Source organism: Tamandua tetradactyla, chromosome 6, assembly GCF_023851605.1.
Source record: "Tamandua tetradactyla isolate mTamTet1 chromosome 6, mTamTet1.pri, whole genome shotgun sequence".
Taxonomy (NCBI): domain Eukaryota; kingdom Metazoa; phylum Chordata; class Mammalia; order Pilosa; family Myrmecophagidae; genus Tamandua; species Tamandua tetradactyla.
The window spans coordinates 173916421-174160213 of NC_135332.1; the positions used below are offsets into that span (position 1 = coordinate 173916421).

Here is a 243793-nt window from a genome sequence, read left to right on the forward strand (position 1 = left end):
GCAAGGCGGGCGGAGGTGGCGGGCGGGAAGGAGGGAGCGAGTGGGGGACACCCACCCGGGGCGGGGGACCGCGTGGGGACTGGCAGGGTCTCCTGGGGCATCTGGGGGAGCTCTGGGTGAGGGGGGGCCGGGGAGCATGGAACAAACGAACAAATCTGTGTGTTCACCACATTCCGGCAGCGGGAAGGATGGAGAGGAGGGAAGGGAAACTGGGGACCCGGTGACCATGAGGTTTCTGAGGTAAGCGTGCGTGCGCCCAAACGAGGGCAAAAGACAGGCAAGATGGAGGGGAGGGACTGGGTCAAGAGACCTGCCTAAAACACAGGGATTTGGCCTGATGGTAAAGAGAGAGCCTGGTAGGAGAGAAGGAAGGAATGGGTGGGATGGGGGGGTAGTTACTGCTGAACCCCGCAGAGGGGAAAGATGGTGTAAGCCTGAGAAGAGCACATGGTTTCGTTCAAACTCGTTTTAATTCTCACCTAAAGCTTAGATGCATCCACCCTCTTAGAAAGCTTTCTCCCAATTTCTCAAATGGGGGAGGGGATCAACAGCTCGCTTTTCTTTCCCGGGAGCTGGGGAGGTGGCAATCTGGGCACAGTCCCAGCGCCTCTTACATGGAGTAACACCGCCACCTGCTGGACACTGGGGACATGACCACAGCTGGGCTGAACCCCCACCCCAGGTCAGAGACGGGGGGGCCTCTCGGCCCGGAGCCCCGGGGCAGCCCGACCCAGGGGGGCCTGCGCCCCAGCCCTGCCCATTAAACACCCGCCACCCGCCACCCGCCTGCCACAAAGCACTAAGCGTCCAACTTCTCATGAGGGAACGTAAAGGGGTCCGAGCCCCCGTGAGAGCCCGGCTGTCCTTTGGGGCCGGCCACGGGTGTGCGACAAGTGCTGGCGTGGACAAAAGAGGCCAAGCCCAGGCTCAGCCCTGCTGACACAGGGCCACGCAGAGGACCAAAGGAGGCCACAGGCCTGGCCAGGGAATCTGGGAGTCCTCACACAGCCACGTTTCCACCCAGTCTTAACAATATTTAATTTTTTTTTTTTTTAACCTCTGACTGCCTGGCTCTTCTGTCAATTTCTTAAGGGGTTCTAGACTCAGAATAATCACAGAGGTGTGAATAATTCTCCTCAACCCTGTGCCTGCCCCGAGAGTACCTGCAGCGTGAAGGCGGCGTTGCGAGGCCCACCCAGCACGGAAGGCGATGGGCCCTCTCAGCCCCACCACCGGGAACACTTTAGCACAAGAGGCTTCTCCTGCCCCCACATATAACACCACGCATGGGACTACCCATCGCCTACACGCACCGCGGGGCCGTGGAGCGTTGCCCCATGCAGGCCGGCGGGCTGGAGCCCCTCACGGGCCAGCCCAGGGTCTCGCTCTTCCCATCCACTGCCCACTGAGAGCCTGGCTGGGAAATGAGGCTGCCATAGTCTCACGTTAAAAATGAGTTCAGACCCCCAAGACCCCGGGATTAGTGTCATGTAAGCTCTGAGACTAATACAGGTCTTGCGGCAAAACGGCAGCCGGATACACGGACGTGTGCCCAACAGCTGCCTCCAGGGACTCAGGCCAGGGCGGGAGTGACCCCAGCTTGCAGCAGCTGACAAAGCCAAAGACAAGGCTGAGAGAGGAGAGGAGAGGGCCGAGGAGCCACCACCACCCGTGGGTTTAAAGGACCAGGTCCCAAGCCAAGGGTCCCCTTCCATGAGTCATGAACATCATGTCATACTCCATTGACCAGAATGCTCACATGATGGAAATTTCTAGAGAAGGGGAAAAGGTTAGTTTCCTACCAAATGGAGAGGCAAGAATGCTAGTTGGTTTAAGCATCTTGGAATGGACACTCACTCTTTCTACGAAGCCTAGTTCTTCCTCCCTAGCTTAATGACTCCACTCAGAAAAATCAAGTCATTGTTCTTTGATGTTTCCTGCTTTCCTCACCTTACCTCGTGCTTACTGGACCAAAATGGATGCGGGCTCTGTCCTCCTGGAGCTCAAGCCCATGCGAGGTGGCCGCATGGTAAAAGCCTGAGTGCTGGGTCCAGCAGCTGTGGTTTTGCGAGTCTCTCTTTCCTCATCTGTAAAATAAAGAAGATCAATCTACCTCGCAGGCCTGCAGTGGACCCAGTTAGAGGGTGTGAGTGAGGGTGCACCTGAAGCTTGCTGTGACTCTCTTAAAATGGGAAATTGTGCCTGCACAAAAGGATTAAGTGGGAAAAGTCTGTCTGCAGGACTCAGCACACTGCCTGGCACGGAGCAGCTGCTCCATAGACACTAGCTGTCATGCACCCTAGCAGCATCGTTAAAACTTCTACGCCAATGAAACAAGCCTTGGTTTGCTTGTTTGCCTGTGATGAGGGTTTTGTGCTAAGCCATCCGCCCGCTCCTCTCCACTCTTGGTCAAATGGCATGAATTTGTGAAATGGCCGCACAATGTTATGCCACTGCCCTGAGTATGGCTGGGAAGCAGATTTTTCCTTTGCCTGTCGGTAACTAGCCTCCCGGGGATGTCAAACCCGTGACCCTGAGTTCATTAGCGACGTGAACTTACTGGCCTGGCTGCCCTTGGTAATAATTCCTGCCAGGGCACAAAGAAAAATCTTATCCTACGAGCCTTGGGTTAATACCAACCTTTGACCCTATTCACTTAAAAGGTAATGAGCGACAGAAGCATTCATTCATTTATCCAGCCAACATTTATCAAGAGACATTCTTGAGTTTCGACGTTCATCTCGATTCTGCCTGCTGCCCACTCCTTTGAGCCGTGCATGCTTCCTAAGATAAGAACAGAGTCAAGTATGGGAGCTACTTGCCCTTGGCCCATTCATCACCTCTTCTCTTCTCTCCACACCCAATCGAGTTAGGAACTCACGCTCAAAGGGCTCCGAGCTGATGGCTGAGAAAGCCCAGGAGCCCGCAGCCCCTTCCTTTATGATGCCATTAGCAGGCCGCAGGGTGACGGCTGGGTGAGGGCACCACGCACGGAGAGCGCCGCGGACAGATGCAGACCACATGTCAGCTGTGGCGAGGATGGGGCACTTCCTCTGTATGCACAGGTCGCCTGATGCGTGTCACTCCAGCGAGTTTTGAGTAAGGGCCCATTTGCTCCTTCACTTAATGATCAGCCATTCATCGAACACTTTGAGTGCCGCATGCAAGCGCCGCACGGCACACTCTGCTGGAAACAGAAGAAACCTACAGTGCTTATCCTGCCTGCGTTTTAATGCATTTGCAAAACAACCAAAAAAAGAGCTCCATGTGTAAGGGAGAAGAAAAAAGAATCTCATCCACTTGTTCATTCATTCCTTCATTCAACAAATACTTGCTAAGTTATGTGCTGGTACCCAGAGATGGGCGACAAAGAATTTCTACCATTGTGGATACCTGGAGACTGCCTGTTTTGGTTTGTTAATGCTACCGGAATACAGCATACCAAAAAAGGGGGGCTTTTACAATGGGGATTTATTAGCTTACAATTTACTGTTCTTAGGCCATAGGATGATACCTGGACTCTGAAGACAGGCTCTATCACATGGGAAGGCGCATGGCTGATGTCTGCTGGTCCTTCTCTCCCGGGTTTTATTTCTTTTGGCTTCTGGCTATTCCATCTCCCAGCTTCTCTGGGTGCTTCTCTGAATTTCGTCTCTTAGCTTCTGTACAGGTTTTGTCCTCTTATAAAGGATTCCAGCCAGAGGATTAAGACACCCCGCCCCCCCAAATGAGGTAGGCCACACCTCAATTGAAATAATCTAGTCAAAATGTCTTACCTCCAGTAGGTGTACACCCACAGGAATGGATTAAACAAATATGGTCTTCTCTGGGGTGCATGGCAGCTTCTCACTGAAGCATTGCCTTAGACCAAGTGATTAAAGAAATCCTCCTGAGGAGGTGTCGGGTAAGCCAAGATCTCCAATATGAGAGAGAGCTGGCCATGCCAACAGTGGGGAAAGGACTTCCACACAGAGGGAACAGCATATGCGAAACACTGTTGCTGGAAGGAGGTGGGCACTTTTCTGAGGAGGCCTTTTGGAAAAAAGGCTGGCGAGGCTGGAGGGTCACCACCCAGGGGGCAAGGGGCGTGGAATGAGATTAGAGACTGAGGACGGGGTCAGATCACACAGCCTCTGCAGGCCACAGCGGGAGTTTGGATATTTATCTATTAAGAAGGCAGAGGGAAACTGTTGAAGGGTTTAAAGGCAGATATAGTCTTAATCATCACAGTTCAACCTCCTGTGTGCTTCTGATGTGTCAGGATTTACTCTGAGGACACTCATATTAAAACAGTAGGCAGAAATCCCTCAAGATTGAGGAAGGAACAAAAATAAGGGGGGATGGTAACAGTGGACTGTGGCAGATTTATTGTTATTGTAGTTATTATCTTATGTTAACTGAGTAATTTGTAGCAGCTATAAAAAAAGAAAGAAGTACTATCAATCGTAATGAATGTTCAGACCAGTGAGAGTTGCAGGTGATGGGAGGTGTATGGGGGTCCTGTAGTTTGTGCACGATTGTTCCGTAAACCCACAACTTCTCTAATAAAGAAAAAACAATACAATAGGTACAGCGAGGACAGAGATGGATCAGGAGGGGCTTGGTGAAAAGCAGGCTTTCGCTTATCTAAGGACGAAACTTTTTTGTTGTTGTTGCTAGGATTGACGAGCTCTTTTTGCATAATTCCAGTATGTTAACAGAACTTGAATGAAACTTCTTACCAAAGCAGCCGCCCAGGGAAGGATCGAGAAGGACGAAAGCCCATCTATCTGAACAGGGCCTCGAGAGCAGTGCCCAGCGGTCCACACACGTAGCCGCCGCGATCTCTTGGCGCTGCAGAGCCTCATGGCGGGCTGGAGCTCGGGCCGTCTCCAGAGGAGGGCGAGGCGGTGAGGACAAGTCTGTCTGGAACGTTCTCAGTGGCTCGGACTCGGTCCCTGACTTGCATGAGGGGTGGGGAGGGGAGGGAATGAGGAGATGCGTGGTTGGGTGGAGCTCAGGTGTCTGTAGGAGAGGCCAACAGAACCCAAAATATTACCTCTGGCAAACACATGTATCCAGGTTGTCTGCCCTAATCTCTAACAAGGAAAAGTCGCTTAGAAATGAAGGGTGGGTGCGAACGAGCGCTGCTAACCAAGGCTTAGAAAAGCTGGAAATTAAAGTCATCGGGGAGGTGGGAGGAGTCTCAAGGCTCACCAGGCGGTAATAATAGCTGGTCCTGATGAAACGCTGACCATGCCCGGCCGGACTCTAAGCTCTTTGCTGTGCCTTCTGGTCTCAGTTCTGTTATTATTCCTGTTTTATAGGCGAGGAGCATGTGGCAGGGGAGGCCTGGCACCCTTCCCATGTCTCTTAGGTAGGGAGAGCCACAGCTCAGCCCCAGACCCTCCAGCAGCCAGCCCCATTCTCAACCACGGTGCCAGAAACACCACTTTCTGTTCACAAGCAGTCTAATAATACGGCATTTACAGCAAAAAGTGATGAGTTCAAAATCAGCAAAAGCAAGGCAGTGGATTCTTGCAAAGCATTGCCACCTAAAGGAGGCGGGGGGCAGGGCAAGCCCACCGTCTTCACAGCTAAGAGAGGCATGGCAGCATGTGGAGGAAGAGGCAGGCAGCCAGGGCCACTCCTTGAGTGGCTTTTTTCAGGTCCCGTCTTCACCGTTTACTAATCATGATGGCTGAGCCAGTTGTCTGACATCTCTAGGCATAGTTAGGCCCTGTCTTAAGTGCCCTTAAGTTCATTGGTTTGTTTCAGCCCCCTAACGACACTGAAGCAGACATCAGCCCTCCCATTCCATGGATGAGAAAACTGAAGCACAAAGAGGCTCAGCAGCTCTTCCGAGGGACCGTGCTTGAGCTGAGAAGTGGCGGGGTTGGGCTTCAATCCAGCATTGCAGCTGCTATGCTTGTGCTCTCAGGAGTCAGGGCGTGCTGCTGGGAATAGCAAGGAGAGTAAGAATAATATTAATAGCACCTACCTCATAGGCTTCGGGGATCTAATGAGTGTAAAGTGCATAGCAAAGTGTCTGGCATGTAATACTTATTCGATACATGGCATATTTTATCATTATGTAGATTTCCCACCTCGGGAGATTCATTCCCATTTTTCCGTAGGTTTTGAGGATTATCCTGATTAGCTGCAGTCAGATGATACAGACTGACCTTCCAGGATGGTCACAGACGTCACCAGGAGCCCTCGGGACGTATCCCGTCCACACGCTGCCCGCAGGGTGGGGCGTGCCCACCAGGGAGAGGGGCTGCTTCAGAATTCTCATCAGCCACCTCAAGACAAAACTCGGCCACTGGAAAGCAAGAGCAGGTGGCATGCTGCGCTACAGGCCTGCCTCTGCGAGCTCTGCCACCAGCCAGTGGCCGGACTCAGGGCTCAGGCTGCACACAGTCCCAGGAAGGTAGACCTGAGAGCAGTCCGAGGCAGGCCGGGAGAGCAGCTATATTATGAAAACAAGGATTGGCACAGAGAACAAGAAAGGGATGTGCAGCCCAGGTCGGGATAATGTTTCATCCCAGCTCACCGAGGGTTTCTTAAAACTCTCCTGCCTTGGGTGGCGCCGGGGTCCTGGGAGCTGGGTGTGGGGATGGGCAGAGATGAGCCCGCGATATCCCAGCTGGCCCTGGGAGATGGTCACGGGGCAGAGCACGAGGCAGGGCCGGGCCTAGGAGGACTGAGTGCCTGTCGGGGTGCCACGGTGGAGATTCTTGCAGCTGGTAAGAGGTCAGGTCAAGTGACCCTTCATGTGTCTTCCAGCTCTGCATCTCCGCGACTGCAGCACCCTCATTCCTTCCTGCCCCAACCCCCGCGCCACTTCTGGGATCACCATGGGTCGTCTATGGGCGAAGCAGAGGCATCTGGGAACTGCTTATATCATAGCACGTTCGTTCCAACGACGGAGATAGCACAATTCTACAATATCTGAGCCTGGCAGAGATGGCTCAGAGGCCAATCTCCCTATAAAGGCAAAGCTGATTCTGAAATCTATGATTCCTCAGTCATGTGGCTGTGTTTGAAGGTGATGTGCTGGGCTGAGGGGAGGCGGGGAGCCCCAACACTGGCGCCGAGTCTCTCGGGGGGCAGGGATGGGGTGGTCCAGCTGCCAGTGGAGCTTTGTGGCCGGGGGCAAAGAGAGACACGCCCTGTCTCGGGAATGCACCCTCCAGCGCGCTGAAGACAGCCACTCTTTGCCGTTATGAAACCCCAGCACTCTGGGTGTGGTGGGGATTTTTTTAAGTATATTCAGCTGCCTCTGAGGAGCCTTGGAGAAATGGAGAGCGCACCGCCCAAGCCATTAAATGCCCAGACAGCTCAGGACAGAGAGAGGACAAGGAGCCAATGAGCTGGAGGCAACGCGTCTCGAAGAAATAAACATGCGGTGAAGGTATTTCCACAGCCAGTAAATACTGTCTTTCAGAGGGTTCAGAAGGAGACCAAACAGCCTCCCCTCGCCATGCCCCGAAAAAAGAGTGACACTGTATCTAAGGCACTAGCAGCCAGACACAGAAGCCAGCTTTCCCAGCCGCCCTTAATTTATAGGCCATAAATGATAGAACCCATGATCTATTGCCCCTGACTCGGGGGGAATTTATTCTGGTTAAGCGCACACACAAGAGACCGCTGATATAACTAATGGACTTGGGTAGAAAAAGGTCCGGCTCTCGCTAAACGCTAAGTAAAGATGTTTGGAACAGTCAGTCATATTCCTAAGAGATGGTTCCAAACACATGGCAGGAAGCAGCACATGCCAGCCAGCCCAGCTGAGATCAGGCTGCCAGGGAGGGAAGCCTGGTGGGCTGCCACAGGGAGAGCCAGCCTGCAGCAACTGGCAAGAGGTCTCCATCTCTAACCACCTTTCCACTCGACATCTTTTCAAACTGTCCCTTCACCATTGACCCCAGCTGGCGCCCCATCAAACTCTGTTCTCAGGAGAAGGTTTGTTCCCCTCCTTCGCACTGAGATACGGAATCGAAATTTCCATGAGGGTGTAGACCCCATCTGAACCAACGTCACCTTGTCCGCTGTCACAGGGCAGAGGCTCAATATGCTGGTTTGAAAGGATGTCTGTCCCCCTAGAAAAGCCATGTTTTAATCTAAATCCATTTCATAAAGGCAGAATAATCCCTATTCGATACTGTATGTTTGGAACTGTAATCAGATCTTCTCCCTGGAGATGTGATTTAATCAAGAGTGGTTGTTAAGCTGGATTAGGTGATGACATGCCTCCACCCATGTGAGTGGGTTTTGAGAAGCTTCTGGAGTCCTATAAAAGAGGAAACATTTTGGAGAATGAGTGTGATTCAGAGAGAGCCAGAAAAGAGAAAGCCCACAAGTCAGCGACCTTTGGAGATAAAGAAGAAAAACACCTCCAGGGGAGCTTCATGAAACAGGAAGCCAGGAGAGAAAGTAAGCAGATGACACCATGTTCGCCATGTGTCCTTCTCAAATGAGCGAGAAACCCTGTGTTCGCCATGTGCCTTCTCAGAAGAGAGAGAGACCCTGAACTGCATTGGCTTCTTGAACCAAGGTATCTTTCCCTGGATACCTTTGATTGGACATTTCTATAGACTTGTTTTAACTAGGACATTTTCTCAGCCTTAGAACTGTAAACTTGCAACTTAGTAAATTCTCCTTTCTAAAAGCCAGTCCATTTCTGGTATATTGCATTCCGGCAGCTAGCAAACTAGAACACTTGACAAATCTTTATGCACTGAATAAAGGACACAGAAGCTGCCCATTTTCATCCATCCATCTATCTATCCATCCATCCAGGGTTTTCTAAAGGTTGAGACTTGGACTGTTCAAGTTCATAGTTCATGCTCATCCCTGGCGGGCAACATAGAATTTAACACAATTTTATTTTCATTATATATATATTTTATTGGTTGACAACTACATATAGCAAGTGATACCAGTTTTCCACTTGTGACAGCAGTGACTTAAAATTTTGTTTCTGATCATTTTCTTCATAGAAAACAAAAGAGTCAATTTAAATCAAAATAGTAAGCTAATAAGAGTACAGGTTAATAAAAAATATGGCAAAAATCCTAAAGGTGGTTCAAGAATAACTTACCCTGGGGAAACTCTGCATTACACAAACATTTATAGATTAGAGACAGTTCTAGGGTTAATAAGGCCCAACACAAAAGGCATCCATAAAGTAAATTGTACTTTTCCAAAATTTTTCTTTGAAGACGTATTGAAATTTTCTGTCTTTATTCTTACTCGTGTCAATTGTAATAAATATAATCTTATTATTTGTTATTTTTAATTAGCCACTATACTTGCGCATTTTGTTTCTCTTGCTCATTATGTGCCATGTAAAGAAGTTTGGATGTGAGTGCTGAGAACTGATAGAAAACAACAACTATAAACATGTAACCACCATGTGAACAGGGAGATGCAGAGCTCTGGTTGGTTGATCTTACCTGTGAGCTAACTGATCAATAAGTCAGTCTCTTAAGTATATTCACAGGACTTGAGGTTTTGAAAAAACAGCTCTTACTAAAAAGTCAAGTTTTTTATCTGTTTCAATGAATTCTGTAGATAAAACCCAAAGATTTTCTTCCTAAAAATGTCTGAAAATGCATGTGTCTTGTGTTATATCATAAACAAAAACTGCACTGGAGTTTACATGTAGCAATAAAGTCTTCTTCATCCTCTTTAAAACATCTGTTAAAACCACAATCCATTAGGTAAATGTGAATACACTTGAAATGAGTGGATAGATAGAAGTTCTCAGCAGAGAAATAGAGTTTCTAAAAAACAACCAAATAGAAACTTTAGGACTAAGAAATACATCTGAAATTTAAAAGTCACTGAATGAGCTTAATAACAGAATAAGAAGACAGAGGAGAAGAGAGTCTGTAATCTTAAAGACAGATCAATAGAAACTAGAGAATTCTAAGAAATATTCAAATAATCCAAAAGAAATCAGGAAAAGGGAAAAGTAAAAATAGAGGGGAAGTTAAGAAAACAAAAATAAAATAAACAAATAATACAATTTTGGACCTAAATTCAACCTTATATTAAACGTAAATGGTCTAAGAAACAAAAGAACAAGAATGGTATGGTCACCTTTAGAAAATGCTTATAAGAAAACAGGTGCCTAGACTGTGAGCTTTTAGAGCAGACACATTAAGTCCAGAGTGGTGATTATTATTTCTGGATATTGAGAGGCAGTTTTATGTATATAACTTGATATTTAGAGATAAGAATGAAGCTGAACAAGTTGGGGTCAAAGTAATTCAGAACATAGGGGTAAGGAAGACAGTGTCTATAGTTTAGAATCACACACACTCTGAGACCAGTGGAAGAAAGGTTTATTTGGTCTGGAACTGAAATTTTCTGTAGTGCATGATGTAATCCAACCCATCTGGATAGGTCATTTGAACAACTGAAACACAGGGAGCACAGAAAAAAAAGAGGTCCTTTAATCCTGCATAGATTATTGTAATGCCTGGACACATCCTACAGTATATTAAGCAGATAATCAAAAAGTATTGGCAAAGTCCCCTGAAGGATGGGAGAAAAATATGGAACTATTAAACCTTACCATCAGGGATTCCCCTGATACTGTGTCAAACTTTAGGAACACCCAAATCAATAGCCCAGGACCTCAATCATGAGGCTTACTCTTGTGAAGCTTATGTAGGTAACATAGAAGCTTAGACTACCTATAGGCATGCCTAAAAGAGTTTCTGGAGGACCTCTTTTGTTGCTCGGATGGGGCCTCAGTCTCCCTAAGCCCAACTCTGCAAGTGAAATCATTGCCCTCCACCCTACATGGGACATGACATCCAGGAGTGAAAATCTCCCTGGTGATGTGGGAGATGACTTCCAGGGATGAATCCAGACCTGGCACCATGAGATCAACAATTACATCCTGACCAAAAGGGGGAAAAGAAGTATAATTAATAAAGTATCAGTGGCAGAGAGAGTTCAAATAGAGTTGAGAGGCTACTCTGGAAGTCACTCTTATGCAAGCTTCAGTTAGACCTTGACTACCTATCATAACCTGCCAACCCCCAACCAGAACCATTCTAGCCAATCCTAAAGAACACCTAGGGAAATACATAAGATTCCACAATAGCTCCATGTACTGGAGTAACTTTCCAGAAACCTACAACCTCCAGATGAGTCCCTGGTCCAGATGAGTCCTGAAACCTAGCCCAGCCTCTCCAGAACATCAGATAGTTCCATCTCCCTACCCCATATTAGTGACAGACCCTTCCAAAATGAAAAATTTAGAATCTCCATAGCCCAAACACCCCTAAAGAGAGAGATGGAAAGATCAAAGGTGATGGTGGAGTTATACAGAAAAGATAGGATTTAACAAATGAATATGAATATTGAAACATTAAACTGAGATCTCTTTTAGTCTCCAGTATGTTAGAGCAGCAAGAAGTAAAAACCTGAAGTTGTAATCCATGACAAATTCTGAAATATGTTCTACAATTGTGGTGCTGCACTTTGAAATTTATACCTTTTTTGTATACATGTTATTCTCCACCAAAAAAGAAGGAAAAAAAGTCAATTGTGATGATAAGAAAATATTTAAGCCCTCTAGCCTCCTATATTCTGAAGCAGCTAGAAAGGAAAAATATGAGAGGATCGTATGGCAGCCCATGACAAACTCTGGGATCTTCTACTTGTTGAAGAGTGCTTTGAAAACTATTGCTTTATATATATGTTATACTAGCCAATAAAAAAAAGTTTAAAAATGTAAATGGTCTAAATATACCGACTTAAAGACAAAGATTAGACTTCTACTCTGACCAAGTTAGGAAACAGGGACTGAACTTACAGCAACAACAACAAAAAAAAAAAAAAACAACAGACAAAATATATTTCAAAACACTAGACTACAGGAAAAGCTAGACATTAAATTCAGAAAGCTAGAAAACAAATAAAGTAAGCTCTGCAATTACTGAGCTTGCTACCTTGATTTAGTTTGCAGGCCATGACACAGGAAGGAGAAACCCAGACAGAGCTTCATGAGCTCCCTGAGTTGAGGAATCAGAGCCAAAAGTCTGGGGAGACAAAGGCAGCTAGAGTTTTTGGAACAAAATGCCAGATAGGAGAAAGTTGAGCAAAGAGAAAATCCCAGAGGTTTACATAAGATCCTCCTTGACTATTGAGCTAATCAGCTCTTGTTGGGACAGGAGAAACTACCCAAAAAGATTATAGGTAATTGGAATCCTTAAAGGAGCAGTAGAGGGTCCAGAAAAAATATTTTTTTTAAGTATGATCCAAAAATTTCCAAATTTCATGAAATATATAAACCCACAGATTCAAGAATCTCCACACCCCAAGTTCAAGCACTAAAAGAAAACTATTAGCCTGGAATTCTATACCCAAGTAAAGTAACTTTCAAAACCTAAGGCAAAATAGAGTCTTTTTCAGACATAAGAAAGCTGAATGAAATATTCACCAGGAGAACTTCCCTACAAGAAATGGGCAAAGAAGACATTCCAGCAGAGGGACTATGGTACCAAATAGAAATATGGATATATACAATTAATGAAGAGTCCCAGAAAATGGTAACTGCATGGATAAGTATATATATTTTTACTTACTATTTAAATCTCTTTAAACAAACTCCTTAAATATGCTTAAATGAAAACATTAACAACATAGTATAGGTTTCATAACATATGTATAAGAAAAATATATGAATAAAATAGTATAAAACTAGATGGCGAGAAATTGAATATACTATTGTAAACTTCTTATACTTTACATTAAGTGATATAGTATCACTTGAACCCTAATGTAACCTCTAAAATAACAAAATAAAGAGTTATAGTAAATGATCCAGTGAAGGAGATACAGTGAAATGATAAAAATACTCAATCCAGAAGAAAGAAATAAACAAGAAATGGAACAATTGGAAAATAGATGCCAAAATCCCAGAGTTAAGATAACCACAATCACATTAAGCATAAATGATCCACACATCAAAATTAAAAGGCAAAGACTATTAAAATGAAGAAAACAACAAGATTCAAATATGTGCTGCCTGCAAAAATGTGAATATTGAATATAAAAGAAAAATAGGTTAAAAATAAAAGGGTGGGGGAAATTAGCATGATCATACATTAATCAAAAGAAAGTTTGAGTGGCTATATCAAATTCAGGCAAAGTAGATTTGGATGCAAAAAGATATCACATGGATAATGAGGTCATTTCATAAGGATAAAAGATCAATCCATCAAGAGAATATAACAATCCTGAATATTTATGTACCTAAAAATAGAGTTTAAAATATATGAAACAAAACCTGAATCAAAAGAAGAAATAGACAAATCTACAATTGTTGTCTGAGATTTCGATACCCATCTCTCAATAATTGATAGAACAAATTGACAGACAATCTGTAAGGACAGAGAAGACATGAAGAAGAGTATCAACAACTTGACCTACTTGACATTGTATAATGCACCACTCCACTCAATAGCATAGAAAACATATTCTTTCCAAGGGCACATGGAAATTTGCCAAGACAAATCATATTCTGGGTCATAAAAAACTCAATACATTTAAAAGGATTCAAGTCATACAAAATATGTCCCCTGACCACAATGGAATTAAATTAGAAATCAATAACATAAAGTCCTCTGGAAAATCCTCAAATATTTGCATGTTAATAACAGATTTCTAAATAACACAGGGGTCAAGGGAAAAAAGCAAAAGAGAAATTAATATTTTGTACTGAATGAAAATGAGAACAAAATACACAAAATTTATGAGAGGCTGCTAATAGTGTATTTAGAAGGAAATTTATAACACTTGTGCCAGTTTGAAGCTATTACATACCCCAGAAAAGCCATGTCCTTTAATCCTCATTCAATGTTGCTGGGTGGGATCTTTTTGATGGTTTCCATAGAGATGTGTCTCCATCCATTCAAGGTGGGGTTGCTTTCCGGAGCTCTTTAGGACAGAATCATCGTGGAAATGGCTTTAGAGCTCAGAATGCTGACAGACCCACCAGACCCAACAGAGCAGGGGGAAAACGCCCCCAGGGAAGCCTTACAAAATAAGGAGAGAAAGCTAGCAGGTGTTGCCGTGTGCCCTCTCAGCTGAGAGAGAAACCATGAACTTCACAGGCCCTTTATTTCATTGGAGTTAAGGTATCTTTCTTTGGATGCTTTAATTTAGACATTTTCATGGCCTTACAAATGTAGACCTGCAACTTAATAAATTTCTCTTTTTAAAATTCATTCCATTTCTGGTATATTGTAATTCTGGCAGCTTCAGCAAACTAAAACAACATTCAACACTTGTATTAAAACAATAAGGGAGGTCTGAAATTCATGATTTCAGCCTCCATCTTAAGAATTAGGTGAAAGAAAGCATCTTAAACCTAATGTAAACAGAAGAAAGGAGATAATAAGCATCAGAGGAAAAAGAAACAAGGAAACAGATAACATGAAGAAACGACAGAGAAAAACAATGAGCCCAAAGCTGATTCTTTAAGATCAATAAAATTAAACCTCTAGGGAGACTGATGAAGGAAAAGAGAGAAAACAGAAATTTCCAAAATAAGGAATGAGAAAGATCTCATTTATAGACACTAAAGAGTCTATAGATAATAGGGAAAATAAGGCAATATGATAAAAAAAAAAACCTTATGGAATAAATTTAACAGCACAGAAAAAGAATCAGCAAAGCTTTTTTTAAAGGATGAGATGGCAAATATCTCAGGCTTTTGCAGCCATACAGTCTCTGTCTCAACTCAATTCTTCCAAGGTAGCACAAAAGCATCATGGACAAGATGTAAACAAATGTTCCAATCAAACTTTATTTATAAAACAGATCAACTCCTAACTTAGACTGCATGTATGAATTCCTTGAAAGATAGAAACTGCCAGAGCTTGGTCAAGAAGATATAGATAAATGGAAGATATATCTATTAAATATATATATTAAAGAAAGTGACTCTGTAGCTAAAAAACCTTCCCACAAATAAAATTCCAGGACCAAATGGTTTCACTTGCATATCCACATATAAGGAACATATAAGGAAGAAATAATACCAATTCTATGTGCTATCTTCCAGAAAGTAGAAAAGTAAAGAATACTTCCAAATTAATTTATTGTGGCCGGTATTGACCTGATACCAAAGCCAGAATTACACATTACAAAAAAAATAAAACTATACACCAATATCAATGAACATAGATGCCAAAAATACTCAGCAAAATATTAGTAAAACAAACCCAACATTATATAAAAGGGGTAATATATCACGACAAGTGAGTTTTATCCCCAAAATGTAAAGCTTTAAAAAAAAATTGTGAGTCACCATATTAACAGAACTAGAAGGAAAATCACAGGTGCAGAAAATACACATGACAAAATTCAACTTTCATTAGTTATAAAAATTTTCAGCAATCTGGCAATAACAGAGAACTTCCTTAACCTGATAAAAGGCATCTACCAAAAAAACCACAGATAATATCACTTTCATTTAATGGTGAATGATTAAATGATTTCCCCTAAGAACAGAAATAAGGCGAGGATGCCCACTCCCAATACTCCTATTCGACATAATGGAAAATTATGCGGCAGTTTCTTAAGAAGTTAAACATGCACTTCCCTTTAGACCCAGTAATCCTGCTCCAAGGTATTTACCCAAGAGAAATGCAAACCTATGTTCACACAAAATCCTGTATGCAAATGTTCATAGAAGCTTTATTCATAATTGCCCAACACTGGAAACAACCCATGTGTCCTACAAGGGTGAACAAACAAGCAGCAGCACATCCGTATAATGGAACATTCAGCAAAAAGGAGTGAACCGGCAAGGGTGAAACGCAATGCACTGTGTTCAGTGAAAGAAGCCAACCCCAAATGTCTATATGCCATGTGAGTCCGTGTATATGACATTGTGGAAAAGGCAAAACGATAGGGACAGAAGACAAATCAGTGGTTTCCAGGAATTCAGGGTGTTGGGGAAAGTCTGACTATGAAGGCGAAGCATAGGTGATGGAACTGGACTGTACCCTAAATTGTGCTGATGGCAACGTGGCACCATCCATTTGTCACAACTCAAAGAACTGTACTACCAGAAAGCACAATTCTCACTGTGTGTAAGCTTAAAAATAAATCAAAAAAACAGAAAAAAGTGTATTCATCACAAAGTCTAGATTATCCAGCAGAAACAATCCCCCAGATTGCTCACGTTCGAGTTGAACTCTGAGCCCGTGGCCTGTTCTCAGGTTCTCTAGCAGCAGAAAGAAATGACAGAAGAGTCACATGGGCCAGTTGCAAGGTCGGGCTAGACGGGCTTGCGTCACTTGGTCCCACATCAGAACACCTTTGCTGGGTCCCAAATGAACCGCAAAGGCGTCTGGAAATCCGGAGGACATGGACATTTGGGGCCACCCACAGGCTCTGCCTCGGCAGGCAACTGTCATTCAGCGTGACGAAGACCATGAGATGAGAGCAAAAATCGGGGTGATTCTGAGAACATGGAGAAGGAGCATTTAAGCCGTTGGAATAAGGATTCAGAGTATCGGCCACATTTCTGGGCCCCGCAAAACCACACGACGCGAGTCAGGATCAGGCCCACTCAGCCCACTACACATGTAGGAGTCAGGCTGGAAAGGCCGTAGAGGTCGACCAGGGGCAAGCGGGAAAACGACCCAGAAGGAGACACCCTGAGAATAGCTGGGCAGCAGGAAAATCCAAGGGGAAAGGCTCCATACGCGGCATTCTAAAGCATCACTGACAGTAAAGAATAAACACAGTGTGACCAGAAAGCACCAGTCCCTGGTCTCGTCAGTCCAGCTCCTAAGTTCCAGCTCTGACACTCACAGTCCGTGAATTTCTGGGAAGTTCACGCAGCCTCTGGGGAGCCCAGCTTTCTCCCCTGTAAAAGAAAGGGACCCCTCATTGAGCATCTTTTGTGTTTGAGCACTTTTAACTATTATTTTGTCGAATCTTCGCAGCCACGCTCTAAAGTGTAGGTATTACAGTTTCTGTTCACAGGCGAGAACTCCGTGTCTTGAGAAGTCACATAACGTGCTCAGGATAGTGGGTTCTAGAAAGCGGGCCACGGGCAGGATGGAAACCCGGGTCAGCCAGACACCAAAGTCTGTGATTTTCCCAACATGTAAACATGGCATGATCACAGAGATCCCACCTGTGGTGACAACAAACAGGACAGTGCTGGGGCTGGGCTTTTCAGGCAAAAAAATACCCACTATTATTACTATCACCAACAGCCAAGATGACACTGTGGATATTTACAAAGTTCCATTCCAGAACACATCACAGAGGCTTCTTTTGTGCCTAAATTCTTGTTGAAAGATGAATAACTTCTTTCCTGAGAACTGAAATAAATACGCATCCACACCCATACATAGAGATGTACGAATACACTTATAATTCCACATAATAAAAGATTAGCGCCAGTCTCTATTTATGCGCACATATGCTTTACTGCACATATGTACAAACACTGTATACATTTGCAGCAGTGCTACCTTAGATGCACACAAACACGTAAGGACAGTAACAGACTTCGAATAGTAACGCCAGCCTAGATTCATGTGCTATTTTACAGTTTCCAAAGCCATTTCATAGACATCGCCTCACTTGATGGTCTCAATTGCCCTACCTGCAGGCAGGCTAGAAATCATCATGGCAAAGCACATCAGTTAAAGTGTGGATTCTAGAGTCAGAATGATTGGCTGTTGACTCCGCCCCCTCTGTTGCAGGAGCGGACACCTGGATATAATGGCAATAAAATGTGGTGAGTGGGAAGCGATGTGGGTGCAGGGAAGGCAGCCTTGGTGTGTGGGTAGGGAAGACGGTCAGAACAGGTGAGGCTGGACGGTCTTTAAGCAGCAAATGACATAAAGAGCAGCGGATCCCCAGGAATCAGGGCCACCAGGACAGGAAATCACTGTCCTCGGCTTCACCTCCTCCTTCTGTGTCCTAAGCCTGGATCCTTTCCTTGATTCTACCCATTTTTCTCACCCACCTTGTTTTAGTTTGCTAAGGCTCAGAATGCAATGTACCAGAAATGGGTTGGCTTTTTATAAATGGTGTTTATTAAGTTATAAGTTTACAGTCCTAAGCCAGTTTAAAAATCTCCAAATTAAGCATCCAGAGAAAGATACCTTGACACAAGAAAGGCTAGCGCTGTCTGGAACACGTCTGTCATCTGGGAAGGCAGGGAGCTGGCACCGTCTAGTTCTCTGGCTTCTGGTTTCAAACAGCTTTCCCAGGGGCTTTTTCTTTCTGCATCTCCAGACGTCTCTGTCTGGGTCAGCTCAGACCTTTTCCAAAATGGTTCCTTCTTAAAGAACTTCAAGAATCAGATTGAATCTCTACCCTTGAATGGGTAGAGAGACATCTCCATGGAAACCACCTAATCAGAAGGTCCCACCCGAGAAGGCTTTCTGGTGAACAGAACAGACTCTTGCTTCTTTTTTCTATTCTGTTCTGAATGTCTGTTTTCCCCACATTCTACAGCCATAAACCTGAAGATGGGAGAACTAGTGCATCTTTAATAAGATAAACAACTAAAATAAAAATAGCAGTTTGTGATGTAGCAGAGATTTAAATGTACTATCCCCTTTTATGCAATTCAAATAATAAATCTGTTTAAGAATGAAAAAAAAAAAGGTCCCACCCATACTTGGGTGAGCCACATCTCCATGGAAACAGTGTAATCAAAAAGATCCCATCCAACAACAGGTGTGCCCCCACAAAATTGGTTAAGAAAAAAACCACGATATTCTGGAGTACATAAGAGCATCAGACCAGCACACACCACAACCCCTAAGCTTTCCTTTAGTGATTTCACGCCTACTTTTTTTTTTTTTAATTATTGCATCCCATTTTGGAAATGGTCTCTCTCCCTCGCATCAGTCCCAAATGTCCAACCATGTGGCCCAAAGCCCACAGGCACTCTACGAAGGGTTCCGCTCTCTCCCCTGGACCTCATTCCAGATCATTTCCTGATTTCCTTATTTCAGTTAAGGACTCTGCCATCAGTCTCAAGCCTCTACATCTTATTGACTCATCCCTCTTCCTTCACTCACCACATTCTTCTTAGTTCTTCTCAAAAATATCTTTAACTTCTATTACTTTAGTACTGACTGGGTAAAAGCTTCAATATTTCTCACCTGTGCGATTAAGAATCCCACTGTATCAGCCAGGGCTCTTTTCTCTGAAAGTAGCAGAAATTCCAACTTAACTACCTTTAATAATAATAACAATTATTATTATTAATAGTATTAATTTGTTGACAATGTAACAGGAAAGCAGGCTTCGTGCAAGACTGGATCCAGAGCTTCACTGATACCCAATAATGCTCTCCATCTCTCTGCTCTAATTCTCTGAGTTAACCTCACTCTCAGTCATGCTTTCCTCATGCGACGGCAAACGAAGCTCTGGGTTTACACCTTACCCACCGACAATCCCTCCAGTAAGAAGCTGCCTCCCCCATGCTTCCAGCAAAAGTTTTACAACAGTAGAACGATATGCTGTATGCATTCTCATTGGCCAGACCTAACCCACAGAACCACTGCCCGAGGTGGGGCTTAGATCAGCCCCACCCAAATCACAAAGACTAAGAATGGGAGGGGAGATTCCCCAAAGTAAAATGGAGGAACTGTTACCCCAAAATGGAAAAAGCCACTAGTCAGCCAAAAAATAAATAAAGCGAAATGACAGCTGCCAAGCACTCCACTTCTAGTCACTCAATTTGCTGTCAAAGATTAAAGACACCTTCGATCATTTCCTTCCACTGCTCACAGGCCTTCGGAGAGCCCCGCGCTGACTGCTTAGGCACTCCAGGGAATGACAATTCTGGAGACCACGTGAGAAACTTCAGAGCCTCCTGAAGGAGAGGGAGAGACTTGGAAAGAGGTGAGGCTTTAATGACAGGATCCACGTGGGTAAGAGTTTTGGCTTAACTTACTGTAGCCCAGCTGGGTACCTGGGGCTGGGGACACTTGGAATCAAGTCTGCTACATAAGATGGGTGGGATTCACAGCCGAGCAACCAGAAATGCAGATTTTGGCAACTCTGGTCTTCCCTGGGTAGTTGTTAAAAATCCCTGTTCACCTCCCACTGGAGTTCTTTCTCCCCTCTTCTCCCCTCCCCGAAGGGCTACACATCTCTTCCCCATTAGGTCATGAGCTCCATTGGAATGGAGTACCAGCAGGACAAGAAATAGGTCAATTTTATTCATGTCTGTGTTTCCACGCCTAGCAGAGCACCTGACAAACGGTGTTGTCAATAAATATTCCTTGGCTGAATGAATGAATGATAGAGGCAAAACGACATTATTTTTACTTCCACAGCACTTAAACCAGAGTCTTGCATACAACCTGTGCTAAGAGATATATATCGGATTTATTTTAAAACATAAAAATGACTGGGCCAGTGCAAATTTTGGGAAATGGGCTGATCTGAGTCAGCTATGAGCCAGTGTCCCGGACATATATGGTTTCTAGTTCTGAAATTGTGGAATGCGCACAAATGTGAGGGGGTTACTCACAGACAAGCTATGTTCCATTTTTCCATATCGTTCCTATCTCAGGGTAAGCACTGCTGAAGCAAGTGCCAAGGACGTTTGTAAAGAAACGCTCCCCACTCTTCAGTGTAAATCATCTCATTCTCCTCCATACAGCAGAAGGAACACCAGCCACACGGGCACATGCCTCCCCCGCCCAGGCAAACCCATGCCCCTTGGGGTCTCCCCACCCTGACGCCCACCTCTGCACTACCAGGGACCCTCAGGGACCAGCATCTAGCAGCTTTTCAGCTACTCAAGAAGCACAGTGAATTTTAATGCTATTGAGCAACTCTGATCAAACACTCCTGGCATCAACTCAGCAAAGCTCCAGTTGCTAGGTAACCACTACAAAAGCAGAAGGATTTCCAAAATATAAAGAGACCCAGAACATACTTGGATCAAGTACAATCGCACTGTTAATTTGAAACTGGTTGGACTGCACCCTTACCTTGGTTAGATGATCTAGTTCTTTTTGACTCTAAAAAAGGTGCTACTCCAGCCCTTCAAATTTTTAACTAAACTGGAAGTGTTGTTTTTTTTTTTCCACCTTCTCCAGAGTTGCAATGAAGAAACAAGGAGATAGGTTTCAATCCTGGGACTCCTGGAAAATAGGTGCTTAACAAAGATTTTAATGAATGAGTAAAAATAAGTCCATGGTGGTTTTCAAATAGGAGAACAAACTCATCTCCCTTTAAGAGATGACGCTTGAGTGTGTGGGCTGGGCTTGGTGAGTCACTTCTAACAAATAGAATACGGACCTTGTACGGACAGGTCATAAAAGCCATCGCAGCTTTCTTCTGCTCTCACTCTCTTGTTTCTCCACCTCTTTAACTGTCTCTGTCTCTCTCTCGCTTGCTCTGCTCCTCTTTCTCTCTTCCTCTCTCTCCGCAGACTCTGGGAGAAACCAGCGGCCGTGTTGTGAGGGCGCTCGAGCAGTCCTATGGAAAGGTCCATGTGGGAAAGACCCGAGGCCTCCTGCCAACAGCCATGGGAGAGAACCATCTTCAAAACGGATTCTCCAGCCTCAACGGAGCCTTCAGCTGGCTTCTGCCATCATTCACTGGCAACCACCCGTAAGACCCAAGCAAGGACCACCCAGTGTGGCCACCCCCAAACTACCGATCCATGCAAACAGGGAATTATAAATGTTCCTTATTTTAAGTCACTAAATTTGGGGTAATCTGTTACACATCAATGGATAATTCAATCTCCTTTAAACTTATTTGAGATACATATAAAATCCTTGCAGGCAGGGACTCTATCTTGTCCCCTCTCGTACCCAGCTCCCACAACCCTACCTGGCGCTGGCATGCACTCAATAAACAATGGGTAACAAGTAATTTAATGACAGGCTTGTCCCTAATCTTTGATGGAAAGACATGCACACATATCACACACCAAAACGGAATTGTAATTCACCAATTTAAAAAGAGTTTTTGACCATCATGAGACAGTGTGCATAATTATCAAAAAAGAAATTATTAGAAAATATCTTTTTAAACGACTATTATAGCTTGCATATCCTCTTCCCACTCCACTGGGGGTAGGGTGAGCGTACCTAGAAAAGACATGAGGTCTTGGCTTAGCCCAGGTAAGAACAATCAACCGAGGGCACAGCCTGGTAAATCCAAGCTTCTTTGGAGAAGGAAAAGTCCTTATAAGGTGATATAGGGGGACTGAGGTCTCCGAACCCCCCGGGGGTCTTCTTTATGTCCTCCTGAAACAATGTCATAAAAGGAACTCGAGCACACGAGGGCTGGTGGGACAAGACAACCTGTAAGTACATTTCCAAGTGGAGCGCCTGTGGCTCGAGCCCTCTGTCCTGCCTCTGCAACCTGGACAGCTGAGAGGCAGGTGGAGATGGCCCCCACCCTGCTGACCCAAAGGGCACCAAAGAGGAAGACGCCAGGCCATGGCCTCCCACATTCCAGCTCACACACTCCCTAGTGCCATTAAGTGTCTGATTAGACTGTCTAATTGGAGGCAGGCTGAACACCTCCCTAGAAATAAGAAACAATGAATAACAACTATCTTGCTTTCTCTGTGACAATTAGGACCAACCTCAGGTACTCAAGGGCTGTGTTCAAGTTAAAAACCTGCTGACGCTTTCTTTTCTTTTCAACTATTCCACTTCCAGAGTTTATAGTGAGCATCGACTACATGCTATGAGTGTAAGGAAAGCAGTACCTAGCCTCTGCATCCCAGTCATCTATCTCCCCATTCCCGGGGCGGGTGGGGGAGTGGGGGGGGAGTGGGGGGGGAGTGGGGGGGTGGGGGGGTGGGGGAGTGGGGGGGGAGTGGGGGGTGGGGGGGGTGGAGGGGAGCCATTTAAATCCTCTCCGTTGCCCAAGAAGACCTAAAACTCGAAAAAGAACAACTGAAATGTCCCAGACCAGAGACTCACATCCTTCTCTTCTTACCAGCCACAGCTTTCTCATCTGCCATCCAGCAGGCCTCAAAACTCAATGTCAATATGTCAATATTGCCATGAGTTCAATTCATTCAACAGAAGCTTGATGAGCACCAACAATGTACCAGGTGCTCTACTAGGCTGTTGATCATAGACATGATTTAAGTTGCTCCATCAAGAACCCAATAAAGGAGAGAAAACAAGCAAAAAAGAGGCTCAGACAATTTGAATTAACTCTCAGAGGTGGCAAAGCTGGTGGCCAGCCTGACCTCCATCCAGCGCAGGTCCTTTCAGCTGTGCCCACTCCCCCAGCCCCAACAGCCAGCTAAATGCTTCAAGACATCCTTCAGGTTTCCGCCAAAAGAGTGAATCCCCAAGACTTCCCCCACACTTTGCTTAAGTTTCCAAGATTTTGAAAGACTCTAATTGCCTGCCTGAATCCATTTAGAAAAACGTCTCCCTGCGTATTCAAAGATGTTCAAAACACGCAAGCTTTTGCTCAGCGTGACACACCCAGATTTATCACAGAACCCACAACGATCCCAACATGAGCACTTACCATTTTGCCAGGCCGTGGCTTTTCTAAATCATTGGAAATAACTCTAAGTCCCCCATAATTCAGATCTCAGCTCCCAGAGATTTTTAAGGGAACTGCTTAAAACAATCGCGGCAGTGTTTAAGAGGGAGATACCTTTCTGAGGAAATAAAAGGGGGCCTGTGTTAATCAGCCCTCTCTGCCCTGGCCCCCATTCTCCCAGCCCATTTCAGGTCAGTGTGGTGGCTACAAGGAAGCTGAAGGGGATGGGAGGAGGAAGCGGGGGTGGCAGGAGGGCCCGGAGAGGGACAGAGCACACTGCCTTTCACTCCTAAGACCGGGAAAACAAATAAAGGAAAACGAGCAAGCTTCTGCTATTTGACGATGCTGCCACCTTCTGGTATAAATTGGAAATTCAGTAGAAAGTATTACCAATTCATTTTGTCATGCTGTAGATAACTGCAAAGATGGTATCTTATAGCCAAGAGGCTTATATATATATATATATATATATATATATATATATATATATATATATATAATATATATATATAATTCAGGATTCCTGAGAGCTCTTAAACTTGAATTCTACATTCAGTTTTCAAACTCCTACTACTTAAAATACATCGTCTAGTACCTGGACAATTAGGGAAACTTCCTCAATGCTCTGTCGACTTCCTTTGCGGGCCCCCTTCCAACCCATTCCCCACCCAGCAGCCTGAGTCTCCAGTGACCTCTAATTGCACTTGAAATAAATCCAAATACATCAACCTTGTCTCATGAAGGGCCCCAAAGTGGGTAGCCTGCCATCCTAATTTGCAGCCACTCGGCCGAGTGGGCACCCGTGCATGTTGCCAGAGCAGGGTTTTAAATGCCTTAAGGTCCGGCACCGCCTAGTTCCTCAGGCTCCTGACGTCTGCAAGCTCCCTGCTGCCCGCAGGTCAGTGATTCTCCCACTGTGGTCCCCGGCCCAGCAGCATCACCCTCACCTGGGACCTGCACGTCCTCCGGCCCCTCCCAGGACTGTGGGCTCTAACGAGTCCCCTGGTGACCTGAGAGCCACTGAAGTGCCCAGAGCTGCCCTGACCTGGCGATGGTCACAGGCTGCGCTCTTTCCACGGCCCACACCTTTCAACAACAAGGAAATCGGAATGCTTGATACCCAGGGGGCAGAAGGAAAATTAAGGGATAGAAAGCAGGTGAAAAACACTGAAATTTCTGCACCTTTCAAAGGTTCCCGAAGAGTCCAAAACAGAAGATTTCAAGTCAAAGGTGTCCTGGAAAAAAAAATGGGGCACGCCTTGCTTGAATTATGGCATGCAGAACCACAAACAACTGTTATATAGACAAGAAGTGATGCGCTTTGTAAAGGGAACCCACAGTGTCCACAGAGAGCCTTGAGTCGGGGTGACCCGTGAGGATGCAACTCTCCTTTCTGTCCTCATATTACTTGGTGGCTTCCACAGCTTTTGACCCTCCATGTTCTTAGGGGGAACAGCCTAACTTAGGGTTAGTCTGATTAACAGCACATGATTTAGATTGTGCCATTGCAGTCAGTAATAACCAACTCCTGTGGCTGCTGAGAACCCGACACGGGCTAGCCTGCACTGAGAAATGCCCAGGAGTGAAATGCACACTGGATTTTGAAGAAATCCAGTGTGCATTTCTTAGAAAGAAAAAAAATGTAAAATATCTCATTAATAGTTTCATATCGACAATGTGTTGAAATAACATATTGAATATATTGGGTAAACCAAAAATATTTTTTAAGCAACTTCATCTTTTTGTGTTTTAAATGTGGTTTTAGCTAATTTGCAAGTACATATGTGGTGTACATCATATTTCTATTGGATAGAACTGATTTAGAGTGAAAGAAAACAGAACAATTTGCCTCCTAGCAATGCTGTGTGACCGTTCAACACTCCCAACCTCTCTGTTCCTGATAAAACAGGGATAATCTTCAAAACATTCCATTCCTCTCCTTCAGGAAGGGGGTGGTCATGATGTTGAAATGTAATTGTGGATGTGAAAATCACTCAAAGTGTAAGCTGTGATTGAGACCTTGGTTTTTCTCGGTAAGGAGTAACGTGGTTATCTCCATTTCCTCTCTCCCTTCCTCCCCCTTCATATGATAGTTCTCAATTGATGGCACCATTCTAGAACTTTCTCTCCTTGCCTCTTTATCCTCCCAGGGAAGGACAAGTTAGGCACATGAAGATAAACTGGGCCTTGGCAATGAGGCTCAGGTGAAGATATTTTGCATATATCCCCACCTCCACTGCCTCACCTGGGTCTTGGGCCTTTAGATGAAACAGGTCTAGAAGCTTCCCTGGCTCCATGGGTTTCTTCCCTGACCCCCACTCTCCCCCTGAGACAATGGGTCGAGTTGTCTCTTTGCATGTATGGGGATTGAGAAAAGGGGTAACCACGGGAAATTGAAAGTCAACATCTCGATATTATTCTTTTATTTTCCTGGAAGAATAACTGTAATGATATATTCCACAGTGTGTTCAGTTGTTGTCTCTGGACAGTAGGATTTGGAGGGTAGGGATGAACTTTTCCTATATGCAATGCTGTATTATTTAAAAGTTTAGCAAGGATTGCTTTAATGTTAAAAAGCACTTTTAATTCAGTTGCGCTTAATAACATAAGTATAAAGTTTTGGTTAAAGATGGCAGATTAAACCAACCAAAAGACCCATAAAGCTGATCAAAGGACTTCTTTAAAGGCACAGGGACAGAACAGAAGAGACAAACCTGACAAGTTGCAACCTGGAAAGCAGATGGATGAGTGCGAAATGGTTTGGCAGAGCCAAGTAGCTGGGCATCAGCAGGTAAAGGGAAAAGGCAAGATGGAAGCCAACTCACCCTGCAGTATCCACAAAAGGCTGTGGTGCCTCTGGAATTGGGGATGAAATGGGGAAGGATAACTAAATTAATATTTGATAAAAGTTTTCTTTAGGAAAACAGACCTTCAGATCCCCTCCCTTGCTGCACCGAGCTGGCACCTGCCTTGGGTCTCTGGCTGCAGATTACCAGGCACAGTTGGAGGCAAAGTTTATCAACTGAAAATCAAAGGAATAAGTGATCATTTACATACTGAGGTCTGAGAAACTTAAAGGGCTGGCCTGCTTCCTCTTGCCCTACTGGGTTCCTAAAATGCTGGCGGCCAAGATTTTACCTTGCAGGCAGGAGGTGGCAGAGTCCCTGGGGACCCAGGGGGAGAGAAAGCCCTACTGAGTCTGACATCTGGTCTCCCCAGGGAAACAGTCCTGGAGCGCACAGTTAGCAGCCATCCTCAGCACTCACCTGGGCCCCACCCCCACTGAGTGTGATGTAAATGTTCCTCTGGGAGGGCACTGGGAGCTTTAAAAGCTCCCCACGTGCTTCTAATAAGCAGCCAAGTTAAGAAAGCCCGCCCCTAGTGTAGCCCACCCACTGGCTCCAAGCCTCCCAGCAGCTTCCTAAGACCCCTCTCACACGTGAACTGACAAGGATCTGCAGACATCTGAGCTGCAGAGACCAAGCCAACAGGGCAACTGGGAGGAATCAGAGACCTTGCAGAGAGAAGAAAGTACGTAGGCTGTGTTTGTAAAAAGCTCACGAACATCCTCAGAGAAATAGAAGGAAAAAATATTGCAATAATACACAGGATGTTGTTTTAAAAAGGAACACCAAAAGAAGAAAAAAAAAAAGAGCTCTTGGAAATTAAATTAATAATTGCAGAAATAAATAACTCAACAGAAGGATCAGAAGAGAAAAAGAAAAATTTTCCAAAAAGTAGAGCAAAAAATTCAAGAGATGAAAAATAGAGAAAAGATAAGAATTTTAGAGGAGCAGTTCAAGAAGCCCAATATCTGAATAAAATAAATTTAAAGAATAAAAACAGAATACACACACACAAGTGCACACACAAGGAAAGGAGATTATCAATGAAATAACTCAAGGAAACATCCCACAATTAGGATATTTAAACCAGGTTTATAGAGCTGGTCGAGCAACTGACATAAGTGGGTGAAGTTGAGTCCATGCCAGACACGTCTTCCTGACATTTCAGAATATCAAGGAGAAAACGACACTCCAGGGGATCAAGTCACTTACAGAAGACCGGGTGTGAGAGTAACTTCACCCAGAACCATGCAGGAGACCCGAGGCAATGGAGCAGTGCCTTCCTGTGTTCCCATGGAAAATTGTTTCCAACCTGAATTCTCGGTCAAGTTTGAGAGTAGAATAAGGACATTTTCAGAAAAAGTCTCAAAAGCTTGAATTCCTATATTCCTTTTTCCAGAAAATCGTAAGAGGCCAGGAAACACCAAAACGAAAGAGAAAATCAAGAATGAGGAAGACACTGGATACCGGGGAAAGGGCATCTAGTCCAAGCGGAGGGGGGTTCCCAGGACGCTCTGGCCAGGGCAGAGTGGCCAGTGAGCTGGGAGCTGGCAGGCGGGGCCAGAGAGAATCCTCCAGAAAGATGAGGCTGATGGAACAAATGCCTTTAGCTGGAGCATGTTAGATGGAGATTTAAGCAGCTGGTGGAGTTTGGATTTAATAGAAAGGCATGGAAAGCAATAAGAACATAAATAAATAGGAAAAGATAAGAAAAGGATAACAAAGAACAAAGCAAAACCCCACAGAAAGCAAAACTAATCACGATCTACTAAATTACCTCTGAATGACGCCACTTATTCATTGTAAAATCAAACAAACGGCAACATGATGCAACTCTATTGTGTGTGTGTGTGTGTGTGTGTGTGTGCCGGTGTGTGCATGTGAGGGGGGAGGGCTGGGAGGGCATAAATCCTTATCCTCCCTGGTTTAAGTCCATGGAAAATGCCTAACACTGAACAATCAGGAGCAGGAGACAAGCTGGCTGTGCGCGGAATGGTGGCCAAAGGAGGCAGCAAAACCCATTACAAGGGTCTCCTCCGGGGAGGGGCACGGCAGGGAAGGAGCCTGAGGTCTGCATCTTCAAAAAAGTTTTTGTTGATCCTTTAAACATTGTGGATGCAAAACTCTGATGAGACAAAGACAAGCAAAGGCGTAAATATCGGGGTGCGCAGAACAGTCCCATTAAGTAGAGTCCATATACATGGTCTCTGTTAACATTCTCTTTCTTTTCCTGCCCCCCTTGCTACCTCCTGTTAGCTGCCCCAGAACCTCTAAAGCCACATGCCCCCCAGTACCCTAACTGCTCTTATCCCCTAGCCATCCGCCTCTCTAGCTGAAGAATGAGGATCCTCTTGATTATATAGATTGACCTGACTTCTCTCTCAGCAAGAAATTTTCTTCTGTGCAGGGGAAGGGGTGGACATTCAGTGGCAAATAGTGGATTCTGGCTGTGGTCTAGTGAACAAGCTAATAAATTTTGTACCATACATTTTTTTTTTAATTTTTTTATTAACGGAAAGAAAAAAAAAAGAAAAATAAAAAAAAGAAATTAACACAACATTTAGAAATCATACCGTTCTACATATGCACTCAGTAATTCTTAACATCATCACATAGATGCATGATCATCGTTTCTTAGTACATTTGCATCGGTTTAGAGGAACTAGCAACACAACAGAAAAAGATATAAAATGTTAATATAGAGAAAAGAAATAAAAGTAGTAATGATAGTAAAAAACAACAACAAAAAAACCCTATAGCTCAGATGCAGCTTCATTCAGTGTTTTAACATGATTACTTTACAATTAGGTATTATTGTGCTGTCCATTTTTGAGTTTTCGTATCTAGTCCTGTTGCACAGTCTGTATCCCTTCTGCTCCAATTACCCATTATCTTACCCTGTTTCTAACTCCTGCTGGACTCTGTTACCAATGACATATTTCAAGTTTATTCTCGAATGTCGGTTCACATCAGTGGGACCATACAGTATTTGTCCTTTAGTTTTTGGCTGGACTCACTCAGCATAATATTCTCTAGGTCCATCCATGTTATTACATGCCTCATAAGTTTATCTTGTCTTAAAGCTGCATAATATTCCATCGTACGTATATACCACAGTTTATTTAGCCATTCTTCTGTTGATGGACATTTTGGCTGTTTCCATCTCTTTGCAATTGTAAATAACGCTGCTATAAACATTGGTGGGCAAATGTCCGTTTGTGTCTTTGCCCTTAAGTCCTTTGAGTAGATACCCAGCAATGGTATTGCTGGGTCGTATGGCAATTCTATATTCAGCTTTTTGAGGAACCGCCAAACTGCCTTCCACAGTGGTTGCACCATTTGACATTCCCACCAACAGTGGATAAGTGTGCCTCTTTCTCCGCATCCTCTCCAGCACTTGTCATTTTCTGTTTTGTTGATAATGGCCATTCTGGTGGGTGTGAGATGATATCTCATTGTGGTTTTGATTTGCATTTCTCTAATGGCCAGGGACATTGAGCATTTCTTCATGTGCCTCTTTGCCATCCGTATTTCCTCTTCTGGTAGGTGTCTGTTCAAGTCTTTTTCCCATTTTGTAATTGGGTTGGCTGTCTTTTTGTTGCTGAGTTGAACAATCTCTTTATATATTCTGGATACTAGACCTTTATCTGATATGTCATTTCCAAATATTATCTCCCATTGTGTAGGCTGTCTTTCTACTTTCTTGTACCATACATTTTTTTTAAAGTAATTTTCACCTGCTATTAAAGGTGATCATAATTTGAACAAACAGTATACTAATTAATTAAATCAAGCTAGTTCTAGAAAGTAAGGGTTCTGTCATCACTACCCAAGATAGAAAAAAATAATAAGACCGAGCAAGCACTCTGAAACCTATAGATTGGGCGTAAATCCTGCCTCTATTAGTAGCTGTGTGACCTTGGTCAAGTTCCTTAACCTCTCTGAACTTCTGTTTCTTCATCTGTAATGGAGGGTAATAATAATTATCTCCATGGGTTTGTGCCTCTTGAAGAGCAGGCTTCCATACAGTGACCCCTCAATAAAAAAGGGTGTCCTCCCTTCTCTAGGGTCCCCTAGAGATGTCACCCAATGGTCCTCGCGGTGGCCCTCGACTGAAATTGCCTTTCAGCAGCTAAGTCAGTGACTCTAGGAGCTGTGGCGGTGGCATGGGTGACCTGGTTTGTGGCTGCAGGGGATTTAGGTGGAACAGCTGTCTCAGCGCATAGGCGCGCCATCTTCCTGTGTGCACCCTTGGGCAGGTCTCCCCGTCTTGGGGTCCCCAAAGCAGCAGGGGCACAACCAGAAGGCCACTGTTGCCTTGGCAGCTTTTCCAGGTGTGGGGCCCCAGAGATGGACTCTCACAGGTAGGGCAAAGGAGGCGGGGGAAGTCAGAAGAAGGCCTGTTCAGGGCAGCCCGGGACTGAAAGCGGGGCAGGGGTCTGCGCCTCCCTCCCCCAGCCACTCGCTGCCCAGCGCTCCCCGGAGAAGTGCTCGCTTGCGGCCCGCGGTGCGGGACACAGGCGGAGGGACACAGCCGCAGGCACCTCGAGCTGCTGGGGCGGGAAGGCAGCGGCGCCCGCAGGGCTCCCCGCCCGGCCCCCCGCGCACGCGGCGCCCGGCCTCTCCCGCGAGGTCTGCGGGCCTGACCTTCAGGCTCCGTCCCGAATCCGGGCGCTACCACCGCCGCCACCGTTCCTGGCGCGCCCGCTGCAGTTGCTTGTCGGGCCCTCCCCTCGGCCTACTCGGTCCTTGTCACATCCATCAATCAGGTCCCGCGGGCGTGTGCTCAGAGCCCCCCACGGACGTCTGGTGGTTCAAAATCCAGAAGCTATACAGGGGGCCTGCAGGGAGCCTGACACCCCCTCTCCCGTCTACAGGGGGCCTGCAGGGAGCCTGACCCCTCCCGTCTACAGGGGGCCTGCAGGGAGCCTGACACACACCCCACTCCCGTCTACAGGGGGCCTGCAGGGAGCCTGACACCCCCTCTCCTGTCTACAGGGGGCCTGCAGGGAGCCTGACCCCTCCCGTCTACAGGGGGCCTGCAGGGAGTCTGACCCCTCCCGTCTACAGGGGGCCTGCAGGGAGCCTGACCCCTCCCGTCTACAGGGGGCCTGCAGGGAGCCTGACACCCCCTCTCCCGTCTACAGGGGACCTGCAGGGAGCCTGACACCCCCTCTCCTGTCTACAGGGGGCCTGCAGGGAGCCTGACCCCTCCCGTCTACAGGGGGCCTGCAGGGAGTCTGACCCCTCCCGTCTACAGGGGGCCTGCATGGAGCCTGACCCCTCCCGTCTCCGGGGCCCTCCCCGAGGCAGATCCTGGGCCTGCGGCTGGCTTCGGGACGTCTGACTACCTCCGCTTCTCCACCCGCACCGCCCTGCCCTGCGCTGGCCTCAAACCCAGCCCTCTTCAGCCGCCCACCGTCCGCGGCCGCCAGCTCGGCTGGGAGCCTTTCCCCCTTTCCCCTGACCTGCCCTGTGCCTCGCCTCCTTCGAGTTCCGCTCCAGAGTCACCTTCTTCAGGCGACCCGCCTCTCCCCAGCCTCCGCAAGCAGGGCCCCCTCCGAGCCCTCCCACCCCTGCCCCTGCCCCAGCCCCGAGCCCCCGCCGCTGTGTCCCCGCCGCTGTGCTCTGCGATCTGTTGCCCTGCTAGGCCAGGCGGCCCCGGGACCACAGCGGTGCAGCGGGGACAGGGCTCCTGCCCCTGAGGGCACTGGGCAAACATGATGCAGTCGATGTGTTCATTCCAACTGTGGGGACGTTAGGAAGGAGATGGCCGGATGCTGCCAAGGGGACACAGGGTATCCGCACAGCTGGATCGGATGAGCAAGGTGAACACTGCTCTGGGCCACCTGGAGGGGCGGCGGGGCGGGGGGGGGGGGGGGGTCGGGAAGGGCGGGGCGGGGGGGAGGGGTCGGGAAGGGCGGACAAGCGCCTCGCCTCTGGACCCTCAGGAGGAAGTTCCTTTGTGCATTCTGCACAGCTCCGCAGAAGGGGGGTGTAGCGCGGCAGCCCCCCAGGATGCCCAGGACCGGAGCACAGCTGGAACTGCCTTCCCACCGGTCCTCCTTCACTCCCCCCAGCCCCCGTCCTGCACCCTCGGAGCATTCCCCAGATTGGCTGCCTGTGCTGCCCAGGTCAGCAAGTCAGCATGGCAGGAGTTGACTGAGGGGAAGCGAGGAGGTAAGTTGTACTTACACAAATGCAAAATGCTGTGTGCACAAGATTTGTCAGCATACTTTGGTTTATAATGACAAAAGACTGGAAACAACCTAAGAACCCATTAATTGGGGACTGGTTAGGTGAATTAGGGTGTGGCCACATAATGGAATACTGTCCAGCATTTAAAAGTAATGAAAATGCTCTTTCTATAATGATATGACAATCTCCAACTCATATTGCATAATAAACAAGTGTGGAGTAGCGTGTGTAATAAGTTGCATTTGGGTAAAAAGGATGAGAAGAATAAATATATACACAGCTGCTCATTTAGTCTCAGGATCTCTCTGTATGTACACTGGACGGCGGTAGGTCACTGGCTGACTCTGGGGGAGCTGGTGAGAAGCAGGGGAGTTAGACTCTCAGTGTTTGGTCCCCTTTATAGCTTCTGAATTTTGAACCACCCAAACATCCCTTACCCACTCAAAATTAAAAAATTAAAATTGAAAATCTACTCCCAAATTCTTTACAGCTGTGACTGTGATTCTGCCATGAAGAAACAGCATAGGAAGGTTTTATCAGGGGCCGGGGAGAGGGGAAGAGGTGGCTCTGCCTCAGGCCCCAAAGCCCTCTCAGGGTTACGACCAACAGATATGGAGGGATTTGATTGCTTTGTGCGCCTTAAAATGTCAAACAAACATAATTTACTCATCATTAAGAACTTAAATTGCAAGATTAATGTACTAGTTACAAAATAGATTCACCCCATGGCTTACAAATGAAAGGAATGGTTCTGGGGACAGACTTCCTTCTGTGAAAATCCGGGCACTTCAGTTGTCCCCATCAGCAGGCCACCGCCGAGGAAGCTGACTCCGCAGGAGGCGCTGCTCTGGTTAATCCTCTCAACCACCGTTTTATTATCTCCTTTTTAAAGAGAGGAAACCGAGGTTCAGTGAGGCTGAGCAGCTTCCAAGATCACAGAGCCAGCAACTGCGGGAGATAAAATTTGATCTCAAGTCTATCTGATCTACACAAGCCACGCTATTTTCTCCCACACAGTCTTTCGGAATTTTTTCCAAAAATAATACTTCAAATATCCTGGTGTTTTGTGTTAATATGATATTCATATCATATACTGGAGAAAATGCACCAATATCTGCTTTTACTTATGTGACTTCTCCCCAGAAGCCCTCGCTTCACACACCAAAACAACTGCGGCTTCCCATCTTTGAAGGCCTCAGCGTCCATCTCTATAGCCCCAGGAAGTCTGCGGTGCCTCCGGACAGGTACCTACCGGTATTTATTGAAATAAAGGTCTGCTTGAATTCACTCCAGTCATGGATCAGTATACTGGAGCACGTTGTTTAGGATAATTGCATCGCTAATTCTAGTTCCAAATATGCAGTTAATCACCTGCCCAATTAGACTACTGGCACTAAACTCAGTAGGTTTTTATTAATCACTCACAGGATCTCTAAAGGGTAATTCTAAATCGTACAGCTTTGCTAAGCCTTGCTTCAACTAAGGAAAGTAGTAGGAAAGTATTGATTACACTAGCAAAACTGGAAAGCAAAAAAAAAAAAAAAGTAGACATTCTTGGAATTGACTACACTGTTTTTTCAGTAGTCAAATGTAACGATGGTCAAAAGAAGACTAACCTGGAGGACCCCTGGTGTGCGTAGTCAAGTGTAACCCTCACAGCCACCCTAGAGATATGACTCTAAAGCCCGTGTTTTAGCTGCTGCACACACTGCTGCATTTTCCCCAGTATTTAGAAGACCTGTTCCATATGACATGGCACCAAACAGTCAGAGCTGGCAGCAGTGGTAAGAGATCATCTGTTCCAATCCTCTCGTTTTACTGATGAGGAAAATGAAGCCCAAAGAAGTGAGGTGGCATGGGGTCCCAGACTCTTAATCCACAGACTTATTAAATCTTCTATGACCACATCTGATTCTAAAGATTTTGAAATATGCTCTGAGATTATTTTATCAGAACTTCTGCAATGGCAGTTCTACTATCTCAAATGGAACCAGAATAGCATTTTACTCTAAAGATCTAGATTTGAGCACAAATGCTAATATCCTGATGACAATTCTAAAACACTTACAGCAATTTAAAAATAATTCAGAATATTTTTCTCATTTTTTAATTGTGAAATATAGCATATATACAAAAAAAAGCAATACACTTCCAAGTACATTTTAACAAGTAGTTATAGAACAGATTTTAAAGTTTGGTATAGGTTACAGTTCCATGATTTTTTGTTTTTCCTTCTAGCTGCTCTGGAGGCCAACACTTCTAGCTATACTAGAGACAAACAGAAATATCAATACAATGATTCAGCACTCATACTCATTTGTTAAATCTAACCTTCTCTGTATAACTCCACCATCACCTTTGATCTTTCTTCCACTCTTTAGAGATATTTGGCTATTCCTATTCTAACTTTTTCATGTTGGAAGGGACTGTTGATAATATGGGATAGGGAGATGGAACTTGGTGTTCTGGAAAGACTGGCCCTTCTGCATTTCAGGACTTACCTGGTCCAGGGACCCATCTGGAGGTTGTAGGTTTTGGAAAGTTACCGTAGTGCATGGAACCTTTGTAGAATTTTATATAATGCCCTAAATATTTTTTAGGCTTCACGGGAATAGTTCAAAGTATCAATTTTTAAGACTCCTAGAAGAAAATATGGCAGACTCAAAGGATGTAAATTTAATATACAAAAGAAAATTACTTTCCATATACCAACAATGAACAATTAGAATTTACAAATAAAAACACAATACCATTATATTAGCCAAAAAATGAAATAATGAGGTAACTCCAACAAACTATGTACAGCATCTGTATATGGAAAACTACAAAACTCTGATGAAAGAAATCAAAGAAAATCTAAATAAATGGAGAAATTATCTGAGTTCATGGATTAGAAGACTCAATATTGTTAAGATGTCAGGGCTTCCCAAATTGATCTGCAGATTCAATGCAATTTCAATCAAGATCCAAGCAAATGAGGGCCCCCAGTCTACCAAGATGGCAGCATATGATGCTTCAGGGTTCCATGCTCCCAGATTAATTTTTTTAACTTTTTTTTTATTATATAATATAACATTTATTCAAAGCAAAGAAAGAAAAAGCAATAATTTTCAAAGCACTCTTCAACAAGTATTATACGACAGATCTGAGAGTTTGTCATGGATTACCGTACCATCATCTCAGATTTTTCCTTTTAGTGCTCCAGAACATTGAAGGCTAGAAGGAATACTTTTTTTTTATCATCACAATAGATTTTTTTAAAAATCTTTTTTTGTGAAAAATAATATATGTACAAAAAAGCAATAAATTTCAAAGCTCAGCACAACGAGTTGTAGAACAAAGTTCAGAGTTTGGTATGGGTTACAATTCCACGATTTTAGGTTTTTACTTCTAGCTGCTCTAAGATGCTGTAGACGAAAAGAAATATCAGTATAATGATTCAGCAATCATACTCGTTTCTTAAGCCCTACCGTCTCTGTATAACTCCACCATCACCTTAGATCTTTCTTCCACTTTTTAGGGGTTATGCCTATTCTAACTTTTTCATGTTGGAAGGACTGGAAGTAATAGAAGATGGAACTAGCTGATGCTCTGGAGAGGCTGGGCCCTCTAGGTGTCAGGACTTATCTGATCCAGGGACCCATCTGGAGGTTGTAGGTTTCTGGAAAGTTACCCTGGTGCATTGAACCTTTGTAGAATCTTATGTATTGCCCTAGGTGTTCTTTAGGATTCACTCGAATGATTTTGGTTGGGTTTGGCAAGTTATGATAGGTCACAATGTCTAACTGGAATTTGCATTTGAACTCTCTCAGCCACTGATACCTTATTTCTTACACTTCTTTCTCCCCTTTTGGTCAGGATGGCATTGTTGATCCCAAGGTGTCAGGGCCAGACTCATCCCTGGGAGTCATCTTCCATGCCCCCAGGGAGACAGACTTTCACCTCTGGATGTCATGTGCTGTGTAGGGGGAGGGCAATGATGTCACTTGCAGAGATGGGCTCAGAGAGAGTGAGGCCACATCTAAGTAACAAAAGAGGTCCTCCAGAAGTAACTCTTAGGCATACCTATAGGTAGGCTAAACTTCTCCACTACATACATAAGCTTCACAAGAGCAAGCGTCAAGATTAAGGGCTTGGCCTATTTATTTGGGTGTCCCTAATGTTTGACACAATATCAGGGGTGTCCCTGGTGGTAAAGCTTAACAGTTTCATATTTTTTCTCCCATCCCTTAAGGAACTTTGCCAATACTTTTTGATCATCTGCTTAACATATCCAGGCATTTCGTTAAGCTATACAGGATCAAAGGCCCTCACTTTGATTCTGGTCTCCCTGTGTTTTGATTGTTTAAATGAGCTACCTAGGCAGGCTGAGTTAGATTATGTGTTACAGAAAATTTAGGTTCTGGACAAAATAAACCTTTCTTCCTTTGGTCTCAAAGAGTAGGTGAGGTTCTAAAATATACACAATGTGTTCAGAATGCTTTTTACTCCAAATCTTTTAAGTGAGGAAACAAAGCTGACTGAAAAGTTCAACTCATCTGCGCTGAGGGCTGTAGAAAGGGGAAGTGGTGACCGGATAATCATGGGGATGGTTGGTGGAAGAGATGAGGTGATGGGTTACTTTTTATTGTGAAGCAAAAAGCATATGGGATCCAAAATGGCGTCTTAGTAAGGTACATGCGTCTTAGTTCCTCCGACTCCAAATCAACTAATAGGTGAACAGAAACAGTACAGAACAGCTCCCGGGGCTACAGCAGGGAATGGACACACAGCGTAACCCAGTCTGGGCTGGTTAGTCTGACTGCGAAACTCGGCTGCGGTGAGTGAGATCCCCGAGCGGCGGGCGATTTCCCGAGCAGCCGCAGCTGCGGCGGTCCGAGCTAATCCCTCCCTCCTTCCCGGGCTGGCTGAGGGACGCGGAGAGACAAGCTTCCCAGCCAAGGCGGCCGGCGCCACACTTTTGCGGGCGGCTTCGAGTCTCGGCTTCGAGTCCGCAGCTACGAGTCTCGGATCAGAGGGCTATCCAAAGTCTGCGCTGGCAAGTCTGACTGCGACTCTTGGCTGCGGCGAGACCCCCGAGCAGCGCGTGATTTGCCGAGCAGCCGCAGCTGCGGCGGTCCGAGCTAATCCCTCCCTCCTTCCCGTGCCGGCTGAGAGTATTGGAGAAGCAAGTTTCCCAAGCCGAGGCAGGCGGCGCCCTTCTTTTGCGGGTGGCTTCGAGTCTCGGCTTTGAGTCCGCGGCTACGAATCTCAGATCAGAGGGCTATCCAAAGTCTGGGCTGGCTAGACTGACTGCGAGACTTGGCTGCGGTGAGACCCCCGAGCAGCGCGTGATTTCCCGATCAGCGGCAGCTGCGGTGGTCCGAGCTACTCCCTCCCTCCTTTCCGGGCCGGCTGAGAGTATTGGAGAAGCAAGTTTCCCAAGCCGAGGCAGGCGGCACCCCTCTTTTGCGGGCGGCTTCGAGTCTCTGCTTCGAGTCCGCGGATATGAGTCTCGGATAGGAGGGCTATCCAAGCCGCGGTAGCCCCCCCCACAGGAGGCTTCCTGGTCCGGTGGGGAATCCCCCAGGCCCGCTGCGGCCCGCAACCAGCCACAGGGTCCCCTCAAGCCGCGGCGGCTGACGCCCCCACCACGCGCAGCCCCTGAACCAACGGAGAGAATTGGATCCGAAATCCCCAGGCCACGGAGATCGGTGACTGGGGGAGACCCATTCCAAACACTTGAGACAAACGTGTGCCACGTGCACCACGTTCTGGGCAAGATAAGAAAAACAGATCCCAGAGATTTCACAGAAAAATCTTACAACCTTGCTGGGTCCAACACCAAGAGAAATCTGAATAAATGCCCAGACGCCAGCAGCAGAAGATAACTGTCCACGCTCAAAAGATTGAGAATATGGCTCAGTCAAAGGAACAAACCAATAGCTCAAATGAGACACAAGAGCTGAGACAACTAATGCTGAATATACGAACAGAAATGGAAAACCTCTTCAAAAATGAAATCGATAAATTGAGGGAGGACATGAAGAGGACATGGGCTGAACATAAAGAAGAAATAGAAAAACTGAAAAAACAAATCGCAGAACTTATGGAAGTGAAGGATAAAGTAGCAAACATAGAAAAAATAATGGATAGCTACAATGATAGATTTAAAGAGACAGAAGATAGAATTAGTGATTTGGAGGGTGGAACATCTGAATTCCAAAAAGAAACAGAAACTATAGGGAAAAGAATGGAGAAATTTGAACAGGGTATCAGGGAACTGAAGGACAATATGAACCGCACAAATATACGTGTTGTGGGTGTCCCAGAAGGAGAAGAGAAGGGAAAAGGAGGAGAAAAACTAATGGAAGAAATTATCACTGAAAATTTCCCAACTCTTATGAAAGACCTAAAATTACAGATCCAAGAAGTGCAGCGCACCCCAAAGAGATTAGACCCAAATAGGCGTTCTCCAAGACACTTACTAGTTAGAATGTCAGAGGTCAAAGAGAAAGAGAAGATCTTGAAAGCAGCAAGAGAAAAACAATCCATTACATACAAGGGAAACCCAATAAGACTATGTGTAGATTTCTCAGCAGAAACCATGGAAGCTAGAAGACAGTGGGATGATATATTTAAAATACTAAAAGAGAAAAACTGCCAACCAAGACTCCTATATCCAGCAAAATTATCCTTCAAAAACGAGGGAGAAATTAAAACATTCTCAGACAAAAAGTCACTGAAAGAATTTGTGACCAAGAGACCAGCTCTGCAAGAAATACTAAAGGGAGCACTAGAGTCAGATACAAAAAGACAGAAGAGAGAGATATGGAAAAGAGTGTAGAAAGAAGGAAAATCAGATATGATATATATAATACAAAAGGCAAAATGTTAGAGGAAAATATTATCCAAACAGTAATAACACTAAATGTCAATGGACTGAATCCCCCAATCAAAAGACATAGATTGGCAGAATGGATTAAAAAACAGGATCCTTCTATATGCTGTCTACAGGAAACACATCTTAGACCCAAAGATAAACATAGGTTGAAAGTGAAAGGTTGGGAAAAGATATTTCATGCAAATAACAACCAGAAAAGAGCAGGAGTGGCTATACTAATATCCAACAAATTAGACTTCAAATGTAAAACAGTTAAAAGAGACAAAGAAGGACACTATATACTAATAAAAGGAACAATTAAACAAGAAGACATAACAATCATAAATATTTACGCACCGAATCAGAATGCCCCAAAATACGTGAGGAATATACTGCAAACACTGAAAAGGGAAATAGACTCATATACCATAATAGTTGGAGACTTCAATTCACCACTCTCATCAATGGACAGAACATCTAGACAGAGGATCAACAAAGAAATAGAGAATCTGAATATTACTATAAATGAACTAGACTTAATAGACATTTATAGGACATTACATCCCACAACAGCAGGATACACCTTTTTCTCAAGTGCTCATGGATCATTCTCAAAGATAGACCATATGCTGGGTCACAAAGCAAGTCTTAACAAATTTAAAAAGATTGAAATCTTACACAACACTTTATCGGACCATAAAGGAATGATGTTGGAAATCAATAATAGGCGGAGTGCCAGAAAATTCACAAATACGTGGAGGCTCAACAACACACTCCTAAACAACGACTGGGTCAAAGAAGAAATTGCTAGAGAAATTAGCAAACACCTCGAGGCGAATGAAAATGAAAACACAACATATCAAAACTTATGGGACGCAGCAAAGGCAGTGCTAAGAGGGAAATTTATTGCTCTAAATGCCTATATCAGAAAAGAAGAAAAGGCAAAAATTCAGGAATTAACTATCCATTTGGAAGAACTGGAGAAAGAACAGCAAACTAACCCCAAAGCAAGCAAAAGGAAAGAAATAACAAAGATTAGAGCACAAATAAATGAAATTGAAAACATGAAAACAATAGAGAAAATCAATAAGGCCAGAAGTTGGTTCTATGAGAAAATCAATAAGATTGATGGGCCCTTAGCAAGATTGACAAAAAGAAGAAGAGAGAGGATGCAAATAAATAAGATCAGAAATGGAAGAGGAGACATAACTACTGACCTCACAGAAATAAAGGAGGTAATAACAGGATACTATGAACAACTTTACGCTAATAAATACAACAATTTAGAGGAAATGGACGGGTTCCTGGAAAGACATGAACAACCAACTTTGACTCAAGAAGACATAGATGACCTCAACAAACCAATCACAAGTAAAGAAATTGAAGCAGTCATTCAAAAGCTTCCTAAAAAGAAAAGTCCAGGACCAGACGGCTTCACATGTGAATTCTATCAAACATTCCAGAAAGAATTAGTACCAACTCTCCTCAAACTCTTCAAAAAAATCGAAGTGGAGGGAAAACTACCTAATTCATTCTATGACGCCAACATTACCCTCATACCAAAACCAGGCAAAGATATTACAAGAAAAGAAAACTACAGGCCGATCTCTCTAATGAATATAGATGCAAAAATCCTCAATAAAATTCTAGCAAATCGTATCCAACAACACATTAAAAGAATTATTCATCATGACCAAGTAGGATTCATCCCAGGTATGCAAGGATGGTTCAACATAAGAAAATCAATTAATGTAATACACCATATCAACAAATCAAAGCAGAAAAATCATATGATCATCTCAATTGATGCAGAGAAGGCATTTGACAAGATTCAACATCCTTTCCTGTTGAAAACACTTCAAAGGATAGGAATACAAGGGAACTTCCTTAAAATGATAGAGGGAATATATGAAAAACCCACAGCTAATATCATCCTTAATGGGGAAAAATTGAAAACTTTCCCCCTAAGATCAGGAACAAGACAAGGATGTCCACTATCACCACTATTATTCAACATTGTGTTGGAGGTTCTAGCCAGAGCAATTAAACAAGAAAAAGAAATACAAGGCATCAAAATTGGAAAGGAAGAAGTAAAACTATCACTGTTTGCAGATGATATGATAATATACGTCGAAAACCCGGAAAAATCCACAACAAAACTACTAGAGCTAATAAATGAGTACAGCAAAGTAGCAGGTTACAAGATCAACATTCAAAAATCTGTAGCATTTCTATACACTAGCAATGAACAAGCGGAGGGGGAAATCAAGAAACGAATCCCATTTACAATTGCAACTAAAAGAATAAAATACCTAGGAATAAATTTAACTAAAGAGACAAAAAACCTATATAAAGAAAACTACAAAAAACTGCTAAAAGAAATCACAGAAGACCTAAACAGATGGAAGGGCATACCGTGTTCATGGATTGGAAGACTAAATATAGTTAAAATGTCAATCCTACCTAAATTGATTTACAGATTCAATGCAATACCAATCAAAATCCCAACAACGTATTTTTCAGAAATAGAAAAACCAATAAGCAAATTTATCTGGAAGGGCAGGGTGCCCCGAATTGCTAAAAACATCTTGAGGAAAAAAAACGAAGCTGGAGGTCTTGCACTGCCTGACTTTAAGGCATATTATGAAGCCACAGTGGTCAAAACAGCATGGTATTGGCATAAAGATAGATATATCGACCAATGGAATCGAATAGAGTGCTCAGGTATAGACCCTCTCATCTATGGACATTTGATCTTTGATAAGGCAGTCAAGCCAACTCACCTGGGACAGAACAGTCTCTTCAATAAATGGTGCCTAGAGAACTGGATATCCATATGCAAAAGAATGAAAGAAGACCCATATCTCACACCCTACACAAAAGTTAACTCAAAATGGATCAAAGATCTAAACATTAGGTCTAAGACCATAGAACAGTTAGAGGAAAATGTCGGGAGATATCTTATGAATCTTACAATTGGAGGCGGTTTTATGGACCTTACACCTAAAGCAAGAGCACTGAAGAAGGAAATAAATAAATGGGAACTCCTCAAAATTAAACACTTTTGTGCATCAAAGAACTTCATCAAGAAAGTAGAAAGACAGCCTACACAATGGGAATCAATATTTGGAAACGACATATCAGATAAAGGTCTAGTATCCAGAATTTATAATGAGATTGTTCAACTCAACAACAAAAAGATAGCCAACCCAATTACAAAATGGGAAAAAGACTTGAATAGACACCTCTCAGAGGAGGAAATACAAATGGCCAAAAGACACATGAAGAGATGCTCAATGTCCCTGGCCATTAGAGAAATGCAAATCAAAACCACAATGAGATATCATCTCACACCCACCAGAATGGCCATTATCAACAAAACAGAAAATGACAAGTGCTGGAGAGGATGCGGAGAAAGAGGCACACTTATCCACTGTTGGTGGGAATGCCAAATGGTGCAACCACTGTGGAAGGCAGTTTGGCGGTTCCTCAAAAAGCTGAATATAGAATTGCCATACGACCCAGCAATACCATTGCTGGGAATCTACTCAAAGGAATTAAGGGCAAAAACTCAGACATTTGCACACCAATGTTTATAGCAGCGTTATTTACAATTGCAAAGAGATGGAAACAGCCAAAATGTCCATCAACAGACGAGTGGCTAAACAAACTGTGGTATATACATACGATGGAATATTATGCAGCTTTAAGGCAGGATAAACTTATGAAGCATGTAATAACATGGATGGACCTAGAGAACATTATGCTGAGTGAGTCTAGCCAAAAACTAAAAGACAAATACTGTATGGTCCCAATGATGTGAATCGACACTCGAGAATAAACTTGGAATATGTCATTGGTAACAGAGTTCAGCAGGAGTTAGAAACAGGGTAAGATAATGGGTAATTGGAGCTGATGGAATACAGACTGTGCAATAGGACTAGATACAAAAACTCAAAAATGGACAGCACAATAATACCTAATTGTAAAGTAATCATGTTAAAATACTGAACGAAGCTGCATCCGAGCGATAGGTTCTTGTTTTGTTTTGTTTTGTTCTTATTATTATTACTTTTATTTTTTTTCTCTATATTAACATTCTATATTTTTTTCTGTTATACTGCTAGTTCTTCTAAACCGATGCAAATGTACTAAGAAACGATGATCATGCATCTATGTGATGATGTTAAGAATTACTGATTGCATATGTAGAATGGTATGATGTCTAAAAAAAAAAAAAAAAATGGTCAGCACAATACTGCCTAACTGTAATGTAATTATGTTGGAACGCTGAATGAAGTTGCATCTGATCTATAGTTTTTTTTTTGTTTTTTTTTTTCTTTCTCTTATATATTTTTGTACTTTTTATTTTTATTTGTGTTTTCTCTGTTATCACTTTATTTCTTTTTCTGTTGTCGTGCTATTTCTTTCTCTAAATCGATGCATATGTACTGAGAAATGATGACCATACACCTATGTGATGATATTAAGAATTACTGATTGCATATGTAGAATGGATTGATTTCTAATGTTGTTAGTTAATTTTTTTAATTAATAAAAAAAAAAAAAAAGAAATGCCATCTGGCTCATGAAGAAAAAAAAAAAAAGCATATGGACATGGGCATAGGATAACAGAATACTGAACTGAACTGTTTGAGAGATAAGATGAGGGAAATGTAAATTGGCTTAGAGTGCTAACATTTACCGACATCTGAGCAGGGCTGTGTGGAGGTTGGAAGAATGAACTATTTCGCTGTGTGCATAGGCAGTCACACCTCCCTCCAGAGCGCAGGGCGGAGCCTGCTAATTCATCAAGTTCTCTTTCTTGATAAAGCCACACCCAGAATCCATTATTACGACAGCCTATTTGCCCTTTTTGGGCTATCTGAATGGCAACTACTAGATCTGCAACCGAGTCCACCTCCCTCCTGGCAGCTGAGCAGACGGCTCCTTCTACCACACTAGGTTCTCAAATAAACCTGCTTTTGTAGCTAGAGGAGGCCCGGCAAACTTTTCTGTAAAGGGACAGATAGTATTTTAGCCTCTGGGGGACACAGGTCTCTGTCACAACTAAAATCTATTCTTGTAACACAAAAGTAGCTCTAAGATATGGACATGGATGAGTGAGGCTGTGGCCAATAAAATGGACATCGAAATCTGAATTGATTATACATTTCAAGTGCCAAGAAATAATATTCTTTTGATTTTTTCAGCCACTTAAAATGTAAAAATCATTCTTGGCTCACAGGCTGAATGAAAATAAGAAGTGGGGTGGATAGTTTCTAACCCCTGTGCTAGAGTTAGATTTTTCCATTTATTCTTCAACATTGTAAGCATTAACTATAACTGCTCAGGCCTCTGCATTATTACATCTATTCAAGTGGTATCATTTTCATTTGTACTCACTCTCTGCATTCAAGCATTCACTTGGCACCTACTCAAATGCAGGCACTGTGTTAAATTCCTTAGACGCTGAGGAAAAATAAATCATGGACCTATTCTCAAGCTGCTCAAAATATATTATCAGAAAACACGCCCACAAATACAGCTAACTATCTAAGCTATCTGAATGAAGAGTTACTTTCATTAGTTTCCTAGGGCTGCCGTAACTAAGTAGCACAAACTAGGTACTGCCCATTTGAGCCAGCAGAACTGCCATTCCAGAAATTCTGGGGGCACAATCAAGGTGTTGGTAGGATTAGTTCCTCCCGGAAGCTCTGAGGGAGCATCTGTCCATCTTCTCTCCTGGCTCTGGTGGCTGCTGGCAATTCTTGGCACTCCTTAGCTTTTATCACTCCAATCTCTGCCTCCACCTTCACATAACCTTCTTCTCTGTGCATCTCTTAATCTGTTCACCTTCTCTTCTCTTACAAACACTTGTCACTGAATTTAGAGCCCACCCTAATCCAGGATGATCTCAAGATCCTTAACTGAATCACATCTATAGAGACCTTTTTTCCAAAGAAGACCATATTTATAGGTTCCAGGTGGATATATCTTTTGTAGGGCCATAATGAGTGCCTATAAGGATATGGCCAATGTTATCTGGAAGGCTTCAGTTGACACAAGCTGATCCTTGAAAGATGAGAATGGAGTTCATCATATGGGCCCCAGGGAAGAAAGGGATAGCAGCTCAGGCCAGAACTAGCCTGGCCAGAATCATGGATGTGAGATGCCACATGAAATATCTATGAATAGGAAGCAGTTAAGCCTGGCTGAGCAGTAAGAGTGAAGGCCAGAGAGGTGTGCAAGGATTTGATTATGAATGGCTGTTAGTGCAATGATCTGGCACTACTGGCCAGAAGTTTTGATAGTAGCCTCTTTGATTTTCTTCCCTAGTTAACCATTTTTATTATACCTCAGATAAGTCTTCTCATTAACAAGAAGCAGATAATCATTTAAGAAGCTTCACCAATCATGAGATATATATTTTGTGATTTAGATTTTATGATCTTAAAATAACAAACATATTAGTTTTCTACCGCTAGTGAGATCATGGCCTTCAGTTTTCGTCTAGCAAGTCCCTCTTACACTCAGTCTCCTCCCAGTAGGAACGGCTGCTCCTCCACCGACACTCGGCAGCACGCTCTGGGTCATGCTGCTGTCTTCTCACTCTTAGAATCGAGTGTCAAGCAAGAATAAGGTTTTCATTCTGTTATTACATACACACAGGAGCAATTCAAGAATAAAATTCAATTTGACAAGATTACTGGTCTTATTGTACTGAGAAGATTTAAAAAGTAACAGAAATTATGTACATAAACAAATATGAAGAAAAATACTATTGAAAGACCCAGATCTCTCATAAAAGAAGGGAAAATTATGTAACGTGTATATGCATTCCCCGAAAATACATGGGGGGCAGGGGGGTGGTGTGTGGATTTTTAGAAGCCTAAAAACAAACATCAGTAAATCAAGCCACACTTAGAAAAATGAAAGCTGATTTTTATTTTATCATCAACAGCCATTCTTTAAACATGAACATGCATACGTAATATTCTACGCACACATCACAGTTTTTAACGTTAGTTATAAAGGTTAAACACACAACATACATCCTTACAAAAAAGGTCAAAATGCAAACTTAAAATTTTAAACAAAAGTCTTACTAATTTCAAAAAAGTTTGTGTTGGGTACCATTTTGTACAACACAATTAATTTAAACGTTTTTCATTTTGGCTGCACATGAAAAAAGCGGCAGTAGAAAATAAAGTCAGTGAGGGTTTTTAAATAGCAGAATAGGCAGTTTTGCCATGCAGGAGAAGCAATATTAAATATTAGTTTTCAAAAAAAATCCACATTTAAAAATATTTAGTTCAAGTCACAGAATTTTTCTCAGTAGAGACCCCAATGCAATGCATAATTTAGCTGCCTTAGATGGCCTGTTTGAAAGGACAATATCCCTTCAGGGTGTAACTTTATGATTTGGCACAGAAATGAAGTCTTAAGAACAAGAAGAACATGATTAAAAAAGAGGGGAGAGGAAAGAAATAAAAAGCAAGAATAAATGAGATAGTAATTGCAATCACTAAAAAACTGTGCATTCTCAGTCATTGCAGAATACTGTCTTCTTTCTACAGCAGGTGCTTATTCCAGAACTGTTATTGCAGCATAGATTTAATTTGCTTGGAGGTAGTCTCATCATTCAAATGTTTTGTTGTGTACCTAAAAGTAAAAAAATGATCAGTTTTAGGGAATTTTTTAAAACCCACTCTATATGGGTATCTATAATTCTGACAAGATCATCAATTGGTCAGACAGATCGTCTCTCACAAAATTATGCCCTTTAATGCCAGCGATAAATCCCAGGCTCTGCACACTTATCTTCCCCACCACTTTTATACGGATTATTCAATAGCTGTTTAAGTTATTTAAAAAATATATTTTCAGAACAGAAAAAGTGCGAAATCAAAACTCAAATTTATCTTCGACTTAGAACTACTTTTGAAAATGTTCTGGTTAAATTCTAAAAGTAAACAATTAGCTGTAAATTCTTACTCAGAGGAAAATTACTGTTCTATGCCAAGGGTCAACAAACTACAGCCTGTGGTCCAAATTTGGTCTGCCACCTAACTTTTTCTTTTTTTTTTTTTTTTTGCATGGGCAGGCACCGGGAATCAAAATGGGTCTCCAGCATGGCAGGTGACAACTCTGCCACTGAGCCACCATCACACCACCCTGCCATCTATTTTTGTACAGCTGCAAGCTAAGAATAATTTTTACATCTTTAATATTTGGAAGAAAAAAAATCAACATTAGAATAATATTTGGGGCAATGTGAAAACTATATGAAATTCTAATTCCACTGTTTATAAATAAAATTTTATTGGAACACAGCCATGCATATTCATTTGCATATTATCAGATGTTACTTTCTTGCAACAATAGCAGAGTTGAGTAGCTGCACTAGAGACCGTATGATCCACAAAGCCTAAAATATTTACCTACTCTCTGGCCCTCTATGGAAAAAATTTGCTGACCCTGCTCTATCCATTATTCAAAACACTCAACTATTATAGCCATTAACTGTCACATTCTTAAAATGTTTCAAGTCTCTAAATGCCTTATGTCCAGGCAGATATATTTTGCTATAAAGAATGCAATTCCAAATTAAGCATTCAAAAAGAATTACTAAGGATAACTGTCTCATGGTGATTCACAATGGAACTCTTTTAAATAGCAGAAATCTAACAAATACATACTTATTAAATACTTATTTGAAGTCTACTACGTGCCAGGTGCTGTTCCAGGAGCTGACCCCCTAGTGGAGGGAGTACGATAACATACGAAGGTGAATGTGGGTAAAGACTAGGGAGTGAGATGAGGCCGGTGAGAGAGGCAAAGACCAGGTCACATAGAATTCTGCAGGCCATATGAGCAGTTTGGAGATTTTTTAAGTGCCAGTGGAGGATGAGAAGAAGGGGAGTGATGTAATTTTAGTTATGTTTTGAGAAGAGCACTCTGTCTGTTGAGCGAGTACCATAAGGGAGCAGAAGGACCAATTAAGATGCAGTTACAGGGTCCCAAATGAGAGATGATAAAGGCTTGGACCAGGGTAGCTGATGGAGATGGGTGTTAAATGCTTCCATGTGGGATACATTTTAGAGATAATTCAGGCAGAGCTTAATGCCAGATTGGTTGATTTGGTTTATAGGAATATCATTTTAAGCAAAGCACACACAGAAGGTCTTTCTGTGTTGAAGAAATTTAAACTCAATTCCTTTTAGGTTAATTTCTAATCAATTTAAAGATTCAAGAAAGTACTTGTATTTAAGTAAATGTTTCAAGAGGCAAAGAGACAAATATGTGGTTATTAGGTACGAGATATACTCTCTGTATACTGAGAAGTCATTTACAGACTGTCCTCACATTACTTAATAGAGACCAGAATGCCTGGCACATAACAGGTGCACCATGAATATTTGTGGAAGGAAGACAAGAAGGTAGGCAGCCAGGCTAGAAAGAAAAATCCATAAAGAAATATTTACATTAAGTGGTAGGTGATACAGCGAAGACTTAACCTTTCTGTTTTATTTCCTAAGTACAGATATCTGTATGTATATAGCTTCAGAAAATCCTGATGCTATACGAAATAAAAGTTTTCCACATCTATCTTATCATTGCTGTCCCCCCCATCCCTTTTTACAACTAGAGAGTGGAAAGAACCAAGTAATGTGCACAGTAAAATTTCCACTGGCAGAATATTTAATACCACAATGTTACTGTGGTATTCAAAAAATTGGGAGTTCTTCCCTCTCTACACAGGACACAAATTCCCTCTCCTGTGGGACGATTATTAGCTTCCAGTAGTGCTCAGATCCTTCCTTTGACAGAGCCAATCCAGAAGCATCTTGAATCACCACACTCTTTTTTCAAGAAAAGACCAATAATATCTAATGTATATAAAAGTATCATAAAGATGTATGGCATTATTTCTCTGTATGACAAAATCAAAGTCCTTTTCCAAGTGCATATCCCTACACGTCAAACAAATGAATTTACAACTGAGGAAAAGGCAACTACTATTTGTCTTTACTCTTACATTTAATAAAGGAGGCAATTATCTAGCAGTGGGCTTGTTCTTTTTCTTGCCCCATATGATGAAAGGCATTTAGTTTGATTTCTCCATGCGTAAAAGGTAGACATGACTTTCTACTTTCTTTTAATCACATGCTTTAAGTTGGAGGTACTATATAAATACTTACTACAGAAAAGCACTTAAAATAACATGTATATACATACATACTCCATATAAATCTTTTGGTCATGAACTGTTGGCTTTGAGGAAAATGATGAAGTGAGCAACTGTGAGTTAACTGGCTATTCACTATAGAAGAAATCATTCAGCAAAGGCAAATTCCATATTTTAGAGGTATAAATAACAACACTTGTACAGCACTTTTGGAGATTTCAAAATGCTTTCTTAACAATCTCTCATTTAATATAAGCAGTGTTTCTCAGAGCATCGGAATTATCTGCATCACCTATGGTGTTGATGTAAAACTTAGGAGTCAGAGCCCCACCCTAGGCCCAATGTCAAGACTCTGGGAATCTGTATTTTTCATACTTATCCAGAGGACTCAAAGCACACTGAAGTTCATTAAAGTGGTAAACTTAAGACTCAATAGCAGAGCATAAAGTATATGGAATTTCAAGAATGAAGTCATGAATCTGAAAACAGATTCCAACATTTACTAACTGCATAATCTTGAGTCTCTCAAATGCTTAAGGTACCACCACAAGCTACCCACACCCACTGCTCACCCACCTACCTTACAGAGCTGTAGTGAGGAGTACATGAAGCCAAATGAAATTGTCTTGTAAATTTAAATGTTGGTTACTACATATACCCAAGTGAAATAATAAGAACCCGGCACAGAATACACTTACCATGAACAGAAAGAGTTTAAGAGTTAGTTGCCTCCCTCAACAGTTTTATTTTCTAATTTCCATTATACATGCGGAAAGTAAACTTCAGGGGCTCCTGCCTCTATGGTTCTTTTTATCCCTTTCCCTCAAACACAGATAATTATGTGGGAGGCTTCAACACCATCTTTCACTTATTGTCACTATCTTCTTTTGCCTTAGTTCTATAGAAAAAGTCAGATATAGAACTATCCTTAAACTTTGAAGAATAAAAGTACACTCTGGGTTTTTAAATTAAATTTAAATGTAAGCCAAATAATATTATAACCTCCCAGACTCCAACTACTTCTTAATTTAAAAAATATTTCCAGTCACTTGCTAGCTTTGGAGAGTCCCAAATCATCAAGTAATGGGCAAATCATCTTTTAAGTCAGAGAAATTATATTATCCATTAAATATCCATGGTCAAGATGTTATAGTGCTGAGATTTTCATTTAAAAATATTCCAACATTTTAAGGAGCTTCAATAATTAAATCAATTATGTCTAGGCTGAGAAAAGACATCAAATGACTTTATTTTCATTATAAGAAATACACAAAAATAACAAATCTATATTTGGAACACAAACAAGTATTTACAGTATATTAAGGGAAAAGAGCTGGGAATAAAACTGTTTGTAGTACAGTAGTATTTTGTAACACTTATAACTATTATAGAGAGCTATGCCTGTCTATATGTGTAAGGAAAACATTCTGGAAGGATATATACCAAAATGTCAATAGTGGTTTATCTCAAAATGATGAGAGATGATTTTTTTTCTTTCTTTAAATTTTCCTGTTTTCTGAATTTTATTTATAATTAGTATGCATTACTTTACTTAAAAAAAATGAACAATAAACAACCCCTGCTTTAAGAAGGACAGAAAGTGAAAGCCAGAATCCACAGCTAAGAAATGAAGTTGCCACTCCCCCTGCCTTATTTCTCTCTTACACGTACACCCACACACAAATAATACTTCCTTATAAAAATATTATAGTCAAAACTAGGAGCAAGATTACCAATAAGCAAATGAAATGTTCATATTTCTAATCTGAAGATTTACAGTCATATTCTTTATCCTCTTCACATTTTGAAGCAATTTCCTTACCAGTTTTTCTAAACATAGACATATGCACAAATTCATAGACATCTACTCACCTGAGAGCATTTAGAAGACCTTCTACACTATTAGGAGGCTGGTCCTTAAGAACTTTGATACAACCTTTCATCTAAGGAGAAAAGAGAACAAAAAGATAAAACATTTGTCTTTTTCAAACAACATTCATTTTCAAAATAGCAATACTTAACAATAAGCTAGGTCAAAAAATGGGAAGTTTTAGGTTGTATATATGTTACTAGAATAAAAATTTAAAAACTAAAACAAAAACCCCATATAACTGTATAACATAACACAAAAGACTGAACCCTAACATAACTTATACAGTTCTTAATTATAGTAACATTGTTTCACTAATTGTAACAAAGGGACCATACTAATGTAAAATGTAAAATTCTGTACTTTCTGCATATTTCTGTAAACCTATAACTGTGCTAATAAAAAATTAGTTTTTTAATCTAGTAGCGGTGGAATGAAAAAAATCACAAGTGCAATTATACTTTATAATCCTTAGAAAAAACAAGCAAAAAACAAACAAACTAAAGCAGAACAAACAAAATAAACCAAGCCCCACAACTATGGAAGTAGTGAGAGATTATATATCAAACATGTTAAAATAATTATTATTAGGAAAAAACTACCAAATATGTTATCACTTTTACATTGTCAACAAAAACTTTCTGAGAACTTCTGTTGTGCACAGTATTTTTTAAAAAGGAAAAAAGATCCCATGCCTGTAAAAAGTTCAAAGTACATCTGCAACAAATGCAGTCTTCAATCAGTCAAGCTGATGGTATCACCCCCACTAGTGAGAAAACAAAGGGCCAGCTAAGGGAAGGCTCCCTGGAAGAGGTGGATTTAAGTGGAGTTTTAAAGAGTCCAGGGGGCATGGCTTGACAAGGAAAGAAAACACTTCTAGACATAGCTCCAAGACAAAAAATTGATCACACAGAAGACAGACAGGACTTTTGCAGGGTTGAAAGGATTTACCAGGGCGCAAAGAGAGGGCCCTGAGGGCCAGGATGATTCACTGGGCACTCAGAGGCCAGGCAACAGGGACTTGTCATGGTTTTTAAAAAAAGGGAACAACTGAGTGAGACTGTATTTAAGAAAGTCTAATACTGGTTATTGTTGGAAAGGACAGCATAGTAGAAATAACCGGCTTTGGAAGCCAGAGAAATGTAAGTTCAAAACTTTGCTCTACCTACCATTCACTATAATTAAATTTCTTAACTTCCCTAAACTTTATTTTCTTTATTAGTAAAGGAGAAATACCACCACCTACCCTTCCTAGACTATTTTCAGAGTTAAATGGAAGAATAAATGCTAAATTCCTGGGGCACAGTAATCAGTAAATGCTAACTCATTTCTCTTCAAATGTGATGAATGTGAGAGGAAAGAATTGCTAGATCCTGAACTGTGACTGGAAAACTGGAAAATATTTCTTACAAAAGGTTAGAAAGCTGATGAACTGATATGAAATGATGAGGAGAGAAATGACAAGAGTAACCAGAAAAATACTGTACTTCTAATATATACTTTTATAGAGACAAGGAAAGTAGAAACCCAGGCCATAGTCACAAATTATTATAATTGGGGGGTGGGGTAAGTCAAGTCTTTAGCCTCTTTTCATTACATCACTCTACGACTTTTTATATAAATTTGGAAATAAATTTTTTGTTTGAAATGGCCTTTGGCCAAAGGCATTAAAGGGCACAATAAAAAATTTCCTGTATCTATCTATTTTTATGGCCAAATATGCAATAGGTCTACTTAGGAGTGTGAGGTTTCTTCTGTACTCCAAAGATAATACATATTTATCCCTCAACTGCCTGCTCCTCCTGTTTATGTGCTACAACAGGACAAGAGACCAAAATCCACCACGAATATAACGTAAAGTATTAACCTGCACTCTGTGAAAGAGTCTATTTTGCCAGCTCTTTAAAAAAAAGTTCATGAATTTCCAAAGGAAATTCTTTGGAATTACAAAAACAATGTAACTTACATCAATTTTTGAAGTTTTGGCAAATGCTCCCACTGGATGTACGTGGTCATAGAGTATTATGACGCCCACCATGACCCGCAAGCAGAATGACACTGTCTCCTCATTTGTGAATCTGCTTCTGTACTCCCTGGAGGGTAGAAACGTATGGGTGGATGAGGCACATCACAAAACTCTGTAATGAGTAGATTCAACTGACAGTTGATGTTGCAAGCCTTACCTACCTACCCATCAATCTCCAAAAGAGATACTAACATTACAGCCCTTTCTCCACAATGAGATCTGAGAGAGATGACAAAAGGGACAGTTTTCACCCACATATTCTCGTCTCTGTTTTTAGTACACTGACTTCTTCTGCTTGGCAGAGATCAATGTTAGAGAAATCAAATGTTCCTAAGTACAAGTTTGGGACGTTATAATTAATATTATAATAATTATTTCTGTTGTTGCTATGTAATATATGTAAATTCATTATTATGTTAGGGAATTCAGGCCTGTGTTGAAAAAAATAAAAACTGAGAACTAATATTAACAGAGAAAGGGAATACGAAGTACAACTGTAGCCTACTAGCAAAAAGGGGAAGTTCTTTACTGAAAGGGATAAAGAACATTTGAGAAGCAAACAGAAGAAGCTGTCAAACTCACCCCCTTCAGCCTGACAAAATCTCCATTCTGATCAATTTACCTTAATCTCACTAGCCTGAGGCACCTGAAAACCAACTGAACCTTATGTCTCACCTGAGCTACAATTATGTTAATTTTATTTATGTATTATGAACATTCACTACCTCGAATACTTAATTTCCACCTTCTAAATATGAAATGCTCAGTACATGTTAAGATATATCAATCATCTCGGGATTACTGCTCAAAGGGAAAAACCGAGGGACTACTCACGGTGTCTCGAGCATGACTCTGCACACACTGGCCATGGTGCTCAAACAATCTGTAGTATTTTCTATTGGTAAATTTTTATTCTGTAAAAGCATATGCAGAACAAAAAAGTTAAAGTGATAAAAAAGTATTACTTAAGTGTAATTTAAAACCTAGCATATCATGAAAAATCAGCCACTTTAAAATCTGGTTACTTAAGCCCAATTTTCTAAAAAATCATGTTACTACCCAGGCACTGTTCTATACTCTGGGGCTCCAGCTATGAGCAAGAGTGACAGCCTCCCCTCTTCCAAGAGGCACTGACCGACATTCTCGCTGGCTGGAGAACGACACCTAGGCAGACAAGGTTCAGATGTTGTAGAGCCTTGTAAGCCATGGGTATTGGGAAGGCATTGAAAATATTTTAAGCAGGGAAGGAAAAGAACAGGATTTAGGTTTTAAGAAGTTCACTTGGCTGCTATAAGGAGAAAGGAAAGTGGGGCAAAAGTGGAGGAAATAAGAACAGTGAGAATAGGAACACAGTAGTCTGGGTCTGAGGGTGGTGGTTAGAACCGGAGAGGGAGCAAGAGAGGGCTATGTCTTCAGACTCAGCACATATTCTGGAGGGAGACCCATCGGATAAGAATGGATACAGGGGGTGAGATGAAAGAAATATAAGATGACAATCCCTAAATCTGTTGCTTTCACAATGGAACTAATAATTCAGATAGAAAACACCAGACAAAAGGAAAAGAAAATTCAGAGCTTGGTTTGGTCACGAAATCAATGAGGTGTCAACTACACATCCACAGGGAGATTGAAATAGGCAAGTGGGTGAGCAAAGGTAGCCCTCAGGGAAGGGCTACGGCTCCACATGAGATTCTATCAGCTTTAAAATGGTAATATTTAAAGTCATGGGACTTGTTGAGATCATCAGATTTAGTCTTACAGGTTCAAAATAAGCAATAAGCTAGATCTTTCAACTGTGATAAAAAAAAGTAAATGATGAAAAATTCAGTAGCAAAATTAGAGCAGTAAAAGCTATTTCATATAAGTTCTACCATTAAAAAGTACTTTAACCCAGAAAAGCATTGTTTGCAGGCAGCTAGAACAATAACAATATAAAAAATAATTTCCTTATAGCAGGCTTACCTCTGATACAAATTTTGTTGTGGCATCACTTAAGGTTTTCAGCATTGGAGTTGCCTCAGCATAAAACAAAGACATTCGATTTGCCAATTCATTATTTACTTCATTTTCTCCTTCTGCCTGTATGTGAAGAGCACTTGGCATCAGTTCATAAATTATTAAATACGAAAACATTTATAAAAGAACACATTATGTGTCATCATAATCTTGTTAACTTAGCCTAATGAGTACTCTTAACAAATTCTATTTTTAGACCTTCAAGTGCAGGTAACACCTAAATGTTCCTTAAACTAAAAGATTAAAAATTATATTAAGCATTTTTAAAAGAATAATCACTTAAAATATTTGAAATGATATCAAGCAACTAAATAAAAATTTGACAGATCTGCCTACTATAATGCAAGAGACTGCTAAATGTTCTGGGGGGTAAAAAGATGATTATAACATTCATTGTATCCTGCTCTTCTGCTTTATGAACACACAAGTACCCACACACAGCCATAACATGCTAGAAAAGGACTGCAAGAAAGATTAAGTGAGACTGGAAAAAATTAAGAAGGATTCATGGAAGAGAGGCTTTCACAGGTGATGATGAGCAGGTATACAAGGAATTTTAACCAGGCAGAAGGAAGAGCACATTTTCAAATCACTCAGTAGAATGCAGTGTAGTAGGGATGTAAATGGTGAAAGATGAGGCTGGAAAGGAAGTTTTGGGTCAGATTGCGGAGTGCCCTGGATCTTAGCTTAAATTCTTATTTTTCTTCTTATATAACGGGGAGTCATTTAGAGTGTTACAGGAAAGAAAAGACAAGTCAATTTTCCAGAGAGAGTTAACTGATGATAGAGGGTACAGTATACCAGAAAGGAAAAAGAATCACACAGCTATAGAATGACTGCCAAAAACAGATTGCGAATGGGGCTCTCACTGATGTAGAATTACTAGGAGATGAGGAAGAGATTTGAAAGATATCTCACTTGACAAATGACTGAATTTACCTCTAATTAAAGAGGGTAAAAAGACTGCATAAAGGTGACTTTAATGTTTTTGGCCTTGAGTAAAGGCATTTGGTAATCTTAGAGGATTAAGTGTTTTGCTTTTATTTTCTTTTACAGGGTAGGTATGACAATGACAGATGGTAAGCTCAGCTTCATGCTAGGCACTGTGCTATGCAAAACCAAACTAATGAAAATAACATGTTTCATGGAAGGGAAATCTTTCCCCCTCACCAGCAATCTTAAGAGCAACCATTTCATAAAATACTTATTCAAAGAAAAAAAGATGCCCCCTCCCCTTTCTTTTAAACTTCTCATGTCACTTATTGTTCCCTTCACAGTTAGAATATTTCTCAATCTGCTATCTATTTGAGGTTAGAGCTGATCTTTGAAATTTCTTGTTATAAATTTTAGTTATCAGAGTGTAGGTTCTCAAAATACCTAGAGAAAAAGATAGTATTTTTTTATATTTAAGGTTTTACTTAATGGTACTTAACTCTGGAAGCAGAAAAAGATATTAAACACTTTGAGAAGAGGAATCAAGAGGTTTACAGTCCTAAAGAACCCAGAAGAGGCTATACTAGTTATGGAACACACATGAAATAATTTTCTCCAACAGCCATATAAAGTTCAGATGTGTAAAAAGCCATGACCTCTCATTCACCTCTTACCAATACTAGTATTTCTCCTACCCCAGGTCAATTTGCCCTTCAGACTTATTGTTCTAAGAATATAGGGACAAAGTACCCATACCCACTTATTCACAAAAATTTTGTACAATTAAAATGAGAACAGAGAAATTTTGTAATTTATTGAAGTACTCCTAGGAATCTGAAGGACTGAGAGGAAAAATAGGTAAACACCATATGGTTTGCTACATTTTGTTCTCTCCTCCACAATAATTAAGTGGTTTCTTATTACTAACTTTATTACTAGCTTTACAATCATCAGAATGAATGAGCAAATTAATGAATGGATGACTAAAAACATAAAACTGAAAAATCAAGAGCTGAGTTATTCTTACCAACCCATAATTCAAAGCATTAACTTACTGGAACATTATTAATCCTCATACGACTCAATGTTCTTCTGTAATAACTGAAGTCATTCTGTATGGCAGGATTTGTCATCTAAAGAAGACATTTATGAGAGAAAAGTATATTAAGTAATAAATGCTAACATAAAACACAGATGAAAAATCTACTAAATAGTTTTAATTAGTTCTGTAACATTCCCAAAGTCATACTACTATTTTAAGAACTACAACTGATATCATCCAAGATGACTTTTTATACTTTAATTAGGTAACGCTGCATAGCACTTACTGAAAATAAGACTATGTGACTATTTCAGTCACAGTTACAATACTTTCCTTCTTCTTTTCAATAATTTCAGACAATATACTAACAAGACTGCTTACAAAAAAGAAAAAAAATGATATTATCAAATAAACAAAATGAAAACAAAAATATATGTGTATGTGTTTTTCAACTATTACAATAAAAATATGTGTATTTGTTCAACAGAGCAATCTTTAAAAGAACCAAAATTTTATATGTAAATCAATTGTGCTTAACGTATTAACAAAAGAGAACCAGCTGTTATCTATGATACAAAAATGTCTGAGTTAGGAATCCAATGTTTCTACTTTCTAGAGGAGATAACTAAGGCCCTTATGGTCACAAAATTGGTTACTGACAGAGCCTCAGCTTCAACTCAGTTCTCCTAATACAAAATCTAGTGCTCATTCCATTATGCTCATTCTTTCTAAACAAAAGAATATTTACATTTATATTCTAGCTTAAAAAAGCAAATAAAATAGTTAAACATTTTTATACAAAAGAATGCTGGAAAAAACTAGGGATCAGAAGAAAAGAAAAAAAACATTAGAAAATACGGTCAATGTTACTGTTTCAGAGAATTTTAAAAATGAAGTTAAATGAAGACTGAATATTGGGTCATTTCCTATTTGCTAAGTTATATATCAAAAGACCCTCCACTATTTCTAAATACAGTTTTCCATTTTTCCTAAGGTCCAGTAGACATTACTTCAACACACTCTGACAGGCTTTGCCTCCTAGTGTTCACTGAAGAATCAAGACTTTCATAAAATCAGGGCAACAGAAAATTCTACCTTGAGTTCATCAAACCGGAGTGTGAAGTGAAGAATTTCTGCAAACTGTTTAGCAAGAGCCTGCTCTCGCTCTAGATGCTGGGTGGGAGAATATGGGGTACTTGTCAAGGCTCCTAGAAGACCCCTTAATGCTGCTTCTAAAGAAAAAAAAAAAAAGGTTAAAATTATTAGTTCTTGGTGTTTTTCTGATATTTGTTTATTAAAAAGCATACAATCCACAAATGTTACGATTTCTATTCCCATAAATTTTCTTTATAAATCAGATTACCTATATATACATTGTATATATAATAGAATCAAAAGAAAGTTCAAAATTTTACCATTCTGTTGAATATACCCAACTGAATACTGTTTCCAAGTGGGAAAAAACTTAAAAAGGAACAAACTTAATTTTATAATTCTGCAAACTCAAATTCGAAATAATGCAGAATGTGAATTTAAATTAAATATCAGGATCAAAGGGTAAATTTTATATTACTTGCATTATTCCCATACAGTAAGGAATTTAGCTTTATGAAATGGTAATTGTTACCTACAACTGAGGAGCTTCTTTGATGGTAACTGTACATATAGTCAAATCTATATGGATATGTGGGCCATATATCCATTTGACTATAAGAATATACAGTCAAATCTGTTCATGGATGAGTAAATTATCAACTCCTATATACTGAGATTATGCTGTTTATTGATAAACACAAACTTTCACTTACTGAAAGAGAACAAAAGATCTGGTTTAATATCATTTAAATATTATATTTACGTGTCTTAGAGCTTGGCATCTCAGGACTGTAATACAAATATTCAATTCATTACATAAGCAAAACAGTCCCTTTGAAATCAGTGCTACTTTTAGATGCCAAGCTATTATATACTGGGTTTAAACGTGGAAATACTGATATTTCTGTAAATTAGTTACAAATTGTAGAATCAAAAAATATTAGATTCCATTCAGAGAAAACAAAAGCTTAACGAGTTAGAAGACAGTCTAACACTGATAATGAAATACCAGATTAATAATAAATATTTACTAATGCAAATTAAAACTATATATAATGCTAAATTGAGCCAATTCCACAGAGGACACAATGCATTCTCCCTTCAATTTTCACCACCAACTACGACATGAGCAACACTTATCCCATTTCAGAGATGACTATACTGAAAACGAACATCAAAGTAAAGGTGATCTACGGACCGGACTCTGCAGTAAAGTTCTCTAAAACAAAATCATGTGGCTATGAGTCTTAGAAGAGGATGATGAGAAGGAAATTAATAGGCTATCAATTTGTACAGTAAGTGTGCTGCATGAAACATCTCAGAGTAATCTGGGCAGAAGATAAAAAAGTATTTGCAGGGATGTATGGGTAGTTCAGTGGTAGAATGCTTGCCTTCCATGTGAGAGACCCAGGTTTGATTCCTGGACCATGTATTCCCCATCCCCAACACCAAGCCCCCCCCCAAAAAAAAATTTGCAAAGACTCCCTGAGAGATGGGAAAATGTGGAAATATTAAACTTCCCCACCTGAGGAATTCCTTACATTCTTGCAAGCACTGGGGTCTAACAATTTAATAGGCCAAGCCCTCAATCTTGGGGCTTCCCATTACAAAATTTACTCCTGCAAAGGAGAACTAAGCCTACTTAAAATTATGCCTAAGAGTTACCCCTAGAGAACCTCTTTTGTAGCACAAATGTGGCCTCTCTCTGTAAGCCAACTCTCAGGTAAACTCACCACCTTTCCTCAATACATGACTCCCTGGGGTGTAAATCTCTCTGGCAACATGGGATATGATTCCTGGGGATGAGCCGGGCCCTGGCATTATGGGATTGAGAAAGTCTTCTTGACCAAAAGGGAGAAGAGAAATGAAACAAAATGAAGTTTCAGTGAATGAGAGATTTCAAATAGAGTTGAGAGATCATTCTGGAGTTATTCTCATGCATTATATAGATAACCCTTTGTAGTTTTTACCAGAAGGAATACCCGAAACTGCTGAACTGTAATCCAGTAGCCTTGATTCTTGAAGATGACTGTTTACACAGCTTTAAGGTGTGACTGGGTGATTGTGAAAACCTTGGGCAACACTCCCTTTATTCAGTGTATGGACAGATGAGTAAGAAAATAAAGATAAAAAATAAATAATAGAGGGAGATAAGGGGTATGGGATGCTTTTGGTATTCTTTTTTTATTCTTAATTTTTTGGAGTAAAGAAAATGTTCAAAAATTGATGGTGGGGATGAATATACAACTATATGATGATATTGTGAACCACTGATTGTACACTTTGAATGATTATATGGTATGTGAATCTATCTCAATAAAACTGTACTTAAAAGAAAATAGGCTACCTTAATGCCAATGAAATAAAGGCACCTAGAAGAAAAATGCAGGAATCAATGCTATGTAAGAAGGTTGTCAGGAAAAATAAAGAGGACAGGCTGGTCCACAAACCTGAACAAGGAAAATGGGGGAACAACTGAATGACTAGGAAGAGGAGGCCCTGGGAAGAGTTCCCTTTTAGAGATAAGAGCCATTTATTCTCACTAACTGCTATCTACCTAGTGTCAAAGACCCCCCCCCCCCCCCCCCCAGTCCATGAATTCTCACAAGAGAATCCAAAGGATAGGGACTGCGAGGGATTTTAAGACAACTGCAATTTTTTTGCCATGTTTTTCAATGAGAGATGGGAGTTTGTGCCCCTTCCCCTTGAATCTGTCTTCCCCATGATGCTAAGTGAACAGAATATGGCAGAAGTGACAGTCTTCTACCAGTTCCTGGCTCTGTCTTTGAGAGGATTGGAAACTTCTACTTCCTCCCGTTGAAACAACTGCTTTGGACACTTCCTCTTAAAATTCAGCTCACACGCCATTAAAAGTCCAAGCCAAACCAAGATGTCACATGTAGACACTCTGGCCAACAGCTCCAGCTGAACTGCTAGCCTGGTAGAATCTCTGAATGACTATGGCCTCAACCAAGTCACACGGAGCAGAAGAACTGCCTGGCTGAGCCAAGTCAATCAAGAAAATAGTGAAATAGTAAACTGGTTGTTATTTTAAGCTACTAAATTTTGGGGGTGGTTTGATGCACATCAGTAAGTACTGGTAGAAACGAAATAAAACTGAAGAGAAATGTTTCAGCCCTAACTTGTCTTGTGAGCTGATTCTAATCTGGGTAGATGTCTAAATCCTGACTTGCTCTTTTGTGACTAGAGCCTATTGCCTTGACCTCTCCCCCCACCCCCCCAACAGAGGTATTAGGAACCAAAAGCTCTAATTCCTAATACTGTGGGGGTGGGGGCTGGGGAAGGAGGGGGGATAATCACAAATAATTTTTAGCATATAAACACAGGAGACCTAGTAAATATTGTCCCTAGAACCAATGATGACTTTGGTGAGAAAACATAAATTCCATTTCAGGATTCAGTACTGGTAAACTTACAACTAAGAGATTTGATTACAATGATTATAGTTGCTTGCTTTAGGATCTTTTTTTTTCTTCAATTTTTTATTTTCAGTGGTAGGTAAAAAACAAAACAAAACGGTATAATGTGTGTGTGTATGTATATACATATATATATATAAAACAAGTTGACATTTTAACCATTTTGTGTGTACAATTCAGTGGCATGAATTATACTCACAGTGTTGTGCAATCATTACCACTACCTATTTCCAAATGTTTAGTTGCCCCAAGCAGAAAACTTTAAGCAGTACCTTCATATCACACACCCCTAAGCTTCTGTTATCGCTAATGTACTTTAAAAATATATATTTTTATTGGACAAATCTTCATAAACATACATTCTATACACACTGTACAATTAATGGCTCACAGTATCATTACATAGTTGTATATTCATGACCATGATCATTTTTTAGATTTGCATCATTCCAGTAAAATAAAAAGAAAAAAACTCACACATACCATACACCTTACACCACCCTCTCACTGACCACTAGTATTTTCATCTACCTAATTTATTTTACCCCTTACCCCCCCATTATTTATTTATTTTTATCCATATTTTTTTATTCCTCTATCTATACCCTGGATAAAAGGAGCATCAGATACAAGGTTTTCACAATCACACGGTCACATTGTAAAAATTATATCTTTATACAACTGTTTTCAAGAATCAGTACTACTGGAACACAGCAGAAGAGTTTCAGGTACTTCCCTCTAGCTACTCCAATACACCATAAACTAAAAAGGGATATGTATAAAATGCGTAAGACTAACCTCCAGGATAACCTCTCAACTCTGTTTGGAATCTCTAAGCCACTGAAACTTTGTCTCATTTCTCTCTTACCCCTTTAGGTCAAGAAGGCTTTCTCAATCCCTTGATGCCAGGTCCTAGCTCATATCGGGACTTCTGTCCCACGTTGCCAGGAGATTTACACCCCAGGAGTCATGTCCCATGTAGGCAGGTGGACAGTGAGTTCACCAGCTGAGTTGGCTTACAGAGGCCACAAATGAGCAATAAAAGAGGTTCTCTGGGGGTGATTCTTAGGTCTAACTTTTAGTTGGCTAAGCTTATCCTTTGCAGGAATAAGTTTCATAGGGGCAAACCTCAAGACAGAAGGCTCAGCCTATTGATTTGGTTGTTCCCACTGCTTACGAGAATATCAGAAATTTTCCAAATGGGGACACTGAATATTTCTTCCTTTCTCTCCAGCCCCACAAGGGCACTTCACAAATACTTCTTTACTCACTACCCAAATTACTCTGGCATATATTGGGGCATCACACTAACCTGGACAAAACAATAAAACCTCATGCTCTATTCAAGATTCCATGTGTTTATGGCATTCAACTAAACTGACCATACAAGTTAAATTATAAATTTTGCACCAAATAAACATCTCTCCCTTTGTTCTCACACAGAAGATGAGGTTTTGAAATATGGACAATATCATCCTTAACCCTGTATTCTGATAAACCTTAGTCCTATTTAGATCAGCTTCCTTCATAGCTCCATTTGAAGTCTAATCCCTTTTTCAACTTTTTCAACATACTTTAGGATCATGTGAATTGATTTTATCAACTTTGTCCAGTGAAAAAGGGCCAACATGCTGGATGGACTCATTCATCATGACCCCTGGAGGTAATCTCTATACTAAGCCTCCGGGGCAGGAGGAAGACTGAGCAGAGATGAAGCAGTTTGTCTGCTATCCACACACAACGTTACCTCAGGTAGTTGGTTCAACAGGTACGGTTCTGGGTCCTCAGGACGAAATAAGCAAGTTTCCCAGGCCAACAAGATTAAACTCTTCTCACCAAACCTTAGTATCTTCCGGACTAGTAAGGTGATACCGATACCTTCCCTCTAAAAGTATGCAAAACTGGCAGGGAGTCAGGGTCCCTCTTCTGCACTACTACCCATTGTACATTGGTAATGCTCAGCCCAGACAACCCTCTCCCTGGGATTCCAAGATTCCGAAGGACATTGTACCTCTCATACCTTGATAGTTGTATGGTGCTCCCTGTACTACGTGTGTTGTTTTTTTCCTCATCTCTGGCTCAACAGTGAGGAAGGAGGAGAATCAATGAGCGAGTTTAGTGGATATAAAGTAGAGGACTCAATGGACTGAATGAAAATCTAGTTTGGATACTAACGCTCAGAGAAGTTAAGTGAGGTGATCGAGACCACACAGCTAAGGAGTGGCATCAGGATTCAACACACGTCTGCTTGTCTACAAAGCCTAAAATGCCTTATTACTCCTTCTCGTAAATATCCAACACATATTTGATATATCAGATATGTGTATACATTAATCATTCACTTGTTCGCTCACTCAAGAAACACTGAGTCTCCATCTATGCAAGCAGCCCTCACCTATCAGCAAGGAAACTGGAAACATTATTAAGTAAAGTACTAGACAAGAGATCAGGGGTAACTGACCAGATTTTAATTGCAATCTGCTCATAATCTTACAGAAGCTCCTAGTACAATTATGAAGGTTCATCAAGGTTCCCAACAACAGCACGGAAACTGATATCTCTTGCTATTACTTCTTTTGGTTTAATTCTCTACTAAAATGGAGCACAGCACACTTAAAGGGACACACACCACCAGCATGATTAATTTCAATGGTTAAACTATAAGAAAACATTTAAGCCCCAACAGTTTTGGCCTATTTTATAAGTATTCTTTTTTCCATGGCAAATGCTAAGGGACCAGGGAGAGCTTGAATGGGACCTGTGCACCATCAAAACCTCAAATGCAGTTAGGAACTAGAAGCACAAGGAAAATCCTCTAGTAGTCAAGAAAGACAAGATTAAAAGACCTAGGCAGACTGATGTTACAAAGGTTTACAAAGCTAGACCATACAGATACTTGATCAAATAGCAAAAAGGTAAAGGAACTGATTTTCATGCTTTGGAAAAGAAATCCTCCCTTTTTTATTAAGAAAATGATAATTTATGCAAATACTTCCATCCAAATATTAGTTGTCTTACCACTGCATATAACAATCTGTACTGCATCTAAAGCAAAAATAGTAATTTGCTTACTATCCTGAAATACGCGTTTTTAAAAATGGAACCTCCAACTGTAAATTTCAGCCTTGAAACAGAAGTTGCAAACACAAATAGCTAACCAACTTATATAAAGGAAAAAGAAGAGCAAGATAGAAGGAAATAGGAAGTGGTAGCGATCTATAGCAAACTAGAGAGCACATGGCTTAAATGAGACAGACTTGAAGCTGCCACAGACTCCAGCTAACTGAAATGCAGGTCCACTGTTGCCTAAGCTACTTATTTTTCTAAAACAACTGGAAACTTATGTAATTACCAATGCTTAAACATGGCAACTAAAAAATTATGTAGACCAAACAAATCACATCTGGGGTCCTTAACTCACAAGCAACCCAGCCCCCAGTTTGACTTCTCCCTTATGGTATGTTTTTCTTAAGTTTTTATGTATTTACTTTAGAGTATGTAACACATTTATATAATTCAAAAACCAAAACTGTATAAAAAGTATATGTTAAGAACTTGAAATATTTCAAATTCCTGGCATGCATCTATACTGCTCTTCTCTGTACCCACAAATTCATTTAAAGTCCTTCAAATTTATATCTTCCTAATTATACAAGGAACTGATATCTAAATCCTACCTCCTCTGCCTCCTACATTTTCAAAGAAGGGAATTCCAATTTTCCTTACTTACAGCATTCAAAGTTTAATTCTGCTTCTGGAATAATTTTTCCATGCATGGAAATAACTCCCTATGATTACTTTGGGTATATGGTTAGCTTCCTACATCTTTTCTTCTATAGCTTTAGATACATAAATGGATCATACTCAGATCGGATTTTAAGAATACAAAAATCTAAATAACCCAAGGGCCTGAAGTTTAGCTCCTCTATATGGGAAAAGCTCTGCTGCAAAGCTTGAAAGAAATTCAACTGAGTGGGTCTCATACCACACTTTAGCATGCCAAAAAAAAAAAAAAAAAAAAGTCAAAACAATTTTCTTGGGGAAAGTATAATTTGTAAAGAGAAATGGTTTGCATAAATTTAAGACCTATCTTTACAGGAATGATAAGAATGCTATGTGGCATTTATAGTCTAACATGTTTACTTTACATATACAACATGTATATTCAATCAAATTCAGCAATGTGAATATAAAATACTCTCACATCTGGTATTGTCTTTTTCACTAGGAAAGTCATAGTCACAAAACTTTTAACTTACCTAACCTCTGAGAAAATTCATAAAATTTCTTTAATTTGCCTACTAGTGGAACAACTGCACCCCATGCCTTCTCTTGCAACTTCTCATCTGCTGGATGCTGGATTGCCTTAAAATCCGAATAATAAAAATAGTTAAGATTTTATAAAATCACAACATAATTTTTCACATTAAAATACAGGTTTTGGGTGATGCAACAGTGGCTCAGTGGCAGAATTCTCATCTGCCATGTCGGAGGTGCCTGCCCATGCAAAAAATAAAATAAACACAGGTTTTACCAAACATATGAAACTCTACTATAAATCTCTAAAATTCAGAGTCATGGACCAAAATGCTGAAAAAGCCTTCTCAACTCCATGGATACATTAAACATATTACAATATACTCTTTGCTATCCTTGCAATAGGTATGAATATATTGGGGAAAAACTAAGGACACAATATATATTTGTCAACTATGTTATGCCTTGGTGCCTTTTAGATTTACAAAAATAACACATTTTATATTGCTACCTCCCATATATCAGAAAAAAACTGTTGTAGTATTTCTTTCTTAAATAATTACTTTGGTAGAATAAAAGGGAACCAAAAAAGTATGGCAAGAAATTAAATAAGAAGCCAACTCCAGGAACAGGCTGAGAACCTTTCAGTAATTCAAATTCCAGGATCCAAATGAGCTCTAAAAAAGCCAACCAAACACTTAAGAATCTAAATCAACCAGAAAAACAAGATTTAGAAATTGGCTAAGCATTGCACAGAAACTTATTCTCTGTAACTAGAATCCCATCCTGGAGTCCAAGTTTTCTCAGGTGTTCTTGAATAGGAATAGTAGATAAAAAACTAGATTCAAATCTGAAAGGGGAGAAAATAAAACATAATCTAGAGATCCTTAACCAAAAACATGAATGTGCCTAGGCAACCTTTTCTGATTACAGAGGGTTATTCCCAAAGAAACAGGCTTTCTTGCTTTTATCTCCCTTCTGCCAACAGATGTTCTTCTTGAACATTTATAAGCGTAATACTTTTCTCAACAAATTACTTTGCTTTCTCTAACATGTTCAAACAAACTAAACACCTCATCTGAAAGCTGAAACTCCTAACCAAGGCTTGCTTTAAACATTATCAGGATCTGTGTGATTAGATTTTCCCAAAGCACTAGTACTGTCATTCCATCCACACACAAAAAACCAGAAAACAAAATAAAATTGGACCCTGACAGATTTAAAGCATGTTCTGAATAAATCAGTTATAAACTAAATAAATGGGCCCTACGCTATCCAAAACAATATGATTTAAAAATTTATTTTTAAGTTTAATGAAAAATACTGATAAGTGATTAAAAGTAAGATCTGGCACTAATAATTAACAGAGAGAGACGCTACCAAACATTTTCAGAACAATATGTGAACTGGTGTGATTAGTAGGGGAAGAAAAATATACCAGTTATTTAATTAGGTCCTGCTTAATCATTTCAATCTTCCACCATCATAAATGTTTGATATTCCAATATACACTTAAATAGAGAACACGAATTTCACAGAAATGGTTATGTGACTTCACTTACTGAATCCTTATGGTTTCACTTAAGCTAATGATATTGCAAAGACAGACATTGACTGTTTAATAAATACTGTGGTAGAAAAGTGATCTGCAAAAAGTAAGTAGCCAGATTTACCCCTCCCCAAGCTGGAGGTACAGTAGTGGAGAGATAAACATCAAATATCCACTGACAAAAAGAAAGGGTGGGCAATGGTGGCTCAGTGGCAGAATTCTCGTCTGCCATGCTAGAGCCCCATGACAAAAAAAAAAAAAAAAGATGGCTTTGTAATAATCATGCAAAGTGCTAATGCAAAAGAGTAAGGAGAAGGAGGACAATATTGGGATTTGAAGGGAAAAGAGGAATTCAACAGGAAAGAAAAAAAGGCAAAGAATTCCAAACAAAGCAAAGGCGAGAAAATGTGCATGGGCAAGACCCCCAAGGAACAAGCAGTTAGCACAGGAGAGGTCAGAAATGACTCACACTACCTTCAATTTCCCTCAGTTAATAATAGCATCATCTGCTAATCTAAAGACCAAGGAATCACTGAGCTTCCTTTCTCCCTTATTCTGAATACCTGTCAGTCATCAATGACAATTTGGGCTGTGGCTCTTTGATTTGAAACATCTCTTCAATTGTCATTTCCTGGTGCATGTACTATTTTCTGCTTTCACCAGACCTCCAAAAGTCTGAGAAATTAAACTGGCATAGACTTTAAACCCAGCCCTTGATAAACCTCAGTACTATCAGTTACAGAAAAGAAGAATGGGAGGATTAAGGTGAAAAGAAAATGAACAAAGAATATGAGGACTATGCCTTTAGGAAATCTGGTAACAAGAAAAAGAGAAATGAGGTCTAGAAAGGCACAGGAGTTTCTTTGGGTAGTACAGGACACCTGACTATACATATGTTGACGGAACAAAGTCAAAGAAAGAGAGAGAAAATTTAAGTAAGAAAAGGGATAATTAAAAGAATAAAGGTCTAGAGTAGGAGAGGGAACACAGATAGGGAAGTTACTCTTGGAAAGACATAGGACACACAACTTCTCCTGAAAACAGAAAAAATGGAAATGGAGATGGATGGAAACTTGGCTAAGTTCAGAGGTCTGGGAGAACAAAGTTGAGGGAGCCCATACCAAACATTTTCTCTGTGGTGTAAAATCAGTGGAGAAAGTTAAGGATGGGGTCCAGATGGCAAGGATGATTTTAACTTCCTCCTAGAAAATTTAGGGGGAGTGGAAAAAAGACTGGCAGAACAAAACCACAGAGAGTTATGCTTCCTCAAAAAAACCCAAGTGATTATAAATAGTCCTAATTCACAGATATTTTAAATTCCAGGTTTGAGAACAACCAAAAATAAACAAATAAACAAATGGAATTTTCTTTGATATAAATAATTTACACACTTAGGAAACACTGTTTTTATTTTATCTTTACATCACTGCAACCATTTCTGAAATAATGCAAGTGATCTTCCTATAATACTTAATACACAATGGAGAATTTTAAAGTATAGAAAACAACAGAGTAAAGGAGGGTGGGACCTAGTAACATTCAGTCTTCTGAAAAATAACACCTTTTACCTCCCGTATTTCATGGCCGGCTCCTCTATACGACTGCAAGTCCTCCAAGATGCCTTCTGCGTCCTTTAACACCACATTCACCTGGTTATAAATGTCCTGCTCAGATTCTGTAGGCTGGGCATCTGAACAGCAGGAAAGCAGAAAAAAATTTACAGTGACATGAATTTTTTTAAGTACACGTAAAATTCTAAACAATTAAAAATACAAATTTCCACAGATTAGTTACATTTTAGTCAATGTGTTAACTTTGCACTTCTTAGAAGAGATCAATCATTTTTCCATAGTTCCACATTTGAATAACTAGCCTGAAATTTGCAAGTATCACAGGGAAACAACGGGATACAAAGCATTTACTATTTAGTTTAAGCTACAAAAATCATAACTTGGTATATTAAGCCCCACTTGGAATTGTAACAAAAAATTTAAACAGTGATAGTCTTAATAATCACTTCTTTCCCACACCATTCATTACTGTCAATAAGTGAAACTCTATTAGTAATAATCTGTTTTAATGTGACAGAAGTGAAAGGCCTATTCATATCTTGCTCAACTATAGTTTAAGATTGAAACTATTTTTTCATAAAAGTAATTTTACTTTTAACCAACTGAATTCTGATACAAAAAATAAAAACCATTTTAAAACAATAGTTTTAGATGCTCCCCTTCTCTGGGCATCACTTTAAATCTGGCTCAATTTATATGATACTATAAATTAAGGAAGGGATGAAATATACATCAAAGTCCAAACCCAGGACAGTGTCAATGAATTTCTCTGATGATGAACACAAGATCAAGATTCTCGTGTTGGAGTTCTAATTATGAAACTGCTCCCGAATTATTGAGCTGCTGAAAATGATATACTTTAAGCCACGATACTTATCATTGAAATTTTGAAATACTAAAGCAAATCTGAGTTCCTCTCAGTTGGAACTGAGTGAGAAAAAATTGAAGACTGTATAAAAAGTATAATCAGAGTATAGGCATTTTTACCACCTGTGGTATTAGCCACAAAACATACGTTAATGAATGGCTGTATATGGACTTCTCTCTGCTAGATTTGAGGCAACAGAAACCCCATAAATATTTTTAATAACTTGGTCATTTGCATCTCTAAGAATCAATCTTTCTTATTTAATATTATTGATTCTTTTTCAGAGAAAAATGGGAATCCACTAAGAAACCGTGTTTTTCATAAATGTTTCCAAGTAGCCCATATTCAACACAATGCATAAGGTATAAAGCGCTTAATATGATAAACATTATGTTCACCACAATGTTTTTGAAAAAAAAAATTATGCTGGCAATATTCTTCCACATTAAAATTTCTTCTTTTTGGGTGAGAGGGGTGTCCAAATTTATAACATGAATTAAAGTTCTTGGTAAATCTAAGACTTAGACTTTTCTCTACTCACTTTACCTCCCCACCAATTCAAAATGATCTATTCATTTCTTTACCTTGAAATTTTAAAAATAAATTAAGTTCATACATGAAACTAGGAATAAAGATGCCTAAAAACTAAAATTTTATTTTGTGCTTGGGATAAAATCATAATTCAATTCCATGTATCAAACCTAACTAGTCAAAAAATATACCATATATTTTAAAAATGTCATTTACAGTACCAAATTTCAAATTCAACATGAACAGTACTACAGTAACAAAAATAACATTCTGTGCAAAGCCAACTTAAGAATTTGTGTTTACAGATTCACTTATTTTTCAAATTTCTTTTCAGAAATCATTTATTATGTTTTCAGAATGAAAACACTGTGACAAAATAATTACACAAGAGGAGCCAATTGAAAAATTAAAGACTGTGTCCACAGCAATAAAGGTATTGTTAGGAGCAAATACTGTTATTATGGCTAAATGATTAATTATTTTGAAAATTAGGTCTGTCATTTAGCAGCAATACTTTTCACATTTAGCTAGACTATATTTTCTAAAGTAATAGACACGCTAAAAAAGTACACCTCATATTTTTATACTTACACCAGATGCAGTAAAGATAAATATGTTTTACATGCAAAATCGGCAATTTTATACTTTTCATATGGAGTTGTGGAACTACAGACATAACATCAATAGCAGACACATATTATAGTTTGAATTCATGAAGTGGGAATTCATGACAAAGGACAAGAGTTTATCATTAACTATTAAAAGGCATTCATGAAGTCTGAAAATACTAAACTATGCCTTCTTTGGTGTGGTGACTAGCTGTTAACATAAAAATGTGACACTGAGACTTACATACAAACAAAAGATTATCAAGTAGCCTTAAAAATACCTTGTAAGTGGTTAATAATTATTAAATTAAAGGTTTAATAAGTACCATGAAATTTAAAAATAAAGGAGAAGATTCATGTTTCCCCTTAGGGTGGGATAAACACCCAGCACCACAATGATTAAACATTTTTAGACTGTCACAGGAAAGTCACATTTATAATTTTGAAAGCTGCTGAAGACTGCTGTAGAAATGAAGACAAACAGAAAATAGCAGACAAGTAAGCACTACTTTGATATGATAGCAAGTCATGCAAAAGGGTGAAATACTAAGCAGGGAAAAAGACTACAAAATAAAACATTCTAAAAATGGTTATTATACAATGCAACCAAGACTTGTCACTTTGATTTTTCAGAGCAATGAATGGCTTTACTAATTGAAGAAAAATGTACTACTTAGCCAGCTAACAAAAGGACATTCACATGATAGCAAATAATGTTTCTACTACTGAGAGTAGTCAATAGTGATTATTCACCAAGCTGAGTTTTAAAGGCTCTTCAAAGGAAATTAAAGCATGTTTCAATGACTATTACTACTAAGGTTAAAATGAAATATTTTAATTTCACACCTGTTTCCTTCAGGGTAGAGGGAAGAGGAAAAGTCACTAAAAATAATTGCTAAAGTTGAAAAAGCTATGTACTAAACGAGGCAAAGGAAAAATTTAAAGTCAACACAAAAATTGTAATTGTGACAAGGAAACTTTCTGCTTTAATTGTGCTTTCATTTATCCAATAAATGTTTACTCTCTATCTCCATAAGTTCATCAAATGTACAGTATGTACCTCTATACAGTATGTGAACTCAATATTTAGATTTTCTATAATAAATATCTGTTGAATGAATATAAAAAATGAATAAAAAGTTACAGAGACATAAATAGCTCTAGTATTAAAGGAGGCTCCTTAAAGGAGGCTATTAGGTATTTTCAACTCTGAGCAAAGGTAACTCTATAAGTTCTAGAAAAATAAGTATATGAAAGATGCCACTAGGATAAAGATATTTTTTTAAGTACAATGCAAAAACAACTGAAGAGATGCAAGAGAAGTGAAAGGGAACAATAAATTAGGCTAAAAGAGCTGGTATCAATATTTTTTAAAGATGGGGAAACAAGTAACATAAAAGACACAAGAACTAGAGGAAAAGTATGACTAAGTGGAAAGACACTGAAACAAAGAATCAGAGATAGGTTCTATTTCCCCCTTACAAATCAACCCTCTATCTATTCTCCTATTTTGGTCTATCTAGAGATAAATAACTAAATAAGTCTAGTTTAATAACAAATATTAGGTTTCTGCCATTTTACAAAGCACTTATACACTGGGAAAGGACACAAAAAATAAAAACTCCCTCTTCTCCCAAGAACCACAACTTAGTAAACAAGTAGATACAAATAAATATTTATGCTAATAAAGGCTTATCATTAGAATGGCTATACATTTACAATATCATAAAATACTAGGAAATTCCAAGATTTAGAAGTGGCTGTAAAGACCTACATTCAGTGCTTTCTATATGTTGTCAATAGTACAACTACTGTTAAATTTTATGGGGCAATTTGGGGCTTTTATCTTAATTGAAACATTCTTAAAAGAAAATCTTAATATATAGAAATGAATTGTTTTAAAGGGAAAATATCTCCCTAGTACCATGAGAGTAAAAAACAATGTTTCAGTGAACACATCATTAAAAAAGTCTTTACAATACTGTTTCTTCTGTCTACATGGCCTTCACTAAATTAACCTGAAATGTTCTAATTCACCCTACAAAACCCAACTCAAATTATCACCAAAATCTTCCATGATTTCCATTCTACTCCTCATTGCTTTGCAAAATTAATCCCTTCCTGCGCTATACCTTGAATGTAATTTATGTAAATGAAATGCTTAGCTTACATTTCTATCTACCCTACTAGATAGGGTACTATCTACCCTACTAGCTCTCTGAAGACAGGGGTTTTATCTTAGTTACCTCTGAATCTCCAGCACCTACTTGTTGGCACATGGGAGGCATGTCATAAAAGTACCTTGAACTCAAGTGAAAACTGGTACTGGAGAGGTGGAGTGAAGAGGGGAGAAAAAAGATGTGAATTAAGAGAATAATTATTTAAAGATATCATCGTCATTTTGTAAACTACAGGATTCCATTAAATCACGTTTAAAATACACTGGAATAGTTCATTTATATAAAACCTGACACAAAAAGCGAGATATTAGCTGGAATTAGCTATCTTAGCTGGAATTATTTCTACAATTGTTCAACCACGAAGAGATGTCTAGATTTAATCAATTAGAATAATGGAAATAGTGAAACTCTAAATTATTCTGATATTACTGTGTATCTAGAAATAAACCTATAGTACAAATACCCTGCTTACTAAACAGAATGTAGCTTTATTCCACATAATCATAAACAACTGGCAAAATCAATTGTGTTGGAAATTTTGAGTCTGGTAGTAACAATATAAGAAGAAACCTTCTAATGGCCAGGGTCACTATAAGTAGCTCAACAATAAGGTAAATTTTTATAAGGTCTTATTTCCAACAAGAAGAATATGCAAACAAATGAAAGATAAAATTGAATAACAGAACTACACTGTTAGAATAAAAAGGAAACATATTTACAAATCTAAATAAGAATAATAATGGACAAACCCTGGCCTGGTACATAGTATAACTTCACTAATATTCTTTTACAGCATATCAGTTAAGTGTTAAAACAAAAATTCAACATTAGCTGCTACAAGCAATAAGTATCATATTCTAATGTATATCTGTTAATACTTTTCTTGTCATTCTACTGATTATTGATTATTCTTGCTGATTATTATTGTTGTTAACAATTTTAACTTTTTCCTGTCAATAAATTAGCTATTTAAAATTTTTAAATAATGAACCAAAGTCCCAGACTGGGACACCACGACCAAATATTATTTTAAATTTACTACATAAAGTTTCTGCTTCTCATTTGACCACAACATAATGCTAGGTTTATAAAAAGATCAAGTGCCAAGTCTTGAACAAGATCTTGACTGTATCAAAGCCAAGATTCTGCAAATGTAAGGAATTTGAGACAAAGGGAAAAAAGGGGACAGAATAACAGAAAGATATACAAGACCAAGTTTGAAACAGATGCAAATTAACTAAAATACAGCTCTAATGTAAGTTGCCTCATCTAAAAGAATAATCTTCAAGTCAGCAATCTGCTCAACGTCCCCAAGCTGATTAAAATTCATGCTAAGCATGCACTTAAAATAGCATTGTTAAATTGTTGAGAAGGGTCAAGAAAACTATTATTTTCTAATACATTTTTTGCCCCTAAAACCCAACAATTTAATATGGTCCTAATACAGACATTACTACTTTTTGACAGCCTGCACATAGTATCCAAATTTAACAATTTTTATAGAAACGTACTAAAGTAGAAAAATATAAGAGAACACAAATTATTCTGGAAAATGGAGATAAGCTACACATTAATGTGCTCATATGAACTGCTCTGGTTTAAAGAATAATTTATAAAATAGAATGAATTATATTGTATAACATCATATAAACTAACAGAAGTTAATGAAAATGCAATGTATCTCGGGGGGGTTATTTTAAAGGATTTGTTTCTTTTGCTTTTTTGTGGGTTTTTTTCTGTTTGTTTTCTTTTGTTTCTTTTGCTTTTAAAACCAGAAAAGGTTTAAGTATTTATAAATCTGGACAAGTGTTGTATCTCAGGTAGGGGGGTCACATAAATTAAAAACCTGTAGGCTATCTCTTCACCCTTTCCTAACAATTTGCTAATGATCAGTTAAAATAGCAACATTCACACTAAAACATCAATTTAATATAATTTTTTTCAATTTGACATACAGACAAGCTAAAGCAATACTGACAGCCAAAAACAGCAAAAGCTTTTTAACATGCACCGGAGTCAATGACACTTACCTGCCACTCTTAGACCATATTACAATAGGTCATGCAACATAAAACAAACAGAAGGCAAATTACTTAAAGGTCTGTGAACCCATTATTTTTCTTTTATTCAGTTTAGAAACAAAATGAATTCCTGAAATAAATACATACAATTTTTTAACTTTTCAAATTAATTATCTGCAAAGATTAAATAATTTAGGTTCACACTTACCTTTTAATATTATGCCCAAATTACTGAGCTCTGAATGGCCTTCATGAACAGATTTGTATTCAAAACACTTCAACATGTACACAAAATCGTTGAAACTTAAGTCAATTTTTCACAATTGTAATAAAATTTCCCCCAACGATATTGGCTCTATTAATAAGTCTGGAGACGGTATTTGCACTTTTCACCAAAATTTTTTCATATAAATGTTTTCCTTGGAGAACATACTTCGAATTATAAAATAATGCCCAACTAAGAGATATAAAATCTCTTACAAAGCCAAAATGAAATTTTATTTTATCATCACAATTTAATCTATAAAATATGACTTCCAGTTCTAGAAGGCACCAGAAATTTTACCCAAACAATTCATAGCTCAGTCATGCAAAGCAGTTAAAAAAGATGGCAAAGTGGAAACATTCATTTAGTGCAAGACAAACGCAGTCTACTGCAGGCAAAGATAAATAGATATAAAATCATCTTCTCACTTTCAAAATCAAGGAAAAAATTTGGCCCCTGCTCAAGGTCTGTGCATGTCAAAACTTTAAGAAGATTCCCCATGTTAAGGTACCTGTCAAGACAAGAATGAGAAAGAGAAAATATCCCTTTATATAAAGAACATCTGAAAATTATTTTTAAAAAATAGTAACGGGGAAAATGTTCATTAGGCCATGAATTTGTCTTCTGGTTACCCAGACTGCGCTCTGGCAGACAGCAAACCTGCTTCTCAACATGCTGATTTGTAGGACCTAGAGGTGAAATGTGGTTTTCCTGTACAAAATGGCACACCTGTTGCTCTAATTCTTCTCAAAATTCTCCCAAGTCAGTTTCATTAATGGCCTTATAATGAAAAATTCTTTAAGTATTCCAATAGTGCTAATATTCTGAAAAATAAATCTCTGATTAAGAATTATTTACATGCCATCTTGTTTAATATTGCACTGAAACAACAATTTATTTCAAAGCCAAATATTAAGAGTTTTGGCTAAAACTCACCTTTGCAATTCATACCAGAACGTAAAACTTACTTCCTATAAACCATTAAATATAGCATATATTCTTAACAAAATTTGGATGAGCAGTAATTTGGAGGTCATTTAAAGGACTGATTCTGGACATGCAGCACAACTCCGATTTTTTAAAAAAAATTACAGGATTATAAATCAACAAACTTCAACATAGTCACTAAAGCATACTGTTAGAATGTTCATCATAAGGCTACTTGCTTCATGGACTAATGAAAGGACAGCACTGGCTACAGACTCAACATGAGTTTAGCAAATGAAAAACTAAAGAATTATACATGATGGTGATGTTTGCCTACGATTAAGAAAAAAAAAATCATGCAACCTTTTTGTGATCCCCATGTTTTAGCAACAGATACTCTGGCTGGCCTTCACTGTGGTGTGAGTATAATTAATCTTGCAACTTTACCATTATGCACCAGCTGTGAAGGGCTAAAGAGACTTACTTTCAAAGTCCAAGAAAAAATGTGCTGCATTGTGGTCTATGTCCCTGGTTAGCACCTTAATGAGATTACCCATGCCAGCAAACCTAAAAATAAAAATGGCAACATCATTTAGTTCCAGTAAAAAATTTTAAGCAAAGGCCTGGGATTTGGCAAAGGCTGGCTTGTTCATAATTACCAACAGGTGCAGGTTTCTATGCTTTTGGCACTGAAAACTTGGAACAACAAAAGCACTTTGGATTCTTAGGTTGTAACTTCTGTCCCTCTTTTCCACAAATCAAAAAAGTTACATAAATCAAGATGGGAGAAAAGATTAGATTTCAGATATAACTTGCAATATTTACATGTGATTAATATCTATGCTAGTATTATGCTTAAAATTTTTGACACATATCTTCTCAATTTAAATTAACATCAAAAATAGATTTCTCAGAATAAATGTTGAGATCATTATTTTTAAATAATAACAGATATTTTCCTTTTTGCAGACTCAAATCCTATTTGGGATTACATGGATGATAATATTCATACCACACTTAACTATTAAAGAATGAAGTAAGTTATCAGTAACAACCTATTTAAAAATTTTTACCACATAAACCAGTATTTCTTACATCTTTTATACTGAGACTGATCAAATTTTGTATTATTTAACTCAGACTGAATATTTAACTATATCTTGTCACTTAAAAGTTAACATAGCAAATATAGGGATTCAACAATTATCACAACTTTTAGTCAATTTGCAGAGACACAAGTACAAATAAGGCACTGGCATAAATCCTGCCCCAAAATGTGTCATAACACAATAAGGATGGGGAGGACGAAGGTGTCAGGAACATCTAGAAAACCAGGTTCAAACCTCAAAGTTGCAGTAGTTAGAGAGGAGGCAAGTGACAGTATCACAGCTCCCACTCCCCCACCCCCCCTCCAATATCTGTCTCAATACTTTCTCTTCAAATACTAAACTGCTTGTAATGTAAACATAACCAAAAGTAACAATATTTTCATCAATGGAAGAAAACACCTTATTATTAATCTTGATTACAAGTATGGAAAAGAGTTAGTAGTTCTAGCTACCAGTGTGCTTTCTGTTCTTCTACTTTAAGCTTCAAGTTTCCCAGAGAGGAAACAATACAACAGTTATCTGCTTTAGAGGCTAAAGTCTGATGGATTGAGACATACATTTATTTTAAAATGTTAAAATATGCCAATTTATTCCCAAATATGGTAAACACTGAATGGTCCCTCACTTTTGAAAAGTAATCCCCCAATGGGAGTAGGGCTCTTAGTTTTGATAGTAAATATTTCTATTTCATTGATATACTGATAGAATAGGTAGAGAGAGAGAATGATACAGCAAATGTGGCAAAATATTACAACTGGTCGATCTGGGTATCCGCTGGGGTGGGGGTATGTTAAAATTCTCTGTTTGGGTTTTGTATTATTTTTGCAACTGTCCTGTGAGTCTGAAATTATTTCAAAATAAAAAGTTTCAGGAAAAAAAGTTACACTGAACTCCAACAGTCTGATTTTTTCCCAGTGTTTTACATAGATGGATTGATTAGTTGGGATTAAAGGTAAGGGGTAAAATATTTACTGTTTCATCTAAGCTATCTTATACATTATAAAAATGTACTAATACAAAGCTTTAAATTTAAGGAAAAGATAAGCATTTCCTATATCATCATATCCAAAATCTTACCTCAAATTAGTTATTCAATTCATCCAATCGATTTTTTAGGAACCATTTAGAAAGAGAACATTTCATAACTTTAATTTTTTTTTTCTTTTACATGGGCAGGCACCATGAATTGCACCTGGGTCTCCAGCATGGCAGGTGAGAACTCTGCCGGCTGTCACCGTGGCCAGCTAGTAACTTCAATTTTAAAAGCTTTCAAATTCATCTGGACCAAATTCTTTAACAACTACAACCAAATATACAAAGAATTATCGAGTGGTATCAATATACTACAGTGTGACCACAGACTAACAACATGTCATGAAAAAGGGCCGTAACTGGTTTTAGCAAGAAAAAGGTAACATACCACTTGGTGTTCAGAGTTCGGTCTCTGGAATCCAACCAGAATTCCAAACTCCAGCTTACCAGCTGTATGACTTTGAGGATGGTATTTAAATCTCTCTGGACCTCATTTTCTTCATTCAGTAAAATGTAGATAATTACAGTAACTCTCTCAAAGGATTACTGTGGGGTTTAGTGGGATCAAGCACAGTGTCCGGCACAGAGAAACCATCCAATAAATATTAGCTGTTGTTACAACCCAAAATCACAAATAACTTTAAAAATAATGACTATATCTTATAACATAAACCAAAGTCTTCATTTATCAATATGAATTTCAATGTTATAAATCAGACTAAATCACACAAATGCCATTTTTAGCCCATTTTCTCAAAACAACAATCTTGCTGATTCTTACAGTCGGAGGGAGAAAAGAAAAGTTAGGTTTCTTCACCTTTTACCTGGATGTACCCACAGTCAGTCAACTCTCAGAAAAATGATGAAAGAAGCCAAGTTTGCCCACTGCATTTTCCTACAGCCCCCTCTACAAACTTCTTCCACTGTCTAGTTCTTCTTTCCAGGCACCCTAGCCTAAAATGATCCTGTACCATTCACTACTGGGCTTGATTTTTGCACTCTCCAAAGTACTCAGGGACTGAAAATGCTCTTACATCTTTATTCCATACACAGACACTTAGCTTGAAAACAGTTCATTTTATTCAGTTCAAGCTTTCTCAATCTCAGTACTACCAACATGTGGGCCCAGATAATTAGTTGTGGGAGGGTATGTCCAACATTGTAAATATCAATATTTAGCAGTATCTTGGCCCTCTAAGCATTAGATGCCAGTAGTGTGTCCTCTCTCTGCCCTTGCCACGTTACGATAAACAAAAATATCTCCAGATATTGCCACATGTCCCTGAGGGACAAACCTGTCCCTAGCTGAGAACCACTGATCTGGTACAACAGCCCAAACATTGGAGAAATTACCTCTAATGTGTAACACACAGGACAAAATACTGTGCATACAACTCACATCAGGATGTGTCTGGACAAGTCTCATGATCATTTTCAAAGATTTGAAACAATTCCTTTATAACACTACTAGCTTTCATATTTTTAAATAAGGATCAATGAAAAAAATCAAAACTAAATACCTGTCTTGCCATTTTTAACTCTTAGTAAAAAAATTTACTGTAAGCTAGGTTAAAAAAAAAAAGGCAGAAACAAAAACCTTTTATCCCCTCAGGGTGACAGGTTTGATTCTGTAGTTAAATGTTGGCTCTACTGCAGGGATACAGATTGTACAACAGGACTGACTGTAAAAATTCAGAAATGAATAGCATAATACTACCTAACTGTAATACAATAATGTTAGTACACTGAATGAAGCTGAATGTGAGAATGATAAGAGGGAGGAGGGCCAGGGGCACAAATGAAAACAGAAGGAAAAATAAACAATAAAGACTGAGATGGTATAGTCTAGGAATGACTCGAGTGTACAACGATAGTGACCAAACGTACAAATTTTAAAATGTTTTTGCATGAGGAAGAACAAAGGAATGTCAATACTACAGGGTGTTGAAAATAGATGGCAATTCATATTTTAAAACTTTAACTTACGTGTGAGACTAAAGCAAAAAATGTTTATTTGGTACAAAATTTATGTTTTGACTAGTGTATTTCCTAATATAACTTATGTGGACAGTTCAACAACACTATAAGTATATGGAACCTTAAGTAGGGCATGAGAGCTTGTAGGTTTGTCCAGAGTGATGTTCTAATAAATCCCAGAGTGATCTGAACAATGAATAAAAAGGTATTTGCAAAGTCCCCTTGAGGGAATGGGGAAAAAGAAAAATTCAACTTCCCCAAGTGGAGAATTCCTGATATTCTCACAAGCAATGGGGATAACCAAAGCAATAGGCCAAGCCCTCAATCTTGGGGTCTGCAAAGGATAGGCTAAGCCTACTTAAAATTAGGCCCAACAGTCATCCCCAGAGAAACTCTTTTGTTGCTCAGATGTGGCCTCTCTCTCAACAGTCATCCCCAGAGAACCTCTTTTGTCACTCAGATGTGGCCTCTCTCTCTCAGCCAACACAACCAGCAAACTCTCTGCCCTGCCCCTCTCTACATGGGACTTGACTCCCAGGGGTGTAAACCTTCCTGGCAATGAGGGACAGAAATCCTAGAATGAGCTGGGACTCAGCATCAAGGGGCTGAGAAAACCTTCTCGACCAAAAGGGGGAAGAGAGAAATGAGACAAAATAAAGTGTCAATGGCTGAGAGATTTCAAACAGAGTCGAGAGGTTATCCTGGAGGTTACTCTTACGCGTTATAAAGGTATCACCTTATCGTGGAGGTTATTCTTTCACATTATATAGATATCACCTTTTTAGTTTCTTGAAGATGATTATATAATGATACAGCTTTCACAGTGTAACTGTGTTAAATAAACACAGTACTAAATAAAATGAGAAGAAATTTATCACAAATTTAATACACAGAAGCCAGATATACTTTAACAGCATGTTAATATTTCTGGAGGAATTTTGTGATTATGAGCATCTATATCACGTTTGCTTCAAAGTTGGTAACTTATCTGTAAAGAACACTCTCTTCCTGGCTGGTAGTCTGTGGAATGTATTTTTAAGCTCACAAAAGGCACTTAATAAATACATTAGATTATTATTCCATAGAACATTTGAAAAGAAGTTTCCTCAATTCAAATAGAAGCCAACAGAAACAAAACTAGAAGTGACACTTACTGTACCATCTGTTCTGTCTTTCTAGGAACTCCCTGAGAGAGTTTCTTCGTTTACTCTTTCAAGCTCCTGGGCCTTTACGATGTCGTCTCCTCTGCCCTGGACGACTGCTAATCCCAAGGATTTTTCCAATGCTCGCTTTGTTTTGTGGTAGGTTTGGTTTATTTCATTTTTGTTTTTTTATGAATGACTTCTTTTAATCCTTCAGACCTCCCCTAAGAGAGATTTTTCCCTGACAACCTTAACTAAAGTAGGTGTACCCAGCACCCCCTGCCCAATTAGCCCCCATTACCCAATTTTTCCTTCAGGGTGCTTACAAGATCTAAATTACTGTTGGTTTAGTGTTTGTTTTCCTCACCTCTAGATTATAAACATAACAAATATCTGTGAGGAGGGAGGTGGAAAGGAAGAGAAACTCATAGATCCACTGACCAGCATCACTCTCAAGCAGGGTTTCTCAACCCTGGCATAGTAACACTGGAACCGGGCAAATCCTGTGGGGACTGACCTTGCACTGTAGGACGTTTAGCCGCATCCCTCCCTGGTCTCTCCACTAGATGCCAGCAGCATCACCCTCTAGTTATAATAATCAAAAATATCTCCAGATATTGCCACATGTCTTCTGAGGAGCAAATCTGTCCTGGCTGAGAGCTGCTGCTCTATATGTATGACCACAATCATGAAGTACAGCCTCGCTTTTGCCCAGCAACCCTCTTACCTAGCCCTATTCTCTCTACCAGGTGACTATTACAGACTTTTTTTTTAATCTCCTCAAACCTCTAATAACCCATCCTTTATGTATGTAGGAATTATCTTCCTACATTTTTTGTGGGGGCGGGAGCATCTATGATCCCATCTACCTCCCTTTCTTCATGGGTAAGCGCACACTCTACCCTCCTCTCGTTAACGATATGCACCTGTTTCTGATGGAAGGTTTTCCTAAGGGGCGCCGTCCAGTTCTCTCACTCAACTTCATCCACCCAATGTCCCCTCTATTACCGCACACTATCTTACCTTTCCTCCTTATAACAAGATTTGGTAAATGAATAGCCACTTGTTTGCACCTTCCATTCTTTCAAATAACTCCAATCTGGATTTTATGCCTCCTACTACAATGAAGCTACCTCAATGAAAGTCACCAAAACCTGCATATGGCTAAATCCAAGGTCAATTCCCAGACTTTAACTTGCTGGACTTCTCAAAAGCTTTTGACTCAGTTTGTCACTTGCTCCTTCCTAAAACTCTTTCTTCATCTGGCATTTAACACAACACATTCTCCTGGGTTGCCTTCCTATTTCATGGCTATTCTTTTTCAGTTATCCTTCCCTTTAGTATACATGTAGTTTTCTCTCTCATCTTCAAACAGCAACTTATTTTGATTCTATTTGCCATACTAGCTCCCATCCTATTCCTTGCCTTATTTTTGCAGCAAAATTGTCTTCTCTTTGCAGCAAAATTCCTTTAAAAGAGTAGTCTACATTCATCATCTCTCATTCCTCTTCTTCCATTCTCTGTTAAACCTCCAATCTGGCTTTTGTCCCAACTCCACACCACAAGCAAATATTGCTAAATCAAATAGTCAATTCTTAGTCCTCTCCTTATTCTACGTGTCTGTGGCCGACTAACACTCCCTCCTATTTAATGCATGTTTCTCATTAGCTTAAAAGACATCAGGTCTCACCTCCCTCCAATGCTACCACCCACGGTCCTAGCCACCATCATTTCTAGCCAGGATTATTTCAAGAGCCTCCTAACTAGTCTCCTCGGTCCCACCTTTTGGTTCTCCTACAATCTCTTATCGTGAAAGCCAAAACAACTTTTAAAAATATATAAACCAAACTACACCTTTCTCTGGTTAAAACAATGCAATAGCTTATGGTTGCACTCAGAATAAAATCCCAACTCCTTACCAGGTCCTACAAAACTGACACGCTCTGTCTCACTCTAGTCTCATCTCCCATCACTCTTCACTGTACTCAAATCCATCTAGTCACAATGGCCTACTTGCAGTTTCTCAACTGCTACAAGATTTCTCTTTCCATGGAGCTCTTCAGTAAGACATATTCAAAGACCAACCTAAGTATATTATCCCTTCTCCTGCCCCCCTCTTTATTCCCTTTCCACACTCGTGGTTATTACCATCTAACATATGATCAGCTCTTCTTTCTTCCACTAGAGAAAGGAAAACTTTAAGAATGCAGGGGTTTGTTCTGTATCCTGCCCTATGTATCTAGAACAATATCTGGAATGTGGTAGGTACTCATAAATATCTGATAAATAAATGCATGGTTAAAAACACATACAGAGGGCAGGCCACGGTGGCTCAGTAGGCAGAGTTCTCGCCTGCCATGCCAGAGACCCAGGTTCAATTCCCAGTGCCTGCACATGCAAAGAAAACACACACACACACACACACACACACACACACACACACACAGAAAACAATAATTTCTCTCTACATTATAGCACTGTTCTAAAGAGGTGGGAAGAAAGACCAAAATAAATGTTGACAATTGAAAACTTTCCTGAGACGGGAAAAAAAAGGCCTAACAATTTAGATCAAAAGAGTTTACTACTGCCGGCCCAGTAAATCAATGAAGACAGTCTTCTCTTTCTTTCTCGCTCTCAGCAAAAAAACATTTATTTTATGTACAACTATAAAACAACTTTTTAAATGTTAAAAATGAGGGAAATAAATTGACAGATGAGGGTGCACAGGTGGTTCAGTGGTAGAATGCTCACCTTGTATGCAGGAGACCCGGGTTCGATTCCCCAACCATGCACCAAAACAAACAAACAAACAAACAAAAATGACAGAAGATAGGAATATCAAAAAAGTCTGTAGTCTGCCAAGATACCTTAAGAACATTATATCCTTTTAGAGCCATAAATGTGGCTCCAAAAGATAAATAACAGAATAACAGAGACTAGCCTATATCATAATTCTGATCTTTGTAAAATTTCACAGCATTCATAATATTAAACAGAACAAGCTCTAAAATGTGGGTTGTATTTTATTTCATTCCCTTTAGATCGTAAGTCCTCCCATACGTCCAATTTGGGAATTCTTCACATCTTATGAGGAAGAATTAAAAGTTTTATGAGAACAAACTCAAAAATCAAGCACAAAATTCATCATCATTTTCAACCTAAAGGATGAAAAGAAGTATGAGAGAATGTTAGAGAAAAAGGAGATGCCCAAAACATACTTTTTCTGTCTAATAAAACATCAAAACAAGAGATTTCACAAGAATGCTTTAACACAATCCTGTACAGCTTTAAATCTAAGGTGGCTAAAAAGGTGTGAATGCAGAAAGCTTGTCAAAATGATCACTAAAAACTGCCAACTGTTTTTAGTGTTGAAGAGAAGAAATTTCTAATATTCATCAAAACTTTGAATCCTAGGCAAAAAGGTCTTCTAGAAAACATTACTATAAAATGTTCTTGAATTAAATTCTGTTGTACATAAAAAGATTAGACAATATTAAATATGCCATTTTTGTATCTTATTCAGACATTCAAACACATGGAAGTAATCAGAAGTGTTTAAATTTGACAATATGATGGATTAATGTGGAATTCAGCTATACCTCTGCTCTACTTGCTGGTCAAGGAGTTTCTGGGTCTCATGTAACATGTTTAATGAATCTGAAGAAATATTAACAAAATGCAAAATCAGTAACGAAAATATGATGCAACTATCATTGCAATAAAACAAATGTGATGAAGGCCAGCAGTAACTGAGGCCTTTAACATTACAAGCTTATAATGTTTTGTTCACACCCTTCAGCTGTGTGTTCATAAGTAATTATAATGCAATGTAACAAAATATAAAATTCTGCATAAGCAAAATATAGTGAATCATTTTCATATTTCGTAATCCAAACACAAAATATAGAATATACAAGAAATTTTGGAACAGCTTTGTCAGATACTATCAGCAGCTATCACTTAAATATTAAAAAGGCTGCTTTAAGACAAAAACAAGAATATTGTACTCTGAATATAATAACAATGCTAAAAGAATAGAACTTATTAACAAGCAATGGTTGCTTTCAGCAAAAGTAATTCACCTGTTGGAACCTGTTGAAGAAATAACCAGACTGATGTGCTCTTAGAAAACAATTACAGTAATATTATATGACACATAATAACAAGATTCTTCTTATCAATCTATTCCATGGAATGGATTTCAAATCTGCTTTTGAAAATATCCAGGCACTGCACAAAGTCAGTATACACTGTACAAAGTCCACTAAGTAGAGTGCTTCTAGGAAAATGCCCCACACCATTTGAATGTAGATGTTGACTAGTGTTGCAAATGAACACGCATGACTAGCAGTACTCTAGCAGCTGATAACAGTGCAAGAACAAAAATTTTTCAATGTCAAATTTTAAAAATGACTATTAAATTAATAACATGTGAAAAGAGTAACAAAAAATAAATAAAAACAAATTTAACAACACATGATAATTAAATTTTGAAAAAATTTCCAATTTAGATATCCCAGAAGATTCTAGGATGATTTGCAGCTTTGAACTTGGCTGAATTTTTACTTTATTGGCCACCACGTATTTGGTGCACTTTAGGTATAGGCACACAATTTCAACAGAGTGCAGATAAAGCAAATGTTCAATAAATACCCACTGAATTAACTTAATAACCTTAAATAGGTGGGATTCATTGGCATTCCTTTTATTTGAAAGTTCAGTTAGGTACATGTTAATTTAAAGGGGAGGTAGAAGCAGAATTCTTCCTAAGCTCCTGATATGACTGCAATTCACAATAGGAATCTAGTACCTGATGGTACTGAAAATACTAGAATAACATCATGTAAGTAGAAAGGCCCCAAAAGATGAGTGCCAGTGTAGTGGAAAAAAATAATCAATTAAAATAAGTCTCCCAATAAAGCATCAGTATAATAATTACATTGACATTATCCTATTAACCTCAACCTTTTTTTTAAAACTTACTTCTTTTCCCCAAAGAAAAGAAGTTGCTAAACAGTACCTTTTGTTCTAGTACAATGATGACTAGGCAACAAATATTTATTAATTAAATGGGATGTACTAAGAAGTTCCTTTCTCTCGTGCCCTTCTTGTTTTCTGGTATCTTTGTGGCAAACAAGTTTAAGCAAAATCTGAGCCACCAAACCTTTAATTTTCTCCCTTTTCCTGATTCCATCGAACTTGATAAATAAGTAGACTTAGCACCCCTTTTGGGACCCTCTATTATAGTGAATTTTTTAACTCTCCCACCTCCATCCTTAATCAATCAGAGCATGAGCTAGCCAAGAACTAGAATTCTGAGAGGAAGCCTGAAAATGTTATTATTGTTGTACTTAAGTCAAACATGGATAAATGAATGCTGAGTAGCCAGGGGTAGACTGCACTGGCTATTTACCTATTATCTCCCAGCCCCAAGCTTATTCTTCTATAATCTGCTTTGTGTTGCCAGAACCAAGAATTTGCAAAGTATGTTTCCCAGAGTTCTTTGTCAGCTGGTTTCCAATTAGGTTCCATCAATGGGAGGCAATAAAAGGAAACTGGGAGCTGGGCATAAAGAAGAGCCCTCTTTCTGTTTGTCAAGTCCTGACAATATTTCCTCCAGCTGCAAAAAATAGCTATGGCTACAGGCTCTAGCTTCTTGCTGAATTCCTAGCAGCAGGAATTTGGTGAAATGAGCCTTCTTTACGGACCTGTGCACCCAAGCTTATGGGGTTCCTCCTTTGAGTGCCTAAATTCTGCCTAATACACCTCTTTACTATTGCTCCCCAGCTCTAGAAGATTGCTTCCTGTAGTTACATTTAATATATGAGTTATCCCAGCATTCTCTTCTTGCTCTTTCGGCTTCCAAAATATATATAAATAATTCATATATTAAACCCCATTTTAAAACACTTAGCATGGTTTCTGCTTTCCTGATTGGAAGTCTGACTGAGGAAAGGAAAGGTTAGAGTAGCTTAATCCTCCAATTTACTGACACATTCTAATTCATCTATTACAAAAGAGCTCTGTATTGAAGTCTTGATTATTTGTTTAGCTATTAACAAAGCGGTTCTTTGACTCTCCTGCCTTTTTGGAAATATAAAGGGAGAAAGGGGATTGTTAATGGCAGGATGCAGGCATTACTGGGTGCCTTGCTATACCATCAACACAACAGCACCGAAAACCTCACTGTGAATCCCTAGCACGTCAAAATCAATATATTTTAATTTTAGTCTAGTAAATTACATGCAGCTAAATAATTTGACTTAAAGAAATGTGAATAAAACAAATATGAATGGAAAACTGGGAGACCTGATTTCTAATGCTAATTCTATAACAAAATATGTAACTTTACACAAGTTAGTTCATGTCTCTAGTTAACCTGAATCTCTTACCTTGCTTCTGGCTGTGATTCTGCATATGTTGTGCTACATCACACCTAATGCTAACATCTAGTGAATTCATTTAGGCTTGTATTTTAAAACTAAAAAATTTTACTTCAGCCATTTTAATAAAAAGACTATCATATTTGGTCCTATGCAATAAATATAATAAATTAGGAGACCAATAATGCTCTCCTTGCATAGGGGAGAAATTAAATATAAGACTGTCATGGCATCTTCTGAGTATGATTCAAAGATCACTGGTGCTCTTCTATGCTTCCAACCACTGAAAATTAAAACCAACAAAGCAAATTACTGCCTGAGTTGCAAATCTAGAGCATGGAAGCAAGTAACACTGAAAATGTGATCAAAAGGCAATGATCTGTAAATGCTTCATGCCACAGACGCTCACATGAGTTAGAGACAGGGGTATGAGAAGGGCCATTACAAGGTCCATTAGTAAGTAAAAATTTAGGAGTTCTATAAAACAGTGTGTAATGAAACTATGAAAAAAATTATTTTATAAGGATTAATATATGAAAGTTTCTCTTGGAAAAATCTTATCAGTAGAAGAAGAATAATCAGAATTCACTCTCATAAGATTTTGTTATTTTGAAATCCATGAATATAAAATAGGAAACTTGATTTCATGGCAACAATTCCAAAAAAAAAAAGCCTGGCCACATGTCAACTGTCACATATAACCACTGAACTTGTTACCATTTCTCATTTTTTTTTTTTTGCAGTAGGATTCTGCTCTTAACTATAGCTTTCTTTTTTTTCCTTTTAGTATTTTTATTGACAAATCTTCACACACATACAGTCTATATATGGTGTACACTCAATGACTCACAATATCATCACACAGCTGTCTATTCATCACCATGATCATTTTTAGGACATCACTCCAGAAAAAGAAATTAAAAGTTCATACATCCCATACCCCTTATCTGTTCTTCTCAGACGTCTAGAATTGAAATTTTTTACCCTTCATCCCCATTTATTATTTATTATTTCTTTCTTTATTATTATTCTTAGTATTTTACTCATCTGTCTATACCCCAGATAAAAGGAGCACCAGACAAAAGATTTTCACAATCACACAGTTATACTATAAAAGTTATATCAGTATACAATCCTCTTCAAGAATCAAGGGTACTGGAACACAACTCAACGCCTTCAGGTACTTGCCTCCAGTCACTCCAATACACCATAAGCTAAAAAGGGATATCTGTATAATGCATAAGAATAACCTCCAGGATAACCTCTCAACTCTTGTTTGAAATCGCTAGCCACCGAAATATTATTTTGTTTCATTTCTCTCTTCCCTCTTTTGGTCAAGAAGGCTTTCTCAATCTTACAATGCCAGGGAGATTTACACCCCCGGAAGTCATGTCCCACATAGGGGGGAGGGTAGTAAGTTCACCTGCGGAGTTGGCTTAGAAAGAGAGGCCACATCTGAGTAACAAGAGGTTCTCTGGGGTGACTGTTACTAAGCAGGCTTAGCCTATCCTTTGCAGGAATAAGTTTCATAGGGTGAACCCCAAGATCAAGGGCTCAGCCTATTGACTTCTTGTCCCCACTGCTTGGGAGAATATCAGGAACTCCCCAAATGGCAAAGTTGAAAATTTCCTCCTTTCTCCCCCCTCAAGGGGACTTAACTACTGCTTTCTTAATCAATCACACAAGAAAATAAATATATACCAAAAGTTGTAATAATGATTAATCGTGGAAATATTACTTTAAGTAATTTTATTCTATTATATATTTTGAAAATATACAAGAGGTAAGAGAAATGGGAACACACTGCTAGAGAGAGTAATGGATACAACCACTTTAGGAAAACAATTTGGTATTACCTTGTAAAGCTCAACAGCTATATTTCCTAAACACCAGGGATTACACTCCTAGGTATGCATGAAACTTATAAATTCTTTATAAATCTCTGGATACAAATGTACAATAACACTGTTTATAAGGAAAAAAGTTACAAATTACCTATATAATATTCATCCAATGAACTATAACATAGCATAAATAAATTAACTCCAGTACTAGCAACACAGACAGACAGTAGAAACATAATGTTAAATAAGAAAATTAAGTCACAGAAAATACCAGTAAATTAAACATTTTTAATATAATACATACATATGTGGTAGAATAATTTTAAATGCAAGGGAATGATAAAAGAGATGCTGGTTATCTTTGAGGGGAGGCAGAGGCATAGGACTGACAATTTCAAAGGTCTGATAACATTCTAGTTCTTAAGCTGGTGGTAGTCTCATGGGAGTCTTTTATTTTTAGGCTTTAGTGTTTACAAATAAGTTATATGCATTCTTTTGTATGTATCAAGCATTACAAAATTTTGAAAATTTAAGTCACTAATGTTCAGAGAGCACATGTGACTCATTCAAAGATTCCCAATACAGAGGTTGAATTGGAATGCAAGTATCTGAACTCTTCACAATATAATGCTACAATGCATAACCAATCTACTTTAAAAACTTTGCCCTTATATAAAACCTCCCTACTCCTAAATCTAGTGTTTACTGTGCCTGGTGGTAGTGGTGGTGGTTCTAAATCAACCAATCTCTATTCTGCCAATCCCTGTAATAGATACTGAATATCAGTAATTAAGGAATATGAAGGGAAGCGAGCAGACATGATAGTGTGTATGCTTTCATACAGAAGCATGCAAAACATTATGAACACGCAGAAAAAGGAACCCCTAACTCAGTCTTGGTAAGGTTAGTAAAGGCTTCCTGGAGGGGATGAATCTTAATTCTTCATTGTTTTCTAGAAAGTTCGTTAAGTTAGGAAATACCTTAAACAAAAGAACAAAAACCCCACAAAATCATATTCACATACTCAGAAGGTCCTTCCAACTCCTGACCACTCCCATCCTATTTTCCTCTCCTCCTAAGATAGTCATGACCTTCAAGGTATGCTTCATTTTCAAACATATTTTAAAATTTTTCCTACAAAGGTACACGTCCATTAATGACATAGTATTATTCAGCTTTTCAATTTGCATAAATGGTAGGCTGTACATATATAGCTTTCATTCATTCACATTAGCTTTCCACACTTCTCCACTGTTCAAAGAAACCAGTTTATTTATTCATCCTCCTACTGATGGACAGTAAGATTGTCTTCAATTTTTCTCTATTAACAAATTATGCTTTACACACCCATATACATTACATATACTTGTGTCCTTGTACAAGTTTTCATAGAACAGATATCTAGAAATGAAAACACAGCTATAATGTTAAAGATTGTGCCAAACTGCTCTCCTATCAATCAATTCACTATAATATTGGCAATGTGCGAATCCCTTCTTTTCACATCCCCCCAAATCTCAGGCTTTAATTTTTAGACTGTGAAATGTCTCACTGTTGTTTTAATTGTTGTTTTTTAATTACAAGTAAAAACGATCATCTTTTTGCATGTTTACGGGCCATCTGGGTTTCTTCCTCTGGGAAATGTCCATTCATATCCTCAGTCACCTGTGCCAATTATTTTCCTACTACCACTCAGTCCCACCTACCTATATATACACTACCTATATATACATTAGTCTGTATTGCAGGGACTAAGAATTAGTAAATGACATTTCCTAGACACTCTAGCCAGCTGGGTTCCTGTTAGGTTATGTCAACAGAAGGCAATGGAGGGTGAAGAGAATGCAGGAGGAAGGGAGAAGCTTCCTGTTTCTGGCCAGGATGCGTCAGCAATTGCCAATGGCGCAGGGGGAATGGCATGATTCCTGTCCCCAATGCTCCAGTTAGAGGCAGAAGCAGGTGAAATCTGTGGCTTCCATCTAGTGGTGGCAGCAGCTTATCTCTGTACATCATCCCGTTCTTTATGTGATTCTTCCCCTCCCACTCCTTTTTGCTCTTCCAGCCTATCTAATTAATATCTTTGTAACAATTCTCTATATTAGAATCCCTCTGTTTGAAATACCCAGAGTGGTTTGTTTTCCAAACTAGACTCCAACTGACATATTTTTCTTCCTATTAGGTTTTAGGAATGCTGGAATTCCTAAATCTTTTGATGCTTTATATATATGGAAAACACATTCTCCTAGTCTGTAATATGTCTTAGCTTTGTTTGTGGTGTCACTTATTACATGAAGTCAAATTTTTAATCTTTATGGTCTCTGCTTATTGTTTAAGTAATAATAATTCTTTAAAACTGCCTTAGCTATTCTTCGTCTTCTATTCACCCATTTGATTGTCAAGTTCTACAAAAAACCCAATGGAATTTTAAAATTTGATTCTGCATTGTTTATAGATCATTCTGAGGCAGAACTGTCACCTTTATAATAGCACCAATTTCTTCATTCAATCTATGAAAATGTGACAGATAACATGAATACATTTTCTGATACTAAACTATTCTTGCATTCCTATCAACCCTGTTTGGTCATTTTTAAAAAACATGCTCTTAGATCTGGCTTGCGAATATTTTACTTTGGATTATTTCATAAGTAAGAATGAGTCATAATTTTTTTCTGTCCTTGCCTGGTTTTGTATCAAAACTATATTATATATAGGCTCTTTCTATTCTACCAATAGCTTAAACAGGATAAAAGGTATCAGTTTCTTGATCGGTTTTATATGAAAACCCTTCTAAACTTCTTAGTCTACATATTTTTCATCTTTGAAACTTTAGCCTGTAGTAGAGATTCTGACACATAGCCAGGGCTCGATAAACTTGTATTAGACAAATAAATGAATGAACACTTCAAGTAAAAAAGCTTATTCATCAAATAAAAGAATACCGAAACTAAGGGCATCATTTAAAAGGAGTAGCTTTAGGGCAAAGGAAACAAAGTGCAACTTTACAAAGCTTATGTATGTAGTAAGCTTACAGAATATGTTTATGTACCAAGAGGTCATGAAAATATAAGGTCAAGAAATATTTTAAAAACTCAATCAAGGGCAAGATTAAAGGTTTATTACTACTAACAAGTTAGCTGACCTACACAAGATGATACTTTCCCACAACATTCATCTCCACTAAACCAATATTTGATGGTGTTTCTCACGTTCTTATGCATTACAGCAATAAGCAGAGGGAAAAACCCTTGAAATCTTGATCCTAGGACCAAAAGTCATCCTTGAATATTAGCACTTTTTTTTCCTGCACTGAGAATAGCTAAGGGCAACAGAGGGCATTCTCATCCACTACAAAGAAAGCCTCTGATCCCTCTTGACAGTCACCAAACTACTGCAAAAAGAGCCAGACTCTTACAGGTCTCACTCCCAGGTAAGGGGGACCCACAGTAGTGAAAAGATGAAAATAGTCATCATTATTTATCATATTTTTCATCTTTGAAACTTTAGCCTCTAGTAGAGATTCTGACACATAGCCAGGGCTCAATAAACATGAGCTAAACAAATGAATGAATGAATATTTCAAGTAAAAAAGCTTATTCATCAAATAAAAGAATACTGAAACTAAGGGCATCAACTTCAGAGGGTAAAGGGGAGAGAGTGAAGGAGGCAAATCTCTAATCTCTAGGAAGTCTGCCAGGATTTGACATACAGCAGTACAGCATTATTCCCAAATATTACACTATGATTGAAATAGATGAGGTTCTTAAAATTCATTCTAATACTTTCTTTCACTCATAGTCTGACTTGAAAGAAAAATGTTTTCTGAAGTATCTCTTAATTTTTGGGGGTGGACTGGGGACTCTTCTTACCAGTTCCTTTTGAGGACTGGAAGACATCAGGCAGAATGGCAATTATATCCATTAATCATTGAATCAGAGAATCTCAGGAAGCGATCATCCATGCTAAAATAAAAGATTCAAGCTTGAGCATCTAACCTTAGTATGCATTTATTCTACAACATCCATGCCCAGAAGTCATCTAGCTTCTGCTTAAATATACTTATCTACATGACCAGGAGATGTCATTTTCTTTTCAAATGAATAATTTTTAGAAACATCTATGCATTTTTAGCTTTTATAGAGACTTCAGCCAATATTTATGAAGCACATCTTTGTTTACCACTATACAGACAGATGACTGTGCTATACAATAAATATGACATGAATCTTGCTGTTAAAAAATCACACAATCTTTGTATTATAATGAAATTTGCCCACTATAATTTCTCCTCATTGGTCCCAGTTCTCACTGGCCTCATGGGACCAGAGTAAACAGATAGTCCCTGTACACTTGACAATCCATTACATATTTGAAATTTTCTTAAAACATATTATAGTGAGGATAAAAGAAAGTTATTCATTAGGCTATACACATACGTTTACATATGTATAAGATTATAAAGAATATTAAAAGTATATATCTCCTGTCTAATAATTACAAGGAATTAGCCTCTAAAAGACAATAAAGTTTAGAAGTGGATAGTTTGGAAATACTTGTCACAAAGACCTTAAAAATCATGGACTAAAGGAACTAAAGGAATCATTTTTTCCACAGTGTGACTCTATCTTAATAATCTTTGTATCCAAATCACCTTGCACAGGCTCCTACATGCTCTAAGTACTAAACCTATATAAACTGATGAAAGAGAGCTTACTGTGTGCCATATTCTGTGCTAAGTACCTCACATACAGTATCATTTTTAAAAGTCCTCAACTATTTTATGAGATATTATGATTGCTGTTTTACGTTTGAGGAACCTAAAGGTCAGAAAGATTAAGTAACTTGTCCAAAGTCAACAATTAGTAAACAGGAGAGCTGAAATCCAACCACAATTTTCTTAACCATTTTATGATAATGCTTCTTATTTATAAACACAGCCAAACACAATTCATTCAAAAAGAGTTAAAACTTTCTTTTTCAAGTGTTCTAGAAATTAATTCAATACTAGCACTCAAATTTCTAAATTAGGGGGATTAATTCTCACAGGAAAAAAATTTTAAGGAATAAAGTATGATGACTAAGAACATAAGACAGATGTTGACTCAGAAATGTCCTTAAATATTTCTCTACAGTTTGTCAAGTCTTTCTGTTTGAGACTGATATATAAAGGAATTTACCACAACAGTGAAATTATAGGAGGGTACAGTAAAAAGTTTCCCCTTGTTTTTGAACTTAAATTAAAATCATTTCTCTTAAATACAATTCCGCCAGACTCATCATAATCAAACAGAATACAAAAACAAAATCTAAGTATATTTTTTCTCCTTAGTAATCATATAACCAAATTTTAGGATGGATAAGGTATTTGGATAGTTTTTCTACATTTACAAGTCAGTACCTCTTGCAATGATAAATAGACTCCAGCAGAGGTCATTCATCACATTTAAATCTTATATAGAGGAATGGTGATAATTTTAATGGAATGTATGTGTTTTCATTACATCATTTAAAAAAATACTATCAGACTTCTGGTGTAAAACAAACAGTTCCTGGATCGATTTAAAAAGCAAATTTTATGATTATTTTAAAATGACATGGCCTTATATCTCTGACTAAATAACATTATAAAAGCTGATTTACAAACAAAAATAAATAAAAAAGTAACATTGTATTCTTAATATTGTAGAGCATACTAATTTTAAATGACTTTTTGAAGTAAGAACAAAGTATAGTACGTGTAGATCATATAAACTTTTGAACTAAGTGCGTCATCTAATCAGTACAGCTTTCAAAGTTTTACAGAGCATGTAAAAGGACAATATTTATATAAACCAAAGTTCAAATTGCTAACCTACTTTGAATACTTTTGCTATAAGTCTAAGGTTGTTGGAAGGGAGATGGGAGAAGAAAAACAAAGGACATAAAGGGGATCAGAAAGCACAGAAAGCCTAAGCCCAGAATAAACGGCTCCTCAAAGGACCTGAAATCTCTTAGCTCTTATTTCCTAATTTATGCAAAGAAGGGAACTGAGAACCAGAGAAACAGGTAGTGACCTGGGCAAAAACAGCAATCAGTAAAAGAGCTGGGCTTACTCTAATAACCCTGGGAGCTTTTGAAAACATCATTAAAATAAAACATCAGGGCCAGATCACACTGCTAGAAAGAATCAAGTACCGTTACAACATCAAAAATCTTATCTATCCCAGCATGCCCCCTTTAAAAGGAATCATAATACTGTTTTCGCCAACAACCAAACTTTAATATACTTACCATTCCTTTTATTTATGCTGGACAAACATCGGAATTTAGTGACACCCCTCTAGACTCTTCCTAGCTTAGGCTGGTATATTATGATTATAAGGTTCATTCTACTGAAATAACCATGAAAACACTTCGCGACTTTTTATGATTTTTTACCTACTTTCATACACCCAGAATTGGACATCAGAGTACTACCTATTTGTATCCTTCCTCTGACAATTAATTATGACAGTGCTCTTGTTAAACTTCTGGCATCTCATACTGAAATTTTATTTTTTATATGTTTATTTCATGTTCCTTCAACTAAAATGTGAGTTACTTGAAGGCAGGCACTCTCCAAGACTTAACGCTTATTTTTTACTACCTTTATCCACAGAATATGCTGTTGTTTCTGTTATTACTGGATCAGAAAACAGAAGATTCTTCAAAGCTGTTTCATGAAATTCTAGCCTATGCCATTAGAACATTTCTTAAGGAATGGGTGGGTGACTCTACTTCCTTAAAATTAGTTATACAGAACTCAATCAACTATGATTATATATTAAGCCACATCTAATGAACTATGATAGAAAAAGAAAGATTCAGCTTGTTTTTTCTCTAACAAGGGTTCTTAATCTGGAGTCCACAAACTCCAAATAGGATTCAGGGGTCTGTGAGTTCAGATGAGAACCTGTTTACTAACCTCTATGTCAAATTTAGCAGTTCCTTTACTCAACCCTGTACGCAACAAACAAAGTATTACAAATACCTATGACTGTGTTATTAATTGAAACCACAGATATTTTCATATTACTTTGCAACTGTTACAGACTCATCACTATGTGAAATTACCGTAATCATTAGCAGACCTGCCATTAAACGTTATTCTCTAATGTGAGCACATACATTACTCTATAACAAATTCGTACTTTCAACATTTGCTAACTGTATTTCAATATAATTGGCTTCCTTTTTAATCCTATGTAATTTATTTCCTTTTTAATCCTATGTAATTTATTTATTTAGAATCTTTTATTCTGAGGTGAGATTCACAGGCTTCTAAGACCATCAAAGAGGCTCACAGCACAAAAGCTGGATGAGAATTCCTGTGCTGCAACATTCAGAGCAGGTGAGTTGATTATATTTCCTAAGGCCTATCATGATAACTGTCATTCAGCTGTACTAAAATGACAGATTAATTGTGAAATCTTTATGACTGGGAAGGTGAGCACAGAAAGATATTCTAAGTTGATCATTTTCACTTTAAGAATAGGAAGCACGCCTAAACAAAAATCGCATTTTCAAATACCTATTAACTTGTTATAATTAAAATAGTTACAGTATTATAAATTTAAGTACTCAAGACCTTATAACAGTAATCATTTTTAAAAAGTATTCTTTAGGGCAGGCCACAGTGGCTCAGCAGGCAATTCTCGCCTGCCATGTTGGAGACCCAGGTTCAATTTCCAGCGCTTGCTCACGCAAAAAAAAAAAAAGTGTTCTTTAATTCTAAGCTTAAAAAAAGGACCAAAGCCAATAAAAGACAGAATTATTTATTGTTATTTATATGCTAGTTCCCCCCCAAAAAACTACTTATACATTTATATTTTAAGATAACGTAGTTTTTAACTACTAGAATTATGGTTAAAGCTTTCTTGAAAAAACTACAATGACTTAAAAAGGAACTCAAAGAAAAACACATACCTCTCCTATTTAAAGAAAGCTGCAAAAAAAGAGTGCTAATTAATTTACCTTATCTCCCCTACTTCCTATCCTAAGCACAAAACCAAAAAATAAAGAGTATTTACTAAAGATATTTTTAGCATTTCAATATTAGCTATACAATAGTTTCCTTAAATTATATTTAGCTGATATAGTTTTCTTTTAATCATAAATTTTCATTTGTATTTGAAAAATAATTTCCCCCCAAAGACATACTTACCTTCAGCCAGTGCTGATGATTCGGTCCTTGACCCCCTATCTGTTTAAAGAAAAAAGGAAGAGAGTCTAAAACACTGTAACACTTTTAAACAAGTTTTTAAAAGCTAACTTTAAAAATAAAGCTTATAAATGCTATCGCATGATTATGTTTATTATATACATGCAATATACATTTTTTAATATTCATATTACATCTTTTTTTCTAATTATGAACAACAAACATACAAACATTCTTGACATACAAACATTCTTGACATGGTTGCAATCAATGGCCTCACAATATCATCACAGAGTTGTGTATTCGTCACCATGATCATTTTTTTTTAACATTTGCATCTCTCTAGCAAAAGAAAGAAAAAAAACACCTCACATATGCCATACTCGTCCCTCTCTCTCACTGACCACTTGTACATCAATCTACTCAATTTATTTTAACCTTCGTTCTCCCTATTATTTGTTTATTTCTTATCCATACGTTTTACTCATCTGTCCATACCATAGATAAAAGGAACATCAGACATAAGGTTTTCAAAATCACACAGTCACACTGAGAAAGCTATATCATTATACAATCTTCTTCAAGAAACATGGCTACTGGAACACAGCTCCAGTTTCAGGTACTTCCCTCTAGCCACTCTAATACACTATAAATTAAAAAGGGCATATTCATATAATGCATAAGAATAACCTCTAGACTCTGAAATCTCTCAGCCAATGAAACTTTGTTTTGTCTCATTTCTCTCTTCCCCCTTTTGGTTGAAAAGGTTTACTCAATCCCTGATGCCAAGTCCCAGCTCATTCTAGGATTTCTGTACCACGTTGCCAGGGAGGTTTACAACCTCTGGGAGTCATGTTTCAGGCAGAGAGAGGGACGGCAGCGAGTTTGCTTGCTGTTTTGGCTCAGAGAGAGAGGCTACATCTGAGCAACAAAAAAGGTTCTCTGGGGGTGACGCTTAGGCCTAATTTTAAGTAGGCTTAGCCTATCCTTTGCTGGGATAAGTTTCATAGGGGCAAACCCCAAAATTGAGGGCTCAGCCTATTGATCTGGTTGTCCCCCACATTACATTTCTTGAGTTCACTCAACTATTTACAGAGGACCCACTAAGAATAAGGCATTATGTTAAGTCCTGTGAGAAACACTAACAGAAGATAAGACCCTAGCTGTCAAGAGATTCAAGACTAACAGGTGTGCAAAAGAAAGTAAACAAATGAGAGAGAAAAAGGGAAGAAAAATGAGTAATTCCTCTTTATTCAAGAAACAAGGGGACTAATATTATTAAAGAGGGCATATTTATAATTCTTATTATAGTTTAAACTCATCCAGTTTCAATGTATTAAAAATCAGTTTTACTATAGATATTAAAATCTTTATTCCAAAACAATAACCCATAATTTGCCAGAGGCACATTTGGCAAAATTCCAGTAAAACAGAAAGTCCTCTCTATAGCTGGTTTTACAATTTCAAAGCCTAGAACAATTTTAGGTAGAATGAAATCTTCAGAATAAATTTATTCTAACTTTGTAACTAAGAGCAACTATAGCCACTGTAAAAAAAACATTTTGTAAATGCATATATGCTGTTTTGACCAACGTAACAAGTCACTTTTATGTAAAAATTTATTTCCTAATTGTTTGTACTATGAACTGGAATGAACAAACACACAGTTTCCATGTATAAAAGTACTTGAGGGGGGCGGGCCACGGTGGTGCAGGAGGTAGAGCTCTTGTCTGCCATGAGGAGACCCAGGTTTGATTCCTGGTGCCTGGCCATGCTAAAAAAAAAACAGCATTTGAGGGGCTGGGACCCAGGCCTCCAGGATGTTAGTGTTCGTGCACCTATACTCTCTTTCAAAGACTGAAGTGTGGTGCATTGTCTCTGACAGACTGAAAATGAAAACCATGGGTCAAGGAACCAAGGGATACAAGTAGGACAGGCAACCTTAGGCTCTACTAGACTAGAAATTCTGATTCTGGGTGGAGGAGAGAGGGGCTTCTGCCAGAGACACAGAAAGGGTTCTGCTGAATTCTGAAGCAACTACTACGTGATCATTCTGGCCCCCTTATGCTAATGGACTAGCACGCTAAGAAAGGAAATGCTGTATTTTGTGTGTATGTGTGGCAGGTAGGGAGGGAAGGGGCTGATACTGATAAACTACAACAACCTATGATTAGTACAATGGGGAAAGAACCTAGCGAATTCAACTAGTGCTGTCATGCCCAGTGATCACTGTAAACGGGCAGCTGCCTATTTACAGGGATAAAGCACATTTTCATTCCAGCTGAGGTAACTCCTCCCTTCAGCTACATGATCTATGGTTCCTGGATCCTTGGAGAAGGTCTGGATCACTCTAGTTGGAAACAGCCTCAACCTGCTAAGATGCCTAGAAAATCTAGAATATGTGGAAGAAGACTGAAATAATAAATATCAGTACCCTCAAGAAAACAGGACATCATACTTCCTTGGTTTTCATCCTATCTCACTGGATGCTCCTTCTTAATCTTCTCTGTTCTGGGTTCACTGCTCCCTTGGTGATCTCATTCCATCTCAGATTTATATTGAGAGCCAATATTTGGTTGTGAACCATTAGCTTGCAACTTTCATTCTAGAAGTTCATATTATCTATAATTTATTATACTATTAATCCTTATATCTTTCACTCTCTGGGTAAGGAGATAAATGGGAGCTGTTTGTGTTCAAAGGCTATTCACTCTGGTTTTCTGCAAAAACTCCTCTTGGATCAACATTACTACAAAAAAGAATGAATAAACACTTTTTTGCTTTCTCTGCCAAAGACAAAACATCCTCCCTAAGGACCACTGCAGTCACCAAGAAATAAACAAAATAAGTGGCCTGGCTGACCACTTTCATAAACCACAGAAGAAAAACTAGTGCCATTTGCATAAAACTATGGGGGTGAAATTCTATGTATCCTAATTCTTAATAAATCAAGAAGATACTTTAAAAACTCATCACTTTTTCAACCTATAGAAATAAAATGTCAGGTCATAAATAATAAATATTAGATAATATTTACGTTAGATAACCCAGGCACCTAAAGTCCACAAACCTAGACCTTTTCCATAGGTATTTAAAAATATTTTTGCCTTCAATAAAACATAAAACATAAGCGTTATGACTTCTGAGCATTCTGTAAACCACATCTGAGCTTTGCAGTATTTCAACTGATAGTACATACGATGAACTGGTAACACAACCTAGACTGCATACTTCTTTCATTTGGATATATGATGAAATCTAATTGAACTGAATTTGCTTAAGCTCCACTTCATACACAAAGCAATCTCAAAAACGATCTTAGGAAACAGAAAAGAGTAGCTGAATTACTGGGTCTGCTGACCATGTTTCCAGATCAAAATATAAAAGTGTCATATTATTTAATTTCAAAAAATCTCAATAAGTTTAAAGAACTTGAAAAATTATTTTATATTCATCTGAAAAAATACTTTTGTAAACACAGAAGAACAGATGAGAAAGACGAGTCCTACTAATTAATGCTTAAAGTGGTATGGAAGTGGTATATACAGTAGGGGAGGAGATCAGAGAAACCAGAATAGGTTTAATTTCATACAAATGTTAAAAAAAAAAACATCGCCAAATATTTATCAAAAAAGTCTACTTTTGATACCATAGTACCAAAATAGGAGAAATTACAATGAAAAAGACTGTGCTCTCTAGAAGCATCTAGTTTTACTGAGGCAATTAAAATGTTCAAGTTAAAAAGAGAATGTCAACAGAAACATCTAAATATAGTGCTGTGGCAACTAAGAGAGATATTATTTCCAGCTAAGGGTAGGACATGGAAACGAGATATTAGAAAACAATTATTAAACTTTGGTAACTGAGATAAACTCTGAAAAATGGACAGGATTTTGACAAGCAGGACCAAAGAGGCTGAAGGGTCTAAGACAATATCCCAGGTGAGGAACTGTATAAATTAAACATCATAAAGCAATGAAGGAAGAAAAGTTTAATAAAAGGTGTTGAAATAAATGTAAAACTGAGATAAATGCTTCTTGGCCTATTCATTCCAGATATGAGAAAATAAAAAATGTCTTTCTTATTTTCAGAAAAATAACATAAAATTTGAAGCACTATAAGAAATTTAAAATGGAAAGACAGAATCAATCACATAAACATTTCTTAAAAGGATACCCAATAGTGATGGACCAAGACGGTGGTGTAGTGAGGAATGGAATTTAGTTCAGCTTCTAGGGCACCTAGTAATGGCTAGAAACTATATGCGGAACAACTGTTTGAGGAACTTAGTGACAGGGCACACATCCTACACCAGTCTGGAACGGTGGAACAGTCGAGATCCCACACAGAGATCTAAGTTTCACAAGCCACAGATATTGGCACTCCTCCCCTATGGGCACAGCAGGCCAGTTCCCTGAGGGAATGAGAAGTCTCATTCCTCTTGCCAAGACCAGCCAGCATGAAGGGTGCAGGGAATAGCCATCTCGCCCGGCACTATCTTGCTCATGTGGCTGGGGCAGTCAGGGAGAGGCAGGGCTGAGGGGAACAGGCAGCTCAAGAGCAACATCAAGTAGAATCACATACCCTCCATGAGCTCTGGGCCTTGGTGTGGTGAGTAGTTACTGACAAACCAAGTGTAAAATGGGACCTTCAAGGCAAACCCAAGACAAGTTAAGGAAATCAACTTGCAAATTAACCTCACAAAGATCAACTAAAGCCTCAAAGACAACAAAAAATCAGAAAGCATGTGAAAATTCAGGCAGATATGGCACAGTCAAATAACCAAATCAAAACACTAGAGGGGACAAGGAATTTGGGATAACTAATAAAGGGCATCAAGAAGACACAGGAGGAGCATAAAGAAGAATTTGAAAGACTAAATAGAAAAACACTGTATCTCACAGAAATGAAAAATACTGTAGACCAAATAAAAAATAGAGTAGAGAAACACAACAGCAGATTTTTTGAAGAGGAAGAAGAAAGAAAAAAGGAGCTAGAACACAGGATGATTGAATTTAAATACACAAAAGAATAAATGGCAAGAAATATGAAAGAGAAAAGAAGAGGATCACAGGGAAATGATGGATAACATGAAGAGCACAAATATATGAAACATTAGTGTCCCAGAAACAGAAAAGAAGAACAAAGCGCTACAAAGTTTAGTTGATGAGATAATAGGGGAAAACTTCCCAAATATTATAATAAAAGACCTAAATATGCAAACCAAAGAAGCCTAACAAACCCCAAATAAGATAAATTCAAGCAGATATAAACAAAGATACCTACTAATCATATTGTCAAATACTGAAGAGAAGCAGAAAGTTCTGAAAGCACCAAGAGAAAAGTTATTCACTACATACAAGGGAAACCACATAAGACTAAGTTCAACAGGCACCATGAAACCATGAAGGCAATGGTATTACATATTTAAACTCTGAATGAAAAAGACTTCCAGCCAAGAATTCTTTATCCAGTCAAGTTGTCTTTCAAAACTGAGGGAGAAATCAAAATCTTCTCAGACAAAGGCTGAGAGAATGTGTCACGAGGACACCAGCAATATAGAAATTCTAAAAGGAGTTCTGCTGGTTGAAAAAGAAAAAAATACACAAGAGAAGAAAGTCTGGAGGAAGGCACAGAATTGAAGAGTATCAGTAAGGGTAACTTAATGGATAAAAAGAGAGAGGGAAAAGAATATATCAATCTGACAAACAAAACCGAAAAGGATAAGACAGCAGATTCAAGAACTGCCTTTACAGTAAAAGCTGAATGTAACAGACTAAACTCACCAATTAAAAGATAACAATTGGCAGAACGGATTTTAAAACATGATCCATCTATATGCTGTTTTCAAGAGACTAATTTTAGACATAAAGATATAAATAGATTGAAAGTGAAACGATGGAAAAAAGATCTGCTATGCAAGCTGTAACCAAAAGAAAGCAAGAGTAGTTATACTAGTATCAGATAAAATAGCCTTTAAATGTAAAACTGTCATAAGAGACAAAGAAGGACCCTACATACTAATAAAAGGAGCAATTTATCAAGAAGACATAACAACCATAAATGTTTATGCTCCCAATTATGGTGCTCCCAAGGCACATTAAGCATACACTGACAAAACTGAAAGGAGCAATAGACATTTCAACAACAACAATTATTATTATTATTATTACTTCAATACACCACTCTTCTACATACAATACAACAACCAGACAGAGGATCACCAAGGTAACAGAGAATTTAAACAATGTGATAAACGAACTGGACCTGACAGACATATATAGATCACTACACCCCAAACACCAGGAAATACATTCTTCTCTAGGGTTCAAGCAATATTTTCCAGAATAGATCATAAGCTGGGACACAAAACAGGTCTTAATAAACTTAATAAGATTGAAATTATTCAAAGCACTCTTTATTTTTGCATGGGCAGGCACAGGAAATCCAGCTGGACCTCCGGCAGGGCAGGCGAGAAATCAGCCTGCTGAGCCACCGAGGCCTGCCCCAAAGCACTTTTGAATGATGCTGGAAATTAATAGCCACCAAAGAACCAGAACTTTCACAAACACCAATCCTGCTCAAACTCCTCCAAAAAACTGAGGAAAAAGGAATACTACATAACTTACTTTATGAAGCTAAGATCACTCTGATACCAAAATTGGATAATGATGCTACAACAAAGAAAACTACAGACGAATCTCCCTAATGAACATAGATGCAAAAATTCTCAACAAAAAAACAGCAAATCGAATCCAATGATACATTCAAAGAATTATACATCACAATCAAGAGGGGTTTATACTAGGAATGCAAGGGCAGGTTCAACATAAGAAAAATCAAACAATGTAATACAGCATATCAATAAATACAAAGGGAAAAACCACATGAATATATCAACTGAAGCTGGAAAAGCATCAGACAAAGTTCAGCATCCTTTTCTGATTAAAAATACTTCAAAAAGTAGAAAAAAGGAAACTTCCTCAGTATCATAAAGGGCATACATGAAAAAAAAAAACCATAGCCAGCACCATATTCAACAGTGAGGAGTTGAAAGCATTCCCTCTAAGATCGGGAATGAGACAAGGATGCCCACTGTCACTGTTATATTTAACATTGCACCAGGAGTCTAATTAGAGTGGTAAGACAGGAGAAAGGAAGAAAAGGCTTTCAAACAGGAAGAAATAAAACTTTCATTATTTGCTGATGACATGATCCTATATTTTGAAAATCTTGAGCAATCTATGACAAAGCTACTTGAACTAGTAAACACATTCAGCAAAGTGGCAAGACACTGATTAATGTACGAAAACCAGTAAAATTTCTATACACCAGTAACGACATAACTAAGGAGATAATTAAGGAAAGAACTCCATTCAAAATAGCAGCTAAAAGAATCAAATACCTAGGAATAAGCTTAACCAGAGAGATGTCAGGGACCTGTACACAGAAAACTACAAAACAATGCTAAAAGAAATCAAAGATCTAAATAAATGGAAACGCATTCTGTGCTCAGGGATAAAGAGGATTAATGTCTTAAGATGTCAATTCTACCTAAATTGATCTGCAAATTCAGTGTAATAACAATCAAAATTCTGACAATCTATTTTGAAGACTTGGAAAAAGTTTGTTATCAAATTTACTTGGAAGGGAAAGAGACCTCAAATAGCTGAAGATATCCTAAAAAAAAGAAGAGCAAAGTGGGAGGACTAATACTTGCTGACTTTAAAACTTATTGTAAAACCACACTGGTGGAGCCGGGGGCCCCGGGTTTCCGCGCTGGCCAGCCGGGCCCCGCGCTCTCGGCTGGGCAACTTCTTCCTGCACAGGGCTGGGGCGCTGCGCTGGGCCGGAGGGAAAAAAAGAAAACATCAAAATATTTATGGACTAGATCTAAATCCAGAGCCCAAATGAACTTAAAGAAGCGAACATGGGATTCTTGGTATTTCAAGATCCAGACACACCCAACCAGTAATCACCGTGACTCCAGTACCCTAGGTTTCTCTGGTTTTGTGACGGAGTAAAACTCTGATGATGGAAAAGCAGAGGACTTGATTACTTGCATAAATATCATCTAACATCGACTGACAATGAACTAGATGGTGGTACAGCCATGGAAAGAAATTCAAGTTTATGGAAGAGCCTAACTGATGAGCACCCTGTCTGCACAAGCTGGAAGCAAGAAGCCGAAGGGGCAATTTATGACCTTGCCAGTATTTTATTTGTAGTAGGTTTCATGGGTGGAAGTGGGTTCTTTGGGCTCCTCTATGTCTTCAGTTTGCTAGGATTAGGCTTTCTCTGCTCTGCTGTGTGGGCTTGGGTAGATGTCTGTGCAGCTGACATATTTTCCTGGAATTGTGTACTGTTTATCATCTGTTTCATGCAGTTTGTTCATATTGCATACCAAGTTCACAGCATAACCTTTGCAAGAGAATTCCAGGTGTTGTACAGTTCCCTTTTCCAGCCTCTGGGAATCACTTTGCCTGTCTTCAGAACAATTGCCTTGAGCTCTGAAGTGGTTACATTGGAAAAGGAGCACTGTTATGCCATGCAGTGGAAAACCTCCATTGATAAACTCTCCCTGCTTGTTTCTGGAAGGATCAGAGTGACAGTTGATGGAGAATTTCTGCATTACATTTTCCCCTTTCAGTTCCTGGACTCTCCCGAATGGGATTCGCTGAGACCCACAGAGGAAGGCGTTTTCCAGGTAACCCTCACAGCAGAAACTGATTGTCAATATGTGTCTTGGAGGAGAAAGAAATTATATTTGCTCTTTGCTCAGCATCGTTACATCTCTCGCCTGTTTTCGGTTTTAATTGGCAGTGACATTGCAGATAAACTCTATGCCTTGAATGATAGAGTATATATAGGAAAAAGATATCACTATGATATTCGGTTACCCAACTTTTATCAAATGTCAAGTCCAGAAATCTCCAGATCACCCCTAACGGAGCCTTACCGGAATTCCAGACGATATTGTGATAAGTGACATTAGAATCTGATGTTTTATAATGATAAAAGAGACTCGCTTCATCATTCCCCAAATGAAATAGCAAAATATAGAAAACTGAGCTCACTAATATTTTTATAGATCAAACTCAGAGGCAAGATGCCATCGCCAGCTGTTTTTACTCATCTCAGCTTCCATATTGTGAATAAATTTTATACATTTTTCTTGTAATTCTTATTCTTATAACTGGGGCGGGGGTGAATAACTGTGCATCAAAAGCAGGAGTATTATATTTTGTATTCTCAAATATTTTATCACATTTATTCAAATCTATTGAGTTAGGCCTTGCTCCTCAAGAAGCAGCCGGCAAGTGCTGAGAAAGGGTTGCTGCTGAGCACATTGGCATTTCCAGAATTCACTTTTTGCTATAACCTCTGATGAAAGATAGAACACTATTGTCTTGGGCAGCAATTATTTATTTTTAAATGTGAAGTTATTTAAAATGGCTAAAAAGTAGAATAAATTCTAGAGATACTGATAAAAAAAAAAACACGCTGGTCAAAAAAGCATAGTACTGGCACAAAGAGAGAAGAACTGATTAATAGAACTGAAATGCATCAAGCATGAAGAGCTAGCCCACCAAATCTATGGTCAATTGATTTTCAACAAGACCCCCAAGTCCAATGAATTGGGACACAATAGCCTTCTCAATAAATGGGATGTGAGAGCTGGATATCAATAGCCAAAAGAATGGAAGAGGACCCTTACCTTATACCTTGTATAAAAATTAATTCAAAATGGATCAAAGACCTAAACATAAGATCCAATACCGTAAAACTCCTAGAAGAAAATATAGGGAAACATCTTCAAGATCTAGTAATAGTAGGTAGCTTCTTAACCTTTACACCCAAAGCACAAGCAACGAAAAGAAAGAAAATTGAACTCCTCAAATCAAAAGCTTCTGCACCTCAGAGGACTTTGTCACAAAGGGGAAGAGGCAGCCAACACAATGGGAGAAAATATTTGGAAACCACATCCGGATAAAGGTCTGATATCCTACATACATAAAGAAATTACACAAGGCAATAACAACAAACAACTCAATTATAAAATGGGCAAAGGATATGAATAGATACTTCCCTGAGGAACAAATATAAATGGCTAAAAAGCACATGAGCAGATGCTCATCTTCACTAGCTATAAAGCAAATGCAAATCAAGACTAAAATAAGATATCACCTCACACCTGTAAGAATGGCTGCTATTAAACAAACAGAAAACTACAAATGTTAGTGAGGATGTGGAGAAATCAGAACATTCATTCACGGTTGGTGGGAATGTATAATGGTACAGTTGCTGTGGAAGACAGTTCGGAGATTCCTCAGAAAATTAAATACTGAGTTGCCCTATGACCCAGCAGTTCTAATACTTGGTAGATACCCAGAAGAGCTGAAAGCAGTGTCATGAGCGGACATTTGCACACTGATATTCACAGGGGCACTATTTACAATTGGAAAAGATGGAAACAATCCAAGTGCCCATCAACAGATGAGTGGATAAACAAAATGTGGCATATACATACAATGGAATATTATGTAGCAGTAAGATGAAATGAGGTCATAGAGCATATGACAACATGGATTAACGCTGAGGACATAATGCTGAGAAAAATAAACCAGACACAGAGGGATAGATTTTGCCATTATGACTCTGGTAACAGTAAATTCAGAGGCTTACTATGTTAGGGGACTTAGAGAGACACAGAAGCTAGAGACAGGTGAATGGTTACCCAACGAGCCTGAACCAAAACGTAAGAGAACAGAAAGAAGTGACGAAAAGTGATGGTATTTCATTAGTAGGGTAATAAGTAACATTGCAATATTGAAGGTGAGCATGATTGAAAGGGGTTGTATAGAGTAATATATCCCACAAATTAACTCTACAATTATAAACAATCTCTTCCATGAACTACTTCAAAGGTTTGGTCTTGTATAGAGTCAATAATAGAGAGGTATAGGGGGGGAAACTAATATGACATACTATGGCCTATAATCAATAGGAAGATATCAACAGTATTACTGCAATCGCAGTGGCTAATAATTGGGGGGGCGGATAAGAACTAGGTTTAGATTTGATATTTGGTGAGACCATGTTTATCGGTTCCTTTTCTCTTTGAACCACTGAAAACTTGTTTAGAATAGAGAGTGCTGATGACTGTACAACTGAGTGACGACACTGTGAGACAGTGCTCTGGACATTATCCATGATGTCCAATAGATGGAGGAGGCCAAAGGGCACAATGACTGAGAAACAGAATGGTGAACTGAGACATATGCATAGGATGGAATACTGTGTGACTACAAAAAGAATGAAGTCATGAGGTACGCAAAGAAGTGAGTGAACCCTGGGGACCTTGTGCTATGCAAAATAAGCCAGAACCAAAGTCAAATATAATATGGTCTCTTTTAGAAAATACTAACAAGAAAACTGGAGTCTAGATTGCAGACTCTTATAGCAGTCACACTTAGTCCAGAGTTGTAAGTGCACTTCTAGATTCTGAGATGCTGTGATTAGGCAGTGTATAAGCAGTTTCCTTGCAATGCTGACTACGTCGTGACACCTAATACTCAGAGACGCAGTTCTGCAGCTCTGAAAGTCAGCATCGCTATGTACAGCAATTGTTAAAGTAACTGAAGGAGAGATCAGGCTTCAATCGAAGACAAAAATGAAGTCAGTCTGGTGGGGACTAGGGTGGGTCAGAATGCAGGGCAAAGGATGATAGTGTATGTATTCTACAGCTTCACCTACTGTATGAGGTCAAAGGCAGAGAGGTTTTTTGTGTCTAGAACCTAATTTAATGTAACACACAACCTATATCAACCTGCTTGGATACCTCATTTTAACAATCTGAACACATGGAACCCAGAACTGAAATAAGGTCATGTAATGCGAGATGGCATAATGTAATACCCAGATACATCCCAGACTATGGTGGGCTGATAATTAAAAAGTGTTGGTAGAGTCTCTTGAGAGACGAGAGAAAAAAAATGGAACTATTGAATTTCCCAATCTGGGAAACTCCTGGTACTCTCTCAAACATTAGGGACTCCAATGGAAATACACCAAGCCCTTGATTTTGAGGAGGACTGCTTACACAAAACTCAATTTTGTAGTGAAGAAGCTAAGACTACTTTTAATTATTCCTAAGAGTTGCTCCCAGGAAACCTCTTTCATTGCTCACATGTGGTCTCTCTCTATGTAAGCCCAACTATGCAAGGAAAATTATTAACACCCCCCCTGCCACCCCCACACACACACGGGAACAGGACAGCCAGGGGAGAAAGTCTCCCTGAAAGCATGGGACATGATTCCCAGAGATGAGGCTGGGATAGACAATGCCTTCCACACCAAAAGGGGGAAAAATGTAACAAAATAAGGTATCAATGACAGAGTTCAAATAGAGCCGAGAAGCTATTCTAGAGGCTACTCGTATGCAAGCTTCAGCTAGATATTGCTAATTGCCCCGATTTGCCAAACCCCAACCAACATCATTCCTGTTAATCCTAAAGAACATCTAGAGCTCTGAGACTCTACAAAAGTTTTATGCATTAAGTTTACTTTCTAACGCTTATAACCTCCAGAGGGTTCCTAGGCCAGATAAGACCTGAAATCCAGAGGGACCAGTCTCTCCAAAAATGTCAACTAGTTCCATCCCCCTACCCTATACTGTCAATACCCCTCTTCAACATGAAAAAGTTAAAATGGGCATATCCCAAAGACTCCTGTAGATTGGGAGGAGGATCAGCAGAGGAGGAGGAGCTGTAATGGAGTAGATAGGATTTAACAGACAAACATGACTGCTGAATCACTATATGGATGCTTCTTTCAGCCTCTGGTGTTTTGGAGCAGCTAGATTGTAAAACCTGAAGTTACAGAATGGTAACCACATCAAACTTTGAAATCTGTTCCGTAACTACCTGTTAAAATGTACTCTGAAAATTAGGGCTTTTTTAAAAATTATTTTTTACTTTTTATGTATGTCATATTTCACAATAAATTTTTTTTAAAAAAAGGATATCCAAAATGTTTTAATAGTCCATATAAATGGATATACATAATATAAAGACGAGAGAGGGAAAGATTATGATGATAATTTATAAGAAGAAAGCAAACTAGTAAACACAAAAAACGTACTTTCTCTAATAAAAAGAAATACAATATGATTAAAGTGGTTGGTCTTCAAAAAGTTAAACACAATAGGCTAAGCCTACTTAAAATTAGGCTTAAGCATCACCCCCAGAGAACCTCTTCTGTTGCTCAGATGTGGCTTCTCTCTCTCTAAGCCAACTCTGTAAGTGAACTCACTGCCCTCTCCCTACAGGAGACATGACTCCTACGGATATAAATCTCCCTTGGCAAGGTGGGACAGAATTCCCGAGATGAGATGGGACCTGGCATCATAGGATTGAGAAAGCCTTTTTGACCAAAATGGGGAAGAGAGAAGAAATGAGACAAAATAAAGTTTCAGTGCCTGAGAGATTTCAAACAGAACTGAGAGGTTATCCTGGAGAGTTATTTTACACATTATACAGATATTCCTTGTTAGTTTATGGCATAGTGCAGTGGCTGGAGGAAAGTACCTGAAAACTACTGAGCTGTGCTCCAGTAGCCTTTATTCTTGAAGATGATATAGCTTTTGCAGCGTGACTGTGAAAACCTTGTGTCTGATGCTCCCTTTATCCACGGTATGGACAGAGGAGTAAAAAACTATGGATAAAAATAAATAAATAATAGGAGGGACAGAGGGTAAAATAAATTGGATAGATGGAAATACTTGGGATCAATTAGAGGGAAGGGTAAGGGGTATGGTGTGTATTAGTTTTTTCTTTTTTCTTTTTATTTCTTTTTCTGGAGTGATGAAAATGTTCTAAAAAAATGATCATGGTGATGAATACACAACTATGTGATGATATTGTGAGCCACTGACTGTATACCATGTACAGCATGTATGTGTGAAGATCTGTCACTAAAGGTATCAAAACAGGAAAAAAAAAAAGCTAAACACAAAATTACGTATAATCCAGCAATTTCACTTCTAGGCATATACTCAGAAGAAGTGAAAGCAAGAACTCAGATACTTATACCAATAACCAGAGCAGTAATATTCACAAGAGCTAAAAGGTGGAAACAACTCAAGCATCCATCAACAATTGAACAGATATATAAAACTTGGTGTATCCAGACAATGGAATATTATTCGGTCAAATAAAGGGATGAAGTTCTGATAACATGCTACAACATGGATGAATCCTAAAATTCTTATGGTGAGTGAAATAAGCCAGACAATGAAACACAAATACTGTATGATTCCACTTAAAAAGAATACCTAGAATAAACAAGTTCAGAGACAGAAAACAGTTTACAGGTTACCCAAGGGCTGGATAGAGGGGGCAATAGGGAGTTATTGTTTATTAATTACAGAGTTTCTGTTTGGGGTAATGAAAAGTTCTTAGTAATGGATGATGTTTGGTAGCACCTCACTGTGAATGTAATTAACACCACTGAAATATACACATGGGTGAAATGGGAAATTCCGTATTATATATGGTCCCACAATAAAATATAAACCATCAAAGTGGTTTAGAGCATTGGTTCTGGGATGACAGAGAATTGAGTTGAGTTTCCACTTATTTAATTTCTGTAAGTTATTTAAGTAACTGTTTCCTTATTTGTAAAATGGAAATTTCCACTTATTTCAGTTATCTGAGCATCAGTTTACTCTATTTGTAAAAGATCAACAATAACCTCAAAGTTATGTGAAAATTAATAGAAATCATGGCAGTTGTAAACTTGTTCACTACTTTTCTTAAGAATATTTAAATTATATAACATGTGCACAAATCTGCTATGATACTGTTATTTGAAGTGTAGCACCCTTGAGATTATACATTTCTAAATGCATAATAAAGCTCAAATGTCTGAATAAAAATCTCAGGTTTCTATGTCATTGTATACCATACTTATTATCACAAAATTGTTTTAACAGAAGGAACTGCAAAGGTAAATAAGAACCCCCTCTTTGCTATATCTAGTACAATATATTCTATATAGATACAAATATCAACATTTATATAGCATATACAATATATCTTAGCATTATGTACTTTTTAATTTCTTAGATAATTAAATAATACCTTAACATTATCAAACAAATTTTAGGATTTTAAAATTGACACTATAAGAAAAATCCATTTCTATTTTAAAATTCATGCTACAGAAGAGCTGAAACATCAACATGTTATCAGCTTACAAAAACTTACCATCTTTACAAGGAAGTAAGTGGCAAGAAATGAATTGGGTAAACTAAAGAATGCAAAACATGACTTTATTTTTGCAGATTCTAAAATTTCTTATACTTTCAATTTTCTATTTTATTAAAACAGCAACACACACTCACTGTAGAAAACTCTGAGGAAGTCAAAAGAAAAAAATCACTACCTGTAAGCAAACCCTCATTAACAATTTATTCCCCACTAGCTTTTCTTCTATACCTATTTGTTCTCAGACTTGAACATTTTCTTTATATTTGTCCCACTTTTCATTATTTCTGTCATAAGCAATATTTTCACATCATTAAAAACTCTTCCAAACTGCCACTTTTAATCATGTACCATTCTATCACATAGGTATATCCGCTTTATCCAAACACTTTTGTACTACTGGACATTCAGAATTGTTCTAAATTTTTGCTATCACAAACAATGCTATCTTCAAGGCTTTCAAAATCACAAAAAGATTTTGTGCAGATGAGAATAAGTTATTCCATCCTCAAAAGAATTTTACAAACTATCATTTTACTATACAACCCAAACAATTCCACAAGGTAGCTCTGCCTGGTTAACACTTCAAGAATCCCAGGAAGACTTCCGGGAAGATGGCTGACTAGAGGAGCTTGAGATTAGCCCTGCTCCACAGAAAAGTTAGAGAAGGGACAGGAGGGCAACTGAGGCGGCAATTCGGGAGTACGGCTGACCTGGAGAGCCCTCTGCACTATATGTGGCAGCCCTGGTTTCAGAGGCCAAGGAACTGAGAGGCAGAAAGCTGGAGCCTGGCACAGGGGTGGGGAGCGGTGGAGCCCGCGGGAGTGCACAGACGGGTACATGGGACTAGGAACAGTCCTACAACTGTGCATGAGCATAGACCTCAGCAGGATCACACCTGCCCACAATCCACAAAGGCATAATGCCAACCTACTGCCACAGCTCTACACATGTGCCTTATACCTGTGCATACCAGGGTTATGCACCCCAGACTGGTGCACCCACAGAGCTACATCCTCCCTGGCCGCTGGACACCCACGTTCACAAGCATTAGCATAACATCCCCAACCTGTGCCCATACCTACCCTGAAACTAATCACTGTACTGAATATCCCACCCCATGCCCTACTCCCTGCTGTACAACCATCGTGCAAACACAAAGCCTTAGACTACTGTAAGAAATCAACTCCCAAAGTAAATCAATCAAGATATTTACATGCAATGAAGACAGAATAAGGTCACTAAGCACATCACGATGAAGACAGATATAGCCCTGCCTAATGACCAAATTAAAACACCAAAGGAGACACAGACATTGGAACAACTAATCAAAGATGTTCATATAATTCTACTTAATAAAATAAGTGGGATGGCAAATGATATAAAGGAGATCAAGAAGACAGTGAAGAGCACAAAGAGGAATATAAAAGAACAAAAAGAAAAACAGGAGAAATCACAGAGATTAAAGACTCTGTTGATCAAATAAAAAACATACTAGAGGCACATAACACTGGATTTAAAGAGAAAGAAAGAATAAGTGATACAGAGGACAAGATAATTGATTTTGAAGACTCAAAACAGCAAATGGAAAAAAAGATGGAAAAAATTCAATGGGAACTCAGGGAAATAATAGACAAGACAAAGCACACAAATTTAAGAATCTTTGGTGTCCCAGAAGGAGAAGAGAGGAGTAAAGGGCTAGGGAGAGTAGTTGAGGGTATAATGGGGGGAAACTTCCCAAGCCTCATAAAGAACATATATATACAAGTCAAAGAAAACCAAAGAACTCCAAACAGAATAAATCCAGATAGGCCTTCCCCAAGGCACATACTAATCAGTCTGTCAAATGCTGAAGAGAAGCAGAAAATCCTGAAAGTGGCAAGAGAAAAACAACCTACTACATGTAAGGGAAATCAAATAAGACTGACTTCAGACTACTCAACTACCACCCTGGAGTCGAGAAGGCAGTGATACGATATATTCAAGATCCTGAAACAGAAAGACTTCCAGCCAAGAATTCTGTACCCAGCCAAATTGTCCTTTAAAATTGAGGGAGAGAGTAAAGCCTTCACAGACAAAGAATTCTGAAAGAATCTGTCAATAAGAGACCAGCTCTACAAGAAATACGAAAAGAAGTTCAGCCAGCTGTAAAGAAAAGACAGGAGAGGAAGGTCTGGAGGAGGTCACAGAATTGAAGAATACCATTAAGGGTAATTTAAAGAATACAAAGAGAAAGAGGGAAAAGAATATATAGATCCAACAAAACAAAATAAAAAATAAGATGGTAGAATCAATAAATGCCTTTTCAGTAATAACTTTGAATGTTAACAGACTGAACTTATCAATTAAAAGATAAAGATTGGCAGAATGGATTAAGAAACAAAATCCAGCTATATGCTGCTTACAAAAGACTCATTTTAGACAGAATACAAATAGATTGAAAGTGAAAGGATGGAAAAAGATCTTCCATGCAAGTTGTAACCGAAAGAAAGCAGGAGTACCTATACTAATTTCAGACAAAAGAGATTTTAAATGTAAAGACATCATAAGAGAAAAAGAAGGACACTATATACTAATTAAAGGGTCAATTCACCAAGAAGATATAACAATCATAAATGTTTATGCTCCCAATGAAGGAGCTCCAAAGGACATGAGACAGACGTTGGCAAAACTGAAGGGAGCAACAGATGTTTCAACAATAAAAGCAGAAGACTTCAATACACTACTCTTCTCTATATATAGAACAACTAGACAGAAGATCAACAAGGAAACAGAGAAGTTAAATAACTTAATAAATGAATTAGATCTAACAGACATACATAAGTCATTGCACCCCAAAGCACAAGGTTATACATTCTTCTCTAGTGCTCATGAAACATTCTCCAGGATAGATCATATACTGGGGCACAAAACAGGTCTTTATAAATATAAGAATATTGAAATTATTCACAGCACTTTCTATGATCACAAAGGGATGAAGCTGGATTTCAATAACAACCAAAGAATGAGAACATTCATAAATATATGGAGATTAAATAACACATTCCTAAACCAGTGAGTCAAAGAAGAAACTGCTAGAGAAATCAGTAGCTATCCGGAGATGAATGAAAATGTGAATACAAGTTACAAGAACTTATGGGATGAGGCAAAGGCTGTGCTGAGAGGGAAATGAATTGCTTTACATGCCTATATTAAAAACCAAGAAAGAGCAAAAATCGAGGACATAACATCAAACCTGGAGGAACTCAAGAAAGAACAGCAAACTAACCCCAAAGCAAATAGGAGAAGGGAAATAACAAAGATTAGAGCAGAGATAAATGAATGGGAGAGCAAAAGAACAGTAGAAAGAATCAATAAAATCAAAAGTTGGTTCTTTGAGAAAATCAGTAAAATTGATGGGCACTAGCAAGACCCACCAAAAAAAAAAAGAGAGAGAGAGAGATAAGATGCAAATAAACAAAATCAGAAATGAGAATGAATGTCTTACCACAGAACCTGAAGAAATAAAAGAAATCATGAAGGATACTATGAACACATATACACCAACAAACTAGACAACTTAGATGAAATGGACAAATTCTGGGAGACACACAAACAAGCTACACTGACTCAGGAAGAAATAGAAGATCTCAACAAACCAATCACAAGTAAGGAGATTCAATCAGTCATCAAAAATCTTCCTACAAAGAAAAACTCAGGACCAGGTGGCTTCACAAGGAAATTTTATCAAACATTCCAGAAAGAAATAACACCATACCTGCTCAAACTTTTCCGAGAAACTGATGGGAAAGGAACTCTACCTAACTCATTTTATGAAGATAATATCATTTAAATATCAAAACCAGGTAAAAACGCTATAAAAAAGGAAAACTACACACCAATCTCCCTAATGAACATGGGCACAAAAATTCTCAATAAAATATTAGCAAATCAAATCCAACAGCACATTAAAAGAATTATACACCATAAGCAAGTGGGGTTTATACCAGGAATGCAAGGATGGTTCAACACAAGAAAATCAATTAATGTAATACAGCACATTAACAAATCAAAAGGGAAAAATCACATGATCATCTCAACTGATGTTGAAAAAGCACTCAACAAAATTGAACATCCTTTTCTGATAAAAACATGCCAAAATATAGGAATCTATGGTAACTACCTCAATACGATAAAGGGAATGTATGAAAAACTGACAGCCAGCATTGCATAGCATCATACTCAATGCAGAGAGACTGAAAGCCTTCTCCCCAGACAAGGATTCCTACTGTTACCACTATTACTCAACATTGTACTAGAAGTTCTAGTTAGAGCAATCAGGCAAGACAAAGAAATAAAAGGCATCCAAATTGGAAAGGAAGAAGTAAAACCCTCATTATTTGCAGATGATATGATACTAGACTTGGAAGATCCTGAGAAGTCTATAATAAAGTTACTTGAGCTAATAAACAAATTCAGTAAGGTGGAGGGATATAAATTAATGTGCAAAAATCAGTAACATTTCTATACACCAGCAACAACCTAGCTGAGGAGACAATTAAGGAAAAAATTCCATTCAAAACAGCAACTAAAAGAATCAAATACTTAGGAATGAACTTAACTAGGGACGCAAAGGACTTGTACACAGAAAACTACATAACACTGCCAAAAGAAATCAAAGGCGATCTAAACAGGTGGAAAGACATTCCCTGCTCACGGATAGAAAGGCTAAACTGTTGGGGACCAGAGGCTAACCTAAGATAGCGATTGAGCCAACATGGCCACCCCGGCTAATGCAATGGCATCTATATAGTACAACAAGGTTCTTCACGGAAATAGGTTCCCGCCGGGACCTTCCCGCCGGCGCGAACTCCCCACCAATTATCTAACCAGCCCTTCCCGCCGGCGCGAACTCCCTCCTATCATAATGCCCCACATACCCTACTCCCTCCCCAAGTCGGTATATATACACCCGGTTTGCTTAATAAAATTTGCAGCTTGATCAGAATCCTGTCTTGCTGTCCTTCTTGCATCTCTCTGTCCCATAGCCATTCTTCCCTCAGCAGGTGGCGGACCCCATTGACTGTCCTGCGAGTCAGGACACTAAACATAGTTAAGATGTCAATTCTCCCCAAATTGATCTACAGATTCAACACAGTACCAATCAAAATTCCAACAACCTACTTTGAAGATCTGGAAAAGCTAACTACCAAATTTATCTGTAAGGGAAAGAGACCCCAATAGCTAAAAGCATCCTAAAAAGAAGAATGAAGTGAGAGGATTAACATTCCCTGACTAAAATCTATTATAAAGCCACAGTGGTCAAAACAACATGGTACTGGCACAAAGACAGAAGCAGTGACCAACGGAATCAAATAGAGAGTGCAGAAATAGACCACCAAATCTATGGTCAACTGATTTTTGACAACGCCCCCTAATCCTCTGAACTGGGACAAAATAGTATTTTCAATAATTGGGCATGATGAGGAAGAACAAAGAATGTCAATACTGCAAGGTGTTGAAAACAGATGGTAATTCATTCTTCAAATCTTTAACCTATGTGTAAGACTAAAGCAAAAAAATGTTTATTTGGTACAAAATTTATAATTTGACTAGTACATTTCCTAATATAACTTATGTGGACAGTTTAACTGAACACCATAAGTACACGGAACCTTGAGTAGGGCATGAGAGTTTGTAAGTTTGTCCAGAGTGATGCCTCAATACATCCCAGAGTGATTTGAACAGTGAATAAAAAAGTATTTGCAAAGTCCCCTTGGGGAATGGCAAGAAAGGTGGAAAATTCAACTTGCCCATGTAGAGAATTCCTGATATTCTCACAAGGAGTGGGGATAACCAAAGCAACAGGCCGAGCCCTCAATCTTGGGGTTTGTTCATATGAAACTTATCCCCGTAAAGGATAGGCTAAGCCTACTTAAAATTACGCCTAAGAGTCACCCCCAGAGACCCTCTTTCATTGCTCAGATGTGGCCTCTCTCTCTCTCTCTCTCTCCCAGCCAACACGACAAACAAACTCTCTGCCTCCCCCTCTCTATGTGGGACATGACTCCCAGGGGTTTAAACCTTCCTGGCAATGTGGGACAGAAATCCTAGAATGAGCTGGGACTCAGCATCAAGGGACTGAGAAAACCATCTCGACCAAAAGGGGGAAGAGAGAAATGAGACAAAATAAAGTATCAATGGCTGACTGATTTCAAGAGTCGAGAGGTTATCCTAGAGGTTATTCTTATGCATTATATAGATATCACCTTTTTAGTTAAGGTATATTGGAGAGGCTGGAGGGAAGTGCCTGAAAATGTAGAGCTGTGTTCCAGTAGCCATGTTTCTTAAAGATGATTGTATAATGATACAGCTCTTGTAATGTGACTGTGTGATTGTGAAAACCTTGTTCTGATGCTCCTTTTATCTATGATATGGGGAGATGAGTAAAACACAGGGATTAAAAATCTTAAAAAAATAATGGAACAAATGCCAAAACAAATTTAGTAGACTGAAATGCTAGTGATCAGTGAAAGGGAGTGATAAGCGGTATACAAAAAAATAGGGAAAACAAATGCTAAAATATATTGGGTAAATGGAAATACTAGCAATCAATGAGAGGGAGGGGTAAGGAGTACGATATATATGACTTTTTTCTTTTTATTTCTTTTACCGAATTGATGCAAATGTTCCAAGAAATGATCGTGGTGATGAATATACAACTATGTGATGATATTGTGAGTTACTGGTTATATACCAAGAATGGAATGATCATATGGTAAGAATGTTTTTTGTATGTTGGTAATTTTTTTTAAATTTAAAATAAACAAAAACTTAAAGTGGATCGAACGCCTAAATAAAAGAACTAGCACCATAAAAGTTCTAGAAGAAAATGTAGAGAAACATCTTCAAGACCTAGTAATAGGAGGAAGCTTCCTCAACTTTACACCCAAAGCACAAGCAACAAAAGAAACAACAGATAAATGGGAACTCCTCAAAATCAAAGGCTTTTGCACCTCAAAAGACTTTTCAAAAAAGTGAAGAGGCAGCCAATTCAATGGGAGAAAGTATTTGGAAATCACATATCAAAGGTTTGATTTCCTGGATATACAAAGAAATCATACAATTCAACAACAAAAGAACAAACAACCCAATTATAAAATGGGCTAAAGATATGAACAGGCATTTTTCTGAAGAACAAATACAGATGGCTCAAACGCACATGAAGAGATGCTCATTTTTACTGGCTATAAGAGAAATGCAAATCAAGACTACAATGAGATATCACCTTACACCTGTAAGAATGGCTGCTATTAAACAAACAGGAAACTATAAATGTTGGAGAGGATATGGAAAAATTGCGACACTTATGCACTGTGGGTGGGAATGTATAATGGAGCAGCCACTACGGAAGACTGTTTGGTGGTTTCTTAGGAAACTAAATATTGAGTTGCCCCATGACCCATCAATAGCACTACTTGGTATATACCAAGAAGAACTAAAAGTAATGACACAGACATTTACACACCGATGTTCACAGCAGCATTACTCACAATTGCCAAGAGATTGAAACAAACCAAATGCCCATCAACAGACGAGGGGATCAACAAAATGTGGTATATACATACGATGGAATATTATGCAGCAGTAAGACAAAATGGATGAACCTTGAGGACATAATGCTGAACAAAATTTGCCAAATACAAAAGGACAGATACTGTATGATTCCACTTTTATGACCAGCATAAAGGTGGCTGAAGGATGCACTGATGGAGAAGTAGACTGGCAAACAATTGTATGTATTTATGAATGAAGGCTGTGCTACTACAAGAAGGAACAATGTTGTGAGGCATGCAACAATGTGAATGAACATGTGGGACATTTGGTGAGACAAAATAAGCCAGAAACAAAAAAACAATAATGGTACGGTCACCTTTAGAAAATGCTTATAAGAAAACAGTGGCCTAAATTGTAAGCTTTTAGAGCAGACACATTAAGTCCAGAGTGGTGATTATTATTTCTGGATTTTGAGAGGCTGTTTTATATATATAACCTGACATTTAGATATAAGAACGAAGTCGAACAGGTTGGGGTTAAAGTAATTCAGAACACAGGGGTAAGGAAGAGAGTGTCTATATTTTAGAACCACACATACTCTTTCTGACCAATGAAAGAAAGGTTTATTCGATCTGGAACTGAAATTTTCTGTAGTGCATAATCTAATCAACTTATCTGGATAGCTCATTTGAACAACCGAAACACAGGAAGCACAGAATGAGAAAGATGTCCTTTAATCCTGTGTAGATTATTGTACTGCCTGGAAACATCCTAGAGTAAATTAAGCAGATAACCAAAAAGTATTGGCAAAGTCCCCTGAGGGAGGGGAGAAAGAATATGGAATTATTAAAACTTACCATCAGGGAATCCCCTGATACTGTGCCAAACTTAAGGGATATCCAAATCAATAGGCTATGTTCTCGATCATGAGGCTTACTCTTGTGAAGCTTATGTAGGTAGCATAGAAGCTTAAACTACCTATATAGGCATGCCTGAGAGTTATTTCTGGAGGGCTTCTGTTGTTGCTTGCCCTCAATCTCTCTAAGCCCAACTCTGCAAGTGAAATCATTGCCCTTCCCACTACGTGGGACATAACATTCAGGTGAAAGTCTCCCTGGAGACATTGGTGAGGACTCCAGGGATGAATCCAGACCTGGTACTGTGGAATCAATAATTCCACCCTGACCAAAAGGGGGGAAAGAAGTGTAATAAGAAAGTATAGTGGCAGAGAGAGCTCAAAGAAAGTCGAGAGGCTCCTCTGGAGGTTGCTCTTATGTAAGCTTCAGTTAGACCTTGCTACCTACCATAACCTGCCAATTCCCAACCAGGACCATTCCAGCCAATCCTAAAGAACACCTAGGGCAATAGGTAAGATTCCACAAGGGTTCTAGGCACTAGAGTAACTTTCCAGGAACCAACAACCTCCAGATGGGTCCCTGGTTCAGATAAGTACTGAAACCTAGACGAGCCTCTTGAGAATAACAGATAGTTCCATCTTTCTACCCCACATTAGTGACTGACCCTTCCAATAGCAAAAATTTAGAATTGCCATAGCCCAAACAACCCCAAAAAGAGGTATGGAAAGATCAAAGGTGATGGAATTATACATAGAAGATAGGACTTAACAAATGAATATGAACGCTGAATCATTAAACAGATATCTCTTTTAGTCTCCAGTATTTTAGAGCAGCTAGAAGTAAAAACCTAAAACTGTGAAATTGTAACCCATGTCAAAGACTGAAATATGTTCTACAGCCAATTGTGGTGCTGTGCTTTGAAATGTATAGCTTTTTTGTATATATGCATTGTTCAAAGAGAGAAAAAAGTGATTGTGACAATAAAAAAGTATTTATCCTATATTCTGGGGAAGCTAGAAGGAAAAATATGAGAGGATCATATGGTAGCCCAGGACAAACTCTGGGATCTATCCTGTAACCGCTTGTTGAAAAGTGCTTTGAAAACTATTGCTTTATTTCTTTCCTTTGTATATATGTTACACCATACAATAAAAAAAGTTTTAAAAAAAGTGCGTGCATGTACACACACACACAGATACGTGCACCTTCTTTCAAATTGCTTTTATTAATTACTAAAGAGGCTGATCACTTTTTCTCTGCATTTGTATAACTAGATCTTTCCCATTTATCTATTAGGGACTTACCATCTGTAGGAGAATCACTATTATGTTTGAATTTTCTGGATCAGATACTCAATATAAATGTGTATGAAGAAGTTAGATATGTGAGGGAGGGGAGTTCTCCAAAAACAAGGGTTCATGGAGCCTATGCACTACCCAAACAACCTTATCTATATGCTCAATTATGGCCCACATCAAGCTGATGACCAAGTGCTGCCCATTATCTCCAGACCCCATGCCTTAATTCTGAATGGTAGATCAATGCCCATTGTAAATGTCTCCAAGTGTACTGGTTTTCCAAGGATCTGAGTTTGAACCCTAAATGAGAACTTGACACAAAATACTATATTCCTTATACAAATTTTTTCAAAGTTCATGTTGTGCAAGTTAAAAAAAGAGAGAGAAGTCCGAAGAACATGTTTCAATTAAAACATATGCTATTGATGGTAAGCAGTCACATATAAACATTTCTCAGTAACTGACATTATTAACACTAAAGGATAAAGTGAGGTGATTAAGAAATAACCTTTACTTTTTAATCCACTGAGAATGGGGCAAGCTGATTTTGGATGCAAATACACCTAGATTGATCTTAGTCATTGAACATCAATCAGAATGGTACATTACAATCAGTAACTAACAACATTAGCCAATTCTTCATACAATTTTGCAGGGCAGCATCCATAAATTGCTAACTTCTGTGCTGTTTTACAAATCCTATTGTATGATGCCATCTCTAACAAGGTAAAGAACTAATTTACAGAGTTTATATCTTGTTCAAGTATACTTAATTTAGCCTTATGGCAGTGGCAGGTACACGTGATAAGTTGGTAGCAAGACAATAGTATCCCATTGGTAAATGTCTAGATCCCATCTGTAGTACCCTAATATATAATGAATATTATACTGAAGAACACCAAAAGGGACTTGAGCTATAATTCCACTACAGTGGGCCAACATATCTGTAGTAACAAAAGGCCCATCTGAAAATGATTCCTCAGATGCCATTTTGTAGATTAGTAAACTCTCTTTCAGCAACTGTACCAGGCAGACTAAGTATATGGACATTTAATTCAGAAGAGAAGAAGATGGCAATTGCTCTTATTCCCGCCTAAGAGCCTTGGAGTAGACTCAGTGGGGTTGATTTTGGAAACTAATTTGGAATCTGTACCATTTAATGCTGCTTTTCTCTGCTGAGTCAACTGAATTTTAAAGGAATGGATACAAAGAGATATTAACAAAGGGAAAATACTTTACAATTCTACATTTAAAAAAAAATATTTTCCCAAGGGTCAATTTTAGACAAGAGCAAATAAAACCTACCTGAACATATACATCCTGTTAAAATAAATATATATGTTCTAAATTAATCCTATGATTGCACTACCACTGAAATGACTATCCTTTCCACCTTCTTTCTTGCCTCATCACCCCAGCCATCACCATCCTCTCCAGTCCTAATCCTACTCTATCCCTATCTCAAAATAGTTGAAAAGAAATGATGCCCAAGTTCAGCTTATCTCAGAAATGCAAGGTTGGTTCAGAAAATCAACAGACTGTTCTGCAACACATTAACAGATTAAAGAAGAAGAAAAATACATATAGTCAGCTCCAGAAATGCAGAAAAAGCATTTCATGAACTCTATAGTCATTTGTGAATTAAGAAGAATACAAAGGAATTTCCTTAACCTGATAAGGAAAACCTAGAATAAACATAATTTTTAATGAAGAAATGATAGAAAATTTTCCTTTAATCACATGAACTGAGAGAAAAAGGATTCCTACTATCAACTTCAAATCAACATGGCTGTAGGTACCTAGCCAGTGCTGAAGTCAAGAGAAAGAGATACAAGGTTAAAAACAATAATTGAGTAGAAATAAAACCTCCATTTTCCCACAAATATGATAGTTTTCATAGCCCAAACCCTCAAAATTTTAGAATTCATGGCAAGGTAACAGAATATATTATCAATATACAAATATCAACTGTATTCCTAATTGCGAATTAAAAGCAGAAGGGATAATATTCTCCCACAAACATTACACAATAACATATATAAACAAATATAACAAAAGTTATGCATGAAAAAAGTCACAAAGCTTTAGAGAAAGCCTTAACTAAATGTAAAGACATCATATTCATAAATACAGAGACTTAATAAAGATATCAATTTTACCCAAATTCATATATATATTAAATGTATATTTATATGTATCCCCAACCAAATCCTGTTAGAAAGAACGCTGTACCTGAAGGAGAACAAACGCTTATCTGATTGTGGAGGAGAAAAGAATTTATTCACGATCTTGCAAGAACAGACACCTAGCAGAACACAAAAGGGTGGCTGGCAAGGCAAGCAAGAGAATGCCGAGGCAGTTACACCTGTGCCTGACCCCCATACCCTTCCCTGTTTCTTTGCTGACTGGATACTCCAGAGGTTTCAGCCTATCCAGGAAATCTAATTAAGTTAAACTTCCCACCAAAGGTTCCCCCTCTGATTATGTTTTACATTTTTAATGGCCCTGGCCTTTAAGGATTTAGCCTTGTGTCAGAGTCACCTCCTTCCCTTTCCCTGCCTGCAACCCTTTGTGAAAGTGGACTTGAAGTTTGATTCCTACAAATCCCAAAGGGATTCTTTTGTGAAAATTAATAAGCTGATTCTAAGATTTACATGAAACAGCAAAAACTTAAACACAGTCAAAAATGTTTCTGAAGTAAAGGGATCAAGTGGGACAAGTTACCCAATCTTATATGAAAACATATAATAAAACTGGAGTAATTAAAAGAATGTTATTGTCATAACAACAAACTGGCAAACAGAACACACTGTCCAAAAACAGATACACATATGTATGAAAAGTAAGTAAATTTCAAGAGACCCTACTGCAGATCCCTGGAGAAAGGAGGAGACTGTCTCAGAAATGAGGCTGGGAAAATTGACTATTCATATAGAAAATATAGAATCCCTTTCCTACACCATACATAAAAATCAATTTCCAAGAGATTCAAAGACTTAATTCTGAAAGGCAAAACCCAAGCTTTTAGAAGGAAATATAGGAACACTTCTTCATGATATGAAGGTAGGGGAGGAGTGCTTAATTCAAATAAGTTACAAACAACCATTAACCCTAAATGAAAACTGATATATGACATTAACATCAAGAACTTCTGTTCATCAAAGCGCTTTAAAGAAATTGAATATATATATAAAAAAAAACACTAATAAGAAAATACTGGCAAGAGACAGGATATACAAATATACAATATACAAAGAACTGCTAAACTCAGTAAGAACTCGACAGAAAAATGGACCACAGTCATACAGGTATTTCATTAAAAAAAGACACACAAACAACAAAAAAATACTTGGAGAAAATGTTCAACTTTGTTATTAATCAGCTAAAACAGTATGAAATATCATTTTATACTCAAGAGATTACACTCTTAGAGAGCAACATGTGGGATTATCACCTGTTACACGTTATAATCACATCAAAAAACAATCCCCATTATCTTGTAAAGTTGAATATTGCATCCACCATAAAACAACATTTGGACTCCCAGGTATATACCTAAAGAAACTCTTGTTGTGAACGGCAGGAGATATGTACAAGAATATCTGAAGCAGCACTATTTGTTACAGAGGGAAAAAAAACACTGGAAACAACTCAAGTGTTCATTGACAGAAGAATATAAAAAAAAGTAGTAGAGAAATTTATGGGGGAAAACACAGCTATTGCAAACTATGGACTATAGTTAACAGTAATATTTTAATATTCTTTCATCAACAGTAATAAATGTACTTCACCAATATCATGTCAACAATGGGGTGGAATAAGGGGTATGGGAGGATTTGTTTTGTTTTGTTTTAATTATTCTTATTTCAGTTCTGGAGTAATGAAAATGTTCTAAATTGATCAAGGGGATGGATGCACCTCCATGTGATGAAACTGTAAGCCAGTGATTGTACACTTTGGTTAGCTTGTGTTGTATGTGAATATATCTCAATAAAATTGAAAAAAAAAAAGCAAAGAGTATAAGTTGCATTGCATCATCTTCCAGTGACAAACCCACATGACATTTTACAAAAATGGATAACCAAAAGAAGAAACTGGTCAATGAAATGCAGCAAAGAAACAAAAAAAGTGGTAAACTCTGGAAGTGAATATTAAAAATAGAGTCATAGAAAAAACAGCTGACTATAGGAGTGTTGACCCTGCCAATGTTAGGGAGACTAGTATGGAGCCAAACAAACTTAGGGAAGGTGAACATAACAATATAAATAAGAAAGGATGGAGATGTCCCACACAAAGTGACGTCAGCAAATGACTTCATATTAAAGGAGTTCTCAAACACATTTCCAGACACTGAAAGGGGAAAGAATAAAATGCTGGAAGCTAATCCAAACTTAGAAAGAAGTACAATTTGGTCAAGGCACAGAATTGATGCTCACTACGTATTTAAAGGCATATGATGGAAAGAAAAGAAGTGCTGCTCAAACTACTCTCAATTAAAGTTTCTTACAAAACAAAAAGAAAGAAAACCTTACCACCAAAAACTTAAACTCCTAATGTTTTAAGAAGTACAGAGTACTAAAACCCATTCCAGTTCTGAAATCTGTTCCCTCTCTCTAGAAAAGCAATCTTTTCTACCTTGCAAGTGCCCTTATCCATGAAGGTTCAAAATAAGTGAATTTCACTTTCAAAGGGTTGGTCGTTCTGGCTCACAGAAGTCTCTCCAATTCTATAATATTTTCACCTAATAGGGTATGTTGTATGTTAATCACATTCCTGAAAGAAGATAAATTCTTCAAAGGCATGAAACTTGTTTATCAATTCTTTAGTACCCTAGTTAATACTCATATTTAAATATGTTACAGAAACAACGTGAGACAACATAGCATAGGGGTGGAAAGGTTTAAGCTAGAGGCCTTGAAATCAGTCAGATCTCAGAATGAATTTCAGTTCTGACATTTGCTAATGTGATTCAGGGTCACAACTAGTAAGTATTAGTTTCCTCATCTAAAAAATGGAGTTAATGATATTCCTTATCTGTTTTAAAGATTAAATAAGAATGCCTACCTAGAATTTAGCAGTAACAATAATAGTAGGAGACTTCAAGACACCACTCTTCTCTATAGATAGAACAATCAGACAGAGGATCAATAAGAAAATGGAGAAGTTAAACAACTAGATAAATGACTTAGACCTAACAGACATATATAGGTCATTAAGCCCCAAAACACCAGGATATACATTCTTCTCTAGTGCTCATGAAACAGTCTCCAGAAGAGATCACCTGCTAGGAAACAAAACAGATTTTTATGACTTTAAAAATACTGAAGTTATTCAAAGCACTTTCTCTGATCATAATGGAAGGAAGCTGGATATCAATAACCACCAAAGAACGAGAACTTTCACAAATATATGGAGATTAAGTAACATATCACACTCTTAAACAACCAGTGGGGTCAAAGAAGAAATTGCTAGAGAAATTAGTAGCTATCTGGAGACAAAGTGAAAACAAGAATGCAACATATCAAAACTTATGGGATGCAGCAAAGGCTGTCCTGGGAAGGAAATTTATTGCCTTAAATGCCTATATTAAAAAAGAAGAAAGGGTAAAAATAGAGGGTTTAGCTGCTCACCTGGAGGGGCTTTAGAAAACTAACCCCCAAGCAAACAGAAGAAGAGACAAAACAAAGATTAAAGCAGAGTTAAATAAATGGGAGAACAAAAGAACAGAAAGAATCAATAAAACCAAAAGTTGGTTCTTTGAGAAAACCAATAAAATTGATGGGCTACTAGCAAGGCTAACAAAGAAAAAATGAGAGGGAACGCAAATAAACAAAATCAGAAATGAGGAACGCATTACCACAGACCCTGAAGAATTAAAAGAAATCATAAGATGATACTATGAACAACTATGTATCAACAAACTGACAACTTAGATGAAACAGACAAATTTCATTTACACATTAATTTTATATCCCACCACCTTGCTGACTCAACAAGCTACAATGACTCAGGAAGAAACAGAAGATCTCAACAAACCATCCACAAGTAAAGAGATTCAATCGGCCATCAAAAATCTTCCTACAAAGAAAAGCCCAGGACCAGATGGCGTCACAGGGGAATTTTATCAGACATTCCAAAATGTAACACCAATCCTGCTCAAACTTTTCCAAAAAACTGAGGAAAGAAGAACATTCCCTAACTCATTTTATGAAGTTGTATCATTTTAAAACCCAAACCTTGTGAAGATGCTATAACAAAGGAAAACTACAGGCCAATCTCCCTAATGAACATCGATGCAAAAATTCTCAACAAAACACTAGCAAATCGAATCCAACAACACATTAAAAGGATTATATACCACTACCAAATGGGGTTTGAATCAGATATGTAAGGACAGTTGCACACAAGAAAATCAATTAATGTTATACAGCACATTAAAAAACGGAAAATTCACATGACCATCTCAATTGATGCTGAAAAAGCATTCAACAAAATTCAACATCCTTTTCTGATAAAAACACTTCAAAAGATAGGAATCAAAGATAACTTCCTCAATATGATAAAGGGCATATATGAAAAAACAGCCAGCCAGCATTGCACTCAATGGAGAGAGATTGAAAGCTTTCATCCAAAGATCAGGAATGAGAAAAGGATGCCCTCCTATCACCACTATTATTCAACATTGTAGTAGAAGTTCTACCTATTGCAATCAGGCAGGAAAATGAAATAAATCACATTCAAATTGGAAAGGAGGAAGCAAAACTTTCATTATTTGCAGATGACATAATACTATACTTGAAAAATCCTGAGAAATCTACACAAAGTTACCCGAGCTAATAAATTCAGCAAGGTGGCAGGATATAAAATTAATGTGCAAAAATCAGAAATGCTTTTAAACACAAGCAATGACTAACTGAGGTGTCAGTTAAGGAAAAAATAATTCAAAATAGCAACTAAAAGAGTCAACTACCTAGGAATGAACTTAATTAGGGATGGCTAAAAGACTTGTACACAGAAAACTACATAACATTGCTAAAAGAAATCAAAGAAGATCTAAACTGGTGGAAAGGCATTCCTTGCTTATGGATAGGAAGATTACATAGAGTTAAGACATCAATTCTACCCAAACTGATCTATAGACTCAACATGGTACCAATCAAAATCCCAACAACATACTTTGAAGACTTAGAAAAGCTAGTTACCAAATTCATCCAGAAAGGAAACAGACCCCGAATAGCTAAAAATATCCTAAAAAAGAAGAAGTGGGAGGATTAACACTTCCTGATTTTAAAACTTACTATAAAACTACAGTGGTCAAAACAGTATGATACTGGCACAAAGATAAAAGTATTGACTAGTGGAATTGAATTAAATGTGCAGAAACAGACCAACAAATATATGGTCAACTGATTTTTGGCAAGGCCCCCAAATCCACTGAACTGGGACAAAATAGTCTTTTCAATAAATGGGCATGGGAGAACTGGATATCAATAGAAAAAAGAATGAAAGAGAACTCTTACACCCTATACAAAAATTAACTCAAAGTGGATCAAACAACTTAAATATAAGAATTAGTACCATAAAGGGTTGAAAAAAAATGCAGGGAAACACCTTCAAGACCTAGTAATAGGAGGTAGCTTCTTAAACTTTATACCCAAAGCATAAGCAACAAAAGAAAAACTAGATAAATGAGAACTCCTCAAAACCAAATCCTTCTGCATCTCAAAAGACTTTGTTAAAAAGGTGAAGAGGGGCGGGCCACGGTGACTCAGCAGGCAAGAATGCTTGCCTGCCATGCCAGAGAACCCGGGTTCGATTTCCGGTGCCTGCCCATGTTTAAAAAAAAAAAAGGTGAAGAGGCAGCCAACTCAATGGGAGAAAATATTTGGAAACCACACATTGGATAAAGGTTTGATATCATGTGTATATATAAAGAAATCATACAACAACAACAAAAAACGAACAACCAAATTATGAAACGGGCTAAAGATATGAACAGGCATTTTTCTGAAGAGCAAATACAAATGACTCAAAAGCACAAGAAAAGATGCTCATTCTCATTAGCGATAAGGGAAATGCAGATCAAAACTACAATGAGAACCACCTCACACCTATAAGAATGGCTGCTATAAAACAAACGGGAAACTATAAATTTTGGAAAGGATGTAGAGAAACTGAGATATTTATGCACTGCTGTACAGTCATTATGAATGACATTTTGATGGTTCCTTAGGAAACTAAATATCAAGTTGCCCTATGACCAGCAATACTTAGTATATACCCAGAAAAGCTGAAAGTAGTGACACAGACATTTGCACACCAATGTTCATAGCAGCAGTATTCACAATCCCCAATAGATGGAAACAATCCAAATGCCCATCAACAAACGAGTGGATGAATAAAATGTGGTATATACATACAATGGAATATTATGCAGCAGTAAGACGAAATGACATCCCGAAGCACATGACAAGATGGATGAGCCTTGGAGGGCATAATGCTGAGTGAAATAAGCCAAAAACAAAAGGATAGATAATGTATGACTCCACTTTTATGACCATGGTAAAGGTAAAATCAGAGGCCTGTAATACAGAATATAGGGGACTTAGAGATACATAGAAGCTAGAGATGGGTGAACAGTTAACTAATGAGGCTGAAGTCAAATGTAAGGTAATAGAAGTAAAGGCAGTTCACTAGTGGGTCTATAAGTAATATTACCATATTGAAGGTGAAATGACAGAGCTGTGTGTCCCACTGATCAACACTACAAATACAAATAAGGTCTTGCAATAACTACTTCAAAGGTATGATTCATGTACAAAGTGTGTTTAAGTTCAAGGTATAGGGGGAAAACTACTATTGCATGCTATGGGCTACGTTTAACAGGAAAATATCTGCAGTACCACAGCAAAACCAGGGGTAAATAATGGGGGGAGGCCCCTTACAACATGAAATAATTAGAATGGACATAGCCCAAATACCCCTAAAGAGTGGGATAGAAAGATCAAAGGTAATGGTGGAGCTATACAGAAAATGTAGGGTTTAATAAACGAGTCATTATATTGATATTTCTTTTAGTCTCTAGTATCTTAGAGCAGCTAAAAGCAAAAACCTGAAATTGTGGTGCTGTAACCCATTCCAAACTCTGAAATCTGTTCTACAACTAGTTGTTGTGCTGTGCTTTGAAATTTATTGTTTTTGTATATATGTTATTTTTCACACACACACAAAAAGTCGACTGTAATGATAAAAAAAATATTTATTCCTTCTAGCCTCCAATACTCTGGAACAGCTAGAAGGAAAAACCTGAGATGATGTTATGGTAGCCCACGACAAACTCTGGGATCTGTCCTGTAGCTACTTGTTGAAGACTGCTTTGAAAACTACTGCTTTTTTCTTTCTTTGCTTTGTATATATGCTATATTATACAAAAAAAAAAGGTTAAAAAAAAGTTAAGGGGAAGTTTACACTTCCTATTTGGTGAGGGTGTGTTTATTGGTTATCTTTCTCTTGGGAACAATGAAATTATATAAAACTGAGAGTACTGATGGACTGTGGATTTTGGGTATTATATGATACCTAATGAATGCAGGTAGCTGAAGGATGCACTGACTGAGAAGATGATTGGCAAACGATGGTGTATACATATGATCGAACATTGTGCTGCTACAAAAAGAAATGAAGTTGTGAGACATGCAACATTGTGAATGAAACTGTGGGACATTGGATAAGGAAAAATAAACCAGAAACAGAAGAGCAATTACTGTATGGTCTCCTTTAGAAAATGCTTATAATAAAATGGGACGAGATTGTAAGCTCTTACAGCATTCATATTTAGCCCCGAGTGGTAATTATTATTTCTGGATTTTGAGAGACTGTTTTATATATGTAACCTGGTATTTAGAGATAAGAACAAAGCTGATCAGGTCGAGATTAAGGTAATGCAGAACACAGGGGTAAGGAAAACATTGTGTATATTTTAGAACCTCACCTACTCTTTGAGACCAAAGGAACATGCACAAAACAGTGCATCTGACTGCTTTTATTCTCAAAAGATGAACATTCACAAGAAAAGAAAGCAAATTAAAACATCTCCAAGCTATGTAAGGACAAAACTAGTATTGTGCTATCTTTATTTCCCACACATAAAACATTTAACTTCAAATGGTTTTTAATAAAAAAAAGCACCCTCAAACTGAATGAGTGTGTCATTGTTTTCTCTTGACTGCCACGCCATGCATACTCTATCATGAGTAATTGTTACCTGGGTATTTGAGAGACTGGAAAAGAGAAAGTAATTAAGATATGATTTTACAACAAATTCTGTTATCAGTAATCCATAATACCCACATTACTTTACCTTAAGTTTCTCTGATCAATCATTCACTAATAGCTTATAAAAATCTGTGTATTTTAAAATTTCCCCCTTTTTCTTTTCATCTGACTTCCATTAAATGTAGGAACACCTATATATTCTGGATTTCAACTTTTAGCATACTACTTCAGAGCCTGTAGGAATTTCTTCTCCTAGAGAGAGATTTCTTATAACAAATGACAAATTCAGTTACTTAACAAGTGGACCTTGGTTCTCTAAATTAGGAGGGCAAACATTTTAAAAGAGGTGCCAAAAACAACAGAAAACAGTAATACTGAAGGTACCAAAACTATGAATAGAGAAAAGTGTTGATGATCTAAGCTGATGGACAAAGAGATCATCACTAAAGTTAACAGATTATCAATATTTATCTAGCAAGTATCTCCTTCCTAATGTATCTTTTTCTTAGATGCTAGTTCTACGTTCAAAAAAAAAAAAAGTTAAACTCTATATAGCCATCCATTGCATACCTCTGCATTCCAGATTAGGAAATGACTGTTAATGTTAACTAAATCAACTTCTGCTCAGGATTTGAGATTTATAATAACGAAATCATTTTCTTATCCTTACTCCACTATATAAAAAAAACTGACACTAACACTGAAATCTTCTATTTGATAACTTTTTGAAGATGACATCACACACACATGAAAAGCTTTTATGAAAGACCCTGTCCTCTTCTACGCTAAACTATTAGCTGTAAATTTTGGGAAAACCAGTCACATGTTCTGAAAGTACTGCCCTAGAGATTCTTTACTGATTAAAAGAGGAAATGTACCTTTACAATAGAGAGATTGGGCAGACACCACCTTAATTAAGAACACTAACTAAATATCATCCAAAATGGAACAAACACATTATATACTTCCTGATATGATACAATGGAAGTACTCAATATTATTCTCTGTAATATTCTTGTCAAATACGCTTAACCTCAATCTATTTACTGGAAATCATAAAACAGATGAATCGAGACTAAGCAACAATCTATAAGAAAACTTGCCTGGACATGAAAGAACAGGTATAGGGATCAAAACAAAAGAATAGGAGTTCAGTTTGGGACATGTTAGGTCTGAGATGCCTACAAACCATCCCATTAGAGATGTCGAGGAAATTATGGAAGTACAAGTTTGTGTTTTAGGGAAGAAGTCAGACCAGAAATGCTACACCTACTCTCTCCCAACACTTTGCATCTTGAGCAAATGCTGCTGAGACGAGGATTATTTGAGAAATTATTCACAGCAGCCGCAATAAGACACCAGTGGCCACAGCGTCCTAACCTGACTGCTAATGCAATATAATCTGGGCTGTATTTTCCTGATGCTCAGCCTTCACTAGTTACTGCTCACATTTTCAATCTGGTTCTCTGATCTTCATACCAATTCTGTGAGCTTCACCCACCATCATTCCAATAAATTCCTTTCCTGTACAAGTTACCCAGCCAGTTTCTGCTACTTGCAACTGTGGACCTTTGAAGGAATTATAATGAATACTCTGGTCTCAAATAGAAATAGAAAGCTAACTATAATGTTTCCAACATAGAACTATTTCTACAAATAAGCAAAACTTAACTATACTACAAATAAAACTGTGAGACATATAATACACAGTGTAAACAATAAAAATATCCAGAAATTAAAGATGGTACAGATCAGTTTTTTGAAACTTTAAAGAGATGCCTAAAAATAGAAAATTTCTAAGTTCCAAAGGATAAAATTTGGACATTAAATACTTACGAAAATACTTAGAAAAATAGTTACACTTACAAAATAAGTATAAGAGAACATCCAGAAAGAAAAGATAACAAAATGCATTTAAGATCATTCTTTTAAAAAGTCAAAGAACTAAAAAAAATTTCTGGACAGAATGATGAAGCATGTTTTGAGAAAATAAGAAACTAGAATGACAGTGGTTCTTATAAAGTGTTCTCTCTGTTAAAAGATACTTTATTTTGTTTTATGTATCTCAAATTGTTCCCAGCAAAAACAGTAATGAAGATTCCCCAGAAGGACTGCCTTTTCTTTAGATCCGCAATTCATATACCTAAAACTAAGACACATAAAACTACTTTTTATTCTTCCAGAAAATTTTTCACACTTCAAATCAAGAGAATTTTGAACTATTAAAAAAAACATTCTACTTATACACATACACAGACCTTGATAGTGCCCCATATTCATAATAAATCCCTTACTCCTCAGTATTTTTAAGGAATACATTTTGAGAATATAAAACACATGTATAAGGAGTAAAAATATATTCACAATAGGAAATATTTTACATTAAGTAGGAAGAGGTACTAAAATTTGTGAATGCCTAGTATGTATAATGTACTATGCTATAAACTATAATTTTTTTCAGAAATCACTGCAAAACAGGTGGTACCGTTTTTAATAAAAAGGAGATGAGGAAAAAACTTCGAAAACTGGATCACTTACCTAGTGTGCCGATTTGAAAGGATTTATATCTCCTAGAAAAGCCATGTTTTAATCCTAATCAATCTCGTGGGAGCAACCGTTTCTCCTAATCCCTATTCAGTACTACAGGCTGGAAACTTGACTGGGTTATCTCTACAGAGATGTGACTCACCCAACTGTGCGTATTAACTTCTGAACAGAGGAAGGTATGACTCTATCCATTCCAGGTGGGTCTTGATTACTTTATTGGAATCCTTAAAAGAGGAAGCATCTTGGAGAAAGCTTGAGAATGATGAGAGCTGAGAACTACAGAGTCCACCAGCCAGAGACCTTTGGAGATGAAGAAGGAAAATGCCCCTGGGGGAGCGTCATGAAGCAAGAGGCGTGGAGAGGAAGCTAGAAGACGCTATGTTCAATATGTGCCTTTCCAGTTGAAAGAGAAACCCTGAACTTCATCAGCCTTTCTTGAGTGAAGGTAACCTCTTGTTGGTGCCTTAATTTGCATATTTTTACAGACTTGCTTTAATTGGGACATTTTCTCAGCCTTAGAAAGATAAACCAGCAACTTCTTAAACTCCCCTTTATAAAAGCCATTCCATTTCTGGTATATTGTATCCTGGCAGCTAGCAAACTAGAACACCTTGTCAGTGCTAATAAGGGGTTAATGTGATACAAGCACAGTTCTACCTGGTCCCCAGAGTCAATGTAATTTTACACAACAAAATGCTTCAATGAGCACATTCTTTTTATAAAAATTCATTTTCATTGATGTTTTAATTAGAAAACTAATTGTAACTATTACTCAGAAGAAGCAGGGCCTGTGAGGTGTAACCATAAAGCAACTTTTTGTCCACCACTGTTAAAGTTATACTGTGGATTTAGCTAATGTCCCTCAACTTCTATTTAAGCAAGCCCATAACTTTGTTCACTTTCAGGTCATAAAAATAATCTTAGTTTAGAAATTGATAGATTTAGTCTGATATATTTGTTGAAATTTTTAATTCAAGGTTACTGATTCTCTCCTTTTCCAGTTCTGCCTGCTGTGGACCAGCGTGATGCAGCCCAAGAAGACTGTGCTTTTACCCTCTGCCTTCCTTCCTCCTAACTTCCTAACTGGTTGGCATAGTTAAGTACCAGACAGCACAGGAATGCTCTTGGCTCAAAAAATATTTAAAGCAGCCCTGGGGCTCTCTCAGTGCGACCCCCATAAAGCAGGAGACTGCGGCTTCTATGGGGATCCAGCCACTGAACATTCTACTCCCACACACCCTGCTCCTACGGACTTCCTCTCACCAGAGGTCTTCCTCTGGTCTATAACATGGACCTCCTGCCCCAAGAAATTCGAGGAGGACAGGCAGCCAGGCACACAGAGCTCTCACACTGCTGTGCTGCCAGAGCACACAGCCCCTCTTTCACCTTTTATATTTTCCAGGCACATGTCAGACATACATCAATCCACCGTGCTCCCCCAAGCACAGGAGTTACATATTTAGCTCCTTGGGGGTCAACAGAAAGCCCCTTTATCTTTGAGGATGGAACTCCCCCCATTCCTCCCACAAAGATAAGGATGGTGAAGAAGGAAGGCTAGGAAACACTCAGCACACCAAAATTCAGTTCAAAAACTCCTTGCTAATCCCTAACGTCTTGACTCTTTTTATACCACCAGATGGAGTAAGTGTTAAAAGTCACAAGATCCATTTCTGGCTCTTTCTTTTACAAGACCTGCAAGGTGTTCTTGCAACTAACTTTGCAATGTGTATCTACTGACTTAGGGCCAAACCCAGAATAGAGTAGTTCCATTTTAACATATTACATAATATATTTGGCATTTACTAAATTTTTGATAAAAATCAGTAATAAAATTAAAATGTATATACCCATCACTTAGTCACTCTTAATACTTTGATGTACTACTTTTCTTTCTGTAAGGGGTACATTTGTCACCTGAAAATTCCTTATTTTGAGTTTTTACTTTTAAAACCCAGTACAGATTTTATAACTATAGAGCTTCTAAGCTGTGACCATGTGACCGTGAAAACCTTGCAACTCACACTCCTTTTATCCAGTGTATGAACAAATGAGTAAGAAAATAAAGACAAAAAATAAATAAATACTAGGAGGTAGGGGATGCTTTGGGTGTGTGTGTGTGTTTTTTTTAACTTTTATTTTTATTCTTATTTTTATTTTTTTGGAATAATGAAAATCTTTAAAAACTGACTGTGACGGAAAAGGAGGATTTGGGGTAATGGCTGAAATAAATTCCCATTTGCATAGGCATGCAGGTGGGTGATCTTCTCAGTGTTAGGGGCCCGGAGTATCTGGGCTAGGAGGTAGGTATAGAGCCAGTCATGCCCCATTTTGTGGCCACTGGTGTGTTAGGGATGCTAGGGCTGTGAAGACAAGCATCCACACTCGTCTAAGACCTTCCTCCTCTCTTCTCTTTCCCTTCTTTTCCTCTTTACCTACATCCTCTCCCAACCCCCCTACCCAACTGACTTGTCCTTGTATGAACGGGAACATGAACGCCTTGAGAACTCTGAACTAAGCAGTGGCTTCTTCCTCGACACCAATGTGGCCCAGCAGAGCATGGAAGCAGACCCAGGGCTGCTGCTAGAGTCGAGCACCACAGATGGCAACATCCTGGGGAGATCCAACAGCGCCCCCCGATCAGTGGGCTTGGTCCACCTGGACCTGAAAGCAGCAATGAGCTGGTGGGAAGCACGACTTTTTCTAACTTCACCCCATCTCTTACCCACTCTTTTGAAGACACTGAGGCCCCTTTGCCTCCAGAGCTTCTGTCATGACTATAATTTCTGTCATTCTCTCAGCTGCCTTATCACCTTCAACCTTCACCTCCACCACACTCAAGAGGGAAATGGTTATTAAACAAATAAGCTTGGGCCTTTTTTTATGCCTAGTTTTTATTTGAACAAAAAGTACACGTACCATAGAAAGGTGATCTCCTAAATTATGCATTTCCAATAGGGATGATATTGTCCCCTCCGGTTCTCGGGGACAAAAAAAAAAAATCTCGCATTGTTATGTATAAAACACAGATATGCATAGGACATATAAACAGATACATAGCATATCTGTGGTACTGAAATTCCATCATGGTAGGGTTAGGTGAACAAATGTTTAAAACGACACCTTTGAGGGTCTATAATGAAAAAATATTTAGGAACACTGTCCTAAATGATGATTACATGTATTTCTTGCACACATCCAAAGGTCTTACATGACTAAAGCTTAATGTTTCTTAAAGTTTCAAAGTAGAGTCTTGGATCTCACATCCCAGTATCAAGGTTTTCTAGATATTATAAAAATGTCTGAAAAATGTTTGCATTCCCCATATATATATATATATATATATATATATATATATATATATTTAATTTTACTCCTCACCTTTTGCTGCATCATACTAATTGATAGTTACAGTTCATAACATCATAGATTTTTTTTAAATTTCATATTTAACTAAATTAAATTATAACTACCCACGCCTAGAGTAAACAAATCAAGTGCTTAATTTGTTTTGATGACAATTTTCTGACAAAATTACAAGCATGAATATGACTGCACATCTGGCTTTGAAGGAAGAGTCATAAATGAGGGTAATCTTTACTGCACCAAATTTCCCAAAGTCCAGTCTTGAGCCTTTGTAGAACCTTGTTATGATACTTGTTAATTGCTTCTCCTCAAATTTTAAATGGTCTTCACACAAAGCCAGGTCATTATTTTCCTATTGGTTGTAATTTGAAAAGTTCTCTACCAGCACATTAATGAACCTATAATTAGATAAAAATACTTTCCCAATTATAACTTAAATCAGAAGGATCTTAGGCTTGATCTAAAAGGGTAGTTTTAGAGGTAGTTTAAAGGTATATAAAATTCCACATCCTCCGGGCATAGTTGAGTGTCCAGCGAAGGGCATCAGACCCGAGATGAGTCAATCAGAGCCGTTTCCTGACATATCTGAATTTGCAACCAGAGAGAATGAGGCTCAGTCTGTTGTCAAGCTGGTATGAACTTGGGAGATGCCAGCCATGTGGTGAAAGATGATTTGAAAGAATGAAGAATGCAAAAAGGTTTTACCAGCTTTCTTTGTCATAAACATCTGGAATGTTCTGTCCTTTATGTTTAGTAAGAAAGACTTTGCTAAGTGGTACTGCTTTGACTGCTACTGGAGTAGCTAGATTTGAATTGTATTTTGACAAAATCTGGAGAATATCTTCTGGAATTGTAGTTACTTCTGGAGGTATGGGTGTTCTGAGAAGATTCTCATAACAAATCTTAGGAGAAGAGGGATCCACAAGATTTTCAGAACACTCCTCTGAATTTAAAACTAATGAAGTACAATTTTTCATTTCCACACCACTTGATGAACTATCTGTTTTCGTTTTCGGTATTTTTTACTTTTTTTTTTTCCCATGGGCAGGCACCAGGAATTGAATCCAGGTCTCCGGCATGGTAGGCGAGAATTCTGCCACTGAGCCACTGTCACACCACCCGAACTATTTGTTTTTGAAAATGGATCATTTGTGGATACCAAAGTTGTTCTGTTCTTCAGAGAAGGAATTTTCAAATTAGGAGTGCAGAACATGGTGCCAAGGGTGAACTTGTATACTCAGTATCGTTTTTTCCCAACTGCTGGATTATGGGGCCAGGAGTGGTGAAGAAATTATCATTGGTTATTTGTGTTCTTCTCTGGCTTCCTCACTTTTATTATGCTTCACATTTTTAAGCCCCACTGAATAATCTTCATTTAAACACACAATATATTCAGAAATACCAAAGTGTTCTAATTTAGAAGTTATACACTTAAAATCATCCATCTTGAGTCACATTTTGGAGTTTTTAGTACTTTAGTTGGTGATTGTTTGGCAGACAGTTAAAATTCTTGGCTCTTCCTAATGGTTATTCACTGCCTGTGGACGGTTTGGTAGAACCTGGAATATCATGTAAACGCTCAAGCCCAAAATCAGAAAGCTGTGGACTATATGGAGGTGTATCAGAAACTGAACTGCTTGAACCGCAGGATCAGACAGATGATCCTTCATTATCAGGCATGTGAAGATTTTCACCTTTAGCCAACTCTGGTTTAGAGTTAATGACTTCTTGCTCTGAATGACTTCTTGCTCATTTCAGAGTCTGGATTTCTGAATTCAGGTCATGTAAAACTCTCATTGGGTAATCTTCAAAGTTGGTTTCTTCTCCACTCAGCGCTAGTTGCAGTTGGGCCATCTTGCTATCCAGGGCAGTGGCCAGAGACCGCAGCTGTGCACAGAAGTTGCAGAATGGATCCATCAATGGATACCTGGCAGAGAAGAAACCAACGCCAGGAGACCAGCTCAGGCCCACAGCCATCACTAGTTTAATCTAGTGACTGGTTCCGCAGAGACTCGAGTTCGTAAGATTTTTAAAAGGGAATTCAGACCTGATCTACAGTCCCTGTTTAACATATGAGGAAACTAAGGTCCATAAATCTCCAGACTGACATAGTGGTAGAGCCAATGATAAGAACTTGTGTTTCCTGTCACCTAAGCTAATATTCAGTTTATTATACTAATCAACATCTCTGTTCACTATGCTAATCAACAGCTAAATCGATTGAACAAATCTAGCTTCCTAATCATTTGAGGTAAGAAAGAATTATATGGTCACAAGGTGAAAAGCAAACTAAGACTGGTAAAAAAAAATAACATATTACTCCTTATTTAAATAGACAGAAAAATAAAGGAGGTGGGGTTGCATGTTGTGCTGAGAACAAGAACATTCTATGAATTCAAGATTTCGTTCTAATCCTGTTATATGAATAGATGAACTGCTATGGGACCCATTCTGCAGAAGAAAGCAGTCAGGGAGAATGCTGACTTTATTGGAAGGCTCTATGAAAACAAAAAACAGGTTGCAAATAGACAACGGAAGATATACACTTGAAGGAAAATGTGAATTCTGTTTAATGTACTGAATACTACTGGGAGGAGGGGTGGGGCAGGCTCCCTTTCCAGTCCCCAAAGTCCTGGACAATCTTAAGTCATCCATACATACCTTGCTTTGTTCTGCAAAGGACTGGAAGTTTTTATTATCGTATGTATTAAGAACTTTGTTCTAGCGTCCAATCCCATCAATTAAGATACTGGTGCATGATGTAAAATTTATACTGAAAGGAGGGGAGGATGATGGCATATTTTTTTTATCTAGCAGGAGTTAAAGACGTAGGAACAGCAAAGTGGACCAAGTCCAGGGACTCTCATCCATCAAAAAGAAGTAAAATAGGAATCATATGTGACATGCCGGAGGTCAGGGACAGGCCCAGATGATCACCTGAGGGCATATTTTATGCTGCTTGTAGCAAGCATACATTGCAGTAGTAGAACTTATGCTCAAGCAAGACAATTTTAGAGTAGCATACACTGAGCCTCAACTGAATTCACTTTCACCTCAGTTCTTTTCAATTGCATATGTATAGTGCTCATATTTCTCATTTTTCCTTATTTGGGCCTCTAATACTTGTCCTATCTCCTAAACTAAACCGAGCAGTAAAGCAGTCTGTTAAGACCTTGATAAATATTTTTGCACCTCTTTTAAGTAATTTTTCAATTTTGTTTGATTCTGTGTATGAAGATTATCTCTTTTGCACCAGTATTTTGGAAAATTTTTTCCTTAAATGTCAACTCTTAAATACAAATATTGTTTTTAAGAAGTTTTTGCACTTGGTATATATCTTGCATTAATAAAAATATCAATGTCAAAAAAATGACTGTGATGAATACACAGATACATGATAATATTGATCATATAGAGCCACTGACTGTACACTTTAGATGATTATATGATTTATGAATATATAATATATATCAATAAAGTTGCATTTAAAAAATCTAGTTCAAAACACCTCATTTATAACATAAGCAAGCAATCCAGTTTTCCAGGTAAGTCAATTTAACAGCTACCTAAGGTGAGCCTTTACAAACATCAAATTTGCACTAAACTCATTGTGAGTGATTGCTTTTCCTCTCTTATTAGTTTCACACTCATTCTTTGTTCTAAAACTAAGACTGACATATAGCTTTGACAATCATAGTATGTTTTATTTTTCTGAGGGGGGGATAACTTATAATGTTGTTTAGGTTTTGTTTTTGTTTTTGTTTTCCTTTTTGGCATGGGCAGGCTCCAGGAACTGAGCCCGGGTCTCCAGCATGGCAGATGAGAATTCTGCCACTGAGCCACCATTGCCCCACCCAATGCTGTTTAGTTTTGTATTATTCATATGTTGGTGAATTTTTAAACTGTGTGCTAACTACAATAAATTATATGGGCTGAGAAAAATAAATTTTGCACAAAACTAACATGAGGAGGGTTTTCTGAAACTTGTCTCATTGTCACTTACCAACCCCAAAACCTTTAATGATTCCCCACTACCAGAAGACTAAACTTCAATCTTTTTAAAAATAAGTATAATTTCTAAGGTCTCCTTCAATTATTATATCTTTAAATGTAATTTAAATATTATATCTTTAAATAAAACCATAACACAAGAAAAATGTGAGTATCTCAGGAGTTCCTGATAATGGAATCTGACCTACATTGGCAGATGAAAAGAGTTTCAGAGTTCAGTCACAGTTTCACAATGGCTAATGATAAGTATCTCAGGATACCTCCTCATCAACGGTCACAAGACTGAATTCACTAAGTGCAAAACAGCAATGGTTATTCCTTTATTATCATGGCAAAACTAATAAACCGTAAGCAGGGATCAGTCCTCATACGCATATAACATGTCATGATTCCCACACACATATTTACTGCCTTGACTCTATCATAAACTGTCAAAAAGTTAAGCTATACTTAAGGGTAGACACATGAAAACGTTTAAAATGGGATTTGGAGATCAATGTTGTTAAAGTTCCCGGGATTTGGGGATTAATTTTGTTAAAGTTACACACATGATGTATTATGTATTGATAGACTACAAATAAAAAATTTTGTTTTACAGTCATCTTTCAGCAAATTAAATGAGAAGTAAACTTCACTTAAATAGGCTACCAAGAAAAAATGACTCCACCTATATGAAAAACCGAGAATAAACAAATTCATAAACACAGAGAGTAGATTAGAGATTATCAGGGGTCGGGGAATGGGAGACAGCTAGTTGTGGCTTAATGGGTACGGTTTTAGAAATCAATGATGCTAGCACAACACTGTTAATGTAATTAATGCTCTGAATTGTACACTTGAAAATGGTTAAAATGGCAAACGCTATATATATATATATATAAAACCACAATTTTTAAAAAAGACATCATTAAGAATATGAAAAAACAAACTACGGACTAGAATAAAAAATTTTCAAATCATATTATCTGATAAAGGACTTAGATCTAGAATATATAAAGAACTCTTACAACTCAATAAAAGATGACAACCCAATTAACAATGGGCAAAAGATCTGAAAAGACATTTCACCCAAGAAGATATGAGAACAATCTAAAAAGACACTCAACTTAAACTGTTATTTCTAAATGCTGAGATTATGAGCTGTTTGCATATAACCTGGTCGTTCCCACAAACTTCAGGTACTATGTAACAACTGAGACTAGCTCTGAAGCTATAGAAGTCAGCAGTACCCCAAACAAGAACTGCTTAAAAAGTTGAAGAAGGGCTCAGACTTCAACCAGAGATATGAATGAAGATGATCTGGATAGGACTAAGGTAGATCAGAATACAGGGTAAAGGATGATAGCGTCCATATATTTCAAAACTTCAACTTCTATATGAGACCAAAGAGAGATGTTTATTTGGTGCAAAATTTATACTTTGGGAAGTGCATTATCTAATTTAACTGGTATGGTCAGTTTAGTTCAACACCATAAGCACATGGAATCTTGAAAAGGGTGAGAGATTTTGTTTGTTTGTCCAGGTTAGTGTGATTCCCTGATATATCCCAGAGTAACTTGGGCAGTGAATAAAGTATTGCAAAGTCCCCTTGGGGGACTGGGGAGAAAGAAGGAATATTCAACCTCCCCATTTGGAGAACTTCTGATCTCTCACAAGCCAACCAATAGGCCAAATCACTTTTCGGGTTCACCCCTATGAAACTTACTCCTGCTAACCCTACTTAAAATTATGCTTCAGAGCCACCCCCAGAGAACCTCTTTCATTGCTCAGGTATGACCTCTCTCTCTAAGCCAACTTGATAGGTGAATTCACTGCCCTCATCCTTACCTGGGACATGACTCCCAAGGGTGCAAAACTCCCTGGCAACATGGGACCTGACTTCCGGGGATGAGCTGGGACCTGGCATCATGGGAATGAGAAAGTCTTCTTGACCAAAAGGGGGAAGAGAGAAATGAGACAAAATAAAGTCTCAGTGGCTGGGAGATTTCAAACAGAGTTGAGAGGTTACCCTGGTGGTTATTCTTCTGCATTATATAAATATCCCTTTTTAGTTTATGGTGTATTGGAGTGGATGGAAGGAAGTACCTGAAACCACTGAGCTGTGTTCCAGTAGCCCTGTTTCTTGAAGACGATTGTATAAAGATGTAACTTTTACAATGTGACTGTGTGACTGTGAAAACCTTGTGTCTAATGCTCCTTTTATCTACCTTGTCAACAGATGAGTAGAACATATGGAATAAAAATAAATAATAGGGGGAAAAATGTTAAAATAAATTTAGTTTGAAATGCTAATGAAAGCAAGGGATAAGGGATATGGTATGTATAATTTTTTTTCTTTCTGTTTTTGTTTTATATCTGTTTCTGTTGTCTTTTTATTTCTTTTTCAGAACTGATGCAAATGTTCTAAGAAATGATGAATATGCAACTAAGTGATGATTTTGTGAATTGCTGATTATATATGTTAATGTTTCAGTTCATTTGTTAAAATTTTTTAATTAATAAGTCAATTTCTTAAAAAAAATTATAATGGGGGAACAAATGTTAAAATCAATTTTAGTTGGAAATGCTAGTGATCAAAGAAAGGGAGGGGTAAGGGGTATGGTACATACATATTTTTTTCTGTTTACTTTTTATTTCTCCTCCTGAATAGATGCCAATGCTCCAAGAAATGATCATGATAATGAATATGTAACTATGTGATGAAACTGTAATTACTCATTACATACATAGAACGGAATGATCCAAATAGGAATGTTTGCATTTGTTTGGTGTCTTTTGGTATTTGAAAAAAGAAAATTAAACAGGAAAAAAAAAAATCTTCCTACAAAGAAAAACTCAGGGCCAGACGACTATACAGGGGAATTTCATCAAATATTCCAAAAAGAACTAACACCAATACTGTTTAAACTTATCTGAGAAATTTAGGAAAAAGGAACACTATCTAACTCATTTTATGGAGCTAATATCATTTTAATATCAAAACCAGGTAAAAATATTATAAAAATGGAAAACTATAGGCCAACCTCCCTAATGAATGCAGATGCAAATATTCTGTATAAAACATTAGCAAATTGGGCGGGCGATGGTGGCTCAGTGGCAGAGTTCTTACCCGCCATGTGGGAGAACTGGGTTTGATTCCCGGTGCCAGGCCATGAAAAAAAAATTAGCAAATCGAATCCAACAGCACATTAAAAGAATTATACACCATGACCAAGTGGGGTTTATACCAGGAATGCAAGGATGGTTCAATGCAAGAAAAGCAATTAATGTAATACAGAACCTTAACAAATCAAAAGGGAAAAAAATCACATGATCATCTCATCTCGACTGATGCTGAAAAAGCATTCAACAAAATTCAGCATCCTTTTCTGATAAAGACACTCCAAAAGATAAGAATCTAAGGTAACTACCGCAATATGAAAAAGTTAATGTATGAAAAATTGACAGCCAGCATCACATAGCATCGTACTCAATGCAGAGAGACTGAAAGCCTTCCCCCAAGATCAGGTACAAGACAAGGAAGGATGCCTACTGACACTACTATTATTCAGCATTGTGCTAGAAGTTCTAGCTAGAGCAATCAGGCAGGACAAAGAAATAAAAGGCATCCAAATTGGAAAGGAAGATGTAAAACTCTCATTATCTGCAGATGATATGATTCTATACTTAGAAGATCCTGAGAAATCTACAGTAAAATCACTTGAGCTAATAAATTCACTAAGGTGGCGGGATATAAAATTAATGTGCAAAAATCAGTAACATTTCTATACACCAGCAATGATCTAGCTGAGGAGTCAGTTAAGGAAAAAAATCCCATTCTAAACAGCAACTAAAAGAAACAAATGAACTTAACTTGGGACATAAAGGACTCATACACAGAAAACTACATAACGTTGCTAAAAGAAATCAGAGATCTAAATAGGTGGAAAGACATTCCCTGCTCATGGATATAAAGGCTAATATAGTTAAGATGTCAATTCTCCCCAAATTGATCTACAGATTCAACACAGTACCAATCAAAATCCCAACAACCTACTTTGAAGGTTTGGAAAAGCTAACTACCAAATCCATCTGGAAGGGAAAAGAGATCCCCAATAGCTAAAAGCATCCTAAAAAAGAAGAACAAAATGGGGGGATTAACAGTCCCTGACTTTAAAACCTATTATAATGCCACAGTGGTCAAAACAGCATGGTACTGGCACAAAGACAAACGCATAGACCAATGGAATTGAATCGAGAGTGCAGAAATAGACCACCAAATCTATGGTAAACTGATTTTTGACAAGGCCCCCTAATCCTCTGAACTGGGACAAAACAGTCTTTTCAATAAGTGGGCAAGGAAGAACTGGGTATCAATAGTCAAGACAATGAAAGAGGACCCCTATCTTACACCCTACACAAAAATTAACTCAAAGTGAATCAAACACCTAAATATAAGAACTAGCACCATGTAATATAAGAAAAGGTAAGGAAACATCTTCAAGACCTAGTAATATGAGGTAGCTTACTAAACTTTACATCCAAAGCACAAGAAACAAAAGAAACAATAGATAAATGGGAACTCCTCAAAATCAAAGGCTTCTGCACCTCAAAAGACTGCCAAAAAAGTGAAGAGGCAGCCAACTCAATGGGAGAAAATTTGGAAATCACATATCAGACAAAGGTTTGATTTCCTGTATATACAAAGAAATCATACAACTCAACAGTAAAAGAACAAACAACCCAATTATAAAATAGGGCTAAAAATATGAATAGGCATTTTTCTGAAGAACAAATACAGATGGCTCAAAAGCCCAGAAGAGATGCTCATTTTCACTGGCTATCAGGGAAATGCAGATCAAATCTACAATAAGATACCACCTTACACCTATAAGAATGGCTGCTATTAAACAAACAGGAAACTATAAATGTTGGAGAGGATGTGGAGAAACTGGGACACTTATGCACTGTTGGTGGGAACGTATAAAGGTGCTGCCACTATGGAAAACTGTTTGGTGGTTCCTTAAGATACTAAATATTGAGTTGCCCTGTGACCCAGCAATAGCATTACTTGGTATATACACAAAAGAGCTGAAAGCAGCTACACAAACAGATATTTGCTTACCGATGTTCATAGCAGCATTACTCACAATTGACAAAAGATAGAAACAAACCAAATGCCCACTGTGCCGGTTTGAAAGGTTGTATATACCCCAGAAAAGCCATGTTTTAATCCTAATCCCATTTTGTAAAGGCAGCCGTTTCTTCTAATCCCTATTCAGCATTGTATGTTTGAAACTATAATTACATCATCTCCCTGGAGATGTGATTTAATCAATAGTGGTTGTTAAACTGGATTAGGTGGAGGCATGTCTCCACCCATTTGGGTGGGTCTTGGATTCGTTTCTGGAGTCCTATAAGAGAGGAAATATTCCGGAGAATGAAGAAGATTCAGAGACAGCAGAGAATGCTGCAGCACCACAAAGCAGAGAGTCCATTAGCCAGTGCTTTGGAGATGAGTAAGGAAAACGCCTCCCGGGGAGCTTCATGAAACAGGAAGCCAGGAGAGAAGCTAGCAAATGACGCTTTGTTCACCATGTGCCCTTTCAGCTCAGGGAGAAACCGCGACTGTGTTCACCATGTGCCTTCTCACTTGAGAGAAAAACCCTGAACTTCATCAGTTTCTTGAACCAAGGTATCTTTCCCTGGATGCCTTTGATTGGATATTTCTATAGACCTGTTTTAGTTGGCACATTTTCTCGGCCTTAGAACTGTCAACAGCAACTTATTAAATTCTTCTTTTTAAAAGCCATTCCGTTTCTGGTATGTTGCATTCTGGCTGCTAGCAAACTAGAACACACATCAACAGACAAGTGGATCAACACAATGTGGTGTGTATATATGTGTGTATATATATATACATGATAGAATATCATGCAGTAGAAGACAAAACGATGTCCCTGAAGCACAAGATGGATGAGCCTTGAGGACATAATGCTGAGCAAAATAAGCCAGACACAAAAGGACAGATACTGTATGATTCCACATTTATGACCAGCATAAAGGTATAATCAGAGGCTTATAATACAGAAGATAGGGGTCTTAGAGATACACAGAAGCTAGAGATGGGTAAACCATTCGCAATGAGGTTGAATTCCAATGTAAGGGAATAGACAGCAGCAAAGGTGATTCTCTAGTGGGTCCAGAAGTAATATTACCATATTGAAGATGAACAAGATTGAAAGGCATTGTATAGACCTACGTGCCACGGATTCATACTAGAAATATGAATGAGTTGTCATAAGAATTACTTCAAAGATATGATTCTTGTATTAACAGTGTTTAAGTCCAGGATACAGGGGGAAAATTGCTATTGTATGCAATGAGCTATGTTCAAAAATAAACCACCAGCACTATCACAGCAACAGAGCAGAGGTAAAAAGTGGGGTGAGGAACAAGAGTTAAAAGGAGGTTTAGATTTCCTATTTGGTGAGGGTATGTTTATTAGTTTTCTGTCTTGTGTCTCTTATTTTAGATAACAACGAAATTATCTAAAATTAAGAATGTTGATGGACTGTGGACTTTGGGTCTTCTACATGATGCCCGATAATGCAGGTGGCTGAAGGAGTGCAGATAGAGAAGTAGATTGGCGGACGATGGTACGTACTTATGAACAAAGGTTGTGCTGCTACAAAAAGGAACAACGTTGTGAGGCATTAACGATGTGAATGAACGTGGGACATTTGGTGAGACAAAATAAGCCAGAAACAAAAAAACAACAACGGTATGGTCACCTTTAGAAAATGCTTATAAGAAAACAGTGGTCTAGATTGCAAGCTTTTAGAACAGACACATTAAGTCCAGAGTGGGGATTATTATTTCTGGATTTTGAGAGACTGTTTTATATACGTAACCTGACATTTAGAGATAAGAACGAAGCCAAACAGGTGGGGTTAAAGTAATCCAGAACATAGAGTAAGGAAGACAGTGTCTATATTTTACAACCACACATACTCTTTGAGACCAATGGAAGAAAGGTATATATGATCTGGAACTAAACTTTTCTGTAGTGCATAATCTAATCCAACCTATCTGTATAGCTCCTTTGAACAACTGAAACACAGGAAGCACAGAATAAGAGATCCTTTAATCCTGTATAATTACAGTAATGCCTAGAAACATCTTAGCGTATATTAAGTAGATAATCAAAAATTATTGGCAAAGTCCCCTGAAGGAGGGGAGAAAGAATATGGAATTATTAAAACTTACCATCAGGGAATCCCCTGATACTGTGTCAAACTTTAGGGAGAGCCAAATCAATAGGCTATACTCTCGACCATGAGGCTTACTCTTGGGAAGCTTACGTAGGTAGTGAGAAGCTTAGACGATCTAAAGGCAAGCCTAAGAGTTACTTCTGGAGGACCTCTGATGTTGCTCAGATGTGGCCTCAGTCTCTCTAAGCCCAGCTCTGCAAGTGAAATCATTGTCCATGTACATGGGACATGACATCCAGGATGAAAGTCTCCCTGGTGATGTGGGAGATGATTCCCAGGGATAAATCCAGACCTGGCACCATGGGTTCAACAATTACATCCTGACCAAAAGGGGGAAAAGCAGTGTAATTAATAAAGTATCAGTGGCAGGTTCCGGGTCAAGATGGTGGCTTAACAACGTGCACATTTTAGTTCGTCCTCCAGTACTAAATAACCAGAAACAGTACAGAACAGCTCCTGGGGCCACATCAGTGACCGGACACACAGCGTACCCCAGTCTAGACCAGCTGGACCGGCTGCAAGCACCCCTCAGAACCGTGGGTTCCCAAAGCTGTGGCGGCCGGCGCCCCTCCCCGACAGGCTGCTTCCCAGAGGGGAAAGGAAAGGACTTTACCAGCAGTAGGGACTAGGCACAATCAAACGCCAATTGTGGAACTAATTAGCAAATTCTGACTATGAAAAATAGGCCCCCAGCTTAGGTGAACCTGATCAAAGCAGAGGTTGCTCATTTTTGCCCTGACGCCAAGGGGGCAAGACTGACAGAAAAAGGGGGGGAAAAGAAGGAAACAGAGGTTTTTGTGGCTGTGTATCTACAAAGGCTTGACTGCCTCTGGATACAGCGGCAGGCCTTTTCAGGCTGCAACTGCCCCAGGCATAGGCAGAAGTGAGCTCTTTTGGGGGCTTATCTGGAGCTTGTGCCTTTCCCAAGGGAGGGGTGAAGCCCCACCCAGGTGGAATCCCTCCACCAAGGAATTCAGACACCAGGGCTTGGTAATTTGAAGCCATTAAAACCAGCCTACAACCTCTCCTCCCCCCAGCAGGGGGAGTCTGCCAAAGTTAAAGGTACCGCATCATCTTAAGCTGGTGGGACCTGCAGTCAGACAAGCACCACATACTGGGCAGGATAAGAAAAACAGAGTCCAGAGACTTCAGAGGAAAGTCTTTCAACTTGCTGGGTCTCACCCTCAGGGAAAACCGACACAGGTGACTTTTTCCTCCTGATAGGAGGCCAGTTTGGTCTGGGAAAATCTGGCTGGGGTCTATAATATCTAAGCAGACCCTCCTAAGTGTGTGTGTGTGGGGGGGGGGGGTGCACCACACAAGCAGGGCAAGAAACAAGAAAACAAGAACTGAAAAATTCTCCTCTGTTAAACAAAACTTAAGCTAAAGGTCCAGATAAAGCTGAATGGAATGTCAAAGAACAGACAGACAACAAATTTATCCAGCAAGAAAATCCTAGATAAAAGAAGTGAAAGCAATCTACAGAATAAACTAATTAAGGTAATTAAATGCCTAGACGCCAGCAAAAAATAACAAATCACACTAAGAAAATTGAAGATATGGCTCAGTCAAAGGAACAAACCAACAATTCAAATGACATACAGGAGCTGAAACAATTAATTCAGAATGTACGAACAGACATGGAAAACCTCATCAAAAACCAAATCAATGAATTGAGGGAGGATAGAAAGAAGGCAAGGAAAGAACAAAAAGAAGAAACTGAAAGTCTGAAAAAACAAATCACAGAACTTATGGGAATGAAAGACACTGTAGAAGAGATGAAAAAACAATGGAAACCTACAATGGTAGATATAGGATTTCTAAACTGGGGGATGGAACATCTGAAATTCGACAAGAAACAGAAACTATAGGGAAAAAAAATGGAAAAATATGAGCAGGGACTCAGGGAATTGAAAGACAATATGAAGCGCACAAATATACGTGCTGTGGGTGTCCCAGAAGGAGAAGAGAAGGGAAAAGGAGGAGAAAAACTAATGGAGGAAATTATCACTGAAAATTTCCCAACTCTTATGAAAGACTTAAAATTACAGATCCAAGAAGTGCAGAGTACCCCAAAGAGAATAGATCCAAATAGACATACTCCAAGACATTTACTAATCAGAATGTCAGAGGTCAAAGAGAAAGAGAGGATCTTGAAAGCAGCAAGAGAAAAGCAATCCATCATATACAAGGGAAGCCCAATAAGACTAAGCTCAGATCTCTCAGCAGACACCATGGAGGCGAGAAGACAGTGGGATAATATATTTAAATTATTAAAAGAGAAAAACTGCCAACCAAGAATTCTATATCCAGCAAAATTGTCCTTCAAAAATGAGGGAGAAATTAAAACATTTTCAGACAAAAAAATCACTGAGAGAATTTGTGACCAAGAGACCAGCTCTGCAAGAAATACTAAAGAGAACACTAGAGACAGATACGAAGACAGAAGAGAGAGGTGTGGAGAAGAGTGTAGAAAGGAAGACTGTGAGTAAAGGTAAAAAGAAGGAAAATTAGATATGACATATAAAATCCAGAAGGGAAAATAGTAGAAGAAAGTACTACCCATGCAGTAGTAACACTGAATGTTAATGGATTAAACTCTCCAATCAAAAGACATAGTCTGGGCGGGCCGCGGTGGCTCAGCGGGCAAGAGTGCTTGCCTGCCGTGCCGGAGGACCCCGGTTCGATTCCCGGCCCCAGCCCATGTAAAAAACAAACAAACAAACAAAATATAATAAAAAAAAAACAAGAAAATGTTTAAAAATGTTTCCCTTTCTTCCTCACTTCCTTCCTTCCATCCTTCCTTCTTTCTCTGTCTTTCCTTCCCTTCCTCTCTCTTTAAAAAAAAAAATTAAAAAAAAAAAAAAAGACATAGTCTGGCAGAATGGATTAAAAAACGGGACCCATCTATATGCTGTCTCTACTCAAAGGACACGAGGCCAAGAACACAAATGAACATTTACACACCAATGTTTATAGCAGCATTATTAACAATTACCAAGAGATGGAAACAGCCAAAATGTCCATCAACAGAGAGTTGGCTAAACAAACTGTGACATTTACATAAGATGGAATATTATGCAGCTGTAAGACAGAATAAAGTTATGAAGTATGTAACAACATGAATGGACCTTAAGGACATTATGCTGAGTGTGATTAGCCAAAAACAAAAGAATAAATACTGTATGGTCTCACTGATATGAACTGACATTAGTGAATAAACTTGGAATATTTCCTTGGTAACAGAGGCCATCAGGAGATAGAAATAGGGTAAGATATTGGGTAATTGGAGCTGAAGGGATACAGATTGTGCAACAGGAATGAATATAAAAACTCAGAAATGGACAGCACAATATTACCTAACTGTAATACAATTATGTAAAAACATTGAATGAAGCTGCGTATGAGAATGATAGAGGGAGGAGGGCTGGGGCATAAATGAAATCACAAAGAAAGACAAACAATAAAGATTGAGATGGTATAATCTAGGAATGCCTACAGTGTATAATGATAGAGACTAAATGTACAAATTTTAAAAATGTTTTTGCATGAGGAAGAACAAAAGAATGTCATTACTGCAGTGTGCTGAAAATAGATGGTACTTAATAGTTTAAAATTTCAACTAATGTGTGAGACTAAAGCAAAAAATGTTTATTTGGTACAAATCTATACTTTGACTAGTGCATCTCCTAATATAACTTATGTAGATAGTTGATTGAACACCTTAAGTACATGGAACTTTGTATAGGACATGAGATTTTGTTGGTTTGTCCAGGTGATGCCATGATGAATTCCAGAGCGATTTGATCAGTGAGTGGAAAAGTATTTGCAAAGTCCCCTTCGGGGAATGGTGAGAATGGGGGAAAACTCAACTTCCCCAAGCTGAATTCTTGATATTCTCACAAGCAGTGTGGACAACCAAAGCTATAGGCTGAGCCCCCAGTCCTGGGGTTTGTTCATATGAAACTTAACCCCACAGGGGATAGGTCAAGTCTACTTAAAATTAAACCTAAGAGTGACCCCCAAGAGAACCTCTTTTGTTGCTCAGATGTGGCCTCTCTCTCCAGCCAACACAGCAAGCAGACTCACCACCCTCCCCCTGTCTACGTGGGACATGACTACTAGGGGTGTGGATCTTCCTGGCAGCATGGGACAGAAATCCCAGAATGAGCTGAGATTCAGCATCAAGGGATTGAGAAAAACTCTAGAATGAGCTGACACCCAGCATCAAGGGATTGAGAAAACCTTCTGGACAAAAAGGGAGACGAGTGAAATGAGACAAAGTGTCAATGGCTGAGAGATTCCAAACAGAGTCAAGAGGTTATCCTGGAGGTTATTCTTATGCATTAAGTAGATATCACCTTGTTATCCAAGATGTAATGGAGAGGCTGGAGGGAACTGCCTAAAAATGTAGAGCTGTGTTCCAGTAGCCATGTTTCTTGATAATGATTGTATAATGATATACCTCTCACAATGTGACTGTGTGATTGTGAAAACCTTGTGTCTGATGCTCCTTTTATCTACCTTGTCAACAGATGAGAGGAACATATGGAATAAAAATAAATAATAGGGGGAACAAATGTTAAAATAGATTTAGTTTGAAATGCTAGTGATCAATGAAAGGGATCAGTAAGGGGTATGGCATGCAAAATTTTTTTTCTTTGTTAAAAAAATAGAAGTATCAGTGGCAGAGAGAGTTCAAATAGAGTTCAGAGGCTACTCTAGAGGTAGCTCTCATGCAAGCTTCAGGTAGACCTTGCTACCTATCATAACCTGCCAACCCCCAACCAGGACCATTCCAGACAATCCTAAAGAACACCTAGGGCAATTTATATGATTCCACAAGGGTTCCAGGCACTAGAATAACTTTCCAGAAACCTACAACCTCCAGATGGGTCCCTGGTCCAGATAAGTCCTGAAACCTAGCCCAACTTCTCCAGAACATCAGATAGTTTCATCTCCCTACCCCATATTAATGACAGATCCTTCCAACGTAAAAAATTTAGAATTGCCATAGCCCAAATACCCTTAAAAAGAGGGGTGGAAAGATCAAAGGTGATGGTGGAATTATACACAGAAGATAGGACTTAACAAATGACCATGAATGCTGAATCATTAAATTAATGTCTCTTTTAGTCTCCAGTATTTTAAAGCAACTAGAAGTAAAAACCTGAATTGTGAAATTGTAACCCATGTCAAAGTTTGAAATATGTTCCACAACTAATTGTGGTGCTGTGCTTTGAAATTTATAGCTTTTTTGTATATATGTTATTTTTTACAAAAAAATAAGGAAAAAAAAGTCAATTGTGATAGCAAAGTATTTAAGCCCTCTAGCCTCCTATATTCTAGAGTAGCTAGAAGGAAAAATATGAGAGGATCGTATGGTAGCCCACAACAAACTCTGGAATCTGTCCTGTAACCACTTGTAGAAGAGTGCTTTGAAAACTACTGCTTTTTTATTTCTTTGCTCTGTATATATATTATACTATACAATAAAAAAAGGTTAAAAAAAAGTAGCTGCCCAAATGGAGGCTTGGTTGTTGCTTACTTTCGTCCAAGCTGGCAGACAGAGGAATGTATGATGACAATGCGGCAACAAGCTCCACGGCTCCAGGGGAAAGACTGGCTATGAGGCAAGGAGTCCCCCAAAATGAAACAGACAGTAATGATGATCTTATTGCCCAATATAGAGGTTGGATAGACTGAAAACTTAGAAATTATTTTGGTTGATAATGTGAGGTAGTGACTGAAAGTGAAAGCAAAGCCTTGATTATTTTTGCAGAGTTACTCTCTCCCTCTGCTTCTACCCACAAACTCATCTTTTTCTTAAGGAGAAAGATGATTATGTACAGGACTGACATCTCCCTTACCCCCAAGAGGGATTGAAGGCCATACATATCTGACTGACATTGCCCAGAGAACTCTAGGAAGGAACTTTTTTTATGGATCTCTTAAATATAGGCATTCACGCCATCATCTAGTCCCATGGGGGAGGGGACACCTGCATTGAGCTAATAGTATTTAGGCAGGGTTCACATGGGTAAAAAGAATTTAAGGTGACCTTGAAGGTGAGCTCTTAGGGCCCATTCAATGTACTGTTGTTGAGCCTCTACTTCTAATGCATAGTAGGGATTGTGTTATATGCTTGTATTTCTCCATCCCTTAAGTGCCAGGGGGGTTTCTTCTGATCAGGAAGAGCCACAGGAAGAAAAGCACTAACACCCCACCACCCTACAAGCCTCTGTGAATCACCATTTTGCTCACTGGAGCCTCTGGCAAAGGCAGAGGTTTACCTTTACCTGCTGAGGTTCCTTGGGGTTCTGGACTTAGTCTTACTGATACAGCTACCACAGCCCTTGTGAAAAGCACCTATTAGCTTGCTACTGGACTCTGTGGAAAGTGAATGTCTGAATCGTGGATGCCTCTCTGAGTCTCCAACCTGATATTCCAATTTTAGGGTGGTTAAACTCCATCTCAAAAACTAACAATCTGGGAAGTCAATGGAAAAAAGCCTACTAGAGAACACATCTGGCTTAGCCCCAGCTCCAAGTTCCCTTTGGGGGAAACTTCATCCCATATACTACCACCAAAAACAAAGTCACTGGTTCAATGGGGCCCGCATTCAGTAAATCAACAAATCTTACAGAATAAACACCACCCTTCCGTTGTCACTACTCAGGGACAAATCACTACCAATTTATTTCTGGACTTTAGAAACAGCATTTAACTTGCATTCCTGTATTCAATATTACTCCACCTCCAATCCAATCTCTAAAAGTTGTCATAAGAACCTTTCAAAAACACAAATTTGAGTATTTCCACATTCCCCTCCCTAAAATCCTATAATGCTTTCTCTAATGCCTTTAATCCAAATTGAACTGAACCTCTTAATATGACTCATGCAGCCAGTCTTAAACAGCTTATCTCTTCCCTACCTCTGTGGCTTATTCTTTCTCACTCCTCTTTTACATTCAACATTACTGTTATACAGAAGCAGCATCAGTTGCTAAAATGTACTTGACCTCTCAACTGTATGTACTTCTACTTACTCCTACCCCCATGCATTCTCCCTTTTGCCTGACTGACTACTATTCTACACTTCAGGTCTTAGTTTAGAAGGCATCACAACATGGACTTCAGCCTGACTCCTCAAAAGAAGATTAGGGGGATAGATAGCGCCTTCTGGACCAAAGGAAATTTATAAAATAAGTGTAATAAAACAAGGCATCAAATAGAGTCAAGACTATTCTGGAAGCTCCTCTTAGGCAAGTTTCAGTTAAATACAGCTAATTTCCATGGACACCTGTTGACTCTTAAGAACACCTAAGGCTCAAAGAGAGACTCTATATAGGTTTCATGCACTAAGCATGCCTTCCTGGAATCTATAATTCCCAGAGGGTTCTTAGATCAGATAAACCCTGAAATCCACAGGGACCAACCTCTCGTAGATTACAGATTAATTACATTCCCCTATCCTTTCGTGTTGATAGCCTCTCAACATGTAAAAGTCAGAATGGGCATTGCCTACAGCTCCCTAAATACTGGGAGAGGGATCAGAGGAGAAGGAGGAGTTATAACAGAGAAAATAGGATTTAACAAATAAGTATGACTGCTGAATCACTATATTAATATTCCTTTAGCCTCCAGTGTTTTCGAGCAGCGAGAAGGAAAAGTCTGAGATGATGGAATGGTAGCCCATAACAAACTCTGGGATCTGTTCTGTAACTACTTGTTGAAGTATGCTTTGAAAATTATTGGTTTATCTTTCTTTGCTTTGTATGTATGTATATACAATAAAAACGATTAAAAACGATTAGGTTCATTAATGGCAATCCATACAGTACATATTGTGCCCGGTGTCAAAGAGATGCACAGATGATCAAAAATAGAAAATTATTTTTAATCATCATTCAACTCAGAAATGCATTATTTTTATATAATTATATCCTATCTCCCCTATTATGTTGCACTGAAATTAATATAAAAATTTCACAACAGCGTTGTGAGGTACTGAGCAGAGACACTATTATCCCCATTCTATAGATAACAATTGCAGAATCTTATCAGGACTTAAATGCAATGTTTTTTTAACAATGAGTGAGAATGACTGTTTTCAAAGATATTGGGTGATTTTTTTTAAGTAGAAGACCAAATGCAAAGATATATTTTCGCAGCTATCTATTTTTAAAAGTTCACGCTCAACATAGAGGTGCTACTGTATGCTACATTGCAAATTTTGTACAGATATTTTCTATACATACATATTTTATATACATACTAAAATTTTGCAATGAGTAGAATCTCTCAATAAGAGTACAAGTCAACAAATTGCACAAGTCTACCACAAGACCTAGCAAATCTCAGATTTCATTTAAACTTAACAGAGATCAACGCATTTAAACTAATATTCGTTGTAATATGGATTGCACTGAATGACTGGAAGAAGTGTTATAGGCACAGTGACAAAAGTATGTATCAGCCTAGGATTTAATTTATACCAGTCATAATAAACCAGCTTGAGGTTACTTGCATGGCAGAAAATATCTGTACAGAATTCGCAGTGTAGCATACAATAGCACCTCTATGTTGAGCGTGAACTTTTAAAAATAGATAGCTGCGAAAATGTATCTTTGCATTTGGTCTTCTACTTACAAAAAAATCACCCAATATCTTTGAAAACAGTCATTCTCACTCATTGTTAAAATTTATGTGTCATAAGAAATATGCACACTTAAAGAATCAAAATTCTAAGAATGATTTCTTTGTTTAAAATGTTTTATGTTACCCGAATGAAAATGTCACTCACTCTGCATTCCAATATACTTCCACGAGTGGGAAAGGGGTGTAGCTACAGTTAGCAAGCAGGAAATTGTAACCTTGTATGTACTCACATGGGAGCACAGAACAAGTGAACATTATCCATTGTGTGTGGCAGCTGAAAAAAAAAGAGTTTTTGAGATTTGCTATTTTAAGTATGCCCTCTATAGTCTAAATATGTAATATCAAATACAGGATCTGAAATTAGTACTCTGAAATAGAGTTTTAGTAAAGGATACAAGTCATACGAAGGCTGAGTTCAAATGCCAGCCTTCCATATCCCACTTAGGAGTATTATAGTACTTGAGCAAGTTACTTAAGCTCTCTGAGCCTTAATTTCCTAATGTGAAAACTACAGCTAATACCTACACCTTGCATGGGTATCATAAAACTAACCAAATGTACATTAAAAATCTATCCTATGGTAGGTGCTCAGTATTACAGCATAATGATTAACAGTATGAACTCTGAAGCCAGACTACCAGAACCAAGCTCTATCACAGTAGCTTTGTCGCTTAAGTTTCCTCATTGTCGCAATGTAAATACTAATCCCTATTCAAATAGAGTTGTTGCAGAGATCAAAATATGTCTTAGGACAATGCCTGGCAAGTAGTAATTTACATAGTTAGTTACTATTAACATAACTATCAGGAGCAACACTGAAATATTAAGTTAGCCATGGTCACATCCTTGAATTAGGCCTTTTATTTCTGCTATGAAAAAGAATTCTTAAAAACATTAACCTAATTTAGTAAACTGACCATAATATGGGACGAGTTCATGCATCCAAGAATTTTTATGCTGACTTTTAGAAACTTTCAATGCACGAGAAATTATAGAATTGTCTATGGCTCATGAATGCTGACAAGATACATATATCAAATGCCCATGCTAAGTAAACAAATCCATTCACTGAACTAAAGCATAATATAAAATGACATCTTTTCTGCTTCTCCCCCAAAGATCTCAAAGCAATTTAAAGAATCCAGTATAGCAACGCGAAAAATGTAAGATGAGAAAACTGCAACTAAAAGAATTAACATCTTTCTCTAAAACTTTTGCCACATAATTACAAAATGCTACTATAGCCTGAAACTCTCTGACCTTACCACTCATTCAATTATTCTAAACACTGGCACTGAGTCCCCACTATGCACCAAGCAGGCACTGTGCTATAACCTGGTGGAGTAAAAGGAGAGATCAAAAATAATCGGAGGCATATCACTAACAACATAAATATTTTCAAGTATTATAACTGTTTCCCCTGAACAGTGAAAGAGAAAATTACAGGCTCTTATGGCTGAGTGCATTAGTACTTAATAAAGAATTCAGTAACTTTAACTCTTATTAACTCAAATTAAAAACTTTATCTGCTGTCCCATGTTTTAATCCAGCCCAGTATTTTCCCCAAGGAGGTAGACTAGGAGTAAAATAAAATAAGTAAATCCCTATATTCCTCCCTCAATTATTATTTTACTAAAGTACATGCCTATTTCAAATATGAGTCAAATAATCTCAAGGGTGGCACTATCTGACATATAATTTCTTGTAAAGTTCAGAAAACAAATTTAAGTTCAGCAAGTTAGATGTCTGTCAGCTATACTCTATCAGGAATATACACTGCATTCACTTAGCTTTATCCAACATCTGAACCCATGTTTCCTAAGGTGATTGGACTCAATGTACTTCTCACACTTCTGTTTGACTCTCTTTTGTCAACCACTTTCTGGGGAGAAAAAAAAACCTAGCCTCTACCCAAACATCATATAATCTAGAGTTCATACTATATATTCCATATTTTACAGGCAAAAGTTTCCTCAGAGGCAGTCACAGAACTGTTAAAGTTATATGAAATTTAAAAAGTGATTATCTAGCAAAACTGCTCTGCCAAAAAAAAAAAAGTATTCTTGACTGTGTGTTAAGAAATCTCACTGTTGTTTAAAACCTAATGGGGAGGTTTTCATTCTAGGGCCTCTTAAATACCTAACGCCCCAAAAGGAAAAACGCTATTAGTGTTATAGCAATAGCATAGCATCGTTATACTGATATGCAGGTAGGCTGCACATCAGGAATAAGAATCTCCCTTGGAATTCATTATTATGGACTATGGAAAGTCACAAGGGGGAAATACCAGTCATTTCGTCGTACCAATGGGGATCAAACAGTTTCTAGTAACTGCAACACTCTACAAACAGGCTATCAAAAAAGTTTCCAATTATCGAGTTGTTCTAAACCCAAAGCTTCTGCGTCTATTATTAAACACAATTACAGATTTAAAAGGATCAGTTTTTTGTCTTGAGGTGAACTATCTAATATGATTTGCGATCATAAATCCCCAAACACCAAAGTGACTGAAATTTCTTTGGCTACATAAAACACTCCTTTGGAATGTCAGTCGCCCAGACTACAACACAATAAGAATACAAAATTGATAAACATTTTTCACATAAAGACTAAAAAGAGAGAAAACTCAACAAACTTACAGGAGGGGGGAGAAAAAGGTAAACAACTTCCAAAAATTTTATCTTTGGAATGGCACTTTGTGATTCTGCAAGTAATCAGGCATTTCATCAGTATTCCACACACAGACAGGCCACTCAATAAATGTAGCCGGATGAGACAAGAAAAAGTCTCACCAACAAACAGTATTAGCAGGTAATGTTGCAAATCAGTCACGGAACCGAGCAAGGAGGACTCCGGAGGAGAAGAAAAAAGTAACAATCTTTCGCCAAATTTTACATTCGGAGAATGTTAATCCATTATAGACATGTTTCCAGAAAAAAACATATTTGGTATGGCCCAGAATACCCGAGTGGTTAAAAAAGAAGTAAGAAAAACCACAGCAATTGCTACTTCCAGAAGAGTTTGACAGTCACAGATCTGGGTAATTATAGCAGAAATTGTGTGTTTTGGGAACACTCTTAAGACCACACCCTAGCGCTGAGAATCTGGACTTTAAACACTGGGAAGTAAGAGGTCAGCGCATCTTCAAGGCAGAAAGCTCCGGCCGCACAGGTGGACGAAGTGAGGCGGGGCCAGAGAGACACCAACTTCGATACCAGTGACCAGGAGGGGTGTGCGTCCAGGAGAGGCGTGCCGGTGTCCGCGGAGAAGGGGGTGTGAATTTGGGGGTAACGAGGGAGGAAGAGCAGCCGCGAGGAGAGAAGGGGGGTGGGTGCTGGGGGTGAGAGGGGAGCCGGGAGGGGAGGAGCCAGGGGGCTAAAGGTCACTAGCGGCAATAGGATTTGGGGGGGTTAAAGGTGGGGGTGGGAGGGAGCGGCGAGCACGCGCACGGACGTGCAAGTTGAGCGAAAGGACGGAAGAAAGGCAGGTCCGAATGAATGGGCGCCCCGGGAGTGAGGGGGGAGGCTGGGGAGGAAGCGGGGCCGGGGGCGCGGCGGTCGGGGGTGCCCGCGGAGGCGCAACCGCAGCGCCGGGTGTTAGCGCCGGGGCCCGGCCCACCGAGCCGGGCAAGGAGGAAGCGTCGCGCCGGCGCGGGCCCCCCCCGCACCCGGCCCCTCCGCCAAAATGGGGTCGGGAGCCGGGAGAGCGAGGGGTGCGAGGGCAGAGCGGGGGAACGTTAAAAATAAGTCACTCACCCTCGGCTCGAGCCTCCGGGCTCTCAGCCCCGCTTCTCAGCCCCGCTCCTCCGCCCTCCTCGAGCTGCGGCGCCGGCTCCTCAGCGGCGCTAGGGGGAGCTCCGGGCCCGGAGCGGGAGCCCCTCCGCACCTGCCCCTGTGGCGGAGCCGCGACAAGCCAGGCGGCGGCGGCGGCAGCGGTAGCGGTAGCGGCGGCTCTGAGAGGGGAGGGCAAGTGACCCGGATGTACAGGGTAACGGCGAGGAGGGGGAGGGGGAAATGCCAGGAAGTGAGGGCGCCGCGGACCTGTCCGGCCGTGCGCATGCGCCGCTCGCCCGCCCCTCAAGGTAAATCCTCAGCCTTCCTTCTCCGGTCTCTCCTCCCCCGCCCCGCCCGAAAGGGGCGGGGAAAGGCTGGAGACAGGTGGTTCCGCGGGCGCTGAGCGGAGAGGAAGGGGGCGCGGCCACCTCCTCCTCGCCCCCGCCCCTCTTAAAGGGGCAGCACCTTCGCGCGGAGACAGCATCTGGGTGGGTCGGGGTCTTCCAACCTCCCCTTTTACCAAGCGGAAAAAGGAAGTTCAGAGGTGGCGGTGACCTGCCTCGGGAAGTGGAACCGAGGACTCGCGGACTACCACTGCTTCTGCTGAACCCTGCAGAGTTGCCACATTCCATCACCTCCCACGCCTGGAATAGCTGAGCTGGTGGCGCGACTTTCCCCTCGGGCCAGGTACTGAGCCTCGCTCTCACTCCCTGACCCGGCAGCTGCGCTTGGCAGGCTCCCCAGAGCCGAGACGTGCACCGTTAGCGCCCGCGTGGGTATGTGGAGACGCCCTGGGAAGGTGTTAAAGGAACCGCCTGAGAACAAAAATCAGGTGCCACTTGAGACTTGTACTCGTACTTTCAGATAACTCAGACCCTTGTTCTGGCGTCTGCTCTGCGCAAAAGTCTGTTGTGCAGAGAACTTGGATGCGGCAGAAGGCGCAACCTCTTTATTTCTCTAATTCCCCCTTTTCATCTTGGAACACAAAAGTTCCCCTCACGCCCACCCCTGCACCTACCAAATAGAACATCCCTTCTCGCTAGCTCATCTCAATCTTATTAAACGCCCAGATTTTTTCATTAGCACTAAAGTGTAAATGATTGCGATGTTACCGCTCCCAGGGGTATTTTCAGTTTGACTGCTGGGCAGATCAGTAAGAGGGAAGTAGATGTTACTTAACATTTTGAGGTCAAGGGCCCTACTGAAAATTCCATAAAAGTATGGACTTTCTCGCCAGGAAGACACACATAAGCACACAAATTTACATACAATTTCAGAAGCTTTAAGAACCCAGGGAGCCTATCAAGAAAACTGATTATGAACCCCTGGTCTAATCAAATAGGCAAGATCCCGGGAACCATCTGGGCTTTACAGCATGTGATCAATCACTCCTTGTCCCCAAATACAAAAGGACAGTCCTTATCTTATTTCATCATTTTGTCTTCCGCTAGAGTTAAGTGGATACCAAGTGGTACTTGCCGTTTTACATAGAAATACATTAAGAGAGTCATGGAGAAGTAGTTCATGTAGCTTTTCAAGGCAGAAACTAAGGGCAAGAATCCTGGCTGCAACTTTTATACCCTAATTATACTTCAGAAGGATTTGAGGGTTCCATAATGTATATATTATAATCTTCATCAACTTCAGTTAAACTGTAGTGAGTTGATATTTTGCAAACATTGATGCAGGAACGCTCATAATTCAAGGTCCGTTCGTCTACACACTAGCATCCACACTTAGACAACCACACAGACCCCACTGTCCTCGATTTGAACCAGAAGAGTTCCTACACGGGCCCAGTCCTTCTTTAATTATGGACTTCGAGTGACCACACACCTCTAACTCAATCTCCTTCTAAAAGCAGAAATCTCTTCCATTAGCCTCTCGAAGTATCCTTACCAAATGACCATCCAGTTTAGCATGAATATCTCCAGTTACGGCAGCTCATTATTGCAACTAAAGGGCTTCTCTAATTGTAAGGAATCACTTATTTTACACTGAGCAGAAATCTGATACCCCACAATTTGCATCCATTGGTCTTAATTTTACCTCTGGGGAGTAACACAGACATGCTGCTGGCTGCGGGAAAGCCTTAGAATCCAGCGATGTAAACAGTCCATTAATGAGTGATAACAGCGAAATGTTCTCTGAGGGGCACGGAATACCGTTCTGAAGCCCTTCTCTCCTTGCGTTAGACCCGTCCCTGGCCTGTGCCAGAACTCATAAGCTTTACAACTTCCCCACCAAGTGAGATGTCCTAAAAGAAGGAAGCTGGCTCAGAAAAAAAGATCCCACAAGAAGTGCTGAATTTATTCTTCTTCCTCCTTCTTCATCATCCTGCAAGAAGGTAATCACATATCAGCTGAGATCAAAGCTCTGAAAGCTCTAGTTGAAAAAAAGAGAAAAAACTAGCAGAAGGAAGCAAAAAAGATGTTTATATAAGAGCACATTATTCTCTCAATGATGACTTAATCACTGTAGCTAGCTGGCATATTTGTCTTTTTCAAGTCCTTATGATGTAACAGGCACTGTATTTGCATTTCCTCTTTTGCTTCTTACAACCATCCTATAAGGTGCTATTATCATGTCCATTTTATAAATGAGGAAACTGAGGTTTAGGATGTGCCAGATCCATTATTCACTCAACCTGTTGACTCCACAGTTGGCCCATATCTCCATTCACCCTATATTGCTCTGTCCCCTGTGATAAATTTCAAAAGATGCAGTTGCTTTCTTTAAATGCTGTTTTCTGTGAGTTTTTTTTTAATTTTAAATCAACTTTAAAACGTTATAAAAAGTAAACTGTTTCACGTAGTCATTGATTCAATCTGTCAAGGCACATTTTTGCCTGTGTCCCAGGCATCATGCTAGGAGTGTGGGGTGGAAGTCTGGAAGTCGTATTAGTCCCTGCCCAGGAGCGGCTCAGAGTTCAGTGAGAGGAAGAGCTGTAACCTCACAATTACAACACAGCTTGATCCGTTTAAGTTGGGAGGGCGGAGGACCCAACTCTCCCTGGGACAGCTGTGAAGGCTTCACAGCACAACGGACCTTTGAGCTTGGTCTAGAAGAGAAGGGGGAGGGCCAAGAAGAAATTGCCCAAGGCCCAGAGGGAGTGGAGTTCAGGACGTGATGGAGTAAGACTCTGGGGGTGAGATTATAAAGGATCTCCCACTCCTTGGTACAGACTTTGGACTTGCTTCCTGATGGCAATGATGAACCGGGGCCTCTAAGTGCCTCGGTGACATGATCAGATGTGTTTTGCTTTAGGGTCGCTCTGGTCACAGGGCAGAGAGAACAGAGGCCAGTAGACAGGTTAGGAGGCCGTGTGTGGGGTCCAGGCAAGGGAGAATGAAAGCCTGGACTAGGACACACTGGAAGTGAGGACGAAGAATTAAGACTTACAGACAGAGAATCCACAGGAGTTTGTGTCTGGTTGACTCTGGTGAAGAGAAAGCAGGGGGTTTGGAGGCAAGGCCCGAGGTTCCTATCTAAGAGAAACATCCAATCCCAACATCTTGACTGGGTTTCCACTCCTATATGATCTTTTTCTGACCTTTATCCATGTAAAGGCGCATTGCTGTAGTTGTTGTCTTCAGATATGTGCTGTTTCCCCACATTTTCTCATATTTCTGTGTGGTCACATTTATCATTTTAATGGCTCCAGAGCATTTCATCATGTTGAAATAGCTTGGCTTACTTCTGTTGCTAAAGATCCACACTCTCCATGCCTGGTTTACCCTAGATTCATCTAGCTCTGGGCATTTTTGCAAGGGAGGAGTTGGGTAAGGAAAGAGAGCCTTTAGGCGAAAGGTGTTGGCAAGTGGCTTCCAGGGTCAGTGAAGCTGCAGCTCTCCTGGGAGAGGACTGGGCAGCTGCACTGCATGCACAAACCACCGCCCTTTGGGAAAATATCCTTCATCTGTGGGGACCCAGATGGCCACGGCTCTCTGGAAACTGGTTCTCATAGCCTAACCCCTCCAATCTACTCATTCATTCATTCATTTATTCACTCATTCAGCAATGTATTCTTTCTGGGCAGAGGGCAATATCGGCAGAGCTGAAACTAGCTCAAAGCTCTGGGTGTAGCCCAAGCAGGGTCTGAATCCTACTTTACAAGTTAGTCAATCTCTCAGAGCCTTGTAAGAATCAACTCAGATATCTGTAAAACGTTTGCGACTGTACTCGGCACAGACTAAGGATGATCACTGCCTTGGTCCCCTCCACGTGTTCTTGACACCACTGTACATTGGGATTCTGAACAAACCCATGGGCCCAGGATGCATGTGCTGGATGGAGTTCGGCCAGCATGCCTGACAGCCACTCAGTGACCTCTCTGACCTTCCATTTCTTATCCCTGAATTTGGGGTGATAACCACCTCCCAAGAATGTTGTGAAGGTCTCGCAAATACTGTGTGGGAAGTGTTTTCTTCATCATTGACTGTGACACATACTGCTGCTGTGGGCATCTTTGTTTTTCCCCATTTTTAAAAAATTATTGCCTGAGCATAAATTCCCTGGATTGCAATTACTCGGTCAAGGATCTGAACAGTTTTGTGGCTCTTGCTTCGTACTGCCCTGCTGCCCTCGAGGAAGGACTCTGTCAGCTGCTACTGCCATGAACTCACCTAGAATACAGTTTGTGTTGCCTCCGTGTCCACTCTTATTCCTTGATCTGACAATAAGGGATTTCCATCACCTGCTTCTCAAAAAATGGGTAAAAACTGAACCTCATGGGGAAAGGCACCTTCCAGACATTTCCACCATGGCCAGGGGTTAGAAGGCCAGGGACTCGGGCTCCCGCGTGGCCTTCAGGGCGAAGCGTCCACTGGGGCAGTTTAACGAAGGTACACAAAGAGGGGAAGGGGCGTGGGGATCCCGAGCAGGGCTAGACCTGGTCCCGCATCCAAAGGTGACATTCGTGCGCAGCTGTTTAAAATGAACCCCAGTACAAAGCCAGCAAGCCAGACCCAATGCCTTCGTCCTCCCCTTCTTCAGCAGCCCATCAAACAGTCTGTGCGGCCAGAAAGTTGCCCTTATCGCCTTATTTCCCGAGTTACAAGGTCAGTCGGGGGCCTCGGGCATTGCTCACTTCTCCCGAGTGGGGCTGCTCTAGGACAGGCCTGCAGCGGCCTGCAGGCGGGAAGCGGCTCCCGGCCCTGCGCTCGCGGGGCCTCCAGGCGCCTTCCCGCCTCTTCCAAGGGGCATCCTGACCCTCGGCCTCCAGGAGAAACCCTGCCCCTCCTCAGCCTGTCCCTGGCTTTTTCCTTCACAGCACTTATCCCCAACTGTAATTATTTTAATGTGTATGACTTAAAATGTTTGTAACTGAAAAACCGGCTCTCACTCAAACACAGTCAGCTCTGAGAAGGTCCAGGGCTGTCCTGGCGCCTGGGCACCTGTGAAGGTCTCACACGGCACTTGATAAAAAGGCCAAATGGCTGGGTGAAAAAGGGAAGGCTTGGGCAGTAAACGAGGTTCCCTATCCCCACATACCTTTATTCACCATGATTCTATGAGTAATATCTGTTGAATGCAGAAAGAGAATGGAAAATACAGATGAGGAAAAAAAATACAAAAAACCCAACTCGTGATCCAACTGCCCACATCATGTGAGGGCCCTTTCAGAGGCTTTTTCTATGCCTGTACCTATAGCAAGACAACACATGTATTTTTATAAAAGTAGTTCATATACTGCTTTGTAACCTGCTATATTTCACCTCACAATATATCCTACTGAACTTTCCTTAATAAAGGTATTTCAGCTACATCGTTAAGGACTATATAATACGACACCGAGTAAGCTCTACCATAAAGTATGGAACAAATCTGGTGTTAAAAGTAAAGGAGAGGTTTTCCCAATGTAAATAAAGGTAAACCATTTTAATACAGCACTTCCCTTTGACAGGCTTCCGGGTTTTTCTCTCTGTTTGCATTGCCTTAGGGCTGTGTTTCTGCAGAATTGTGCCCCCACCACCCATCCAGCACCAGGCGTTATTAGTCCCTGTCAGCTAAAGAAGCAAAAATGCTTGCAGCCAGGAAAGCTGGAGTATGACGCAGCAAGGACGATGCCTCAGAGTTCAATCTGGGAATCTGCTGCTGATACAGGCAACAGAAATAAAGCGCCTGTTTCCTTGCCAAGATTTTAATTGTAAGAAGAAGAGAAAAGCCTGCTTTCTGCAAGCCCTCACGTCCCCCTCCCAAGATCTGCTCCACGGCAGGGTTTTTCCCAAGAGATATAAGCAGGGCCACAGGGTTTACTGATCTTGAGAGCTGTCTGCAACCCAAAGCCTATTGCCCTGTTAAGAGATTAGCTGGCTGCAGAAAAATCCAGGCCAGCATGCTCAGGATGTGCTGTCCTTTTCCACAAACAGCTCTTTCAGCCCATTGTGTGGCTGAGCAGCACAAAGGGCTACACACTCAGCCTTTTCAGCTCTGATGGTGACATCCCACCCCAAGGACAGGCTTCCCCACGCACACCTTGTGAAGCAGACGCGAAGAGCAGCCTCCCTCCTGCTGGACTGTCCAGGACTCAAGGGCAGCTGTCTGTTCCCAGTAACCGTATTGTTGCCAGGGCCACCTGCTCAAGGAGGAAGGGCCCCAAAACGTGTGATTGTAATAGTAGAACTTTACCCACCTGTACAGGACAGGAGGGAACAAGGGGTCAGGGAAGGCTTTGGAGGGGTGGACCAGGACCAGGTGTGCCGTCCATTCCCGGGACCCACACTCCACTGGGCCCCTCACCCAAACAGAGGTCATTCCCCGCTGGTCCACCCACCAGACATAAGAAGCATCTTATCTGCAAAGAATGAGAATCACAAGCTGTGTTAAGGGTGAGGAATTTATTGAGACCATTTAAAAAGAGATTTTTTTGTCTGTTTTAGTGAAACACAATGGTTGGGGAGAGGAGGAGAAGATTTGCTTTGAAAAGCAGTAATGACAAAAGAAACTATTACCTCCAGGACCTCTGACCCAGGGCTTTGTTTCTGCTGGTTTTAGACAAAATGCTTCCTGCCCATTTAAAAACTTAATCCTTACAACAACATCAAAGAGAGATTTTATTGCTTCCAGTTTTCAGATGAGAAAACTGAGGTACCCAGAGTTCACGCACCTTGCTGGAAGTCACAAAGCCACCAGCAAATGAGCCAGGCTCCTTCTGCTTGCCTGAGCAGCTCTTTTCCCTTGCATAAAGCACCCCACCTCGCCTGCTTCCCCCATCCTTTTCTTCCTTTCTTTTTACAAACATTAACTAAATCCCCTGGTGGCTCAGGCTCCATAAAAATGCGTTACTCATCATGATAATCACCAAATTCACTGTGTTGTTACGAAGATTAATTGGGAAAAAAAGGTTGAACATATGAAATTACAAATATTTAACTTTAAAATAAAAACATAAGGCGGGCCATGGTGGCTCAGCAGGCAAGCATGCCAGAGGACCCGGGTTCAATTCCTACCCATGTAAAAAATAAAATAAAATAAAAACATAAAAAACAGCAATTAGATATATAGTTAAACCTCACATGTAAAAGCTTTTGGTAAACTCTTACGTGTTAAATAAATGAACCTTACTGATCATCTTGGCTTTTCAGATGCGCTTTTATAATAGTCAAACTCAACAGGCTGCATATCCTGGCAGCTGAGAGCTCAGGCTGGGGACTGAGAGAACTGAGTTTGAATCCCTTCCCTTTCTCGTACGTAAAAAGAGGAAAGTAATGCTCCTCAGTGTCAGAACTAAGCTATTTCGTATAAAACATTGAGCACTATGCTTGGCAAATTTAAGTGCTCAATAAATACTAGACTTTTTTTTTAATTCACTATTATGATTTTGTGATATTAATAATAAAGGTGCTACTTTAAAAAAAAGTGCTACTTTCCTTAGGATGGCATTTACATAAACGTACTCATTGAAGTTTTATTTATAATAGTAAAAAGTCTGAAACAAGCTAAATATTCCATGATAGAGAAACAGCATAGTAGAGCAGTGAAAGATCTACCTTTAGAATAAAGAAAAAGAATTTAATTCAAATGTAAAAGTCCCTGCTTTACCACTTAGGGAACTGTGTATATTAAACAAGTCATTTCTTTCTTATGGACCTGTTTCCTTACTTCCAAAAAGAAGGGCTTACTCTCAATACCTCCTACGTCCCCCCCAGGTTTGAAATTACATAATCCTAAGGTTCTCATAAATTTAGTCACTGACATCAAGGATCATATACAACCACTAAATACACAGGAAGATAGTAGCAACATACGGAAGAATTTTATATATTTTTTCTTAACCTTACTCTGCTTATTCCGTAACAGTTATCACCTCCTAACATTTTTTTTTATGATGGTCAATATTCCTTTTCCTAAACTAGACATATGCTCCATGACATTAGGGATTTATGTCTGGTTTGTTTGTTGATGTACACCCAGCCACAATGCCTGGCACACAGTAGGAGCTCAGTGAATATCTGCTGAGTGAAAAAGTAAATATTACATGACAAAAGTAAAACACAAAATTGTATATATAACAGGATTCCATTCATATAAAATATGTACCCCTATGGGGACATAGCAGAAGGCAGAGTTAAAACTCAATGATAACAGGGTAAGAGTGAGGATGAAATAATGTTCTTTCTTAAATTTCCCTTAAATGTTTTTAGCAATTTTGTTTGCTTATTCAAAAAGATGGTGTCCAAAAAGGGAAATATGTGGACGGGAAAAAATGGAAGAGAACAGATAACAGAAGTGGCTATGTTGGGCTGAATTTTGAGGCCCTGTTTGGACATGTGCTTGGTCTGGTCCCATGCTCTGGGTCTGAGGACCTGTTTCTGTCCCTCTCTTGAGGAACTTCAGTTCAGGTGTGGCCCAGCTGAATCAGGTGGGGGTTGCGTCTGGATTACCGTAGTCCTTTATAAACGGAATGAATTTAGGAGAAAGAGAAATCCTTCGGAAGAAGCCAGCAGTCAATGGAACCCAGAAGAGAAAGGAGAAGACTCTGCCATGTGCATTGCCATGTGAGAGAAAGGCCAGGGAACCAGAGCCCCAGCACACCACAGTCTTCAGGGAGAAAGCATCGCCCAGCTGGTGCCCCGATTTTGGACTTCTCCTAGCGTCAAAACCATGAGCCAATCGATTGCCCTTGTGTAAGCCAACCCATGGCATGGTATTTGTTTTAGCAGCTGGGAAATGAAGACAATGGTCAAGGGAGATGGGAATGAAAGGGAAGAGGGTGTATGGAGGGGCCAAAGACTTGTGATCCCTGGTTACACTACTAATGGAAATGGAATCTCAGGGGGCAGAAAGGAAACCCAGTAATATGATGCAAATAAAGAAAAGACAATGTGCCTGGAACTTTTAATTGCAAGCTAATATCTATCTAACTATTCTCAGATTGTTAGAATTTTCCCCATTAGCTGCCTCAGTCAACAGAAGCTTTGAGGAATTTGAATATAAGAGGGGCACTGGGGGCTATTCCAGCCCTGAGCCTTCTCCTCACCTGCTGCTGCAGATGGAAGAAGGATGAGCCCCATGAACTGAGGTTAACAGACATGCCCTAGGCTCGTCACTAGCCAACTGATCAACCTACCTATCAAGACTCCAGCCGGGCATCTCTACAGACTCTGTATAAGCTTCACCCTCACGCAGTTCCTGTTTTCACCTGGTGGCACCCAGCACTACTCACACCTTCCAGGGCGTGTCAAAACGACTAGCAGGGGTTTGAGGTTTGTGCAGCCCTGTGCACTCCATTGAGAAAAGTGCTAAACAATACATGGTGATGGCTTATTAATTTACTTAATCTGATCCTTAAAACACATACAAAGTGGTTTTGACAGATGAATCAACCAACCCAGATTAATAGCCTGGTTTACTGGGCTCTTAACTCTTTTCCAAGCCACAAGCCAAAATAAACTCAGCCTCAATTTTATAACTGCAAAATGTGCTTTAGAACATCTTCTCCTGAATCTGCTGTGATTATTAAAGGGACAGCTATCAGGATGCACCAGGTTATGCTGTAGTAACAAAGAACCCCTAAATCTCACCCCCGGGGTCACTCTGTCACCAAGATGAACCCAGTAATCCCAGTCTTCCTGGTTTTTACCTGACAATCTGGGTTAGCCAACTCTGTAGCTGCCATCAGTTTAAAAGATTTCATTCCCTCCTTGTCTTCTCCCACCACCTACAGAGCTTTCTTGCACAGCTTCAGTAAGGATTACATGTAAAGTTTATAGAACACCCAGGATACTGCCTGGCATATAGGTAGCAGTCAGTCAATGAGAATGACAGCTGTTGCTACTGCCATTACCAGGTCCTCTCCTCTTCTTTGAATAATAGCAATGATGTTATTCTTGTAATTCTCATAAAGCGTAGTTCACACACCTATGAATCACACCCATTGGAATCACTATGGTTCATACACATTGGAATCACCTGGAGAGTTTGAACAACTAATGCCTAAGTCCCTTGAGGAACTGCAGAAAAGATAAGTAACTATTCAAACTTCCCATCTGGGAACCCCCTGGTAAGTCTCAAACCTTAGGGACTCCCAAGTCAATAGATCAAGCCCTTGATCTTGAGGCTTGCTCTTATGAAACTTATTTCTGTTGTAAAGGAGCTAAGCCCACCTATAATTATGCCTAAGAGTTACTTCCAGAAAACCTCTCGTTGCTCAGATGTGGTCTCTCTCTCTCTCTAAGCCCAACTCTGCAAGTAAAATCATTGCCCTCCCCCCTACGTGGAACATGACATCCAGGGGTAAAATTCTCCCTGGTGGCGTGGGAGATGACTCCCAGGGATGAGCCTGGCCCTGGCACCATGGGATCAACAATGCCTTTCAGACCAAAAGGGGGAAAAGTAGTGTAGCAAATAAAATATCAGTGACTGAGAGAGTTCAAATGAAGTCAAGAGGCTATCATGAAGGCTACCCTTGTGCAAGCTTCAGCTAGATATTGCTAATTGCTGATGTCTGCCAAACCTAAACTCTAAAGAACATCCAGGACTCTATCTGAGATCCTACAAAATCTCAAACTTACTTGCATACAGTAAGTTTGCTTTTCAGAAAACTAAAACTTTCAGACAGTTCCTAGGCCAGATAAATCCTGAAACCCAGAGGTGCCGGTCTCTCTAAGAGTATCAACCAGCTCCATCCCTCATTGATACTTTTTCAACATGAAAAATGTTAGAATGGGCATAGCCAAAATATCCCTAAAGATTAGAAGAAGGATCAAAGGAGAAGGAGGAGCTGTATCAGAGATGATAGGATTAACAAATGAGTATGACTACTGAATCATTATATTGATATTTCTTTTTCATCTCCAGCATCTTGGAGCAGCTAGAAGGAAAAACCTGAAATGGTGGAACTATAACCCATACCAAATTTTGAAATCTGTTCTATAACTACTTGTTAAAATGTACTTTGAAATTTCTTGCTTTTTTGTATATATGTTATATTTCACAATTAAAAAAATGTTAAACAAAAACATTTTTAAAAGCCTTATGGATCATCAAAAAAAAGGCAAAACAAAAAAACTAATGCCTTTGCCCTGCCCCAGAGTTTCAGTCATTCACTCATCCAGTGTGGCCTACGCTTTGGGATTTCAAAAGATTCCCAGGTGATTCTAGTGTGCACACAAGTTTGAGAGCCACTGTCATAGAGAAGCAGCAAGATTCATAAACATACACATATGCGCACACACACGGATTCCCAGGTCCTGGGAATGTGGCTGCCTCTGTGATAGCGGTGATCACATCAGTCAGGGTGAGCCGGGTTCTGCCGCGGTAACAGAGAGCTCCACCACCTCAGCCCTAATGACCACCACAGTCATCACCGTAGGGTCAACACGATGAACCCAGCAACCCTGTTTTTCTGGTCTTTACCTGACACATGAGCAATGCATTTTATCTCAGGCCTGTCTCCTCTCCTATTTATGTTTACTTCAGTCTGTTGTTGGGATCATGTATGAGTCAAAATTAAGGTCTTCATAGTCAGTATATTCATAGCTTCAGTATCACTGATGCCCTGTTGTTTTGACCGTCAATAGGGGATTATTAATTTCATCTATTATATATAGGATTCATAGTGATGGGACGGCAATTAAAATTGATAATACCTGTCCAGCTAATGAGTTTTCCAGACCTACAGTAAATCAGAACCAAAAAATTATACTAATGTAGACAGACTGCAGTGATATCTGGTTGGAGAAAGACCACTAAAGGGTATACTATGCTCTATTCAACTCTCAATCCCTGAGACCCAAAACATAATAAACAATTTAATAGAAATGTGGTGTGATGGTTTGGAGCTATGTACCCCAGAAAAACGCATTCTTAAACCTAATCCATTCCTGTGGATGTGAACCCAATAAAAGTAGGACCTTCTGATGAGGTTGCTTCAGGTTAAGGCATGGCCCAACTCAATCAGGATGAGTTTTAGTCCCATTATTGAAGTCCTTAATAAGCAGAATGAAATTCAGACAGAAAGAGAGCAAGCCAAGGGAAGTAAGGGGCTGAATAGCCCAGGCAACCCAGAAGTGACCGGAGAGGCCAGGAGAGGCCACCATGTGTGCTGGTCTGTTACACAGGAGCCCAGGGCCAAGGGTCACCAGCAGCCAGCCCCAGAGAGCCAGTCTTCAGGAAGAAAGCACTGCCCCGATGATGCCTTGATTTGGACTTCTTCCTAGCCTCAAAACCGTGAGCTAATGCTAATAAATTCCCATTGTTTAAGCCAACCCATTTGCATGGTATGTGCTTGAGCAGCCAAGGAAACTAAAACATGTGCGTAGAGGAATTAACTGATTATCAACAGCAATGACCTGAAAAGAGAAGGAAAAAATATGAAAAGCAGTCTCAGGAACTCAAAACACACAGTATCCAGGTTGAACACTTATTTGTCAACTGTCACCAAATGCCGCTTGGGTGTCTCCATTTTTGTTCACCTTTCCCAGGATGAAACTACATCTGAGGGATGGAAGTAATAAAGAGTGAGGACTGGATGTCGAACAAATGAGTCTTCTTTCACCCAGCAGAGAAATACGGACATAAACCCTGGGCTCAGGAAGCACTAGGCGCCCAGACATTTTGCCACCAGTAGCAAATCTATGGATTTGTGAATGGAAGCTTTAAGTAGCTGAACACAACTCCTTCAAATCACTGCAGAAATGATTTTCACCACATCATTCTCCTGCTCTGTCGGATGCTGCCTCCACATAGCCTGACAAAAACCAGAAAATCCAGCTTGTTTGCTCTCATTTTGGCAGTTTAATTTAGGAATCATACTGGCTTTATATAAACTCTTAACAACAAAAAAATGTCTTCTGTATTTTGAGCATACAAGTTAACTCGGGCCCAAGGGAAAGAAGCATTATATACAATTACATAATAGTTACTATATTGCTTTAAAATTTTGAGGCAGCCTCAGGCAGAAAGTCAAAAAGAGAGAGCAAAGTCAAAAAGAGAGAGCAATCATTTTTGTAAAATTATCTAAATGCCACAGCCTTTTCTGATGCAATGTTGGTTGACAATGGTTCTGCTTTTCTCAGAAGCTCATTCAATTATCTGTTGCTTATCTGGAGTTTTCCTTCAATCTACAGTTAAAGAAAAAAAGCAGGCAGGATTCCTGTAGTAAAAGCTGGAAATGAAAAGCACTAACTACTCCCTCGGCCCTGCTTACTGTAGAGGATTCATTAGACGAGCCTTTTTAGGGTCCCTGTTACCCAACCATTTTCTCTACCACCATCCCCAGAAGGAGAGGGGGGCATGTGGGATTCGCAGCCAGGCTCAGGTAGCACCGCTCCCGTGCTCTCCTCCTGGCCAGCCACCTAACTGCCCCGAACTGGTCCCCTTATCTGCAAAATGTAAATAATTAACTCCACTACAGGGACAGTAACACAACCAACTATGAAAACATATGTAGAGTGCCCAGGCACTCGATAAATGTAAATGCCGTTCCTCTGATCACTGACAAAATCTCAGAAGGAGAACGCCTTGCTCATCCTTTCTGAGCCAATCCTGACCCTTAGAGCCTCTTCACCCTCGGCTCCACTCCTCTCCCGAGGCCGCCCTTCCGTCACGCAGACCTCACCCCCAAGGCCAAGTCAATCAGTGTTCCCCACGCTGCTTGCCACCATGATGGGTTCAGAGGTGGATGTGTCAGGAGATGGGCCAATTAGGGAGAAGCTCAGAAAAGTTGTTCAGTTGCCACGGCGGATGGAGGCTTTCTCTCTTGGACGTGAACAAGTAAGTACTTGGGGTCTGAGAGCTGGTGGCAGGCTGGCCACCCCCCTGGACAGCTCTGTCCCACACCTCCCGGAGCACACATTATCACTTCAGGTAGTATCTCCTGGAGTCAAACAGTGTGCAAGACCTGCTAGCAGTACTCTCACTACTATGAGGTAGACAGCCAGGAAACAAAGTCAGCAAAGAGATGCAGTGCTTGGAAAACCACAAGGAAATGAAGCTGGAGCCCTGATCAAAGTGTGCCTAAAGCCCTCCCAAACTCGGCACTTCTTTGATATGTAAACCACTTATCTGCCTCTATCAATTATCCAGTTTGAGTGGGGTGTTCTGTTACTTGCCACTCAAAGTAGCTTAAGGGAATCAGCCTGGGCCCGGCTGAACGAACCACTGAACGAAGCGTTATGACAGAAGCCTCACACCCCCTTCCAATGATGTCACTCAGACTAAGTTCCCCTGCAAACAGGAGCCCTTGCCATTCTGGTCACCTCCACATCCTAGGATCTAGCACAGGGTCTGTCTTCAGACCCTCAATAAATATTTTTTTTGATATACAGAATGAAACCCAAAAAACGGCATTTCAGAGCCTTTTAAATCCCCATCCCCGGAAATGTATGGATCAGAGGCGCGACAAGAGGAAAACTCCTGGGGCTTGGCGCCTGAGCTCACATCCCAGCTGCAGCTGAGCCTTGGTTTCCTCCCCTGCAAAGTGGGCAAAACACTCCCATCCCCCTAGGGAAAGGGAGTCACAAGACAGCACCTGGGGTAAGCCGCGTTCGACACATACTCATTTCCCTCCCCCTGCTTCATGCCACGGGCTCTGCTCTGGGGTTCAGGGTCATCCTACCCATGCAGTGGGCACTGTGCGCCACCAGGACACACCTTCCGACCACCCTGAAGCGCAGCCACCTCTGGAGGGTGAGGGCAGCAAGGCCCCCTGACCTCCTACCCCCTTCAGGAAAGGCGTCTCGGGCAGAGGTGTGCAGCTAACCGGGCCAGCCAGCACCTCGGCTACTGTGCCTCCCCTCTGCTCTGTGGACGGCCTCCTGGCAGAGGCACGTGACCAGCGCAACTGGCAGAATGGCACACGTGCCCATCCCCAGAGCACAGCTCCACAGGCGCCACGGCACCGGGACTTGGCTGGTCCCTAAGCACTAGAAATGCCGGGCCTGGTGCCCTCCTCCAGCCCACCCCCAACCCCTAGCACCCAGCACCCAGCAACACCCAATGAAACACTTCCCAAGTGAATTACAATGAATGAGTGGTTAATAAAGAGTGATGTAACCAAGAGTCCCAGAACGGTAGTGAAGTCTTGTTATTTAGTGTGTGCTGGTTACACAGATTGATAAAGACAAAAATGAGAGGAACCTTCAGACAGATAAAGACTAGACTGAACTCTAACCTGAAACCCTGTGGCAAACTCTCTGAGCTACACAATTATCAAGATTATCTGACACAATTATCAAGATTAAAGAAGAATTTTTAAGAATGCACCTATAAATAGGAGAAAAAAAGAGATATATACCACAATATTTATTAATAGCCACTAGTTCTACATAGTAAGTTTAGGACAGAGAGAAGGCTTTCATTTTCACTTTCTTATGCATTTTTCAGTTTTCTGTGATGAACATAAATTGGTCATCTGGTAAAAACAGAAGAAATGAAAATAAAAGCTTTAGCAGGCTGATAGCAGGTTAAATGTCCGGCCCAACACCGATGACAGAACAGCCACTGAGCAAATGTTCTTTCCCCATGAATGCCCTCAGACATTGGGAGACGCTTTCATATATCTCCTGTCTCCTATTCTTGTTAAACATTCCAGCTAATTTAAAGTCATCCTTAGATTACTTGACTTCAAGGCCCGCTTTCAACCCTCCCCCTGCAAGGGTTCTGACGGTTAAAACTCCATTCCAGGTGTCATGTAGCCAGCTCACAGAATCTGCAACACGTTCTCTTCTGCTCACGCATCTGTTAACTAAGTCTTCAAGTAGACACTAATGGAAGAACTACTATACTGGTGAGCCTTTGCTCTTGCCTACTCATTCCCAGACGGCTCCCTGATTTCCCTGGGGAATGTCTGCCCTCCCTCTCTCTCAGTCCTTGTACTTTAGGAAATGCAGGCCCTTCCCTCAGCTTCTTCCGGGGTGGCCAATGAGACATGGCATTCACCTGGCTGCAGGGGCTGGTGCAGACATGGACATTTACCCAGATAAGACCAATCAAAGAAACTCAGTTCTAATAGTTTTATGTTTGCTGAAAAAGCAACACTTTTTTCCTCCTGCTAGAACTGATGACAGCCAACTTGCCATCACAACTCTCCCTCAAAAAGGTAGGCAGCTCTAAGAGATGGAAAAAATAAAACTGCTTACATCTGGTGTCCTCCATGCCTTGAGTGCCATCCCTCATTTTGGTATATATCATTTTCATTTCAATATGGCCAATTACATAAACCAACAAATCCTCATTCTGCTGAAGCCAGTTTGAGTTGGGGTCCGATTTCGGGGTTTAAAGAATCCTGGCTAATAAAAGCCTATGAGTGCAGTGACAGAAGCGGCAAACCGGCTATCCACAGATGAAGTAAGATGAAACAGGCTGTCTTTCCAGGCCCTCAGAAACTGATGGGAGATAGTTACACACACTGCAATTACTTAAAGACAATAAGATAACTGCTTCAATAAATACTTCATAGTGCAATATGAGCACAGGAAGGGGGAGTTCCAGGCAAGGCTTCCTAGAATAAAGAGCATTTAATCCTACTCTATATCTCTCTATCCAGGCAGTAGAGATAGAACTGCTGTTAGAGGGAATCAGGTAACTGTGGACTCACGGTCATCTCACAGTAATCCAAAACGAGGAATGTCCCACATGGGGCCAGACACAATGCTGCTCAGAGGACTTCGCAGTGCCCTTGGAATGAGCCCACAAAACAGGCTCTCGAGAGACCAGCAGAGAGCCAAGGTCAAAAACCTTCACTCGTAAGAATTTCATCTGAATGCTACCCACACTTTCAAATACCCAGGTCAGCTTCTGTGACTTCAGTGCTATAAGCTGAGGTTTTCACTTCTTAATTCTTGTCTGTTTGGATCACTGCAGATCAAATCACAACAACATCGTAACAACAGCCCTTTCAAGATGAAAATCTACTTACTGAATTTATTTCCAAATCACAAAGAGGGAAAGAGTGGAGAGAATGGAGAGAAAGCATCTGAGTCCACAAAACATTTTATCATGGGTTAGAAATGTGGCTTATTGCAGAAAATGACAATCACAGTGAAAGCTCCTCTGGGAACATCTATTTTACTAAGGAAGTTCCTCAGGGTGGCTATTTCTAAGCGAACAGAAGCTAGTGGCTCTCAGACTTTTGATGAAGCATACTCAACAAGACAGTCATAAAAAATAAAATCAGTCAGAAAAGGAGGACACCGCAGGACAAATTCTCCTTACCTTTATTGTTTCTAAACATGTCAGCAATCCATTAGGCCCAGAAACGCAATTCCTACTTTCCAGAGCAAAGTCTGGTCTCAAGAGAGGCGCAAGGGGTCAACAGCAGGAGGGAAAAAAGCCAGAGACACCTTCCAGATAACCCGAATTTCTAGAAGAACCAGCCAGGACACCTGTTTTTATTGGATTCCATTGGATTCCACTTCCTCCACCTGCAAGCTGCATGAAAGCACCATGACTTCACTTCTCTTCTTGAATGTGGGATTACCGTTTACTGTAATTTACTGGGCAGCTACCCTCGGGAGGGTAAGGCCATGGGGAGGCTGCGGGGTGTAGTTGGGAGAGGTGTACCCCAGAAGACATTGTGCAGTGGTTCAGTAAGTGTTAGGGCTTCCTTCTCCTGCTGAAGCTAAAAGTCTGGGAGAATCGTGCATGCGAAAAGCCTTCAAAACACAGTTGTTTTTTGGTCTTGTTTTTAGTTTGTTTTTCATTTCATTTTCATTTGGTTTTCATCATTACTATATGCTTATGTTTTAAAAGTTCAAAAAAATACATAAAAGGTTATACAGTAAAAAGATCTTTCCATCCACCCCAGATCCACAATCCTATAGGGTTTTTTCCAGAAGTAAACAGTATCCCCCCATGCTCCCTTTTTATTTATTTTTTATTTCTCATGTCCTTCCTGAAATAGTCCGCATGATGAGGCCCATGTGCTTGGGTGGTGGGTGTGCCCCACGCTCAAAGAACACATCGCAGACATTTCTCTGTGCATTTCTTCTTTTTTTTTTAAACTTAAGAAGGTATCTTGGCAATCATTCCTCCTTAGCATGCGCGGCTTACTCTCTTACGCAGCGGCAGCGTTCTGCTCTAAGGCTGTCCCACAGTCCAGCCCATCGGCCCACAGTGATGGACATTTAAGCTGCAAGAACCTAACTCTGACATCACGCATCTCTTCACAGATATGTGTAACTACAGGACAGATAAGGTGTACAGGATCAAATCCCCGAGGTGGAACTGCAGTGTCGAAGGGTCCGTGCACTTTAAATGTTGGCAGATGGCGCTAACTGCCCTTCAAGGGGGTGGCACTGACCCTCACTCCCACCAAGAGCATAACGAGAATACCAGGTTCTCGTCCACACTCACAGAAGGCGTTTTGTTCTGGATACGAGGGCAGAAAGGTGGGCAGTGCTCCACTCTTGCCCATCTCTCTTCTTGCCCCTGGTGAGATCAGGCAGAAACCACCACTGGGAATTCCAGTCCTGGATGCAGAGCCCAGAGACCAGGCTTCAGAACAGAACTCCGGAGCCCACAGGGAGCTGGAGCCGCGCCACGCTGTGTGACGGCATGTGGCTTGAGACGAGTCATGGTGAGAATATTTACACCATAGAAATCAGCAAATGCCACAAATCAGGGCTCCCCCAGCCCCACCCGCCAATCCCCACCGGAAGACAGCTGATAAACATTTACCAGCATTTCAGCACATGCCACACTGGGGACGGGGTCTCTGCCACCCTTGTCTGGATATTGCTACCCTTGATGCTGACATGGTCCCAAGCCCAAGGACTGGAGGAGATGTGAAAGGACATCTAATCATTTGGCTTTTATATACAGCTTCTCCCCCACTCCTTCTATTTAGTCCTAAATAGTCCCCTCTCGTCCTCTCCTCCATGTATCTTTACCATTCTCTTCTAGTTACATTTCCTTATCATTTAGTGCAAAATTCTTGGTGATTGAGGTTATCTGGGGATAGAAATAGGGTAGAGATTGGGCAGTTGGTGCTAAAGGAATACAGATTGTGCTATAGGACTGATTATAAAAATTCAGAAATGGATAGCACAATACTATCTGATTGTAGCACAATAATATAAGTACACTGAATGAAGCTGAATGTGAGACTGATTGAGGGAGAAGGGCTGAGGACACATATGAAACCAGAAAGATAGACAATAAAGACTGAGACGGTATAACTTAGCAATGCCTAGAGTGGACAATGATGGTGTTTAAATGTACAAATAAAAAAGCATTTTGCATGAAGGAGAACAAATGAATGTCAACATTGCAAGGGGTTAAAAATGGGTGGTATACAGGAAGAAGTACAATCAATGCAAGCTATTGTCTATAGTCAACAGTAACATTGTAATATGCTTCCACTGAATGTAACAAAGCCATTACGCCAAAACTAAATGTCAACAGGTGGGGAGCATGCGGGAGGGGTATGGATTCCTTGTGGAAGAAAAGAAAATGTCTTCATATTGATTATTGTGGTAAAGGCATGTCTATTTACTTAGGTTGGATTGTATGATGTGCGAATAAAACCATTTAAAAAAGAACAGAGACCACAGTGGCACAATGGTCTTGCCTGCCATGCCAGAGACCTGGGTTCGATTTCTGCTGCCTGCCCATGCAAAAGAAAAAGAAGAACAGAGAGAAACAAGTGCTAGAGAAAATGTGGAGAAAGAAGTGTACCTATTCACTGTTGGTAGGAAAGCTGTAAGGTGCAGCCCCTGGGAGGGCAGTGTAGCAGGTGGGTGGGGTTGCCATATGATCCTACAGCCCTGTGACAAAGTATATACTGGAGGAGCTGAGTGTGGAGACAGGAATGCACATTTGCATACTGGTGTTTATGGCGGCAGTATTCCTGGTCCACAATGCATGGAGTGGCCTGAGGGTACAACAACTGGGGAATGGAAAGGGGATCTGTGGTGTACACATACAACGGGCCACTGAGCAGCCACAACAAGGAATACAGTTGTGAGCACGCAACTAGGTGAATGAGCCTTGAGGACAGTAGGTTGAATGGAAATGTCAGAAACAGAAAGACAAATATTATCATGCCTCACTTATACAGACTAACTATAATATAAAAATTTGATGAACTGAAGTCGAGAACACAGTTTATCAGGTTGGGGCCTATTGTAAAGAGTCCTAGACTGTAAGCTCTTATGGCAGTCACATATATTCAGGAGTTGTAACTGTTATTTCTAAATTGTGAGATACTGCGCTTTCTCACAGAATGACTGCTCTGGTCATCCCCAGAGACATCAGGTATTTATGTGATACCTAAGACTCAAAGTTAGAGCTCAGAAGCTATGAAAGTCAACAGTACTCCATACAGGAGCTGTCTAAAAAGCTGAAGAAGAGATCAGGCTTTGACTAGAAACATGGATGAAGCTGATCTGGAAAGGACTGGGGTAGATCAGAATACAGGGTAAAGGATGATATTGTCCATCTTTTAAAGCTTCAACTTCTTTGGGAGACCAAAGGGAGAGATGTTTATTTGGTACAAAATTTATATTTTGGGTAGCACATTACCTAATTTAACTTGTGTGGTCAGTTTAGTTGAATACCATAAGTACATGGAATCTTGAATAGGATGTGAGATCTCGGTCTGGCCAGGTTAGTGTGATGCCCTGAAAAATCCCAGAGTAATTTGGGCAGTGAATAAAGAAGTATTTGCAAAGTCCCCTTGGGGGGATGGGGAGAAAGGGGGAAATATCCAACTTTCCCATTTGGAAAATTTCTGATATTCTCGCAAGCAGTGGTAACAACCCAATCAATAGGCTAAGCCCTTGATCTTGGGGTTCACCCTTGTGTGGCTCAGATGTGGTCTCTCTCTCTCTCAGCAACTCAGTAGGTGAACTCACTGCTGTCCCCCCATGTGGAACATAACTCCCAGGGATGTAAAGCTCCCTGCTAATGTGGGACAGAACTCCCAGGATGAGCCAGGATCTGGCATCATGGGACTGAGAAGGCCTTCTTGACCAAAAAGGGGAAGAGTATAATGAGACAAAGTTTCAGTGGTTGAGAGATTTCAAACAGAGTCAAGAGGTTATCCTGGATATTCTTATGCATTATATAGATATCTCTTTTTAGTTTATGGTGTACTGGAGTGCCTGGAGGGAAGTAACTGAAACTGTTGAGCTGTGTTCCAGTAACCTTAATTCTTGAAGATGATTGTATAATGATATAACTTTTACAATGTGACTTTATGATTGTGAAAATCTTGTGTCTGATGCTCCTTTTATGCAGGGGATGGACAGATGAGTAAAAAAGACATGTGGGATAACATAAATAAATAAATAATAGGAGGAATAAGGGATAAAATAAATTGGGCAGGTTGAAAAGAAAAAAAGAATTCTTGGTGATTTCCAATTATGTAGCAATTGGAAACACAGACTCCAGGCTAGATTAGACAGCATGGAGTCAAATCCCAAGTCTATCACTTATCAGCTGTTTGACCATGGACAAGTGACTTAACCCCTTATGCCTTCGTTTTTTAATCTGTAAAATATGGATGATAATAATAAGGGCTTCCCAAAAATTTTGTTCTGAAGATTAAATGAGCTAACAGTGTCTGGCTCATATTAGTACTTATGAAATGTTAACTGTTGTTACTGTCTTCCAGGTCACTACTTCTCTCTTTAGCTATATCTGCCCTGTCATTTAAGTCTCTTGTTGGATTTTAATTTCAATGACTGTTTTCATTACAGTTGGGTTGCTCTTTGAATCCACCTTGTCTTTTTTCATCTTTCTTTACATTTTTGACACCATCTTTCATCTTTAATCATTTTAAATATACTATTTAAATCTCTTTAATAAAGATTGGTCTATTACTTCCAACTCAGGTCAGTTTGTTTCTTGAATCGTTTATAGATTTAATTCTCACCTTAATAGGAGGTAGTTCTTTCTATGGGAGTTCTATTATGTTGAGGTTGTTGAAATGGTCCTACAGAAAAGTTTTAGGAGTTAACGGTCCTAGGCCAGTTTTTGTGTAAACTTCACAACTTGAGGGTTTCTCATATCTCATGAATAATAAAAATGTAGATCCCATAACCACATATATTACAGCACTCAGCCTTTTATTTCTTGCTAGTAAATTTTCCCACCCCAAAAAAAAGCTTCCTGACTATATTTCCAAGCAGTGGAGTTTTTCAAGCCTTCAAGGCTACAGGGGACTGAATTCCACTTTGAGCCCAGGCCTCATTTCCAGGCTCATTGTGGCATTAAAGCCTCAGATCCCAGCGCTTAAGGCCTATATCTAGATAAAAAAAAGCCCCATGAGCTGTCATGGCTTTAGCTCACACATTACCATTTAGCTAAGATTTCTCTCTGTATTTATGGCACTTGCAAATTTTCCTTTCTCGTGAGCTCACTTGGATATAGTTCTCATATTTCAGTCAACTCCATGTTTACATCAGAAAGAGCCCAGCTTAGTCCACTGGATTGCCAGACATGTTCCAGGGCCACCAACTGTAACATAACCACTTACCCATGCTTGAGTCTGTTCACATTAAAATGGCATGTTATTCACAGGTTAAGTTCTTAAGTCAGCATGTAATATGAAAATTGAAAAGAGTCAAAGCTCTCTTTGAAAATCCCATAATAAGGTCTCACAATGGAGACAGACAGACTATCCCTTGTTAAGTCCAACACAGCCAGTTTTTCCTCCAGCACCGGATTAGGCGTCTTGGGTTGAGCGCCAGATGAAATAGCTGGCTTGGATTTAGGGGCCAGGTTTTAAGATAATTAATATCTGTAAATAGGAGAAACAAGCTCAGAGGCACAAGATGCTCACATTCTAAGAAGCCCACAAGACGCTCACTCCAAGACAGAGGCCCAGTGGGGGGAATGACAGGCTGATCCATGCTATTTAAAATGCTATTTTTACCCGGACTTTGTTTTGTTTTTGTTGAGTGGGTATAGTTGGATGGGGCTAAGTTAAAGCATGAATGTATGACGACAGAAGTCAGAATGGGTGGTACTGACTGCAAGGGGCATGAGGGAGCCTCCTGGGTGGGTGGGAGTAGCATCTGTCTGAATGTGGATGGCGACCAGATGGGGGTATTAAAAATTCAGCAAGTGGAATCATTAAGATTTGCACCTTATATAGTACATATAAGTTACACCTCAATTAGAATAAAAGTTTAAAGCACCCGTGAGGAGAGACGGCTGCTTAGCTTTCTGCTGAGGGCTCTTTACTCTCTAGCTAAGCCTCTCCTGAGGCTGAGGGCTGGGAGGAGACCAGGAGAGACAGGAAAAGGAAGGGCCTACCTTCAGAGGGTGCCCAGGCTGAAGGAAATGGTGGTTTCCCATGAAGGGCCTTGCAGACAGGACTGCTGTGGTTAGTAGCCCCGGCTCTGGGGCAGACTGCCCAGGAATGAACATGAGTTCTACCTCTTATCTAGCAAAGTGACCCTGGACAAGCCACTCCTTCTCTTTTCAATGTGGACCTCAACTCTGTAGAGCTGTTGTGACACATGAAATAATCAAGCAAAGCTCTTAGCACAGGGGCTGCACAGAGAAAATATCCAACACATATTTGCTATTTTTCCAACAAATATTTGCTATTATTATCACTGATGACAGGAGACTTAGAGTGTTCTCTTTCCTCCAAAATTATCATTCTGATATAGATTAATCATTTGGACCAATAAACCTGTAGGTTCTCAATAAAAAGGGAGTGGGCGAAAGAATGCATGGATTCTGATTTCAGGAGACTTTATTTGTAATGAATGGAAATCTGTCTCAGTGAGATCGCCAACTGTGATAGTTGGGCTCACGGGTCAACTTGGCTGGGTGACCGTGCCCAGCTGCCTGGTCACGTAGGCACTGGCCTATGTGCTGCTGCAAAGACATTTTGTGGACTTAAATCATCAGTACACTGATTGCGTGTATGGATGACTACATCTGCAGTTGGGGAAGGGGACTGTCTCCTGCAGTGAGAGATGTTTAATCTAATCAGTAGAAGGCTTTTAAGGGGGGAGGTGATGACGTCAGCAGTCCAAAGAGAGAACTTTCGTCTCCACTTCAGCCAACCAGCATCTCCTGAATCCTGGGGAATTCATTAAAAACCTTCATTAGAGTTGCCAGCTCGTGGCCTGCCCTATGGAATTTGGACTCATGCATTCCCACAATTGCATGAGGCATTGATAAAATCTCATCCTATTTTCAGATATCTCCTGTTGGCTCTGTTTCCCTAGAGAACACGACCCCTACACCACCCAACCCTGAGGTTTCCCCTCACAGTCACATCCAATCCCAGCAGTATCACTTACCAACTGATGACCTTGGATGAATTACTCAAGCTCCAGGCCTCAGTTTATTCTCCTGGGGAAAAAAAGAAAAAGTTCAAGTGAGGATTAAGCAAGTCAAAACAGTCCCCAGGGTGGGCCACAGTGGCTCAGCAGGCAGAGTTCTCGCCTGCCACGCCGGAGACCCGGGTTTGATTCCTGGTGCTTGCCCATGCAAAAAAAAGAAAAAGAAGAACAGTCCCTAGCACAGAATAAGCATCCAATCCTAGCCACGATTATTTTTCTCCCATACCACAGACACAGCCTGGGGATAACAACTCCAAACAGCATCTATACAGACCACAGCAGTTTATAGGGCATTGCGTCTCACAAACATTTTCTCACTTAATTTTCACAACAGTCTTTTGTGTGACAAATGAGGAAATGGGGAGTCAGAGAAGCTCAGCAACCTGTGAAGGTTCTTGCACAGTGGGCACAGAGCAAACCCCAAACCACACTCTTACAACCCAAGTGCACTTTGGCTGGACTGGGCTGTCCCTGGTGGTCCTGGAAAGCCAAGCTCTCCTTTCAGATCCAGAACTCTAAGACAAAGGAGGCAAGTCTCGGCCCCGCAAAATGCACCGCTCAACTGGAGCCTGGCCTGGTCTCAGTCGTTCTGCTCTGAATCACTTCCTGTTTCAAGTTTCTGCATTACAGAGAAAGGAAAACAAACATGTGCACTACACCTACCTTGTCACCCTCGAACTCTCTCACAGCGACAAAGAGCTTATGCATCCATGAGAGTTATAATAAAACCGTAGTTCTATAAAACACCCTGCCAGCAGTTAATGGCGTTGAGAGTGAAGACGATCAGCAAAATCTGTGCTTGTCTAGACACTATTATGGTGCCGAAGAGAAACAAAATGCCTTTTTCCTGGGCTTTATGTGGATTAAATCTTTAGCTGTCTTAGTGTTTTCTCTTTGCTTTTCATAAACTGCTGAAACCGGATGCCACTTAACCAACATCATTCTATTCACAAAAGGTTTGAGGGCCATGCCTAATTGTCGTGGGAGAAACTCTTTGCTGATAACTTCAACCACTTCAGCTACTTTTTGCCAGCGCCCACTTTATTTGCCAGCCCAGGTTTTCCTTTTCGTTGTTGCTACTGTTGCTTAGTGTGTGGTTTAAAATTCTCTTTTAAACAATATTCACAGAAGTGCTCAGTGGCCAAAGCAAGAGGGAATTTAACATAAGACCCATCTAAGCATTTGTGCAAGCTGTGTCTCAAATGTGGGCAACACACCCCATTTCCTGCATGGGTACATATATGAATGCACACACAGCATGTGTGTGCATGCACACACACACACACACACACACACACTCATGCCCAGCTCCATGGTTACCGTTTTCCTGACTCCTCTTACTATATCTTCCAGTTACATAAAGGGCGCTTTCCCTTTCTTTCTGATTCTTGATGAGATTTAAAACAGAAAATGAGGATAAATTGTTAACTTGGGAAAATCTGTAGGGCTCTGGACAAAAGTCCTAGAAATTAGAACAAGCCTGCTAAACCTCTCTCATAAAATTCTTTGTTGTTCGTTCTGCTTTGTTTTTAAGAGGTAATCATTGTATCTGAGTCAGGGTGGGTAGCTCCAGGGAGAAGAAAAGGGGCTTCTCAAAACAAGGATGACTTTCCTTCCCTTCCAAGCTCCTAGTGGAGAGACCCTAGCCTATCGCCCTGGGAAAGCCAGACCTTACCTCCTTAGACTCACACCCAGGGCTCCAATCCCTTCTCAGCCTCCCAGAGCTGTCTGCCTTTGGGCAAGTCACTTAACCTCTCTGAGCTCCTACAACCTTCTCTGCAAAGTAAGGACACTCACTCATTCAAGAAATTTCTACTGAGCACTTATTATGTTCCAAGCACCAGGGCCTAGAGATAACTATGTTAGCCACCCAGGAGCTCTTGCAGCAATTACAAGTGGACAAGCAATTATAATTGAGTACAAATAAGTGTTATGACAGGGGTGAATACAGGTGTGGGGAAGGGGGGGGGTCACAGCATCTAACACAGCAAGGGATGGAAGTGTTGCACAGAAAGGCTTTGCCAAGGAAATGACGTCTAAGCTGAGAACCTACAGACAAGTTAGAATGGGCCCAGAAGAGGCAAGAGGAGTTCCAGGCAGAGGGAATAACATAAGCAAAAGGTCAGAGTAGACTGCTTGGTTCAAAGGGCTGAGGGTCATCCACAAGAAGTAAGAAAAGAGCTGAGACCAGATATGTATGCAAGGGGTGGGATGCCAGAGTAATAAAGCACAGCCCCGGTATCTCCTGAGGTTCTCCCAGCTGTAGGAGCTAATTTTTTTTTAATTTTTTTTTATTGTGAAATACACATTTTAAAAAAAAACATAAATTTTCAAGTACATTTTATGGGTTACCGTTCCACGATTTCAGTTTTTTCCTTCTAGCTGCTCCAAGATACCAGAAACTAAAAGAAATATCAATAAAATGACGTAGCAGTCATACTCTTTGTTAAATCCTATCTTCTCTTTTATAACTCCTCCTTCTCATTTGATCCTCCTCCCAATCTTTAGGGGTATTTAGGCTCTGTCCACTCTTAACTCTTTTCATGTTGAAAAGGAATGTCAACAATATGGGATAGGAGATGGAAGTAGCTGATGTTCTGGAAAGGCTGGCTCCTGGAGTTCAGGACCTATCCGGTTTAGGAACCATATGAAGGTTTTAGGTTTCTGAAAAGTAAAATTAGTGCGTGCAACTTTTGTAGGACCTCAAATAGAGCTCTGGGTGTTCTTTAGGCTTCTTTAGGGATGATGTTGGTTGGGGTTTGGCAAACCATGGCAATTAGCAATATCTAGCTGAAGCTTTCGTAAGAGTAGCCTCCAGAATAGCCTCTTGACTGCCTTTGAACTCTCTTAGCCACTGATATTTTATTTTCTTACATTTCTTTTCCCCCTTTTGGAGCTGTCAGGGAGATTCACACCCTGGATGTTATGTCCCACGCAGGAGAAGGACAATGATTTTCCTTGCTCATTTGGCTTAGAGAGAGAGAGAGGACACATCTGAGAAACAGAAGAGATTTCCTGAAAGTAACTCTTAGGCATAATTATAGGTAGGCTTAACTTCTTTGCAACAGAAATAAGTCTCATAAATGCAACCTTCGAGATCAAGGTCTTGACCTATCAACTTAGGAGTCCCTAGTGTTTGAGACAGTATCAGGGGTTTCCCAGATGGGAAAGTTTAATAGTCCCACATTTTATCTCCAGTTCCTCAAGGGACTTTGTCAACACCTTTCAATTATCTGCCCAATATACTCTGGGATGTATCCAGGTATTACATTAAGCTATTCAGCGTTACAAGCCCTCATTCCCATTCCTGGGCTCCAGGTGTTTGGGTTGTTTAAATGAGCCATCCAGGCAGGTTGAGTTAGATTGTATGCGACGGAAAATTTAAGTATCGGACAAAATCAGTGTCTCCTCTGCCTTTGAGTTCACACAGTAGGTTAAGCTCTAAAATACAGACAATATCTTCTTTTGTCCTGTATTCTGATTTACCTAGGTCCCAACCAGGCTGGCTTCGTTCTTATCCTAATTGAAGCCTGATCTCTTTTTGGGTTTCTTGACCAGTTTGTGTAGCAATGCTGATTTTCAGAGCTACAAAACTCCTGCTTTGAGTCTTAGATGTCACGCAGGTAGCCAAAGTTCCAAGGAAATATCAAGTTATACACATATAGCACAGCATCTCAGGATTTCGAAATAACACTTACAACTCTGGACTAATGTGAATGCTATATGAGCTCACAATCTAGGCCCCAATTTCTCTCTGCTGTTTCTAACAAGGAGACTCCACGAAGCCTCATCTGAAATGGACAACTACTTTGGTCTGAAAGAGACCATACAATATTTGTTCTTTTGTTTCTGGCTTATTTTGCACAACATGACGTCCCTAAGGTTCATTCACCTCATTGCATGCCTCCTAACTTTGCTCCTTTCTTTAGCTGAGCAATATTCCATCGTATGTATACACATTGTTCGCCTTTCTACTACTCAGTCAATGTACCTTTTGGCCACCCATGGCCATCCAAGGGCATCATGGATAATGTCCATAATAAACAATCCATGTCTATAAGAGGTAATTCTGTGCACTTCTGATTGCCCAGGACGAACTGTTTCCCTGACTTTAAGCTACCTGGGTTTGGCACTGTGCTTTGGTCATCCTGGCATCCCAGCACCTGGCACCATGGCCACATGGTAGGACTTCAGGAATGTATGTGGAACCGAAGTGACTCCTCCTCCCTTCAAATGCGCACCTCCCCAGAGCCACCGGGCACCATGGCAGGTGCATGGTAGGACTTCGGGAACATATGTGGAACCGAAGTGACTCCTCCTCTCTTCAAATGCGCACCTCCCCAGAGCCACCGGGCACCATGGCAGGTGCATGGTAGGACTTCAGGAATGTATGTGGAACCGAAGTGACTCCTCCTCTCTTCAAATGCACACCTCCCCAGAGCCACCGCAGAGCAGGTCTTTTCAAGCTAGGGTAGGAGACCCAGAACCATGCCATCTCAATTTCCCTCTTCTATTTCTCACAAGGAGACTCCACAAAGCCTCATCGGAATCAGACAACTATTTTATTCCTCTCCTCTTGTGCTAGTTTGAAGCTATTATGTACCCCAGAAAAGCCTCATTTAAATCCTGATCCAGTCTTGTATAGGGAAAGCCATTTATTTTAATGCTAATTCAACACCCAATTGTGGGTGTGACCTTTTGGTTAGGTGGAGGTGTGACTCCAGCCATTCCACGTGGGTCTTGATTAGTTTACTGGAGTCCTTTCAGAGAGGAAACATCTTGGAGAGAGCTGACACAGATGCTGACACAGACACTGCTAAGCAAGCCACAACCTGGAGAGAGCCAAGAGAAGCCAAGAGATGAAAGCCAGCCCGAAGAGCCACCACAAGAACAGAGGTCGGAAGCAAAGGAGCCCAGGAGCAAGGGACCAGCAGATGCCAGCCATGTGACCTCCCAGCTGACAGAGGTTCCTGATCCATCAGTCTTTCTTGAGTGAAGGTCACCTCTTATTGGTGCCTAATTTGGACAAGTTCACTTCCTTAGAACTGTAAACTTGTAACTGATGGATTGCCTTTTTAAAAGCTGTCCCATTTTTGGTATATTGCATTCCAGTAGCTCAACAAACTAATACACCTCTCATTACTCAAGTGAAGAAACTCAAGTACCAAACAATCATAGGGCTTGCCCAGGGTCTCTCAGCAAATGTGATAAAGCATCTTAAACACTTAAATGGGAGGCTATCTAGAAAACTATGCCAGAAATGTAGCTTATTTGAGGGCAAATAGGCTTTCCTTAATCTGACCACCAATTACACCATGTGTATGGCTCCTGGGATTTTTCTGGGATTAGTCCAACGAGACTAAATGTTCCCATTGAAGCAAATCTATTTTATGAAGACAACCAGGAATTTTTCAGAGGCTGAATGTATCTGTGATTATGAATCACCTTTTAAAGTTCCTTGTATATTATGTAATCAAAGGTGATAATTTGTAAAGAAAGGTTGAGCTCCCCCAAATCACTTCTTTCCTGTTTTTTTAAATGTTTTTATATTAAACAACTTTACAATAACATCAAAGACAGTTTTTAACTAAGCCATACTCCCTGTACAATTCTTTACAATTCTTGGTATCCTCTTAAACTCTTTTATTCACTGTATCTGTACTCCATATGTATGTATCTCATTAAAAGGAATTATCTTTATGTGGCCTCACTCTTTCTAAGCCCAACTCTGCAGGGGAAATCACTGTCTTTCCCTCTACATGGGACATGACATCCAGGGGTGAAAGTCTCCCTGGTGACATGAGAGAGGACTCCCAGGGATGAATCCAGACCTGGCACCATGGGATCAACAATGCCATCCTGGCCAAAAGGGGGAAAAGAAGTGTAACAAATAAGGTACCAGTGGCTGAGTGAGTTCAAATAGAGTCGAGAGGCTACTCTGGAGGTTGTTCTTACACAAGCTTCAGTTAGACATTGCTACCTATCATAACTTGACAAACCTCAACCAAAACCATTTCAGCCAATCCTAAAGAACACCTAGGGCAATATATGATTCCACAAGGATTCCATGCACTAGGGTAACTTTCCAGAAACCTACAACCTCCAGATGGGTCCCTAGACCAGATAAGTCCTGAAGCCTAGGGGGGCCAGCCTGTCCAGAACATTGGCTGGTCCCATCTCTCTACCCTTATTGGTTACAGCCTTTCCAGCATGGAAGGGTTACCATGGGCATAACCCAAATATGCCTAGGGAGTGGGAGAAATATCAAAGGTGATGGTGGAGTTGAACAGAGAAGGAGGATTTAAAAAACGAGCATGACTGCTAAATCACTATATTGACACTTCTTTTAGTTGCCAGTATCTTAGAGCAACTAGGAGTAAAAACCTAAAATTGTGGGATTGTAACCCAAACCAAACTCTGAAATCTATTCTACAACTAATTCTGCTGTGCTTTGAACTTTACTGCTTTTTTGTATATATGTTATTTCCCCCCCTGCCCCCCTCCCCCAAAAAAGTGATGTAAAAAAACATATATTCCTCCTAGTCTCCAATGCTCTGGAGCAGCTAGAAGGAAAAATCTAAGATGATAGTATGGTAGCCCATGACACACTCTGGGATCTGTCCTATAACTGCTTGTTGAAGAGTGCTTTGAAAACTATTGCTTTTTTCTTTCTTTGCTATGTATATAGATCATGTTATACAATTTAAGAAGTTAAAAAAAAAAAAGAATTATCTTTAGTACAGAAGTTCCTTAAATAGGGTCCCTTACAAATGAAAACAAAATACTTTATTATTCAAGTCATGACATGATGTTTCTGATAAATGCCACAAAGAAAAACACAGGATACAAATTAAGTCCACCTGGAAGTTCTGGTTTTGAGACATTTAGGGCAATGATTTCTTGTCTGCTTCATTCAGTCCTTATTCTGACACTTCTCACCCCCAGTTGGTAGGAGAGAGACAAAAGAAAACAGGTGTTTAACTTATCCCACCTGGCTATAGCAATCGCTTTGCCCAGAGTGAGCAATGGTTGCCCATTGCTGATAATTTCAAGTCAATATTTTTTTCTGCAAGTAAAACAACTTCTCAAAAAGTTCATGGGAGAAAGAGGGGAGTTAAAAAAAACACACACACAAAAAAAACACTGTTGCCTGGTCCCAAGCCAGCACAATTAGACTCTCAGGGGTGAAGCCCCAGTACAATATTTTTCCAAAGCTCCCTAGGTGATTTTACCGTGCAGATGGGACTGCAAAATATCCATCTAGAAGAACTCATTATTCAAAGGAAGCCCAAGGGAAATCTTATCTGGGAGTGCAGAACTCCTCAGTAATTAAATAAAATAGCAGATGTAAAAGTACCTAACAGTGCTTGCTACCCAGAAGACGCTTAAAAAATGTTAATTAAACAAAAAATATATATAACTAATTCAAATAATTGCCCCTTCCCTTCAGTGAATTCATCGTGTAATTTTATTGGCTTGTTTATCACTTGTTTTGCTGTTTTTAACCAGGATGCATTCTATCCCTATTAATGAGATGATAAAATGATACCCAAAATCCTGTTTATGTGCAAGAGCTCTACAATATTTCCTTAATCATTTATTTAATCAACTCCACAGAACTGTGGCTGATATATACAAAGCTCGACTCAATAAATGTTAGCTATGAACAATAAGTGTTATCATTATTATTCAGAATTATTTTAATTCAGATTTCATGGCAATTCTTCTAAACTTGGCTGAAATTTATTTTAAACTATTAGGACAATTCAGCAATAATGTAAAAAAATTATTTGGGCAATTAACAAACTTATGAACATATATATATTTTTAAGCAAATCAATTATTTCTATAACTGTATGGAAAAATGATGAAATGTGATAATTGCACAGGTAGCTTATTCATCCTTTCACTGGGACCCTGCAGAGCTCTGCAAAGCAGTTTCCACAGATACTTGGAGCGGCTAAAGCTGGCTAAAGCTGCAAATAGTGAAAAATGGTCTCTCAATTCAACTTTCCCCTACCACTGCTTCCCTGAGCCTGAATTAGGAAGGTGTTTCGTGTGTATTTTCCTATGAGCCCTCAGTTCTGAGACACCAAAAAGCTGTTTGGAAAAAAAAATTTTTTCCTAATTTTTCCTAATGTTCTTATTAAGGACATTTTCAAAATCTTATTGTCCAACCTGGACGAGGTACTCCAGGCCTTTTCTCTTCCTTCCAGGCTGGGGTCAGACTTCCCACTTGCTAACAGGGGCCTCTTCTACGGCTCACACCTGAGCTTTGCTGCCCTTGGCTTTCCAGTGTCCCCATGTCCAGGATTCTGGAGTCCACCGGATTCACACACACACCCCAAAACAACCACGTTGTGTACTTTTCTGTATGTCAATAACAAGTGAAGGCACAGCCATGCCTGAGGCTGTGGCTATGTGATGGCTTGGTTTGCCCAATAAGGATGTCAAGGAAACCAGCACATGGTGGCTTCAAAGGTGCACGGGGGACCGAAAGAAATGAGGACACAGGCCCCACCTACAAGGACCTCACACTCAGGGGTGGAAGGGGGGTCTGGCAATCGCAACACAGTGTGAAGGGGGCTCTGACAATGGATACCACAGGATGACCAGAGAACACAAAGTCTAGGATCCCAGCGCAGCCCCAAAGACTTGGCCTAAAAGAGAATTGGAAAGGAGGAGACAAAGTATGCAGATAAGGATGCTAAGATGCTCCCGGGGCTCCCCTGAATTACATCCTCATCACATAACCTCAACCCTCGATCATGCACCATTTCCTGTTATCACTTAATGTCTGCTTTGACTCTGTCAATGGGCTGCTAAGGCCCTCAGGGGTGCGTGTTGTGTGTTTTTCACATTCATTTGAATTTCTATAATACTGATTTGTGTTCCACAGTATGTTGAATAGCTTAGACACTCATACTCTGTGAATACTGGAACTTCTTTCTAATTCACATTTTTATTTAATATTCTGGCCAGCCAAGCACTAAATTACTAGTGCAAGATGGCGGTGGGGAGGGGCTCACACAAGTGATGCCGATTTGTCCTGGGCGCTCTGGATGTGCATTTGGAAAAACTGCCATATCTGAAACAGAGGATCCCTGGAGATGATGCTGGGGGCATCTCTTTAGGCATGTTCCAAGACCCCATAAAGAACCTAAGATACAGCCTGGAACATGAGGGCATTCGGAGTTGACCCTCCCCTGGGCTGGAGTTTCCTGAAGTGTTCCCTGAGCCACTCAGAATGGGTTCTATCAACTAAGCTCTCTGCGACTGTCAGGGAGTATCTTTATTATTACTACTATGACATTACTAATATTATTTGCCAAGCATGCCATCCAGAAAAGCAGTTAACATGAAGTGGGAGCGCCTTCTGAACCCCATTCCCAGGTGTTTGACTTCTCAATCATAACCAGTTTTAACTGGCTCTGAGGGCCTTGCTCTCACGTGACCCCCCCTACCCCCCACAGCAGTGGTATTTTTATTTGCCAAGCTTGGGATGTGCCTAAGTCCCGCGTGCATTCCACAATATGAAGGATTATATATGAAGGTTCTGCACATATACATATGCACTTAAATATATAAACATCCCCTTTCTACAATCCTAACAAAAGGAATACACTAAGTACCATCCAATCCACTAGCACAAGCCACATGGGGCTGCTGAGCCCATGAACTCTGGCTAGCGTGAATGAGGGAACAAATTTTACAATTTTATTTCATTTTAATTAATTTAAATTAAAATATTTTAATTATTTTTAAATTAATTTAATTAATTTAAATTAAAATAGTCATGTGTGGCTAGTGGCACCCTTGCAGGACCGCCAGCTCTGGTTTCAAGTGTATGGAATTCGGTTTTCGGGGGCCACTGCTGTTGACAGGGGTGAGCTTTGGAGTCCAAATCCCAACAGCTAGTTGCTAAGGTGTCTCACTTCTAGGAAAGCCTGATTCTTTATCTGTAATGTTTACAAATTCACTATGAGACAAAATACAAAGAGTACTGGCCCACAGCAGAACTTCTAAGAAATAAGATTTCCTTAGAGGCAGCTAAATCAGATATATGTGAAACTGCTAGAAAAACATGATTCTGGACCAAAATCCTGGAACTTCATTTTTTTTAAAGAGTGAACAAGTGGAGCAGCTGACCCTGAACTGACAAGGCTGCCTCACTGGGCTCGCTACCCTCGGTTTCTGCCCCCAGGCCCGAGGCCCAGGAGGAGGTGTGGGGGTGGTGGGCACTGGGTGGGCAGTTCCACTGCAGATCATCCTGGGCGTGGCCTGCACCCCACGGCAGGAAGGGAGCCAGGCCCATCACGGGGGGCAGGGAAGCAGCACCCCAAGGATGCCCCCGCGTCCTGCAGCGTCCAGGGAACACTGACCAGGCTCCCTCCCACCCCACGACTCCTCCTGGGTCCATTTTGGGGAACCCATCAGCAGGAACCGGCAGCGGGCCCCTAGAGCTGCAGGCTTCGAGTTGCCACCAGGGAGCCTTTAAAAACACTGTTCTCTGCAACTGAGAATCTGTGTTTGCAAAAGCTCCCAGGTGATTGTGCCACACAGCTGAAGCCTGGTAATTTGAATCAGAATGTTGGGGACCTGATAAGCAGTGATCCTGATAAGCAGCCACGATGGGGGCAGCTCTATTTAGGGCAGTGGGAAGCCCTGTTGTTAAGGTTCCCTCTCTGGCTGCAGGGACCCGAAGTCAGAGCTAGGGCGCGCCAGCTGCCTCTCTGGATCCTCTCCCATCCCCAGCGACAAGGCAATGATTTTTAGCACAAGCCCAGGGGATGCTGGGCTCCTGGGATCATTCTCTTCTCACTGCCCCAAGTGTGGGCATCCCCACTCCCACACCCCAAGGCGCACCATCCGAAGGTGGTACCAGTCAGGACAAAATCCCATTCCATATTCTAGGGCTCCACTCGCAGCACCCCACCTTCCTCCTCAAAAGATTGCAGTGAGGGCCTGCCCCCTCTGTGGTACATGCCTCCCAGGGGTGTGAATCTCCTTGGCAACATGGGACCAGACTCCCAGGATGAGCCAGGACCCAGCATCACGGGAATGAGAAAGAAAGCCTTCTTAACCAAAAAGGGGAAGAGAGAAATGAGACAAAATAAAGCCTCAGTGGCTGAGAGATTTCAAACAGAGTTGAGAGGTTACCCTGGTGGTTATTCTTACACATCATATAGATATCCCTTTTTAGTTTATGGTGTACCGGAGTGGCTGGAGGGAAGTACCTGAACCTGTTGAGCTGTGCTCCAGTAGCTCTGATTCTTGAAGATGATCGTATAACGAAACAGCTTTTACAATGTGACCATGTGTGCTGGTTTAAAAGTATTGTGTACCCGAGAAAAGCCATGTTTTAACCCTGATTCTATCTTGTGTAGGCAGCCGTTTCATTTAATCCTAATTTAACCATATAGGTTGGAATCATTTCCATGGAGATGTGACACACCCAACTGAGAGTATTAACTTTTGATTCGATGAAGATGTGACTCCACCCATCCCAGGTGGGTCTTGATTAGTTTACTAGAATCCTTTGGAAAAGGACACATTTTGGAGAGACTCAGAAATGACCGAAGACTCAGAACTGACAAACTTCACCGAGACCTGACACAGATATGGACATGTGGAGAACAGATACACAGAGGTTTGGAGATTCTTGGAGCCCAGCACACGTCGCCATGAGATGTTAAGCTAGACCTGGAGAGAAGGGAAGCCCAGAGATGAAAGCCAGCCCCCGAGAAGCCAAGTGAGGAAGCCCTACAGGAACAGAGGCTGAAAGCAGTGGAGCCCAGGAGCAAAGGACCACCAGACGCCAGCCACGTGACTACCCAGTTGACAGAGGGTTCCTGACCCATCGGCCTTTCTTGAGTGAAGGTCACCTCTTGTTGGTGCCTTAATTTGGACACTTTTACTCAGAACTGTAAACCTGTAACTTATTCAATTCCCACCTACCCTCTTTTTTTTTTTCTTTTGCCTGGGCAGTCACCGGGAATCGAACCCGGGTAGCTGGCATGGCAGGCGAGATCGATTCCCCTTTTTAAAAGCCATTCCATTTCTGGCATATTACATTCTGGTAGCTTGTGAACTAACACATCATGTGATTGTGAAAACCTTGTGTTCTGATGCTCCTTTTATCCAGGGTATGGACAGATGAGTAAAAATAATAATAATAATAACAATAAGGATAAAAATAAATGATAGAGGGAGATAAAGGGTAAAAATTGAGTAAATTGAAATACTGTGGGCCAATGAAAGGGAGGGGTATGTGGTATGAGGTATGGAACGTATGAGGTTTTTTTTTTTTCTTTTTCTTTCTTTTTCTGGAGTGACGCAAATGTTCCAAAAATGATCATGGTGAAGAATACACAACTGTGATGATATTGTGAGTCACTGACTGTATAATATGGCTAACAGTACGTGTGTGGATATTTCTCAATAAAAATACTTAAAAAGTAAAATATCCTAGTGGGGTCCTACAGGAACTTCCTTTAGAAACTACAGGGTAGTGAATTTTAGCACAAGCTCTGAAGCCTGGAACATAGTAGCTGGGTGATCCTGGACAGGTTTCTTGACCCCTCTGGGCTCTGTTTCCTTGGCTCTAAGATGGGATGATGGCATTTACCATGAGAGCTGGTGGTGAGGACTGAGATCCTTCAAAAAGGGAGGGCATGGGCCTAGCAGCTGGCAGCAGGAAGTGCTAGAGGGTGCATCCTTCCTAGGGCCTTCAGCAGACTCTAGGTTCTGGTCCATAAGAGCCCCCCAAAATGTCACCCTCTTTCCTTATGCACCCCCTTCTCTTCCCATGGGCCCCCAGGTCGGCTGTCCCACTGCCCAATGCCCAGCCTGGCCTCTCCACCTCAGTGCCCACCCCTCCCGTTCTAGAAATAATGAACCAGAAGTAAACTTTTTCTATTCCCCATTCCAGACTTCTGTAATTAAAATCAAATATCTGCCCACTCTCCAAGGCCCCTAAACCTGAATTACTCACAGAAAAACAAAAAATGCTTAAGGAGCCCAGAGAGGCTGGTCTTGAGCAGAGGTGATAGAGCCTGGGAGTAAATGATGTCACTCTTCAACCACCACTGAGGGGTGGGGAGCATGGGGGAGCCCCACATTCAGAGCTGCCATGCCCCGGTTTCTCAGTGACCACCACAGAGGTCAGCGGTGCACTCGCTGTGCAAAAGGCCCCCTGAAAAGCATGTGAGGGTGTGGAGGAGGGAGGGGTGACGTGGGAGAACTTTCTGGCCAGCCCCACCCTCTAGGAGCTGTCAAGCCAACAGGAAGTGTCTGCTGCTGCTCAGCAGTGTACCAGCACACCTGTTATAATTCTGAAGGACTCCCAGGCAAGTGGGGAGAGAGTGGCTGCCCGGGGCCCTCTCCCCTGCTGCCGACCCTATTCCCTCAGCGTGCCAGGCACTCTCAAGCCAGCACGGAGAAGAATGAGCATCGGGCATGGTGGGGGCTTCTGGAATGGAGTGTGATTGGGGCCCACTGTTAAACGTAACGTTTTGAGGGATTCAGAAGACAGACAAGGCCTCAGTGAATACGAAAGGGTCAGAGGAAGGAAGAATCAGCCTTGGCCTGAATTGCTATCCCTGGAGTCCCTTATAAGCAAAAGAAATTCAGAGACAGTGAGTCAGGGGCTGCCACCGGGAGAAGCTGGGAGTCAGCGGGAGCTGGAGGGATGGACACGAGGAGGAGGGGCTGTCCTGTGGAGCTCCGAGGACTCTGGGGAGAAAGCACAGCCTTGCTGTCGCCTTGATGTTGGACTTTGAGCCCCTGAAACCCTGAGCCGATAAATTCCTGCTGCTCAGCCAGCCACAGAGAGCTGGTGTCTGCCACAGCAGCTGGGAAATTAAGACAGGAGAGGAGTCTGGGTGGATGGAAGCACCTGCAGCTCCCTGCTGCCGGGCCGCCCTCTCCACCCACGTCCAGGTCACCACAGCCTCTCCCACCAGGTCAGAGGAACCCCCCGCGGAACTCCCTGCAAGCAGCAGCTGCTGTCCCTGCCAGCCCAGCAGCCCTGCCCTTCAGGCTAGGTCCCCAGCTGTCCTGCAAGGAGACCCGCCCCTCACGGGCTCCAGGGACAGCCCTTTACCTGGGCAGAGCAGCGGCTTCCTGGAACCAGTGGACGGGTGGAGAATGGGTGGGGGACAACCCCAGTGCCTGTATGTGGCTGACAACCGCTGACTTCCCCATGCTGAGCAAAGTCAGCCAGACGCCAAAGGTCAAACACCATATGACCCCACTTACAGGAAACATCTAGAGTGAGCAAATTCACCACAGCAGAAACTAAATCAGAGCTGCCAGGGGCGGGGGCGGGGGTGGGGGCTAAGTGGGTAAGAGTTTCTGTTTGGGGTTATGGAGACGTTCTGGTAATGAATGGCAGCGAGTCAACACAGCGTTGTAAAGGTAATTCATGCCACTGAATCTGGTGCACAGAAAAGTGCTTAAAAGGATAAAGCAAGACAGTGTCTATATTTTGGAACTGCACATACTCTTTGTGACCAATGAAAGAAAGGCTTATTTGGTCTGGAACTGAAATTTTCTGTGGCATATAATCTAACTCAACCTATCTGTATAGCTCATTTGAACAACTGAAACACAGGGAGCCCAGAATAAGACAGAGGTCTTTTGATCCTATATAGATTATTGTAATGCCTGGAAACATTCCAGAGTACATTAAACAGATAATCAAAAAGTATTGGCAAAACCCCTTGAGGGATAGGAGAAAAACTACGGAACCATTAAACCTTACCATCAGAGAATCCCTTGATACTGTGCCAAACTTTAGGGACACCCAATTAAATAGGCCAAGCCCTTGATTAAAAAAAAAAAGGATAAATTTCATTATATATATATATATATATGTATACACACACACACATGCACACACACACCACAGAGAAAATTTTTTTTTAAAAGTCAGGTTTCCAAATGTAAGTACCATTGCTGTGGACATGAAAAAGATAAATAAAACTGCAGTTGGCCATTTGTCCACTGTTGACCCATTGCAGGCACAGTCAACCAAGGAAGAAAATTTGAAAGGAAAAAAGGAGGGCACCTGAGGTGGGCTCGCTAGCCGCCCCTGGGCAGCCCGCTCTGTGCCCACCCCGCAATTAGGGCACACAGGCACCCCAACCTCTCGGTGGGCCCCGGACCAGGCCGCCCCACCTCCCACGCTCCCCCCCACCTGCCCGCAGGTGAGGACGCAGGTCCGGTCCCCACCACCCACGTGGCCGGCCTTGGCGTCGGTGCAAACCGCGCAAACCCTCAGGTCCCGCCACCGGACACGGCAAATGTCCTCCGACCACACCGAATTCTTTCCCACTGTCATGGTTAGGGACAGGTGTCAACTTGGCCAAGTTGTGGTACCTGTTCATCTGATTGGGCAAGCGCTGGCCTGTCTGTTGCAATGAGGACATTTCATAGGATTAGGTCATGATCACGTCAGCTACATCCACAGCTGATTCCATTTGTAATCAGCCAAAGGGGAGTGTCTTCTGCAATTAGTGATGCTAAATCCAATCATGGGAAGCCTTTTAAGGAGGACTCAGAGGAGACAGGTTGCATTCCTGCTTTGGCTGGTGAGCCTCTCCTGTGGAGTTCATCCAGGCCATCCATTGGAGTCATCGGCTTCGCAGCCTGCCCTGTGGATTTTGGACTCTGCGTTCCTACGGTCACGTGAGACACTTTCATAAATTTTATATTTGCAAGTGTTCCCTGTTGATTCTGTTTCTCTAGAGAACCCTAACTAATACACCCACTGAGGGGAAAAAGTCTTTCCAAATGTCTCCTTGTTTGTACAGTCCCAGTTTACACCATAAACACGTTTGGGACAAGGGTGACCACCTCATGCCCCACACCCGCCATCCGCGCACCAGTGCAGAGCCCCAGCTCGTCGCTGCGCTGGGAGAGCCTGATACACGGCCCCCGCGCCCACCTGCCGGGCCCCCAGGACGCCTTCTAACACCCCCCAGGGCACAAAGAGGCTTGCAGCTAAAAGCCTTTTTTACCTAAAGCCAGTTTTCCTGTTTTGATTGTAAGCCAGCCAGCTGGGTAAACTTCATCCAAAGCCCGAAGAAAAAGTGCATGGAATACAACCTCTCCTGACCCTCAGTGTAAACCGACAGCCTTGTAATTGCCATGTACAGACGGTTAATTTCAAAATAAGCCTTAGAGATCTCAGGTCCAACCTTCCCATTTTACAAAAGTAGAAACCAAGATGAGAAGTGAAACAAATGCCCAAGGCCACGCAGCACAGCTGGAAGGCAGGGGAGCCAGCACAACTCCTTCTCCTGACATTTACAGAGAGCCTTAGTGTCATTTTAATTTTTTACACTAACACACACTTACTTACAATTTTAAACCACAGAGATGTTCTGTATGTATTTGCTGCTCTTTGTAATACACCTCGCTGGGTCTCTGAAAAGTGGGGGCTCTGTGTCTACCTGCAGAATGACTGGAAAGTTCCGGGCCCCCAAAAGGCATGGGGTTTCTCACTCTCTCTACCACCCATAAACAACAGCAACTTTGCCAACACAGACAATAGCAAGTGCTGGTTGGACAATGAAAGGCAGTCCCCACTTCCTAAAGCAGACTCAGCAGGGGTGGTTCTTAGTAAAAATGTCTACTCTCTCCCGGACCAAACTGCCATGAAGTTATTCATACACTGCTCTGTGTTGCTTTGCCTGTTTGCTTGTTTCATTTTAATCTCTCTCTAGTCACTAAAGAAAAAGCACCATGCAAAGTAAACAACGCTATTTTGGAGACAGCCTGGAGTTTTAATTTTTGTCTGCTCCTTCCACTTACATTGTGGTCTGAGACAAGGCCCTTGGCTTCTCTGTGCCTCAGTTTCCTCATCTTCTACATGGCAGCCATGCCATCCCCTGGGTGGGGTCTGAGACCCTCGACTCTGCTCTAGAGCACATCCACTCTGCTAACCAGGTCAGCGCGTCCGCTTTGCTGATCCACTCCCAGCCACCCAACTTGCGCCCCGGATCTATAGTCACAGCCCTCAGACACTCAGCATGGCTGACCCTGTCCTTGTCCCCAGCCTAAGAGCTGACATCCTTTGGTCAGGTGCTCCCCCGGCTGCTTCAGCTCCTGGGTCACCTGTTCCCACCCACCTGGTCATCCATGGAGGGAGGAGCCCCATGGTCACATTTTCCTTCAAAGGCCTGAAAAGCCCTAAAGTCATCATAAATTATTCACTTGTTTCTTCCTAGGATCCAGTGGAATAGAAAGTAAGTCACTCATGTCTATATGACCCTTTCCCAGAAGATATATTTTATGTACCCCAATAAACAGAATGGACCATGTTTGCAAAAGTCCTTTTAAAATCCGTCTGCAATGAACCCTGTGCTGCGTTGACACGTGCTCCTGGTGGACCGAGAGGGGCCTACCTGCCCGCCGAGCCCGGCTTGAAAGCAGTTCCAGCCTCTGGGTCCCGAGCCCAGCAACCCCTCACCAGCCCACTCCCTTCTGACTATAAGCTAAGCTCTCTACGGGGTCCCCCAATTCCAGCATGGCCAGCGAGGGGCGCGGTCGTGCTCGGATGCAGACAGAGAAGAGCCCCCAGGGAGAAGTCGAACCCAGCGAGGCGAAGGGCTACTGGGTGTCGGACCCGCGAGGGGTAAGTCGGCTGGTGAGCTCATCCTTGGCGTTTCTCAAGACCTACACCTTCTGCCTCACTCTCTACATTAAAGAACCAATACCAGGTCTCCCCCAGTGCTAAACCCCACATTATGGCAAAGGCCCCAAACAAATCTGGTGAGAAGAGAATGTGCACTGACTGCATCGGGGATCACAAACTCAAAATCTCAATAGACACTGATTCACGTTGCTGTGGGTAGGGGCAGCAGGAGCTGCTGGAACAGCTGATTTCTTCAAAACCCAAAAAGGAAAGTGGAGAAGCTTCCCTTTGTTCCTCTCCCCCCACCTCCAGCTACAACCAAGACAGGTGGCAGGGAGAGGAGCTTGAAAATGTTCCTCAAATGTGCATACACATGCCCCCCAGTGCATGCGCATACACACACACACACGCACACACACACTCACCTGTGTCCAGTCCCTTTTGCTACAGGCCATAGTCAGGAAACTAGAAGCCAGTAGAGGGGGAACCTCTGGACACTGCTGGTGGGAATGTAACAAGGTGCAGCTATTTTGGAAACGAGTTTGGCAGCTTCTTGGAAAGCTAAACATAAAATTCCACACAATTCAGCAATTCCAGTCCTAGGAATCCACACAGAGGAAATGAAAACTTATGTCCACACAAAGACTTGCACGCAAATGTTCACGGCAGCATTATTCATGAGAGTCCCGAAATGGAAACAACCTAACTGTCCATCAGCTGTGAACGGAGGGACTGAAATGAGGATCCACCAGAAAAAGGAACAAATCGCTGACACTATGTCATTAAATCACGATGGCATGGATGAACCTCAGAAACATTAGGGTAAATGAAAGAAGCCAGACAGGAGAGATCCCAAATGTAGGTAAGATCCAGAAGGCAAATTTATAGAGACAGAGGTTACATTGTTAGTTGCATGGGGCTGGGGGCAGGCAGGGGAATTAACTGCAAATGGATATGAAGGCTCTTATTGGGGTGGTGAAAATAAAATCCGTTGACTTGTGAACTTGACATGGATGGCAGTGTGGTGGTTTGGAGCTATGTACCCCAGAAAAATAAGTTCCTAGACGTAATCCGTTCCGGCGGATGTAAACGCATTATAAGTAGGATCTTTCGATGAGGTTATTTCAGCTAAGGCGTGGCCCAACTCACCAGGATGAGTCTTAATCCTGTTATAGAGTCCTCTATAAGCAGAATGAAATTCAGACACACAGAGAGCAAGCCAAAGGAGGCAAGAAGCTGAAGCAGCCAAGGCAACCCAGAAGAGAAGGGAGAGGCCAGGAGAGGCCGCCATGTGCACTAGCCTGTGACACAGGAGCCCAGGGGCAAGGGTCACAAGCAGCCGGCCCCAGAGAGTCAGTTTTGGAAGAAAGCATCATCGCCCTGATGATGCCTTGATATGAACGTTTCCTTAGCCTCAAAACCGTGAGCTAATACTAAAAAATTCCCATTGTTTAAACCAACCCATTGTGTGGGGTATTTGCTTGGGCAGCCAAGGAAAAACTGGTAAATTTTATGTTATATACAATATACCTTGCGCTAGCTTTGTTTTAATGCTGTAACAAACTACCACAAGCTCAGTGGCTTTAACAAACAAATTCATTATCTTAAACTTCTGGAGGTCAAAACTCCAAAATCAGTTTCACTGGGCTAGAGTCAAGGTGCTGGCAGGGCTGCACTCGCTCCGGGGTTCTGGGGGAGATTGTTTCCTTGCACCGTCCACCTCCCGGAGGCCGCCGGCATTCCCTGGCTCCTGGCCGCTCCGTCCACATTCAAAGCCAGCAGTGCAGCATCTCCAAGTCTCCTTCTGATTCGGGTCCCCCTGCCTCCCACTTATAAGGACAACTGTGATGCCACTGGACCCACCAGATAATGAAGGATGATCTACCCAACTCAGAATCCTCAATTTAGTCACATCTGCAAAGTCCCTCTTGTCATATAAAGTTCCACATTCACAGGTTCTGGGGATGTGGACATGGACACCTTTCGGGGAGGGGGGTGTCATTATTTTCCTAAGCATACCTCAACAAAGCTGTTCTAAAATAACACAAAAAAGTGAGCATCCAGTGGGACCAGCACGTAGGACCCCTGCCAGTGAAAGGTCCTGGGCCACCGCAGGCAGCACAAATGAACTGAAGGGGCCGCCCACATTTCAGCTTTAAAACCCACATGGGGAGGGACCAAGGAAAAGGGCCCTTCAAGAAGACTGGGAAAACTGCTGAAGTTTTAGATGAGGAGAGGATAAAAGGGGGCAGAGAGGGGGAAATGCCTTCAGTTTTCACTGACTTGACCCCCTCCCATTGCCAATTGGAAGGAAACAAAGCACAGTCTTATGTCTCACTGAGTCGCGTGCTGTCCTGCAGTTTCCATCTTGTTGAGTATTTTAACCTCTATTTGGGGCCGGCACCTACTTAAGTCTCTGAGGTGCCACTGGGGTGGGTCCCTCAGCAGAGGGCAGGCAATGGAGAGAAGCAGCCGAGGCTCTGTCTCAGGCCTGGGTGCTCTCTGTTAGTTCACACCACACCTTTCCGAGGAGGAGTGCTGCCGAGGATCCCCTCTCTGTCCGGTCATTATTTGGAGGGCACTTTTCAGGATATGAAAATGGCGTCTCCTTTCTGCCTCTGCCTCCTCTACTAGGCTGTGCTCTTGCCAGGGCACAACACAGTGTGGGCACAAAGTAGGTGCACAATAAACAGCCGTTTTATAGACATACGTGTACACAGACATATGCATATATATGCATGTTTCATATGCAGTACGTAGGTGTTCAATAAATGTTTGTCCTCTCTATATATTTATATATTGCATGAATGAATGAATGAGTCAAGGACAAGATGTGGTTTAAAGGCAGAGCTGGCTTAGAAATGGGAATGAAAACACCAAGAGGGCAAAGACTGCCTCTTCTGTCTCCATTGGGTCGCTGGCCGCGAGGGCAGCACCTTCCTGGCACTAGAAATGCTCAGCAAGTACTGGTCAGGTGTGTGAATGACTGCAGGGCTCGGCCTGGTTTCTTTCTACAGACATCTACTGAGCACTTAACAGTTCCAGGCATAGTGCCAGGCCCTGGGGAGGAAAGAGGGGTCCCTACCTTTGGGGTGGTGGGGGGCTGGGTGACCTAACAAGGAAACCAGCAAAGCAGTTCATCGCTCCACACAGATGGACAGGAGCTTAAGGGGAAGGAACAGCATGTCGAGACGGAGCACGGCGAGCTCTACAAGAAAGACTGTTGGAGAAGAAGGATTTAAACGGAGGAAGCAGGACTTGGCTTTGTGAAGAGCCAGGAGCACAACGTCAGGCTGGGGAGGCCAACAGAGGAAACCAAAACGCAGCAAAGGGACTGAACTGAGGGCTGTTTAAAGTAGCTGTGGTTAAGCACAAATGTGGCTCTGAGCTTCCTGGCGGCCAGGGCAGAAAGGAACACCCATTTCAGGTGGGTCTTGATTAGTCTATTGGAATCCTCTAAAACAGGAAATATTTTGGAGAGAGTCAGAAATGACAGAAACTTCAGAGCAGAGCTGACAGAGAGCAGAGACGCGGATGTCTGGAGATGCTTGGAGCTCAGCAGGCATTGCCGTGTGTCTTCCCATGAGATGTTAAGCAAGCCAGAACCTGGAAAAAGCCAAGGGAAGCCAAGAGATGAAAGCCAGCCCCAGAGAAGCAAAGTGAGGGACCCCCAAACGAACAGAGACTGAAGGCAGTGGAGCCCAGGAGCAAAGGACCAGCAAATGCCAGCCACGTGCCTTCCCAGCTGACAGAGGGTTCCTGACCCACTGGCCTTTCTTGAGTGAAGGTCACCTCTTGGTGCCTCAGTTCAGACACTTCCACTCCCTTAGAACTGTAAACTTGTAACTTAATAAAATCTCCTTTTTAAAGGCCATTCCAATTCTGGTATATTACATTCTAGCAGCTTTCAAGCTAACACACCAAGCTAGAAATGCATGTTGCTTGACAACTTTGCCCCGTCCGTCCCCACCAGCTGTCACACACATGGTCACGAGTCCCACCAACTCCACCTGTGAAGGAGCTCTCACTTCCATCTCTTCCTTCAATCTCCACCACCACTGTCTCTGACCACCTGGTCTCACAAACAACCTCGCCCTGTGCTTGCCTCCCGCCTGGCTCTCCTCCACAATCTCCCCACAGAGATACTTAAAAATCATAAGTCTGACGCATCACCCCTCTGTTCACAATCCCACCTGGGGGGGACCCCTCCCCCCCTCCAGGCGGCAAGCAGCCAGGTGGACTGGGCTGGACCCACCACTCTCCAGCCTAGGGTGGTCCTGACCAGCCTGCAGCCAGCAGGGTCGTCCAAACCCCTTTGCCCTGCGGCTATGAGTTCATGGAGGAGCGAACCCAGGCCGAAGCGAAACTGCGCTCGGCATTCTCCTGGCCACAGAGTTAGGCTCAATGGTGTGCCCGGGACCTACATGGTCCAGGCAGAGGCGGGAAACTTCTCTCTTCTCCCCTGGACCATGCAGCCTGTGGCATGGAGCCTGGGACTGCAGAGCCAGGCTGCCCCACAAGGAAGGCACACACAGGAGGCAGAGAGAGAGCAGGAGGGAAATGAACCCCAGTGTGCTGATTTGAGAGGATTATGTACCCTAGAAAAGCCTTGTTTTAATCCTGATCCAGTCTTGTGGGAGCAACCATTTCTTTTCATCCCTATTCAGTAATACAAATTGGAATCTTTTGATTAAATGTGACACACCCAATTGTGGGTATTTAACTTTTGACTAGAGGGAGATGTGACTCCACCCATTCCAGGGGGGTCTTGATTAGTTTAATGGAATCCTTTAAAGGAAGAATTTTGGAGAGGGCCACGAGAACCACAGGAGCCCACACAGTCACAGACCTTTGGAGATGAAGAAGGAAAAATGCCCCCACATGAAAAAGTGTCATGAAAAAGAAGCCTGGAGAGAAAGCTAGCAGATGTCACCATGTTCGCCATGTGCCTTTCCAGTTAGAGAAACCCTGAACTTCATCGGCCTTTCTTGAGTGAAGGTAACCTCTTCTTGGTTGCTTTATTTGGACATTTTTATGGACTTGCACAGCTTTAGAATGTAAACTTGCAACTTAATAAATTTCCCCTTTTTGTTAAAAGCCATTCTATTTCTGATATATCACATTTCAGCAGCTAGCAAACTAGAACACTCACCTAAAGCCTGCCCTACCCCCTGAACGTTTCCAGCACATGTGTTTGTTAACTTCCATTTCTAGTTAAGCAAGCTTGAGATGTGTTTACTGTTGTCAGCCACCCAAAATTGCTATTATATCAAAATAAAGCCCAAACTCCTTTGCATGGCATACACAGGGGTCAGCAAGCCACAGCTCATGGCCCTCCACCTAGTTTTGTAAATAAAGTTTTATTGGAACACAGTTTTATTTGGCACATACTCATGCCCATTCATTTACATATTTCCTGTGGCTGCTTAGAGACCACAATGTCTGCTGACCCCTGGCATGCAAGGTCACCCATATTTTGGCTTCTGCCTTCCCTTCCAAACTGACCACCTACTGGGACACCCGTCACCTCCTGGTTTGAAGATGCTGAGCCCTCCTGCAGAAATCCCACCCCCCCACCATCCATATACCTTGCTCACTCCTTGCACCCTCCTTCAGATCCCTTCACAGGCCCCCTGGGGTGAGGAGTGCCTTGTGCACTGGGGCTGAATACATACACAGAGTCCTCTCCCATCACCCCGACTTTTGCCACCCTGGAACTGCTGAGTCATTCCGTGGCCCAGTTATAGTGTTACTGGTGTCATGAACATGCATTAACTTCATTCTACAAGTGAGTGAACTGGGGTGTCAGCATTCTCCATATTTTGGACTCCCCAGTCTCCCACTCACCTTTCTGTTTGGGGGAACCCCCAGCATGTAAGCCCTGGGGCCCCAGGGCCCGGCAGGAAGCTGGAGGGGATCAGACATTCCTCTTGCTGCCTCCTGGCTGCTGGGGCACCAGCCTGGGACCTCAGCTGGGCCAAGGGAGCATTGCCACTCAAGACACTCTGGACCAAGTGTCACAAAGTGGCAGGGAAGGCAGGGGTGACTGAGAGTCGAGAGTCCAGTGGTGATGGCAAGTGTCCCAAGCAGATGTCCTGGCCATAACCTCAGTACACTTTGCAAACCAGGCACTCCAGGCTACCTATTGACTCTGGGAGTTTCCTATTAACGTCTCACCAAACTCCTGTCCATAAAATAGTCCCAGCGAATTCTGCTGCCTGTGACTGGAAACCCTGACAGGCGTGTCCCGCCGAGGCCGCGGTGAGAACCCCCTGCCCCTGGGATGGGCCTCGGCCTCTCGCTGAGCTGCGGAGCTTGCCTGGGGGGCTCCTCTGTCTCCTGCCTCCCGTTTGTGTGGGCAGACCCCCACCCAGCCAGGGTCCATTCAGTTCAGGGAAACGCTGAGCCACAATGAGTCGGGCACGGCATTGAGCACAGAGAGAAAGGGGACGGTCCCGGCCTGTGAGGAGCTGGCGGGCCGGAAGCGGGGGCAGGTGTGGACCCCAGGTCTGCCCGGCTGGGCGGGACAGACGGAGGCAGGAGGAAGCGTTTCTTCCTCTCTCACCACGGGCTGCAGTGTCAAGCAGAATTTCAAGCATCTGCTGTTGCAAAACATCAAAAGGAGTTACGAAAGGTTATTTTCATAAATACCTGAAATTGTTGCACCGTAACCCTGACCTTTGGAAATGACTGTATAACTACAGAGCATTTACAATGTGACGGTGTGACTGTAAAAACCTTGTGCCTGACACTCCCTTTATCCAGCGTATGGGCAGATGAGCAGTAAAGACTAAAAAATAATAATAATAAGGAAGGTCATGGGTATGGGATGTTTTAGTGTTCATTTTAATTTTTATTCCTTTTTTGGAGTAATTAGAATGTCCTAAGGTTGCTTGTGGTGATGAATGCACAACTATATAATGATACTATGAGCCACTGATTGTATACTTCGGATGATTATATGGTATATGACTATATCTCAGTAAAATTACATTAAAAAAAAAAGATCATTTCCAGAAACATCCCTCTCCTCTCACCCCATAAAGCCATTCAGGGTTTGCTACATTCAGAATAAGTTAATGGCCATTCACTGACGTTCATTCATTCATTCTGCAAACGGATCCAAGACCCATTTGTGCCAGTCTCTGTGCTAGGTATTGGGGTAACTAAGATGAATCGGCTGCATCTCTACTCTCCAGACACTCGGTAGGCGGAGGAGAGGACCAAAAAATAAATAAGTAAGAGCCTGCTTCACTTTGGGGGTGGCGATTGTAAGGGAGGGTTTAGGGGTTAGTGGTATGAACATGCACTTCAGAGTTTTTTACCACTTCCTGGAAATCACCCCCATTTCTCCACCCACCCCACAGCCCGCACACCATGGGCCTGAGGACTTGGGCTGAGTGTCCCAACCCGGGTCTGATCCGGAGGGGCTGCTGGCCACTGGCTGCTGAACTGGCTAAAATATGTCAATCCTGGGGCAGCCTGCCTTCCCACGTGGGGGTGGGAGACACGTGGCTGCAGCCATCACCCGCTGGCTGGGCAGACAACAGCTGGGCCTCAGGAAACCGGCAGGAGAAGCTCGTCTTAGGTACCCTATTCTACCCTCCCCAAATCACAGAACCAACCCCTATCACTTGCACCACGCTTCCCTGTCTGAAACTCTTCTACACGCCTTTGCCCATTCATCACTCATTCACTGAGCAACTACTATGTGACGCACTGAGGTCAGAGCCAGAAGTACAGAGAGTAATAAAACCCTGGCCCTCTGGATGCCACTTCCTCTGGGAAGCCCCCCTTCATATCTCTGGCTAGGTTTTTTTTGCCCTCAAAGGCACAGAACCCCAAGATTTCCCTGGATTGCGGCCCCCTGTGTCACCGCTGCCTGCCTCTCAATCCGAACTCTCTGGCTGGGAGGGAGAGGAGACCCCCCGCCCCATGCACTGCTGTGTCCCCAGGGTGTGGTGCGGTGGGGAGCAGAATGAATGTCCTGGGGGAAGGACCAGTGGGAATACGGAAGAGGAGGCCCCTGGGGAAACGGGAGCCAAGGAGGAAAGAGCAGGTAAGATGCTGACGGTGAGACTCTTTCCCGTGGACTAGGAAACTTGTGCCCAGCTGCCAGCGCCAGGACAACCAGCCGGGTCTCTTCCTTCACTCTCCCTGTATCACAGCAGTTCCCTGCGCCCCCACCAGCTTTTGGCTTTCCCACCTGGCTTCCCGCGATTGGCCCATCCTTAGGGCCCCCATGCACCCTGTGCCCTCCCTCTGGGGCACTTCAGAGAGCGCCTGCTGTGTGCTCTGTTCTAGGTCCAGAGACACAGGAATGAACAGAGGTAGCACCGGCTGGCCTCCGAGGCATGGCCAGGAAATCAGTGTTAGGAAAGTCGCGTTCCTCTGTTGAGTGAATGAATGAATGAGGTGCAGATAATGCCAAGTGACTTGTTCAGAATGCAATTTAGGAGACTCAGGAAACGTCGGCTGTTGGGGGACTTGGGATGGGGGACAGAGACCACACAATCCTTCACCCCCAGACCAGCCTACTGCCTAGTGAGGGTCCCCTGTTCTTCCTACTCTCCCTTCACATCCACGGTACAGAAAGACAGACAGAGCAGGCCTCCTTGGTTGGCCACTACACTACCGGCTTCCTAATTAATGTCAAGGATTTGTGTTTACTCAGGTCCCATAAACACAGAACCACCCCCCACCCCCACCCAAAGTGCTTAATAAAAAGCAGATGAAACGTGGGAAAGGACTAGCTCATAAATCCAGGGGAAGACGCTGTGAGTCTTCAACTCGGTGATTAAACACAACCCCAGGGGTGGAGCTTCCCAGGTGGGATGTAACCGTAATTTCCTGCAGGATTTACAGGTTCCCAGTGTGAGCGCCATGCTCAGTTCTCCTGGGCTGGGCCACGAGGCTGCTGATGGGGCTTCCCCTGCCACTAGGCTGTCACACAGCAGGTCGAGGCCACATTAAAAAACCCCACGAACACCTGCACGCGCTGGAAAAGGCCCTCCCAGGGAGAACGTGGACTCGGGTTACAGGAGGTACCTCATGAAAATTTCAACAGGTGAGGCTGGACCTTGGAGAAAACTCACTGCCCTCTTACCTCTGGGGACTCAGAGGCTTGAAAATGTCACCTCTGCACTCGATCCTGGCTAAGGTCCCTTCCTGGAACAGCAGCCCACAAACTAGTTTCTTCCTCCGTCCTGCAGAAACCTGGGGTGCAGAGAGGTACCTCTCTTTTGAAATCTGGGAGCGAGTGGCCTCCATTTCAAAGTGAGTGGCAAAAGGTGGCGAGGCCAAGCTGCTCGAGACCCACAAGGACGTGGATGGCTTCCAGGGGACAAAGGGGGCTGGGCAGGGGAAGCCCGGGACCAGCCTTAAGGAAACCCTACTGAGCAGGTTTCCACAAATAAAGGGCAAGCCAGGGGGGGCAGAAAACAATCAATGCCTTTGATTAAGCGCTGATGAAATTCTGCATCAGTGCTTTAATCCAGCCCCCCAGTGAGTTTGTTCTTTTTGCAAGGTTTTCAAAGAAAATGGATCTTGAATATACATTATTCCCAACTACTAAACAGAGAGCTTGGCCTCTTGCCTCCTCCCCTGGATCCGAGCAGGAAGCAGTTTCCCAGATGAGTCTTTAATGTCAGACAATGGCACCCACGAGGTGTTCAGAGAACCACATATGGCTAATTTCTGTACAAGATGATCTTTCTTACCCCCAGCTTTTGCACTCTGCTTTATCTGAGTCTTGTTCTACCAACAGCTAGCTACACTTGCAGCTGAAGCCAATCTCCTTGGGCTAGGACCAATCTCCCACAATGCCAAGGTCCCAGGAAACCTTAATTTGCTCTCAGGAAATTAGCCTGGCTTTAAAACCAGCGTGGACTCCATCCTGAGTTGACTCCAAATCGACCTAGATTCTGAGTCATTCTAAATATAAATGCTCAAGAACAAAACAGACTCTGGAAGGACTTCTCCAGAGTTGAGGCGACTGCAAGTTCACACGTTGTAGATCTTTGAATGTTGTCCTGCTTGCTTGTTCACATGCTGTTCCCTTTGTCTGAAATGCTGTTCCCAGAAATGGTCTTTAAAAGTCATTCCTACTGTCAGCTTCTCTGTAAAGCCTTCCTCAGCCTCTCCAGGCTTTCTGTAAGAACCTCACCAAACCCTGTGCTTGGCTAGAGGTGCGGGGAGGCCAAGCCACTGTATCTAGCTCAAGACGCTACCAAAAGAGGAAGGGCAAGATGGCAGCATAGTGAGGTATGGAATTTAGTTTGTCCTCCAGAGCAGCTAGTAAATAGCCAGGAACTGTATGGAACAACTGCTGTCGGGACATTAGTGACTGGACACACAGTGTGCACCAGTCTGGAATGGGTGGAACAGCTGAGACCCCACCCAGAACTGTAAGTCCCCCAAGTCACAGGGGCCAGCTGGTTCCCCAAGAGGAAAGGAAACAGACTTTACTAGTAGCAAGGAATTAGCTCAGCCAAGCTCCCATTACAGAATTAATTAACAAATTCTGACTACTAAAAGCAGGCCCTGACAGGAGACCCGGGTTTGATTCCTGGCCCATGCACTTTCCAAAACAAGCAAACAAGGAAACAAATAAACAAAAATTCAACAAATGCTGTTGCCATAATGGGATTCTCACGTGGAAAAAGCATGAAATGTGACCCCACCATACAGCATATTAAAACCCACGCACACACACACATGCAAAAAACAGGCCCTGAGCACAGATAAACCTGAATAAGCATTAAAGGAACGAGGACTTTTCACCCCTGCAAAGACAGGGAGGGACTGAAGGGAAAAAAAGGGGGCAGGGGCTTTTTGAGTTGTACAGCACAAAATATTAGGAAAGGTCTGGACCCAAGAAAGGGGACACACAGAGCTTGGGGACACGCAGAGCCACATTCCAACTCCAACTCTTGACTGGCAAACCCAGGGAGCGGGAGTCCAGCTCTGAAAAGACTTTTCATTTTTTTTTTAACTTCCTGACAGCTCATTAGATAGACCTGCCAGCACTCTCAGGCTCCAGCACTGCCCCAGGCAAGGACAGAATTAAGACACGTCTGAAAGACAATGTAAATGGTCAGGTGTATGGGGTTAATTCCCTAAAACGTGTACCTTCCCCAAGAAACAGGGGGCAGGGCCAGATCAAGTGGCTGCCCTCCTTCAGGGAATTCAGCCCCAGGGGCTGGAAAACAGAAGCAAGCTAAGCCTACCTGCTACCTCACCGCTGTCTCGACCACACCCCCGCAGGGAGAGACTGCTAAAATTAAAGGCACCACATCACTTCACACTGGTGGGAAGCTGTGGGCAGACAAGCACCATATGCTGAGCAGGATAGGAAAGCACAGAGTCTAAAGGTTTCATAGGAAAGTCTGACAGCCTACTGGGTCTCACATTTAGGGGAACTTGATACTGGTTACTCTCTCCTCCTGAGAAGTGGGGCAGTCTGGTCTGGGAAAATCTGACTGGGGTAAATCACATCTGAGGAGACCCTCCTCAAAAAAAAAGGGGGGGGTTCCATATAGGTGGGGCAAGAAACAGAAAAACAAGAGCTGAAAAATTCTGATCAGTTGAACAGAACATGTCCTAGAGGTCTAGAATACATTGAACTGGATGACAAAGAACAGACAGAGAACAAAGGAATCCAACAAAAAATGCTAGGTAGAAGAGTGAAAAAGACCTCCAGAATAAACTAATTAAGGAAATCAAATGCCAAGATGCCAGCAAAAATAACCAGTCATACTAGGAAAATCAAAGATATGGCCCAATCAAAGGAACAAACCAACATTTCAAATGAGATACAAGACTTAAAACAAGTAACAAAGGATGTTGAGCAGACATGCAAAATCTCATCAAAAATCAAATCAACAATAAAAATATTTTTAAAAAATAAATAAACAAGTAATGTGGGAACAAAGGTTAAAATAAATTGGGTAGATGGAAATACTAGTGGTCAATGAGAGGAAGGGGTAAGAGGTATGATATGTATGAGTTTTTTTTTTCTTTTTTATTTCTTTTGCTAGAGTGATGTAAATGTTCAAAAAAATGATCATGGTGATGACTACACAGCTATGTGATGATATTGTGAGCCATAGATTATACACCATGTATAGAATGTTTGTATGTCAAGCAGGTTGGTATGTTTGTTTATTAAGGTTTGACAATACAAATATAAAAAAAAAATCAACAAGTTGAGTGAAAATATGGCAAAAGAGTTGAAGGATATAAAGAAGACACTGGACAAACACAAAGAAGAACTCAAAAGTTTGAAAAAACAAATAGCAGAACTTATGGGAATGAAAGACACAATAGAAGAGGTGAGAAAACAAAAGAGACCTACAACAACAGATTTGAAGAGACAGAAGTAAAGGTTAGTGAGTTAGAGGGCAGGACATCTGAAATCCAACACACTAAAGAAAAGATAGGGAAAATAATGGAAAAACATGATCAGGGTTTTGGGGAACTGAATGACAACATGAAGTGCACAAACATACATGTTGTGGGTGTCCTGGAAAAAGAAGAGAAGGGAAAAGGAGCAGAAAGACTAATGGAGGAAATAATCACTGAAAATTTTCCATCTCTGGACATGACATCCAGGGGGAAAAGTCTCCCTGACGACATGGGAGATGACTCCCAGGGATGAATCTGGCCCTGGCATTGTGGGATCAACAATTCCACCCTGACCAAATGGGGGGAAAGAAGTGTAACTAATAAAGTATCAGTGGCTGGGAGAGTTCAAATAGAGTCAAGAGGCTACTTGGAGGTTGCTCTTACGCAAGCTTCAGTTAGATCTTGCTATGTATCATAACCAGCCAAACCCCAACCAAGACCATTCCAGCCAACCCTAAAGAACACCTAGGGCTATATATAAGAATTCACAAGGGTTCCATGACTAGGATAACTCTCTAGAAACCTACAACTTCCAGATGGGTCCTTGGTCCAGATAAGTCCTGAAACCTAGAGGGCCCAGCCTCTCCAGGACATTGGATAGTTCCATCTCCCTATGCCATATTAGTGACAGACCCTTCCAATATGAAAAATTTAGAATGGCCATAGTTCAAACACCCCTAAAGAGAGGGACAGAAAGATCAAAGGTGATGGTGGAGTTATACAGTGAAGATAGGATTTAACAAATGAATATGAATGCTGAATCATTAAATTGATATCCCTTTTAGTCTCCAGTATCTTAGAGCGGCTAGAAGTAAAAACCTAAAATTGTGGAACTGTAACCCACGTCTAACTCAGAAATATGTTCTACAACTAATTGTGGGGCTGTGCTTTGAAATTTATTGCATTTTTGTATATATGTTATTTTTTCACAAGAAAAGAAGGAAAAAAGTCAGTTGTGAAGATAAAAAAAAATATTTACGCCTCCTAGCCACCTATATTCCGGAGCAGCTAGAAGGAAAAAAATTAGAGAGGGTTGTATGGTAGTCCATGACAAATATGGAACTGTCCTATAAGTACTTGTTGAAAAGTGCTTTGAAAACTATTGCTTTTTTAAAATTTTTTTGCTTTGTATGTAGGTTATACTATACAATAAAAAAGTTTTAAAATTTTCCTACCTCTTATGAAAGACATAAAATTACAAATCCAAGAAGTACAGCATACCCCAAACAGAATAGCTCCAAATAGACCTACTCCAAGACATTCACTAATCAGACTGTCAAATGTCAAAGATAAAGATAGAATTTTGAAAGCACCAAGAGAAAAGAAATCCATCACATACAAGGGAAACTTGAAAAGACTATATGTGGATTTCTCAGCAGAAATCATAGAGGTGAGAAGGCAATGGTATGACATAATTAAGATTCTGAAAGAGAAAAACTGCCAACCAAGAATTCTATGCCCAACTAAAAACCATGCTTCAAAAACTAGGGGGAGATTAAAATATATTCAAACAGTCACTGAGAGAATTTGAGACTAAGAGACCAGCTCTACAAGAAATACTAAAGAGAGCACAACAGGCAGATAGGAGAAGAGAGGAGAGAGAGGTCTGGAGAAGAGTGTAGAAATGAAGACTATCAGTAAAAGTAAAAAGAAAAAAAAACTTTAGATATGGCATATAAAATCCACAAGACAAAATGGTAGAAGAAAATACTGCCTTTACTGCAACAACATTAAATGTTAATGAATTAAACTCTCCAATCAAAATATACAGACTGGTAGAACAGATTTAAAAACAGGATCTATCTATATGCTGTATACAGGAGACTCACTTTCGACCCAAGGACAAAAACAGATTGAAAGTGAAAAGTTGGAAAAAGATATTTCACACAAACAACAACCAAAAAAGAGCAGCAGTAACTATATAAATGCCTGACATATTAGACTTCAAGTGTAAAACAAATGAAAGAGACAAAGGAGGATACTGTGTATTAATAAAAGGAACAACTCAACAGAATAACACAACAATCATAAATATTTATGCACCAAGCCAGAGTGCTCCAAAATACACGAGAAAAGCACTGACAACACTGAAGGGAGAAATAGACACCTCTACCATAACAGTTGGAGACTTCAATTCCCCCCTCTCATCAATGGATAGACAAAGGATCAATAAGGAAACAGAGATTTTGAATAATATGACAAATGAACTAGACTTAACACACATTTATAGAGCATTATACTCCACAACAACCAGATACACATTTATCTCAAGTGCTCATGGATCAGTCTCAAGGATAGACCATATACTGGGTCACAAAGCAAGTCTCAATAATTTTTAAAAGACTGAAATTATACAAAACACTTTCTCAGATCATAATGGAATGAAGTTGGAAATCAATAACAGAAGGCCAGAAAATCCACAAATATATGGACACTAAACAACACACTCTTAAACAACCAGTGGATCAAGGAAGAAATTACAAGAGAAATCAGTAAATATCTTGAGGCAAATGAAAATGAAAACACAACATATCAAAATTTATGTAATGCACCAAAGGCAGAGCTGAGGGGGAAATGTATTGCCTTTAATACCTATATTTAAAAAGAAGAAAGCAAAAATCAAGGAATTAACTGTTCACCTGGAAGAACTAGAAACAGAACAACAAACCCCAAACAAACAAAAGGAAAATAATAATGAATATTAAAGCAGAAATAAATGAAATGAGAACATGAAAATCACAGAGAAAATCAACAAAACCATAAGTTGGTTCTTTGAGAAAATCAATGGACCCGAGGGTGCAAAGGTGTTCAGTAGTAGAATTCTCACCTGCCATGCAGGAGACCTGGGTTCAATTCCTGGTCCATGCATTTCCCCACCCCACCCCCCTCCCCCCAAAAAACAAAAAAAGCAAACAAAAAAAATTCAACAAATAGTGCTGCAATAATGGGATACTCACATGGGAAAACAATGAAATGTGACCTTGCCATATAGCATACAAAAAAAAATTGATGGACCCTTAGCTAGCCTGACCAAAAGAGAGGGATGGAGGGAGTGAAGGAGGGAGAGAGAGGAAGAGAGAGAGAGAGAGATGCAAATAGATAAGATCAGAAGCGGAAGAGGGAACATAACTACTGACCCCACAGAAATAAAGGAGGTAATGACAGGATACTATGAGCAACTATATGCTGATGAACTAGACAACACAGATGAAATGGATAAGTTCCTAGAAAGGCATGAACAACAAACATTGACTGGAGAAGAAATAGAAGACTTCAACAAACCAATCACAAGTAAAGAGATTGAATTAGTCATCAGGAAGCTCCCTCAAAAACAAAAGCCCAAGACCAGATGGCTTCATGTGCAAATTCTACCAAGCATTCAAAAAAGAATTAGTACCAACCCTGCTCAAACTCTTCAAAAAAATTGAAGAGGAGGGAAAGCTACCTAACTCATTCTATGAAGCCAACATCACCCTCATATCAAAACCAGACAAAAATACTACAAGGAAAGAAAATTACAGACCAATCTCTTTAATGAATATAGATGCAAAAATCCTCAACAAGTATAGGTTTTTTGTTTTTTTTTTTCTTTCTATTAATGTTTTAATTCTTATTCTGTTGTCTTTTAATTTCTTTTTCTAAATCGATGCAAATGTACTAAGATGATGAATATGCAACTATGTGATGTTATTAAGAATTACTGATTGTACATGTAGAATGGAATGATTTCTAATTGTTTTGTTAATTCTTTTTTTAATTAATAAAAAAAAAAAGAAAAAAAAATCCTCAACAAAATACTTGCAAATCAAATCCAGTAGCATATTAAAAGAATTATATACCATGACCAAGTGGGATTTATTCCAGGTATGCAAGGCTTGTTCAACACAAGAAAATAAATTAATTTAATATATCATATCAATAAGTCAAAGAGGAAAAAAACACTCAACCATCTAAATTGATGCAGAAAAAGCATTTGATAAAATTCAACATCCTTTCTTGATGAAAACACTTCAAAGGATAGGAATAAAAGGGAAACTTCCTTAACATGATAAAGGGAATATATGAAAAACCCACAGCTAACATCATTCTCAAAGGGGAAAGACTGAAAGCTGTTCCTTTAAGATCAGGAGCAAGACATGGATGTCCACTGTCACTAATGTTACTCAACATTGTGCTGGAATTTCTAGCCAGAGCAATTAGACAAGAAAAAGAAATAAAAAGCATCCAAACTGGAAAGGAGAAGTAAAATTCTCACTATTTGCAAATGATATACTATATGTAAAAAATCTCAAAAAAAATCTACAGCAAAGCTACTAGAGCTAATAAATGAGAATGGCAAAGTGGCAGGGTACAAGATCAACACTTAAAAATCAGTAGTGTTTCTAAATACTAGCAATGAGCAAACTGAGGAGGAAATCAAGAAAAAAATTCCATTTACAATAGCAATCAAATTAATAAAAGGGTTAGGAATAAATCGAACTAAAGATAAAAAAAAAAACCTACACACACAAAACTACATGAAATTGCTAAAAGAAATCATGGAAGACCTAAATAAGTGGAAGTACATACTATGTTCATGGATTGGAAGACTAAGTATAGTTAAGATGTCTATTCAACCCAAATTGATTTGTAGATTCAATGTAATACCAATTAAAGCCCCAACAACTTACTTTTCAGAAATAGAAAAACCAATAACCAAATTTATTTGGAAGGACAGGGTGCCCTGAATAGCTAAAAATTTCTTGAGAAAGAAAATGAAGTGGAACATCTCACACTACCTGGCTTTAAAGCATAGTATAAAGCTACAATGGTCAAAACAGTGTGGTATTGGTATAAAAATCTCTAAACTAACCAATGGAATCAAATTGAGTGTTCAGAAATAGACCCCCTCATCTACAGGCAATTGATCTTTGATAAGGCAGGCAAGCCAACCCAACTGGGACAGAGCAGCCTCTTCAATAAATGTTGTTTGGAGAACTGGATATCCATATGCAAAAGAATGAAAGAGGATCCATATCTCACAACCTATATAAAACTTCACTCAAAATGGATCGAAGACCTAAACATCAGAGCTAAGACCATAAAATCTTTTAGATGAAAATGTAGGGAAATATCTTATAAATCTTGTGATAGGAGGTGTGTTTCCTAGACCTTACACCCAAAGCACAAGCAATGGAAAAAGAAACAGATAAATGGTATTGCCTCAAAATTAAATACTTTTGTACATCAAAGATCTCTGTAAGGAAAGTAAAAAGGCAGCCTATGCAATGGGAGACAATATTTGGAAACCATGTATCAGATAAGAGTTAAGAATCCAGAACATATGAAGCGATTCTTCAACTCAACAATAAAAAAGCAAACAACCGAACTTAAAAATGGGCAAAAATAATACACGTCCATAGACTTGGGGGCTTAAAGCAGTGAAGTTTATTCTTTCAGTTCTGCAGGTGGGAAGCCCAGGCACAGAAGGGCGGGCTCTCTGCTCGGGTCCACAAGGCTGAGATGAAGACTCGACCAGCTGTGCTCCCATCGGGAGTTTGGGATCCACTTCCAGGCTCCACTTCCAGGTTCAGGCAGTTGGGGCAGGACTCATTTCCTTGTGGTCAAGGGACTAAATCCCCATTTCCTTGGTGGCTGCCAGCCAGGAGCCACTCTCGGCTACCAGAGGCTACGTGCCTCCACTGTCCAAGCCAGCAATGGAAGCCTTTCCACCACCCCTCAATCCCTAGAGGTCTCCAACCTCCAGACCAAGATTAAAAGAACTCATTGCCTACTTCAGGCCGACTCAGCTCCTCTTGCTTAGAGTCAGCCGGGCAAACTCCATTTCCATAGTCCCAGCACGGCGAGGGCACTGGGGGGTGAGCTTGGGGACCACCTCAGGACCCTACACACTTGTCCAGATTCAAGGTTGGGTAACAGATAGGGGGGTGGGGGGAGGTGGCATGAAATTGTGAATGTAGTTAATGCCACTGAATTGTACATTGGAAAATGTTTAAAATGGGAACTTTTGAGCCATGTATATGTTACCACAATAGAAGTTTGAAAGAAAAGAGAAAAAATGAGCAAAAGACATGAAAAGACACTTCTCAGAAGGAGAAATACAAATGGCACATGAAAAGATGATCAACTTCCCTGGCTATTAGGGAGATGCAAATTAAAACCACAATGAGATATCATCTCACACCAACTAGAATGGCTATTATCAGAAAAACAGAAAACGACAAGTGCTGGAGAGGATGTGGAGAAAGAGGCACACTTATCCACTGTTAGTGGGAACGTAAAACGGTACAACCACTTTGGAAGGCAGTTTGGCAGTTCCTCAGGAAGCTAAGTATAGAATTGCCATATGATCCAGCAATCTCATTACTAGGTATATATTCAGAGGAACTAAAGGCAAGGGCACAAACAGATATTTTTTCCACCAATGTTTTCAGCAGCTTTATTTACAGGTGCCAAGAGATGGAAACAGCCCAAATGTCCATATACGTACAATGGAATATGATGCAACTGTAAGGCAGAATAAAGTCACAATGTAACAATGTAACAATGTGGATGAACCCTGAGGATATTATTTATGCTAAGTGAAATTAGTCAGAAATAAAAGACAAGTACTTTATGGTCTCACAAATATGAACTAACATTAATGAGTGAAATTTGAGAGTTAAAGTCAAAAAGGTGCAGAAGGACAGACTGTGCAGCAGGGCTGGTGCATATGAAACCAGAAGGAAAGACAGAGGAAAAAGACTGAGATGAGACACTCAGGAATGCCTAGAGTGAACAATGATGGTGATTAAGTAAGAATGCTTTTGCATGAGGGAGAACAAATGAATGTCACTGTTGTAAAGTGTTGAAAACGGGATAGTATACAGGAAGAATGCAAGCTGGGGTCTATAGTCACCAGTAGCACTGTAATACACTTCCCCTGTAACAGAGGCATTACGCCAAAACTAAATATCAACAAGTGGGGAATATGAGGGAGGGGTATGAGGCTCTTTGCAGAAGAAAAGCACATGTTTTCATACAGATTATGGTGGCAAAGGCATGGCTATGTGATCATAACAGGAACCACTGATGTTTTACTTAGGTTGGATTGCATGACGTGCAAACTAAAACTGTAACATAGAGAAGCAAGTGCTAGAGAAAATGTGGAGAAAGAAATGTACCTATTCACTCTCGGGAGGGAAACTGAGAGGTGCAGCCCCTTGGAGGGCAGCATGCTGGTTCCACAGAAGGCTGGGGTGGGGTTGCCTTATGATCCTGAAACCCAATGGATGGAGGTTGCCTAAGGGTACAACGCCTGAGGAATGCAAGGGGGAGCTATGGTAAATACATTCAGTGAAGTTGCAGGTGTGCAACTAGGTGAATGAAATTTAAGGACAGCATGTTGAATGAAATGTGAGAAATAAAGACAAATATTAGGAAAAAAGGCAAGTATTATCATGTCTCATTCAAATGGACTAACTTGAATACACCAACTCAGAATTGAAGCCGAGAGCATGGGTTATCCAGCAGGGCCCTATTGTAAAGGTTTTAGCTTGTAAGCTCTTATGGTAGTCACATCTATTTTGGAGTTGCAACTGTTATTTCTAAATTCTGAGATACTGAGCTGTTTGTGTATAACATAGTCATCCCAGAAACTTTGGGTATTTATGTGACATCTGAGACTCAGAGTTAGAGCTCTGAAGCCATGAAAGTCAGTATTACTCACTAGAGCAACTATTTTAAAAGTTGAAAAAGGGACCAAGCTTCGACTAGAGATACGAATGAAGCTGATCCGGGCAGGACTAAGGTAAGTTAGAATAGAATACAGGGTAAAGGATGATGGTTCATATTTTAAAACTTCAACTTTTATGTGAAACCAAAGGGAGAGATGTTTATTGGGTGCAAAATTTGTATTTTGGCTAGTGCATCATCTAATTCAACTTGTAGGTCAGTTTATTTGAACACCATAATTACATGGAATCTTGAATAGGGCTTGAGATCTCGTTAGTTTGTACAGGTCAGTGTGATGTCCTGATATATTTCAGAGCAATTTGAACAGAGAATTAAAGAGTATTTGCAAAGTTCCCTTGGAGACTAAGGAGAAAGGAGGAAATATTAAATTTCACCATCTGGGGAATTCCTGATATTCTCACAAGCAGTGGAGCCAACCAAATCAATAGGATGAGCCCTCAATCTTGGGGTTTGCCCCCATGAAACTTATTCCTGCAAAGGAGAAGTTAAGCCTACTTCTAATTATGTCTAAGCATCACCCCCAGAAAACCCACTTTGTTGCTCAGATGTGGCCTCTCTCACTAAGCCAGCTCTGAGGTGAACCCACTGCCCTCCCTCTATGTGGGACATGACTCCCAGGGGTGTAAATCTCCCTGGCAAGGTGGGACAGAAATCCAGGAAAAGCCAGGACTCAGCAGCAAAGGATTGAGAAAGCTTCTTGACCAAAAGGGGGAAAAGAGAAATGAGACAAAATAAAGTCTCAGTGGCCGAGCAATTTCAAACAGAGTCGAGAGGTTATCCTGGAGGTTATTCTTACACATTATACAGATATCCCTTTTTAGTTTATGGTGTATTGGAGTGGCTGGAGGGAAGCACCTGAAACTGTTGAGCTGTGTTCCAGTAGCCTTGATTCTTGAAGACGATTATATAACTATATAGCTTTTACAGATATATATATATATATGACTGAGTGTGGATGTGAAAACCTTGTGCCTCATGCTCCTTTTATCCTGGATGAGTAAAAAAATATATGGACAAAAAATAAAGAAATAATGGGGAGATAAGGGGTAAAAAAAAATTGGGTAGACTGAAATACTAGTGGTTAATGAGAGGGAAGGGTAAGGGGTATACAATGTATGAGTTTTTTCTTTTATTTTTGTGGAGTGATGCAAATGCTCTAAAAATGATCACGGTGATGAATATACAGTATGTGATGATATCGTGAGCCACTGAATTTATACTATAGATGGACTGTATGTGCGTGAAGGCTTCTCAATAAAAATGTTTTTAAAGATAGACTCTACCAATAATCCCTTTTATGCAACCCTATTTTTAAAACTTTACTCTGTAATATGTTTATATACTTTTTGTATATCTTAAAATGTACAAAAATAAATGGAACTCGGGTTCCATTCCCGGTACCTGTGCATGTAAAAAAAAAAAAAGGATGCAACTATGTGATGATACTATGAGCCTAGATTACATACTCCGGATAGATTTTACGGTGTGTGAATATATTTCAATAAAACGGCATTTAAAAATAATAAATGTACAAAAAATGATAAAAACCACTGCTTGCACCCACCACCCAACCCAGGGAATAAAATATAACAAATATAAATGAAGCCTGGATATTCCACCCTACTCATCCCTCTTCCCAATCCCAAGAGGTAAAAACTATCCTGAACTTGGTGTTTATCATTTCTGTGCATTTTTAATACTTTTACTCCCTATGACAGTATACCTAAACAATGCACAGCATTGTTTTGCACATTTTAAAATTTCCATAACTTGATTTTAACATTTCTGCATGTTGTTTTAGTTTCCTTGGCTGCTCACAGCAGATTCCATGAAATGGTTTCAGCGTAAACAATGGGAATTCATTAGTTTACAAGCTCACAGTTCTGAGGCTGTGAAAATGTCCAAATCAAAGCATCATCAGGGCCATGGCTTCTTCCCGAAGGCCAGCTGCCATGATCCTTTATTTTTATAAAAATAAAGAACTCCAGTAACAGGATTAAGACCCATCCCAAATGAGGTCAGTCACATCTTAACTGAAGTAACCTCAGAAGGTCTCATTCACGATGGGTTCACACCCACGCAACGGATGAGCTTTAAGAAGATGATTTTCTGGGTACCTACAGTTTCCAACCATGACACATGTTAATAGTTATTTGTGTTTGTGACTATTTCCTTCCACAATCTGGGACCCTCAGCGGGCAGGGCCTGCGTCCTGGTATTCTCTGATGGGGCACCTCGTCCAAACCCTGGCGTGGAGTTCATGCTCAGTGCTGTCTGCTGAAAACATCGAGGGTGAGGCTTTGCCCACGGGGCCCAGGAAGGGAGGGGAGAGAGCGCTGCTGGGGGCCTCCACGGTGGACTCTCCGGGCCCCGGGCCTCCCTCGGAGCCGAGGTCCCAAGTGACGCCCCAGCCGAGCTGGGTAGAGGGGCCTGCAGCATCTACTGCCAAGCGCAGGGGCCCTGCTGGGACTCCGGGAGGGTTTCTCACTTCCCCACACGGCAGGACGTGTCTGGGGAGTGAATGATCATTTTCACAGAGAAGAACTATGCGAGGCTGGAGCTGTGCCGTGGCCGCAGGGAGGCGTCTGGCCTCTGCGTCTTCTGTCACCCAGTGCTGAGCCCGCAGCAGGCAGGGGGGCGGCACTCTGTACTTCAGGCTTTTCAACCCCCTAAAAACTGGGGTCTGAGTGGGGCATCCCAGATCTCTGGACGAAACCAAGCGTGACATAGACATGGGGTGGAGGGGCCAGGGAAGAGGAGGGGAGGAAGGTGAGCCCGCAGCCAGAAGCAGGACAGAACAGTTTTGGGAGGACATGGAGCACCCGCCTTGGGGTGGGGGGGGGGCGGGGTGGCCTTGGAATGCTCTCATCTTTAATAAGCTGCATCTTCTGGCTTCTCATCATCTGTCTGCCCGGGATGCATTTGCTAGAGGCCCCAAAGAGGAGTTAAGAAGTGCCGGTTAAGAAAGTCAGTCCCAATTCCAACCTTGACCAGCTGTGCAGCCTTGGAAAAATCACTCAACCCCTCTGGACTTTTTCTGAAAAAGTTATACAGTCACCCTACAATTTCGGAGCAAGGCCTCCTGGAGCCTGGCACTGGGGATCCAAAACAGAAAACTCCCATTTTGGGGCTCAGCAGTGTCGAGGGAGAGGAAGGCCACAGAACAAACGAAAGGGACTTCGTGGATGTAAGCTGATATCATTATGCTTTATTTTCTATCATCCAAGCCCATTTCTTTTTCCATCCTTCTTTTTCTTTTCTCTTCTCTCTCTCTCTCTCTCCTTCCCTTTCTCTCTCTCCTTTTTAAGACTCAAGGCACAGTGTTTGGTCAATGCTAAGTGGAACAGCGCACGCCAGGAAGCTCACCTGTAATCCAGCGCTGCACATGGACTCAGGGACACCTGGGAGAGAGGTGGCGCTCCACCTTCCCCCTAACGGGGGAGCAGCCCCTGCTCAGGGAAGGTGAGGAGGTGGGCGAGGCGGGGTGCTGAGGACGGAGGGCAGACCCAGGGAGGACCCCACCCGCCTCCCGGGGGAGAAGCCCCCCACCCTCCTGGGGACAGGAGGGGGTGGCAGCGCCCCTCAGGAGGTGGCCAGGGGGGCAGGAAGGTGGGTGAGGGGTTGGGAGACGGAATAGGGTGCACCGTCCTGGCAGCATCTGCGGGCAGGGCTCATGATGGAGAAGGGCAGCGACCCTGGCAGCCCCCAGGGAGGCCCCCGAGGCTCCTGTCCCCCGTCCTGGACCCCGGGGGCAGGAGCAGGTGAACCCCCCACCCCAGGGAATGAAGCCTTCAGTGCTGGCCCATGCTGCTGCTGCTTCCCAAGACGAAGCCTGGTTTTATTTCCCATCCGCTGGCCGAGAGTGACCACGTGCTGGTGGAGGGACCCTCCCGGGCAGGTTGTACGGGAACTAACTAGGACATGGTGCCCCGTACAAACTCCACCTCCAGCTTTTTCACTCCGCATTTCATTGCTATCTTCTTCCTGGGACCCACAAACCCTGAGTCAAGGGACATGTAAAAACCCCAGCTCTGCAAGCCCAGGGCTGGTCCAATAAATTGCCGTGGGTTGATTAATTCACTCTTTCATTCATTCAAAACAGCACCACGGGTGGATTTACTTCCCACGTCCTCTAGACGGTGCTCAGGAGAGGAAAAGCCCAGAAGTGGGGTGGGGGTGGAGGGGGGGTAGAGCATGCGGGCTGGGAGGCGGGACCGGGAAAGGAAATGGGGAAGACAAGGGATTTTCTGGGCACTCGACAGCTATTTGGGATGCTGAAATGTGTCTCCGTTTCACATCCGATCATAGAAACACTTATATACGTCAGTAAAAAGGAAAAATCTTGGGGTCTGAAATATTTAAAAATACACCAATTTCAACTTTCCACCCAAAGTAGAAAATCAGTTCATACATTCATTCATCAGACATATGTTCAGCACCTACGAACAGTCACCTTTCGCTATTTTGTGCCTCCCTTAAAAAGAAACAGCCGAGGAGTTTAAAATCAGAACCTCTCCCAAAGGCAGGCAAAGATGACAAGTGGGTTGCGTAACAGACACAGAACTGGAGAAGAAAACCCTGCATTTTAAATGCCAGAGAAACTGTCCGGAAACTCGCAATCCCATAAAGGGTTTACAGCTCTGCCATCGCGGAGGGGCCTTCACCTCCTTACGGGGTCCTCTCTGCCCCTGCACCCCCCATCCCCCAGCACAGGTTTTGAAAAGAGGTCCCTTCTCCCCAGCCCCACCTGGGAAACCAAGCACTCCCTCTCCAGATGCAAGGGAGGCTCAGGGGAGACTGAAGGTGCTGCTGGCACAGTCCTTGGCTGCACTGCAGGACACAGGGCGCACGGCAGCCTCCACCCGCGACTCCCCCATCTGCACCACAAGTGCATTTTTGCTTTGGCACAAAGCCATCCAAACAGAAGATGCTTGGATACCGCTAATTAGCCGTCATTCATCTCACCTTTCCCTGAACATAATTTCTCTATGACTTGGTATTGCATTCCCTTAATCCTTCAGCTACTGACAGGGAAGGAGGGATGTGACCCCAGAAAAATCAGGTGCCCCCTCTCTGACCACCTCCCCACCCCAGGTCTCCTCATTGGTAAATCGTTTCATGCATAGGTCTTTGTGAGTCTGACCCAATGGTAGATATCACATTCCAGAATTTCTGTTATCTGGCCTGTTAGTATTTTTTAAGTTCTTATTTTGAAATAATTTCAAACTTACAGGCAGTTACAAAACTAATACACAACCAATACAGAGCACTCCAATATACCCTCCACCGAGACACTCAGCTGGACCAATTTTTAACATTTCGTCTCATCTGTTCTATCAATTCTATCTGCCCATCGAATCAGGCCATCTATGTCCTAAAATTTGAGATTAGATTGTATCATCACCCTCCCTGAACAATTAAAATTTACATATTTATTTCCCAAGAGACTATTACTATCGTAATCCCAGGAATGCCTGGACCTGAGTTTGACTAACTGACTTGCGCATGGTTTAAGTGATCTAAACGTGGCTTTTCTTTCTTTGCCTGGAAACCGTAGAGTTCTAGGTTTCTTAGGAAAGGAGAGGAAAACATCATGTCTGCTCACGCTAACGCAGCCCCTGACCCCATCTGGGTGCATTTCCTTCAAGTGTTCTTCTGTTTTTTAAATAAAGGCCTGTTTTTCTAACTTCCCCACAGTCCCCACAGCCCTGAGTGGCCAAATAACATTCCACTGTGTGGCTACAGCACGGCCGACTGAGGGACTTGGTTACTGTCAGGCACAGCTTATTTCCAACTACTTTTGAAAGAGTAAATAGGCTGGGCTGAAAGTCTCTGTGCAGCTTTTTTGGGGCATATTTCTGTATTTTTGGTTCCTTAGGACGATTCCCAGAAGCGAGCCCACTGCATTAAGAAAAGCTAATACCCTACGGATTGTGACACCCGCCACGTTGCTGCAGGACCCAACCAGCCACGCCAGAAGTCACGGGTGGGCACCAAGGGACGGCTCTGTCCCATCCCACTTCCACGCAGTATCTAGAACAAGCAAATTCACAGAGGCAGGAAGTAGAGTGGAGCGCCCGGGCTGAGTAGGGTGGAGGGACAGGGGTCACTGCCTGGTGGGTGCAGGTTCTGCCTGGGGTGCCGGGAAGGGCTTGGTAAGGGAGGTGCTGGCGGTGGCCCGGAACTGACTGTGAGCAACGCCGCTGCATCGTGCCCTGAAAAGGTGGTCACCGGGGTGAGCAGAGCAAAAAGAAGGGGAAGCAGCGGAGAGGACGCCGGCCCGGGGGCGAGAGCTCGCCGCCCCCCGGGTGGGCTCGGACGCCCGCGGGTGTCCCCACGCCGCTCGCGGCGCGCCGGGCCCGGCAAGCGCGGGTGCCTTCCAAGGGCGGGGGCTCCCCGGGGCGGAGCAGAGGTGCGGGCGGACGCGCACTCCCCCACGCCCCCTCCCCAAACGAGCTCCAGGCAATGCGGGGGCGGAGGCGGGAGCAGGCGCCTCTGCTTCTGGTTTTAAGTGTCCAAGGTCCTGAGACAGGGATGGGCTTATCTGGAGAGAGGCTTTCACACACCTCGTTGCAGGCGGCGGGGGGGCCGAGGAGGAGGAGCGGCTGGAGGAAGGGGGCGGCCCCTGCAAGGTCGTACACAGTTTATTCCGCATTTACTCCTGAGAGGGGGGTGGCCGAGGGTAAAGCCAGAAGCATGCAAATGTCGTTTTTCTAAACTTCCCCTGCATTTCACCACCAAAACTTTGAGAAATGCTGCTTGGGAAAGAGACAGTTGAACTCAGAGGCAGAGCCTCGGGGGCCGTGGGGGTCTCCAAAGGCTGGGGTGGGGGGCGTGCTCGTGGGCGCAGGCCGGGGAGCTCTTTCAGGGCAACTTGAGACTCTGGCATTCAACCTCGGGCATAAAACCTCGGGTGTGCAGGAAACGGACAGGCGTGAAGATCCTAAATCTAGGAGCTGCTGCGACAAACAGAGGCTCTTTTTTTTTAATTAAAAAAACATTGCATCAGTTACTCCCTGCACTTCCCGCCCCGCGCCGGGGGTCGGCGAGTCGGAGGCCGCGCTCCCCGGCCCAGCGGCCCTTGCAGCACCTGAGCCCGCAAGGTCGGGCCCCAAGGGGACGCGCCACGGCGCTGGAGGGGGACACGCACGGCGGAGAGGACGGCGTCGGGAAGCAGAGTGCGCCGCCATCACCTGCATGTGGGGCACCATCACCTCCTGTCTGGGCCACCTGGGGGAGAACGCCACCCCCACGCCGCCTCCGGGAGCTGCCCGAGTCCAACAGGCAGCAGCAGCTTGGGGAGGCCTGGAGCAATGCCAGCCCCAGCCTTGACCCCTCCCCCCCCCCACCAGGTCTGGCCTGGGCACTGACCCCCTGGCTCAGGTTCCCTGGGAAGGGCTGGCCTGCACGCAGGCCCTGGCCGGTCTGCTGTCTGAGCCATCCTCCCCACCCACCTGGGCCAGGCCCCACCCGCCTTGCCTGCCTGGCCACCTCCTGCACACCCCTGCCTCCCTGAGCCTGGAGGGTCCACGTTAGGGAGGTCTCCCCAAGCCACCGAGCCTCTCTCTGTACCCCTCACGGCCCCTGAGGCTCTGCCTCTGAGTTCAACTGTTTCTTTCCCAAGCAGTATTTCTCAAAGTTTTGGTGGTGAAAAACTGTACCCCTGGACGAGGACCCCCGTAGTTGCCAGCACTGGACTGGGCAGTCGCGGCCCTCTGGGTGTGACACGCACTGGCAGCTTGTGGGCTGGTGGTGGGGCCGAGGCTCTTGGCTCCCTTGTATTTCTGCCCGCGGGGGTCTTCCCCAGCCCTGGCCGAGGCAGTGTCAGGCGTGTGACCCTGAGTGACACACTCAGCCTCTGTGCCAAGCCGAGCTCACTGCGGCCACACACACACACACCGTGCAACTCTGGGCCGGGCCTTTCCGCCCTTAGCCTCGGCCTCCCCGCTGGTCCAGAGCGGGGCTGGCCTGGATGTCGCTCTGTAAACGTCTAAGTGGGGAGACCACAGAACTACAAGCCTGGACACATTCACAGGTGATCCATCGCAGAGTCGCCGGATGAGGGGGGCTGGGCCCGGCTGGTGAACCCAGGACTAGAACCCGGAGCCCCAGCACGACCCAGCTGGGGAGACAGGCCAGCACGGGCCAGGGCTCAGGCCCTGCGGTGGAATCCCCGCCACTTAGCAGCTGCACGCCCTTAAGCAAGTCCTTGACCTTGCCAGGCCTCAGGTTCTTCATCTGTGAACTGGGGATAACAAGACCCACCTGAGGTCACTGTGAAGCTGTAAGGAGGTTTCACTTGAAGAAAAGTTACATATACATATATATATATTGCATCAGGCCTCGCGAGGCCAGGAGGCTGCCCATTCCTGGCCATGGGGCTTCTCGTACTGGGCAGCTGGACACCCAAAGAGTCTCCAGGGTTAACCACACTCAAGCACAAGAGGCCCCCGGAATTTATATATATATCTTTACTTGCAATCTACGTGACCCAGCCGGGTATCGGGAAAGCTGTGCACGCGCTGGCACGCGAGGCACAGCGAGCACGCGTCCGCTCGGGCACCCTCAGCCACGACCCGGGGGCCACACACTCTCTGCAGTTTAGAAAACCTGAATGCTGAGGTGTGTTTTCACAGGTCTGCTGTATGGTCTGCTGTGCACGGTTGCTGGGATCACACACTCAGGCATGCCCATCCGAGCAGCATGGCACACACACATCAGGGTACTCTCCTCCGGGAGCAATTTGGGGGTTTGTCAGGAACCGTTTCCACTCTGAACTTCGATCGGCGGGGCCGACCTGCAAACTCCATGAAGATGGGACTTTGCTTGTAAGGTCTCCTCTCCTTTGGCACTTCTGGGTCTTGGGGACGTGTCCACCTTATAGGCACCAGCAGAAGCTCAGACCACCTGAGACCAGCACAGGGCACCCAGTGCGCCCAGGGGAGGGGCTACCCAAGGAGAGGCTGTGGCTGAGGCGGGGGCAAGTGGCCGCCCTCCTGCCCACAGGTGGCAGGGTGCCCTGGCAGGGCTTTCACCTCTCTGCTCTGGTCCCTAATTATTTAAATGCGGGGTGACTCAATGATTTCCCAACTCCCGAGTGACTCGGCAACTCCCTCACCTCATCTGCACGGCTCCCCGCTTGGATGAGAACAGGGGCCTCCCCAGGGGGACCCAGAGAAGGTTATGCTGGTACCACGCGCATCTCCTCGGCAGGCCTGGCCCTGGGTCAGCCACCTGCTAGCAGTCCCCTGCTGTCACCCCCCACTCCTGCTGTGCCTTACGGATTCTATTTCCCTTAGGGGCCACGGCCTGAGGGGGGGGGGGGACTAGGTGATCCTCAACGTCCTTTCCATCTCACACCAGCACAACCCGTCCCCGACACACCCCGAGCTAGCAACTGACCTTACATGCACAAGTGATTATAGATGGTGGGGGTCCCCCAAGCGAGTGACGGGGGCCACTGCATCAGAATTACCTGAGGGAGCTTGCTAAAAACAGAGTCTTCACCGTCCCACCCATGGTTAGATGAAAGACATGCTGGAATATTCTGGGAAGTTCTCATATTGAAAATGCAGGAGGAAAGCGGCAGCAGAGGCGTATCCTGTATTCATCTTATTTCCTCAAATCCATAGGAACCTGAGCCCAGACTCCTCAGTGTTCCCTCCAAATCCACCCCTAAGTGCCTGAGGCTGCAGGACACTCCTCTCCCCAGATCTTTCCCTTGTGAGTGTGCAGCTGCAAGCCCAGCAATGCAGACGACACCATGTGCTATAAATCCCAACATCAAACTCACCCAGGGGTGTATGATTATCACCAGGAGTCATTTCACAGCATTTTTACCAAAACGCCTCACCACTCAAACCAGCCCAGAAATCCACCCACAACGAGTAATCCGCAAACTAAGAGCCTCCTTGGCTGACAAGTTCACTCCTGGTCACTGAGAGGTTTACTGCCCCAAGGTGCCCACTGAGGAAGCCACCCTGTCTTCTGTCTCCCGGCAGCTGCTGCAGCTACTGCACAAGCAGGTGTTTCCATGACAGCCACGCTCACCGAGAGGAGGGGGAACAAACAGCAGGGGGCGCTGGAGTGGGCAGGGCACCCCAACTCCAGCGTGGGCGGGGCACCCCAACTCCAGAGTGGGCAGGGCATCCCAACTCCAGAGTGGGAAGGGCACCCCAATTCCAACGTGGGCGGGGCACCCCAACTCCAGAGTGGGAAGGGCACCCCAATTCCAGCGTGGGCAGGGCACCCCAACTCCAGAGTGGGCAGGGCACCCCAATTCCAGCGTGGGCGGGGCACCCCAACTCCAGAGTGGGCAGGGCACCCCAATTCCAACGTGGGCGGGGCACCCCAACTCCAGAGTGGGAAGGGCACCCCAATTCCAGCGTGGGCGGGGCACCCCAACTCCAGAGTGGGAAGGGGCACCCCAATTCCAGCTCTGCCTCTTTTTTAGCCTCTAAGTTTTCTCCTCTGTAAAATGGGAATGATACTACCTGCCTCTCAGAGTTATGGAGAACAAATAAAACATGCAAACTCTAAAGCACGTGGTGGACATCTAGTAAGGAAAAAGTGTTATTACTAAAAGGAGACCAAAAAAACCCAACCTCCCCCAAAAGCACCCCATGATGTTGACAGGAGCCCTGTTTGACAGTGAGCTTATTTCAAGGCCCCAGGACAGCGGGCCTCTGCCTGGGCCATCAACATCACCTCAGCACAGGCACAGCGCCCGCCTGCCCCTTGGGTCGGCCCCCGCCTGGCCTCCGAGACGCCTGGGTGATGTCCAGCCTCGGGAGAAGGACCCCTCCAGTTCCTGATGAGAAGCACGAGGCCTAGAGGGGCTGAGCCTCACTCAGTCCTCAGGGAACAAACTGGCATTCCTTCCTCCTCTAAGCGGCTCGGACCCCTCGGGAGCTTGCCTGGGGGACGGCCGCAGACCAAGTATTCAGGCCCCGCGTGTGTCCCTCTCAGGGCCCAGCCCACCTAATGAACCGGGAGCCCGAGGCATGTTCCGAAATGACTGGAAAACGCCGCTTCTCAGCAGGCACGCACACCTCCATCTGCTCCCTCAGTGGCGGGGCCGATGAGCAGACCCAGCCAGGAGCAACCCGCAAAGCCAGAGTGGAGGGCAGCGGGCACACCCCGGAGGACGCGGCGGCGGGTTTCCCGCCCGCCCTGCCTTCCGCCGTCTCCTTCAGCTCTCGTTCTGAGCAAAGCCCAGGCGGCGCGGAGGCTGGCAGGAAAGGCCTCCCTCGGTCTACCCGCGCCCCCAGCCCAGCCCCGAAGCTGTGTACACAAGGACACCCAAATGATCGAGCGCCCACTGTATACCGAGCTCTAACCCAGCACAGGAACGGGTATTTTGACTTCATTAGGAGCGTCGACAAGGCGCAAAGCCAGCCTCGTGACCCAGGCTGCAAAGCCCTCCACCGGTAGAGCCTGGGTCGGAACCAAGACCCACTCGGCCTCACGGCCCACCCTGCCCCCTGCCCCTGTCCCTTGGCATTGGAGACCCCAGAAGGCCCAGCCACCAAGGCCACACAGGATTCAGATTTGCATAAGGCTGCTTCAGCAAGTTTGAAAACTTCTTCAAGAAACATCCCCCTCCATCAGCTCCCACCACCTCTGCCGGGAAGCCAGCACGGGACCTGCCTGTGCCCAAGTCCTTCGCGGGGAGGGTATTTAGGGAGCACCGCTGCACCGGGATATGCTGGGGCTTTTAGCCACACGACCCCACTTAGTACTCCAAACAGCCCAGAGACGTGACGCTGGTTAGCTCGGTTTCACCCATGACATTCCTGGTTCAGAGAGGTGAGCCTATCTGCCTAAGGTCACACAGCCACTGCGTGGCTGGGCCAGGATTCCAGCCCTGACTCCCTCGACTCCACAGTGCAACATTTTATCTGTGGAGCTTTGGTTTAAATTCCAAACAGCTTTAAGGCTTCAGACAGGGCAGTACAGGAGACACTAGGAACAAGGGAGGTACAGAGTGGACTTTTCTCCCTCTTCCTGCCTGGCTTCCCCTGCCCTGGCCTCCCCTGCACGACTGCACGCCGGGTCTCCCCTGCTCTCCCCCAGCCCCACTACTTATCCTGGGATGGCGACAGGGGGCAGGGATTTGCCATTAGTCTCCCATGCTGCCGCTTTCAAAGCCGCCCCTTTCCCACGCTGGACCCCCTCTTTCTCTGTGGACTTAAGAGCTCAGTCTTGTGCTGAAGGGACATCAGGACAGAGGCACATCCTGAGCTGGGGAATGATGCCTGGCCTGTACCTGTCTGCCATCACAGCTTCGCTGCCAGAGCACCGCCAGCAGCCGTCTTAAAGGTGCTCACGTGCAGCAGAGGTAGAGGGAAAACTCTGCGTGGAGCCAGAAGATGTGGGCTCCAATTGCTTTGCCTCCTGGGCCCCAGGTCCCTCAGCTCTCTGCGAGTGTGGACTGCTTCAGGCTGGCGGTTCCTGCTCAGTCCTTCCAGACCACCGGCATGTGTGAAGGCGCTACCCTGTCCACACTGCTTTTCTTCCTTCCCTCCCTGCTCCTGGGTGTGAAGCCTGGTGGTAGATACAGAAGTTTCTCTTCCCACCATCCCTCTGTGCTCCCACAGAAGTCCATCCCAGGACTCTGTCATTTTACTGCACGTCTTTTGCGCGTCTCCTCCTCCACTAACCATGCCAGGATCCCAGCAGCAGCTCAGTGCCACGCAGGTGAGAGCAGGGGGTGGGACGAGATGCTCTCCCAGGTCTCTCTCCTCGAAGCATGTTCCGCAAACCAGAGGCATCAGCAACACAGGCGAGCAGGTTAGCAATGCAGACCCCCCGGGCCTCCTGGCTCAGAATCCATACGGCGGGCAGGCCACAGTGGCTCAGCAGGCAGGAATGCCTGCCTGCGATGCCAGAGGACCCAGGTTCGATTCCCGGTGCCTGCCCATGTTAAAAAAAAAAGAATCCGTACGGAAATCCCCAAGGGATTTGGAAGCATGTGGAAGTTTGAGGAGCCCTGCTCCAAGGCACCTGTCATCTCTGAAACTCCCCCAACCCACATCCCTCGCTTTTTACCTACAGGCTCCCAGCTTGGAAGCCTTAGCAGGACCCACTAAAATGTAACCCACCAGTAACCAAAGGCGTTTAGCCTTAGGAACCTTCTAGAAGCCTACCAATGGTTCCCACAAGCAGGCTCCGAAATGTGCAGCCCTTTGTGCAGGCCACATGTCCTGAGTCTTGGGGAAGCCCAGACAGCTTTCAAAACATCCGAGGCCCTTTGTACTTCCTGAATGATGTCTCTGGAAGCCCACAAGTGTTCCAATTTAAAAAATTAAAAAAAAAAAACTTTGGAGGCCCCCTACCCTTAGTTCTGGCCTCCTCGCTGGGATGTGGCACCCTCACCCTGCTGCCCTACCTATAAATGGTGATCACACCACGACTGACATTTGAAGGCAGAGACAGACAGACAGCCTGCCTACCCATCCATTCCTGGGTCCTTTCTTCGTTTTCTCCTCTGGACATTCAGTCAACACGGAAAAAAAAAGGAAACTGCAAAACACGTTTCCAGTTTTTGGTTTTTTTTTAAATAAATTCTGCAATTCCTCTAATGGTTTCAGATTATCTTAAATATTTATAAAAATCATCCTCAGCAACACTTGTTTAAACAAATCTTCTCGTCGACTTCGATTATTTATTTATTTATGAACACCATGTCTCCTCTCCCTGAGCAGATGGCAGCTAGTAAGTCTTTGGAAAGGAGGGGGAAAAAAAATCAATGGGACCGAATATCAGCTCAATGACTACTCAATTTACTCTTCCCGACGAGCTCTAGTACAAATTCTCTCTCCACTCACTGGAAGCACCACACGAAGTCAACAATTGACTTAAAAAGCACACTTGGACTTGGGAAAATTTGGAGGCTCCAGCTTCAATCTAGAAACAACCTGCCAGCAGAAGGGCTTGTTGGTTCCCCAGCTGGAAATGGGAAATGTAGCTGTGACGGGGGAGAGGCAGACGGTGGGGGTGAGGGCAGGGACAGAGAGAGCACACGGGGTGGGGGTGAGGGGGACAATTGCTAAACACCGACTATCTGCCAAGCCCTGTGTCTTCCCATACATACTCCGATTTGGTCCTCACAGCACTTCCTGGTGCTAATTATTGGTCCTCATTTGAAAGATGAAGGCAGAGAAAGAAAGAGAGAGAGAGAGAGAGAGAGAGAGAGAGGAAGTTTCTCGCCAGAGCTACCAAGCAGCAGAGCCAGCGCGCATACCCAGACAGTCTGGCCTCAAACCCATAGGCAGTCCACGCTGCCTCTAGAAGCGGAAAAGAACGAAAGGGAAAAAATGTCCTTAAACTCATGCATCCATGGCTACAAAATCATTAGCCCTCTTCCAACCAGGTGAGGCCCCCACCCTTTTAAAGACTTTCAAAGACTTAACACCGAAAGTACTACCAAAGCAAGAGGAACTTCTCGAGAACCTGGGGAAGGAAAGTCTCAGCTGGCAGCAGGAAGGGCCATGAGAAGACATGAAATGAGTGGCAGAGATACACAAACTGTCGACTTTAAAAAGGAAGGGACCAGGTGCACAGGTAGTTCAGTGGTTAGAATGCTCGCCTTTCATGCAGGAGACCCAGGTTCGACTCCCGGACCATGCACCCCCCCCCAAAAAAAATTAAATAAATAAATGGGAGGGGACCCTTTGACCTTCAGATATGGATATAAAACATGACCACAATGAATCTTGTTTTCAACCAGACTTTATCAAGTGAACCCCAGAAGGAGAACAAATTAATAATCAGCCTCTCCCGGGACAAATATGCTTTTCTTGAGAAAGTCCAGTTGAAATGAAGGAGAGATGGTGCTGGCCTTGAAGTGCTCGCACTCTAGCAGAGGATATGCCTGTCGATGGCCATCCCAGTTTCGGGGGTGCTCGCGAGAGCCAGGCCCCAGGCTGAGGCTTCACTTGTGCTGCTAACAGGAGAGAAGCCCACGACGTATGCGTCCCATTTTACGAGTGGGAGCACTGAGGCTCCAGACGTGCAGACGCTCGGCCGCCCCGAGTGGGGAAAGAGCCGGCCGTGGAGTTGGGCCTGGTTCTCCCTTCTCCAAGCCGGCCCTGCCCGCCCTGAGACACAGGGGCTGGGCTCATCGTGTCCGTTTGCCGACGGGGAAATTTGGCCTCCCAGAGGGCACACGGCCTCCGCGCGCACTGGGCTCGCCCAGCCGCCCCGGGACCCGCGCACGCCCTCCTGCCGTGCGCGCGCAGGGCCTGGGGTGCCACGTGGGGAGCTCGGGAGCACGCGGGGGGCACCGCCCGAGAACAATCTCCAGGTGGTGCGCTGACCCTGGGCGGGAGAGGCCCGGTGGCACAGGCCACCACTGTGTCCCAAAAGCCCAGGCCCAAGGCGCAGAAGGGAGCGCGGGCGGCAGAAAAGAAGGGCGCTTTGCAGGCAGAAGACGCGGGCGAGGAGCCCGAGTCTGCCCCCCACTGGCTAAGTGTGGGTCTCGAGGCAAGTCCTGGGCCCTCCCTAAGCCCCTGTAAAATGAGAATAATATCTCGACTTCACAGGTAACCGCATACTTCCACTTTACAAGTAACTGTGGCCACTCCATGAGTTAAAAATGAGCCAATATACGCACAAACTGTAGCTTGTTACTGTGGGAAGTAACAGTAACTCAGCCTCATCTCCTGCCCTCCCGATGCCTTCGGCTCTATAGGGGCAGTGAAAAGACCCCACAGCCAAGGATCCTAAGAGAGGTCAGAGAGAAGAGGGGATAGCTGTCAGGGGAAGCAAAACAACTCGGACATGAAGGAGGAGTTGCAGAAAAGCCTGCACCTGAGAGCCACTGCGCAGGACCCCGGGGCCCCTCCCCAAGCCCACAGCCCAGCCGGACCCAGAGAATGCAAATGACACCCCAGCCTCGGGAGGGGCGCTCTCCTGCGGGCTGCCCACTTCTGCTTGCCCCACCACGAGAGAAAGCTCAGCTCCTCCCGCTTCCTCCACACTCACAGGAACCCCGAGGGCTGGGAACCAATCCTACTGTGTGCCCGCCCTGGCCGGCCATCTGGCAGGGGCCCCCCCAAATGCCAGGCTTCTTTTTTATTGCTACCAAAGGCAAGAATGGGGGAGTCTCAAAGTCGGAATTTAAGCTCCTTTTCACAGGGGAACGATATTTTTACAAGATAATCCTCCCGGGGAGAGGTGGAGCCCAGTGAGCCCAGGTGGCAGAGGCAGCTCTGCAGGAACTGTGAGATGGGTGTCACCCACCCAGCAAGGAAGATGAAATGTGGAACCATGGCCGCTCCCTTCTCAAAATTCACCATGGGTTCTGATCATTCATTTCACAGATACCTTCGGAGTGCCTCGCGTGTGCCCCGCCACCCCTTCTCCGCACTGGGGTTGGGAAAATCAAAGGAGCCTGACAATCCCACTTTGAATTACGTGGTCAGGAGCTCCCCTGGCCTGTGCTCCAGGGGGACTCAGGAGCCTAAGCCTCCGGGAGGGTAAACGACTTGCCCAAGGTCACACCGGGGCCACGAATCAACCTAGGTACAAAGGGCACGTGACACCCCCATCAGCCCCTCCCCGCCTCCATTTGGGCAGCAAGGTGGGATCAAAGGCGCCCCCCCTCCACTACCAGCACCCAAACCCCGGGCTCCAGCAAGGGAAGTCCTGGGTTCCTCTTTCCTTCCACTCCAGACAGGGGACGCAGGTTGCAAAGGACACTCTGGTTCGAGCCCCAGCGTGTGCGTCCACAGCCCCAGGAAAGTCCTGCAGGCTGCAGGGGCCTCCACGAGCTGATAGGGCCCTGCCATTAGAGAAAGATAACGAAAAGATGAAGGGCAAGAGGAAGTGCTCTTTAAAAAGAGTGGGCTGCTACCCTAGGAGGAAGTCCTGAGACCAATGGAGATTTTTTCATACACCCCGCCTCTAGTTCCTCAATTCTAGGCGACTGGCCTCCCAAACCCCAAATGCAAGTTACCTGGGGGGTTGCACTGCGCCCGGGGCAGGGCCCCCCTTCTCAGGGTGGCGAGGCCGGTCCCTGCGCCCCCATCCGGCGCACAGAAGGGTCTGTCCGGGGGCAGACGCCCCGGCGCCCCCTCCCTAGGGGCGCCCAGCCCTCGGGTTGCGCGGGGCGCCGCTGCGTGCTCCCCACAGCTGGCCGGTCCCGGGCGCAGCCCCGCCGCACGCTCCCCTCGCGTCCTCCCGCCACCTCCGCACGGCCAGCCCGGCCGGCCTCGACGCCCCTGGCCCTCCCGACGCCCCTGGCCCTCCCGACGCCCGCTCTCCATCCGCAGCGGCCCGGAGGGCACCGCCGCCCCTCCCCGCTCCCAGCACGCGCGCGCCCCGCACCCCGCGCCCCGCGCCCTCGGGGGCTGCAGCTCGGCTCCAAGGGCGCGCGCGCGGACGGGCGGGCGGAGGCGCCGGCGGAGCCCCGGGCACGTACCTGGCGAGCCGGGCGGGCGGCGAGGGGAGCGCGGGCGCTGGGGCGCAGGAGCTCGGAGCCTCCGGGGCCGCCGCCGCCGTTTCCGGGTTGGCGGCTCGCGCGTCCCCGCCACCGGTTTGCGCGCTGTGCCCGCCGAGGCGGCGGCGGCAGCAGCAGCAGCAGCGGGAGCAGCGGCCGCGGCGAGGGCCCCGCGAGAAATAACTATAAAAGGAAGAGACGCGGCGAGGAGGAAGAGGAAACGCGGTTTACCTTCGAGCCGCCGGCGCTGGCACAAAAGCAGGACGCGCGCCGCCGCCTCCCCCCGCCGCAGCCCCCGCGCCCCGGCCCCGCCGCACCGCAGGGGCCCCGCGTCAGCGCGCGCAGCGCCCCGGGACCGCCCCGCGCCGGCCCCCACCCCAAAACCCGCGGCGGGGAACGCGGGGCGCGGCTCCGGCCCGGGCCCTCCCGACCCGAGCGCCGGGGCCCAGAGCTGGGTGACCTTGGGCCGGTCGC

At 41.5% G+C, this 243793-nt stretch overlaps 1 protein-coding gene, 1 long non-coding RNA gene and 2 pseudogenes across 11 annotated transcripts; 2 read left to right on the forward strand and 2 right to left on the reverse strand.

Moving 5' to 3' along the window:
- Positions 1–46354: 46354 nt before the first annotated feature.
- On the reverse strand, positions 46355–243387 carry CYRIB (CYFIP related Rac1 interactor B). Of its 10 annotated transcripts, none has more exons than XM_077167657.1 (13): positions 243302–243387; positions 188055–188106; positions 98505–98543; positions 76337–76419; positions 69433–69554; positions 66318–66423; positions 58619–58755; positions 57537–57614; positions 55495–55611; positions 54367–54446; positions 53473–53599; positions 51509–51579; positions 46355–47109 (listed from the first exon to the last, which is right to left on the reverse strand). In XM_077167657.1, exons 4-13 carry the CDS (start codon positions 76407–76409, stop codon positions 47046–47048), a joined length of 975 nt encoding a protein of 324 aa, XP_077023772.1. In that variant the 5' UTR covers positions 76410–76419; positions 98505–98543; positions 188055–188106; positions 243302–243387; the 3' UTR covers positions 46355–47045. The 10 variants fall into 10 exon arrangements, with proteins under 10 accessions (XP_077023772.1, XP_077023778.1, XP_077023779.1 ...); XM_077167663.1 differs by lacking the exon at positions 76337–76419 and adding an exon at positions 77320–77402; XM_077167664.1 differs by lacking the exon at positions 76337–76419 and adding an exon at positions 94192–94284.
- Positions 106275–107725, forward strand: LOC143689050 (popeye domain-containing protein 3 pseudogene; annotated as a pseudogene).
- On the forward strand, positions 109126–112963 carry LOC143689051 (uncharacterized). The gene is made up of 3 exons (XR_013178511.1): positions 109126–109337; positions 109647–109831; positions 112550–112963. It is a non-coding gene; the product is annotated as an uncharacterized LOC143689051 (long non-coding RNA).
- On the reverse strand, positions 139621–141623 carry LOC143685754 (spindle and kinetochore-associated protein 3 pseudogene; annotated as a pseudogene).
- Positions 243388–243793: the final 406 nt, after the last annotated feature.

Coding starts and splice junctions, on each gene's coding strand:
- CYRIB (XM_077167656.1), bottom strand. CDS start 84,992: ATGGCTCTAAAAGGATATAATGTTCTTAAGGTATCTTGGCAGACTACA. Junction 51,580..53,472: donor CCAAAACTTCAAAAATTGAT/GTAAGTTACATT, acceptor TTTTCTCCTTAG/ATGAAAGGTTGTATCAAAGT. Junction 47,110..51,508: donor GGTCTTCTAAATGCTCTCAG/GTGAGTAGATGT, acceptor TTTTACTTTTAG/GTACACAACAAAACATTTGA.